We start from the raw sequence: 288358 nt of genomic DNA, 5'->3' as shown, positions 1-288358 counted from the left end.
TTTTTGCTACTTGAAATATTACCATTCTGTTTTTATTATTCGATTAAAGTCCATAAACTAAAAAATTTTTTATTATGCACAAGGTGTTGTATACAGGCTGGTGCACCAAAGTTATATTTTTTTTAATAGAACATCTATATATTTTTGCATAATTAGATTGTACCCAAAAAAATATTGTAACTTTATATAAACTACTATGGGTCTCTTTTCGTTTCGGAATTATTCAACTTCTCGTTATAAAAAAGACCAATTCACTGCAAAGTCGCTTATGAATATTTTTCGATAAATTTGCAACAGAAAAATTCAGAATATCTTGTATTTTTAGCAAATAGACGACTTTTAATTAAAGCACGCAGATAATATACAGGGTGTGCCAAAACGCAAAAAGTTGAATAACTCATTTTTTTTAAATGGAACACCTTGTATTTTATTAAATGTATCGATAGCATTTTTGATAAGCTTTCTAACGGTATAGGGTTTGCATAGCAAATTTAAAATATTTTTTGAGATTTTTCAAAAAAATATATTTTACTACAAGAAAATTTGTTAGCTTACAATCTGATTAATTTTTTAATATGTACTAATATGACTAATTACACAAGTAATTTAATTATTACCTGATACATAAATGAATTTCACTTATCAAGAATTATTAATAAAATAAATAAAAAAAATATTTTTAATATTTTTGAACACTTTAAGAAATATTGTAAATTTGCTATACAAACCACACATCATTAGAAATCTTACGAAAAATGCTATCGATACGTGTATCGATACATGGTGTCCCATTTGAAAAAAATGAGTTATTCAACTTTTTGCGTTTTGCACACCCTGTACATTATTTCCGTGTTTCAAGTAAAAGTCGACTATTTCCGAAAACTACAAGATATTCTGAATTTTTCTCTTGCTTTGCCGGAAAATATTCATAGGCGACTTAGTAGTAATTTTTCAAAAATGGGTCTTTTTTATAACGAAAATAGTTTAAATAAAGTTACATTATTTTTTGCCTAGAATCCAATTATGCAAAAATATATAGGGTGTTCCATTTAAAAAAATGTATCTTTGGTTCACCACCCTGTATACAACACTCTGTGTACAATAAAAATATTTTTAGTTTATGGACTTTAAGTCGATCTATAAGATAATAAAACAGAATCGCAATATTTTAAATAATAAAAAAGTTATAGACCGATTACGCACCCCTGGGTCACCCTGTATATAGATTACTTTTATTTTTCTTTAAACAGAATCTACTATTTAAAGTCACTAACGACCATAAGTACAACACTCGCAAAGTATACTTTTAGAGTATCCAAGAAACAAACTTACGCTGACGGAAAAAAATTTTTATTATGCAGGAATAAAACTATACAATAGTTTACCTGTGCGTCTACGCACACCTTGTAATTTAAATTTATTTAAAAAGAAAATATTTGACTACATTTTGGATCTCGAACCATATACTTTAAATGAATTCTATAATAGACAGTTTTTTTGACTTTTGTCTTAAATTTTTTTTTATGTTATTGTTATTTCTGTGTATAATACTGACGTTTTTCTTATAAATTTTGTTACTACATCTGTATGAATTGATAGAAATAAATTATTATTATCATTATTATTATTAAAAATTTCGAGATCAAAAACGGCCAGGACTTACACAAAGTAAGTGTTGCCTAGTTAAAAAGAGCCAAAATCTTGTAATTAACTATTGTTTCGTTTCAGAAATAATTACATCTTTAACAAAAATTTCAAAATTATTGTCTTTACATTTCTTTTTAAATGATTCTGATTCTTTTGTTAGCTTTTATTTAAATTATTTCTAACAGTGTAATAGATTTTCAAAAGCTAATTACAAATGCTGTTATTTTTCCTTTATTCTGTGATTTTATGAATTATGAAGAGAGTATTCTAATCTTTGTTACCACGTACTATTTGAAAATTTTGCACCACTCTTAAAATCATCCTGTATATCAAATGTGTCCGTGAAAGGACATACTCTTATTTGTACTTTTCCTAAAAACTATCTAATAAGGACCTAATAACAATAATAACACTTATTATTAATAATCTAATCTAATATTAATAATCAGAGGCATTTTTTAACTCGGTAAAACGCATTGTTCCCGGAGTTCAATATGAAAAAATAAACATCAATAAATTAAAAATCTTAAACTGCGAAATAAATCTTTCAAGGTCAATCAAGTGCAACAAAAAAAACTAATTTTTCTAAAATGTATTAATTACCACGTAACAGTAAAAAGTTAGGAATGATCAATTGCTTTAATAAATATGTATTCGAAATAATCAGGTTCTTACTTCATACGAAAATCCAGACACCAATGTTTTCATGGGTATTTTTTCCAATTAAATTAGGTCAGGTCAGGTCAGGTCAGATATACGAGGGTGTCTCGCAAACACGTGCTAATATTTTAATCATAGATTAAACATTGATAATTAATGCTTAATTATTATAATTTATTATTAATATTGTGAATTTTTTATTTTGGCATGTATCTAGTCGTTTTTTTTTATACCAATCATTTATCAGTACTATTATCAGTACAAATTGTCACTTTGTAAAATATTAACAAAAATTGTTATACAATTTTGTAATTAGTTTTGCTTATTATACAGAATTTGAGAAAGACATTCAATTAAAAAAAATGTCTCCTGTAATTTTCTTTGTAAAATGTACTGTTTTCGAATAAAATAACAAAATTGGAAAAGATGCACTCGATATAGACGTAGACGTTGCAGTGTTAAAAAAAACGTTTTCAGCAAAAAACAAAAGTAATAATTATACAAGTAGTCTTTTTTATTACTATACATGACAAAAAAAACATAAATTTCACAAAGTAGGTAAACAACAAACATTAAGGGTCTAAGGAGTACACCAAAACTAAGAAAATTGTTAAAACTGTTAGCTTAAGGAGAGTGAGGGACCTATTTAAAAACTTTTATTTAACTTGCATTCTTGTCTGTCTGTTTCATGTTTTCCAAGCCAAATTTGAAAGGGTTCCTGTTGCCCGAATGAATTGAAATTTCGCATACTTACGTAATCTACGTGACAATGTAATCCGGTATAGTTAATATAGTTAATTGCCCCCTAAGAGGGTTAAATAGTGTTAAAGTTTTAAATTACGTTAAAAGAGGACTTTCGATTTTACATACCGCATTTTATACCATCAAACACTGTATGTTAGGCATAATGACGCCACGATAAGTGTGAAAAAGTACTGTTCAATCATTTATGGAATTATAGTATTACTACCTAGTCATTTTCATTACGCTAGAATGCCAACTTGTAAGCAAAAATATTCTCCTCTGGACGAAAAATATTATTTTTTACTTTTGAGTGCATCTTTTCAATAAAAGCTTTTTTTCTAAAAACATTTTTTATATTTTTTATATGTATTAAGAACGCATCACTTTAGATAAAAAAATTTGTGAAGGAAAAGTGATGCATCGAAAATAATTTTATAATAATTATAATTTTTAAATTAGTGCCTTATGTACATTACCAAATATTTGTCAATCGTAAGAACTGAAACAGTTCTTCAAAATTATTTTAACAAAAAGATATAAAGTGTAATCATTAATCATGAAAGCCCTCCGCATTGTGTAGGTGCACGATTAAGGAAAAGAAAAGAAAATAAATTATTACCCATTTCACAGTTAAGTTTGTTCATAATTAAACGTCATTAATTATAAGAACGAAATAACAAAAAAATGTGATTTTAATTAAAAGAGTGACTCAAGTATAAGATCATTACTTAAATAAACAAAAGGTAATAAATCATCAGCAAAAACAAAAAAGATTTAGAAGAAGAACCGAATCACTGTCTCTGTGTAGCTATTACTAGCAGGAGGTACTCGTCTTATTTTAGTTAAAAGCTTTACGTTCTGCTATCGGGATTGCCATTTACGCTATGAAAAAAGAATTTTTTTTGTTTGTAATCTATTTTGCTTATTTAAAGCACACGCAGCAGTGTATTTAAATCCAACTTTCAAAAACGCGCGTTTTTTAAAGTCTCCAAGGCAACATCAATAACCCAAAAAACGTGAATGACAATCAATTTCATGACAACGAAAGGTAAACTATTAATATCAGTATTTATGAATTCAAAGTGTACCAATAAAAAAATAAAGTAAAGTATTTGTGGATAACTGGCCTTTAAAACACTTGCTCTATTTCGACCACTCCGGCTACGCCGTCGTGCTCGAAAAATCCCGCGTATTTTAAAGACCTCAATATCAACTTATACTGTAATATACTATTTCAATATTTCAATATACAATATACTATATAGGTCATGTTTGTTTTTTCTTCAAACTGATGTGACCATTTTTTTAAATTAATCAGTCATTTGTTTTTCACTTAATGAGTAGAGACCTGCTAAAGAAGGTCAAGGCCATTTAGCACTGTGTCCTTCCAACACGATATTACATGATGTACGTAGAATTTTCTCCCATCAGCATTACAAAGAATTCAGCGTCTCTATTAAATACTTAATTTTTTCTGTATGCATGTAATTTTTTTCAGAATTTTTCTACCATAATTAATTAATATTCGAAAACAAAAGATGCTTATCAAAAGCGATCCTTTAAGTAAGCAAAAATTACATAAATTATAGAAAATAATTAATTAAACAAAAATAAAAAAATCAAATCAACGTTAACTTTGGGGATAGTAACAATTTTTTAAGTATCTTTTGCACAAAACATTATTTAAGCATCCTCTGTGTTAAAATCACTACAAGTAATAAAATCTCTATTAACTAGTATTATTAATAGATACCTATTAGTATTTTAATTATTCTATTTATAACAAAGAAATGTAGAAAAATTCTGAAAAAATTCACCAGCGTAGAGAAAATAATTTCAACCCAGACAAACCTTGTACACTGTACAGCATCTCTAGTAAATCAGATTTTGAGTTTTTGATTATTGTAAAAACATCAAAATAAAATATTCTATCTAATGAAAGAATGAAAATTTGGAAATTTCTATATAAATGGATAACCGAGTCACCTATTGTAAAGGGTCTCATTGCTATAAAACTTAGTGGACTTCAACATATGTAAAGTTTCATTAGGTAGGTGACATAAAGAACTGATCCCTGAGGGTTAATAAACGTTAAGGTGTTTTTTACGGCTCGCCTGCGATTATGAGATCCCCTAACGATTTTTTTTAAATAACCACTTCATATTCCTTTCACTAAATCAAGACAGAATTTTTCTAAATGCGACAATAGAGAAATGTATTTTTTTTAATCTATTATTATTAACGTAACATTTTATTATAAAGAGGCAATATATAGGAAGTAAATAAGTTATAAAGTTCGAGTCTCATATTCCATTTCTAGGACAATTTTAAATTTAGATGCCAATTTTATGTCAATTTTTTCTTAAGAGTTATTGCTAAATCAATAGCTGAATGGAAAACGGCAACAGTTGCAAAAATTTAATTTAACATTTAATATTAACATGTACTTAATTTCATAGCAACAGCGTACCAACATTACAAAAAAATTTAATAACGACAAATTTCCTCATTCCACGAGATGTGACAGAAATATTTCGTAACAGTGTCCAATAGAAAATTCTTTACCCCAGTCTCCCCTAAATCAGGGTGGAGTTCGAAGGGTAAATCGTTGGGAGGCGAAATAATTTCCATGCTTTTAATCAATAAAGCTCTCAAGCTGTATCTGAAGATCAAAGACTATAATTATCTGGACAGCTCAAGGCCTGTGAATAACCTCGAGGGTTCTATCGAGAAAATTTATAGTGTGGGCATCTTAGGGCTTAGACATGACCCTTGTTTATTTAGTATTTTCTTTTTTCGTATCATATTTATCAATATGTGAGACGAGGATTTTTATTCTTTGTGTAATAGGACACTTTCTATTGTACCCCATATTCATTTCTTTGAGAAAAATAGGTTCGTTAGTATCGATCCCTATCCTTCTCCCTTGTCATCTTTTCTAATCTGCTTATGTAGGACTGTTTACCAACAACAACAACCGATGACACATTTCTCTCGAATACTGTTATTCATTCCATCTGCGTTTATTAGTTTCCTAATTAACAATACTTGTGCATAATAATGTTCCAACGGCTCACAAACTGCATTCGAACAACTTGAAATTTTAACGGTTATTTCACGCTCGTCAATCGGTTTAGGTCCCCACAATGACATGACATGTGCGACCAATGGTCAGAATCAGCTGTTTCAGCAATTACCGTAAACTTGTGGGGTTTCAACCCACGCCAGGTAAGTGCCCGTTTCAGCCCTCTGACCAAACACGACTTTCCTTGATACAACTTTAAACTGATGCACTCTGTTGCACTACACAGACCCGATTCACTTCGTTATTTGTTTGGTTTATTTATATTTCAACCTGCGTCCGGAAAAGTGGCATAAAATTTTATTGCACCGGAAGGAAATTACACAGTTCAATTTAAAATTAATTTGCCCCGGTTTTGATAAAAGGACGCAACAACTACACGTAAGGAAAAGCAAGCGAATCCATTTATGCGTATACAGGGTGATTTTTTTACAACTTTTCAAATTCTAATACAGCTAGAGCGTTAAAATTTTGTATGCGATCCAAATCGACCATTCTGAGTTCAACTAAATTATTTTCAAAATAGCTAAGATTCCGGAAAAAATTGGCGCCAAGTTTGAAATTTTAAATAGTATTCACACATTTTTATTGCAAATGAGTTCAAGCTGAGTAAAGTTTACCCAAGTTGTTGATATTTTTCAATATAGTTTTTGACAAGTCAATTTTTTTGTTAAAATTTTCATTTGCAGTTTAGAGAGTTTATCTAAGACATCACAGCCCTTAAGAGTGCAAAGCTCAACATTTCTGCATTTTTTCCAAGTAATAAGTGAATTGGTTGAATTTAAAATTAATTTAAAACTATTTGGCGCAGGACGGTATATCGCTTGAAGCGCCCTCATTTTTACTTGGCCGTACTATTTTTTAAGGTTCAGAAAATCCTGCGATTTTGTATCTCGTTTCGTCTCCTAAGTTATAGTTCTCCGTAGATTCGCCACAAAGTTATTCCACTGTAATAAATGACAAATAAAGCCCTAACATTAAACTTATTATTAGTTAAAAATTTCTTTTTCCGATTACTAAAACAATAGTTAATAATTTTTTTATTGTTTAAATTTAAATATCTTTGAAACAATCGGAAGAGATATTTAACTGTTAATGTCTTTAGAGAGACAATTTAGAAGTTTTTTAGATACGAAAATAAAAGAAATATATTCTTATAGTTTGAACTTTCTTCTCAATTCTCATAATTTTTGGATAAAAAATCAAATTATTTCAAAAACTAAGTAAAAACATTAGCGTTAAAAGCTGCCTCCAAAAATACAAAAATGTATAAAGTGTTCCATTTTAAAAAATATTTAAATAATTTTAAGTGAGTTTTTGACAAGTCAATTTTTTTGTTAAAATTTTCAATTGCAAGAGTTTATCTAAGACATCACAGCCCTTGAACCCTTTCCGATAAATGAATATTTTTTTTGCATTCGACAACTAAAAGTTTGAACGGTCTCTTAGAATTTTCGAAATTGTCAACTGTCAAAATTCATGGCTAGTATGATTTTTTTAAAATGGTTATCAAAAAACTGCTATAACTCAATTTTTTCAAATGGAACGACCCAATTTTCTTAACAGCTATCGAAAGAACATCGATATTTATGGCGACTTTATACGTTCTACCTACTTATCTTTTACAGTTTTTGAAAAAAATCACAAAAACAGATTTTACTTCGTAATTTTCATAATTAATCAAGTAGACATTGTAAAATGGTTAACAATTGTCAAACTTCAATATTTGATTTAGTTTTTAGCTGGTTCATTATCGAATAAACAATAAAACAATAATATTTAATTATAGTTTATTAAAACTTAGCACAGAACTTAGTGAATTATGAAAAGTAACTCAGTCAAATCAGTCTGCCATCGAATTTTGAACTTCCTAAATAAAAAAGCGGAACAAATCGAACATTTTTTTAATTAATAGCACAATTTTATCGTATTTTTCCAAAGTTTACTTGATTAAAAATGAAAATAATGAGCAAAAATTCAAAGAATTATTCACTTATTGTAAAGGGTTCACAAGCCGTGATAATTTATTTTAAATAAACCCCTGTAAATAAAAATTTATATAAAAAAATTGACATAAATCAAAAACTATGACAGATAAGTACTAACAACTATGGTAAACTTTACTCAGTTTCAAGAGGCGAACTCAAAAATGCGATAAAAATGGGTGGTTACTATTTAAAATTTCAAAGTTGAGGCCAATTCCTAGTAGTTCCGGAAATTCAGCCATTTTGAAAATAATTTAGTTGAACTCAGAATGGTCGATTTAGATTGTATAAAAAATCTTAAAGTTGTAGCTACATTAGAAGTTAAAAAGTTTCTAAAGTATACCCTAAAAGAATCACCCTGTGTTCATCTACTGGAAATTTCTAACAGCACACTTTCGGTTCCTCTGGGAGTAATCGAAGCGATTTTAATAGTCTCTAGAGAAATTAGGTATTTTCACAATCCAACTAATATTTGGAGCAGTGCAAGATTACAAAGTCTCTGGTGGAAAGTTTGTAATTAGTGAAATATGGTTGGAAATTTCGTAGTGGCGTCGTTATAAGGCATTACAAAAAGCATAAAGTAGTAGTAGCGTAAAATCCAACCCTCTCAAGTTCTCGTAATTATTTATAGCTTATTCGCCGGAAACGTCTGCTCCAGGGTTCACCACGAAAATGTAACGACTACATATTGTTCCTGTTCCGTTACAGCTTCCCTAAACTCGTTTTGTACGATGCTATTGTTTAAAACATAAGTAGGATTTTTATTGTTGGCGTTTAAATGCAGCAGAGAAGTGGAAAATAACCGTGAAGTGGGCGTCTGTTCGATTTTAAATGCAATTGGAATTGGAGGGAATTATTTAGTACTCAAAACTGGCAAGACGGACTTTTATTTTTATTGAAATTAAAAAGGTTACAACGACCTGCGATTAAATTTGCTATTCATTTTTCACAATGCTTAAATGTTGTTTATTTGTCCAAAAAATATTTTAAAAAATTTGTCTCTAGACCCGAAAATGTCAGCCAACTTCGATTTAGATTAATTAGTAATTAAAGAATTCTTAAACTTAGTTGTCATTTACATATTTGACAAAGTTGAAATTAAACGCGAATTACAATTAATTGTGTTTTAGAAAATTTGAGTTAAACAACGAATACCTAAACTTTATTTTCTTGATTTTAAGGGGCTAGCGAACTTTTTTCTTATTTTCTTCTTTTTTTAATTAGTAATTATTATATGAAAAAAATCACTCGCATGTCATTTACATACTTGACAAAGTTCAAATTAAAAGCGAATTACAATTGTGTTTCAGAAAATTTTGTGTTGAACAACGAATACCTAAACTTTATTTTTTTGGTTTTAAGGGAATAGCGAATTTTTTTTCTTCTTTTCTTCTTTTTTTAATTAGTAATTATTATATGAAAAAAATCACTCGCATACTTGAGAATTATTTTCAAACATACAGGGTGTTTCAAAAATGAGCTACAATACAGGTTGATTAAAAAGTACCGGACCAATCTCTCGGGTGCTGATAAAGGTCATCAAACTGAATTAAAAGTTCCTGTGACATAAAATTGTTTAAGCATTTTTTCACGAGATATAGCTCTTCAAATTTAAATTTTCATGTTAAGTTTTTAATGCCTCAGATCATATTTTTTGACTTTAGTTAGCGGAAACGACAGCTCTTGCAACAATAAACAAACACCTGTAAAAAAATGAACAATTGGTGTCTTATAATAGTTATAATGTACAAAACAACCTTTTATCTTACAGGTGCATTATAAGAACAATCCAAAAATTCAAGTAAATATCCGTCTGTAACATTAGCGTAGTTCTATGTATAAATTTTCGTAGTGGCCTGTGTTGCTATAGTTATGAAATAAACCGTTTCATTGTTTTCCCCAATTTTCCCCAGATTTACGCACTTGTGAGTAGTACAACTGACAGCTTTATCTCTCTTGTGATTTCTCTAACCGAAAAAAATGGTACAATGTGTTTTTAAATGATTCTCATCTAGTCGTCTGTGATTTTCGATTTTCCTATGTACAATCAGAAAATGCCGCTTCATAGAACTAATGATAGGTATTTAGATATCGAATATTACCATTCTCCATTTATTAAGTCCCGCATTCGGAAATAAGCTTCGATACTAAAAGTGTTTTCTAACACAGTGTAATAATTTAGTTGCATTTGAACGAATTTTTTTAAAGAAATTAATTGTATTTTACAACTGACAGATATGACCTTTAATGACAGAGGATTCAATTGAGTAGAGCGGCACATTTTTTTACATGTAAACTAATTTCAAAGTTAACTAGATGAGAATCATTTAAAATACACTGTACAGGATGCTCAAAAACTGGCACACCAACTTAGTGGTACGTTGTTGAGAAGTATCTGTAGATTACAGGAAAAATTTTGAAAAAATTCCTAAAATCGTATTTTAAAAAATCTGTAGGTATAAACTTATTTTGTTAACTTCTTCAGTTTTTATCATTCTTTAATGTTTTTATGTTTCACACCAAGTAATCGTTCCCAACAAAACGATGAATAATTATTTTTAAATTTACTATAAGACTTTAGCAGTTTTTTAAATTAAAAAAAAAAATAAAATTAATCAAAAAAATCACAATTTGTAGATGTGCCAACACTGGGCAATATTTTCTAGGAAACCATTTCAAAAATAATTTATTTCTATTGTTGATCAAATTCTATTGAGATCACGACTGTTAGACAACGTTGCCACAATTCATTTATTGAAAATTTGTCATTTATCAATAATTTTAATACAAAGAATTTTTTACTCTATTTACCTTTATGTGTAAGCAATTCTCTACCACACACCATTGAGTTGGTGCGCCGGTTTTTGAGCACCCGGTATAATGTATCTAAAAAACTGCACATGTAATATAAAAAATATAATCTTATATTTTTTATATTACATAGAATTCTCTTAATTCTCAATACTTTTTCCACAAAAAAATTAAAAATTTTTTTTATTAACAATTTAGCTTAAGAACTGCCACCAAAAATGCACAAACGAATGAGGTGTTCCATTTAAAAAAATATTCAAAATAATTTGAAGTGACAGGGGTCTATCGCTTAAAGCTTAGCTACTCCTTTTATAAATAAAAAAATAAATTTTCTAAGATTTTAAGATCAATAATGGGCTTTTCCAACTCTCTGGAACATCCAGCATTTTTAAAATTGAATTCTTTTTGCCTGAGGAGAGTAAATATCTTTGAAAGCAGAATGTTACTCTGCAACATCAACATTTACGGCTTAATCGATATTTACACAAGTTGAACTGCGACAATTTAAAAATCAAAATAATTTGACCATTTCTCACCACTCGGCTCCAGGCGTCGTCGACAAGCTGAGCAAAACGAATTCAGTTTTCATCTCAAAAATATTTATTTAGTGCTTCCGAAAAGTTTTTATCGTATAAAGTTCATTAAACTCGGTACTTCAACAGAGAGCAAATTATTAGCTGAAGCTTAGGTCTACTGAAGTTGACTAGTTGAGACATTATAAACGTAAATATTTACATCTCTTCCGTAAAGTGTACTATCTCCCACCAAGCATTATTTTCATTTTTGCTGTAAATCACACAAAAGTGAAGAAACACACGTGTCACTATCTACTAATAAAGCGAAAGAATTTCGTCAGTTTAATTAATACAGTGACATTACACATTACAAAATTCATTGTGTAACACGTTTCTTGAACAATTTCCTACAAAAAAAATGGAATTCCATTAGGAAAACCGTCTCGCTCGTAAAATTTGTTAACGCATCATCCACATGTGAATGGGTAGAAAAACAAATAAATCATCGCGTGAGAGGTCTAAGGGTTGGAATATTCGACGCCCTCAAGACTTGAGGGGTTGACGACCGAATAGACGAGATACGTCCAACAAATTGTTCTCGAGATAACAACCAGAAATTTCAAAGTAGCGCCGGAATGCGTGAAAATTGAGCTATTTGAATCCTAACCCACTTCTCGCTTTACAAATAGCTTTAGCATTTCAAAGTGTCGCCGGAAATCAATAATAACGATTTTTATTCGCGTTTGTTGTGACTACAAAGAGTAAGTGTACAGGAGAAGGAGTTATTCCTGTCTTGAAGCTTACAGATTAATACACGGTTACATAACTGTCTTAAAATAGCAAAAGTGCTTTGGGGAAATAAATCAGTGGTACATTTTTTAATACACAAGTTATCCATTTCAGTCCATCAAGATTTATATTGAATAAAGCTGTAAAAAGTTAATGCATCACCGAACAAATGACTCGAAGAGGATAATCTTTCTTCAGGGTGGCTGCATAAGCTCTGCGGTATACTGAAAGAGCGTGGTTTTTATAGCCGACTTGGGTAGACAGACAAACGATGGCACGTCATCAGCTTCTCTTATCTGCCCAAATTGCCTCCTAGGAGGGGTGGATTATCGGATCTTTTTAGTCGTCGATTCCAGACACAAGCTCTATGACTTTATTATGCTGCGTCATTCATTAAGCGAGCTTTTGTGCACCGGATAATTGGAATAAAGGTGCATCAGGTTTGATTGTGAAAACAATTTAATGCAGCAGTAAAGCACGTGCTTTTCCGGGTAGTAGCTTTTTGTCCAGCATTATTTTTCAATTTTGATCTAGTATGAAAAAGCAAAAATCTGCTGGACTCATTTTAATAATAAAAACTAAATGAGAAAATGGATCACCCACCTCCTGGGTGGGTCACAATAACTCTACAAACCATTTCGAATCAAATACTTGGTGTCCACATGCAAGATGGTGTATCTAATGTCCGTCGAATGCACAACATAATTATAATGTTTAATACAAGCATAATTCAACAGTGGAGCATAAAAAGCCTCTTTGTTAGAGTCATTATAGCGTTTCGAATTCTGTTAAGGTGGTCTTTTTTATCAGACATGTCTTTCATTGGTTTGATTTAATAAAAAAAATAGGTGCCTATTCATTATATCAAATTTGTTCCACTATATCGTCTACTTATTTAGAGAGAAGGATTTTTAGATTCTACATTTTTTTATCACAAATATATGTGTCTGCTCGAAAATACCTTCCTTTTTTTCTTCTATTACCATCAAAATATTGGTCATTTTTTACTAATCTACTGACAATTTTTAAATGGAAACTTTTAAAAAAGATAGGAGTACCTTACAGAACTTAAACATCGAACACAGACCACCTGAGACGTTATAAGATTATTAAGTATTAGCTGTTTCAAAACTAGAAAAACTCCAACGTCGCATCTTTTATCAAAATTTCTCTCTTAATTATTCAGCACTTCAAAAAAATAATAGCTAATGTAATTTACACTTTTAATGAGAGATCTAATCAATATTAACAATTTTACAATTTTATAAAAAAAAAAATAATTCGGTAAAATGCAACATTGGCGTTTTTATAGTTTTGAAACAGCTAATACACTTATTTTTCAGGAGTACTATACCTACTATAGACTGGACCAAAAATAACGAACAGAATTCATATTTTTGTTTATGGTTCATTTTTGAAAAAATCGTCAAACTATTCTACTTGTGATATTATTTAGGAATACTTTTAAATGCTACATATTAACACCATGTAATGACATTTATAAAATGAGTTTTAATATCATTTTTAATTTTTTGAAATGACAACCTACTCTCATTTTTTATATACACAGCTTTGTCTAGCTGTATTTGCTATATTTTATAGAGAGTAATTGTGTATTTTTTGGTTTCTTATTTAGTGTTTTTATGCAAAAAAATTTACAGGGTAGCTAACAAGTATGGATACAAAGATGAGAGAAGTTTTTTTTTATTACAATGTGTTCGTTTTTAGTTAAATATGTTATTTTATCACTTATTATTAATATTTACTTATTTTTTGGTCAATCTTTAAGCGGCAAAGAACTAACGTTAGATATAGACAAAATTTTCCAAAGATAAAAAAGTTTTATTAAGTCGCTATTTTTTTAGAATTCAGAAAAAACCCTCTTCTTAAAAATATAAAATTTTTATCCTTCTTGGCATTAAAAAAACAAATAGCCTTGTGTCCTCAGAACAAGTAGAGATAATGGAGTGAGACGATAGAATTTAAATATATTTAATTAAGCACATACCATAGCTTTTATAATATTTAACTGTATCTATATTTTTTAACAACCGAGTATAAAAAACATTTGTCTCTCATAAAATAATACAAGAGCAAGAAAATAAAGCCTTTGGTGTGTACCTGTAAATGATTTTTAAATTATCTATTCTTTGAAATTATTGATGTCATTTTTATTATTAGCAGAAAGATAAAGAGTGTACTATCAAAAACAGCAAAAAAATGTCATATAAAAAAATTAAAATGACTTCAAAACTCAAAAACGAATGACATAAATGTCACTATGTTGTGAAGATCTAAAAAAATTAAAAAACGACCAGGTCCAGATTTTTTCAATGACCTATAATAATAAAGATATGAATTTAGTTTTGTCTTTATTACTAGAAAATAAGTCAAAGAAAGTTTAAACTTAATTTACCCGAAAATCATAAATTAAATTGTTAACTATTGTTTAAACAAAAACCACAATTGACCCAAAATAAAATAAAACGAGTCTACTACTGTTGGTGTGTAATTAAACCTTCTTAAAAAAACAATATGTTATTAAAAAAGTGCACAGACAGAAAAACCTCATGCAAGAATAGAAATAAAAATAAAAATTTAAAAAAAAAGACCGGATTGACCCGTTTTTACTTTTTAGTTCAATTTTTATTTTGAGATGTATTTCAATTATCACATCCATACAAATATCCATTCTTGCATGAGGTTTTTCTATTTGTATACATTTTACAGAATCTCGGAATTCTTTTATTGACGCTGATGACGGTTTAATTAAATTAAATAAAAAAAAAACAAATAAAAATCAACGAATCTAATTCACTATTTTTTGTATTTTATTGTGGTTAGGTGGACATTGTTTTTTCCTTATAGAAACAATCACCATCTTTTCACAAAATTTTTTTTTGAAAAAAATCTCACACGTTACTTCTTGATGTCGCATAACTTCCATGAGTTTTTGTATAATTTAATTTTTCTGTAATCCAGATTAGGTATGATTATATTATTGATTAAGTATGAATTAATCCAAAAAATGGCAAAACCATTGTCTTACTGTCATTTCGGCACATTCATACATTTTTTTACATATTTTAAAAGTACAGATAAAATTTCCTAATTCTGTTACTTCTTTGAGTTACCTACCTAATTCAAATTAGATTTTTTTATTTTATTATGTTTTGCAATACATATCTGAAAAAAATCAATTTAGTAATTTGGCAATGACTAAAACCGTTAAACTATCAAAATACCTTTTACATAATAAATATCATATTTTAAAGCAACGCAGAAGAGATTGTCATTTTTTTATGTTTATTTAAAAAAAAATACATGTCTACTTAACTGTCTAGATTACAATGTTTTGAGTAATAATACGTTTTTGAGAATATCTTAAATTGCTTTATTTTGAAATTTCCGGTTGAACGATGTTTTGTAAAGATAAAATTAATTTGTTGCGTTAATTAACAAATCATTAATTTGCGTTTTTGAGCCTTATACTCGACTAATATCTAAAATTCAACTGTTTTTGGAAAGCATTTCAAATAGTCATACTAAAGCGTTTTAAAATTTAAAATTTACTTTTGGTCCAGACTGTATATCTAACGATAACAGTGTCTAAAAAATAAAAATCTTAACACACTTTATTTTCAGGTAACAATTTTGCCTTAATTTTTAAATGCTTAGCTAAATGGAGAGTAAAAGTAACGAGTAGTGAAACGTAATTATTACCTTTGTTGAAAATAACTGCGGGTGCTTAAAACCATAATACGTACCTGCAACAAAATGAAAGTATCATTAGAAATAAAATATTGACATAACCATAAAATTTAGATCCTTTAGCAAGTTGTAAATAGGGAACTTTAAAATATTTACACCTACAGACAATTAGCCCCAACCATTTACGTCGAGTATTTATTTTCTAGTGAGGCAAAACTTCGTCCCACTCCATTACAATTCAAGATTAATGGTGGGATTTCATCAACAATGGCTTAAGATGTAAAAATAAAATGTCAAATAAATTCGATCCAAACTTCCGCAAATCACAAAACCGCTCCGATTTTATCTTCAGAGGTGTGTCCGAACAACACGTCCCTAAAGTCTAATAACACTAACAATCGATTGACAAAACAGATTAGATCCACGTCAAAGATGAACCTAATTCTGTTCTATTAAAACAAACAACGATAAGAAGTTAATTATAACAATTATATTTTTATTAAATGAGATTAAATGTGTAAAGCTTCCCCGACAAATACAAAGTGCAAACACATATGGGTTATCAGCAACACTCTGGGAAGTCTTTGACTATCAAAGTCTTCCTTATTTCCCTCTGAATGCATCAATTGAAAGATGACATCTTTCACACCAGCTTGCATTATTTTTTTGACACGTTTTCTGTAATATTTTGAGTCTATTTCCAGCCAACAAAGTTGATGAACTTTCTAGTCGGAATCGTGTATTTTTTATTACCAACCGACAATGAATGGAATCATTGTTCATTTGGGTTCGAATCCACCAAATTAAAGTCTTCAGCTGTACGATCATGTCATTACATTTCCATTGTATGCAAACAGCCGTGATGACACAGCTCGCGAAACATTTTTCTAATCGAAGCCAAAACGATATCAATTGCAATAAATCATAGAACAAGGTTCACGTTTATCGGTGCTTGAATCGCCAATGTTTAAATTGCAACTGCATGCAGGAGGAATAATTATTAACATTTGCACATAAATAATTCATTGTCACAGGTGTGATTGAAATAAACTGTGTCCTAGAAATTTTTTCCGGCTACTGACATTCTCTCTCGACATACCACAGAAAATGCAAAAAGCGAGTAACACTTTGTTTTCATGGATTAGTTACGGTCATTATAATTAATTATCTCATCGAAGCCACTCGAGTGAGTCATCAATTTACACGCAATATGGATTTAAAAGAAAAAACGTGATGGATGCAATGCATCGTAAAATCCATATACAGTTATTTAATAATTTTATGGTTTTTATGAAACGAGGTTTATGAACGTGACAATCCGGACAATTAATAATCAAGCCTAAAAAGGCAAGCAGAGAAAGGTGATGTCATTCTACAACAATTATAGAGGGTGATTTCTGATTTGCATCACGTAGCGAAAAATTAAAATTGAGTTTCAAAACTCAATCAGAATGATATTTGACAGTAAGGACAGTAAGACAGTAAGGAGGCCAAAATCTTGAGACAAGAGCTTAACAATATCCCAAAATTTGCAATAAACCAAAAAAATTGGAAAAAAAGTCAGGAATTTAAAAAAAAATTAATAACTTTGTTTTGTTAAAAATGTAAATATTTAATAGGATTTTCATTTTTTCTGAATTCCTAAATTGACTTTCATCCTGAATGTGTTTTAAACATTCTAAAGTTGTGTTTAACTTTCCTAATTTAAAATAAGATATTTTTCAATTTTTTTCATTAGCAGAAATTAGTTTAATAACAATACACCAGATTTTTCAATTTATTTATTTAATTTACTTTACGTCTAAAGATTTTTTGTTAATCAGGTGTCCAGTCTTCCAATCTCGTAGTTTCTTAGTATTTCAATCACAGTTTTTACGTTTCCAAGATCTAGTTCCCAAATTTCTCCATATTTAATTTTTTTTAATTTTCAGTTTTTCGTTTTTCTCTATTTTTTTCAATTCCAATTATTACTATTTCTTACTACGGAAAACTATAAACTAGGAAACGAAACGCAAGATTTTTTGAACCCAAAAAATAGTACGATAGAGTAAAAATGAGGGCGCTTCGAGCATTATACCGTCTCAACCAATTTACTACTTACTTGGAAAATGCAGAAATGTTGAACTGAGAAAAATTACGGATAAACTTTTTATAACAAACAAGAGAAAAATAAAAAAACGGCCAGATCTAGATTTTTTCTATTAGCTTATAACAATAAAGATATGATTTTGGTTTAGTCTGTATTCCTAGAAAATAAACCAGAATTTTTAAACTCAATTTATTACTCAAAAAGCGTAAATTAAATTGTCTGTCAACAATTGAGCCAAAATAAAATAAAACAAATGCATCTACTACTTTTAGTTTTTGATCAATAAGCCTTCTTAAAAAAAAACAAAGTTAATAAAAAGTGCAGAGACAGGAAACCTCATGCAAGAATAGAAATAAAAATTCGAATTGAAAAGTACTCGTAGAAAACCGGCTTGACCCCTTTTTACTTTTTAATTCAATTTTTATTTTGAGATGTATGTATTTCAATTATCACATCCATACAAATATCCATTCTTGCATTAGATTTTCCTATTTATATACACTTTATAGAATCTCTGTGTTCTTTGGTTGACGCTGATGATAATTTAACTTAATTAAATCGAAAAAATCAATTAAAAAAATTATCGTGGTTGGGTGGACATTCTTTTTTCCACTTAGAAATAATCACTCTCTCCTCCCAACATTTTTTTTGACAAAAATTATTCACACGCTACTTTTTGATGACTCAATAACTTCCACAAGCTTTTGTTTATTTTTTCTGTAATCCAGTTTAGGTTTGATTATTATTGATTAGATATGAATTAATCCAAGAAATGGCAAAACAAATACATAAAATAAGGTGTTTGTTCAATTTTTTTATTAGTAGAATTTAGTTTAAAAACAATTCACCAGATTTCTCAACTTATTAGTTAATTTAGTTTACGTCTAAAGATTTTTTGTTACTCAGGCGTCCAGTCTTTCAATCTCATAGTTTCTTAGTATTTCAATCACAGTTTTTACGTTTCCAAGATCTTCTAGTTTCTAAATTTCTCCATATTTATTTTTTTTTAATTTTCAGTTTTTCGTTTTTCACTATTTCTTTCAATTTCAATTATTACTATTTCTTACTACGGAGAACTATAAACTAGGAAACGAAACGCAAGATTTTTTTAACCCAAAAAAATAGTACGATAGAGTAAAAATGAGGGCGCTTCGAGCATCATACCGTCTCAACCAATTAACTACTTACTTGGAAAATGCAGAAATGTTGAACTGAAAAAGTTACGACTAAACGTTTTGCTTAAATTACTTAAACTTAAAAATTTGCTCTTCATCCCTTATTTTTCAAAACGCTGCGAATACGATTAGAGACTCAAGAAAAATGTTAAGAAGAAATTTGTAGAGAATCAAATTTCCTTTGAAAAATTCCGCGACACCTTATCTCTATCGTCAACAGTTTAGATCCTGAAGACGTTCAAAGATGCTGAACCGACGGATTCGTTTCATTTTATCGGTGGTCAAGTAACGAAAAGCTAATTTATATCTAAATTGTATAGAAGACAGAAATATGGTGCTGCAGACTTTTCTATAGAGAATTTAATACTCTACAACTTTGCTTTTTACACTTTTTTGTATCTTTTACCGTATTCCCAGCGTTTTGGTAAATATGCGATGATGCGCAAAGAATTATCGTATAGAATCACCAATTTGCGTTCCACTTTATATTTTTGCGAGCGCTAGGAATATGGTTAAAGATACAAAAAAAGTAAGGAACAAAGTTGTAGAGAATTAAATTTTCTACAAAAAACTCCATGACACCATATTTCGATCTTCAACAGTTTAGGTATAAATTAACTTTTCAACACTTGACCACCGGCAAAATGAGCCAAATCCGTCGCTTGAGCGTCTTTGAACGAATTTGGGGCCTAAGTGGTTGAAGATAAGAATATAAGAAATTTGATTCTCTACAATTTTGTTCCTAACATTTTTCCTGCATCTGGAACCGTATTCACAGCGTTTTGTAAAATATTAGGCAAAGTGCAAATTGGTAAAAGTTAAAAAAAAATCAAATAAAGTTTACGATATTTTTTTTGTATTATGTTTATGTCTTAGTACCATAATTTAATGCTTTATGTGTCTGTACTTTATTGTTTGCTATGTATTAACAGTAATACAAATATACAATCATTTTCTCAAATTTAAAGAATAATGGAACAACTGCGCTCTCTGGCGACATTAACAGAACTAACGCAGACGAGTATATTTTATATGAACGTTGTTTCATATCCTAACCTTTAAATATCCATAGTAATTACTTTGTAGTTTTATAATATATCAATTATCATTCTTTCAATCACTTAGATCTGCAGAATTTTAATATCACTGTTTTTTTTGGATTTAATTTTTAGTTTCTTAGCTTTTCAGTCTCCTAGAGTATTGTTTTTTTTATTTAAAGTGTTATGTTTCCATCTATTAGTGTTTCACTTTTCCAGTTCTATAGTTTTTTAGTCGCTCAGTTCTTCAGAATTTCAATCTCACCATTTTTGTGTTTCAGCATTTTAGTTTCTTAGCGTTAAAATTACTTACTGTTTTTTAGTTAGAAATAGCCAATTTGTAGATTACATTATTTTTTAAGATTGAACTGCTTTTTATTTCTAAAGATTTACGAATACTTTTAAAAACACAGCATTATTTTAGTCAAGCCATTTTGAATTGACTTATTGTACTTTCTCACTGGAAAATTTAAGCAAATAGCATAACAAAATTTGGAACAGTAGGCCTGTCAGTTGTTGAAGCTATTGACCTCGTTGATACAGTATTTTGTAAAAAGTATTCCACAAGATGTGGAAGAATTGACTAGTGACAAACTACATAAAAAAATCTGAATTTATAAATCTACTAAAAATAAAAATGATAACTGAATAAAAAATAGTGGAAATGCAGAGGTGTCTGATTTTAATACTGCTATTTCCAAAGAGTGAGGTAATTTTCTAGGTTGAGATAAATTCTTACAAAAAAACGATCAATTTTACAATATTTAGGTTCAACGATTAATTAATTAATTAATTAATTAACTTCTACATAGATTTTTTTTGGGCAATAGAGAATTTTTAGTTTTTTACAAAACGAATTTCGTTTTGTTTGTTTTTGTAAGAAAAAATGTACTTATCCTAAATTACCAATTTTTTTAAAATTTTTTTTGACACCCAAATGATTTTTTTTTAACTTTCTAAAAGTTCAGTCTCTATGAATTATTGACGTGGCTGAAATGTAGGAGTTTTGTTTGAAACCACTGTCTATACAATTCCAAAAATAAACCATTTTGAATTTCGCGAGAAATAGGTTCAATGTATTCGCGCGATGTTCTATGTTCTACTAGGTCACCAAAGTGCGATAAAAACAGGCAGTGCAAGCGAAAAACTATATTTAACACTTGTTTAATGTTTACCGAGCCATGTTACATAATTCAAACTGGCATCAAAGATTATTATATACAGAATGCTAATTTTAAATATTATAGTAATTTCAGTACGTTTCCAACAAAAGTTGTCATAAAACTGATCATGTCGCAACATGTGAACATAAAAATTGCACTACAAATATGTTACTACCATAAACATAAATCTAGCAATTATGTCTACATTCTTAGAGATAATTATCTAAGGAAAATTGAAAGGATTAAATGAGTAAATGGTTGCGTATCTGACAATCAAAGAATGCAACAATTAAACTCGTCAACTCGGCAAAAATAATTTTATACAAAGCCGGCAAAACGTTCATTTCCTTGCAGGTAGCACTTCTCATCTATATGGTAATTTTGTTCTTAAAAATAGTGTTGTGCTAGGATTACGTGTTAAAAAGGTACTAAAATAAATTCCGCGTGTAAATGCTGGCTAGAAACTGATCAAAATAAGTTGGTGATCCAAGAGATTTTAATTTAGATTAGTGGCGTGAAATATTCGAGAACAAAGCGAATTTAAAAAAATCTACAGTAAATTGTTTTCATTTCCTCTAAATGTTTATGACACAGCAGTTTCGGAAAGAGGTGTTATTACACCGAAATTCACGTTTTTGGGCACACAAAATTATTACAATTAAAATAAATTACAACCAAGCTACGAATTATAAAAAAAATGTCAAACATGTAATTTATGAACAAGAGAATGTTGTCAAAAATTGTATGAAATCACACAAACTAAAGACAAGTCAAAGTGTTATTAATAATGTGATCATTTTGAATCATCTAAAAAAATTCGTAAGTGGAAAATCTAAATTCCTAGAGAGAAACGGTTTGTTCCAACTAGTTTGTTTTACGTATTATATCAGTCTTTTAACTTTAATTTTTTTTAATTTTTTGCCTAAAATAATACCTAATGATCCTAGAAAATAAAAAAAGAAAAATTTTTTAAAACTCGCTCTAAGAAATTCTTATGCAAATTTGAATGATTTTACAAGTGCAAAAATGTCAGTTTTAGTCGAGATTTTGGTTAATTTCCGGTCCCCAAAGCGTTTATCGGGCAATAAATAAGTTTTTAATTAAGTTTTTCATCTTTAAAAAAATCTTTAAATTATTTATCTTAATAAATAGTCCGGTGACTAATAATTTTCCAAAAAATTTCTAATTAAATTAAATTCAATTAAAGCAAAAATTGGTAAAATCTATGTGTTAAAAACTTAAACAATATATTGCAATTTGCTGGACGCCAGTTGATTGCCCGGATCATTTTAGATATGTTTTTATGCTTAGATCAAAATAATTCAATTTTTTCCAAAAGTTTTGGTTTCGACGAAATTAAGAAAATTAAAAAAAAATAGAAATTTCCATAAAAAATGTCGATGAATCGACAAATATAACAATTCAACTTAAATAATGCTGAACACTTTTTTTATACAGTTTCTACAGTTTTATAGAAGCCAAGAACTTTTCTATTCTAGAAACCAGAACTACAACTACAAGTAGATATTTAAATCGTAAAAGAATTCGAAATTCAAAACAGTAAAACTAAAAAACTAAGGGCCGGTGTATAGAAAGCTTCATTAAATTTTAATTCGTTGTTTAAAAGTTAACAACGCAATAGACCAATCGAATTGGTTCAATTTGGTCACGTGATCAGTTAATCACGCATTTAATTGCGCTTTAAATTAGTGACGCTTCTATAAACTGGTTCTAAATAATATCTTTCTTTATAATTAAATGTAATAAACCTTTCGTTATTCTAAAGTACCTATCACAAATTTAGTAGAATTTTCCTAGATGTATTAGCTGTTTCAAAACTATAAAAATGCCAAGGTCGCATTTTACCGACTTATTTTTTTAAATAAGATTGATAAAATTCTAAAATAGTAATTAATGACTACATCTATTATTGAAACTACACTTGTACATTACATTAGCTATTATTTTTTTTAAAGTGCGTGAATAATAAATATCAGGTAATCTGCGATTATTATTGTAGAAACTAATCCATTAAACCCAAAATCAATTAAATTAAGATTCAAAATTTAAAAAGATAATTTTTTCATCTAGGAATACAGAATTATAAAATAAAAAAAACTCTGATAAAAGCACAGAATTCTAGTTCCATACTTTAAATAATTACATATTTTCTCAATTTAATAAGTTAAAAAATTCAAACACTACTTATCTACATGTTAAGATCTAAGAGAACTAACTTTTAACATTGAAACAGTGTCTTTTATAATATATAGGAATAAAAGACACATAAAAATATTAAAATTTAATGAAAACCGAAAAAATAACCAAATAAGTTTGGAGCTTCAGAATTTTTGATTTATTACTTCTGCAAAAGATATCTCAGAAAAATGATCAAGACAATAATCAATTTATAGTTGTAATTTGTAATAAATATTGCAATCCTTAGATCCCCTGTCTTTCTAAAAAATTTGTTAAATATTTACATTCATGTGTGATAACTTTCATCTCATTAGAGGGCAAAATTAGTTAATTGATTAAGTCAAAATAAAAAAAGGACAAATAACTCAAAAACAACACAATTAATTCGGAAAAATCTATTCATGAAAAACTATCATATTTTGATACGAGTGGTCCTTTTAATTTTTTCACTCACCGCTTTGTACAGGGTTGGGCAAAAGTATGGAACCAAGCGTTTTGTGCCTAAACTATGTACCTTACAAAAAAACTAATTAGTACATTATCAACTGCTTTAAAAATGTGATCATTTTTCAAGGATAATTTTTTCGAAATCATTTGGTTTTCAAGTTATTCAAAACACATAATATAAAAAAATGTGCCGTTTAAACGCCAAATATTCTAAGAACTCAAGTTAAATAATGCTGAACAACTCTTTGTTTCTAGAGATTTATAAAAGCCAAGAAATTTGCTATTCCAGAAAGCACAAGTATATTTTTAAAACGTATAAGTAAATTTAGAATTTGATACTGAAAAACAATAAAAAAATTTCTTTATAATTAAATTTATTAAACTTTTTGTTAATTATTGTAACTTCAGAAATCTGGAAGTGTCAAAAGATATAAATTTTGTAGAATTTTCATGTGTCATGAGAGTGTTAGATAATGAGACTGTTACTACAAGAAGATGTAATCAGAGATCCAATAATGTAAGTGTGTCATGAAATTTGGGAGAAAACGGCCAATTTATTATTTTTTCATTACATAACTGTAAAAGAGTCTCTAACAAAAATGATCCAGACATTATAATAAATATTGTTATACTTAGATCTGTAGTCTTTATAAAAAAATGTTAAATATGAACTTAGTCTATGGTAGTAAGGGCAAAATTAATTTGGAGAAGAACTATCAAGTGAAAATTAAAAAAATGCATAAGCAACTCAAAAATAAAAACAATCAATTGGTCCTTTAATTTTTTCAGTCACCTATTTAGTTTGTTTTGAAACAGTACTAATCTAGCACCACCTAGACAGTGTTTTAAAAAAGTGGTTCTCGTGTGTTTGTAAAAAAAAATTGGAATTCCTTTGTATAAGAAACACTTCTTTCCAATCGCTGATTTCGTAATTTTGGGTACAGTTAGCGCACGTTTTCCATTCAAATATCGACGTTTTTTGGCATCTCTTGAATGCATCTCTTCTTTCCCATCAATTTCATAACACATTATCAAAAATTTCATCATCACAACAAACCTGTTTATTAGATACCGAAAGTTGAACGTCCGAATGTTTTTATGATGAACGACAAGTCACCAAAAACGCTATAACCGCACGAAGAAGCGTCAAAGTGTCTGTCTTTCCTGCCTCGAGCTCTCACACCTGCATAATATCGGCATGAATGAAAACATTTCCGTAACCACATTTTTAACAGCCCACGCAATTACCATTATGAATAAATAAATAAAAGAGCGCTAAAAAGTAGTGATGACATTCGGTTTCATTGATGGATAACACACTGTACTCAATGAAACTATTAATTTTTCAGGTCAAGGACTAATTTGTTGGTTTTAGGAACAACATTTGGCACTTTACTCGCAAAAGGGTAATTCGTTTAATGCAAAAGTTACTTAACTACTTTCCATCATAATAAATAAAACGTAAAATAAACACGATAAAGATTCCGTTAAAAACCTCCATGTCACACATTTTGCTCCAAGGAGTGAACTTCATGAATAAGACATTTCACCATAATTCTCCGTATTTGCAATGTGACGACGTCTTGCAACGGAAGCACAACTAGAAAATCACATATTTAAACACATTTTCTAGAATTAACTCCGTTTTTCCGTCATTAAATTATTAAAATAAATTACAATACAACAAAACTTGATTTTGTCACATCAAACAACAGTTAGGTGTTTAAATTAAAAGTCACGTTTTCTAACTATACAGAGTGATTCTTTTAAGGACTACATTAAGTTCAATTGAATTATTTTCAAAATGGTTAAGCTTCCGGAAGTACAAAAAATTGGCACCAAATTTGAAATTTTAAATAGTAACAACACATTTTTATTGCATATTTGAATTCATCTTCTCAAGCTGAGTAAAATTTACTCAAGTTGTTGGTACTTATCTGTCATAGTTTTTGACATACGTCAATTTTTTTGTAAAAATTTTCATTTGCATGTGTTTATCTAAGACATCACAGCCCTTGAACCTTTTGCGATAAATAACTATTATTTTTCATTCGATAACTAAAAGGTTGAAGAGTTTTCTAGAATTTTCGAAATTGTTAACTGTCAAAATTCATGGCTAGTTTGATTTTTTCAAAATGGTTTTCAAAAACTGCTATAACTTAGTTTTTTCAAATGGAAAGACCCTATTTTCTTAACGGCAATCGAAAAAATATCGATATTTATGGTGACTTTTATCAATACGTGCTATACCTTCTAATGCAGTTTTTGAAAAAAATCACAGAAAACGGATTTTACTTCGTAATTCTTATAGTTAATCAAGTAGACCTTGTGAAATGGTCAGCAATTGTCAAACTTTAATATTTTATTTAGTTTTTAGCTGGTTCATTATCCATAATTTTATCGTATTATCTCAAAAGTTTATTTGATTTAAAATGAAAATAATGAGCCCAAATTCTGTTTTTTGCGATTATTTCAAATACCGTAAGAGATTGATATACAAGATGTTAATCAAAGTCTGCATAAAGATTGATGTTCTTTTGATTGCCGTTGAAAAACAGGCTCATTCCATTTGAAAAAACTGCTTTATAATTATTTTTTAATTATTATTTTCAAAAAGTTATAGTAACTTTTATTTTTCAATTTGACAGTTGACAATCCTAAAGACTTGAGAAGACCCTCTAAACCGAATTTAAATTAAAATTAAATAAATTATTATTAAATAGCTGGTTATTATTAAAAATTTTAAAGTTGGTGTTAATTTCCGGTAGTTCCGAAAATTCTGTCATTTTGAAAATAGTTTAGTCGAACTCAGAATGGTCGAGTTAGGTTAGAGTACACAAAATCTTAAAGCTCTAGTTATATTAGAAGTTATAATGTTTTTAATCTCGGCCCTAAAAGAATCAGCCTGTACACTCGTTTTCAAAATAAAAGATATCGCAGTAGGCCATGACTGTGTGAAATGACCTTTACGTTAAGTAACTAGAAGTGATAAAGTTACGTTTACATTTGATTGTCAAAACTCAAAACGTCAAACAAAATTTCCGGTTACCTTATAAAACGCTTTGATTTTCAAATTGAATTAAATAAAATGACACAACTCAAACAAAAGTGGCAAATCTTTTAATAGTTGAAAAACAAATACCAAATATTAATATGTGAAGATAAACCAGCAGTGTAACCAACTCAAATTAAAATTTCCACAGCCTACTGAGATATCATTTAATGTGAAAAAGAGTATATGTTTAGAATCACTCACAGGTGAGAAACAAAGGACTACGTTTTTGAAATAAATCATAAAAACGGATTTTACTTCGTAATTTTAGTAGTTAATCAAGTAGACCTTGTAAAATGGTCAACAATTGTTAAACTTTAATATTTTATTAAGTTTTTAGCTGATTCCTTATCGAATAAGCTATCAAACACTAATAACTATTGTTTATTATTGTTATTAACTTAGTGAAGTATGTAAATCATAGTAGCCTTGCAATTTGACAGTTAACGATCCTAAAGACTTTAACTTTCAAATGCAAAAAAAATCTTGACTTATGGTAAAGGGTTCACGAGTTGTAATAGATGAACACCCGCAAATGAAAATTTGTATAAAAAAATTGACATACGTCAAAAATTTTGACAGATAAGAACCAACAACTACTATACATTTTACTTAGGTTCAAGAGGCGAATTCAAAATGTAAATAAAAATGGGTGGTTACTTTTTAAAATTTAAGTTGGCGCCAATTTCTCGAAATTCAGCCATTTCGAAAATAATTTAGTTCAACAAAATATTAAAGCTACAGCTATATTAAATGTTAAAAAGTTTTTAATGTAAGCTCAAAAGAATCAGCCTGTATTAATTAACCGTCCAATAACACCTAACTGGAAACACACCCAAGCTTTGAATATTTCGTAAGGCGGCACAAGATGTATTTACTACCACTTGGTAGATTTTCTTTTTTTAAATGTGTCGGGATTTATTTATATCTGTGACAACTACCAACAATCTCGTAAACTTTACGAAGTTGTTGCTTAGTGGGATGGCAAGCAGGATAAGAAATGGCGCACTCAAGCACGTCGTACGCGGAAGATGTTCAAAATCTTTTTTTTTCTCGTTGCAAGAAGATGTAAATATTTAAACGCGAAATCTTGACAAAGATGTGGGTTAAGATAATGAAAATGTAATACAAGAATTACATACTTCTCCGGATTGTGAATCACGTACAACATTTTATGGTTTATTTGCGATACTTTCTTGATTTCTAATAACAGTGTGTCACACTTATGAATGTGTGAAGGAGATTCACAGGATGAGTCATTAGTATTCACTTCTTAGTTGGTTGCGATTTGGTTGAGGAATAACTAATTAACGGAAGTTTCATTTTTCAAGACCGAAGTTCAAAATGAAGATACACTATATCAAACTTTATTGTACAGACAAAGATAGACAATAACAGTTCACACTTCAAAGTACGATCTTGGTATCTTAGCCACTTAAAAATCAGTTCACGAGCTCCTCTACTAGGTCAGAAATTAAAAAATAAACTTATTGTTGAATTATTTATTGTTGTATTTATTTATTTGTTAGGTAGGTATTGTTTCAATTTGCACGATTCTTGATCAATGCTTCAAGGTAAAACTGAGAAAATTAAGTGTCGTAAATAACCATTACCCAATTATTTAATTAAATTTTATTGTAAAACCATGCTAAAAACAGGATATTTAATAGAAAAAGTAAAATTACAAACATAAACAAAAATAAAAAGAAATTGTTTTCTACCGACGTAGTCACAATAGAATTTCTAGGTCTAACCACAGTTTCAAGAATGCGTAGTGGAAGGTAAGTGACTTCACATAGTAATTATGTTTGTTTTTTCATGCCTTTATACAGAGTGATTCAGAAGTGTCGGACATGAATTAAAAGTTCGTATGACAAAAATTGTTTGAACCCAATTTCACGAGATATAACTCCCCAAAATTAAATTTCTAACTAAGTTTTTGGTGCTTCAAATCACATTATGTTGACTTTAGTTCTTGCAACATTAAACACAAACTTGTTGAAGAAATCACCAATAAAAGTCTTATGCTGTACGTACAAAACATAAAAAAATTGCAAAGTCGATAATAAATAAACTACCACATAAAAAAAACAAAAGAACAACAATCGATACCATTGCAAAGAAAAACAAATTAAAAAATATACAGACTGAACCAAAAGTAACGCACAAAATTCGTATCTTTGTTATTAATCATTACTACAGATTCTTTATTTTTTTGGTAATTAGAAAACAAAATTAAAAAAATAAAATAAAAACTATGAATATGAAAAATTATAAATTTAAATATAAATTATGAAATTAATAAAAAAATATTGCCAATTAAACATAGACGACTTTATGTTTTTATTTTTAACTTGTTTTATAAGCGATAATCGTTTTTTATATATTTTTTGTATAATTAACATGAGCATATAACATGACACCTAAAGAAAAAAAAAACACAATCGCCCCTTATGAAATAAAGCTCTTTGTGTAACTACTCTCAATAATTTTTATATTTTTTTTGTTTTGTTTTCTTCTTTTTTAAATCTTTTTGCTTTATTTTTTTGAATTTTTTATACTTACCAGAAAGATAAAAATATGTACTATCAATAACACAAATTAAAAATGTCATTTCTCAATTAAAAAATTAAAAAGACGTGATTACTCAAAACACAGTTTGTCAGACACTTTTAAATCACCCTGTATTGTCTCCATATAAAGGTGTTTCTATTTTCGTTTTCGTTTCACAGTTTTATAGGTAAATTTTTCATTACTTTTTCATATTTAATTTTTTATTAATTATATATTAATTTATGTAATTAATTTTAATAAAAGCAAATCGAATAATACATCCAAGGTGATTCAAAAATGCCAGACCGGTTTATAGAAAGCATTGTTAAAATTTAATTCATTGATAATAGTTAACAACACGAGTGCACCAATAAAATTGGTTGAATTTGGTCACGTGACCAGATAATCACACATTTAATTGCGGATTAAATTAATGAGGCTTCTATAAACTGGTTCTTAGAATGGTGATATAAAATGTGATATAAAGATTAAAATAACGTCAGACTTTACCAAATAATGATAATTTTTAATATAATTTTATTAATTTGTTGGTGTTCTTTTGTTTTCAGTGATGTCAAATTTTATTTATTGTGAAATTTGTTGTTAGTTTGTTAAATGTTTTGTACTTCATAGATCATCAATTGTTTTTTTTTTCAACACGTATCTGTATAATGTTGTAAGATCTGTTGTTTTTGTTAACTAAATCCAAAAAACATGACCTGAAGTGCAAAAAACTTAACCTAAAAATTTAACTTCGAAGAACTATATCTTGCAAAAAAATTCAAAAAAATTTTTTTGTCATAGCAACTTTTAACTCAGTTTGATGTCTTATCACACCACAAGAGATTGTCCGACACTTTTGAACCACCCTGTAATTCAAGTCACAACAAATAAGTAATCAAATAAATGCTAGCCTCCGCTTTATCTTGATTCACGTTGTTTTATTTTTATTGTTTTTCTTATTTATTAAAAAAGTACATATTTCAATTAGAAAAAAAGAAAAATAATAAGAGTACCTATAAGTTCATATTAAGTTCAGTCTATATATTCAAGCAAAAAGATAACCCCTAGAAGATTAGATAAAGTTCGCGTAACCGCGTAACTATTATTATTATTATTAACATTATTTACCATAACCATAACTTGACACATTAGAACAATGATTAAATAAAAATTAAAAACTTTATTTTGATTCATATTGACCTTATTATGAATAATTATGTTCTTATGCCCAGTGATTTTAAAAATAAGTTGGCAACACTGAAACATATGAAAACGAAAGGTGAAAAATTTGACATTTCTCATATTGCCTATCTCTACATTATTCCGTGTTGCCAAAAATTTCAATATCATTTATTAAAAAGTTTAATATTACTTGTTCCTTGATTTCATAGATGCTCTTAAAAAAGTAGTTCGTTCTGTAAATCAAAAGCTGGTTAGGTTTTTTAAGTTTCTGATTTAAAAAAAACTGCCAGAAAATATTTTTAAATTAAAATCTCTGCAAAAATGTTTAAAGTAGCAGGTCCCTAGAATTCTGTGTTTGACTTTTTTTGATCTGCATTTCTAGGGTGGAAAATTTAAATAATCATCATCAGATTCTAGAAACCTAATATTGTCGATTCTATATGTGGAAGATGAAGAATAACTATAATTCTAATTTGCCAAGATTTCAATTTCAATAATACGAGTACAAATTATTTTTTAATAAAAACATCACGTAAATTGTCATTTTTGACCTCACCTAACCTGACCTGACCTGATCTCACATAATATAATCATAAATAAAAAAAAACAACTCCTTTGTTTTTACCTCCCAAACTAATGGCATTTTTGGAACACAAAAAACATCTCGTCATATTGTTATTGTCATTTAATGTTTTTTTTAATTAAAACAGTTACTTTATTACATTGTTTCCCACATAAAGCCAAAACAAAAAATGCAAAAAATGTGTGTAATGCCAAAAATTTTATGCTAATAAACATTCCACACATTCTTCATACGTTTTATAATAATTAAATTTAGTGGGTATAGCTACGTGGGTGCGTTTCGAGGTAATTTGCAATTTGGTAGAAAAAAAAAAACAAAATTGTTTTGTAATGTTATCATCTATCACAAATTCTGTGTAGTAACAGCCGGAGAGAAACGCAAAGGAATAACATCACGTGTATAATGCTAATTGTAAATCTTCTAACGTTTGCATGCTTTTACTGGAAATGTTCTCAACAACACGTTCTCAGGAAGTTTTTCCGGTTACAACCCGGCTACAAATTTTATCTTCAATAAATTTCAGTGGATTTATGTAAGCGGGTCGGCAATGCCACTAAATTGGCGCACAATATTTTCGTGATGCATGAAATGAATTATGTCCCATTAACCCATTTGCGTGTACATTTTTTAAACAGCACGACGCCCCCTCAATAATATATTACATTGTAATTAAAGCGGAAATTTTCATTTTCAGCAACCCTTCGATAAATGAAGGAGCGGCTTATTTATGATCCATGACATGCTTCGAATATAACGCACTTTGTTACTGGCTTTCAACAATTGATTTTGCATAAAAGCGTGACATAAAGCAATGTGTGCTTATTCCGAAAGGAACAAAGAGGGAGATCTCAGTTATGGGTTATGGGTGGCGCACTACACGCAGGAATTATAATTATCAAGGGCACTTTCCGAGGATTACGGCCTTCCTAAAATCGAACGACACTAATCCAATTTGGGCTGAATATTCAACCCTCCAATTAATATTCATTTTTATTATAGTATTGGTTTATTACTTGTTACGCACAATAGGTAGTAACTCTTCTATAATTTTATCTGTTTTTTTTATTTTTAAGACCATTGAATCGAAAGAAAGAAAGAAAGAAAGAATTTATAGAATTTTACGTCCTATTGACAAATAATGAGTAATAAGTATGATTTTTTTAGTAACAAGAAGACATACTACTTTTTTGCATTTGCATGTACAATCACGTTCAAAAAGAATGACCCCCCTACCAACCGAACCGTATAGCAAAACTCCGATTAAAATTTTTTAGGTCGTAAATTTCAGCAAACAGGTTAGTTCATCCAGCTAGTTTGTAAACTATCAAAACGTATACATTCTCCGTATCGTATCGAAAAAATGTGTGGCAATGTTAGGGATGTTATTCATTTTGATAGTGACTGTACGCAAACAGTTTTAACTATTAGATACAAACTAGTAAAGTTCTTAATAGAAAATAACAACAGCTCATTTACACTCTTTGGAGTGAAATAAAGCACAAATTTTGACTACTAAATCATATCAAAAATGCTTATTTTTTGCCTTTTTCAAGTATTAGCACATTTTCTCCTAAAAATCCGTTTTTTTTAATTCTCGATAAACCGGATGGAAAATAACTTAATTGGTACATATTATTTTCTTGGTTCAAGTGTTTCATCTCGTTTTTTATTTAGTAATACAAGCAAGGATTTCAAAACATTTTGTCAAAAATAAGCAAAAAGTTTACCGTTTTCAAGCATTTAAGAACGTTACCGAAACCGAAAAATCTCTAAATTTGACCATATATATCATTATTTTGCAGTTTTATTGAAGTACATTAACAACACCAACAATAATTAAAATTGATATTTATTTTGGTTAAAAATAAGTCGATAAGCCAATGAATTGTGTCAAACTAATGGTGTAATTTTGTCCTCTTTTCAAGTAGTATTTAAATAAGTTTTAAGCATTTAGAAAAGTTTTTGCTTTAATTTTGCTGAAGTGAACCGAAAAAACACCGAAATAATGGTGTATTTTTGGCCTTGTTCGGCTATTTAAAAAAGTTTTTGAGGTAAAAACGCCTTTTGTTAAATTTTACAGTAGTGAATCAAAAAATCGCCGAAGTTAACCATTAACACAAGAAATTATATTTCATTTCGTCAACAAAGTCGAAAAACAAGGAGATTGTTAAAAATGGTGTAACCATTTAAGCTAAAAAATCAATATTTTTACAAAATGTTGCAAAACTAAGCAGCAAATACTATGACGTGTTTTCTAGCGTTTTAGAAAGTCTTTTATAAGTAACGTAAACAATTATTTCAAGTTTCGTTAAAAATAAGCTCAAAAAACTATAACTACATAGAAAATCGTGTTAATTTTGCATAAAATGAGCATTTAAGCAAGTTTTTCAAGCAGAAATTAATGGGAGTGTTGTCAAAGATTCGAAAAGTTGAAAAGTTTCGTCAAAAATAAGCCAAAAAATCACTGCATTGTGCAAACATAGTGTAATTTTGGCTTAATGCAAGCGTTTTTGCCATTTTTTAGTTTTTCTTTCTGAAATTTTGCAAAACCTTCACAAAAAACACAATTATTTTAAGAAATTCCGCCAAAACCAGCTAAAAAATCACTGTATTATGTAAAAAATCGTATTACTTTTGCATACAGGGTGCTTAAAAACTGGCGCCCAACTAAGTGGTATACGCTCATGAGAAGTATGTGTAGATTAGAGGAAAAATCCTAGTTATATTTTAAAAAATCTCGAGCTACAAATTTATTTTGTTAATTTCTTTAGTTTTCAATTTTTTTAATGCTTTTATTATCAGTCTGCAGATTTTTGAATTTTAAAATTTTGCAAAACCTTCATAAAAAATCACTGGATTATGTCAAAAATCGTATTACTTTTCCATACAGGGTGCTTAAAAACTGGCGCCCAACTAAATGGTATACAGAAGCATGTGTAGATTAGAGGAAAAATCCTAGTTATATTTTAAAAAATCTCAAGCTACAAACTTATTTTGTTAATTTCTTTAGTTTTCATTATTTTTTAATGCCTTTATTATCAGTCTTTGTGATATTTGAATTTTAAAATTTTGCAAAACCTTCATAAAAAATCACTATTATTTTAAGATATTCCGCCAAAACCAGCTAAAAAATTATTGGATTATGTTAAAAATCATATTACTTTTGCATACAGGGTGCTTAAAAACTGACGCCCAACTAAGTGGTATACGCTCATGAGAAGCATGTGTAGATTAGAGGAAAAAACCTAGTTATTTTTTAAAAAATCTCGAGCTACAAACTTATTTTGTTAATTTCTTTAGTTTTCATTATTTTTTAATGCTTTTATTATCAGTCTTTGCAGATTTTTGAATTTTGAAACGTTATTAAAATTTACAAAAAAAAACAAAATTTGTCGCTGTGTCAACACTGGGTATTTTTGCATAGAAAACCTATTTAAAAATAATTTAATTTGATTGTTCATCAAATTCTATTGCGATCACGACTGGTAGACAATGCCACACATGTCATTTATTCAAAATTTTGTATCAAAAACTTTAAATTCATAGATTTTTTTTATTATTTTTACCTTTCTGTGTAAGCATTTCACGTACCATTAAGTTGGTGCGCCGGTTTTTAAACACCCGGTATTTTAAGGGTTTAAGTATGATTTTAGTCAGACACGTGATTATTTTAAGAATTTTGTTAAATATAACATTCTTGCATTTTCGAGCGTTAAAACATTTTTAAATTTTTTTTTCTAAAACTTTGCGAAAACGCTTTGGTCCTATTTTGATTCAATTAATAAGTTGGTAAGTAACCCTCAACAAAAATAGTCGTAAAATGCTGATTTATTAATATACATTACAGAATATTCAATAGATAAAAAAAAGCAATAGATAAAAGAAAATCAAGACAGAATTGAAAGTTTCTGCTAAGAAAGATCTAGATATAGATAAACTTATAGTTCGTCCGATGAAAATCATTACATCAATGCCTAAAATAATTACAGCAACATTTTTATCTTTCCACAAATATCTCGTGCCCCACACACCGAGCTCTTCGAACACCTGTTGCCGCGATTTCAAAATTCTCATAAATTAACCTTCACTTGGCTACTTTTGTTAATTAAACGCTTCCATATCTGATTTCAAATAAAACCATCGAATATCATCGCAACCACCAGTCTAGAATAAATCCCACATCAAAAGATCAGAGCACCATTAAATTCCTATCACGATTACAGCCGACACTTTATTGACACGCACAGCAACTTGTATTCTTCTCGTCCAAAACAAAATTCATTTAACTTCGAAAATACAATTGCAACATCACCTCGACTGTGAAATTTCATAATTACAGCCTTCAAAGTGGAAGCCTATCTCGAAACTTTCAACATTTCCAAGTCTCAAACAACGAAAACTTCCAGAGAATGCGGGCGGGTTTTTAAAGTATTTTTGTTGTTATTACCACGGCAGCTGGTGGACGGTGCAGCCTCTGGACAAGCCTCCAAAAAATAAATAACTCCAAATTTAAGAGCACTTAGCTAATTAAAATATTGCTAGATTAGGCTTGTCACCTGAGAAATTGCCCTCATAAAAAGCAGATATCAACAGATTTATGGCTTATGGAAATATTCCCTAAAAATTACCTTAATTCGGCCAAATATTTTACGTTTTTTATTTCACGAAATAAAACTGAATATTTGTGCTCTTCCTTGAAATCTTATCATTTGCGCATCTCGCATTTCCCGGCAAAGTGCAAGAAGGTTATTTTTGCAAAGAATGATATAATGTTTGCTTAATTCTCTAAATTTATTTACCCGCAAACATTTGTGCTTGTTAAACAGTATATTTTTGTCTTTTTCCAATTCATTATTATCATCCACTTAGGAGTAGCAGCCTTGTTAGCAAGGCCAGGTACTTATAAAAAATATTTCACATATTAACGAGCACATTTTGCAATTTTGCTTATAAATAACTACTGCATTCTGCTGACAAAAATAGCATCAAACGTCCCAAGCTTTTTTCCGCGTCTTACAGTTGTGTAATTTCAGATATCCGTTGAGTAAACAGGGCACAAAGCCAAAATTTCGGCACGAAATATATAACTAATTATTTTAATACTACAGGGTGCTCAAAAACTGGCGCACCAATTCAGTGGTACGTTGTTGAGAAGTATATGTAGATTACGGAAAAAATCTTGAAAAAATTCCTAGTCGTATTTTAAAAAATCTGTAGCTATAAACTTATTTTGTTAACTTCTTCAGTTTTCAATATTCTTTAATGTTTTTATGTTTCACACCAAGTAATCGTTCCCTAACAAAACGAAGAATAATTATTTTTAAATTTACTATCAGACTTTAGCAGTTTTTTAAATTAAAAAAAAATAAAACTCATAAAAAAAATCACAATTTGTAGATGTGCCAACACTGGGCATTATTTCCTAGGAGACCATTTCAAAAATAATTTATTTATATTCGGAAATAAAATTAACTAGACGCCCTCTGGTGATGACTTTTTAACTATGTCGAAAACAGTAACGAAATTTTCGTAATTCCACATTTAATTGACATTAATAAATTGTTTAACAATTTTGCGTGTATAGTGTTAATTGCTTACATTGGAGAGAATCACTTTAAAAGTACGTGGTGGTAAATATTACCTCTGACTTTGGTTCTGCGGTTTTTCGTGGTATAAAGTGTTTGTTGTTGGGATTTGAAAGTGGATAAAAAGTGAAAAAGATTTAAATTTTCATTACAAAGTGTTATCAAACAGTTGTTTAATTAAAGACTATAGTAATGGATCACAGCGAACACAAAGTTGGGCTCAAGAAACCAATAAATTAGTGAAGTTTGTGAATTTAAGGTTAGAATTTTTCCACTGATAAAATCATGAAATACTTCGATAAATCAACAAAACTACAATTAAGATTAACAACTGCTAATACACTTAAACGTAAATTATGCCAAAAGGTAGGCTTTTCAATGTCTTTGTGATAATTTTCCAATAAAGAAAGTGAACCAAACAGTCATTCGTTATTCGTGTTTTCCTCGTCATCTCTCATTTGTCAACATAAGTTTCTTGCATCAAATATACAATAATTATTCCGCATAGGCAATGCAATAATTGTGAAGCCTCAAAATTCGTACAACGCTCAAAATATCCGAATAAACATTTTCCCGCCATTTTGGTTACTGTTTTCGACCTAGCTCAGTGGCGCCCCCAACGGTAACTTTACTTCCGAATTGTTGATCAAATTCTATTGAGGTCACGACTGTTAGACAACGTTGCCACAATTCATTTATTGAAAATTCGTTATTTATCAGTAATTTTAATACAATTTTTTTTTATTATTTTTACCATTATATGTAAGCAATTCTCTACAACACATCATTGAGTTGGTGCGCCGGTTTTTGAGCACCCGGTATAAGCAAGCTGGATTGTCTGGCATCTCCAGAAATTCACTGTCAAAACGTTTTACACGCCTGACTGCCGATTGAAGATTAAAAATGCATTCAAACATTCTTTGTGGACTTAACAGACGAAGAATGGCGACTACTAATCTAGAACTAGACGAACGGAGGGCAAATATTTACCAAAGAAAGAAAACTCAACAGAGCCACGTTGAAAAATGCATTTATCAGTCATCGACTTCTGCATGCTTTATTTGCCTTGACTCATATTTTTAGAATTGCAAATTTTAAATAAGCATCAAGCCATTTGCCGGTACTCTGGAGGGTTAAACAAATTTTCAAGTAATCCAAAAATAGCTGGCAATATTGGCACATCGATATGAAAGTGTTTCTTGAATAAACACTGACTTTTTTGCTAATTTTACTTCAATCGAAAATAAAACTCGTTCTCATCATGATGAAAACCATTTTTAATTTTTAATTCCAATTTCATATTACAAGTAATTTTTGTATCAAAAGGTAAAAAAAAGATTAATCAATTTACTAATTTGGTCCATGCTGATTGGAAAAGCATTTTTAAAATAATATGTTATGATCATTGGTCAGTATTTTAGTCTAAACTTTAAGGTAGTTACAAAAACATAAACTATAGCCCAGAGAGGCAGAATTTTAGAGGCAACAAAAATATCTTTATTTTTATTTAAAAAATACCTGTCTAATAGACGGGTTGCATTTTTTTTAATCAGTTAATCAAATTTGTGGTTTTCGTCGAATTTTTTTTATTGCTTGGTTAATGACTTTTACAAAAGTTTTAAGAGTTTCAATTCAGTTTACAGAAAATTCACGATAAGTAATGGTAGAAAAAGCTTGAGTACTTGAGTAATGCGAAAAATTACTTTAAAATAAGTCTGAAAAAAGTGTAAAAATGATTACCTACGTTCTTTCACAAACAAAAACTTCTTAAAAACATTACAAAGAACGTTTTTAGGTTTTAAATTTAATTTTCATCTTCCATTTGTTCATTAAAATAAACACATTTGAAAAAAAATTTGACATTTGAATTTAGAGAAAATCAGCTGATAAAAAGTACGAAATTAAAAACAGTTATAGATACATTTTACTGATTTGTTTCTATGGGCTTTAAATGCATAAAAATTAATAAAATTTGTTTAATGTTAGAATAACCAGACAGTTATAACTGTTGCAAAGCAATGTTTGAAAAAATTTTTTCGAGCAGTATAAAAGCTAATTTGAGAGGTCACAAAACGGCTGGAACCATTTAAAATTTTCGAGGATGATTTGTATTACAAGAAAGTTAAGTGCATCGAATTTCCAAAATACGACGAAAAAAAATTGTCAATTTTCGGTGACCGTTTAAACATTGGAACACCTCTTTTATAATAGAAACAACTCCTTCAAAATTTCAAATTGCTTGAATCTCGTGTGACACCTCAAATGAAAGATATTTTCACTAAGAATTCAGATTTTTTTGAGCTCCGATTATTGTTTTTTCTAAAATTACATGTACTTTTTTCCTCATGATTATAATACAAGTGTAATATGAAATGCACACAACAACTTTAAATGTTAATTTTTGAATTAAAATTAAATTGATTTTTGAGTCGCAACTCAAAAAAACAATCTACAGAAGATGTTCAAAATGATTAGTTCCTTTTCATACAGTAAAGGCGATTTTTAAGTTCTTGTTGAACATCTTGCCTCCAGAAATTCTTCTGCCATCATTATCTAAACTAGACCAAAAGTTGATAACTTTCTTTTTAAATATTTTTTTTCAAATCTCTCTATCTGTTGCTAATTTACAGAACAATTCCTACATTTTTAGAAAACTTTCTGTGCTAAAACTTTATCTATGTAACTTTAATAAAAAATAATCGAAACTCAGAAAACTAGTCACAGCTGAATTGCTACAATAAACGAGTCATTCGAATTATTCAGTTGTAAAAAATTCATTGTTTCGACGAATTCTATCTTGAATATTTGTTTCTTATAACAAAAAATGTTAACTATGTCTCATTTTAATTCTTAAGAAAAAATAGCAACAGCGCATTTGCATTTTTTTGAAGTGAAATGCACAAATTGAGAATCTCTATGTAAGAAAAAAATTGTGTTAAAATTTAGAGCCAATAAAGCCAATCAATTAAAAAAAAAAGTGATTACGAAAATTGACAGTTGTTGCTAAAGGTTAAAAACAGACCATAATTCGACCTTTTTCTATTTTTTACTAAAACTTCTACTAGCTGAATTCCGGCATTTTAAAATATCAATCTTATGACGTCTAAAAAAAAATTAAATCAATTTATTCGATAGTTCAAACATTCCGCAACTGACTTTCGATGGTCAAAACAATCAATTGTGTCCAATACTACAGAAAAAACTTTTTATTTTCCCCTTTTTTTAAGAAGTGCTTTATTGTACTATTACAAAAAAATAATTGCTGTATGAACAAAACTTGAGTTGACTCGGAATTTTCGAATTTTTCTTTATTACCTGAGATAAACTGGCTCGCGTCAAAAAATCACCTTGTATCTAACAGATATATGGAAAATTTAACAAATGCTAGTTTATACCAATTTACCAGAAAATGATTATTAAACGACTCAGCTTTTACAATGAAAAAAAAGTTTTCCATATATCTTATAATCTCACATCTCGATTTTGAAACTGCTTCCACCTCTGATTAATGCTTCAGAGATGATGCCAGAGGCCACTCTTCTACTGATTATTATCAAATCTCCCGCTTTATATCATTATTCATCTTCTTTAGAACAATTATTCTTAATTATCACACTGTTTACATTCGTTCACCTCTAAAAAAAAAACATATTTGACCACTTGAAAACTTCCTCCAAAACATGTAAGTAATTTTTACGGATTCTCTAAGTGCTTTGGAGTACATTGCAAGAGTTGGACTTTTTGCAAAAATATCGAGCTAGGCTCTTGACATTAAACAAATGTTAATTTCTGAAGCTTCGAAAGGTCGAGAAGTTCATCTCGCTTAGATCTCGTCGTACACAAATGTATACTTTGCAATGATATTGCACATCATACGTCTAGCTAAAATAGAATCTCAGTTTCCTACAGATCAAGGGTATTTTTTTAACCTTCTTATTCGAAAATTTTTGTAAAAGAATCACTTGTGATCAGTTTTCATTTAGGCAGCTCAGTCCAAGAAATTAGGAAAAAGAAGAAGAAAAATGTTATTAAACGTCAGCAAAAACATCGTCAAAAAGAAAAAAAAAAGTCAAAGTTGTTGAGAATTCATGAAAAACAAAATATGAAAATAATTTGGATGCAATGCAATTTATAAGAAATGTAGGTTTGCTAAACATTCCATGATTTTCAGTACAAAAATATAAAATAATTTTAATTGTGGCAAAAAGTAATTAAATGAGAGCGTCTAGTTGAGGAAAAAGTTGAAATTGTGTCAATAACCTTTTGTTATACAGGCTGTTCGTTTTTCTAGCTCCACCATGGCGATCTTAGTTATTATGAGAGATATGAGGTCGGTTAAATTAGAGCAACGTTGTGCATTTTTATGCTGAACTTATCTGAAAGAAAATTTGATTTATCATTTTTAGTTTCTGTGTTATTAAGAGAAATAAAAAAAATAATTTGCGTTTTAATTTTTTAAGCGAAAACCAAAAAAACTAAACGTTTTTAAGAACATTCTTCAAGCATTTTTTTACAAAAAATCTAAATCTGTCATTGCCTTTTCCAAAGCATTCTTGATGCCAGAATTACAAAACTCAATTTTGGTTATTCACAAGAACGTAATTGACATCTGTATTTTTGAAAAGTCTATTTGTTCCTGATTACAATGATGTATCACATAACATGATCGCTGATTAAAACAAAGAAACAATCTTTTTGCAAAGAGTGCTTTGGAAAAAACGTCACAAATGTTGTTTAACAAACTAAATTTTGACAATTTTATTAAATATGCGAGCAGAATTTTTAAAACTTTGTCTTGTTTTGTTTTGCGGAGAATAAAATCTAAAATCTAGTCTGTTTAAAAAAAAATTGTTGACGGTTTTCCAAAGCACTCTGCACAAATTGCTTATTTCTCCATTTTGATCAGCATGTAAGATTCGATCATAATGTGATAATTTCAAAAATAGAAAAAGTGAATATGGCCTCCATAAGAAAAAAACATTGTTGAATATTGTAACTCTGACATCAAGAACGCCTTGGAAAATAACGATGACGGATTTAGATTCCTTGTAAAAAAATGCCTGAAGAATGTCCTAGTTAAAAACTCCTAGTTCCTTTAGTTTTCGCATGAAAAAAAAACAACGAAAATTAAGAAGTTCCTTTTTTTTCAAACAATTAAAAATTTAATAATGTTACATCAAATTTTCTTTCACATAATTGTTAAGCATAAAAATTAGCAACAATACCCTAATTTAACCGACCTCGTATCTGTTATAATTACTGAGCTCCCCATGGTGGAATTCAAAAAACGGACACCCTGTAGAGGGTAGAGCTAAATAAAAGTCCCTAATAAATAAATATTGAGTTTTTCTTCGCGAGATCTAGGCTCTTCAAAATTATATCTTTGAGTTAAGTTTTTGGTCGTTCAGTCAGATTATGTACCTTGAATTTAGTTAGCGCAAACTTGTAACATTAAACTAAAAAAAACACCAATTTTTGTTTTATGGTGTTCAAACCATTTAACAAATAGCAATTTCAGCAAAAAAATAAATGCGACAACATGTGAAATAAAAGAGTTAATACTGTTGCTAAAAAAACTTAAAAAATTATTCAAAATTAATAAATAAGCCGCTTAAAATTTCAATTGATTTTCATGCTTAGCTGAGCCCTGCAAGATTCGGTCCGACATTTTTTAATCACCCTGTATTCCGTATTCAAATTTTTGTAGCGAGAAAATCATTTTTGTCTTCTGTCCATAATAAAAGGTTTCAAAAACATACAAGTAATAAAATAAAAAATAAAACTTTTGATTAAACTACAATTTGGAAACTTCAACAAAAAACGGAATTAATTTGATTAACAATTCGTAAAAATCGCGACGGTTTTGTATTGAGCGCCAAGGAAAGAAAAATTGGAAAATGTAAATTGGGGCAATTTTTCTCCATAAACCTTATCTGCTTGTTATTTATATTCAGTAGTGTATATGTCTACTAATGAAATTCCATTGATAAAGTTCGAATGTGTGGCGTTTGATGTAATAGTGCCCTGTTATCTCCAGTGCTTTGAATAATTTTTATCAAGAGTAGGAAGTTTCAATGAGGCCTGTTATGTATACACAGCCATTGTCTTATCTCAGGAGCGTTTTACTTATAAATAGCTTAAAGACGTTATAAGAGCAGTTATTCATGTAAACAGCATGACTCTAAGCTATGGCGGTTATATTATTTTGTCCATGTTTGAGTATGTATTAAGAGCTTTAATAATGCAAAGTCAGGTACAAGGTAAATTTATTCAGAACGGAATTACCTTGTTATGAGATATGGTAACAACGCTGGCAGATTTTTCTCAAATTTATGGTCTCGAAAATGAGATCTGTAAAAGGGAACTTCTGCCATGTTAATATGTATAAGGAATAAAATTAAAATAAATTAGAGTTTAATTGTGTTGCTACAAATGGTGAGGGTCCATGTGACAAATTCGTGGACCACTTCTGCTCTACCTGAGAAAGTGTTTTGATAAATGATGCTGTTCTAAAAATTGATTTTAATATAAAGAAAGGGATGTTTGCGGATTCGTTGACATCCGTTACATAGAAGCTTCGCTATTGGTTATTGACTTTCTGCGCTATTTCGTTTACGTCACAATAGGTTCTATTGATTGAGTCATCCCTTTTTGATGACACCCCCTTTATGGCATAAACGATAACCGGTCATTAAATCTCGCTTAATAAATATTTAATTTAGTAACACGTTTGGCGCTTCTTTAAGTATTCCTCGAAATTGAAATCATTCAAATAAATTACAATTGAGAGCCCCTATCCTGCATGGTTAAGTGAATGATAACTAGCGTGAGGGACGCCAACTGCAATATTTGATGACTTTTTGAATTGGGGCAGAAGGTGACGTCATTTTGGGTGTGTTTCAGGATAATATGTGGAAGTTTCTCAAATCAATAGATGCATTCGTTGCTTGCAGTATTTTTAGATTTCTTCTGTTGACTGCCAGTCGAACTGTGTCAAGTCTTATTATTATTGATTTTTCTTAGTTCAATATGTTTGTTTTGTGATAGAGGAAAGCGTTGCGACACTTACTCTTGTGATGGTGAAGTATTTTCCGTCTTGGATTAATTGCCGTTTAATATTAATGTCACTAGCGAGATAATTAAACCATTGTATTAAATTTTATCCGTAATGAAACTTGACATATTGATTAGAGGGTGGGAACAGCTTTGGCGCTTCTTCTCCGATAGCTGAGCATGCTTGAATTTTTTATTTTCTAAAATTAATGTGTGGGCGGAAAAATGTCACTTGATTTGGTCATGCTCCATTATGGCGGGTCGTATAATTAAAATCAAAATTGTAAATGAGAAAACAAAGGAATATAATGAAGGCGGCAGACTTATATTCGAGACAAAACATTTGCTAAAATGATAATACAATGAGTAAGAATTTCTCATCTACAAGAATCTTCTAAATTACTAAAAATAAAAAAATAAATCGCTCTATGTTTTAACCTAGAAGTTAAAAAATACTTTGAAATAAATTTAACAAATTTTTTATCGTAAAACGATATTTATCAACTCTGGCTAGGTACGTAAATAGAAATTACAGTAATCCCTCGTTAATCCGGACTAATTAAAATCGAACGCATCTGAATTACTAAAATATCCGGATTATAAAGTCATTTAAATAAATACGAGTACAGAAAAATCAGGTATTAATAAAAAAAAATAAGTTAAAATCCAAATAGCAACAAGTAATATAGAACGTATATTATATACAAGGTGATCACTTCCAATCCCGAAGACTAAAGATAAAATACTATTATTCTTGATTTTTCAAAATTTCAAGTTTTTCTTTGATACCTAAAAAAAAATATTTTTTTTGAACCATTTTGAATACCACCTGTTACTATTGTTGCAGACAAAATAAAAGAAGCATGATAAAAACAAACAAAAATAAGAAAATTATTCTTTTTATTTTAATTATTGGAGGTTCGGATTAACGAGAGATTACTGTATTTTCTTAGAGTTAAACAAGAGGTTTAATGAATTTTCTATTATTTGTGACCCCAACGTCTTTAATTGTTTAACTTTGTAAATCCAATTCAGTTTTAACCTCGGTTTTAACCGACTCAGGTTCAGGTTACAGAAAAAGAAAGTAAAAATCAAATTTTTATTTATCCCCGATTAGGTTTACTTTTTTCCTTAATTTTCATATTACTTTTAACGGTCTGGGTTTTAAAAAGTAGATATGTAATGCAAATTGGCAAAATAGTAGAGTGACACGTTATTTAATACATACTTCTAATTATTCTGAACTTAAAAAAATTCTTCGATTTTTTGCACAATTTTGAAAAATCATATTTTGCCTTACTTTACTTTAGAGCCTTGTTTAAAGCTAAGAATATAAATAATAAAACAGTAAATTATTAGTGAAAATGGTGGTCTTCCATAAGAACAAGGTATTAACAAATTGTAAAACTTCCAATTCTAAAGAGGTCGTAACTTTGCTTTTTTATTATATCGTGGCGTTTTTTGCATTTTTTAAAATTTATTTCAAATTATATATAAATTTTTTCAAATGTAATAATTCAATTATTTTTTTATATACAGGTCAGACAATAATGGAATACAAAAAATATTAGAATTATTTCTGATTTTTTTAATGTGCAACTACTGAATGCAGCTGACCTGATCGGTAATCGCTAAAAAATTCAAAAGTAATTCACACTTACATTGTACTGGGTATTGTCAAGTTTATCTTGACAGTTGTGCTAAAATTTTATTATGGACTACTATTATTTAAAAAATAAAATAACAATGTTGATTCAATTTACGTTTTTAAAAATTAAACGAAGTATCGAAGTGATAAGTGCAATTAGTATTATTTGTTGCATCTTAGGACAGGTCAGAAATAACCCACTATTGACTCACCCTGTATTTGTTTTTATTATAAAAACACAAATAACAGATATCAGGAAAATCGTCCCTGACTTTTTTTTTTAGAAAAACCAAAAACGATTTTGTAACTTTGCGACTTTTCTTTAAAAAAATACAATGTGTTCAAAAATGATTGTTCATCAAGTCGACTATGGAATTTAAATTCAGTGTGCCGCTTCGTTCGAATGACTATTTTATTCTGAATATTATCATTTCTGTCAAATCTTTGAATTCGCTTTTTACTCACTTTTTTGCATTTTTCGACAAAGTTGTTTCAAGTGTAGGGTTTGTCTTCATTTGTATTTTATGTTTCCGTTTTTGGAGGAAGCCTTTTTACATCATTTTAACGGATCTGTCACTTTAACGGCATTCACAATTTAAATTGAGCGGCACATTACGTTCAAATTTCATAGGTGACCTGATGAACAACCATTTTTGAACACATTGTACAATTTTAGTACACAATGCCTGTCATTTTAATTCTAATTCTTTGATAAATACTACAAATATACTACAAAATGTGCTAAATGTATGTAGGTAATTATTTATTATTACCGGCGAATCACACCGTATATTGCCACGTTTATTTCTTCGTTTCCTTTTTTTTTGTACAAGCTTAGTCTACTAAAAGTACTTGTTTATTGTAATTGAAAAAGTAAAAATCATACAGCACTAACCGATTGCTACAAAATTACTTTACTCTTTTCTACAGTCCCCTACAATAATATTTAATTAATTAATTATTTTAGTAATTTTTGCATGCACCAAGTATATTTCATTTGTTCATTTGTGCAGAGGCTTTAAATAATTACTTAATTAATTAATTGTAATTATAAAAAATTTAGAAACATTCTGCAAAAATTAATATGCTTAGAGAAAAATACAAGATGTGTAAAAATGATTGTATCAAGTCAACTGTAAATTTTTCACAAAGTACCAAGATTTTAGTTGCTTTTCAACTTTACAATTGAATATTACTAACTGACAATCTGTGACAGTTATGACATTTATTAACAGCGGATTCATTTAAATAAATCCATTTCAAATTTAATCAGATAAGAATCACACACCTTGTATAACATGTACGAGTATCGCTTATTTCTGGTGGTTATTATTTTTTAAGATACAGAAAAAAACAGTTTTAACAGGCTTAGTTGTATACTTTCCTATGAAAATAGTTGTTATAAATCGGAATACCATAGAAAAAAAAAAGTTTCTCACAGGTTTTTGAAAATCATTTCGGATTGTGAACACTGTGACACTGATATTTTCGTTTTATTATAACTTGGATCACAATTTTACTGCAGCGGAAGCAGAGAATTTAGAAAAAATAATTTTTTTGTTTAATTATAACTTGAATCACGATTTTAGTGCAGCGCAAGCAGAGAATTTCGAAAAAATTTCTTCTGCAATGCGGTTAAAGTGCATCCAATGATCCAATGTGAAAAAAGTGATAAAATTCCAGTGTGGGAACGCGGTTTGTATAAACGAAACCCACAAAAGTGACATCAATCTCTCTTCTTCGCGCAATCCAAAAGTGAAATGTAACATAAACATAACCTAGAAAGTTCATCCTTTATTGCATTTAGTTGCGTAAACGATTTTTGTGTTTATATTTTTTTATCCAAGGAATGTATACTGTTTTAAACTTTAATGAATCGAATTGTTTGGAATAGAAAATTACGCCACATTTTAGCTTTTAGCTAATTTATTTATTAGTATTACACACCTGACAATAAAAACAAATACAGCCTTAAGGCAATTGAATAAATCTTATCAAAGTAATGTATGCATTTGGCACGCTTATGTTACTACTTTTAAGGTTTTAGGGATTTATTTAACTAACTTATTGAGTTTGGTACAAAGTTCAGGCTGTGAACATTTTTTTAATTCATTTCCTTATGAGTAGTGTGAATTGCTTGCAATTTTTTGCTCCAAATGAGCAATTAAAAGCAATAAAATCCTCAATTATCGTCTGTTTACAACTTTATTAGTAGCTTCGTAAAATATCTAATCAAAATAAAATTATAGTTTTAGCAAAATTTGGTGACCGGAAGCTCATGACATGACAGTGTTTAATTTTCTCGAATAAATGGAAAGTTACGTAATAGAAGCATGGATAATGAACCGGCGCGCTCAAGTAAAATTATTCAAATATTTAGTTTTATAATTAATTATGAAAAAAATTAAAATAATTGAGCTCCGGCTGAAATAATACAACTTTGGGTTTGTCGAACTAATAAAACCTGTATCAAATTACCCTTTAACTCAAGGGTATTAAAAACACATGTGGGAACCTCACAACCGACGAAATTCGAATAAAAGAGTTTAAAAAAAAACGTGAACAGAATTTTGAATATTAAATTAAAAAAAGTCCGGATTTTGATGCACTTGGAGCCAGGTAGACGGAGCGATAATTAAATGCACTTACCGGTATATAGAAGTATAAAAATAAATGCCACCGTTTTAAGTTCCATTTTCTGCTAGTTAGTAGTAGTGATGCTAAAAATTGGTTTTCCTCGAGTAACAAAACACTTAGTCCAAGTTAATTTTTTTTATTTCATTCCACTTCACCGGAGCACAAACACAGCGCGCCCGAAGTCCGCAACATTCGCGGGACAAAAGCCGAATGTATTTTTAAAAGATACGCTTGCGCATGGACAAGACGAGTTGAAACCTTCGCTATGCCTTCGGCTCCGAATGCGAAGCAACTCTGCTGCTGCCGCCGCTTTCGAGGCAAGATCGAGAATGGAATGAGCTTTCCGTTTCTTTTAGCTTTTTATTTATGCAAACTTGTTATCGCTTTTTCTTCTTCGTTGTTGGATGTGTGGTGAGCGAGTTCCCGCCAAGTCAGGACAACACGCACTCTATACTCAGCACGAATTTAATAATCTAAATTTAACAATGACTTGTTTACAAGTTCATGTCCTGCGATCGGCTGCTGAATTTGCTGTTTTGCCATAAATCGATTCAGAGGAATTGGAACTTTTGGGATTGAAACTTTGTACTTTCTTCACCAATAATTTCGGATTAGGAACTACTTCCTTTTACTTTGTTTTATGTTTTATTCAAATATTCTTTTCTTTTTATATCTGTAATTCTCGATTTATCTTTAACAGCCTTGTTCTTCATTTATTTTTTCTTAATTTTTTTCATTTTTCCAATTTTTACCCTTTCTTCTTCATATTTTGTTTTTGACCATTGTTTTGACTATCGCGAACTAAACAACTGTAACCCAATTACTTATGTTTTGTTATGGACTTACTTGAAGTTTGATGGTAAGTTATTTGGAATAATAACGTAGTAACAGAAGTTAGAGAATTCGGAAGTAAAATTACCGTTGGGGGCGCCACTGAGCTAGGTCGAAAACAGTAACCATAAATGGCGGGAAAATGTTTATTCGGATATTTTGAATGTTGTACGAATTTTGGGGCTTCACAATTATTGCATTGCCTATGCGGAATAATTATTGCATCTTTGATGCAAGAAATTTATGTTGACAAATGAAAAATGACGAGGAAAACACGAATAATGAATGACTTTTTAGTTCACTTTCTTTATTGGAAAATTATTACAAAGACATTGAAAAGCCTACCTTTTGGCATAATTTACGTTTAAGTGTATTAGCAGTTGTTAATCTTAATTGTAGTTTTGTAGATTTACCGCAGCATTTCATGATTTTTTCAGTGGAAAATTCTAACCTAAAATTCATAACACTTCACTAATTTATTGGTTTCTTGAGCCAAACTTTGTGTTCGCTGTGATCCATTACTTATAATCTTTAATTAGACAACTGTTTGATAACACTTTGTAATCAAAATTTAAATATTTTTCACTTTTTATCCACTTTCAAGTTCCAACAATAAACACTTTATACCACAAAAAACTACAGAACCAAAGTCAACGTTAGGATTTACCACCACGTACTTTTAAAGTAATTCTTTCTATTGTAAGTAATTAACACTATACACGCAAAATTGTTGAACAATTCATTAAATGTCAGTTAAATGTGGCATTACGAAAATTTCTTTACTGTTTTCGACATAGTTCAAAAGTCATCACCAGAGGGCGTCTAGTTAATTTTATTTCCGAATAGCACCATAAAGTATAGTTGACGCTTGGTTTCAATAAAGCTTTTTGGAAATACCTGTTATGTAAGTCATCATTCACTGACAAACATCTTTCATTGTTGGCGGCACTTTTTAGTCAGGTGCAAGTTTCCATGGTTACCCTGCAATAATATTTTACTTACAGTCCGTGGGCTGTAAGTAAATATTACATACCAACGTATGGCACTTGAAATACCTTCAGAACAGTATTGAAGCGTTGATTTTGCAACAAATCATGTTGATTTAAAGAGATGTTTTTTTGTTTTGTATCCCTAACACGAAGCAAACGCTACACAAATTTTTTATTTGACAAAATTTGACGTTTATTGATTTTTCATAATAATACAATTAGCAAATGTTTTAGTTTATATTATTTGTGCAGGTATTGCTAAAAATAGCTTAATAACTTCAAACTGTAAGTTCTTTTTTGGTCTCGAAGGCTTAGGAAACCTCGGTACCCAATATCGCATTCTCTACCAAAAAAATTGCACTTACAGTTTATGGTACGTAATATACCATAAAAGGCACTTGGTTAGGTACAGTACAGATAAGAGGATAACTCACAAAAACAATAAATAAAAGGTACTACAATTTAAAAAAACCTACTGGGTCTTCAAAGCTTAAATTTTGTTAGGCACCAAGAAGCAGTGTTGCCAACTTGCCAACGCGGTGAATTTTTTGCATTTTGGTAAAAATATTTACAAACTTGTTAGAGATTATTGTTTTAGATTATTTAGAATTAAGCTATTTTATTTTTAGAATGTTAAGTTTGGTACCGAAACAATGCTAAAGATAAATCCAAAAAAATTTTGAACAAAACTGTGAGAGATTTCTAAAAAATTACAGAGTACGTCGAGTCTAAAAGAAAGTGGAAAATGTTTAAAAGTTTTTATAAATAATTATTTAGTGCAATCTACAAAATAATTATTTCTAAAGATAAATCTAGAAGAGATTTTATAAAAGAATCTAAAAAAAAATTCGACATTTAGATCTAGAGGCGGCTGTCTAAATTAATAATAATCTGGGAAAAATCTCAAGAAAAATCCAAAAAAGAGTACAGTAACGATGCTAAAAAATAATCTGTGCATATTCTAAAAAAAACTGTAGGTTTTAGAATGTTTTAGAAAGACAGACTAGAATTTTAAACAAAATTTTGAGAATAAAGAACTGTCCTGATTTTAAATCTAGAGACAGCTTGGAAAAAAACGAAAAAATCAGAAAATAATCTTAAGGAAAATTTAGAGAAGAGTACAAATGCAATGCCATATGCACGAATAATTTAGAAAAAGTCTAAACAAAACTATAAAAGAATTTTCAAAAAACGCAGAGTAAAAGCTAAAAGAGAATTTGGAGAACATAAAAGAAGTGTTTATAAAAGAGTAATGTCTATAAAATAATTTCAAAAAAATTCTAGAGAAGAATCTATGAAAGACTGTAAAAATAGAATTATAAAGTAACCTAAAGAAGAGTCCAGTTTTCAGATTTTGAAACAACTTCATAAAAGAATCAAAGAAGAAATTAGAGATGAAAGAAGAAGAAATTAGAGATGAAAGTAGAAGAAATGCTAAATAATAATCTGGAAGAATTCCAAAGGGCATTACAAAAGACGCAGAGTAGAATTTAAAAGATCATTTTGAGATTGAAGAAAAATATGTAGAAGTGTTTAAAATAAAAAAAAAATTTAACTCAATCTACAAAATAAATATTGCAAGGAAGCATTTGGAGAAAAATTTATAAAAGAATCTAAATATGACTTTATAAAATAACCTACAGAATACTCCAGATTTTACATGTAAAAACAGCTTTAGAAAAGAATCAGAGAAGTGTCTTTCATAAAATTTAGTGTAGAGTAGGTACAAAAATAATGTTAGAGAATAATTTGGGTTTTTTTAAAGACAGAGACCAGAATCAAAAAGAGAGTTTTGACAATGCAGAAGCGTTTAGAAAACAATTTTAAGTATAGTCTGTAATATAATCCTAAAAAGAAATCTAGAGAATAAGAATTAACAAAAAATATAAATGTAGATTTCTAAAACAATCTAAGACGAGTCCTGATTTCAAATCTAAAGACAACTTTAGGAAAAAAATCAGAGAGAAATTTTGAAGAAAATTTAGAGGAGAGCACAAAAACGGTGCTTAAAAATAATACAGAGAAAATCTAAACGCATTTTGAAAATACGGAGTGAATAATATAAAAAAGAATTTGGACGATAAAAAAATATAGATATAAAAAAATTAGAATACTGCCTACAAAATAATTTCATAAAATAAACTGGAGAAGAATTTATAAAAAAAACCTAAAGTAGAATCGAGATATGAAATCTAGAAAAGTGTTAAAATAAAATTTTCAGTAGAATCTACAAAATAATAATTGTAAAAAAGCATTTGGAGAAAAATTTATAAAAGTCTAAAGATGGACTTTTAAAATATATGATGTAAAATATCCTAAAAATGTTTTAGAATCGGCTTTAGAAAAGGATCAAAGAAAAATAATTAGAAAAATCTAGAGGACAGTACAGAAACAATGCTGAAGAATAATTTGGAACAATTTTAACTAGAGGCCACTAAAGACGAAACTAGAGACAACCGAACTTTCAGTAGAATCTAGAAAATAGTTTTATTAAGAAACATTTGAAGAAGAACTTATACAAAAGAATCTAAAGATAGATTAATAAAATATATATGAAATAATCTAAAGAAGACTTTAGAAACGGCTAAAAAAAAGTGCAAAAAAATAATTTGGAAGAAATTTAGACAAAACTAGAGACGCAGTAGTAGAATCTAAGATGAATTTGGAAAATGTTTTGTATTCATTGTATTTACTTTTTTTGTTATCAGAAGTTACTACTGTTTGTTTATGTTTCTAACATTGATTATGGTGAGTTTTAACATAACTCCTTTGAAAAGTGGCACTGTTTGTTTTTTATACTATCTCTAATGCCTAAAAAAGACCCAATACCTAGATTATTATAATATTACAAAAATGGAAAATCCGGGAAAAGCATATATGACCGTATTTTTCATTTGAAAAACTATAATCTCAAAGTAAATTCAGAAAAGACGTTTTTTGTTCAAAGTGCTTTGTTATCTATCAAAATTTATGCACAGAAGATCGTCTTAGCAGTTCCTTCCTATTTCCTGCGATTGGTATTTTAAAGATTGATAAACACAAGGAAACCAATCACTCAAGTTAAGCGACAAGAATAATAATAAGTAGATATTAGCATAAAAATTCGGCTCATTTAACACCTCCATGTTTGACCCAAAATAATCAAATTAAAGATTGTGTCCTGTCTGACTCCAGATGATGTGGCCAAAATTAGGTAAAAAAAATATTCGGGAAATATCAATTTATAAAATTTATAAAGAATGCAAATAGTAGGTATATAGTTCAATATGCAAATTTTTAAATACATATTAAATAGTAAATATGATCTCTGAGGTAAGCTCATTAATATCAGTTGCACTTTTTGAAAAAAAATCTTAAAACCTTTGTTTTCATTTTAAAATTTAAGATTTTTCCGATTTTTGACGAGATTTGACATTAGAACACATTTTTTTTAAATAAGAAATTTGTTTCTTACAAAACACAACAGCGAAGTAAATTCTTACTATTTTGTGCCCAAACCATTTTTAATATCAACCATATAAAGGAACAATTTTATTTCTGGAAAAAAATAGCAAACTACATACCTAGTCCTTTATTTTATTTTATATTTTTTTTCAAAACAGCAAAACGTATCTACTGACCAAGACAATTTTAAATGGGTTTAACACGATTTCAGCAACATCTAAAAACCCAAACAAAACTTGTTTTCGTTCTCGTAAATCAGTGTAAGTTTCAAATAAGGTGTCGGTATGATTTGTTCAATCACCACAATTTATATCTATCTTCACGTAATGATTACATCACCTAAACCTAAACACATAATAAAATTTTTCATTTCTCTCAAAATGAAAACATTCCAACGCTCCTTCGGCTGTCCAAAACCTTACATTTTTAAGCGCACAAGTTTTTACAGCCTATAACGGCTAAAAATAACCATTTTATTAACATGCTTAGTAATGCAAAAGAATAAATACGCGTTACGTGAGGATTTGGGTTTACAATATATGCCTATATGGGGTGGGTGTGTCTAGTCAAAATAACATTACAATTTTTAATGTAATGAATATTTTTGTTCAAGGGAAAAGATTACAGTGAGTGAATAATCTACAAGTCATTTTATACGCAGAGCTAATTGTTAGTCCGATTTTATTTTTAAGACATTACCAAAAAAAAGTAAAGTATTGTATTGATAACGAAACTCATAAAAGTGAAGATAAAACTTTCATATACTATTACTACAAGTCACGTAATGAATATTAAAGCTTAATAAAAACTGTTTTATTAAATCATATTGCGAGTTAGTGGAGTGATAGAATTAATAAATAGAAACGCGTTTATCTCATGTTTATATGACCTATGGACATAATATGTGACAACACACGATCACTCAATCGGTCAAGAATGCAATTGCACAAAAAATATAATAACTAAAATAATTGTCTCAGTTTAGTAGCATGGGAAAAATCTAACAATTTCCACCCACCTTTTATGTATTTAAATTGTATTCCAACTGATGATTCAACATTTACCATCCGATTTTATATTGCTTGGGCTTGCAATACCTCCCATTTCTTGAAGTAGTTTCTTCATCTATCATACATCTAATGATTATTTAAAACGTCATTTACATACAATTGGAAACATCTTCAAGAACTTATATTGAAGCAACAAAGCAGTAAACTTTTGTCTTTGGTAGAACTTATTCAAAATTTAATCGTTACGTAAGCAGATTGGGCAACACTTTTGGTACTTGTACGTGGAATTATTCATTTATTCATTAATTTGTAGAGACTTAAATAACACTAATCATTGTTAATGTACAGGGTGCTGTCCGAATTGGGGATCTCCGAAACTAAGCGAAAATAATTTTGGTCTAAACCGCATCCCGCTATCGTCTTTTGTTTTCGACTTATAAACAAAAGTTGAAATTTTAGCCAAAATTCATATCTTCCTTATTAAAAAGATACACATTTGAAACAAAGACATTTTTTACAGAGAATTTAATAATGTTATCAGCGATTTTTTTAACCTTCCGTTTAAACATAAAGTTGTATTTTTTTAAATAGGAATCATAGTTGACTATGACACTTTCGAAAAACTTATTTTTTCTAAACTGAAAACAATATAAATACATTTTCATATTTTTATATACTTTTGATAAAAAATATATTTAAAATATTTGAAAATAGTAGGCCATGGAAAAATTATTTCACATAAAAGGTGTGAATAATCTATAAATTTTTGTAAACGGTTGTTAAAGTAAAAAATGTGAAATTATAAAAATAAGCTATGTTAAAGTTATTTTTAATTGAACAAACATACGATCGTCGCAGATTATAATTATATAAAAAATGTGCAGAAAATTGAAAACGATGTGTCACTACCATTTGATGACACTTTTTTTATGATTTGGTGAAGTGCAATTGAGGTTATGTTGATAATGTTATGTATTTTTTTACCGCAGATGGGATTTGATTTTGGATTGACATTTTTTTGTAAAATAAAATTTTATTAACAGGCAATCATACAATTAATAAGATTTTCTTTATTGGACATTTCATGTTTAATTAAAAAATAGAATGACACTGTAAGCTTGCCATGTTAAATCTAAAGACAAATAATTGTTATTAATCTCAAAAATTTCATCTAATCATAATTTATTGTGCTGTTTTTGAATTAAGAAGTGTTTAAAAAATCATGTAATTATGAATACTTGTTAGGTAATACATTTTTCATAGTTTTTTTGAAAATTCAAAATTTTTTCATGGCCTACTAAAAAAAAGCGAAATGTCATGTTTTATCTTAATTATTTAAAAATAATGTATTACACAAATAGACATATTTAATTAGAAAAAAATAAAGTTTTCGGAAATGTCATAGCCAACTATGATTCATATTTAAAAAAATACAACCTTATGTTATTACAACTAAACGCATGATTTAAAAAAAATGCTGATAGCATTATTAAATTCTCTGTAAAAAAAGTGCCTTAAAATGTTTGTGTTTCAAATGTGTATCTTTTATTATAAGAAAGATATGAATTGTTTAAGATTTCGCTAAAATGACAACTTTTGTTTATAAGTCGAAAACAAAAGACGATAGCAGGTTGCGGTTTTGACTAAAATTATTTTCTCAAAAAACGGACTCAAGGATGTATCACTCGTTTTTTTCTGTACATAACGTAAAAATAGCTTGTTCAAATTGTCTTTTGTAAAAATTCCAGTAAATGGTGAAGATAATAAAATTAATCATTGTAGTCAAAAAGATTACTCACTTTCGCAAACATCTTAATAATTTAAAACCGCTTTTTAATAATCAGTTTACTTTATCTAAAAATAAAAATGTCAGCCTGTTTGTGCTAATAAAATTTCCATTGATAAATAAATTAAAACTCTGTATTAAAAATCCTCTGAAGCAGCGTAATTGTTTATTTATATGAGATAATACATTTTTACTATTTCCTGTTTTGTTTGACTGCTATATCAGTAGTGTTTATGATTGTAATGTGTTTGAAAATAGCGCAGGCTTCATCGGCTATTATCGGAAATCTCTCTCTGGTTTTTGAACTAAAAATTCCGGCCACAGTTTTACACATTTTGCAATATAATTCGTAATAATTGCACTTTGCAGGAATCTATGCTTAGTCTGAGATGTGGTAACAACCGCAAAATAACACCGTATGTGATTCATCCGATTTGTCATGTTGCAAAATGAAAGGAATTCCGTTGCAGTGTTTAATGTTTTGGCTCAAGATAGATGTAACAGTTTATTTTACTTGGGTTCATGAGCACCACTAATTTTTACGATAAACACGGAAATAGATAGGTATTGTCTTACATTTTAAATCGAGAAAAATTCAGTTACTGGGACATAACGACAAACTCCCGGATGAAAATTAGACGGAAATATTTAATGTTTGCCGACTGCCGCATTTTCTAAAACAATACAGTGTCTTTAAAAACACTCTTAAAAACCGTGTTAATGCACGAACAATGCACCAGGAATTTCCATTCTCAATATTTAATTTTTTCATTGTATAAACGATAACATTCCAGAAGTAAGTGGTGGTAATCACTAATCAGAAGACGCTTGAATTTGTGGGGAATATAATTCTATCACCTAATCGAGTCATACAATCATGTGATTTATGAACAGTAAGTATAGTGTTGGAATATAACAGTTTGAGTACTTTGAAAACGTTATTAACAAATCATACAATAAATTTGTCAATTAATTTAAGCAACTGTTTACATTCCTTGACCGTGTTGTAACAATTTGTGTGCTGGATAGCGGTTAGTGATTGATTTTTATCGCTGAAACTAAGAGAAGGTGTTTACTATCACAATTTTTGGGATTTCGAAATGGCAAGAACTTTTAAAAAGTAAGGCATTATTCATATTTTGGAGAAAAAGCTTCTAAAATTTTATCTTACAACAGTCAGAAAGAAGAAACGTCATGCTGGAATAAGTCTTAATAAGACAAAGTGTTTCAGTGTAATATTTGTATTGGATTGGCTTTTTTATTTCAATTTAAATTAAGTCACTCCCCTATGTCGTTCATTCAAAATCAAACTAAAAGATATTGTTTTTTAATGTTTCAAAGTTAAAGGAAGAAATTAAATGAACAACAAAATCATACATCTTCACTTTCTGTTTGAAAAAATATAAAAAAACTAGAAAAACTACTAAAATAAGAAACTGTTAAGAATAAGGGGGTTCTTTTTTCTATTACATATAAACTATGTGTTTCTTTGTTAACTCTTTTCAGTTGATAAAATAGCACTTTAACAGCAAGGGTAGATAAATGTTTTAAATTTATTTAATTTAATTAAATCTCAATACATTAATATGACGTTCAATAAAAAGTTTTCTCCCAAGCTTAAAAATAAAAAAAAATAGAAATAAATGTTGTATTATACGCGACGATAAAGATTGTTAATAACTAATAAGTCTATAATAAATAAGAAAACAACATACTTTCGGTTCACTTTCATAAAAACCATTGTGGTGCAAATGACTAGCCTGTTACCATGACAACTCATATAAAAGTTAATGCCAAGAGTACCCAATTTCCACCACAATGGTTTTTATGAAAGTGAACCTCGTATATGTGTTTTTATTTACTTGACTTTTAAACTGTGACTATTTATTAAACAAAGAAGCTCGCAAAGAACCAACATTTGTTTTAATTGAATCAATATATAAAAAAAGCTCTAATCAATTAGTCCAATGTTTATGGGATGTTCTGTGTGTATTCAGTTTTGCTTAGTCGTATTTTTTTCAATAATTCAAAAACTAAAAATGCCACATCAATTTGCTCTAATTTAACCGACCTCGTATCTCTTATAATAACTGAGATCCCCATGGTGGAGCTCGAAAAATGGACACAGTGTATATGGAAAAGTGCAATGTTTGACAACTGAATGCCTGTCATTAGTTCTATAAAGCGGCATTTCTGATTTTCCATGAGAAGTTCATAGGCAACTAGAAAGTCATTCTAAAACACATTGTACATAGTAAAACGTATTTAAGAATACTATGCCATCAATCTTTCCGAGTATACAAGGCTCTTACATTTTACATTAAACGCTTTATGCAGTGCGCTTTCACCAACTGGAAGAGAAAAATATGAGATTTATGCGCTTGACCGATAATTGCTTACATTTTGAACTTATCAAGAAATAGTTAGGTTAAAAGGAAGTATTTTTTCGTAGCCTTTGAAAGTTTAAAATCTAAAAAAAAACACCAAATGTTCTTTTTGAACCGCTAAAAATGTTTCGACGACAAAGTTATCACCTTTAGCTTTAATTACAAACTGATCATCCTCAGGAATTTAAATAGTGTAAATTCAAAATTGAACGGTTTTAATCTAAAGAAGTGAAGATGTAAGCAACAAGAATGCATGTGGTCGCTTTTTGGTTAAAATAAAACCTATTATGATTTTTTTTCAATAACAAAAAACTGAATCCTATTTAAATACATCGCTGAAATTCTTAAATCATTGTCTTTCTTTCAACAATTTAAGAGAAAAGGAGTTAAATACCTACGTCACTGATCCGGTGAAGAAAACAGGCTGATTCAAAGGTGTCGGAAAAACTCTTATATGGTGATAAAAGACGTTAAATTAAGTACAAAAATGAAGCCAGATTTTTTATTCAATAAACTTTTTTTATACATTGTTTAATTTGTTTTCCTTAGCAACTGTATCGATTGTTGCTCTTTTGTTTCCTATTAGGATGTCGAATTTAGAATAACTTTTTTAATTGTTTTGCACATTATTACACTTTAATTGTAGATATTTTTAAACAGGTACTGTGACGAGCAAAAAATTTTGGATACCTTTGATATTTCGCTGACATAAACGTGTGTAATTCCCTATCCTTTTTGACAATGAAATGACTAAAGTGCCCAAAATTTTTTGCTCGCTATTGTATTTGTTTATTGTTGCAAGAGCTGCCGTTTTCGATAACTAAAATCAAACAAATATGATCTGAAGCATCAAAAAATTAACTTTTAATTTAATTTTAAATTGAATTTTGAGGAGCCAAATCTCGTAAAAAAGGCTGAAACAATTTTTTGTCATAGGAACTTTTCATTCAATCTGATGTCTTTTATCAGAACCCGAGAGATTGTCGGTACTTTTGAATCACTCTGTATAATATACAGACTGAACCAAAAGTAAGACATAAAATTCGTATCTTTGTTGCTAGTAATTTTTCAAAAAAAATTTCAAACATGAAGATTTTATTTTTTTTAATGCTACATTTTGACATCATACTGACATTTATGGCGTCATTTGATTTTGAGTAATGACGTTATTTTCTTTTTTTTAATGTCTACCGACAATTTTTATTACCGTTTTAGATAATACCTATAGTTCATTTTTTTATATAATCAACCGTCAGTGTCAAAATTCTGATAAAGACCAGACTATATCACCCTAAAAGTTCATGTCCAACCACTTTTGAAACTAGTTGTGTTCTGTATTTCACATTTTGAACACCAGATTTGACATTTTTCAAAATTTGACGTTAGTGTTAATCGTTAATTTTTTAGTCTAAAGGTGGTCTAAAATAACTAAATGTGTTATACGTAAATTGGAGACACTTGAAAAATTTGGAAATTGAATTTGCCAGATAAAAAATTACACCAACCTTAATTTAAAAAATTACTATTTATGATAACGCCAACCTGACGGCTCTTTGACAGTAGATTATAAAAAGCAATCGACTATACACGTTGTTAACTTTCTGGTGAGTATAAAAAAATCAAAAACGAAGAAGTACTAAACTAAATTAATTTAAAAAGTTATTGAAAGTTTTATACAAAGAGCCTTGTCTTTTTGTTCTTGTTGTATTTTATAAGGGGTGATTGTTTTTTTTTATTTTTTTAGTTTAGGTTTCATATTAAATGTTTTCATGCTAATTATTAAAAAAACAATTGCTTTTATGAAATAAAGCAAGAACAAAAGGTAAAGTCTGTGTTTAATTGTCAATATTTTTATTTTATTAAAATTATTATTTGTGAATTTTTTTCAATTTAGTTTATTTACTAGCATGTGTTGTATTTAAAACACTCGGTTATCCTTTAAAAAAATGTCACCATTAAGTCAAAATGTACCATTTAAAAAAAAATGACTTTTGGAAAATGACCATTAACAGTGATATGTATTTTAGGCGTTATTTTTGGGTTAGTCTGTATTTCGTTTTTTTTAAATTATGTATTGCATGCAATGATAACCATTTTCAGAAAATATAATCAATTCATCAACCAGAATTGAGATAAATCTGAACACCATACAGTACCTGATTAGCACTTGTTTTTTGATTACCTACTGCTTTTTTAAATAATGTTTTTGTGTCATCTTTTGATATTAGAAGTAATTTTTCTGTAATGAAGAATCAAAAGCATAAATATAAAAAATAATTAGTACTGGGTAGGTATATTATAAAGTTCGTTAAAAGTGTGAGCATTTTAAAGAATAAAATTTTTCGAAATCTCCTTTAATATTGGAGTTTTGCACGATTTTATTTTATTTTTAAAGCAGAATCTCAGAAGGTTGGCATTTAAAAAAATTAATTATACACAAAACGACAATTCGAAAAATCTTATTCTTCAAAAATGTTTCACTGTATGTACCTATGTTCTTTGTGTAAAAGAATAAACCTGAAGGGAAGTCATTAGCGTAAGCACAGTATTTCCAACGTTCAAGATGAAAGGAAAATATCCAATACTAAATATTTGCGCAATAAATTTGCGAGCCGACTTACGCAAAAGATGTGCAAACACAATACTCCGGTTGCAAGAACCCTCAACATTTGCAATGAATGGATTGTTAATTATCAAATTTATCAGTAATAACTGTGACATCCCGCTGATGCGAAACCACGAAAATGCCACGATAATTGCTATTAAATCAACAACAGTTGACTCTCCCTCTATTTCTTTTTCCTTTTAATCACCATATACAGCTGTCAATTCCGCACCCTTTGACATTATGACAATATATTTTCACGGCAGGTAAAATTAGTACAAAGCTGCGAGCTTTCAATGACTCACAATTTGCAAGTTGTGACCTTGAAACGAAATTTTCGGACAAGCTGCACCGAAGAGATAAAAAGTTCTTTTTATCTCGATGTCCGAGCACGAGCCGGAAAAAAGAGCAAAGGACCTATTGTGCCAACTCACCGACAGACACCCTCAGCTGAATACCTAATAAAGAACAATGATATAGGTATACGGAAGTTCATTTGAAAAAGAATTTCAAGGGTTTTACGGCAGGTAAAATTTTAGCGTTCACTAAGTCGAGGTTACTGAAAGTAGTTTCCAACAGCTGTTTTCGAGGAAAGGCACCTACAGCAGGTATTATTTTTAACCGCATGAAGACTAGTAATTTATAGGTTTCTTATCATGTTCAAATTTAGTCATCATTTCGTATTGGTGTTTAGTGCTCGTATCAGCATCGAATTTTGATTAGTTATGATATCACTGGCGTGTTTAGGAAAAACGTTGTACGAATGTTTGGAGACTGGTAATTGCCGTTTTGTAAATGAGCCGAAAAAGAACCTACGTGCAAACAGGCTTGAGTCACGTATCTGTCACTACTACTATTTGTGAATTCTGATTTAAAGCATATTTAAATGCAAAGGGTACGAGATTTGTCATCCAAATGTGTGACTCACGAAAATGAAGATTTGAACGTGAAAAATACCGTTTTGTGTTTACAGTTATCATTTCGATGCATACAGAGTGTCTTTCTATATTTATTCAACTAAAAGCCGATTTTGATTGAAAAGCACTTCGCGCCAAATCGCTAGTATTTATTTCGATTTCTTATCATTTTGTGTTAATAAGGAAAACTCTCACAGTAGGTATACAAAATTTTATCAAAAATAAAATTTTGATGAAAAGTCAGTTATTATTAGTACTGCCCCATCCATCAGTGAGTTGGCGTAATTTGTCGTTTAGTTCCTGTAGTGATAAATGTTAAATAAACGTCGCGTCCTAAATTTAATTTTTTTCATTATTCTATAATTTCAAAGCAATTAAATAAAATGATTATAATATAGTTATTATGTTTTATTACAATATAGTACAAGTAGGTAATGTTTTTATACCCATGCAAGAAAGGTAGTTCATGAGAAGAATGTCGAGTGACACTGAACTGACTTAGATACAATGAGTTTTTAAATGATTCTCATCTAGTTAACTTTGACAATAGTTTGCATGTAAAAAATTGTGCCGCTCTGCTCTATTGAATTATCTGTCAGTAGATGTCAAAACTGTTAGTTGTGAAATTCACAGACGACTAGATGAGAATCATTTAAAAACCCATTGTATTATTGTTAATGACGACAGTTGATAATCGGTTGGCTTGCAACTTTTCATCGTCTAAATATTTATAATTTATAATTCATGTTAAGAGAAGTACATATATAAATGACAGTACTCTAAACAATGTAATCGTGAAATATGTATTCAATTTTTGGAAATTTACAAATCCCGTGAAATCTGGAATTAGAATTTCTAGTTACATCCAAGAAAATGTCAAAAAAAAATTCCAAATTGACTTTTGCTGAACATAAATGATTCTTGTCCACTTCAAAATTTAGACATAAAACCTCCAGAAAAATCTTTATTTTTAAAGAGGGCGTCATATTTTTCGTGTATTATTACAAGTACTTATTATCATAAACAAAAACATAAATACAGGCTGTTTCACGTAATTTTACGAGGTCTGCGCTTGTAAGATGCAATCAACAATACATATTTCGATACGAACTGGATTAAAAATTTTGAAAAACTGGATAACCTTCTCTAGTTTGTTCACCCCTTCATAAAATTGCAACAATTTTTAGTTAGGTAGTGATTATGACGGATACACTAAAATCATATTCATTCTGTCTCTTGATAATAGTTATTTCTCGAGTTATCTATTTACCGAGTTTGAGTGTAAATTGAACGCTTTATTGTCCAGTAGATTTTAAAACGTCGAGTGATAACGAGAGGTTTATCATTATAATCCACGAGGTGAAATAAATGAATACAATATTTTATTCTCGAATTAGACTCAAAAAAGCTTAAAATTGCATTCAATCTGTTAAAAATAATCTGAGGTTTCATATTGAGAAATGCCAAACAGTTGTCAAAACTTTCTTACACAGGAGAAAAACCGTAAATTTTGACAGTGTTGAAGAATAAAGTATATAATAATTGTTTCTGAAAGAAAGCATTTTATGACTATTAATGACACAGTGGTTAGTTTATAGCTACTGTCATGAGTTCCCAAAAATTAAATAATCAGATGTGTATTTTTTCTATCTAACATTTTATGACTTTTGTATTTTTGGCTGCGTACATTAGTGCAGACCTCGTAAAGTTGTGTGATCCCATCCCCAAAGTTTTACTTTTCCATATATCAAATCCACCCACTACCTTTCTATATAGGCAACCATTTTAATGACATAGCTAAACCTATGCAACTCAAAAAACTTGAATTTAGATTTTAATAAATAAAAAGTAAGCAATTTTGTCGACGCCTTGACAATTATTTTGGTATTATTTAATAAATCTTTAAAATAAATATAAATAATAAAATAAAAATTGTCGGATATACCTGGTGCTCAAAAACCAGCGCACTCAATGGTCTGTGATAGAATGATAGAGAAATGCCAACATATAAAGGTAAAAATAGTAAAAAAATATTTTCTATTAAAGTTATTGAAAATAACAAATTTTAAATAAATGATATGTGGCAACAGTAGATATGAAACGGTTCCTAAAAAGAGATAATTCCATGTGTTGGCAGATCCATAAAAAGTGATTTTTTGATGGATTTTATTTTAAAACTGCAAAGGTCTGATAGTAAATTTAAAAATAATTATTCATCATTAAAGAATAGTAAAGAAGTTAACAAAATAAGTTTGAAGATTCAGATTTTTTTTAAATGCGACATTAAGAATTTTTCAAGATTTTTCTTGTAATATATACATGCTTCTCAACAACGTACCAATGGTGCGCCAGTTTTTGAGCACCTGTAGTTGTATTTATTTACGTACTATTTACCTATTACTATTTACATTATTAAATAAAAAACATTTTTACCAAACTTTGTTTAGTTATAAAATTATCGATTATAATTCATCCACGACAGCAGGGGTTGATTTTTCTTTGTGAGTTAATATACTGAGTTTTTTCCGTGGGCTTTTTGACGGTTGGGCTTTTATTCAAGTGAGCTTTTTTCTGTGTGGGCTTTTTTCATTGAGGTTTTTTTTCTAGGTGGGCATTTTTTTGTGGGTGTTTTTCTATGTGGGGTGGTTTCAATGTGACATTTTTTCTTAGTGCGTTTTTTTTTCTTTGCGGGCTTATTTCTTTATATAGTTTTTTCCGTGTGAGTTTTTTTCGGTGAGAGCTTTTTTCTTGTGGGCTTTTTTCTGTAGACTGTTTTCGTGTGGGCTTATTTCATGCATACCAGTGGGTATTATTGGTTGCAGCATACGAGTACGTCTATATTCAAAATGTCAGAAAAACGCAACGATTTTTTTTTTTGTATTTTAAGAATGAAGCTTATTCTGATGACTGTTGTTACAGTAGTAATAAGTAGTCAATAATAAATATAATAACACTAACAAATAACCACTAAGAATGCTAGACGTGCGATTTTAACGTGTATAAAATTTTAACAGCATTTTGAAAAACTTATAGAATGGGCCTCAAGTTTTCAGTCAGTTCTCATTAAGGAAGTGCATTTTTCATAATCAAAATAAAATATATCTTGATCTTGCAACAAATTTATTACAGATTAGTTATTTAACAAAGATTACATAAATCACTCAAAATATGACACTAGAAACTCAGTTTTTCAATTATCTTTGTTTTGATTTAATAACTTTGTTAAACTTTGCTTTTTGAAAACATGACCATATAACTTTGTAAATAAATAAATAATTTTTTTTTAGGTAATTGAACGTTTTAATTTCTTACAAATAAAAAAACATACATTTATAACTTTTCCTACAAATAATGAAACTTATTGACTTCCATTACTTGAATTTTCCTCCTGCAGAATTCAGACCGTGATTCAGTCAGACTAACATTTTAACTCGTGAATTAGAAATTTGCTGAGTTGTATAATAAATTGTACTTCTTTACTGAGTTGTATTGTTCCACAATTACGTTAGGTTTTTATTACGTGCTGTTACAAGAAGATTATTAACATTTTTGCAATATCTATGCAAATGAAAAGAAGCAAAGACAACAACAATCATTTCCTTCGATTTTGCTTCCATCCTTTGTGTTCTAAATTCTAAAACATTAGTTGTCATTTTTAACGAAGACAATAATAGAAGCGAACACACCTACCCCAACAATTACGTCCAATTACGAGCCTTCCAACAATTAGCAATAATAAAGGAACTAAAAAAATCAGTAATTTATCATCATTGCCTCGACGGTAATTTTGATTAGTAGAAAAAATATATCATGACAAAGAGGACAGCAAGATGAGCTCTGCTACCTACTTGATATGATCTACGCATGCTGGAATTAGTTAAATAAGACGAGAATAAGAACGTTTTATTCAATTAGCTCGCAATAGGGATACAATATCGAATTAGACGTTATTCCTTTCATAACAGACGACGCTTTTATCTTTTTATTACAATGTGATTGGAGCGTCTGCCCGAGGTTTTATTTATTACTAGTTTGCATATTTATTACTTTTTCGCAATGTAGACGAAAATAATAATTATCATCGAGAGATTAATTAGAAATAAATGACTCAGTTTTAAAAATAAAATCGTTTATCAAATTTTCGTACAAAAATTTCCAGTTTTCAGTTTTAATGAAATAATTAGAGTCGTTAATCAGGGTATGGCACTGCTATTTTTAATCCAATAATTCAATAGACGAGAACAACGCTAATTGAGAGAGAACTATTTTGAAACGAATGGCCCTCGGCCCCTGGTAATTGTTCACTACTCTTACATCTGCCATAATCGGCTTCGTCACTTAGATGCGCTTTATTGATGTAGTTCCTCTTTTTTTACAACACATGTAGCATACGAGCACCCACACTCACCGCTCCAGAATGGATTATAATTTATTTTTATTTATATTAGTTGTGATTAGTTCCTGCTGTTGTGTTAAGTGCGATAATATTATAAATGATTTTCTAAGTGTACCCACCACTGTGAAGGCGCAAGAAAATAACACCGTCTTGTTACCCTGTTATTTAAATACCGCATCAAATGGTGAGTGAAATAATTATTTTTTTGCAATAGCTATTCATTTAAAATTTGATAATTAATTGAATTTTTTATTTTTCCGTGCAATGCTTCAAACTCAGGTTTATGAACCTACACACAATTCACGTTATGTTTTACGGACAGGTGGTTAAATTAACATAAAACTACAGCGTAGGCCAAAATAAAATCGGTTATACCGGATATCCGTTAGTTTGTCCCAATTAGACGTATTTAGAAGTGGCAATTTTGTGCAGGTGACAAAATTAAAAATAAACTTCGTTACAAAATCTTTTTAACAGTCAACATTGTTTATTAATTTAGTACTTCCTTGTCAAGGGCTATGATATTTTTAAACTAAATACTAAATTGTGTATTATTTTATAATTTATTTTTACTTATAATAAGGAATACAAAGTTTTCAGTGGAGTTGGAATCATTAAAAAATCAACTAAGAAGTGAAATCCACTTACGAGTAAAAAGTCAGAAGATGGAGATCAGGCTTAATTAATAACTTTGTTTAATAAAAACACTGTAATAATTTTTTAATAATTTTAATGTAAAAAGTAAAAAATGCATGTAATGTTTGAAAACATTTAACGAAGGAACTGAAGAAGGTTAATTACCCGAAACTAGTTTTCCAAAAACAAAAAATAAACAACTCTGGAAGAAAACGTGTTTTTATTAAATAAAGTATTACACCTCCAGATAGTGAACAAAAAACAAAATAATTAATAACATTGTAACAATGAAAGGCCGAGAAAACTGACCACTCCATGACAAAAACATTTAACTCTGCAAGCAGTGGCTTTTAAGTGTGGATTTTTCATTATTTTTTAATAACATGGACAACAATGCACATGCTGGTATTTTTATTTAATGACATAGAGAATGGCAAGACAAATCGATTAATCGATTAATTAATCGATTAAAATTTATGTAAATCAAAAAAAATCGTTCTGAAATTAAAGTCCTAAATTTTGAGAACCGCTGAACTAAAATAATACTTTTTATTGTATTGAAAAAATATGGATAAAACGGCAGAGGTAAATTAACTTCTTGGTCCACTCTGTATTTTTTAATTTTAGATTGTGTTTTGTTATTAAATTTTAGGAAAAAAACCTAAAAATTTTTTTGCCAAAACCGGCATTCGCACCTTCCACACAAATGAACAAGTTAGTCACAATTTCGAAAAATTCTCGAAACGCCCATGCGCCACCATTTCCATTTTAACTGCTAATAAACTCTCATAACCAACACAGTGGCTCTCAACAAGTGGGTTAATCAAAAAGTCTGAAAAAAGTACGCAGTTTTTGGAAAAATGATATAAGGATTTATAACTCGTATGATTATGACAAATTCACATACGAAATATTGCTAAGCCATTCCCTAACACCCAGTATAATAATCTTAATAATCAGACTCATATGCTATTTAAATTTGTCAAAATATTGTGTTGTATTTTCTGGCCACCAGTTCCGAATATAAACAGGTTTTGCCTTGATGATCATATTTTTGTATTTTATTTTTTTAAATTTGCACATCAAATATTTTAGGTTACAAGTCATTGCTTTCTAAATTATTTTGTCCTTTATTGATATTGGAATCGTATAAAGAATAACAACTTTTACTTTACACGTATAAATGGATGCGGAGATAATTACAACAAAACTGAAAACAATAAATGGTATGAATGTGAAAAGCGACAGAAAATGAAAAACTTTAAATGTAAAGGAAAAAGTAAGAAACTCCAAATCGTTTCAATCGACTACGTTTATTCCAACTGCCTATTTACCACAACAAAATTTCGTTCCCTTCACAAAAGATCAATTTTAATTTTTAAATAAAATTAAATTTTTTAAGTGGGTAATTTGAATAAATATTTTTTGCGTTTGCATGTGATCGAAATGGATTTGTCTACAAATAATTGTTTTCAATGAGATTAACTCAGTAAAGTGTATAATGAAAACAAGGATATTTTGTGATTTTTTTATATTATTATTAATAAAATTTGGTAATAAAAGTGTCTATATCCTATAACATATAAAAAAATCAAAGTCGTATTTTTTTATTTATATATCTTGTTAAACTTGGCCAATGACACTTTTCCATTTATATCTTTTTTGATTTGTTAATGTGTACCGAATTAGTTTCTTATTTGAAAAATATTATGCACAAATACGATGAATGTTCTTATTTTTAATTTAATTAATTTATTTTACTTTTTTTAAATAAAAAATTGTACAAATATCATTGTTTTACAAAACTATGGCCATCAACCTATAATATATGTACCTACCCTTTGCTTGTTATTAGTTATCAAGGTTATTACTTATTGTTATTACATATGCCACCAAAAGAGAAGCTCATGACGAACAACGACTAATAGATAAAAATAAAAGAAAATTTAAGGAAAACTAATCGAATTATTTTTGAAAATACTTGTACCAAGTTGTACCAACAATTTTCAGTATACAAAAATTGCTTTTAAATAGATATAAACAGCAGCACTGCCTTTGAATTTACGAGTATCTTTTGGGGTTTAACAATAAGATAATATATAGTCACGATAAAAAAGAATGTCACCCCTGTCATAAATTTCAACAAACCTTTTAGTCTACAAAATGTCCAACTAGTTTCCACATTATCCAGCTAGTTTATAAACTAGCCAACGTACACATTTATCGTATCATATCATATCATATTGTGGCTGCGGTTTTAGAGGTGTTATTCTTTTTGATCGTGACTGTACGTATCTTTCGGAAAAAAGTTTGAAGCAGTAGAGTAAGATAAACAAAAACACTACTACCTTTGACTCACTTCTACGATTTTTGTGTACTTTTTTACAAATAATTGCATTTCTTACTGTCGAATGTGATGTAACGATCAAAAAAGACAAAAACTACTCCATTTTCTAGTGTTTCTAGCTTGAAAATGAAATAGAACCCTCTAAAAAACCTAATGCAACTTTTAGCACCCTATTTAGTGGTTCAGTCTAGCAATTTAGCAAAATTTCACAATTTTTTTTTACTTCCAACAGATACACAATTGCTCGAAAAAAATTAGGTAGGTATAGTTCTGTTAAGACTGCATATTGCAAAATTACCAACCAGTATTCTTTTGTGTAGAAGCTGTATTGGTTAAAAATGTCAGTACAATAAATGTTCTACTTTTAGAGTAAGTTTTGTCAAGTTTTTTATGCTTACGAAAATATCTTAAATAATAAACATAAACAATATCCTAATACTTACATGAAAAGATTTTTAATACTTTTAAAGAGTGATCCCTTAGCTCACATATTCTTAACATAGGTTAAAATAAAAAAAATTCTATAATCCGGAAATGCTTTCTGATTTTCATTGGCTGAGAAAACCGAGCAAGGAAGACAGAATTCACAAAAGAAATGAGAGAGCACTGAAAACAGAAAGAGGATAGATAATAAATAAAAAAAATTGGAAAGGTGATAAAAGTAGGACTTAAGAAAAAATAGAGAATGGAAGACCAATAAGACTGAACAAAGAAAAAAAGAAGTGACTAAGAGAAGAAAGGATCGAAGACAGAGTTTATAATGATAGAGGATATTGTAAACCCCTGTCCTGTTAAGAATAGAAGTAGATAAAAAATAGACAAATATTTGTCTACATGCCAATATCTCTCCGATATGGAATAGAGAATAAAAAATAGAAAATAAAAATAATATATAGAAGAGAAAGAATAAGAAATAAACTAACTATACAAGAGATAACAAATAGAGTAAATCAGAGTACAGTTTTCCGGATATACCTATGTAGACCTGTAGAAACTTTTTTCTTGTTTTAACCTAAGAAACCAAAATTGGTTCCTCATTATTGAATTATTAAATAATAATTTTGACTGAATTTTTTTATTGAAGTTCCTATTCTTTTGTTGGTATTTATTTTACTTCATTTCTGTTTGTTTGAAATAAATGTCTTTTTCTTTTATGTATTGCTCTGTATTAATAGTATTAGTATCGCTGCAAACTTTTTCAAATACAAAATGAATAACGAATGATTGTAAAAAATTTCTACATTTTATATTTTTAAGTTAAAAAAATATGGATGTACCGATGTACCTATAAAAGAAACCATAGTATTATACAGGTATAGAAAATCTTTATCTGTTCGTGATTTATTCATGTAACACATCACCACATCACTCACAAATAATGAACAACTTTTCTTTATTTGTATAATAAACTGGTACCGGTAAATATAAATAATGGAACCAAATGGTTTTTGTCTACAAATTTTTATCTTCAGAAAATAATAATTGTCGACAAATAAAGCAATCTATTGTGAGAATTTTTAGTGAAAATTTTTAGATAGTTAAGATCCTTAGATTTTAAATCCTAGTGTTTAAAAAAATGTTTTATTCATATGTATGGTAGGATGAAAACTATAAAAAAATGCATAAACACAAAACAAAATGACAAACATGTTTTGTTGAAAAACGATCACACACTTTCTATTACTTTACCAATAATAATCAAACACTTGGTTCCATAGTTACCTTTTTTTGTTGTATTATAAATTGAAAAAATAACTGAATGTGAGAGCTATGTTGGTACATATTTATTAGCTGTCTCAAAACTATAAAAACGCCAAAATTCGCTATTAGAAATTATTCATGCACTTCAAAAAAATAATAGTAATTTATACTTTCAATGAGAGATCTAATACTTCATAACTATTTTACAATTTTATCAATGTTATAAAAAAATTGGTTAAAGGCGACGTTGGCGTTTTTATAGATTTGAAACAGCTTATAGGTATTAAAGCTTCTGTACATTTATGATTAAAACTGCAACAATTCAACAAGGCGACAACAAATCACGTCATTACCCACTAAATTCCATACCCACATAGTGATTTATTTTCCAGACGGCAATTTCATTACTGCAATAAGATGGTATAAAGATGAAAATTTAGTAGTCGACAGTGCAGATGAACAATTACCACTTCCCGAAGGCCACATCTTATGGGAAAACGGTTCTTTGGAAATCTTTAGAGTAACTCCAAACGACACTGGAATTTACATTTGCGAAATTGTTAGACCTGAACCTTGGTCACCCGTCCGACAAAGACACGCTATCGAAGTCTTGCGTAAGTAAATCGTTCAATTTTATAAAAAAAATTACAAAAAAAAAATACAGATCCACCGTCGGTGGAACCTTTCCCTCCGACCGGTTTCCTCCAAGTGAAACTCGGAGAAGAAGTAAGAATGTCATGTAAAGGAAGTGGGGTTCCTTACCCCATCATCACCTGGTACACAAAAGTAAACCCCAATAACTTCTTTTACAACTTGTTGAATAACAATTTTTCAGGGGGAAGAAATAAAGCTTCTAAATCCGCGAGAGTTGTTAAAATTCACAGCGTCCGATCGACAAATGGCCGGAATTTACGAATGTCGTGCCGCCAATGGAGTCGGTGAACCGGCCTCTGCCCAAATCGAGCTCAATATAATATGTAAAAAATCACAGTTTGTCCCAATATAATTTCTAAGTTAAAGCGAACGTTTCAGACCCTCCAGAACTGATGACTTCCCGCTCCTGGATTCACACTGCTCCTGGTCATAGAGTCCAACTAGAATGCAAAATTTCGGCTGATCCTCAAGCTACAGTGACCTGGACTAAAGGCGACATGCCGGTGCCTTTAGACAGCAGAGTGCTCTCGCTAGTAGATGGTGATAAATACACTTTGCTCATCAAAAACGTCCAAAAAAGCGATTTCGGGATTTACACCTGCAAAGCTATCAACGAATTGGGTCAAGGGGAACTCCAGATACAGCTTTCAGGTGTGAATTTATCGCCAGTTTTAGTCAAAACTACGGATATCTGAAGCCTAAGATATCAAACAAATAACGATGTACAAAATAAAACGTTACCGTCCTTGATTGTTTCGTTAAAGTTGCCAGAGAGTTCAGTTGTTTCATTACCATCCAAGTTTTGGTATTTTATAAACATTATTTAAATTTTAGAACACATTTCAGGAAAATATTTTCGATTATACAGGGTGTCTCAGCTAAGACTTTCGAGCCTGATATTTCAGATATTTGTCAACGGATTTTTATGAAATTTAAAATGGCGATATTTTAGAAGATAAAGATTAAAATCCAATTAATGCAAAAACTTAAGTCGTAAACGTAATTTTTACATGCCTTTTTAAAATGTTAAGTCTTTTGAGACTTATAATAAAAAAATTATCGTCGGTGAAAAATGCTGTCAGAAATAACTCGTTCGTGGAAGACGTCTGTTTCGCGAGAAAAATGAGAAACAAACTGTTAAACGTGGGTACAGATGCAAAAGCGTAGATCTCTATGAGACAAATGAGCACTACCATTGAATTTTGGTCACGCAAGGGACATTTCGCAATTATCTCTCACCCATACAAAGCTAAAAAACAATATTTTTGACTTATATTTGGTACTGGATACTTTCATTCTTTCAAAAAGGACTAAAAAACTGAACAACAACTGAAAAATTCTAGACACTTAAACATTCAGGACTTTGGAAATGTTTCGTACACTGCTGATTGGATTCTCTTCAAAAGCTTGAATTACAGCCTCAACTATTGCTTCGTTTCCAGTGACGTGTTTTGTCCTCATTCGATTTAGTTCAGGTACGTTTCCTGTGTCTTCAAATTATTGACGATTCTTTGAACTTTAAATTTCATAAATAACATTTCACAAAAAGTCCAACGACACTTTCCATATGCGAATATTGACTTCTTTTTCAGCAACACAGAAATTTCAGCCACTGTTGTTGGTTTTTAAAGTAATTTCACCAAATTAAAACAATTTTACTTATATGACAGCACGCACACTTTTGACAGTTTTTTTCAGTGGTACACAAAATGCCGCATAGAAATGCTTCATCAATTGTTTCAAAAGGTGACTGCCCAAATTAATACCAAAATTTGGATTAAGTTTTTAACAACAAAATTTAATTTTTTTCTTGGATCAGCCGAGCGATTTGGTTAATTTTTTGTGTGGCCATTTATTTTTCGGGGTTTGACGATCCAACGGTAATTTGGCTTAATTTTAAATAAAAAAAATGTGTTTTAAAATTCCATTTTTTAACTTGAGGTCATTTTAAAGACCACCTCCTAAAATATGTGCATTCTAAATTTCATAACAATCCGTTGACAAGTAACGGAGATATTAAGCTCGGAAGTCTTAGCTGAGACACGTTGTATAGAGAGTCCCAAAAAAGAATGACGTCGACATAATATTTTTCTCTTATTAATAATGTTGTTGCTTATTTCTTAGATACGACTAGAAGTAGTACACCTTTATTCTACAAGTGGTTACTATGGTACATCATTTGATTTAGTTATTTTTTATACTAGTCGACAGAATAAAATTGCCATTTGGTAATTTTTTTTATTCTATTTGGTGATTTTTTATTCTATCGGTGAAAAAATTTAACAAAAATTTCTCGATGTACCGAGAAAACGTTGTATTATACAGGGTGTATCAGAAATACGTGTGTTAATTTTACGTAATAAAACTCATCAAATACAATAACTTTTCTCTATAATACTTTGCAAAATTCTTATCTATAATTTTCACTGTTTTTCTCCTTTCTTTTGTGCAAACAAGCCGATCAGTGTTTAATAATTAGTTTGTGTCCATAGCAACAATTTTCATTGTTGCTTTAAATTGTTTAAATTGTCCGTTTCCATCACAACAAAAATAGTTCGGTTCTCTTATTTTTGTACCCATAGGCGGGTACACGTTTCATTATGATATCTTTTTCCCAATTTTCGTATTTCTGATACACCCTGTACACGTAAAGAAAAGTTAGCATTATCTGCTCGTGATTCCTTTCTGAAACTCATGCTACGCACTCGTTTCAGAAACACATCATGACATCACTCACAGATAATGAACAACTTTTCTTTACTTATATAATAAACTACTATTTTTAATGGTTTGCCACTTTTTTGTGCTCATTAGGACTAGGACGACCAAACGTCATAATATTTCCGGACATATTCTCTTTTCGAAGGTCTTTGATCGTGTCGTGTCTGATATATTTTTTTGAATTAATAAAATATCCTCTTTTTCCTAAATTTTACAATTTCATCGCACATTGGAATCAATTTTAATAAATTAAACGTTTTTTCGAAATTGAGATTAATGACAGCTATTTTTGGTTTTTCTATTTCATAATGTAGGTAAAGGTAAATATTTCAAGATAAAATTAAGAAGATTGAAAAAGACAATATTTATAATTTGGAAACTGAAAGTTTAGAAGCTGTTCAAAGTGACTTGACAAACAGATTGTCATTTTTTTTACCAATGGAAGTGAAAAAAATATGACGAAATTGTGATAATGTAACCGACGTTAATACAGGTTTTATAATCTGAATATATGCGAAAATCAATTCTCCAGCCCACCGGGAAATCTCTGAAAGGGCCCTCAAAGAAAGTTTTTTTAAATATGGCCTTATTTCAAACATTAAATAACTAAAATAAAATCGCTTTTGACGTAGTATAAGTTAATGCTTTTATGAATGTCATAGTATTTTTTTAGCCCAAATTCATTCGACTTTTTTATTTTAAATTAGGACCGATATTTTTCTCTTCACATAATCTTTAGTTTATTTAGTGCAAACATGTGGAATTTAAACTTCTACTACGAATTTAAATTTATTTTTTTAAAAATTAATAGTATTGGAAAAAATTTAATAAAGGTTCATAGTCTTGTCAGCTAGTATAAACACACACCTCGGCTAAGCCTAACTGCGCACAAATGTATGAGGGGACGCGGAGCAGTGTCGTATTTTTTAAATTTTATTAACACTTTTAAATTTCTTTCAAATTTCTTAATTTTTTAAACAATATACTTGTTAAAAATAGAATATATTGCACATACAAAGCGATGGAAAAGTCCTTGTATTAAGTAAGCTTAGAAATTAAAGGACGTATGTCTGCGGAACTCAAGACAAATGTCAAAGGAAAATGTCAAAAAATTAAGTAAATTAAATTATTGTTGAAATCGAGTTTTGCCCCATAGACACCATCTACGGGTCATGTAGCGTTCGGGTGTTATTTGTGTCAGGGATTCATGGCATCTAACTCTTTACGTTTGTAGTAATTTCAGTTTAAATTTTGACACCAGGCTGAACCAATACACGACACCGGACATACGTTCTCAAGTGATACGCTTACTTGATAGAAGGACTTTCTGATCGATTTGTATGTATTTGTGTGAAAAAATTAATATCTTTTAAATTATGGAAAGAAAAATATACCTATTGTCGAACTGTTAAAAATAGCCCAAAATATACTATGACATTTAGAAAAATCTTAAAAGCATCAGCTTATATTAAGAGCCATGTGATTCATTTTTTTTAAATTGGGCCATAAACAAAATTCTCCAGCACCATCTGTTTTTTAAGTCACCCTGTATAAGATATACGGTGGTGAGTAAAAAATTTCGGGAGCCTTTGACATTTCGCTGACTTAAACGTGTGTAAGTTCCAATCCTTTTTTACAATGAAATGTCAAGAGTGCTCCAAATTTTTGGGTCGTACTATTATAAAAACTTAAATTTCACACATTATTATGATCACTTTTCAAAGAAATCCTCGGACATGTCGATTTTATTTTTTTGGATGATACATTTTGACATAATAGTGACATTTGTAAAGTAATGCGCTTTTGAGTTGTAACGTCATTTTTTTTTCAAGACAACCGACATTTTTGGTTACTATTCTAAATACTACACACTTTTATTTTTCTAATAATCAAAAAATATAAAACTTAAAAAAATATAAAAAAAATAAATAAAACAAAATAAAAAATATTGACAATTAAACACAGAAGGCTTTATCTGGTGGTACAAGATTAATATTAAAGAATTTTCAATTTATCATAATCCGATGACGATTAATTTAATGAGGAATAAGTATGTTTGTAATCAGAAAAGAAAACAATTTAAAGTATCTTTAAATCGGTTGGCTGCTGTATTTAAAAGATCAAAAAAGTAATGAATCCGGACTAAAATGCTATATTTTAATACTACAGACTGATCCAGAAAAACTGAGTCTATTGGCAACACATTTGAAAGTATTTGTGCTCGTAATTTGTAACATTGCAACCGAATTCGATTTTTCTTGACAATTATTTGACGTCCAACCCCACAAGAATGTTAAATTCTTGTTAACTGGAAGCGTACTTCATTGGTATCCTTAAAAATTTAAGTCCAGTGTTGCCAACAGACTCAGTATTTCTGGATCAGGCTGTATATTTTAATAACAATTTTAATGAATAGTTATAGTTTTCTGTAGTCAAAACCTAATCTTTCCGTAGGTGTGCCAAATCCTGGAGTGTTCAAAAAAACAGATGACAAAAACATAAACTCAAAAGATTCCTATACTCTGATCTGGGAAGTTGACAGTTACACACCAATTATAGAATACAATCTATGGTTCCAACCCTACAAACCCAAAACTGGGTTAAGTAAACCCAACTGGACCAAATTAACTATACCGACAGAACACAGTTCAGGACCAGTTTATTCAAAATCGTACACTATCAAAGGTTTGAAAGAAAAAACCGTGTATGAGGCTTTACTGGTTTCAAGGAATAGGTATGGGTGGTCAAAACCGTCACCTATTTTGAGATTTGCTACAGCTGGCGCGGGTATTTTTATAATTCTAGCTTTTGATGAATGAAAGTGTAAATTTATTAATTTTCAGATTTGAAAGAAGAGATGATTACTCCAGTGCAACACCATACGGAAGATAATATAATTCCCCTAGATTTGAGCAGTTCCTCGCAAAATTGTAAATTAGGGAATGTTGGTTTTATGGTTTTGGTAATTGTGACAATGTATTATCATTTTCATTGTTAAAAATAAAATTATAAGAAAGAATTTTTGAAGCATTTCATTTTCGCACCCGAAACGAAATAATGAAAAAAGTAGTGGCTTGCTGTCAGGTCAGGTCGCTATTTATTTATTTTTGAGCTTGTTATAGGTTTAAGTAAATACCCTGTATTTATTTTTATTAAAACTTGTTAATACATTTCACACAAAATAATTGCAACATTATCAGGTCAGGTAATTTAAAAGAAAATCTAAATGAAGGGTCCTACCCAGTTTTTTTAAATTTGTAGTCGAATTTGTGTGGAAATTTGATTTTATTTTACAGACATAAGATGTAAAATTATGTATAAAAAATAAATTATTAATAAAATCGTGTTAAGTAAATCGTTATTTGCTAAATAACATATTGTATTTATATTTTATTATTAAAATATGACTTAAAATAACCTGAAGGAGGTATATTCAATTTCAGTTTTTAGTAGAATTTGGTGTTAGCACATTTGCTTTTTTTATGAAACGAATTGTGTGTTAAACTGAATCATTTTTGTAAGAATTTCTAGATAATAAAAATAATGCTACATAGGAAACATTAGAAATTGAAGATCAATTTCCTAAGTTAAATTTTTGAAATGTAAATGAAACAATAAAAACAGCTTTTCTGCTTTTCACATAAATATAGGTATAGATATTATTGTTTATACTTTTTTACCTAGCGTTTTTATGTGTTTCAAAATTCACATTCACCCTGTATTTCTTGTTGGTTACATCACTAAATAAGTTATCTACTTTTAATCCATTTTTTTTAAAGAAAGTAATAACATTTATAGACATTTTATTTAATTACAACTACTAGTATACTGTTAATAACAATTTATAGACATCGACTTTTTGTTTTAAAACTACTGACTGTGCAAAATTATTATTTTTTTAATAATGTTGAAAAAATTGCAAAATAGCTTAAAAATAAAAACGAAAATTACAGATTTTACAGTATAGATACAGCTAACTTGATTTTTTTAAATAACACAAAAAGTTAAATTCAAAGAACAATTTTTTATACCCACCTTTATAAATGTTGTGTGCAATAATTGGTTTAACAATGGTACATCTTTTGTAGCATAAAAATAATGAATTTTGTGTTTGAGTTTTATTTTATTAAAATGCGTTTTTTTCCAGTTAAGTGTTATTTTCATAATTATTACTAACTTTTACTTATATTTTGGTCAAAGTTCAAGCGGCAAAGAGCTAACGATAGATAAAGACAACATTTCCAAGGCTAAAAATTTTTCAAAATGTTATTGGTTCAATAATTTTTTAAAGTTTTGATTAAAATAAGGTGTACATGCTTTACACCATAAAACCCAGAAAATTTTTAAAACTACTGACTGTACAAAATTATATTTTTTAGTACCTAATATTGATGAAACTGCAAAATAGCTTAAAAATAAAAACGAAAATTACAGATTTTCGTTTTTATATTTTAAGCGAAAACCAAAAGAACTAAACGCTTTTAACTAAGACGTTCTTCAGGCACAAGACATCTAAATCTGTCATCGTATCTTGTTGTCAGAGTTACAACACCTAACTTTGGTTTTTCTTATGGAAGCCATATTCGCGTTATGCATTTTTCGAAAGCGTTTTTATTCCTGAATACAATAATGTATCACATGATATGATTGAATCTTACATGCTGATCAAAATGGAGAAAAAAGCATTTCTGCGAAGAGTGCTTTAGAAAAAAACGCCAAAAATTTTGTTATTAAACAAACTAGATTTTGGATGTTTAATTGAATTTAGATTTGGAAGATTCACATTTCCGCTAAGCTTACTTAAAAAGTAAACGACATGATAAGCCAGAATTTTATTCTTTGTAAAGAAATCAAGATGAAGTTATAAAAATTCTGCTCGCATATTTAATAAAATTGTCAAAATTAAGTTTGATAAACAACATTTTTGGCTTTTTTTTCTAAAACACTCTTTTCTTAATTTTAATCGCCACGTAAGATGCAATATTATCATGTGATACATCGTTGTAATCAGAAACAAAAAGGCTTTTCAAAAATAGAAGTATTAAATATGGCGTTCGTAAGAAAAACCAAAGTTGAGAGTTATAACTCTGCCATCAAGAACGCCGAGGAAAATCCGAAGACAGATTTAAATTCCTTGTAAAAAAGTGCCTATTTGAAAACGCCCTGTTCTTTTGGTTTTCGCTTAAAATAATAAAAACGAAAATTACAATTTTTTTATTTTTCTCAATACTTCAAAAACAAAAATGACAAAATTTCCGCAACTTTGCTCTAATTTAACCGACCTCGTATCTCTTATACTAACTGAGATTCCCATGGTAGGTTAGTATACAGGGTGGACAACCCGTGGGTGGTAATATGAAGAATTGCTGCTTATTATCTTTGAATGAAAGAGGTTTGCTGTTGTAACTCACCCACAGGCCGTAGAGAAAAACAATTTATAAAATTCACCGTAATTTATTTATAGCATAATACATTTTATCACAAATTAACAGGTACGACATCTGGTACTGATTTATAAATATTCTTGTGCAGTTCTTTTTTCTCATTTGAATTCGGAAACCAGTTGCACATTAAAAAGTTGTAACAGAATTGTACGAAACTGTTCACAAAACCTGAACAGACAAAAATTCCCCCAATAATCGAACACAGCCTTGCTAAAAACATTCCTAAGTGGTCTCTCTCCTGACTCACAGTCACTTTAAGGGCAGACATGTCGTACTTAAAAAATATCCCAGGCATTCCATGACTGCCTTTGTCGTGGTCAATTGGTCTGTTTAATTCTTTTACACTGTATTGGTAGGTATTTACGTTAGCTAGGAATGTCTTCACATTTGTGGGAACAACTTCAATGAAATAGTTAAACAGTGTCATTCCTGTAAAGAAACAAAAAGTAAAAAATACTTTGCACGACTAAGTTCCCCTTTCAAAGTAAGACTTTTGCGCCCTCTGATGGACGGTTTTAATTCACTTCTGGCGAACTTTGATTTTAACGCCAAAGCATCGTCAAAGATCTATCAAAAGTTGCAAAGTAAAATAGAATTACGAGTACATCTTTTTTGTGAAAAATGAAGCAATATTTTCCGATAGTTTTTCTTAACACTTGACTGCACGAACATTTAAATTTCCCGCAAAATCACAGAGAGCGATTTTAGAATGAATCATCAAGAGCGTAATAGTCTTAAGTAAAATACTATGTTAAAAATCTTTCAGTTACTGTTATAATAAAGTCAAAGTTTGTCGAAATTATTTATTTTTATGGTTATTTGACTTATGGACACTTGATGTGCGCAATAGGAATGGTATTTGCAAGCTTAATGAAGTTAATGACCATGGTCCATGAGTGATACCATTGAAAAAATATGCTACAATCTAGGACCACGAATTGTTTTCAACTGACTATTCAATGAACCAAAGCAAAGACTAAATAAAATTTCAAAAGCTAGTCATCAAGATTTCACAAATTGCTCAATTAACTCAATTAACTATGTAAGAACGTGAAAATTTCCTTAAATAAAAATGATAATCAAGCTTAAAGTACTCATTACAACAACTAGTGGAATACCGGTTATACCGAGTGAGCATTAAAAGCTGTGACCCTTATCAAGTTGGCGACACATTTGATATCTTTACTTAGCAACTTTGCTTATCAAATTCAAATGTCACAATTTTACTCTCAATTGTCACTTTCGGCTGATACAAAATAAAAAATTATGAAAAAAAAAATTCTAGCAAGAATGCCAATAACTCAGTGTTGTTAATATACAGGTTTCTAGAAAGTATAGATACAGCAAAAAATTTTCAGAACGATTTTCAATTTTCTATCATAATTTATTTTGAAAATACAAAGCTAACTTGATTTTTTTTAAGTGGCACGAAAAGTCAAATTTAAAGAGCAATTTTCTCTGAACTCAGTGATGTAAAACATATTATAACCACCTTTATATTAATTAACGCGTGAAAAAATTAAAATTAAAAAATTTAATTCAGAATTTCTGGAAAAGATCTGTCACTTGTACACTAGCCAAAAATTAAAGTTGTGTGTAATAAATAATTAGTTTAACAATGGTACATCTTTTGTAGCATAAAAATAATAAATTATGTGTTTAAGCTTTTTATTAAAATGCGTTTTTTTCCAGCTAAAAGTGTTATTTTAATAATTATTATTAACTTTTATTTATTTTTTAGTCAAAGTTCAAATTTTTCTAAATTTTATTAGTTCGATAATTTTTTTAAAGTTTTAATTAAAACAAGGTATGCATGTGTTATACCTAGTTACACCATAAAAATCAGAAAATTTTCTAAGACATGTAAAAAAATGGCATTATATTGATCAAAATTAGAGCTAAACACTGTAACTATTAAGTCGATTAATTGCTTGTGATGTATGACTTGTACAGTTTATTTTGGTCAGGAGTTTCAAATATGGGCTATTATATCTAAAAGGGGTAAAAAAGCCGCTATAACCTTTGTTATAACATTGTCTCCTAATAAAAATGATTTTATTGAAAAAATAAGAGGGAAATTAAAAACAAGAAACCCAAGAAATAAGACAACAAAGACTAATGACAATGAAGTGATTGACTGTGCAAGTGAAGATAGTAAGTACACCAGTTGCCATAATACACAAACACAACATAAACATTTGTTATTGTTATTTTCTTAAAAAATAATGAAATTCGTGTCTATAGCCCACATAGGTACCTTTTCCATATTTAGTGTCATTATTGCAATTTTGTTTAATGCTCAATTTTGATAATATTGTTTATTGATAAAACTATAAGATTGTTGCCTTCATCTCTAAAAATATGTCTGACGAATGTTACCCATAACAACAGTTGTTTTTTAAATAATTTGACCTAAAAACAAAATGGTAGCCCATATTTAGTTACTTTCCTCTATCTGGTATTTTATTGGTTACTATTTGAAAAATAACAAGTGAAGTGAATAATCAATTGAGGATTCAATACATCAGAAAACTTTTCGCAAGCGTGCGCATAGCTCGACAACACTTTTTAGAAAAGTTCCACCAAACAGTGATAATATTGTTTTCAAAGACACAATTTATAATAACACAAAAAACAATACCATTGTGTGTTATTAGTTCATCTCCCTCTAATGGATGAATAATCCCAGGACTGGAGTCGCCAAAACTAAATGTATCAATTCTGTGACTAAAATTATAGTCTCTTTCACTCATAAATGCACTGATATGGATGTGGCCTCTGGGAAGATTTAAACTTTTGCCGGCAGTTATATGGAAATTCCCTGATACTTTATTTAAAATTAGAGATCCATGGATGCGGCAAGCGTCATGTGGCCTGTTTGGGTAGGTACTGCGTTCAGGCCTATGTCGGAACATTGTTGAAAACCTGCTTTTCCATAGCACATCCTTAAAAATTATGTCAATTAAGGTAATTCAATGCCAGAAACCATCACTGATCAAAGTAACCTATGACTTTGAAATAATGTTGGCGACATTACCCTAAACGTTACTTGACTTGACTTGACATAACTAGAGTTCCTTTATTGGGAGAGTTGGGACACTGAACGTCAAACCGAGCCAATTTTGTATTATGTGGATAAGGTATATATTTCATTTTTATTAAAATTTTTGTTAGTAACTTATGTCAGAGGTTTATGTTGAAAATCATGGCCTCCTTGATGTATGGAGACAACTTCGTTGTTCAGGCCTGGCGCATCGATAAGCTTCAGCGGTTTTTTCGAAACCGTAGATGGCGCCCTATTTAGCGCACTGACGTTTATGTGACAAATAGCATTTGTGAGGTTAAATCCAAAAAAAATTGAATTTAACAAGTACAATCAGCATAAGAGAAGGTGAAAAAGAGCCCACAATGTAATTGATAATTTCTAAATACAAAAACTCAAAAAAATTTATAAAGTAGTAGATTTTTTTCGGGAGTTTGGTGATCCACGAGCGGTGCTTGAGAGTGAGCAGAGGTCCAGACAGGGACTTTGGAACGGACGATTCAGAGACACTCTAGCAGAAGAACGCTGGATCGAGCTTTTTTAAGCCATTTCATTTGAAAAAAACGACTTTCTTTGTACATTTTACTAAAACTAAATTAACAATAGCAGGTTTTGAAAATACGTGTGTGCAAAATAGTTTCATTTGCCTAAACAATGTATTGCAAATATCTACTGGTTAAAAGGTTGCAAATACCTTTCAGAAAACTTAAGCCATGTCTTAAAATCACAGATTTGTAACGCATTCAACCTTAACCATTGGTAAAACCATAGAGTATGCATAATAAATGGAAGGTTCTTTGAAACATCGTTTTCTCTGCATCTGTGTCTGCGTACTAGTGCCGTAGGTTATGCTTAAAATACTTATAAACGATGAACAATCAATTCACCTTAAAATAATTTGTATATCTTCTGAAGCTGAAAATAAAAAATCCTAATGATCGTAAAATGATTTCTTTAGAATTATCCTCACATTTTCAACGTATTTCACGAATGCACACTTACATCTTTCAAATTTATTAGTCTTTAACCTCAAAAATGGTATTTGTCAACTAAACGTCAGTCCGCTAAATGCAGCGCCAGTGGAGAATCAGCCGAACTTAACGATGCGCCAGGCCTGAACAACGAAGTTGTCTCCATACATCAAGGAGGCCATGTTGAAAATAATTTCAAGGTTATAATTTTTGTCAAATGCATAAAATGACATAATTTTACGTCCAATTTAACCAGGGACGTAGGAAACGTTTGGGATTACTATTTGAAAAAACAAAATAATTGAATACCTACCAATATTAATGTTCACATTTCTGAAATTTTTCGATATTTATTTTAATATTAAATACATAACTTAAAACATACTTCAATGCTAAAAATGCTTTTCTTTTAGTCACAATTTTTAGTTAAACATCTCGTCCCAAAAATTGGTCATCAAGAACCCTTCATATTTCCCATCGTCTTTAAATTTTCTAAAAAATGATATTGAAGATATTCTCGTATGAAAAACGTAACAAAATCGTGAATTCCCAATAACTTTATAATTTGAAACAGAATCTAAAGTTCACGTAGATGCTAAAGGCGACAGGTTCACCTTTCCTAAAAATTAGAACCAATTTTGGGTTCAAGTACCTACGTATTTTGTAAATGCATAGACAAATTCCCAAAATCTCATAGATTTTGTACATAACATTATTTAGACAATCCACTTTTCCAAATGCTTGTTAATAATAAACGTAAAACTTGGCAGGAAAAGTTCAATTTCTCTCTTTCATCGATGATTACCATTTCGTAATGTTAAGGAAAAAATGTTTATGATGAAGAGTTTAGACGTAAAATTCTTGTACTCACAAAGAAATCTGTTTTAAAATTTGGAGTTCATATAAAAAAAAACAGTGAACTGACGACGACTGCCAGTCTAAACCATTTCTAAACGCAGTTAGTCGACGAAAATGGAAACATTTTTTGACAATTTTATTTGACTTTTCGCCAAATTTCAAGTGTTACACCACTGATTTCTATCCTAATTTGTTTTTTTTACACATTCCAACCGACTTATATGAAACAAAATTTCGAAAATTGACATTCAATGTCCCAACTCTCCCAATATAGGAACTGTAGACATAACTAACAACTAAATTCTTCAGTGTTGCCAATTTAATTTCAAAGTCACAGCTAGGTGATAAATTATAAAGTACACAAATATTATCTACCTTCAGTGCATGGTATTCTTCTCTAACGTACGAATTGAATTGTTTTTTGTTATGAAAATGTATTTGTTGGTTTGGTGCCATTTCAAACCACGTATCTTCCTCATCTAAAGAGCCAAATTTGTATGCATTTTGATTTGTCGAGTCTAATATATCAGCACCTAGATCTACAAATCCAAAGTCAAAACATTTTTTTATATCTCAAACATTAAGCTTACTCGAGCAGGGCATTGCTACAGTAATATCTACGTTAATTTTTAGTTTGGCATCAAAGTCTGTATCGGGTGAAAACTTGAATATAAATTTGCTGTCAAGGTAGTAATTTATCTCCAAAAAAACTAGCCACGTAATTAGAATAAAGCTGAATACTGAAACTATCATTAAGTGTAATTGTGGAGCTTGGAAATAATAAACAAACTAACTTACATGTTCCACCCACTGAAGACTTTTCTTTAAACGTTTCCTCGATTTTCGGAAAGATGTCAATTTTTTTAATTTTGCTTAATTTTGAACCTCTGTAACGTAACATTGTTACTTTCTCGGTGTCCATTTTTATGTATTTTATGCTTCAGTGAATTTTTACAATAACGAGATCGGTTTTTATATTGTGAGGTTAGTTTGTTGACGTTGACATGTTGACACTGAAATTGTAAATAAGCGCATGTCAATGAGTAGATTTCTTTCTATATTTAGTTCCACTGTCTTGCCGTTGGCGCCACTATCTTATTTTTTTTGTAAAATAACTCCTTAATAATTAATAATTATTATGTTTTTTGGTATTACACCGGATTCCTAAATTTTGTTCCAAGTAAAAAAAGTTCTAAGTAAATCTGTCCAAAGTAAAATAAGCATCTGTATTTTCGTCCACCGTGAACGTATCCAAAGTTTCTAGTGTTCTTTTCAATACCAATATGGTAATACAACCAAGTATGTTTAGGGTGTCCGTTTTTCGAGCTCCACCATGAGGATCTCAGTTATTATAAGAGATACGAGGTCGATTAATTACAGCAATGTTGCGCATTATTATATTATTATGTTGAACAATTATCTAACAGAAAATTTGATGTGTCATCTTTCGTTTTTAAATTATTGAAAAAAATAATTATTTTTAAACAATTTGTGTAGGTTATAGAGGGTGAGTCAATAGCAGGTTATTTGTGAATTTGTATAAATATGCGATCAATAATATAACAATACTGAATCCAGGTGACCAGATTGGTAATCGTTATAAAAATAGATTTAATCTACGACTACATTGTTCTGGGTAGTGTCAAGTTTGTGTTGACAGTTTTGCTAAAATTTCTTTATGGATTATTATTATAATTTAAAAGATTTTAAAAAGGCTTAAGAGCATTCGTCGATGTAGCTTTCTAGATATCCCTCTTACATAGTTTAGTGATCGGAACTCTACAGTGGAATTTTTAACTGGAATAAAATTTATGGCTTTTTAGTTTTTGTCATTATCTGGTGGATATGGTTTTTATATATTTGCTGTGAAAACTGCACAACCACCAACTATTTTTTTTCAAATGTAACAGTATGTCGTGTGACACTTCATGTGAAAGAGCACTTCGAAAACAGTACTATACAGAATGTTCAAAAACTTGCGCACCAACTCAGTGGTCCGTTATTGAGAAGCAAGTGCAGATTACGGGAAAAATGTTGAAAAAATTCCTAAAGTTATATTTAAAAAAATCTGGAGCTACAAACTTATTGTGTTAACTTCTTTAGTTTTCATTATTTTTTTATGTTTTTATGTTTCATACCAGGTAATCGTTCCGTAACAAAACGATGAATAATTATTTTTGAATTTACTATCAGCTTTTAGCAGTTTTTTTAATTTAAAAAAATTTAAATTTATCCAAAAAATCACAATGTGTAGATGTGCCAACATTGGGAATTATTTCCTAGGAAACCGTTTCAAAAATAATTTATTTTTATTGTTGATCAAATTCTATTGCAATCATGACTGTTAGACAACGTTGCCACATATCATTTACCAGAAATTAGTTATTTATCAATAACTTTAATACAAAGAATTTTTTTACAATTTTTACCTTTATATGTAACCACTTATCTACCACACACCATTGAGTTGGTGCGCCAGTTTTTGAGCACGCTGTATTTGTTTCTAAATAATGTTAACGCCCAAGTTACAATTGATAGTAGTGTGGAATTATTGACTAAAATAAAATTTGTAACTTGGATATAAGCGATTTTTGTAAAAAAAAACTGAAACAAGTCGATTTTTGTTTTTTTTTGCGCATCGTTTGGTGCATGGGACTGTTTTCAAAAATGCACAGCCACCTCTAACTTTTTTTTTAATGTAACGGTAACTCAAGTGTCACCTCATGTAAAAGAGTACTTTGATAGGAATCCAAGGCACTCTTTGTTTTCCGAATGTTTGCAAAGCCTAAGCGATAAAAAAATTAAAACCAATTTTTATAAGTTGAAATTAGGCAAATCACACTAGAGTGTTGAAAAATGTTAGAAATTTATGCTACTATCGTTGTGTTATTTCCAGGAGAGGAACGGTGCCCATTTTGAACAATTGTAGCAATATACAATGCTCAACAGCTCAACTTATAAAATTGGTTTTTATTTTTTTATCACCTAGGCATTGAAAACAAATAATGCGTTGTATTGCTTGCGAAGTGGGCTTTCATTTGAGGTGTCACTTGACATTCCGTTACATTTGAAAAAAAAGTTAGAGATGGCTGTATCTTTCTGACAGTAGAAAAACAAAAAACAAAAAAAAAGCTCTAAATAATGGACAAGGAAAAATAAAAATTGACCTGTTTAAAAATTTTTCACCAAAATGGCCTAAATCAAAGTTATGGATTTTGTTCCAGTTAAAAATTCCACGATATATACTGTCTAAATCTGATACGTCAACATGATGTCTACATCATTAATAAAACTTCTAAATATTAACCTTGAATTAGTTTGCACTTTTGCGAGGTCGATCGGCAAATAGATCGTTTAAAAAACATTACACTTATCTTTTCTATTTCGGATGACACTAAATAAAATTTGCTATATCATCATTTAAGCACTCTATCATCTAATTAGAGAGAATTAAAGTAAATGTTTATCCCGTTTGAGCTCAGTTGAGATATAGTTTTACGTTCAGCACAATGGTTCTCTCAATGGAAAAATGGGTTGGCAAAGTGGCCATAGTAAGTGGTGCTAGTTCGGGAATCGGTGCTGCAATAGTCGACCAATTACTCGAGCACGGTTTAATTGTAAGTACTTTTATAATAAAGTAACTTCAAGAATACAGGATGACCCAGGGATATGTAATCGGTCTATAAGTTTTTTGCTATTTAAAATATTACCATGCCGTTTTCGTTATAAGATAAATCGACTTAAAGTCTACAAACTAAAAATATTTATATTATACACAGGGTGTTTTATACAGGATGGTGAACCAAAGTTTTATTTTTTAATGGAACACCCTATATATTTTTTATAATTATATTTTACGTAAAAATAATGTAATTTTTTATAAACTATGAAGGGTCTATCTCTTTTCGTTTCGGAATTAATCAACTTTTCGTCATTTTTTTTAAATCGGTGCGAAGTCGCCTATGAATATTTTCCGACAACAAAAAAAATCATACTACCTTGTAGTTTTAGCAAATAGTCGACGTTTACTTGAAACACGGAAATAATGTACAGGGTGTACCAAAACGCAAAAAGTTGAATCGCTCTTTTTTATGGAACACCATGGATTTCTTTATAATAATAATAACAATCTTTATTTGCTACTTAAGTACAAAAATATAAACATACTGTGTAGCTCGTTAGAAAAAGGAAAGAAAGAGTATAAAACAATAATTTACATTCAAATACATAACACAAAATAGGAAATATCAGTGTAAGAAAAAATTTCTAAAGGCTTATTCATAAATTCTTCTAATGAATAAAAACAAAAGTGTAACAGACAATTTTTAATAATATACTTAAATTTCATTGCGGTAAAATTTTTTTTGCTGTTGGGAAGTTTATTATAAATTTTCACGTCAAGTGTATTTTTTTTACTAGTTTTCAAACGATAATACGGAAGTTTCATTCTGATTTAAATCTGATCTAAAAATCATTTTTTATTTATTTTATTAATAAATAATTCTTGATGAGTGAAATTTATTTATTAGCTGTTTAAAAACTATAAAAACGCCAACGTAGCAATTTACCAAATATTTTTTTTTAAATAAGATTAATAAAATTGTAAAATAGTTATTAATTGTTTTTTAAAATTATTTTTTTTTATTATATTATTTTTTGGTATTTATTTTTTAATAGTTACTAATTTTTTTTTCAAAAATCACAAAAAATATTTTAAATTTGTTATATCATAGAAAGATTATCAAAAATGCTATCGATACATAAAAAAATTCAGGGTGTTCCATTTGAAACATTTGAATAAGAGTTATTCAACTTTTTGCGTTCAGGCACACACTGTGTATATTATCTCCGTGCTTTAACTAAAAGTCGACTATTTGCTAATACTACACGGTATTCTAAGTTTTTCTGTTTTTTCTTACAACGAAAATCTAAATAATTCCAAAACGAAGAAAGATAGCTTACCATAATAGTTTACATAAAGTAACATTATTTTTTTACGTAGAATTTAATTATGAAAAATTATACAGACTGTTCCGTTAAAAAATATACAATTTTGGTTCACCACTCCGTATACAACACCCTGTGTATAATAAAAATATTTTTAGTTTGTGATTTTAAGTCGATTTATCGGATAAGTAACAAAAAAGTTGTAGACCGATTACGCAGCCCTAGGTCAGCCTGTATGTAGCCTAAATTATAAAAAAAAATTAGGTTGTTGGAGCTGCTCGCCGCTCGGAATTAGTAGAAGAACGCGCTAAAAAACTTTCAAACAAAAAGGGAAAACTCCACGCAATCAAAGCCGATTTTACTAAAGAGGAAGACATTTTGCGAGTTTTCGAATGGACGAGTAAAAATCTTGGCCCTGTCCACATTCTCATAAATAATGCTGGAACTACACGAAACTCAACTTTGACTGAAGGAAAAACCGATGACTGGAAAGCAGTTTTGGATTTGAACGTTCTAGGATTATGCACTGCGACGAGGGAAGCGGTCAAATTCATGAAAACCAATAACATAAACGGACACATTATCTATCTGAACAGTATTTTGGGGCACACTATATGTATGGGACATATGATCAACGTTTACGGGGCCGCAAAATTTGCCGTCACTGCATTGACTGAGACACTGAGGCAAGAATTGAATAGTCTCAACCTCAAAATTAAAATAACTGTTAGTTTGGGGGTTCAATGGCCACGTTTGAGTAATATTTGGTCGTGTTATTGTAGAGTATAAGTCCGGGTTTGGTCGAGTCCGAGATGACAACATTGAAGAAAGACCAACCACCGGAGAGCAAAGCATTGTTTGAGACAATGCCGATTTTGAAAGCTGAGGATATTGCTGATGGGGTTGTTTATGCTTTATCTACCCCAGAACATGTCCAAGTTAATTACTGTGAAATATGTTTTTTGCTTTAACTAATTATGTTTTTCCAGGTTCACGAACTCACAATAAAACCAGTCGGAGAGACATTTTAAGAAATTGCAAAGAAACAGTTTCAAATAAAAATGGAATAATATTCTTTTACAAATATGTTATACTAAACACCCTTACAAGTGAAACTCTAGAATTTTTTCTAATTAATTATATCAAAAATTTGTTTAGTTTAGACTGAAATAAAGATGGAAATCCAATAATACGTGTAATTTTTAAATTGCCGTAAAAACGAACACCTTTTACAGTTCCTTTGGCTCCCTTTCCGCATGACCACTCTCAAACCACAAAAACAGTGGTATTATTTTTGTTTGAACAGGTGGGTATTAAGATTCAATGTAATTCTATTTCTATTTCTATTTCTATTTCTATTTCTATTTTTATTTCTATTTCTATTTCTATTTCTATTTCTATTTCTATTTCTATTTCTATTTCTATTTCTATTTCTATTTCTATTTCTATTTCTATTTCTATTTCTATTTCTATTTCCAATCCGATTCTTATTCCTATTTTTATTTCTGCTTCTATTTCTTTTCATTCCCTTCCTTTCCCTTTCCTTTTCCCTGTAAAACATATAAACATAAAACAAGTTGAGGATAACTCTTCATTGAGATTTTCCCTTTTTTAAATAGTAAATCAACAAAAAAAGCGCAATTCTTTTTATACATCTGAAATCTTGTGTTGAAGTTGTGTCAAGAGTAGAATTCATCTTGATTTGTATTTTATATTTCCGTAATTTTTGATTTTGTGTATTTTTTCGTTTTTGGATTCTAAGCCTTTTTCCATTATTTTGACGGATCTGTCACTTTGACACTATTCAAAATTTAAATTAAGCAGAACATTACGTTCAAATTTCATAGGTTACTTGATAAACAACCATTTTTGAACAAATTGTAGTTTCGAAACAGTTAATAAAATAAAAAAGATACGACCAAATCGTTTAGTAAATAATTAATGCCTGTCAAAACTCGGTTAATATGTTTATACCCTGTCAAATTAGGCAAAAATAAGGCGATCGGTGGAAAAAATTGTTATCTCGAAAACGGTCACCCCTAGCGATTTTTAATCTTCTTACCAAAATTAAAGTTGATAAAATTTTCTACAAAATGGCCCTGGTCTTATTGCTGTAGGACTAACCGTAAACGAGCTACTAGCATTTGTAGTTTGGTTTCTACATGACACTGTATAAATAAACATTAGTATATTATAAGTATTTATATGGAAATAGTAAAGCGTCTCCCAACTAAGCTAAGAGTGGGAAATAAGGAAGAAAATACTTTCTTCCCGCGAGCTTTCCAGTTGAATACCACAATTCAGCATCTGAAGATGACTCAGAAGATATGATACAATGAACTGTTGGACTTAATACATACAGTTTATTATAAGATTTATTTAAAACACCAATATTAAATCATCTATTTATTAATATTTTACTGTGGTAGAGAAATAGTTACATATAAAGGTAAAAATAGTAAAAAAATTCTTTGTATTAAAGTTATTGATAAATAACGGATTTTAGATAAATGATATGTGGCAACGTTGTCTAAAGTCATGATCGCAATAAAATTTGAGCAGCAATCAAAATAAATTATTTTTGAAACGGTTTCCTAGGAAATAATTCCCAGTGTTGGCACATCTACACATTGTGATTTTTTTTATGAATTTAATTTTTTTTTAATTCAAAAAACTGCTATAATCTGATAGTAAATTTAAAAATAATTATTCATTGTTTTGTTACGGAACGATTACCTGGTATGAAACATAAAAACATAAAAAAATAATGAAAACTAAAAAGGTAACACAATAAGTTGTAGCTCCAGATTTTTTAAAATATGACTTTAGGAATTTTTTCAACATTTTTTCCGTAATCTGCACTTGCTTTTCAATAACGTACCACTGAGTTGGTGCGCCAGTTTTTGAGCACCCTGTATGTCTACCCAAGTACAGACTGATCCAGAAATACTGAGTCTGTTGGCAACCTGGACTTAAATTTTTAAGGATACCAATGGAGTACTCTTCCAGTTAACAACAATTTAACATTCTTGTGGGGTTGTACGTCAAATAATTGTCAAGAAAAATCGATTTCGGTTACAGTGTTGCAAATTACGAGCACAAATACTTTTAGATGTGTTGCCAACAGACTCAGTATTTCTGGATCAGTCTGTATAAAGGAAGCTTTAAAAAAACTCCAACTTTCTGGGAATTTTTTACACCTATTTGTCTAATTTGACTGGGCTATTTAATTTCTGTTCATGTTATTTTTGTACCAAAACTCTAAAAAAAATTTGTTAAAGATAGCCCAAAAGTAACCCTTTATTATTCAATCCAGAATTTGTGAAACGAAAAAATTTAAGACAGTTTTGGAACACTGCCAGTGACTGCGAGTAACCAAAGTAACCGACAATAACAAACAATTGTCAAAATCTGTTTTAACAGATTTACAAATTTCATTAATTTGTATTTTAGTTGTTAGTTGTGTTAAGACATCACCAAAAATGATGCAAGAACGCGACAAAGATGATCTTGAGATGCTGATGGACGTTGCGAAATACATCGCAAAGTCAGCTGAAGCAACGAAAAAATCCGGAAGTGCGACAGCTTTCGCCTTAGCAGAATCATTCAAAGAAAAACTGGTAATTTCCAAGTCTTGCTCTAGACCAAAACTGAGTAAATTTATTTAGGCCAAAGCGAAAGATAGACGAGTAGAGAGGTTTCAAGAGTTGCAATTACCACACCGACACATTTGCGACCTGATTGCGATGCATTTGAACATTGATCCAAACGAGGTGCTGGAAGCAGCAGCCGATAGTGATGAACATATTGAACTATTGGAGAAATTTTTGTGCAAGAATGGGATTTTTGGGTTGTTGGTTTATTACCAAGATGGGTATGGCTACGAAGTTGGTAATTTCTTTGCCAAAATTTTGCTTTTTTTCTTCACTAAATTATTTAAATTTAGAGACGGGGAGATTTAATCCAAATGCCATGGCAGATTTGGTCATGAAACGAATTTATTTCACTGACGGAATGGACGAACCAGTCAAGGACAGAGTCATCGGAATCTACAAGATTGCAAACGTTGAGCTGAGCTTAAAAAACATAAACGATGTAATATTTAAAATTTAGTTTTAACACCTCTTGTAATCGAATTTTTAGGCCATCTATTTTACAACGTTTGACATTCAAGCTGAAAAAATGAATTCTGTAGCTGTGGCATATAAGCTTTTAGGTGAACTGATAGATCCCTCATTCCAATTGAACAAGGACTGGGGTGATTTGCCTAAAACCGAAGTAGGACTTAAGCAGAAGAGCAATTTTCAAGGAGATTTTGAATCGTTTGTGGATTTTTTAAAACGTAAATTCCGAAAGTACAGTATATAGAGAATGTAGATACTTTTTAGAAACTAAACTGGACCTTGAAATGGTTGTTAGTTTTCCTTATGATAGAGGTCTGTATCGTAGAGATCTAGTAAATGAGAAAAAACGTACTGAAGCTATTTTGAACCGACAAATTGTGCAACAAGTGGAATCGACGGTTCGAACTTGGTGCAAGCAGATGGAAAGGGTAATTCAAATTTATTTTAAACCGGAAAAAAAACTTAATTGGTTAAATTTCCGATTTTATGCGTTAAAATTCCTTGCTCTTACACAAGAAATTGCACATAAATGTTTTAACAAAATCGCTTGTACTTTCTCTGTTCCTGTCTTAAATATTTGTTTCATTACTGTAAATTGGTTAAAGCAACGTACACTTCAAGCCTATTAATTTGGTGTGTTTTGAAAAAATGTCTTAAAATAATCATGCAACAAAATAAATTCAAGACTAGTTATAGGTACACTGATTCAAAAGCGAGCTAAATCGCCAGAAAATAGATGGAATAATGTAAATTTTACTGAATTGGGTAATTTTTTGGCATATTTAGGCAAAATTGCTTGTTCTGGTTCAAAGACGTGTAAAATTTCAATTTCTGAATAAGTTGAAGCTGATTCCGATTTAGTTTGATAATTTTTTGGCTTTTTTAAGCGGAATCACTCGATTTAAGAAACGAATTATATCAGACTTTGGGCCGGTTTACAGAAAGCAAAATTAAGATTTAATTCAGAACTAAACTAATTCAAATTAAGTTGTCATTTAAAATTTGAATTAAAATTTGAATGCTCTTAGGGCCGGTTTATAGAAAGCTTTGTTAAAATTTATTCGTTGTTAAAAGTTAACAACGCAAATGGATCAATCACGTTTGTTCAATTTGGTCACGCGATCAGATAATGACAATTAATTGCGAATTAAATTAATAACGTTTCTATAAACCGCTCGTAAATGTGGTACTTTTTTTAATTTGTTTTGACAAAATCTCTTAAAACTTCTTTCCAAGAATTTCTGATTCAAAAACTAGCATTTCTGAAATAACGATTTAGACTTACTATACTATTTTTTTTTTAAATAAAATAACTCTCTAGCTCTAAAATAAATTAAAATTAAATCAATAGCTTAAATTTGGTTCATATTAGGGCCCGCTTTGACAAAATCTCTTAATATAAATAATTTTTTGGCTTAGAAATCTCATTAAACAACAACATAATCCTGGCATAGTTTTTCGGTACAATTGAATTAATTCTCTTTATATCTTTTGGAACTGACTGAAGTAATAGATGTAGGGTGTCTTCAAATGGGCGAATTTTGTGTTCAGAGCGTTGTTGAGGATTACTTCAATAGTAGTTCAAATGTGGAAACAAAATGAAGATTCGGAGCTTCTCCACAAAAATACATCGGTTTGAAGGTGCACTTTGAATTTTATTTTTTTCAAATACAGGCTAAAAATTTCCGTGCTTGTTTGTTTTATTTATGATGTAGATGATTATGATAATGTAGGTGAAACAATTTCTCAAAAAATTAGCTTTATTTTGCAGTAAAAATTACGGCAAATTACAAAAATTTATATTTTGTATTTTTTAAGAAATTGTTTTACATTATTATTCTCCACAATAATCTTTGCCATAAATAAAAATAAACACTAAAACTTTTGGCTTACTTTTGAACAAAACTCAGTTTAAAAAGAGTTCTTAAAACTAATGTTTTATCAGAGGTTTTATTTTTGTGGGGAAGCCATAATTTGTTTTCTATGTTTGGACTACAATGCTCTGAACGAAATTGGTCAATTTTGAGACACTCTGTATAATTTGAACATTGACGTGTTTTTTTATTCTTTTTAACAAAAAGATGAGATTTTTAAAATTTACAAAACAACAAATACATAGGAAACCGCTTCGGCTTAGCTTACCTTAATTTGATGATTTTTTGAATAATTTGGACAAAATCGCTTGTAGCAGTGTAAAGAGTTGGCCCTAAAAAGTGGAATGACCGAAAATTGGTTGAAAAAGTTTATTTCAATGGTGTACGGTAACTTTCCGGTGTGTTTTAACAAAATATTTTGGAATAACTTGATAAAGACTAAATTCTTTTAGAATTGGTTGAAACAACGTAAACTTATAAACAACTTTTTATACTTTGTGTTTATAATACGTTTACTAACGTTTGTCAGTAGGAGTCGTTTATGGCTATTAAAGTACAGTGTACTTTAATGAATTTTGTAATATTTAGTTTTCACGAGTTAATGAATAATGCGTGGAATACACGTATAATCAATTTAATCATCATTTCTTCTTCATTTATTATTTATTACCGTTACCAACTGACACAAAATTCTCTAGACGAGATTTTTATTTTATGTATTTTATTTATTTATTTTATTTATTTTATTTATTTTATTTATTTATTTTATTTATTTTATTTATTTTATTTATTTTATTTATTTTATTTATTTTATTTATTTTATTTATTTTATTTGTTTTATTTATTTTATTTATTTTATTTATTTTATTTATTTTATTTATTTTATTTATTTTATTTATTTTATTTATTTTATTTATTTTATTTATTTTATTTATTTTATTTATTTTGTTTATTTTATTTTTATTTTACTTTTTATTATGTTACAACAAAATTTCTAATTCAAAAACGCTACAATTTCTCAATTTCTTAGCTTGTTTCGACAAAATCTCCAAAAATGTTAGTTTTTGCCTTAACAACAAGGTAATCGTTCAAAATAGGCTTAAACAACATAAACTATAACCTAACGATTCCTTCTATGAAACCTTTTAAGGAAGTTGGTAATATCATTTAATGTTATTACAGTGAAGTAAATCTTAATGAACTGGGGCAAACATTATAATTCTGTATTAATTAGGTGAAGTCTTTCTTAGCTTCTTTCGAAAAAATCTCTGGAAACAAGTGTGATTGTGACTCACAAAAAATACATATGTAGTTCAGTCTAATTCTGTAATTTTCCGAGTTTAGTATTTTTTTTAAATAAACGGAATTATGGTTTGAAAAAGAACCAAATTGCTGGAAATAATGCAATTAGGTGATTTATAATGTAAGCTTTTATTGGCAAAATCCCCTGAAATAAGTACGATCCTGATAAAAAATCGAGCTAACATCTGTTTGAAATTGAAATGATTCTGATTGAAAAATCGGAAAAATCAGTGAAAATCAAATAAAAGCTAATGAAATACTAGCCTAATTTAGATCGAATTCAGAAAATTTTTAGGTCTTTTTGACACAACGTTATGAAATAAGTGGGTTTCCAAAAAAAGACCAGTAAGTCGTTCGAGATTTATTAAAACTTAAATCTCTTCAGTGAAATCTGCATAGTATTGAATGAAATATCCTACTATCTATATCTAATGCACATTTGATTTGATCTTTTTTTAGCTTGTTTCTACTAAATGAGCTAAATTATCATCTAAGTACGGAAATTATCAGAACACCTTGAAAAATATTTCAGCTCATAGACCTATAAAAATAGGTGATCTACGGGCTCAAAAATAAGTTAAATTATTTGATATTTTTTGATTTCTTTCGACGGAATCTCATATTATAAATGAACTTTGACCAAAACATACTTAACGACTAAATAAAAATGTACTCGTAATTTACACTTATTAATTCGACGTTTTTTTAACTCGTTATTTATTATCAATTGTCATTGTTGTAGAGAGTATTTCAAATAGTAGTTACTGCATTTAATTTTCCTTTCCTTCAACATTTCTTAGGCTCAAGTTCAGTACCAACAACTACGACGAGAAAATGAATTTGTTGGTCCTCTCGTTGAAATCGAATACTGGCGGAGACAACTCGCTCGTTTTACAAGTATTGTCGAATTCATCACTGATGCACCTTGCAAAATCCATATCCAATTTTTGGAAGCTTGCAAAAGCAAACTTTTGAAGGTAAAAAACAATTTACTTTGTTTAAATGTTGTTAAATAAACTTGACCAGATTTGGTCCAAACACGAAAGTGCAGTCATTGAAGCAAAAAACGAATGTGCCGACAACATGCGATATTTATACGCTTTGGAAAAATTTTGCAATCCTTTGTATAGATGCGAAGCTACGGAACTTCTCCATCATATTCCACCACTACTGCACGCCATAAGAATGACTTATACAACCTCACGATATTATAACAACACTGCAAACGTTACAGCCCTTTTAGTCAAAGTTTCCAATCAAATGATTAATGTATGCAGAGCGTATCTTAACTGCAACGGAACCAAAACTGTCTGGAATCAAAAGAAAAAAGTCGTGCTTGAAAAAATTAAAGTACTTTAATACCCTTATTAGTACTCAATTTAATTATTACGTTGAAGGTTTGTCTGGACATTTACTTAAAATATTATCAATGTTTCAAGCACATTCAGGAAGAGATGAAAGAGGCAGGTGAGGCACCTTTTGAATGTTCCGAAATGTACGTTTTTGGAAAATTTGAGACGTTCAAGAAGCGAGTAGAAGAGGTAACAACTATTAAAATACTCGTCCTCACTGTCATAAAATTGCAACACCAAGAAGGAATACGAATTTTTGGACGAAACTTGGCACAAATGTTAGGCTATTAGCAGGTATTAAATGATTAAAATTTGAATGTTTTTAATCAAGTGGAAATAAGTTTTTAACACTTAAACTCTTTTACAAACTTTTAAGTGTTCTACCAATTTTTTGCTTTTTTGACAATTTTTAAATTATTTTTTTTAAATTCGTTTAGTTTTAAGCGTTATCAAAAAAAGAAAATATGCCTTATTACGACAAAAAAATATAAACAATTAAACAAACTTTAAAGAATAAACGAATAGGCGTTTTTTTTATTTAGGGAAATCGCTATTTATTTGAAGAGTAATCCAAGTACCATCCCTAGTAGAACACTTTTAAAACCGAGATAAAACCTTCCAATATAACCGCCAATTCCCAAATGTGACGCTTTTATAAGCTAACTGTTAGCTAACCACTTTATCTAACCGTTGTCTAAGCGCGGTTATATAACTCCTCTTATATCACGGTTATATTGGGGATATGTGTCTATCTAACCTTTATCTACGCGTGGTTATATTTCGGTAATATAATTTCCATTACATTTCGTTTATATTTCGGTTATACTTAGTGATCTAACCATTATATTGCCCTTATATAACTTTAAAGTTTATTTAAATAAACTCAGTAGATTTTTATACAAATTAAAATTTTAAATATTTAGAATAAATAAAATAGTGCTTCTATCCAGGCTGTTTGGAGTGCACAACAAATATTGTTCAGTGTTTTGTTGATTCCTTGTTGAAAAATTCCAAAAGATCTTGTAGAAACTTCTACAATAAAATGTTCGATGACCAGAACTAACATAGAACTAGTTATGTTAAGACCGAAGATGCTGTAGGAGTAATAGGAAAGCTAAAATGCCATCTTACGGCAAAACTTCTAACGTAGTCAGTGTTATCTTTTTCCTCCAAAGAACAAAAGTTTGTCAAACTGTTAACAAATTACAGTTATCAGGAACTAAAGTATTACTACTTTCAAAAACGTAATGTTCACTGTTTTCTTCATTGTTTTCTCAATTTTGGACAAATTGTCCGAACCCAGCTTAACATTGAAGGATTAAAGGGTCGGCAGGTAGAAAGTGAGAAAACATTTATTCTTAGAATAATTTGCTTTGGTTTTGACAAATTCCATTTTTTTGTGGTCAAAACTAAAATACATTTAGGCAAGCTTTTTCAGCTTTCAATTAAGTATAAATTCAAATTGTATTCTACTTACATGATAAACAATAAATATAGATCACGATTCACGTGTTTGCAGTACGTAGAAGTAAAGAAAAAGCAAAAGCCACTGTTAAATGCATTTTACGACCTACAAACTAGATAATTTTCCACCATATAACCAAAAATTTCTTAGATCACTTATTTTGTTTTGTAATTATTATTATTATAAAATGTCGGCAAATATTAAATATAACTACAACATAACCATGCTAGATCATCGATATATAAACTGAATCTAGCATACGCTGTATTGCATTACATAACAGCAGTTATATAACTGTCACCTAACCTTTGCTGTATACGCTAGACTAACCACGGATAGAACACTGATATATAACCTAAATCTAGTTTGGGCCATATTGCTTAAGAAACATAACGCTTATCTAACCGTAATATAACCATGGTTATAGACGCTAAATATAACCATGGTTCGATAACCGTTATATAAGCTGAGTCTAACATAATCAATGGTTAGATTTGTGTATTGCGGTTATATAACGTTATATAACCGAAAGATAACTCAGTAAAACTGTGCTACTAGGGATTATGCAATGTTATCAGTCATTGATTAGAAAAGGTTCAGCACAAAGCAGAAGAGGAAGCAGACGTAAAAAAAACAAATAAAGTCCAAAATGGTCATCTTTGGAATATGGCAATAATGCAAGTACAAGAAAAATTTCTGATTAATGGTTGAGTTCTAAGGTCGTCGTACTTTACTTCTAACTGTTTAGTATCGAATTTGGTCATTTAGCCTGCTTCTTGTTGGATTTCGTAGTAAGGAGCAGAAATGAGCAAAAACTCAGCTTAAACCTAATACACCAAAACTTTTATTTGGAAAGACAACGTGTTTCAACCACAAAGTGGTCATTCTCCAGGTGTGAATATACACTGTATACATTGACCACATTTTGGTTGAATCCCGTTATGTTTAGAAATAAAAGTTTGGTGTGTCAGGCTTAAAAATACGTTTTTGCCCATTTCTCCCATACCAAGTACATCCAACAGGAAACACTTCAAATGACCAATTGTGATGGTAAACACTCCGAAGTGATAAAAGACGACCTTTAAACCTACCCATTGGGCAAAAATTTGTCTTGGAATTAAATTATAGCCATATTCCGAAAACTATTATCTCTAAAAATTTTAGTTAACTGAGTTTTTTTATAAAGACCCGAAAAACATTGTTAATAAAAATCATGGCCACTGATTTTTGTCGCACGTCCACTATTGTGTCCATTTTCGGTTAAAAACGTGCTGAAAGTCACAAAAAAGGTAAAAACAATTTTAAAATTGTAGAATCAATTTATACCCCCGGTATATTTTGATGACATCTGGTGAAAAATTATAGAATTAAATTGAAAAATTGTTTTCTTGAGCTAATTCGCCGACTTTTGAACTGAATGCATTTGCGTTTTAGGTGAATTATTGAAATTATATAGTTTGTAATGTTGATTTATTTAAAAAGTTTGTGTTAAAATATCTGCAAAAGACGGTCACTACCTGGGGCCTGGTGGCTCAGTGGTATCAGCGTCACTTTCGACGGGGGAGGTCGGGGGTTCGAACCCGGATCAAGGTGACAATTTTTCTATGAAAAAAAATGGAGAAAAGGTGAGTGAAACAACACCTAAACAAAAATAAAAATTTGAGAAAACGCATAGATATATAAAAGTAAAGCGGAGCATAAAACTGATAGAAATAAGCAAATAATGCGGCAAAACGTAAAAGTACGTAAAGGCGCCAATTTGTAAACGTAAAAGCATATCCTAATCAAGGTAGAAAATACTTTTTGCCTTGAGAGAAAAAAAAGATGAACGTAAAGTGAAGTGCTGTGTGGTCACTATGTTTAATGTAATAAACCAAGTATTTTACTATCCACGTTATCTATGAAATGTATATTGGTTGCTTCAAAAATTTTTTCAGGCGAATTATTACTCGTGGAGCACCCTGTATAAAGATAGTCAGAAAAGCAAACATTTGGAAGAATAACACTTGCTGGTAAAAGATCTTAATAAATGTTAAATACTCCCTCACCACTTGATTAATATCGTTCAAACTTTAAACTTTAATGTTCGCTAAAAGTCGATCATTTGTACCAATAAGTTTCGTCAAAAAATTCTAATTCCTTCTTGGTGTTGCAATTTTTATGACACTGAGTATACAAAGTAGTCAATAATTAAATCATTTTTTCAAAGATTGTCGATGTTCTCGAAACGACCACAAAATATTCAATCCTGCAAAGTAGCAAAATCGAAAACATTGATATTTTCGCCAAGAAATTCCAAACGTTCTTCGACAACATATCGAAGCAAAAATACGACGCTTTAAACCACCGATTGCCATATTTTGACAAGGACTACAACGAGTTCAAACAGAACGTGGTCGATACAGAATGGGAATTGGAGGAGTTTGTTGGTACGTCTTTGGAAAAAGAAACAAACGTTCACAATGTATTAAGACTATTGAAACGGTAATAACTGCTAGGATTATTTTCTGCTCTAAAATAAATCAATCAAGGTTTGAGAAACTGAAATTGGAGTGTTTGCATTTGGAAGAACGCTATCTCGAAGCAATGGAATTGTTTCAAAAAGAACTTGAAGATTTACGCGATCGTTACAATGAAGAACGACAAACACCTTTGTTGCCCAGAAACATGCCACCAGTTAGTGGACGAATAATGTGGGTGAGGCATTTGTATCGTCGCATGGAGGAGTCAATGGAGATTTTTATGACCAAATCGAGAGTTATGAGACACCGAAATGTGCAAAAGTGTATCCAATTGTACAATGCAATGGCTATTGTTTTTGTTCATTATGAACAGATTTATCATGAGGCTTGGTACAAATTTGCTGGACAGGTTCGAGCTTGTTTGAATACACCGATTTTGACAAGAGACCCAAAAACAAGGCGATACAAAGTCAATTTTCATCCGTACATTTCTGAAGTTATTCGAGAGTCGGAATACATGTACAAGCTTGATCTTGGTAACATTTCAAATAACTTAAACCTTGATTAATTTATTAAAATCACAGCTGTGCCTGACGTTGGCCAAGTGCTTGTTTTCTGTAAAGAAAAAATCCTCAATTCGTTTGAAGTGATTAAAGGTTTGGTCGAACGAAACGACATTATTCGAAGTACTATTCCTCCTCTTTTCATTCCTCTAATTCGTATGCAATTGATAAAGATGGAAGATGCATTCAGACCAGGTTTCTCTGTGATAACTTGGACTTCGACCAAAATCCCTGAATATTGTGAAGAAGTCAACAATGTCCTGGACTACTTCGAAATGTTTGTCAAAGAAGTTAAAGATATGAAAGAAGCCAGAATAGACGAAGTTTTGGACGCAATTGCTGCCACTTCTCTAGTCTATTTGCCAAATGTGGCCCTCATGCCTAGTGAGTTTTTGGAACAGAATAAAAAGTTCATGGAACATGGAGGTAAGTCATAATGAAAATAACGTGCCCATAAACGCGTTATGACATAAGTCATAAGAGGTCGTAAACATGTTTTGAGAGAATTTCGTGAAAATTCTTTGAATGATTCAGAATTTCTTCAATTTTCAAGTTCGTTTTAACTCTTTGAGAGAAGGTCTTTTATTCGGCTTATTATGCAAAGTAATTTTTAATGTGCCATAAAATTTGTCATATACTAACGTACCTAACAAAACACGAATTAAATTGTTGTGTTCCATTGTGAGAGGTTATGTGAATTTTGTCAAAATAATAAAGGGGTCCTTCTCTCTCAAAACTGTATTTTATTAACAGTTACATGTTTCGACCCACACTCGTGGTCATATTCAGGCTATTGAAAAACATGGTGTAACTTTCACAATTTTCATGGTGTGGGTTTGACAAATTGTTCATTATGAATCTGAAAATATTTCAGAAAGAGAACTTTTGTGCAACTCCTTTAGTACACTTTTAGGAGTTGTATTGGCACTATTGGCAGTGCTGGGCGGGGTGTCATCAGTCATCACTGTCATCACTCATTATTTTTTCAAGCAACTTAATTGTGATCGATTTTCTAATTCGGAAGTAAAATTACCGTTGGGGGCGCCACTGAGCTAGGTCGAAAACAGTAACCATAAATGGCGGGAAAATGTTTATTCGGATATTTTGAGCGTTGTACGAATTTTGGGGCTTCACAATTATTGCATTGCCTATGCGGAATGATTATTGTATCTTTGATGCAAGACACTTATTTTGAAAAATGAGAGATGACGAGGAAAACACGAATAACGAATGACTGTTTGGTTCACTTTCTTTATTGGAAAATTATTACAAAGACATTGAAAAGCCTACCTTTTGGCATAATTTACGTTTAAATGTATCAGCAGTTGTTAATCTTGTATTTTTGTAGTTTTGTAGATTTACCGAAACATTTCATGAATTTTTCAGTGGAAAAATTCTAACCTAAAATTCACACACTTCACTAATTTATTGGTTTCTTGAGCCAAACTTTGTGTTTGCTGTGATCCATTACTTATAATCTTTAATTAGACAAGTATTTGATAACACTTTGTAAGCAAAATTTAAATATTTTTCACTTTTTATCCACTTTCAAGTTCCAACAATAAACACTTTATACCACGAAAAACTACAGAACCAAAGTCAACGCTAGTATTTACCACCACGTACTTTTAAAGTAATTCTTTCTATTGTAAGTAATTAACACTATACACGCAAAATTGTTGAACAATTCATTAAATATCAGTTAAATGTGGAATTACGAAAATTTCTTTACTGTTTTCGACATTGTTCAAAAGTCATCACCAGAGGGCGTCTAGTTAATTTTATTTCCGAATTAGTTTTCCATAGTAATGGTATCGATTATTGCTCTTTTGTTTCCTATGATGTCGAAATCAATTTATTTCAACAGGTATTTGTTTAATATTGCAGAAGCTGTCGTTTCCGCTTACTAAAGTTAAAAAAACATTATCTGAGCACCAAAAATTTAACTTTAAAGAGCTACATCTCGTGAAAAAAAAACTCAAACAATTTTTTATCATAGGAACCCGAGAGATTGTGCGACACTTAAATCATCCTGTATACAAAACTAGAAAAAATGTGTAATAGTTTAAAATTTTGAAATTTTGAAAAACTAATCAAAACAGATTTAAACAAAATAAAACCATCATCTTTATTTCATTTTTATGATTTTGCTGAGGCGTGTTTCAACGTGAACTAACAAAATCAATGATTTTCAGGTTGAAAAACCAACTAAATAGTCTTAATTAAAATAAAATTGTAACGGATCACTAGGGGCACTCGAGAATTAAACTCACATTTCAAAACAACACGATTTATTAACAATAAACTGCTATAATTTAATTGGACTTTCGGACCTAACTGCCTAGCTCGCCATCGTACCCACAATGCCCCAGGTACTGCTTGTCACTTTTCGCGCTCGTCAAAACTGCCAACCGTTCGGTCCGAAATCAGTCCGTTTCAAAATAAATATTAATTTCCATCAAATTTTGCTATTTTCAGCTAATTTTAGCGAAAATTTTTGAGTAAGAAGCCAAATAATGTTTTTGATTTGGTTTGGTTTCCAAAGATTTTGCGAATATTTCTGGTTTCGGTTGAAAAACGTGCTACACACCCAAAGGTAATACTTATGTCATTTTCGACTATATTTGGTGATTTTTCCACATCTCTAAACTTTAAAAAATATCTCTAAAACTGTTGGTAGTTTGTGGCAGTTTTTTTTATCTTATTTTTATGAAATTTCGCTCAAAAACAAGTTATAAGAAAACTAATGTAAATATTCATTTATTTTGTGTTTATGAGATGAGTTTTAACAAGTTGTTGCAAAATAAATCAGTCTCGAGCTAAAAAAGACAAGACAACATCAATTTTGATCTAATAATTCGGTAATTTTTTTTATCTAATTTAAGTTTTTCGAAAAAACTTTTTTCTTTGCTTCATAAGATTCGATGAAAGCGAAATCATTTTGACTTTTTGGTCTTTTTTTTTAATAAAATTTTGCAAAATAATTGCCTTTCTAGCTGGAAAACGTGTTTAGAAAAAGTCAAAAATAAGATATTTTGAATTAAAATTGGTGTTTGTTTGGTCTCTTCCTGCGAAATCTTGGGGAAAAAAACCTATACGTACGTGCTTAAATGCCTAAGAAAGGCACAAATAATATTACTTTTTAACCAAAAATGATTGTTGAATGTTACACAATAAATGAATAGGTACTCGTATCTGGTTGGAAGCAGGTTAAAATAATCGGATTTACAGCTGTTTTGAGCAAAATTTTTCTTAAAAAAATTGTTTTTATCTTAAAAACGTGTTCAATTTTAATAACCCAGAAATCAACAATCTTAGATTTAACTTTAAAAAATTTCGGTTTATTTTTTACAAAACTTTGAGAAATAATTCCTTCTTTGGCTGCAAACTGTATGGAAACATTAGGAAAAGAAAACAATCAAAGTAGTGACTTTTCATCCCACTGCTTACAAACTTAAAATATAATTTTAAACACGTGTTTACTTGCTTGAAAAATATAACAACACATTTTTCGACCAAACGATGTAGTTTTTTGACTTACGTTTTAAGAAAACGAGCAAAATCGAATGAAACAAATCAAATAAAGCTTTCCCATGAATTTGAAATTTGAAGATAAATTTCAAATGCACAAAATCGTGCGAAATAGGTAAAAATAATATCATTTAATAAAAATATAAAATTTAAACCTTTTATGACTATCCAGTACTAGCGAAGTTAACCGGAAAAGTTCAATTTTTACCTCAAAAAATTTGCTTAAACTCCCAAAAAAGACAAAAAAATAGGTAATGCCGTTTTCGTCCAATTTTGAAAATTTTACTTGGCGATTTTGCGAAATAGTTGCGAAAAACTTAAGAAAACTTGTGAAAAATTTTTTAACAATGAATTTTTTGTTCAAAAACGGGCTAAATTCACCAAATAAGCTAAATTCAATCAATTTGGGTATAATTGTTTTGCGAACAAATTATTATCAACAATTTCGACCCATTTTTGTAAATTTTGGACGATTTTTGACCAAATCTGGTAAAATAAATGAGTAGCTGATTCAAAAATGGCTTGAACCGAGTGGAACAAAAGAACGATCTATTTTAGTGATATAATTTTACATACAAATTAACAAATTAATTTTTTATCTTCTTTTAGTGTCAAAACGTCGCGACGAACTTGAAAATTGTTTATTTGTCATGTGACCTAACCAGCCATCTCAAATAAAAAATACTCAATCATTTCAAAGAATGATAAACGAAATGTCTATCTACTAGACTAAAATTTGTTTTTTTTTTAGTGAAAGAAATTGAACTGAAATCCTCAACAGCTGAACGCGCTGTTATCGACTTAATTGAGAAATTTTTAAGTGTTATTGAACAACCAGAATTGCAAGAGAGAAAATACGACTGGTTGGACCCTGATAAAGCCATAAGACCGATCGGATCAGCTTCACGTTTAAATGTCTCACCGGAAGCAGGTGCTTTGACCTGAAATAACTCCAGGTGAATTAACCGGACTTTGTTTCAGCTTTTAAGGAAATTGACCGAAACATTCCTCTGGACCTCAACACGATTCACAACGACTGTCTGGAATTGTTTGGTTTCTTTAACATGAAATTAAGCGAGGCTTTAGTCAAATGTGTTAAACTGTCTTTGGAACAGATTAAGAAACGAACTGCCAGGTTTAACTTTTTTGATTATTGTTCATTTCACAAAATTATTTCTACAGTTTGCGAGACGACAGTAGCGCACTGAATGCCCCGATTATGAAGACTTACATGGAACTCCAAATTCCTATAACCGTGATTAATCCAACTTTGGACGAAATTCAGAATTACTTCACTCAAGTCATTAATAAACTTCTCAACACCATGTCGTTTGTATGCATGTGGGGACAACGTGGCAGCAAGAAGAAACCTCGAAGAGAAAAACCGTTGAAGTTTAAAGAGATTGCAAAATTGATCGCTAAAACTCCCCCACCTGATCGAAACTACTACAAAATTGTGTCCGAAAACAAGGAAATAATCCGAATTTTTATGAGTTTGCAAGGTGTTATGTTTTTGTTAAAGCCCGACGTTGCGAAATTGTTACAAGTATAGTTTCGTAAAAAATTGTTAAAATATATTTTTCAGGAAAGTGTTTTAGCAATATTTAAGTTATTCGTATTTGTGGGCTGAGGGACGTGTTAATGAAATTGAGGCCTTTTGCGAGAAGAATCCTCTCACTGTTGAAATTGCCGAAAAGTTTCAAGAGTTTGAAAATAGAGGAGAGAAAATAAGGGAGTTGCCCGATAGTCATAATGTTGATTCGATACAAATCGACATGGGTATTATTTTCTGAAGGTTGTGTTATAGTTTTGATTAAAAATTACAGAGAAATTCAAATTGGCTCTACTTGTGGAGTCTGATGCGTGGAAACACATTTTAGGGAAAAATCTGGCTAAGCGATACAGAGCCAAGCTGCTCGAACTTGTTGATTTTATTAAGAATAGAGAAAAGGTTTTGGGTAGACCAATTAAAGACTTGGATGATTGCAGGTAAAAAAAATTGGAACAAATTACAATTATTGTTAAGTAATGTTCAATTGTTATAAGGCTGGCAATGGCTTGTCTGGAGTTAATCAGAGAAAACTTCATCGAAATCGACTTAGACCTCATCACTATGGAAGAAGCCTACAATATTTTCAGTAAATACAAAATTGACATTCCGAAAGAGGACATGGACAGGGTTGAGTCGCTTAGATTTAACTTCCAAAATATGGTGGTTCATGTATGTTTTAAGCACTTTTGAAACAACGGATTACAAAGGATTAGGATACGAAACGAAGGATTATAAAACGCTGCGTCCTAAGTAGTTCGGTTATTGTCGCCAGAGAGCGCAGTTCCATTACTGTCAAAGTTTTCAGAGAATTTAAGAAAGTGTCTGTATTTAAATAACGGTTATCACAAAGCAAAAAAAAATACAGGCCAATATTTATCAATAGTAAGAAGTAAAAATAATGCAATAATTATAACGTAAACTGACTAGAACAAGACACGATTTCAACTATTTTATAATTCAACGCCATGTCCGAACCTTATAAAACTGCTCTTTTCTTAGATTCACCATCTTCCTTACTAAATAAGTTCAAAAACTGTCTGCTGCTTAAAGCTTTCTACTTGACTGGTGATTTTTTGAACAATATTGAATGTTATCTATCTATTTTTTTTTAATTAAATTTTTAGTTATTTGCACTCTGCTTAATATTATTTAAAATGCTGTCACTGAGGATGCATTCACAGAAAAAAGGAAAATGTTAAGAAAAAAGTTATAGAAATTTTTTGTTTACAAAAAGTAGATTTACCATCTTCCTTATTAAATAAAAACTGTCTGTTGCTTAAAGCTTTCTGCTCGACTGTTGGATACCGGAAGAATATTGAATGTTATCTATCTATTTTTTTTAATTAAATTTTCACAAATTTGCATTCTGCTCAATATTATTCAAAACGCTGCTACTGAGGATACAGAAAAAAGGAAACTGTTACGAAAAAAGTTGTTGAAAAAGTCCGCGAGGCCATATCTCCAACTTCAAGCGTTTAGGTACCATAGCCATTTACGCAACAGATTCGTTTCATTTTTGTCAAAATCGGAAAATTAATTGAAACCTAAGCTGTTAAAAATAGAAATATAATCTCTACAACTTTGCTTGTAACTTTTTTTCTACTTTTAACCGAATTTTCTGCATTCTCAAAAATGTAACTCAAACTGATAATTGCTTATAATTTACTGTAGTCGTACTCATATTCTGTAGTTTTGATTTATCTTTATTTGTAGTCTTTTTTATGATTATTTAAATGGCTTTATTCATCCCTATTATACTTTGCTGAATATACTTCAAAACGTGTTATAATGTAAATTAGTTATAATGTAAAGAACATAATATAACATATTAAAATTGTATTTATTATACAATCTAAAATTTGGATTTGTTCACTAACTTTAGTTTTTTTATGTTTTGTTTGTAATTTTTGTTTTAAAATTTTGCATAAAAAAATACATTAGATTTTAAAAAATCTAATTGGTACTGCTTCATTAAGAGCCAATTTACAGAAAATTTTAAATGCAATCAAATTTATTCGTGATTAACTTGACATTTGTCAATGTATTTTAAATAGCAACTTAATTCCAATTAGTTTAATTCTGAATTAAATCTTAATTTCGCTTTCTGTAAACCGACCCTTAGACTCCTACCAAAGATTTGAAAACCAATTAAGATATTAATGTCTTCGAGACGCTATGCTACTTCTAGCTCTAGACAAAGTTTTGCCCCTAATAGTAAAATAAACGGAGTGAAGTTAAACGTTCTCTTGTATACTCAATCCAGGTTGAAAAATAACTGGTGGAGAACTTATAATGAAACAACGATTGTTACGCAACGTTTCGTCTATTATACCACAAATATCATCAGGTTAACAATACATTTGTGTAAAAAATAAAAAAAAATTACAAAGATTGAAACTTAGAAAAAGATAATGACATTAACAGATGCGAACATGGTTCGGCCTATTTAAGAATTATCCCGTATTATAGAAAACTGATTTTTATCTAAAAATTTTCATTGAATTCAAATTTGTAGAACGCGTTTTGATTTGTAATTGGCTTCATTATAAAAAAGACGTTTTTCGTGAACTTAATAGAAATTGATAACATTGTTGAACCCAAAATAATTAAGAAAAGTGGGACTTGTTTTGATAGCAAGATTTTTCTTATTAGCAACACTTTATTCATCCAATTTATTAACATAAATGTTAAGTGTACAATTGAAATGAACTCAGAGTCAATATTATCTATCGCCTACTACGATTTTCTAAAAATAACAAATTACAAATGGCAAAATATGATTTTTTCATGTTTTTCAAAATTATTTTATTGCATCATTACATCGCATTTGTTATGAGCTTTTTGTCGATATAAGATTTGTGGGGGCCCTTTTTGTACAATTTGTAAGAATTTTGCGAAATAAATTGATAGTTTTACGTTAATTCAAATTTAAATTAAATTTAAAATCATAATTTTCGTGAAGTGAAGTACACGACAAAAGTGCAGTTTCAACGTGTAAGAAAAGTTATTTGTTAAACAGTCTACTTTTCTGAAAAATTTTAAAAAACTAAAATTGCAAAAATTTTGTGTTTATATCGTCATATTTTCTTTTTTTATTTTTTCGTATTTGCAGTGTTTTAAAAAATAGTAAAGGAAGTGCAAATTTTAAATTATAAATTATTTTTTTCTTGTGTTTTTCATGAAGGTTTCGTCAGTTTTTCTCAATTTATTATTAAGAATGTAAACCTCAAAAATTCTGTAATTTTTTCAAGTAATTAGTGAATTAGTTGAATTTATATATGTACAATTAATTTAAACTAATGTAAAACGATTTGGCGTCGTGACGGTACTAGGGGACTAACAAAAGTTTGCTTTATTGTAAGTTATCAAATAGGAAACACAATATAATTTTAAATAATATACAATTATTGTCAATACAATTGTCAATACATTTTTTAAGTTTAAAAATCCACATTGAAAAGTACTCCTCAAAATCTATTTTTTACGAGCGGATGAGCCCCTTTGGCATTCCACATCATCGACTGTTGCTTAGTTTTAAGAGGGTTGGTTGTAAAACCAAGCTTCAACTTACGTTACAATTTTTTTACATGTACTGGACCTGCCATATTCAAACGATTGTCGAAAATACTGAGCAAAATTAAATCGTTCGCGTTTTTGATACAACCAGAACCAGTAGCTCAGAATCGTTAATTTAATTTTCTCCTGTGCAGGTGTCAAAACATTCCAGAGTTCTCTCTATTTAACTGTCTCTTTCTTGTCTTCATTTCTTCAGTTCGACTTTTAATTTAGCATACAAACAAAAAAAACTAAATAATCGCATAGCATTATTGGTTATTCAAAAAAAAAAGATAAATCAAGACCAACTAAGCGAACTTTTGTTAGTCCCCTCGTATAACGCTCGAAGCGTTACCAATTTTACTCTTCCGCGCACTACAAAAATACTTTTTTGGGTGCAGAAAATTCTGCGATTTTGAATTTTGTTTCGTCTCCTAACTAAAGTCCTCCGTAACTAAAACCACAAATTGATTGAAATATTCTAGGCAAAATCTGTGCAAGAAAACATTTGCAACGTGCAAGGCCCCCTTTTGGAAGAACTAACTGAAGGAGTTTCGAATTTCAGGGACGAAGTGGAAGCTTTTGATCGCGATTTTGAACTAAACGGTCCAATGATTCCCGGATTGTCGGCTCGCGAGGCAAGTGATCGAGTCCTTGCGTTCCAAGACCGATTCGATGAGCTTTGGCGCAAATTCGAGATGTATAGCAGTGGTGAAAAACTTTTCGGCTTGGAAGTCAACGATTATCCCATTTTACACAAACGCAAAAAAGAGTTTAATTTGTTGAATAAATTGTACGGCTTGTATTTGGCCGTAAATCACAGCATTGATGGTTATTTCGATATTTTGTGGACTGATGTGGATACGGAAACCATTTTTGCTGAACTCACTGAGTTCCAGAACAGGTATTGAAACGATTTGTGTTTTTTCTCTCAAAGTTGATTGTTGTTTGAAGGTGTCGAAAGCTTCCTAAGGCTATGAGAGACTGGCCAGCTTATCTTGATTTAAAGAAGAAAATTGACGATTTCTCAGAGACTTGTCCTTTGTTGGAGCTTATGGCCAACAAAGCTATGAAAGAAAGACATTGGAAACGTATAGCACAAACGACCAGCTATACTTTTGATATTGATTCACCAACTTTTACGTTGCGAAATGTGATGGAAGCTCCATTGTTACAATTTAAAGACGAAGTCGAAGATATTTGTATTAGTGCCGTCAAAGAGAAAGATATTGAAGCGAAACTGAAGCAAGTAATTGCGGATTGGTCAGTGGTGGAATTGTCGTTCTCGCAGTTTAAGGCTCGAGGAGAATTGCTCTTGAAAGGGACAGAAACTGGAGAGATAATTATGGCACTTGAAGACAGTTTAATGATAATGAATTCTCTGCTTAGCAACAGGCAAGTAAAAATTTTGTTAATATGAATTAATATGAATTTAATATTACAAATATGCCAACGGAAAATAGTACGTTCACTCATAAGTTTAAAAGAAAAAATAACAAAATTAATTTTTATGTGTATCTCTACATGCCCATTCTTTTAATGTAGCTGCATAAGGTTGATTAATATGTAAAATAGTTACTAATAATTACATCTCTCACTGAAACTATAAATTATATTAGTTATTAAATTTTTGAAGTGCAACTATATTACGTACTGTAAACCGTAATTGGTCGAGAATGCAATATTGGCAAACCGACGGTATTGAGGTTTCCTAAACCAAAAAAAGAATTTACAGTTTGAGGATAGAAAGCTATTTTTAGCAATACCTACACAAATAAGTGAAAGTAAAACATTTTCTGAATGTATTTTTATGAAAAATCAATAAACGTCGGATTGTTGTTAAATTAAAAAGTTGTGTGGCGTTTATTTCGTGTTACAGATACAAAACAAAAAAACATAACTTTAAATCAACATTATAGTTGCAAAATCAAGGCTTCAATACTGTTCTGAAGGTACTTCAGGTGGCATACGTTGGTATGTAATATTTACTTACAGCCCACGGACTGTAAATAACCATGGAAACTTGCACCTTACTAAAAGTGCCGCTTACATTAAAAGATATTTGTCAGTGAATTATGACTTACAGAACAGGTATTGCTATTAACAGGTATTGTCTGTATTAACAAAAAATACCATACACTTTATTATACAGCGTGCTCAAAAACTGGCGCACCAACTCAATGGTGTGTGGTAGAGAACTGGTTACATATAAAGGTAAAAATAGCAAAAAATTCTTTGTATTAAAGTTATTGATAAATAGTTAACTTTAGATAAATGATATGTGGCAACGTTGTCCAACAGTCATGATCGCAATAGAATTTGAGCAACAATAAAAATAAATTATTTTTGAAACGGTTTCCTAGGAAATAATTCCCAGTGTTGGCACATCTACAAACTGTGATTTTTTTGTAATTTTTAATTTTTTTAAATTAAAGAAACTGCTAAAATCTGATAGTAAATTTAAAAATAATTATTCATCGTTTTGTTACGGAACGATTATATGGTATGAAACATAAAAACATAAAAAATAATGAAAACTAAAGAAGTTAACACAAAAAGTTTGCACTTCCAGGTTTTTTAAAATATGACTTCAGGAATTTTTTTAACATTTTTCCTGTGATCTACATGTGCTTCTCAACGACGTACTACTGAGTTGCTGCGCCAGTTTTTAAGCACCCTGTAGAGTATACAAGACGTTGTAGAAATTCACCATGTATTTGGAGGACGTATTATCATAAAAAAATGCAATTACATTTTTACACACGCCACTGTCGTCATAAAAAATAAAAAAAACGTTCTTTTTGAACTTGTCGTGTAAACACGTTCCCGAAGTTCGTTCATACCTGTACGGTTTTGTCCGTGAAAAAAGAACGACATCTAACTGCACCTAAACTACACACACCGACAAAATTATCGCATCACTCAAGTTGCAAGATTTTAAGACTTAACAGTTTTGAAAATAGTACTCAAATTGATGATATAGTGTAGTAGCATTCACAAGTAAATTCGACGGCCATCAGTTTTTTAAAAACATTTGGTTTAGATTCATGGATAGCTAATTAACTGTCACATTTTCAAAATCACAGCAAACCACGTAGAAGGGAGGCAGTTATTCAGGCTTGAGGAGGTAACACCAGGTATTTATGATCGAAGTACTGATCCGAATGAAATTTACTTTTTGTTTTTTTTTTCTTGATAATCAATAAGTTGTAGTTTAATTTAACGTTAAGTAGTTGATTAATTAATTTTTGATATATTTTTTTAATTATTATTTAAATTTAAGCAGAAAAAAAAATTTTCTCATGTGATACGATAATTTTGCCAGTCAATGTATTTTTAAAATGGCTCAACTTCCAGAATGATGAGAAATTGACGACAGCTTTGAAATTTTACGATAAACAATAACCGGTAACCACCTATTTTTAAATTCGTCTTTTCAGACTAAATAAAGTGTATTTTTGCTTTTGCTACTTATCTATCATGGTTTTTGACGTCTAAAAAGTTTTATAGAATTTTTAAAATTGTCAAACTGCAAGGATAGTGTATGTGTCGTAGGCTAATAGTAAAATCACGCGTATTATAAAAAGCCTAGTCATATTGTAAACGCCTGGACAAATTGAAAATGAATGAATAAAGGCCAGGTTTTTAGAATGCGACTAAAAAATTTAGGCGTATTGTAAAATGCCTAACAAGTTTTCGTCTTAATGTAAAATGGTTTTTAATGTTGCCCACTTAGAAAATGACTGACATTGAGTCGTTTTGTAAAATAATGGGAAAAACTATCAAACATTTTATAAAATTCTACCTTTTATTGTAATTAGGTAGTTTAATAAAACAAAAACAAAATTGCTCCCCAAATTTAAATGTATTTGTCGACAAAAATCCTTTTATATCTCAAGAACTGTAAACATTCTGATAAGGCAAGTTGTTATTTTCACTTATTTTGAGTTCTACTATCACTGTTATCAGGCTATCACCCTCTGAACTACCTATTTTCACAACTATCAATTCACCCTGAAGTATTTTGATGTTGAGATTAATTTTTTTATATACTTATTAGTTATCAGCGGAAATTTTTGTATTTCTTGCTAATAGAACCCTTTATTAATAATGGTATTGCCTTCTGTGTCTTCCAGCATTTTAAAACGATAATTTATAATATAAATTTAATGTTCAAAGTATAAATTTTAATTGTACTAACTTGCCCATTATAATACGCCGAAATAATAATTTAGGTTCGTTTCAGTCGTTTTGCAAAAGAACCATAGGTACTTTACAATAAGACGAAAACTGGTTAGGGGTTTTATAATACGCCTAAAATTTTCAGTCGTGTTATAAAAAACCGACATTTACAATTAGCTCAGTAGTTTATAATATGACTAGGCTTTTTATAATGCGCCTGATTTTACAATTACCTTACGACATATGTACTAGAGAAATTATCCTGTATAATTTGTTCAACTACAACATTATTCAAAATTATTTTTTATCGGATATAAATCCCGGTACAAATCTGATCTCTACAATATTGTAAGTAAAACAATATGACAACAACCGTTTTATTTCTAACTCAAATAATGAGTGTGAAACCATGTGGTCATAATAAATGAAAGCAAAACATCAGTTTCCTAAATCACATGATACAAAAATATCGATATTGATTTTAACAATTTTTAACAAGTTTTAACAATTATTTTTATTAATATTATTGATGGACTGGAAAACCCAAACTCAACTTTTGCCAGTAATTTGCTAGCAAATAATTAATGCTTTTAATAACCTTAAGAGAAATAACAGTTATGATGCCTATGGTATAAATTCCACTGTCATTCTAACTATAAAAGAAATAATATTTTTTCCCAATGTCAAAACTAACAAAGATAACACATAGCGATCAAAAAGTCCATCTATCAAATAGGCATGTTACTTGACGACGTGTCCGGTGTTGTGCATTAGTTCAACTAGAGTTCCTTTATTGGGAGAGTTGGAAACGTCAAACCGAGCCAATTTTGTATTATGTGGATAAGGTATATATTTCTATCCTTTTTTATTAAAATTTTTGTTAGTAACTTATGTCAGAGGTTTATGTCGAAAATAATTTCAAGGTTATAATTTTTGTCAAATGCATAAAATGACATAATTTTACGTCAAATTTAACCAGGGACGTAGAAAACGTAGAAATTTTGGGATTGCTATTTAAAAAAAGAAAATAATTGAATACCTACCAATATTAATGTTCACATTTCTGACATTTTTCGATATTTATTTTAATATTAAATACATAACTTAAAACATACTTCAATGCTAAAAATGCTTTTCTTTCAGTCACAATTTTTAGTTAAACATCTCGTTCCAAAAATTGGTCATCAAGAACCCTTCATATTCCGTGTTGTTTTTTTAAATTTTCTAAAAAATGATATTAAAGGTGTTCTCGTATGAAAAACGTAACAAAATCGTGCATTCCCAATAACTTTATAATTTGAAACAATCTAAAGTTCACGTAGATGCTAAAGGCGGCCAAGCGGCGACAGGTTCAACATTTCTAAAAATTAGGACCAATTTTGGGTTCAAGTACCTACATATTTTATAAATGCATAGACAAATTCCCAAAATCTCATAGATTTTGTACATAACATTATTTAGACAATTCACTTTTCCAAATGCTTGTTAATAATAAACGTAAAACTTGGCAGAAAAGGTTCAATTTCTCTCTCTTTCATCGATGAATACCATTTCTTAAAGTTAAGGAAAAAATGTTTATGATGAAGAGTTTAGACGTAAAATTCTTGTACTTGCAAAGAAATCTCTTTTAAAATTTGAAGTTCATATCAAGAAAAACAGTGAATTGACGACGACTGCCAGTCTAAACCATTTCTAAACGCAGTTAGTCGACGAAAAAAAGAAACATTTTTTTGACAAATTTATTTGACTTTTCGCCAAATTTCAAGTGTTAACACCACTGATTTCTATCCCAATTTGTTTTTCTACACATTCCAACTGACGTAAATAAAACAAAATTTCGAGAATTGACATTCAGTGTTCCAACTCTTCCAATATTCGGAAGTAAAATTACCGTTGGGGGCGCCACTGAGCTAGGTCGAAAACAGTAACCATAAATGGCGGGAAAATGTTTATTCGGATATTTTGAGCGTTGTACGAATTTTGGGGCTTCACAATTATTACATTGCCTATGCGGAATGATTATTGCATCTTTGATGCAAGAAACTTATGTTGACAAATGAGAGATGACGAGGAAAACACGAATAACGAATGACTGTTTGGTTCACTTTCTTTATTGGAAAATTATTACAAAGACATTGAAAAGCCTACCTCTTGGCATAATTTACGTTTAAATGTATCAGCAGTTGTTAATCTTAATTGTAGTTTTGTAGATTTACCGCAGCATTTCAAGATTTTTTTCAGTGGAAAATTCTAACCTAAAATTCATAACACTTCACTAATTTATTGGTTTCTTGAGCCAAACTTTGTGTTCGCTGTGATCCATTGCTTATAATCTTTAATTAGACAACTGTTTGATAACACTTTGTAATTAAAACATAAATCTTTTTCACTTTTTATCCACTTTCAAGTTCCAACAATAAACACATTATACCATGAAAAACTACAAAACCAAAGTCAACGCTAGTATTTACCACCACGTACTTTTAAAGTAATTCTTTCTATTGTAAGTAATTAACACTATACACGCAAAATTGTTGAACAATTCATTAAATGTCAGTTAAATGTGGCATTACGAAAATTTATTTACTGTTTTCGACATAGTTCAAAAGTCATCACTAGAGGGCGTCTAGTTAATTTTATTTCCGAATAGGGACTCTAAGTTCAACCTGTTGTCAAAATTTAAAGTGAAATTACCTCATACGTAAACTGTTAGAAGCCGTGAATTCGTGACCCAAATAACACCCGAACGCTACACGATCCGTAAAATAGTGTCTATGGGGCAAATCTAGATTCCAACAATAATTTAATTTGCTTAATTTTTTGACATTTTTCCTCTGACGCTTTGTATTATGCATTTAAAAAAAGCAATGTTAATGATTTTGCAAACTGCCGACCAATTTCTTTAATACCTAAACTCTCAAAAAGTCTCAATATACTACTTAAAAAAATTACTTTCACTTATTCTATGATAAAAGTCAATTTGGCTTCAGACGTATATAACAGATCGATTACTTCTGCTTTACAACTTCTGTCAAAGCTAGTCAATCAATGTTGCATTTGAAAGTAAAAAACACGCTTTTGCTGCTTGCTATAATTTAACTAATTTAACTTAAAAAGTTTAACTCTACTGTTTTGTGAATAATATTAAAATTTATGCTAATTTATATCGTTCTAGTTCAGAGGTTATCAAAATTTGTGACTTTAATAATTTTGGATCGATTTTTTGAGAAAACTATGCATTTTCGATGTACATAAATTTCACTTAGACTACTTGTTTTGTCATTTTCTATCTATTTTTTTTTGGAGTATCAAATTTTCTATAATTTTGTTTCTTATAACTGGTGTAAATGCCACTGTATTTTATAACTAAAAAAATGTATTATTAGATACAACGCACCGTTCAAAAAAGACATCCAAACATGGGTGCACAAGCTGGTTAACACGTCAGAAATTTTGGAAAAATGGCTTATTGTGCAAAATTTATGGGTGTATTTAGAAGCTGTGTTTGTTGGTGGTGATATCGCCAAACAACTTCCCGGAGAAGCTAAAAGATTCAATGTAAGAAGTCTCTTTTATCAATTAAAATTTTAAAATTAAATTTAAAGAACATTGATAAATCATGGGTGAAAATAATGACAAGAGCACACGAGCTACCAAATGCCGTCGAATGTTGCACAGGTGACGAGACAATGGGACAGCTACTTCCCCATCTTTTGGAACAACTTGAAACGTGCCAAAAGAGCTTGACCGGATATTTGGGTATTTTTTTTAATTTCAAGTTATTATATAGCATATTTGTAACATTTTTTATTAGAATCAAAAAGATTATGTTTTCCGCGTTTCTTCTTCATTTCGGATCCGGTTTTGTTGGAAATTTTGGGCCAAAGCTCAGATCCGACTTCGATTCAATCACATTTACCAAGTCTCTTCGACGCTGTGTATAGAGTCGAATTCGATCCGAAAAAACCCGATTACATCATAGCCATGTTATCGGATTTGGGCGAATCGGTAAATTTTGAAAAACCGGTTCAATGTGTCGGAGGTGTCGAAATTTGGCTAAACAGTCTTTTGGAAATGGTTAGGGAAACTGTAAAGTCGGTAATTGCATCACAGGCGCAACTTTTGAATGATCCAGATTATGATTTCATCCAAGGATTTATACCGTTTTGTGCACAAGTATGAATTTTATTGTAGTTATTTCGATTAAATGTTTTCCCAAAGGCTGGTCTTGTCGGTATTCAAATTTTGTGGACCAAAGAAGCCGAAATTGCGATCAGGAAAGCCAAAGTTGATCGATTTATTATGAAAGTGACCAATGCCAGGTTTCTGGAACTTTTAAACGCACTTATTGATCTCACATCGAAAGATTTATCGAAAAGGGAACGAACGAGGTTTGAGACTATGGTTACGATTCATGTCCATCAAAGGTTTGAGCAAATTTTGCAAAAAAATTTGTTACACAAAAAATTATTTTAGAGATATCTTTGATACGATTTGCAAGTCGAAGGTCAAAAATTTGCTAGATTTTGATTGGCAACAACAGAGTAGGTTTTACTACAACGAGGAGAACGATGATGTGACTGTAAGGATTACCGATGTGATATTTTTGTACCAAAATGAGTATTTGGGGATTACTGAACGTCTGTGTATTACACCGTTGACTGACAGGTGTTACATCACTCTAGCTCAAGCTATTTGTAGGTAATGTTTATTTGCAAATCAATTATTGTTTACATTACGTTCTAGGGATTAATATGGGAGGGGCTCCCGCAGGACCTGCAGGAACTGGCAAAACTGAGACCACTAAAGATATGGGTAGAACTTTGGGTAAATTTGTTGTCGTCTTTAACTGTTCGGATCAAATGGATTTTCGAGGCCTGGGCCGCATTTTTAAAGTAAATCTATTCATACTATTTTGTTCTGACCTACATGCTTAAGTATAGAAACTTGAGATTGTCACAGTAGATAGCTTTTATAACGTTGGCATTTATTAAGAAAAGATTTTTGTAAAATCACCCGCTAATAAGAGAGTTACAGAGAGATGTTAAAATCCTACATTTTTAAAGTTATATCCAAGTTATATTTCGATAAAGAAACATGTTTCAGGATTCTCGGAAAATCAACCTCTAATAAGGAGATTAAATAAAGTGGTAAAATTTAAATAATAATGCGTCAGTTTTAAAATCATATCCATGAAAATTGGTAATATAGGCATTTGGCGCTTTGGTTAAAAGTAAAAAAAACGTGTTTCAAGATTTTCAAAAAATCAACCCTTAAGGTTGAACTATACTGTGCTTACTGTCCAGGCGGCCGTGCGAATTCACTAATTTGAAACTCAATTTTTAAGAAAAATAATACACAAAACTCAATTTAAATATTTTTTAGCAAGTTATAACGGGGTAAACAGCGTAATAATCTTAATGTTTTTATGGAAAAACCTAGAGTTCAAACGGCACGAAAAAAATATAGTATTACAAGTAAGTCATATACAAAACCCATAGAAAAAAATATCAAAAACCATAGTACCATTTTTTAATGAAAAAATAAAATGGCTAAAAATTGATGTTTTTTCATTTTATTTTTAAGTGACACTAACATTTTTTTTTGAAATTTATGTATATTGTTGCTAAGGTCAACAGAAAGTCACCATATTATTTTCAAGCAATTTGTACTTACAATTTTTTTAATAGAACAACAAATTAAATCGACTTTTTAACCCGTTTAATCTCGGTTACAAATACTTAAAATGAGGTACAAACTGACCTGTAGTAGTAATTGAATTTAGGAACAACATACAATTGTAAAGAAAAAATTTTTTTTATTACTTTTCTTAAAAAAACCAATTTCAAATTTTGCGATCACGCGCTTGCTTGTACAGCTCCTCTTTGGACGTTTTGAGTATAGTTCAACCTTAAGGGGATTAAATGGGGTGTCAGAGTTTATATAAAAATCTGTAATATTAAAGTTATATTCATGAAACATTGGTATTTGAGCTTTCGATAAAAAATAAAACAACATGTGTTTTTTTTAAAATACCACCCCTAAGATAAAAAATAAAAAACATGTGTCTGAGTTTTTTTGAAATACGACCCCCAATGAAGTTAAACAGGAAATAGAATTTGTATAACAAGTCGAACTTTATTTTTAATTTATATTCATAGAAATTAGTACTCGGTTAAAGATAAAAACGCGTGTTTTAAAACCTATGGAAATTTTATCACTAATTTCCGGACAGTAATGTTTGAATAATCCGAACCCTCTATAATCCGAACGCCCCAATTGTGTACAATGGTTTCCAAAATCCGAACATTTAAATTCTGTAATCCGAACTACCAATTAAATTAGTTAAAAACACATCAGTGTTAAAAGCTCCATCCAAAAATGCAAAAAGTAGAAAGTGTTTGAAATAATTTACCTTTACAAATAAGTTAGGTACAATATTTTTTGTAACAAATCTCTTTAAAAAAATAAGTTATTTATTCCCCGAATATCCGGTTTTTCTCCTGTGTAAGACAGTTTGACAACATGCATGTCTCAATACGAAAGTCACATTATTTCTAACTGATTTAAAGCAATTTTAAGCGTTGTTGAGTGTAATTCCAAGAATAAAATGCTGTATTCAACTCGTTTTCGTCTAAATCGGTTCATTTATTTCACCTCGTATATGATACACCACTCGTTTTCACTCGTGGTTTGATAATAAAGGCGTTCGTAGTGTGATCGTTATTTTACCGTTTCATCTTCTTTCTGCAGAAGGTAATGGAGCAAAAAAAATCTATTAAGTAGTGACCATTTGACGAGATTATTTGATAAAAACACTATTAAAAAAGGAAATTAAGCAAAATAAAATTTTAGTTTGGTGTGTTAATTTCTTGAAGCAGCGTATAATTAAAATCCGTCATTTTTTAGCTTATATCAATGAAAATTCGCATTTGAGGATTTGGTAAAAAATTAAGGAAGGTGTGTTCTTGAGTTTTGAAAGTTCTACATCAAGCGGGTTAAATACAAAAATCCATCATTTTCGAACTAACTTTGTGTTAACCATCCGCACATTTATACGGACGGATATTATTTTGGTTACCCGCCTTTACAAATATGTCCGGTTTAAGGGTAAGCCTTGAACAAAAATTGACAATGATTGATGAGAAAAGTTGTGGAAAATAATTTTCTAATTTATTTTTACATTCGTGTCATGTTCAAAAGAATAGTTTTTGATGTTTTGTTCGAATTTTCTGATAAGTTTGTCATATTTAGAATACCCGTTTTGTTTGAATTGAGTGGTTTCATTCGAGACATTAAATTAATAAAAAATTACACAAAAAAAATTACTCATACTGGGTGACCCAGGGGTGCGTAATCGGTCTATAACTTTTTTATTATTTAAAATATTGCTATTCTGTTTTCATTATCCGATAGAGCGACTTAAAGTTCACAAACTCAAAATGTTTTTATTGTACACAGAGTGTTGTATACAGGGTGGTGAACTAAACACTATTTTGCATAATTTGATTGTACACAAGAAAATAATTTAACTTTATATAAATTGTTATGGATCTATTTCTTTTCGTTTCGGAATTATTCAACTTTTCGTTACAGAAAAGACCAATTTTTGAAAAATCGCTACGAAGTCCCCTATGAATATTTTCCGGCAAATTTAGAACAGAAAAACTTAGAATACCCAGTAGTTTTAGGAAATAGTCGATTTTTACTTGAAACACGAAAATAATGTACAGGGTATGCCAACACGTACAAAGCTGAATAACTCATTTTTTTTAATGGAACACCATGTATTTCTTTACATGTGTCGATTGCATTTTTCATAAGCTTTCTATTGATATGCGGTTTTTATAGCAAATTTACAATATTACTTAAAGTGTCCAAAAAAATAAAAAATAATTTTTTTATTTATTTTATTTAAAATTCTTGATGAGTGAAATTCATTTATGTACCAGGTAGCAATTAGATTACTTGCGTAATTAGTCACTTTAGTACATGTCAAAAAATTAATTACTATTTGACTATCAGATTCTAGGAGAACAAATTTTCTTGTAATAAAATATATTTTTTTGAACAATTTCGAAAAATATATTAAATTTGCTATGCAAACCCTATACCGTTAAAAGGCTTATCAAAAATGCTTTTGATACATTTAATAAAATACAGGATGTTCCATTTGAAAAAAATTAGTTATTTAACTTTTTACGTTTTGGCACAGCCTGTATATTATCTGCGAGCTTTAACTAAAAGTGGTCAATTTACTAAAACTACAAGGTATTCTGAATTTTTCTGTTTCAAATTTATCGGAAAATATTCGTAAGCGACTTTGCAGTAATTTTTCAAAAATTGATCTTTTTTTATAACGAAAAGTTGAATAATTACGAAATGAAAAAAGATAGACCCATAATAGTTTATATAAAGTTACATTATTTTTTTGTGTAGATTCCAATTATGCAAAAATATATAGAGTGTTCCATTTAAAAAAATATAACTTTGGTTCACCACCCTGTACACAACACCCTGTGCATAATAAAAATATTTTTACTTTGTGGATTTTAAATCGATCTATCGGATAATAAAAACGTCATGGCAATATTTCAAATAGCAAAAAAGTTATAGACCGATTACACAACGCTGGGTCAGCCTCTATATGTTAAGTAAAAAATTACCACTATAATATTGATTTAGGGTGGATTTTACAATCGTCGAATAACTTTATCCTGGGGATAAATTTTGAAAAATATACATTGATGTAACAATTGCAACCACAGTAATTATACTAGAAATAACTTATCTGGAGTTTATTGAATTGATTTTTTTTTGGTTTTTATAATAGTAAAAAAAAACAATTAAAACTATACCTAAAATAATAATAATAATAGAAATTATATTTCGCAATGTGAGCCATAATATGGTCAAAACGTCAGCCAGTAGCGAATATCTAATATTCGTTCGCACATATTTGTAAAAGGCGTGTTCCAGGTTTGAAAAATTTGAAAATTTCACCTGCCAAGTGGTTAAACATAAAAAAAATATTGTTAAAGTTACAATTTGATTTTTAAGCATTTGATTAAGAAGGCTCGATAGGATGTTAAAATTTGAACAAAAAAGTGCGTCCTTTTTAAAATTAGATATATCCATAAAAATTGGTAGGTATTTGGTGTTTCGGTTAACAATAAGAAAACTTGTGTTTCATAATATTTTAAAATTACACCCACAAGGGGATTAAATAAAGAATAAAAGTTTGTTTTCAATTATAAAACAAGCAAAAGTTTGTATTGAGTCACGGTTTTAAAGTTTACAATAAAATTATGTGTTCCGAGTTTTTGTTACTAAATTTTGCTTTTTTTCTGTGTTTAAAATAGTTGTTGACATGCGTGCAATTTCGAATAAAACAACAGTCGTAAACTTTTGTGTGTTTAGGGTTTGGCACAGTCTGGAACTTGGGGTTGTTTCGATGAATTCAACCGAATTGAATTACCAGTATTGTCAGTAGCCGCCCAACAAATCTACATTGTTTTAATAGCAAGAAAAGAGCGAAAACCCACGTTTATTTTCATGTAAAGTACCGAAAAAATCTGATTTGGTATGGAGTTTTAAAATTGTAGGGATGGTGACACCGTTTCGATGAACATCGAATTTGGAATTTTCCTGACTATGAATCCGGGTTATGCCGGACGACAAGAACTACCGGAAAATTTAAAAATCATGTTTCGAAGTGTCGCAATGATGGTTCCCGATCGCCAAATTATAATTCGAGTCAAGCTGGCTTCTTGTGGTTTTAAAGACAATATTATTTTAGCACGAAAATTTTTCACACTTTATCAATTGTGTGAAGAACAACTCTCGAAACAGGTGCATTATGATTTTGGATTACGTAATATTTTGTCGGTTTTGAGAACGCTAGGTGCTCAGAAAAGGTCGCATCCCAATGATACGGAGGAGACAATTGTCATGAGAGTTTTAAGGTACTTTAAAACTTTTTTAGAAAATTGAAATAGTTCGGGTTATTTTATTTAGAGACATGAATTTGAGCAAACTAATCGACGAGGATGAACCGTTGTTCCTGTCGTTGATTGAGGATATGTTTCCCGGAATTAAATTATCGACACATTCTTGGAAAGATCTACAAAAAGCTATAACTAATCAAACTGCCGAAATGGGAGTCATTAATTATCCTCCTTGGAATTTGAAAGTAATTCAACTTTACGAAACTTCGTTAGTCAGACATGGACTCATGGTGTTGGGTAATTTTACAACTAAAAATTAGAAGATAATTTAAAATTTGTATTTTAATACTTGTAGGACCAACAGGTGCTGGTAAAACAAAATGTATGCATTGTTTGATGAAATCAATGACCGAAACTGGTCTACCACACAAAGAAATGAGAATGAATCCAAAGGTAAGTGCTGAAAATTAATAAAACTAAAAATTAACATAATGTTCAAAGGCTATAACAGCCCCCCAAATGTTTGGACGATTGGACGTTGCAACTAACGATTGGACTGATGGTATTTTCTCGACTTTGTGGAGGAGAACTTTGAAAATCAAGAAACATGATCACGTTTGGTAATTTTTTTTTCTTTCTGATGCTAAATGAATCAAAAATCAGTCTTCCAAACACACCAAACCTTACTTCAAAATGCTGGGATACGTGTTTGGAAGAGGAATTTTTGAAATTTTTTGCTTTTTAAATAGATTAAATCAAGGATCTAAGGCTTAGAAATTACTTATATTTTGTGAATTCTAAGCTTTTTTAGGTTAATTGTTCTTTTTTCCTCAACTTATTTCGGAAAATAGAAAAACGATTCTACGTTATGTATGCATTTTCTATGATGGCTTGTTTTATCATCGCATAAAAAAAACAAATAAAATAAAACAAATTATCCCGGCGCATCCACCATTTTTGTCACTAAATTACAATTAAGATTATGTAATGAGCGGCAAAATTATGGAATTGTTTAGGTTTTCTTATCGGCAAATTTGATTTATTATGTAAATAATTTACAGTAATATTGCAAACATAATTCCCCCTCACACCCAAAACAATTGTAGACCTGAAGAAGCCGACAATAAAACCAACGAAACGTCGACGTAATAAGGCTTTTAATTGTAAACCTGTCCAAATAGTTCCGACAAATAATTGACATAATAAATTATGGAATTATCTTATTGAAACTGCAAATATTTTCCTTAGGCAAAACTGCTTAAACTTGTCAATTTTCTATTTAAGAAATGCAGCATCTTCAACAAAATTAAAAATTTTTTTTGGTTAATGAGTAATGACGTTTCAACAGTTTTTTTTTTAATAAAACCTCAATGGTTTGACAATTTGGATAGATTTTTTAATTATTATCCAAATGATGATACCAAAATAAATTGACCCAAAAAAATTGGAAATATTTTAATAAGTATTTTAATAATATGTTTTACTGCATTTTAAGATTTCACATTTTTAAGGATTTTAAGGATGGTAAGTTTTACTGGAGGATATAAATGATGATAAAAAAAACTTTATAGCAAAACACAAACGATATTATTTTTTCAAACGCCTCCCTACGAAAAATAATATCCCATCTCTAATGCTGTTCGTTATGCATAAAAAACATCTTTGTTAGAGAAACTCATTTCCCATCATCTCTAATGCTGTTCGTTATACAGGTTGCTCAAAAACTGGCGCACCAATTCAGTGCTACGCTGTTAAGAAGCATGTATAGATTATGGAAAAAATGTTGAAAAAATTTCTAGTCATATTTTAAAAAATCTGGAGCTACAGTCAATGTACTATCAAAGTTTAGCAGTTTTTTTCAATTAAAATAAATTAAAATTCATAAAATAATCACAATTTGTAGATCTGCCAACATTGGGAATTATTTTATTTTTATTGTTGATCAAATTCTATTGCGATCACGACTGTTAGACAACGATGCCACATATCATTTATTTAAAAAATAGTAAAATAATTATTTATTTTATTATTTACTTATTTATTTATTGTTGTTGGTAGTCATTTGTGTAGATTCAATTGTCGTTCATTTAAAAATTGAATGGTTTGATAAAAATTGATGTTATAAAAAAAACTATAAAAAATAGTGTTCAGTACTCGTGTTTATGGTTTGCTCGTGAGCTTTCCGCACGATAATACTCATTTTCCACACTCGTTATGTAATATACTATTATTGCTTCTGCAGATCTTTTTCACAATATTCAATAATGACCCTTATTACCTTTTCCGAAGAGTTTATTACATGTTACGTAAAAACCTAAATTTAATAATAAAAACCAACATACTTTTCTTATTTCGCAAAAAGATCATAAAAGTATGACTTTTTCAAGCAAAATTCTACATTTTTTTTAAAAGTAACTTTTGTGGCCAAACAATTGGATGTTTAAAAAACTAACCAGTCTTTTCTGTTTTCTCTTAGACAGACAACCAAATTTAGGAAATTTAAAAACTATTAGTCCGAAAGTTGTTTATAATGTACATTACGACCATTTTCTGAATCGTGCACACGAAAAGTTTTTCCATAAGTATTATCACTGTCAAAAGTTAATTGTATTCAAATTTTTTTAAATTAAAATTAATAAAACTGTATTTAAACAAAGAATTGAATTAAAGTTTTATTAACTATTTGAATTTTGTTTTTTATTGAAATTAAATTGTACGTTTTCAATTTTTTTATATCTTTTGAAATATTGTTATGTAACATTTATTTTTTTAGTGTTGGTATTTCGGTTATTAAAGGGTCTATTCATGTGGAAAAAAAGAATTAACGGCTTCCGTTTAAAAAAATGTCGTTGAGGTCATTACTCAAAAACCAAATGGTAAAAAAATTAGAAATGAAATGAGTGTGGACTTGAAAAAAACGACCTGTTCGAGCATTTTGGCCACAACAAAATATTTTTCATTTTGGTATGATTATTCCATAATTTTGCCGCTCACTGTATAATCATTTGGTTTTTGTCTTGTTCTGCATTTTTTTTTGTTCATAATTCAGTATTATTCATTCATTTTGTTAGAAACCTCAGACTTAAAAAACATTTGACTAGGTTGGTCCTGGATGGTCCAGTGGATGCAGTTTGGATCGAAAATCTCAATTCTGTGTTAGACGATAATAAAACTTTGACATTGGCTAATGGTGATCGTATTGTCATGGCACCTAATGCAAAACTGGTCTTTGAACCTGATAACGTTGATAACGCCAGTCCAGCTACCGTATCCCGAATGGGTATGGTTTTTATGAGTTCATCTGTACTTCCTTGGAGCCCAATTTTAGAAGTAAAATAGACGAATAAACAACAACGAATACAAAATTTATATAATTTCCAGGCCTGGTTAAAAACACGAACACAACAAGAGGCTGATGTTTGTCGAACTGTCTTTGGTAAAATTTACGAGGAATTACATTCGTTTGTACAAGTGAAACTTAAGGCAAAAATGAAAATTACTGAAGCTTTGTATATTAGACAGTGTTATGATGTTTTGGCTGGAATATTAGATGTAGGAGACGACACAAGTAAATCAGTTTATAATCAAATACAATTACTACAAAATGTTTACTCCACTTGTAGAAGTTTGGACCGATAAGCAGTTGGAACGTTTGATTTTATTTTCAATGATGTGGTCAGTTGGGGCCGTTTTGGAATTGGAAGACCGAACAAAAATGGAACAATTTGTTGTAACACATCCTTCGAAACTTGATTGGCCAAAATGTGGCGAAAATGAGACGATTTTTGAGTATGTTGTCAACCCGAAAACGGGAACTTGGCAACATTGGTCTGAAAGGGTCGAAGAATTTATTTATCCCACTGACAGCGTTTTGGAATTTATTAATATTTTGGTGCCAAATATCGACAATGTTCGAACTGCGTTTTTAATCGACACTGTGGCAAAACAAAATAAAGCCGTCTTACTGATTGGTAATTATATCTAAAGTCAAAAAAATCAAATAAATATTTGGTACAAATTTATAGGAGAGCAAGGTACTGCCAAAACTGTCATGATAAAAGGATATACGCAAACTTTTGATCCTGAATATAAACTGAGCAAATGTTTTAATTTTTCTTCCGCAACCACACCGAACATGGTTCAGGTAATTAAACTAATCCGCAATTTTTGAAATGCCCACAAAATAATTTATTAATTAATATAGCGAATTATTGAGTCGTATGTGGACAAAAGAGTGGGAACAACTTATGGTCCACCTGCTGGGAAAACCTTGACGATATTTATCGACGATATAAACATGCCCGTTATTAATGACTGGGGAGACCAAATAACTAACGAAATTGTGCGTCAAGCCATGGAATGTGGAGGTTTTTACAGTTTAGATAAACCGGGCGATTTCTCATCAATTGTCGATGTTATGTTTCTGGCTGCTATGATACATCCTGGTGGTGGACGAAATGATATTCCGCATCGTCTCAAACGACAATTTTGTGTTTTTAATTGCACTCTACCAAGTAACAAGGCCATGGATGTTATTTTCAGTAAGAAACTCGAAAGACAAAAACTTCTATTTTCACGCGAAACGTTGACTATTCCGTTATAATATTCAGTGTGTTCACCTGAACACCATATTTATAATTTCTCTTGTTTTCCTCGCTTTTTACGAATACATGTGTATCCATACAAGTTGATCAAAAGGTATAGGATTAAGTTATTACTGACAGTAAAGATATTATCCCGGCGCATCCACCATTTTTAGCACAATATAGGAAATATTGTTAACAAAAAAATGCTTTAACCAATATGCTGTTTCAAACTGTTTGATCTAATTTTAATTAGTTTTTAGTAAAAACTTCCTTTTTTCAGATGTCATCCTAGCTATGCAAAATATCACAAGATTAAGTTCTCTAAGGTTTTTTCATTCGAGTGTTTTCGTAATTTTCAAAATTAATTTTGAACATACCATAACACATTTCTATTACCGACAGTTGATTTTAAACGGAATGAATTCTGCTAGAAAAACTTGTTTCAACTTTTTTCGCAAGCTCTGTTATAAAAAAAGCTTTTGATGTCTCTACAGGGTGAAGAAAGCAATTTTCAATTTATTAATTATTTCAAAATCGAATGCATTATCAAGTGGCAAGTACGTCTAATTAGTAGTTTCTCCAAAAAAAAATTCAAAAAAATGACAATTAGTTCACCCTGTGTTAAGCAAAAATATTTAGAAAAAATGTTTTCATTTAATATTAATCTACACTTTTTTTAACATACATTAACGTGTATTTTGTGATGAAACTGTTGAAATTTAAAGGACGTTAATCGTAGTTGCTGTAGCAATAAGCAATAAAGTTCCTAGATTTGTAGTTTTAATCAATGTTAGACGGTTAATCTTTGTTGCCATAGCACTAACCAATAAATGCGCTAGATTTTTTTTTGAATACGCGTAATTAAGGTTAAAATCGAAAATTTAGAAATTTTATAATTATTGCTTCTAACAAGGCACTGGTAACTTATTCTACCTGTTTTATGGTTTAACGGAAATTGAAAATATGGTTCGTTCTATGGCATTAAGTTCTTTTCAAAATTTTCTGCGATGAGAAATAAGCGAAAGAACGAAATCGTGAAGTAACAACCGTCTTTCATCATAGAATCCTCTTATCACTGAACCCTCTCAGTTTTCAAAAACTTTACAGATATTTGAACATTTTTCATACATTTTCCACAAAATCAAAAATGAACTACTTTTTCGACTAATTTCTGTTCCAAATTTTGTCTTGAATTTTGCGAAAAATTTAAAAAAATTTATAAACTCTGACAGTGTCACTTAAAAGACAAAAACCATTTGATTTTAATATTGGACCAAATGTTCGAGAGGCGGTTATGACGTTATAATGTCAAATTTAAATTCAAATAACTTGAGTTAGAATGCAGATACAGAGAAACGGTTTTCACTATTGTAATAAGCGTTTTCAGTACTATCATTAATACAAAGTAGTTTTTAAAGTTGCCAATGTTTTTGAAGAACTTTTAAATCAAAATTGTTTCATTGTAGAATAGGCGCTCTTAGCTCTCCTAACTAGTGTTCTGACAGCCCGTTAAACAAAATTCAGAACAAGGTCTTTGTTAATTATTTATAGCGCGTATTCTGTAATGAAACCGCTAAAATTAAAAGACAGTTAATCGTTATTGCTATAAGAATACCCAATTCCTAGATTTGCGATTTTAATCAGTGTTAATTTTTAACTACCCGTTAAAAAAGTTACAGAATACGCGCTAATAACCGTTAAATGTTTGCAAATTACCCAAATATTGTAGATTTAAATTAATAAACTTTTTTTAATAGTATTAAATTCCTAGAACTAAGATGTAATTTCTGTTTTTTTTTGTAAAATTTAATTATTATATAAATGATGAAGCAAGAACTTGTCCTTAAAAAATCAAATAAACTAAAAAAAGATGAAAAATAGAAAGAAGAAATAGTACGAGCAGTTTGTTGCAATAAATTAGTCGTAATGAAGTGTAAAACGGTCTTGACCTAAATAACTAAAGAAGTAAAAAAGATGTAAAATGAGACGCTAAATAATAATTAGTAATAAAATACAGAGGGTACTATTTAAAAAAATCAAGTTATGGTCCTTCAAACTTTACCAAAATGAATGTGTCACAGCAAGGTAATGCTACAATGCAAATGTATGGTCTTGTCACCAAAAGATACCTCATACATTTGTCTACCTACTGATTAACCCAACTTGATATTCCAAAAATCAAGCGCTCTATGATTTTTTAATAATATGATTGCAGACGCACTAAATTGTAGAAAAAATTAAATAACCTCTGAACGATTAAAGTAAATTGCAAAAACTATACTGACTTATAAAGCCTCAAAAAGTGCAAATTTAAATATGTACAATAATACTGGGGGTGCCATTTAAAAAAATAAAGAATGTACTGTAAAAATGAAACACCCTGTATAGGGCAAGATAATTTTAGGCCGTACACTTTGACTTCCCATTTGCAGTGTCTTTTGATTTATTTCGATATCTTTGAGAGTGTAGGAGCAATCGAGCGCACCCATATCAATGATTCACCCTGTATGATCATCTTATAAATAAGTTTTAATCGGTAATTAATTTCCTATTTAATCTTAAAAACTCGTATTTTAGTTAGGACCAACATACAAAAATGCTTGAAAATTATTTAAAAAAAACACTAATTCTTTTATCCCGGCGCATCCACCATTTTTGTGTAATGTAGATACTAAGCTATTTTGTCACGTTTCGCGTGAAAATAACCACAGCTTATTCCAAAACAATTAATTTAATATTTGTTAGGCCAAATTGCTTGCGGTTACTTTTGTATTGAACGCTTCAACCAAGAAATCGTCGATTTTGTCCCCAGACTTATCCCATTGACTCGTAACATTTGGCAACATACTAAAATCAAAATGTTGCCAACACCGGCCAAATTCCATTACGTGTTTAACTTGAGAGATCTTTCAAGAATATGGCAAGGAATCTTAACAGTACAACGTCTAGAATGCCAAACTATTTCATCAATGCTGAAACTGTGGCAGCATGAATGTTGCCGAGTTATATCGGATCGTTTCACAAAAGCCAAAGAAAGAGAATGGTTCCTGCACCTGCTTAAAAACCAAGTAAAAAAAGAGCTAGACGATGTACATGAAGAGTACCCTGAAGACGTAACCTTCTGGGTTGACTTTTTGCGAGAACCACCGGAAGCAACAGGTGACGAACCTGAAGATTTTTGTTTTGATGCTCCAAAGATCTATGAAGAAATACCAAGTTGGGAATTTTTGAAAGAAAAATTGTTTTGTAAGTGGATTGTCCACTATTTTGGAATATTTTGCGTGAATGAATCAGTTTAGCTTTCGTGGATCAATACAACGAGCAAATAAGAGGTGCTGCCATGGACTTGGTATTTTTCCATGACGCCATGGTTCATTTGATGATCATTTCGAGAATAATTAGATCAGCACGTGGAAACGCTCTATTGGTGGGTGTTGGAGGTTCCGGAAAACAGAGTCTTACAAGACTTGCGTCCTTTATCGCAAATTACAAAACGTTCCAGATTCAATTAACACGGTAACAATTAAGTTTGTGGTGCGTTTGATACAATTTTTACTTACAGAACATACAATGTTGGTAATTTAATGGAAGACATGAAATATCTCTATCGAGTCGCTGGATTTGAAGGGAAAGGAATTTCTTTCATATTTACCGATAATGAAATTAAAGATGAGACATTTTTGGAGAGTCTTAACAATATATTGAGTTCAGGCGAAATTGCTAATTTGTTCGCCAAAGACGAAATCGACGAAATAACATCCGATTTAGTTCTAGTAATGAAAAAAGCACAGCCAAAAAGAGCACCAACTGGTGATAATTTATACGACTTCTTCATAAGCCGAGCTCGGTCTAACTTACACGTAGTCCTTTGTTTCTCACCTGTGAGTGATTCTAAATATAAACTTTTTTTCAAACTAAATGAGATCCCAGTAAGCTGTGGAAATTTTAATTTAAGTTGGTTATACTGCTGGTTTTAGTATCTTTACATATTAATATTTGGTATTTGTTTTCCAACTAGATTTGTGTCAAAACTATTAAAAGATTTGCCACTTTTGTTTGTGTTGTATCATTTTATTTAATTCAATTTAAAAATCAAAGCGTTTTATAAGGTCTTGCTTTGTCTACAGTAACCTGAAATTTTGTTTGACGTTTTGAGCTTTGACAATCAAATGTAAACGTAACTTTATCACTTCTAGTTACATAACGTAAAGGTCGTGTCACACAGTCATGGCCTACCGCGATATCTTTTATTTTGAAAACGACATTATAAACATTATAACTTCTAATATAACTAGAGCTTTAAGATTTGAGACTCGACCATTCTGAGTTCGGCTAAACTATTTTCAAAATGACTGAATTTCCGGAACTACGGGAAATTAGCGCCAACTTAGAAATTTTTAATAATAACGAACTATTTTTATTGTATTTTTAAATTCGCTTTCTAAAACTGAGTAAAATGTAAATATAAAATATTACAGCTCGTGAACCCTTTACAATAAGAGAATAATTCTCTTAGCATTTGATAGCCAAAGGTTTAGAGGGTCTGTTTTAGTCTTTAGGATCGTCATCTGACAAATTGAAAAGTTACTATAAATGTTTGAAAATAATAATTACAAATGGAATGACTTTGTTTTTCAACGGCAATCAAAAAAACATCAATCTTTATGCAGATTTTTATTAACATCTTGTATATCTATCTCTTACAGTATTTGAAATAATCGCAAAAAACAGAATTTTGACTCATTATTTTCATTTTTAATCAAGTAAACTTTTGAGATAATACAATAAAATTATGGTATTAATTAAAATAAATGTCCTATTTGTTCACCATTTTCATTCAAGAGGTTCAAAATGGCAAACTAACTAAGTTACTTTATTACACAATTCACTTAGTTATAATAAACTATAAATAAATATTATTGTTTTATTGCGTAGTTTGACAATTGCTGACCATTTTACAAGGTCTACTTGATTAACAACTATAAAATTTACGAAGTAAAATCCGTTTTTTGTGATTTTTTTCAAAAACTGTATTAGATAGGTATAGCACGTATTGATAAAAATCACCATAAATATCGATGTCCTTTCGAATTTCGTTAAGAAAATAAAGTCGTTCCATTTGAAAAAACTGAGTTATAACAGTTTTTTGAAAACCATTTAAAAAAAATCAATCTACCCATGAATTTTGACAGTTGACAATTTCGGAAATTTTAAAAAACTCTTCAAAGCGTCGGTTATCGAATGCAAAAAAAATATTTATTTATCGCAAAGAATTCAAGGGCTGTGATATCTTAGATAAAGCTTTGCAAATAAAAGTATTAACAAAAAATGGACATATGTCAAAAACTATGACAGATAAATACAAACAACTTTGTGTAAATTTAATTTTATGGTCGATTTGGATTGTATTCAAAATTTTAAAGCTCTAACTATATTAGAAGTAAAAAAGTTTCTCATGTAGGCCCTAAAAGAATCACCCTGTATATCTTTTCCAAATTTCTAATTCGAGTGTTTTAGGTTGGAGAAAAATTCCGTAGTCGGGCTTTGAAGTTCCCAGGTTTAATTTCCGGTTGTACAATCGATTGGTTCTTCAGATGGCCACGAGATGCCCTAATCGAAGTATCCGAACATTTTCTCAACAAATTCAGTGTGGTTGCAACACCCGATACTAAAAAAGAACTGATTTATGTCATGGGTGAAATCCAAGATTATGTCGCACTGACTTGTAACAGCTACTTTGAAAAGTTGGTTTTAAAAAAATATCCTCCAAAATTTAATCAATTGTATTTAGATTCCGGAGAAGGACTTATGTCACACCGAAAACTTTTATATCGTTCCTTGAAACGTACAAAACAGTGTATGTTAAAAAACTGGCAAATATTGGTGAAATGGATTCAAGGATGCGTACCGGTTTGACGAAACTAGTCGAAGCCCAACAAAATGTGGACGAATTGAAAAAGGAATTGATTATTAAAGAACAAGAAATGAAAGTTGCAACTGACGCAGCTGAGAAAGTCCTGGACGAAGTTTTGGCAGCTTCGGAAATTACAAATAAAATTAAAGAAGAGGCGACAGTTGTGAAAGACAAAGCAGAAAAACTTGTGGCTATTATCAGTGTTGATCAACAAGAAGCTGAAAGTAAATTATTGGCTGCTAAGCCGGCCTTGGATGCAGCTGAGGCTGCGCTTTTGGTAAATTTCTTTGGAGCTGAGAGAATTCAATTATTTGATGTTATTTTTTTTTAGACAATTAAAGCCGCTGATATTGCAACAGTTAGAAAATTAGGGAAACCGCCTTATCTCATCACGCTTATCATGGATTGTGTATTGATTTACTTCAAACGGAAGCTTGAACCGGTTAAGGCCGATCCTGAAAAAGGGTTTTTGATTTCGTCATGGACTGAATCACTTAAGGTTCTTTAGTTTTTAAAATGACTTGGAGTAATTTTTTTTTGTTTAGGTGATGGCTGATACGAAGTTTTTGAATAAGTTGCAGGAATATCCAAAGGATACGATTAATGCAGAAATTGTTGATTTGCTTCAACCTTACTTTGCTTTTCCTTTGTATACGTATGAGAATGCCAAAACGGCTTGTGGTAATGTTGCAGGTCTAATTTCTTGGACTATTGCAATGGCTTCATTCTTTGAAGTCAATCGAGAAGTATTGCCTTTGAAGGTAAAGTATTTGAAATGCAACATCAACAATACGAGGATATTTGGGGACAATAGATGTCAAAAAGTTTCAATTTATTTTTTAAAAACAAAGATAGATGTTCAGACCTGATTTTAACAATAACTTTAACAATACCTATTACCCTTCTCCCCTGATAAGATAGATAATGCAGAGGTAATACTTTATTCAGATTTAATCAAAAGTAATGCATAAAATTCACTTGTTTAAAAAAAATCGTCGCACAGTTGGAATTTATTTTTTTAAATCCTATGTATATTTCGACAACTCGACATTATGACATCGTTCGTTTTGTAGTAATAACATGATTTTTAATTTTTTTAATGACAACTGTCATTTTTAATTTGTGTTTCAGATATTACACAATTTTATCTTTTAAGTAAGTATAAAAAAATTCAAAGAAGAAAAAAACAAAATAAAACAAGTTACAAAAAATATTGATAGAATTATAAAAAGAATAATAAACAGTATCTTTTTGCTCTTGTTTTCTTATAATAAGTAAAGTTTTTTGTTCATTTTTTTGTTTATGTGTCCTTAAGTGTTTTCATGCTAACTATACAAAAAATATATAAAAACCAAGCGCCGGTTATATGTCAAGAACAAAAAAATAAAGCCCTCTACGTTTAATTATCAATATTTTATACTTTTTTTTCTTTATTTTTTTAATTTGGATCTTTTTCAAAAGGATCAAGATGTGTACTATCTAAAACAGTGAAAAAAACTGTAGATTGTTATTTTAGAAAAAATTAAGAATGAAGTTCCAAGTCAAAAATGAATAACGTAATGTTAAAATGTAGAATTAAAAAAAGATCGACCAGTTTGAGGATCTTTTTGAAAAATGACTTATAATAACAAAGATGTGAATTTTGTGCATTAATTTTGGGTTCAGATTATAGTGCTACCAAGTGTTACTTAATAATGAAAAGTAAAATTATACAGTAAATTATCATATAAGCTGTTTTAAAACTAAAAAAAACTCCAATATCGCATTTTCTCTTAAAATTAGCTGTTATAAATTATTTATGCAATTCAAAAAAATAATAGCTAATGTAATTTATTCTTTCAATGAATTAATGACTATTTTGAAATTTTATCAACCTTATTTAAAAAAATAATTCGGTAAAATACGACGTTGGCGTTTTTGTAGTTTTGAAACAGCTAATACTTTGATAAAACCACTTTTATATGATGAGATATTTGATACAACGTTTTTTAAATTCATTGTTTCGGTAACAGCCCCTGAATTCATTATCAATTTAGTTTACTATATATAATACTATATATAACTTTACTGTATAATTTCTTTTAATAAAATTAGGACTTATTTTTAACAAACTTTTAAAACTATACTCACCAGCAAAATTATCGCATCACATGAGAAGATTAATTTTTTACTGAATAAATTTAAAGTAATAAATTAATCAAAAACTAATTAATTAACTACTTAACGTTAAATTAAACTAAATCTACAACTTATTGATTGTCAAAAAAGCCAAAAAGTGAATTTCATTTGGATCAGTTTTTTTGGCTTGGACAAAGTCTACTAAGGCAACTTTGGCATTTGGAGGCAATCATTATTACCTGGAATTACCTCCTCAAGCCTGGATAACTACCTCCCTTCTACGTGGCCTGCTATGATATTGATAATTTGACAAATAATTAGCTAGCTATAAAGCTACACCAATATTGTTTTAACAAAACTAATAGCCATCAAAGTTATACTTGAAAATGCTATTATCCTATATCATCAATTTCAGTACGATTTTCAGAACGCTTAAGTCTCAAATCCTGCAATTTAAGTGTTGCAATAATTTTGCCGGTGAGTATATTTTGTGGCATCACTTTTCTTCAAAGTAAAGAAATTTTAAAACATTAGTATGTTCACAGTAGAGTATTTTCTCGATATTTATTCACGAAAGGCAAAGTCACGACAAAATTCAAACTTTTCTCATCTGTCTATTTAAAGCGTTAAAACTTAAGTATACAAACTGAGAAAAATTCTATAGCAACTAATATGGACAGAAACAAAGAGCATGGTTATTATATTACAGTGACCACATTTTTTGACATTTCAATGTTGTACATTGTGAACATTGTTAACAAGTATAATTTTTCTTTAAAATAAGTTATTGAAATGAGAAGGCAAAAAGGAATTTAAAAAATAAAATGTTTTTATTTTGTAACGATCTAAAGCGTATATGTCCTACTGTTAATTTTAAGTAAATACTTAAACTAATTACTAATTGTTTCAAACTATAAATGCTGCTGTTGTATTTCTTGACTTTTAAAATCCTCAATTTTTTTCGTAAAATTTGTTAGAAAAAAGATGAACCTTTCCTTCAATGACTCATTAAAATGCACAGGCTAACCTGGCCATCCAACAAGCCAAACTCGACAAAGCCCAAGCCGAATTATCCAGTGCTATGACACTATTGGCCGAGAAAGAAGAAGAAGTACGACAATGTCAAATTCAATACGAAGAAGCAATGAGACACAAACAAGTCTGTTACATTTTTCCAATCAATAGTTGTTAAAATAATCGATCAAATTTCAGGAAGTGTTTGATGATGCAATGAAAGTCAAAAATAAAATGGACTCAGCTACCGCCCTTATAGACGGTCTAGCCGGTGAAAGAATTCGATGGACCGAACAATTGGCTCAATTCAAAGCGGAAACAGATCGACTAATCGGAGATGTGGTCCTTTTGGTCGGTTTCCTCAGCTATTCTGGACCATTTAATCAAGAGTATCGAACAAACATGCAGAAATTTTTGCTCGAAGCTGTGCTAAAGCGTAAAATTCCGGTGACGATAAGTTTGAATATCATTGACAGTCTTACGGACACGGCAACTGTAAAATTTTGTAATTTCAAACATAAAGCAAAAATATTTGTCTTGTGTTTTTCTAGATTGGAGAATGGAATTTGCAAGGTTTGCCCACTGACGAACTCTCGATCCAAAACGGGATTATAGTCACAACTGCGTCCAGATTTCCCCTCCTGATTGACCCCCAAAGCCAGGGAAAATTCTGGATCAAGGCAAAAGAAAAGGAAAATCATTTACTCGTCACTTCGCTCAACCACAAATATTTCCGAAACCATATTGAAGACGCCGTTTCGCTCGGTTATCCCATGATTGTCGAAGACATTAACGAAGAATTGGATCCTGTCCTAGACAACGTACTTGAAAAAAATCACATTAAAGTCGGAACAACGTACAAAGTCAAAGTTGGCGACAAAGAAGTGGACGTTAATCAAGACTTCCGAATGTACATCACCACCAAACTTGCTAACCCTTCCTACACTCCTGAAATTTTCGCACGAACTTCCGTCATCGATTTTACCGTCACAATGAAAGGTTTGGAAGATCAGCTCTTAGGACGTGTGATTTTGACCGAGAAGAAAGAACTGGAAGCTGAACGAACGAATCTGATGCGCGATGCGACAGCGAATCGACGAAAAATGCAAGAATTGGAAGCCAATTTGTTGTACAAGTTGACAACGGTGCAAGGATCGCTCCTTGATGATCCCACGGTAATCGATGTTTTGAACATTACACGAAATACGGCGAGTGATATTCGAGAAAAACTAGCAATTGCTAAAGAGACCGAAATTAAGATTAATGCCGCCAGAGAAGAGTTTCGTCCGGTTGCCACTAGAGGTAGCGTTTTGTATTTCTTGGTGGTCAGTATGGCAATGGTCAATAATATGTACCAAACGTCCTTGGTCCAATTTTTGGAACGATTCGATTTGTCCATGCACCGATCTGAGAAAAGTAACATTACATCGAAACGAATCGTTTTTATTATCGACTATCTGACTTTTGAAATTTTTAAATACAAATCGCGAGGTTTGTACGAGATACACAAGTACATGTTTGTGCTTCTCATGTGTTTGAAAATCGACCTGGAACGTGAACATATAACACATGAAGAGTTCCAAAATTTTATAAAAGGGGGCGCCGCTTTGGACCTTAATACGTGTCCCCCTAAACCGGCCAAATGGATAACGGACATGACGTGGTTGAATCTGGTCGAATTGTCGAAACTTCGCCACTTTCAATACATTGTCCAACAAATCACCGCGAATGATAAGCTCTGGAAGCATTGGTTTGATAAAAATGCACCAGAGGAAGCTGTGGTACCTGATGGGTACAATAATTTGGATACTTTTAGGAAGTTGTTACTGATTCGGTTTGTGACATGAGTTTTAATTTTGGTCAAGTGTTGTTGTTACGAGAATTTTTGTAGTGCTTGGTGTCCAGATCGCACGATAACTCAAGCAACTAAATACCTAGCTAGTTCGTTGGGTCAAAAATTTGCAGAACCTGTTGTTTTGAATTTGGAAACGTTGTATTACGAATCTCGAGCCATGACACCGATGATTTGCTTTTTGAGTATTGGGTCTGATCCGACTCCGTATATTGAACAGTTGGCTAAAAGACTTGAAACGAAGGTTAGATCGATTTCGATGGGGCAAGGACAGGAAGTACATGCGAGGAAACTTATGACACAAGCTTTGTCCGAGGTTTGAATCTAGTTACTTTGAGTTAGATTGAGTAATTAAGGTACTGGATTTCGTTTTATTTTAGTTAGAGGCACTGCTATTATGTTTTTTCGACACTGACAGTGGCTTTTTCAGCTTGCAAAATTGTTTGTTAGATCCCGATAAATGCAAAAAATGTCAAAATTTGAAAAGCTAAATGTGAACGTAGTGCTATTATCAATTGTTGGCGGAATTTAGAAACATTTGGGTCGGTTTATAGAAAGCGAAATTAAAATTTAATTCAGTATTAAACTAAGTCAAATTGAGTTGCAATTTATTGCATTGACAAACGTCAATTTAATCATTCATTTGCGATTAAAACGATATGTAAACCGGCCCTAAAACTTTAATTATCGACAAACTAAATTTTAGCTATACTAGTTTGAAAGACAACAATGGGGAAACTAATGAAATCTTAAAACTACAAACTTCTCAAAAAAATAGCAAATAAACATGTGCAACTCAATTTTTTGAGGTATCAAAAAATTAATAAAAATTAACAATGTATGTAATTGGTGTGAAATAGCAAGCATGAATCTTTTGTCATTAGGGGCATTCAATACAGCAATCGATGACAATGGCAGGCGTCGTGCTTGTTCAATGAAAAGCAATGAATGTTAATTGCTTAAATTTTTTGTCATCGAAGAAATTTTACGATGAAACTTTTTAAATAGATTTGATCTGGAAATACGGGGTGTCTCAAAATTGACGCCCGTGCGTTAGGAATTTGACTCAGGAGGTTAATACAAATCGAAAGATAAGAGTAAAAAAATTTCCAATTGTCTTTAGTTTTCGAGTTATTGATAAAAATGTAAATAATAAGCTTTATGCTGTCTTTCCAATTATTTGTGGAACATAATTCATTAGTTGATGTTAGCGATGTTAAAATTCTTTGGATCACTTTGTCTAGTGAGGAGTATTATTAATTTCCTTCGGTTTTGTACGTTTAAAATGATACGATATTACTACATTATTACATTCGAGATTTTGTCGATTGTTAAAAGCTCGGTTATAAGTTAGAGGTGTTTATGATGGCAATGCCGCTACAGAGGCTAGGGCATATGTAAATCGCATTGTAGCGTATTTTTTGACAACAAATTTGGTAAATTCGCTTGTAATAAAATTTAATGTTTACATTTTAAATTTTAGTTTCGTATCAATAACTTGATAATGAAGGACAATCGGACAATTTTCCACTCTTAACTTTCGATTTGTTTTAGTCTTTTGAAGCAAACCCTAAAAGCACGGGCGTCAATTTTGATACACCCTGTATAACTTTACTTTACTTTAAAATTTCAAAATTTGATTTTCATGTGAGTTCACGGTTAACATGTGGATTTGGTTCTAAAAAACGTAATGTGTTCTACGAGTCATGGATCGTGGCATCGTGTTCAATAAACGTTCGAGGCGGTTATAATCGGACAGATTAGATTTAATTAATCGATGCATTTGGACTTCCACAAGTTACTTGATGCACATTCATTTGAAAAAAATACAGTTTCCCCAATTTCAACAGATATCTTAAACCCTATCGCTTGTATATACAAAATTAAAAACGATTCTGAATTCTGAATTCAATTTGGAGTATGAAAATCTGGAGTATAAATTATTTGAACTATCTAACTCAGTCTCCTTGATGGATTTTTTTTGTTTTCTACAGCTTCGACTATTATTATTAGAAAGCATTACAAAAAAAAAAACAGCACGCCAAGGGGTAAATCGCACCCTAATTTGTTTTACACCAGATTATTCTCAAGATCTCTGATTTACTCATAATTTCTTCTAATATCTCTGATATTTTCCTATTTTTTTAATGTGTTCCGTGATTTCTTCTGGTTTACTCTTTTTTGGACGCATACCAAATTTTGTAAACCAGATACTTTAAGATTTTCTCTTATTAAATCAAAATATACTATAATTTCCTTTGATTTTTTCAAGATTTTCCCTATTTTGTTATAAGTTATAACATTTCCTGTAATTTCATCAAGATTTCCTCCGATTTCCTTATTTTGGGTAAAGCAAACCCAAATTTTTGTACACCAGAGTTCCTCTGATTTAATCATAATTTCCTATGATCTCCTTTGATTCCTTCAAAATGTCCCCTGTTTTTTGTAAGATTTCTTGTAATTTCATCAAAATTTTCTCAGATTTCTTCAATTTTGGTAAACCAGACCCCAATTTTTGTACACCAGATTTCCTTAAGATTTTGTCTAATTTACTCATAATTTCCTTTGATTCCTTAAAGATTTCCTCTATTTTTTTAGTAATATTCTGTGATTTCTTCAGTTTCAGTAAAATGCACCCCTAATTGTGTACTGCTTAACTCATAGTTTCCTATAATTTCCACAAAATTTCCCCTATTTTGTTTGTGATTTCATCAAAATTTCCTCCGGTTTCCCTCTTTTGGGTAAACCGGACCCAAATTTTAGTACACCAGATATCCTCTAATTTAATCATAATTTCCTACGATTTCCTTTTATTATTTCAAGATGTCCCTAATTTTTTTGTAAGATTTCCTGTAATTTCATCAAGATTTTCTCTGATTTCTTCAATTTTGGAAAGCAAGACCCCAATTTTTGTATAGCAGAGTTCCTTAAGATTATCTCTAATTTACTCATAATTTCCTTTGATTCCTTCAAGACTTTTTTTAGTAAATTTCTGTGATTTCCTAAGTTTCAGTAGATTGCACCCCAAATTGTGTACATCAGATTTTCTCAAGCTTATTTTTGCTTTACTCATAGTTTCCTATAATTTCCACAAAGTTTCCCCTATTTTGAGATGATTTTCCATCATTTTCTTACTTTGGTAAACCGCACCCCAAATTTTATACACCAAATCTAATTTACTCATTCTTTTTACTGATTTTTTTCAATTTCTTTAAAATTTCCTCCAATTTCTCAATTTTGTACACCAATTTCCTCTATGGTTTACCTCTCGTCACATTAGTTTTCAGTTATTGTGCAATGTCCGATCCGATCAAATATTAGGACCTTTAGTTACTATAGGTTTTAACAAGATACTTCCATTTCTAATATGGTACGTGTTTCTACACACTACTAATTCCAATTATTCCAAACAATTTACAGAACTTAGTCATTATGTCCTTATTGCTACCATATATGATTCAATGGACGGCAAAATTCAACTATAAATTCTGAATGTATTACAGAGTCTAGGTCATATTTTTAACAAAGTTCAGAGTGGCTGCAGATAACTTTAGGTTTATAACTGTTATTAGACGGTTAAGAACAAATGGGAATACATCTACAATCGTAAGTTATACTCGTATCACTTATTATTTGGTGTCCCAACACCCAACTTCCTTCCACAATCACGAACTGTGAATGCGCAGAGTTGTTTATGCAGTAAAAAAGTTCGATGTGTTTATCTTCTTTATTAAAGAGTCATTTTTGATTTTCGACAGTGTAAATAACGCAATACATTTTTGAAAAGTCATTTTCCGAATACCCAGACAATTTTCCGCAAGGACCGCAGGACATTTTGAATTGATTTAATTCTCCATGTTGCTTATGAAAATCTAGAGGAACAGCCGTCTTGCTGTCTAAACTATCTAACATCAATAAAAGTACCAAACTTTAAGCGAAATAAAGAGAGATTTGGAATCTTCAGACAATTTTCCTTAGGAAAGCTAAAATTTGAGCTGTTTTGACCCTTTATTTTGCCGAACGGTTGGTAACAATTACTTGAGGTCTAAATTTTAATAAACCATTTCTTGTTTCTTTTAAACAAAATATAATAGATTTTTGCTTTTGTTGTTAGAAATTAGATAATATACTGCCAGTGTCGAAAACATGAAACAGCATTACTTCTATCTGTGACAGGATCCATTACCATACATTTTAAGTTTATTTCATCCGAAACGTGAAACGGAACTATTCGGAAATAAAATTAACTAGACGCCCTCTGGTGATGACTTTTGAACTATGTCGAAAACAGTAAAGAAATTTTCGTAATGCCACATTTAACTGACATTTAATGAATTGTTCAACAATTTTGCGTGTATAGTGTTAATTACTTACAATAGAAGGAATTACTTTAAAAGTAAGTGGTGGTAAATACTAGCGTTGACTTTGGTTCTGTAATTTTTCGTGGTATAAAGTGTTTATTGTTGGAACATGAAAGTGGATAAAAAGTGAAAAATATTTAAATTTTGATTACAAAGTGTTATCAAACAGTTGTCTAATTAAAGATTATAAGTAATGGATCACAGCGAACACAAAGTTTGGCTCAAGAAATCAATAAATTAGTGAAGTGTTATGAATTTTAGGTTAGAATTTTCCACTGAAAAAATTATGAAATGCTGCGGTAAATCTACAAAACTACAATAAAGATTAACAACTGCTGATACATTTAAACGTAAATTATGCTAAAAGGTAGGCTTTTCAATGTCTTTGTAATAATTTTCCAATAAAGAAAGTGAACCAAACAGTCATTCGTTATTCGTGTTTTCCTCGTCATCTCTCATTTGTCAACATAAGTTTCTTGCATCAAAGATGCAATAATCATTCCGCATAGGCAATATAATAATTGTGAAGCCCCAAAATTCGTACAACGCTTAAAATATCCGAATAAACATTTGCCCGCCATTTATGGTTACTGTTTTCGACCTAGCTCAGTGGCGCCCCCAACGGTAATTTTACTTCCGAATTCATTAATTAAAAACTTTTCTTCATGTTTTACATAGAAATAGCTTTGTCATTTTCGTGTGTATGTAGGGTTTCTGGGCTTTATTACAAAATTGCCACCTCTCGTTGGATTATATGAATGAGGTGCTGTTGCAATTTATGGATTTGGAAAAAGGGGTCGGAACGTACCACCAGGACTTTAGACTATGGATTACGACCGAAGTGCATGAAAATTTCCCAATTAGTTTGCTCCAAATCTGCATAAAATTCACAAATGAAGCTCCATCAGGTGTCAAAGCTGGACTACAACGCACCTACACTTCAATGAACCAAGACATGTTGGATTATTCAGACGCCTGGCAATACATTCCTCTAGTATACGCCATTTCATTTTTGCACACAGTCGTGCAAGAAAGACGAAAATACGGCCCTCTAGGCTGGAATATACCGTACGAGTTTAATTCAGCCGATTGGTTGGCTAGTTGTTTGTTTGTACAAAATCACTTGGACGATTTGGACCCCAAGAGAGGAGTGAGTTGGCCCACTGTCAGGTTTATTGGTTTAAAAATAAAAATTATGGTAACACTGTTATAAAAATTTGAAGGTATATGTTAGGGGAAGTCCACTATGGGGGACGAGTAACCGACGATTTTGATAAACGACTTTTGAACACGTTTTGTAAAGTGTGGTTCCACGATGAAATGTTCCACGACGATTTCATATTTTATGAAGGTTACAAAATTGTGAGATTTAAAAATGTGTCAGAATACGTGAGTCATATTGAGACTTATGCAACAAGTGATCCTCCGCAAGTCTACGGACTTCATCCAAATGCTGACATTACGTATTGATATTATTTTGCTGTCGTAACTAATTTTTTAAAGATAAATTCGTAGTTATCAAACAAACACGATTGCAAGCATGTTTTATACTATGGTCTCTATTCAGCCTAAGGAGGCTGGAGCTGGTGGTGGTGAAACAAGGGAAGATGCGGTAACAAGACAGGCAAAAGAAATGTTGGAAAAGCTTCCATCGAATTACGATCCGTACGAAGTGAAAGAAAGACTGCGAATTATGGGAATTTTAAATCCTTTGAATATATTTTTGCGACAAGAGATTGATCGCATGCAGAAAGTCATCACAAATGTACGGACGACTTTGAAAGACTTGCTACTTGCGATTGAAGGGATTATAATCATGAATGAGGTAAAATTGCCACAATAAATAATAAAAAACACAACACAAATTAATTTTGGTAAATTATGATTTAAATTAGAATTACAAATAAAATTATGGTCTACGGAATACTATAACTTAGGATACCAGTAAGGTAGTAAAACGTCCCGGTTCTCAATAGTTACGTTAATGGCGCCAGAGAGCGCAATTGTTTCAGAGCAATGAATTTAAAAAAATGTCTGTATTTAAATAACGGTTAGCCAAGGCAAACAAGAAAAATACAGGCAAATAAAGGCAAAATTTATGTCGTTCACTATATTTAAATAAACTTTTTTTCAAAACACTGCAGATACAGTTACAGATACAGCAAAAATGCTTGTAAGAAAGTTGAAAAGAATTAAATTTCCTACAAAAAAAGTTCGCGAGACCATAGTATATAAATAAATTAAACTTCAGTATGTTTTTTTATTTCAAAAAGTATCATGCTCAAAATTTATGAATAACAGTGACGTACACATTTAACTTAATTCTAATGAAACTCACTATTTTCTTGATTTTTCTCGTGTATTTATTACTGTTCTAATTTAGTAAGCCCTAGTTAACATAAATAAGTGCGTATTGTGTAATGAAACCGTTAAAATTTAAAGGGCGTTAATCGTTGTTCCTATACCAATAACCAATAAAATTCTTAGATTTTCAATTTTAACCAGTGTTAAATTTTAACCGCCCGTTAAAAAAGTTACAGAATACGGGCTATAATTGCAAATTTTTAAAGCTATTTTTTAAAATAAAACTTTGAAAGCACATAGCGTAAAATCAAGTTTTGGGCACATAGTCCCTTCATACTTTAACGCCTTCAATTAATGAATTATTGAATTTGCTTCAGTGAGACGCTCCTAAATAAATATCAAAATAAATATTACAAAACGTTATAATGCACAAAATTAGATTTTAAATTGGATTTATTATCGAATTTAAAATTTTGATTCTTTTATAACTTTAGTTTTTTCTTTGTTTTGTTCACGAAGTGCATTTAAAATTTTTCGTAAAAAATATATTCCATTTAAAAAATGCAATTAGTACTGCTTCTGTCCAGTTAACAAATTAACGTCTTCGAGATGTTGTACTACTTTTAGCTGTAGTTAGTTACTCCTTTTGTAATTTGTTGTAACTACATTTAAAAAAAGCTGATTGCAATTTTCCAGTAAGGTGGTATAAAAAGCGTTACTAAAATAAATAACCTTTTAACAAAGATAAAGATTTAAGTGTTAACAAAGTTATAAATATAAACAAAATTTGTTCCAATGAGCAAAGTGAAAATAATGGACTTAGTTGCTAATTTAAGCAAAATTCCAGCACATAAAAGACAACTTTGAAAAATTCCACTTACTCATAATTTGTATAAAGGTTGATTTCGAATGTTTTAACTTTGTAGAATAGAATAAACAGAAATTACCTATACAATCAGGCAACTCCGTTAATCAGTCATACCAAATAAAAATACGTAGGAGTATTAAATATTTCATAATACTAGTTTAAAGTTATATTTCGGAAATAAAAAAATATCTGAAAACAATTCTAAACAGAAGTTCAGAAGTTTGGAGCTTATCTTAACAGAAATTGTTAAAGCAAACAATACTTTAGAGATTTGGGGCCGTATGAATAAAATTGAGTAATGCTTTTACTTCAAATTTTGCAAGTACATGCTGTAAATGTCTAAACGGCATGAACGAAAAATATAAGTAAAAAGCATATTGGGCGAATATTTGCTTCAACGTCGAAGTTTTACTCAAAACAAAATGAAAAAAAAAGTAAATGCTTTTTTCATTGAGCATTTACTTCAAACTCGAAAATATGGTGGCAGTTGTGCAACTAAGGGTAAGAAAAAACTTATAAACAACCTCGCGAACCCTTAGGAAAAGTCTTTATATCGGTTTAAACGAAAAAATCTTTATGCTTTGGCCAGGTATTTTTTGCTAGAGAGCAACGAAACATCCCTTTCAAAACATTTATAACATTGAAAACTTCACTACAATGATTTAGTTTGAGAGCAGATTCTCCAAAAAGTTAAAGTATTTACTCTTATTTTATATTCATCCGAAGTAAAGGAAGAGCAAATGCCTTTACTTTTTATTTTAAATATTTGCTTTTACTTTTTACTTTCAACTATTTAAAAAATTAACATTTTTCTTTTCTGTATCTTTTTTCTTTTGTATCTTTAACCGTAGTTGCAGTGTTTTAAAAAATATAGAACGAAAGGCAAATTTTAAAAATGTAAATAATTGTTTTCTCATGTTTCTCGCAAAAATTTTAGTTGTTAGTATCTCCCAGTCAATTTTTTCCAAGTAATTAGTGAATTGATTCAATTTACATTCTTAATTTAAAATGATAAAACGAAAGCGCCATAATTTTTAGTCTGCCGTACAATTTTTTTTTAAACAGAAAATTGTACAATTTTGTTTTATTTCCCAATTTATTGTAGTCGTTGCGAGACGCTCTCGACAACATCTACGACGCTCGTGTTCCGTTTGTATGGAGAAGAGGTTCATGGACTGCCAACACACTTGGTTTTTGGTTTACAGAGTTGTTAGAAAGAAATGCCCAATTTAGTACTTGGTGTTTTGGTGGCAGACCTTTGACTTTTTGGATGGCTGGATTTTTCAATCCTCAAGGTATAAATTTACTAATTGAGCAATTGTTTTTACGAAATCATAAAAATAGGATTTTTGACTGCAATGAAACAAGAAGTTGCTCGGGCCCACAAAGGCTGGGCTTTGGATCAAGTCAAGTTACAAAATATGGTGACAAAGAACATAAAAGAGGAAATTTTGCAACCTCCTTTGGTAAACAATCTCGTGACAAGATTATGGATTTGTTTGAGAATGCTGTCTGTTTTAGGAAGGTGTTTACGTTCACGGACTGTTTCTTGATGGTGCCGGTTGGGATCGCAGAAACGCTAGACTTAATGAGTCGATTAATAAAGTTTTGTATACCATGATCCCGGTTGTGCATATTTTTGCAACATATGGGACTGAGTTGAAAACGACGAATCTATATGTCGTATGTGGAGTAGTGAGGACTGTTGCAATTTTGTAAAAATTTTAAATTTTCAGTGTCCGATTTACAAAAAGATGCGAAGGACTGATTTAAATTATATCACCAGTTTGTATTTGCAAACTGTGAAACCGCCAGAACATTGGGTCCTTCGTGGAGTGGCTCTACTGTGTGATACGCAGTAATAAATGAATTGTTGATGTACTTTTTTAATATAATTTTTCTTTCATTTTTGTTTTACTGTAACCTATGCCAAAAATGCAAAATCTATCTGACACTCTTATAGAAAGAAGATGTAAACTGTTAATGTGAAACACATGGAAACTTTTCTACTTTTATTTCTGAACAAATAGAACTTTTGTGCAACTCCTTTTAGTAAACTTTTAGGAGTTGTATTGGCAGTGTTGGGCTAGGTGTCATCAGTCATTACTGTAATCTCGCAGCTGTAATCTAGTGTGTGATCTGTCAACAGCGTCAAGTCGTCTATTAATAAAGCACGAATAATTAACAAAATTAAGAGAAAACAGTTTGAACAGATTTTGATAAACTAAATAAAAACAGGAAGTAGAAAAAATAGTATATTACACTCGTTTTATAAAATTTAATTGTAGCACTCATTCTATTGGAGCACTCTTAAAAATTTACTTGAAGGAGTTGCACAACAGTTATCTTTGAAAATTTACGAGCGTTTAATAACTATAAAATCTCCAACCTCAAATTTTTTCTCAAAATTAACTGTTGCAATTATTCAAGCACTTCAAAAAGAGATATAGCTAGTGTAATTTATACTTTCAATAAGAGATTTAATCATTTACTTTCGGTTCACTTTCATAAAAACCATTGTGGCGGAATTGACTAACCTGTTACCATGACAACTCATATAAAAGTTAATGCCAAGAGTACCCAATTCCACCACAATGGTTTTTATGAAAGTGAACCGAATGTAAACTATTTTACAATTTTTTCAATCCTATTAAAAAAAATAATTCGGTAAAATGTGACGTTGGAGTTTTTATAGTTTTGAAACAGCTAATACTTTCAGTTTCACAATGAACTTTTTGTGAACCAAAGTAGAAAAAAAAATTAGGAGTTATATTGCTGGGCTGGGTGCCATCAGTCATCACTATAATCTAGTGTGTGATCTGTCAACAGTGTCAAGTATATTGATAAAGTCCAAATAACTAGCAAAATTATGAGCAATTAGTTTGAACAGATTTTGATAAGTTAAACAACAAAAACAAACAACAAAAATAGAAGGTAGAAAAAATAGTATATTACACTCGTTTTATAAAACTTAATTGTGGCACTCCTTCGTCGTGCTCCAAAACCATTCGAGGTACAATAGAACGTCTTATAAAATTTGTATAATAATATACTATTATGAAATAATTTTTTCAAGAAAGTGTTTGTTTACTTTTGTAAACAAACAAAGAAGGAAAATAATAAATGAAAGCAGAAATATAAATAAAAAGAATAAATATATAATAAAAAAATCAAAACAAATAATTAGCAAATCTAAAAAATTATGAAGCAGAAACAAAACAAAAATAGTATATCAGTTCATCAGTTCACCTAGTGTAAAATTTTTATATTTAACCTGTGTCAGTCAAATTTATTTAAAAAACAGTTCAAAATCATTCATCAGAAAATGTAGAAACCTTATCTAGAACAAATCTTGAAAAGATATTCTTCCATATTTATCCCCAAAATAAGTTTATCCATCGACTGTAAAAGTCACCTATAGGAGGCTTTTCTAACAATAAAAATGAGCAACACCATAAGCTCAAAATAGTCAATAATTTTTTAGCATTTTACGGGTTTTGTCTTATATTGGAGGAATGCTCTGAAGGTAGATGGTCTTACAGGAACGAAACGAAGGTTACATCTCTTGTTTGTGGTTATGTCAAAAATGACTTGTCACTTTTGACAGACGGAAAAAATTTATTTCTCGCCAAAAGCCGGTATTCATTCATGTGTGATTATTTAATTAGTTAATTACGGATTAATTCATTATTCTGAAGTTTGCTAAGTAAGCAAAAATGTCTCTACTACCTCTCGAATCTAACCCTGATGTAAGTACTGAATAAAACCAGTATTTCTGAACTAACATTTTTATCTTTATAGGTTATGAACAAGGTAAGCAAAAAGTAAAAAGGATGTATTTCAAATTGGAAAGCCTTATTTATTATACACAAGAGGTGACTTTGATAATAATTTGCATGACGTATTTTAGTTTCTTCATTTATTGGGCGTTCCTAGCAAGTGGAATATTGTTGATGTTTATGGGCTGGATGGGGATGCCCTGGCTTGGGTACCAAGGCCAGTGTTGGCTTTAATTCTACTATTCCCTTGTAGCGAACAGGTAAGGCAAAGGTAATGCGAAATTATAACAAAAACTCGATTTTTTAGTTTTATAAACATGCTGAAGAGGAGTGTGCAAAATTGAAAACCGAAGGTCAAACCCTTTCTCCGGATCTGTTTTACATGAAGCAATATGTTTCGAACGCATGTGGAACGATCGCACTTATACACTGTGTTGCAAATAACGTGGAAAGGTGAGGATTATACACATCGTAAAAAATAAATAAATTTCAAATCAGAGTGGCTTTGAAATTAAGTTGGCAGCTCCAAGATAATCGATGTTGCCAACATAATTTCGAATTCACTTGGCCAAAAATTAATTCTTTATTCCCCACTTTTCATAACAGGGTTGGTCTCCAAGAAGGCCCTTTCAAAAAAATAATCCAAGACGCCAAAAAATTAACCCCGGAAGAACGTGGTGAAATGCTTCTAAAGTCAAAGAATAATGAAGCTCTTAATTTGATAACTGCGCATCAAGAGTTGGCCATGGAGGGACAAACTGAGGTTTATTTCCTTGTTTTTATTTTCAAATATTCAGTTTTGTGTGTTTAGGTAAATCCAAACGAACAAGTTAATCACCATTTCGTAGCTCTAGTTGAGAAAGATGGTCATTTGTATGAATTAGATGGACGCAAGGAGTTCCCAGTCAATCATGGACCCACAACAGAAACCACATTTTTGGAAGTATTGATTTTATTTTTTCGTTTTTGTCAAATCTAACTCATTTATTTATTAGGATGCTGCCAAAGTCTGTCGCGAATTCATTGCAAGAGATGCCGAAGATGTCAATTTTACTGTGATGGCGTTAACTGCTTCAGACAACTAATTTTAAAAATCACACAAGCATTGATCTATTATTTTGTAGTTTATTTTAATGAATGTTAATTTATTTGAAGCTAACACGAATACTATACCAAAAATGTATTGATGTGATCAGTAAATTTTAATCATCAGCATGGCTTTTGATGTGCCTTGCTTCAAATTGTATTCTTCACACATTGATCATGAGATTTGTAATGGTGTAAAATAATAAAAAACGTTTTTTGAACGACTATTATTTTGTACTTCTGCGTTTAGAAATTTTGCTAAACCGAATAAAATATCACCAAAGCAGAGGTGTTAAAAATGGCATTTTTACGTAATATTTCGTAAAATTATCGAAATAAATGAAATATTCGGTCATGTAACAGAAAACAGTCTACAAACAGTGCACCTGCGTAATGCTAGTTGCATAACATTCGATATTTTTAAAGGACATGATTTAAAAAAATGTCTAATCAATATTCGTTACAACTTGATAAGGATTCAACTTTTCTGCCTTGTTACACAGAATAAATCAAAAGCAATTTAAACATGCATTTTTTGGTATGAGTCATTTTTCAAAAAACCCTGAACGAAATTGCCCGAAATTTTTTGCTCGCCATTGTACCCTCAAACACCCTCAAAAACAAGTCTTGGATGTTATTTAAAAAAATAAAAATGATATCACTGCAAAAAACCGATGACGTTATACAGAGTTGTCATGATGTAAGATTAAAAAAAAAAGGTAAGAAATTTTGCGGATTACTTTCGGTTCAACTATGTATTATTAAAATTGTCTTTTTTAAATGTTATTTTTTTTTCATTTAGAAACGTAATTATTTCAAAGAGTTTCGTCAAAAATAAGTCGAAAAATAACCAAATAATTATCAAAAATTAGTTTCCTACCCTATTTTTACCTTGTCGATATTTTACCCCGTTTTCCAAAATTTCCACAAGATTCGCCAAAAAATCAATAGCAACAATGAGAAGATCAGGTATTTCGCGAGATTTGTTTTTGGAACTCATGCTAAAATGTGTTTAAATCAAGCTGTTTGGGTCTAGAAAATCAGTTTTTCCTTGTTTTTGCGATATTTCACTTTAAATTTACTACGAAATCACATTGAAAATTAAATTGCAATGATCTTCACAAAAATTTATTAACAGTAACATTTATTGACATTTCTCCCTGAAAAAACATACAACAACTATGTTCAAATATTTAGTAAGCGTGTTGCAAAATTTTGTCAATAATACACCAGAAAGCACTAAATTAGGTAAAAAATATGTTGATCATAACGTTAAATTTTCTAAAAAAATAAACTTAAATTTAATTAACCATGTTTATCCGACCTAAAAACTCAGTTTTTTGTTGGCTAGACAGAAAACCGAAGTAGTAAGTGCAAATAAATTGACATTTTTCTTTTTCGAGCATTTCCAGATGGTGTGTAATATATCGGTCTATAAATTTTTTTTTGTTATTTAAAATATGGTCATGCTGTTTTTAATATCCGATAGATCGACTTAGATTCCACAAACTAAAAATGTTTTTAATATACACAGGGTGTTGTGTACAGGGTGGTGAACCAAAGATATTTTTTTAAATGGGACAGCCTATATATTTTTGCATCAATTGGATTCTACGCAAAAAAATAAAGTAACTTTATATAAACTATTATAGGTCAATTTTTTTCGTTTTGGAATTATTTTACTTTTAGTTATAAAAAAGATAAATTTTTGAAAAATCACTGCGAAGTCACCTATGAATATTTTTCGGCAAATTTGCAACAGAAAAATTCTGAATACCTTGTAGTTTTAGTAAATAGATAACTTTTGGTTAAAGCACGCAGATAATATAGAGAGTTGCTAAAACGCAAAAAGTTGAATAACTCATTTTTTTTTTCAAATGGAACACCATGTATTTTTTTCCATGTATCAGTAGCATTTTTGATAAGCTTTCTAACGGTATAGGCTTTGCATAGCAACGATAAAATATTTTTCAAAATTTTTCAAAAAAATATTTTATTTGAAGAAACTTTGTTATCCTAGAATCCTAGAGTCAAATGATAATTTTGATAAGTATTAATGTGATTAATTACATTAGTAATCTAATTATTACTTAATAGATAAATTTTACTCATCAAAAATTAATATTAAAATAAATAAAAGAAGAAAATAAATTTTGAACACTTTAAGAAATATTTCAAAGGTGCTATACAAACTGCATATCATTAGAAAGTTTATGAAAAATGTTATCGATACGTTTAAAGAAATACATAGTGTTTCATTTGAAAAAAATAATATAACTTTGGTTTACCATCCTGTATACATCACCTTGTGTATAATAAAAATATTTTAAGTTGTGGACTTTAAGTCAATCTATCGGATAATGAAAACAGAATGGTAATATTTTAAATAGCAGCAGTTATAGGCCGATTACGCACTCCTAAGTCACCCTGTATTTGGGGCATTTTGTCACAAAAAGACCAAATTAAGTCACATTTTTTTTTTATTTACACGCTACAAAATTTGTAAAGCAAACAGAAGAAATGTTATAGTTATTCCGAATAATTAAGTAATTAACTAATAAATCTGTTTTCATTTTACTATATTTCTCCTCAGAATTTGTATGAAAATGTAAAATTATGCAAATTTTAAATTCTCAGTTAGGTGCAATATTTTTGCTGCTATTTAAAAAATTCTCATGAGTAGGTACGTCATAAATAAATAAATAAATTCAATAACGTAGATACAAATACAGAATTATGGTATCACAATAATTGTCAATTTAACCCAACATTTCCCTTTCAGATTATCAGATTTAATTTCGATAAAGTGCAATTTTGACGCTCTTAGTCGATGGACACATCAGTGTGTCCAGCAGACCATTAACAAATACTTAACATGTTCGTTGTAACATCAGCACAACTGTTGTTTTTAGTTTTAAATTGGAAGATTTATTTCATAAAATCTGCAATAATAATCGACCGCGAAAATTCGAATTTAAAAAGTTGTGTGACAAAAATAGTGAAAGAAAATTTCAACTTATCACGCACTGTTATAATAACAGACAACCAACTCGACACTAACATACACAATTTTTCCGGAATAATACGCATAGATGACACAAACCTGGACGCTTTGAGACAAATAGACGAAAAAATCAATCATTTTATTATAAGTCTTGCTAACACAGATCGCTTAAATGAAACTCTCTCTGTGTTAAAACAGTCATATTGCTTCAATTCACGAGCCAAGTATTTAGTAACAGTTGAGAGGCTTGACGATGTCCAATTAATATCAGAAACGTTGTGGTTTTACCGTTTGTACAAATCTGTACTTTTGGGCCACGATGGTGAAATTTTCGAAATTGATTTGGAAAAATCCAAATGTGGGAGCGACATCAGACCGGTTAGTCGAGGATATTGTCACGATACAAACTCAACTTCTAAATTATTCACTCCTGATATGAAAAATAATTTTCACGAATGCCCTCTAAAGATAATTTTTTCGATAAGCGAGCCCTGGATAACCAATAATTCTTCGGGGATTTTTATCGATGTGATAAATCTCTTTGCACAAAAAGGCGGCTTTGAGTTGGTTTTCAGACCCGAAGATTCCGTTTATGATGACGAACTTCAGGAAAGTTACTCATTTAATGCGGTAAATGAAGATTTTGAGCGAGGATATGCTGATATTTTTCTCGGATTGGGCAACAACCTGCCCTATGCTATTTTCGAAACGACTGGAACAATCTACGACGATAATTTATACTGGGTGGTTCCGAAAGCGCAAAGAATGCCATTTTACAAAGCTATGATCAAGTATTTCCCATCGTCTTTCTGGCTGTCTATCCTGTTATCACTCGTTATGATGTGCTTGATATTCGGCATTATTGCGAGCAACTTCCGGAAGGAGAGTCGTTTCCAGGATGGGACTCGAAACGCACTTTATATTTTTTCAATTGGTTTCAATATTCCCGTTCCAAAATTACCAAAAACTGACACTTTACGAATACTAGTTTTGATTTATTGTTGGATCGCACTTTTAACTTGTGCCATACTTCAGGGTAGTTTATACGACATTTTTAAAAATCCAATATACGATAATGATATCACCGATTTGGACAAACTTCTAGAATCAGGCTTGCCAATGAAATTCAACGATGGACTAGCAATTTTATTTATACACAATGGTCCACAAAACCGGCGCGTTTTTGATCGTTACACTGGTCTGAATGTTCCACTGGTGGAATGTTTAGATACTTTGATTGCGGAAAAAAACTTTGCAACGATTGTAGATACTGGTGTTTTAATTATGCGTCCGAATATTCGACAAAGTGTTAATATTTTTGACATTGTTTATTTCCAGACTGTGTTTTACATGAAAAAATATCACGAGCTTTTCAGTGTTTTCGATGGTACACTTAAGCGGATCGTGGAGAGTGGGTTTGTTAATAAGTTTGTGTCAGATATGCGTTGGAATTGTTTTCTGAAACATAAAACTGACTATGAACATGATTCATCACAGCTTTCGCTGAAGCATTTTCAGGGCGGTTTTATGATCTTGTTGAGTGGGTGGGTAGTTGGAAGCTTTGTTTTTGTATTTGAGTCGATTTATTACATTATTATCAAAAAAATTAAAAAACGAAAATCAAAAAATAACCACCAAGTTTTTTCTTAAATAGTTCAGCCTAACACCAAGAAATTGTGTGTTTGTGTAATTTTTTTAAATAGAAATATAGTATAGTAGAGCCACAACAGTAGAAATTGCAACAATGTAAGTGAATTATTAAAAGCATGTGACAATTCCTGTGTATTTGTTTTACTCTTATTGATAACACTAGTTTACAATGTTTTTACTAATAAATGAAACCAATGTATATCGGTAGAATAATTATACTCGTAATTAACCTTAAGTCTCTTACTGAAGTTAGAAAAAAATAGGACGTCAAGTTTTTTAAATATTCATTATAAAATGTCAAAATTTGATTTTTTTTCTTATTTTGTACTTCCAGAGTCAGCTTATCTTAATGTAGACTAGTAGTAAACGAATAACATATTTTTATCGCAAAAACTTTAGTAACTCTCTTCATAAGACTTTAAATTTTAATGGAAACATTCACCATGTACATGGCTTAAGCTTTCCAAGTTTTGTTAGGATAATTTAATCATGCAAAAAGTTGTTTGGGCTTAATTTACATTCACGTGATAATATTTTACCGCAAATAAAATATTTAACCATTTGTTAATTACGTTAATAACGAATGCCAAAGACTCAAACAATTTAAAATTTTTTCAAAATTAAAAAAGACACAGATTGTTTCTTTTTTTTTTGCACTGATTAGTGTCTCTTTCTTTTATTGTAATCAGAAGTAATCCAGTAATCGGCTAAAACATTTCTATCACAAAAACCTTGGAATAGATTTTTTCATTCAAGACTTTAAATTTTGAAAAGAAAACAAACAAAAGAAAAATTGTTTAGGCTTAGTCTACATTCACTTGATAATATTTTAAAACAAATAGAATGTTTAACAATTAGTTTATCACAGAAACAACGAATGACAAACGGGACACCAAAAAGATGTTTTCAAAAATATTACAATAAATAAATTTTGATACTGTGGCTAAATCGCTATTTAAAGAATATGCGGAATTATTAAAACACAACGAGCTTATTCTGAAATCATTAATTTGAGGCGCAACAACAAACTTAGTAAAGAAAAAATATTTATCATAATATATTTTTTTAAATATTATTTTTAGCAAATTTATAAGAAGGGAACTAAAAAGAATATTCCAAGATAAACTTTGAAGGTCATTGAAAGATACTCGTGAACAGATATACAACTTCTTTAACAGTATTACAGTCTTTTTTGTGTCCCGTCCGTCATCAATTTGTATTTCTTTTTCCTGTTCGTATTTCAAATTCTGCAAATGGGGCTCCAATTGTAGGTTGCAAACCAAACACTTTGACTGGTACTAAGTTCCCATATAAAAAGAAATTTACTTCTACTGGTAGGTATTGTTTATAAAAACTAAAAATAAAATTTAAAAATTTGTACAGCAAAGTGTCCCGTCCGTTAAAACAGAATAATTGAAATAATGTATAGAACACATTGAATTTTTCTGTTCACATTTCCGTAAATAGCTACTGTGTTTTAAAAATTTTGCACTTAAAATCACGTATTCTCACATTTTAATTGGCGATAAAAAGTAAAAAAATAAAATTCACTCACCATATTGTATCCTCTTCAACTACTTTTTGTAGCAGGTCCCATCTTCTTTATACAACGGAACAACTAAAATAAAAAAAATAAAGTCAGACCAAACTTTCAGTAAATTGGTTTAAAATATTACACATTTAGACAAATGTCTACTAACGAATAACACTGCCAACTAACCCTTTAATCCGCATCCTCGTAGCACCATTATTTCATCCGATGCCCATAAAGATCCATTCCATTGGCACTTTAATCACTCGAAATTTGAAAAATCGCGCACAACTAAATGTCTATTAAACACTTCAAAAAATTCGCGACACGCACTTGCGGGCACTTGAGTTATCTGAAATAAAAAATAGAACAAATTTGAAATGGGTTTCAAACTAAATACAAATTCGTACAATACTTTTCGATTTTAATCCCAAAAGATAATGTTTAGTTAATAATTAAAAGTTCCAAAATTTCCTTCAAAACTGTTATAAACACACAAAATGTGCTCTCATCTTCAAAATTTTTTTTAATAAAAGTTCAGAAAAATATCATGTTTCTCATCTAAAACAATTATTAATTTCACCTCATATTTTAATAAATATTATTACTTACCTAACTGGGTCATAAAAAATATTGCACTTGCAAATCACATATTCACACACCTCACTTGTAAGAAAAGCAAAGAAAAAAATCAAATTAACTCACCCTGTGGAATACTCGTCTCGTCTTCTTCTTAAAGTAGACCTACTGAAGTAAAAAAAAACAATATTAGTAAAAATTTTCAGTAAATTGATGTAAAATTTTACAAACTTAACATAACTTTTCTAGAATGAACGGTTGAGACCGCTGAACAACTTTCTTAAAATCAGTTGATTTTAGACGGTTACTGGCTCATAAAGTCATAACTATCAAAAGTCGCTTATTCGGGCTCGAGAACAAGGTTCAGGCACCAGTTTGGAAAAAACGTTTAATTTTGAACAATTTCTTTAAACAATTCTGACCGCAAACAACGATTTAAGCTACATTTTGAATAAAAACGATTGATTTCGGACAATTCTTTGCTTAGAAAAGAAAAAAACTCTTTGAGAAATGACTAAAACAACGACTTATGTGTCTCTTTCAATAAAAAATGATTGATTTCGGACGACTTCTTGTTAAAAAAAAACCCTCATAGAACACACTGAAAACGACCTACTCTAGCTCGAAAGAATGATTTATGCAGTTTGAAAGAAAATGATCCACTTTATACAATTTCTTGCTTAAAACGCGAAAACCCTTTAAATTGTGACTGAAAACAGCTTATTCATGCCAGACCCAATTATTTATGCTGCAGTTTGCTTGAAAACGGCTTAGTTTGTACGATTCCTTGCTTACAATCGAAAAAACTCTTATAAATAAGAAAATAAATCAAAAAATTCTCAGAATAAGCTAACTAACCCTTTAATCCGGATCCTCCTAACACGATTATTTCGTCCGATGTCCTTGAAGATCCATTTCACTGGTACTTTCGTCACTCGAAATTTGAAAAAACGCGCACAACTGAATGTCAGTTAAACACTGAAAAAATTCACAACACGCACTTGCGGGCACTTTGGTTATCTGAAATGAAAAGTGAAAAAATTTGAAAAGTGTTTCAAAGCAAATTCAAATTCGTACAATACTTCTTGATTTTGATGCCAGAAGATAATGTTTCGTTAATAATTAAAAGTTTGGAAGTTTCCTATAAACATACAAAATGTGTCCTCGTCATCTAAAATTTTTTAATAGATGTTCAGAAAAATAATACGTCCCTCATCTACAACACAGTTATTAACTTTACCTCATATTTTAAGACATATTACTTACCTAACTGCGTCATGAAAAACACTGCACTTTCAAATCACACACCACACTTGTAAGATAAGCAAAGAAAAAAATAAAATTTACTCACCCTGTCCCATTTTTGTCGACCCTTCTTCTTCTTCTTCTTCTTAGAATAGATCTACTGGAATTAAAAAAAAAACAATATTCAGACAAATTTTCGGTAAACTGGTGTAAAATAGGTATTACAAACTAACATAACTTTTCTAGAAAGAATGACTTAAGACGCTGAGCTAAACAACAACTTTCTTAAAATCAGTTGATTTTAGACGGTTACTGGCTTATAAAGTCATAACTATCAAAAGTTGCTTATTCTGGGTGGAGAGCAAGGTTTAGGCACCAGTTTGGATAAAAACGTTTAATTTTGAACAATTTCTTACTTATTAAAAATAAGAAAGCTCTTTGAGATGTGGCTGACAACGGATTATTCTGCCCGCAAACAACGATTAAAGTTCAATTTTAGATAAAAACCATTGATTTCTGATAATTCCTTGCTTAAAAAGGAGAAAAACTCTTTGAGAAATGGTTGAAACAACGATTTATGTGTCACTTTGAATAAAAATGATTAATTTCGAACGATTTCTTGCTTAAAAACAAAAAAACTCTCATAGAGGAGACTGAAAACTGCTTACTCTAGTTAGAAGGAATGATTTATTTAAAATAATTTAATTTAAATTATTTATTTATTTCAAAGAAAATGATCCACTTTATACAATTTCTTGCTTAAAAACGCAAAAACTCATTAAAAAGTAACTGAAAACAGTTTATTCATGCCGGAAACAATTATCTATGCTCCAGTTTGATTAAAAACGGTTCGTACCTTGCTTAGAAACGAGAAAACTCTTATAAATAAGAAAATAAATCAGAAAATTCTCAGAATAAACCAACTAACCCTTTAATCCGGATCCTCATAACAGGATTATTTCGTTCGATGCCCTTAAAGACCCTTGAGTGCAAGGTTTAGGCACCAGTTTGGTTAAAAACGTTTAATTTTGTACAATTTCTTACTTATTAAAAATAAAAAAGTCTGAAATGTGGCTAAAAACGGATTATTCTGACCGCAAACAACGATGTAAGCTCCATTTTGGATAAAAACGATTGACTCACACCAATACTTGCTTAAACAGAAGAAAAACTCTAGGAGAAATGGTTGAAAGAACGATTTATGCATCACTTTAGATAAACAACGATTTCAGACGATTTCTTGCTTAAACACAAACAAATTCTTATAGAAGTGACTGAAAACTGCTTACTCTAGCTCAAAAGAATGACTTACGCAGTAGTTTGAAAGAAAACGATCCATTATACACAACTTTTTGCTTAACACTGAAAACCCTTTGAAAACAGCTAATTCTGGCAGGAAATAATGATTTATGCTCCAGTTTGGTTGAAAACGGCTTATTTCGTACGATTCCTTGCTTAGAAACGAGAAAACTCTCATAAATTAGAATTAGCCAACTAACCCTTTAATCCAGTTCCTTGTGGCACGATAATTTCGTCCTTTTTCTTTGAAGATCCTTTCTATGGGCACACTAATTACTCGAAATTTTAAAAATCGCGCACCACTGAATGTTTGTCAAGCTCTGGAAAACCACAACACGCACTAGTCACTGGAGTTACTATTTTATTTGAAACTGAAAAATAGATAAATTATTTTGGATTAAAATTAAATTTCTACAACAACTACTTACGAATAGGTTTGATTTTGCGGTGAATGTTTTTGTTTTACAATACTTTATGTATTGTTTCTTTACTCTTTAGTGGTCAAAAAATCAGAAGTTTTGAAAACATTTCAAACTGCTTCTAATTTCTACAAGCCGGAGAATCGCCGAACAATTGTCACTTTTTCTCAGTTATTTGAGAAAATAACCGATGATCACAGATTTTTCATGTTGCAAAACCTCTCGGAAAAGCCACCATGCTGGAACAATATTAATCACCAATTAGGCTTCTTTTGTTTTAGAGATGCCAATCCAGCAATTAAAAAATCACTAGAGTAAAGGGTGGGAAAGTTTTGAAACATTGTAATATCTCAAAAATCTAAATAAATTAATCACATGTATACAAAGAATTCTGGAAATGATTAACAGAAATCGCAAGTTAACACCGAGAGGTGTTAGGTATTTACCGTCTTGGAAATGTTAACTGGCTCCTGACTTATGCAATCCACACAAAGACCGAACGATTTTCATCACTTTTGTCACAATTATTTGAGAAAATAACTGCGGATAAATGATTTTTCATGTTGTAAAGCTTGAGGAAAAACTACCACAATGATGCAATCAAGCTTCTTTTGTTTTAGAGGTGCCAACTGCTAATTTGACAATTAAAAACTCACTAAAGTGGAGGGGGTGGGAAAGTTAAAAAATAATTATTATTTTATAGCAAGAACTGATGAAAGCAGTTAAGTTAACAATAGACAACTTTTTAATAAGTGTTAATTTTTATTTAAAAAATGGTTTGAATAAAATGTGCTTCGTTGCTTGTGGAAGGGCTGTATGTAATTAGAAAAAAAGATGTAATTTCGTAGTAGTACGAGATATTTTGCAAAAAATACGTGTTTTCTTAGATGAAATAAAAAAATACTAAATAAACCTAGCAGCGTGGGGTTTTGTTTGAATATATACTAAATACTAAAATACTAAATCACAATTAAATGACAGTTCTTAGAACAAATCAAACGTAGGTTTATTTTTTTTTTTTAATTTTAAATACAGGTCAAGTGAAAATTAGAATTAGTATTTTTGGTTGAATTTCATGTCTTGTTCTTTAGATTATCGTTAGTATATTTACTGCTCTCACCTAGCGTTGACTGTTCTCGGCATGCGTTTAGTATTTTTATTCATTTACAATTTTCTAAAAACATTTACTATTAATTTGTTGTCAATAGTCTATTTAGTCATTGATTTAATTAAATAATAAATTACTTATTATCTAATTTGGTTCCATAAATTTGAACAAATACTATTTTCATTAGCACGAAATCTTTGGGTTTCCTTTAATACAATTATTTTTATTTAAATTTAATTCACTTTAAGATAGAATATTGGTTTTATATTAAATAAAATACAGACTGATCTGAAATACTCTGTCTATTGGCGATACTGAATTCAAATTTTAAAGGAAACAGGAGTACGTACGCTTCCAGTTATAACAATATTTCAACAATTTTCTGGGGTTGTACCTCAAATAATTGTCAAGCTAATCAGGTTGCAGTGTTATACATTACGAACAAAAATAGTTTCAAGTCTGGTGCCAGCAGACTCAGTTATTCTGGATCAGTCTGTATTTTATTTAATAACACCAACTCTATCTTAAAATAAATGAAATTTAAATAACAATAATTGTTAAATTATCGTCCGCTTGCTTCGTTAAGGTGTGATTAATTATTAGGAAAAGTTGACAATTTTATTCTTTGGTATACAGCGTGGAATTTTTAACTAGACTAAAATTTATAACTTTTAAGCGGTTTTGGTAAAAATTTCCGAAACAGGTCAATTTTTATTTTTCCTTGCCTACTATTTAGTGCATATGAATTTTGTTTATCTGTTGTCAAAAATGCACAGCCTCCTCTAACTTGTTTTTTCAAATGTAATGGTATGTCAAGTAACACCTCGTATAAAAGCCTTTTTTGCAAGCACTAATTGTTTTTTAAATTTTTTCAAAGCCTACGTGATGAAAAAATATAAACAATTTTATAAGTTGATCATTATTTAATGCAATAGTTTTCCAAAATGGGCACCGTTCCTCTCATGGGAAATAACATAACGACAGTAGCATAAATTTCTAACATTTTGCTACATTTCTAGTGTAATTACTAATTTGCCTAATTTTAACTTATAAAAATTGGTTTTCACTTTTTTATCGCGTAGGCTTTGAACATAGTCAGAAAACAAAGAGTGCGTTGTATTCCTTGCAAAAGGCTCCTTCTGTTTCTTGATTTTTTTTTACAATAACTGCCTATATCCAAATTATGAATTTTATTCCACTTAAAAACAATAATTGTATTAAAGAATACGGAAGGATCTTGGGCAAATGAAGCTAGTATTTGTTCAAATTTATGGAACTAAATGAAATGGTCCTATTTAATAATTAATTACCTAATTAAACCAATTGCTAAATAGACTACTTGCAATGAATTAAGAGTAAATGTCATGAAAATTGTAAATGCTAAACGAAAGCCAAGAACAGTCAACGCTAGGTGAGAACAGTAAATACGAAATGAAAGTAATAAAAAATGCTCCATAGTATAGAGTACAGGACATGAAATTCAACCAAAAAAACTAATTCCAACTTTCAATGGATCTGCATGTAATTACAGACAGCCCTTTTTTCTATCCAACCCATTTTTCAAATTAAAAATTAACAGGTATTAAAAAGTTGTCTATTGTTAACTAAGCTCATTTCATTAGCTCCAGCTATAAAAAAATATTAAACTGATATTATGTATTTTTAAACCTTCCCACCCCCTCCACTTTAGTGAGTTTTTAATTGTCAAATTAGCAGTTGGCACCTCTAAAACAAAAGAAGCTCAATTGCGTCATTGTGGTAGTTTTTCCTCAAGCTTTACAACATAAAAAATCATTTATCAGCAGTTATTTTCTCAAATAATTGTGACAAAAGTGATAAAAACCGTTCGGTCTTTGTGTGGATTGCATAAGTCAGGAGCCAATTAACATTTCCAAGACGGTAAATACCTAACACCTCTCGGTGTTAACTTTAGCTTGCGATTTCTGGAAATCATTTCCAGAATTCCTCCTTGTATACATGTAATTAATTTATTTAGATTTTTGAAATATTACAATGTTTAGAAACTTTCCCACCCTCACTCCAGTGATTTTTTAATTGCTGGATTGGCATCTCTAAAACAAATGAACCCTAATTGGTGATTAATATTGTTCCAGCATGGTGGTTTTTCCGAGAGGTTTTGCAACATGAAAAAAATCAGTGATCATCGGTTATTTTCTCAAATAATTGAGAAAAAGTAACAATTGTTCGGCGATTCTCCGGCTTGTAGAAATTAGAAGCAGTTTAAAATGTTTTCAAAACTTCTGACCTTTTGACCACTAAAGAGTAAAGAAACAACACATAAAGTACTAGAAAACAAAAACATTCACCGCAAAATCAAGCCTACTCGTAAGTACTTGTTGTAGAAATTTAATTTTAGTCCAAAATAATTTATCCATTTTTTAGTTTCAAATTATTAATTCAAACTCCAGTGACTAGTGCGTGTTGTGGTTTTCCAGAGCTTAACAAACATTCAGTGGTGCGCGATTTTTAAGATTTCGAGTAATTAGTGTGCCCATAGAAAGGATCTTCAAAGAAAAAGAACGAAATTATTGTGCCACAAGAAACTGGATTAAAGTGTTAGTGGGCTAATTCTTATTTATGAGAGTTTTCTCATTTCTAAGCAAGGAAACGTACGAAATAGGCCGTTTTCAACCAAACTAGAGCATAAATCATTGTTTCCAGTATGAATAAGCTGTTTTCAATACTTTTTAAAAGGTTTTCGCGTTTTAAGCAAAAAGTTATGTAAAATGGATCGTTTTCTTCCAAACTAATGCATAAGTCATTCTTTTGAGCTAGAGTATGCAGTTTTCAGTCACTTCTCGAAGAGTTTATTTGTTTTTAAGCAAGAAATCGTCCGAAATCGTTGTTTATCTAAAGTGATGCATAAATCGTTGTTTCAGCCATTTCTCAAAGAGTTTTTCTCCTGTTTAAGCAAGTATTGGTCCGAAGTCAACCGTTTTTATTCAAAATAAAGTAAAAGTTGTTGTTTGAGGCCAGAATTAGCTGTTCCTACCTCTCAAAGAGTTGTGTATAAAATTGTTCAAAATTAAACGTTTTTATCCAAACCGGTGCCTAAACCTTGCTTTCGAGCCAGAATAAGCGACTTTTGCTAGATATGACTTTATGAGCCAGTAACCGTCTAAAATCAACTGATTTTAAGAAAGTTGTTCAGCGGTCTCAACCGTTCATTCTAGAAAAGTTATGTTAAGTTTGTAAAATTTTACATCAATTTACTGAAAATTTTTACTAATATTGTTTTTTTTTAATTTCAGTAGGTCTATTTTAAGAAGAAGACGAGACGAGTATGCCACAGGGTGAGTGAGTTTGATTTTTTTCTTTGCTTATATTACAAGTGAAGTGTGTGAATATGTCATTTGCAAGTGCAATATTTTTTATGACGCAGTTAGGTAAGTAATAATATTTAATTAACTATGAGGTGAAGTTAATAATTGTGTTGTAGATGAAAGACATAATATTTTGCTGAACTTTTATTAAAAAAATTTAGAAGACGAGGACACATTTTGTATGTTTTTAACCGTTTTGAAGAAAACTTTCAAACTTTTAATTATTAACGAAACATTATCTTTTGGCATCAAAATCGAGAAGTATTGTACGAATTTGAATTTGCTTTGAAACACTTTTCAATTTTTTTCTATTTTTCATTTCAGATAACTCAAGTGTCCACAAGTGCGTGTTGTGAATTTTTTCAAGTGTTTAATAGACATTTAGTTGTGCGCGATTTTTCAAATTTCGAGTGATTAAAGTGCCAATGGAATGGATCTTCAAAGGCATCGGACGAAATAATCGTGTTATGAGGATCCGGATTAAAGGGTTAGTTGGTTTATTCTGAGAATTTTCTGATGTATTTTACTATTTATGAGAGTTTTCTCGTTTCTACGCAAGAAATCGTATAAAATAAGCCGTTTTCAACCAAACTGAAGCATAGATCATTGTTTCCGGCATAAATAAGCTGTTTTCAGCCACTTTTTAAAGGGTTTTCGCGTTTTTAAGCAAAAAATTATAAAAGTTAATCATTTTCTTTGAAACTATTTCATAAATCATTCTTTCAGTTTCTTCTATGAGAGTTTTTTTGTTCTTAAGCAAGAAATCGTTCGAAATCACATTTTTTTATTCAAAGTGACACATAAATCGTTGATTTAACCATTTCTCAAAGGGTTTTTCTCCTTTTTAAGCAAGGAATTATCCGAAATAAGTCGTTTTTATCCAAAATGAAGCCTAAGTCGTTGTTTGCGCTCAGAATAAACCGTTTTCAGCCACATCTCAAAGAATTTTCTTATTTTTAATAAGTAAGAAATTGTTCAAAATTAAACGTTTTTATCCAAACTGGTGCCTAAACCTTGCTCTCGAACCAGATTAAGCGACTTTTGATAGTTATGACGTTATGAGCCAGTAAACTGTCTAAAATCAACAGATTTCAAGAAAGTTGTTGTTTGGCTCAGCGTTATCAGTCATTCTTTCTAGAAAAGTTATAAAAAGTTTTGTAATATTTTACACCAGTTTACCGAAAATTTGTATCAACATTTTTTTTTGTTTCAGTAAGTCAATTCTAAGAAGACGGGACGAATATGCTGCAGGGTGAGTGAATTTTATTTTCTTTTTTGCTTGTCTTACAAGTGAGGTGTGTGAATTATATGTGATTTGAAAGTGCTGTGTTTTTTATGACGCTGTTAGGTAAGTAATATATATTAAAATATGAAATAAAGTTAATAATTGTTTTGTAGATGAGAGACGTAATATTTTTCTGAACTTTTATTAAAAAAGTTTAGAAGTCGAGGACACATTTTGTATGTTTATAACAATTTTGAAGGAAACTTTCAAACTTGTAATTATTAACGAAACATTATCTTCTGGCATCAAAATCGAGAAGTATTGTACGAATTTGAATTGGCTTTTAAACACTTTTCTAATTTTTTCCATTTTTCATTTCAGATAACTCAAGTGTCCGCAAGTGCGTGTTGTGAATTTTTTATTGTTTAATAGACATTTAGTAGTGCGCGATTTTTCAAATTTCGAGTGATTAAAGTGCCAATGGAATGGATCTTTATGGGCATCGGACGAAATAATCGGGTTATGAGGATCCGGATTAAAGGGTTAGTTGGTTTATTCTCAGAATTTTCTGATTTATTTTCTTATTCATGAGAGTTTTTTTCGTTTATAAGCAAGAAATCGTACGAATTAATACATTTTTAACCAAACTGGAGCATAAATCATTGTTTTGCGGCGTGAATAAGCTGTTTTCGTTCACTTTTCAAGGGTTTTCGCGTTTTTAAGCAAGGCATTATAAAAGTTTATCATTTTCTTTGAAACTGTTGCATAAATTATTCTTTCGAGCTAGAGGGAGCCGTTTTCAGTCACTCCTATGAGAGTTTTTTCTTTTTTAAGCAAAAAATGGTTCGAAATCAATAATTTTTTATTCTCATTGACACATAAATCGTTGATTTAGCCATTTCTCAAAGGGTTTTTCTCCTTTTTAAGCAAGGAATTGTCCGAAATAAGTCGTTTTTATCCAAAATGAAGCCTAAGTCATTGTTTGCGCTCAGTATAATCCATATCAAAGAATTTTCTTATTTTTAGTAAGTAAGAAATTGTTCAAAATTAAACGCTTTTATCCAAACTTGTGCCTAAACTTTGCTCTTGAACCAGAATAAGCGACTTTTGATAGTTATGATTTTATGAACCAGTAACCGTTTAAAATCAACAGATTTCAAGAAAGTTGTTGTTTAGCTGAGCGTTTTCAGTCATTCTTTCTAGAAAAGTTATAAAAAGTTTGTATTATTTTACACCAGTTTACCGAAAATTTGTCTGAATATTGTTTTTTTTTATTCCAGTAGGTCTATTCTATAAAGAAGAAGAGTCGAAGAAAATGCAGGGTGAGTGAATTTAATTTTTTTCTTTGCTTATCTTACAAGTGTGGTGAGTGGATTTGAAAGTGCAGTGTTTTTTATGACGCTTTTAGGTAAGTAATATTTATTAAAATATGAAGTAAAGTTAACAATTGTGTTGTAGGTGAGAGATGTATTTTTCTGAACATTTATCAAAAAAATTTAAAAGATGAGGACACATTTTGAAATACGAATTACGAATTTGAATTTGCTTTGAAACACTTTTCAATTTTTTTTCCATTTTTCATTCCAGATAATTCAAGTGCCCGCAAGTGCGTGTTGTGGATTTTTTCAAGTGTTTAGTAGACATTCAGTTGTGCGCGATTTTTCAAATTTCGAGTGATTAAAGTACCAACGGAATGGTACAATGACTTTGTGTTTTTCGATTTAGTAGGTCCGTTCTATGAAGAAAATGGGACTTGCTCCAAAAAGTAGCAGAAAAGGATACATATGGTGAGTGAATTTTTATTTTTTACTTTTTATCGCCAATTAAGATGTGAGAATACGTAATTTTGAAAGCAACACTTTTAAAAAACACTAAGTTTTTTTATTGAAATATGAATAGAAAAATTAATTGTGTTCTATGCATTATTTTAACCATTCTATTTTAAAGGACGGTTTGGTTTGCAAGCTACAATTGGAGTCACGTTTGCAGAATTTTAAATACAAACGGGAAAAAGAAATACAAATTGATGACGGATGGGACACAAAAAAGACTGTAATTCTGTTAAAGAATACTGTTTACGAGTATCTTTCAATAAGTTTTCCTTATTGTTCACTTTAAATTCGTTTTCAAATGCACCCCCTGCCAAAAAAATCTATTTCCTAAAAATATTATTAAAAAATGTTGTAACAAATATTTTTTTCATTATTAATTTTGTTGTTCCGACGCGAAATTATGATTTCAGAATGAGCTCGTATTTTAATAATTCCGTATGTTTTTTAAATGACGATTTGGCTACAGGATCAAAATTTGTTATCACTTAGGTCTCATTGTTATTGTTACGTGATTGAATTCACCAAAAGTTTTGAAAATTTGTTTTTGGTGTCCAGTTTGGCATTCGTTGTCTCTGTGATAAACTAATTGTTAAACATTTTATTTGTTTTAAAATATCTTCAAGTGAATGTAGACTAAGCCCAAACAAATTTTTCTATGTTTATGTTTACATTATCCTAACAAAACCTGGGAACAAACATGGTGAGTATTTCAGAAACTTCAGTACTAGACTTAGAAAACGTTAAAACTAGTGTACCTAATTGTTCATAATAGAAAATGCGCTACTTTGCACTAATTTAACAGACCTCGTATTTCTCCCCTATGGTTCGAAAAACAGACACCCTGTATACTACACTAAGCAAAAAAAATCCTATTTGTATCATACTCGATATCATAAAATAAAAAAAGAGGCTAGACATCAATATTAACTTGTTTAGATTTCTTCTTTCTTATACTAGCTGGTCTAGCCCAGCTTCCGTCTTCCGTAGCTCAGTTATCATTAAAGTTAGAGTTTTAATATTTAGTAGATGTTATTAATTTATACTCTAAGACGTATTTCACAAAAATATTTTTGATTATACAGAGGGTTCCAAAAATGGTATGACGTCATAATAATGTTTTTTTAATGGCATTTTATTATTTTTTGTGTTTATTATAAAATCTTTTTAGCATCTTACATGTTTTTAATTTTTTTCAAATCGGTTTAGGGATAACTGTTAAAAAAATTCAAACCAAAAAAATTCGATTTTACACCATTAATTTTTAAAATTACCAAAAAATAGAAACAATGTTTTTTTGATGACATTATTACTAAATATGTGTTGAACAAGGTCTAATGGACATCAATTAAGTTTGACTGATTTAAATTACTACGGGGTGTTTCAATTTATTTCCAAACTTTTAAAATTTTAGATTTTTTTGTTTTGCTTATTTTAAACGGCAACCCCTATTTATTTTTATATCACTCAATGCAGAATTAAAAAACGAACAACTTTTTATATTACAACCCTAACGTAAATCCTAATAGATTCGGAATTATTTGATAAAAACTTGTTTTGTCAAATATTTTAATGACAATTTTATTGAATACATATCGAAGATGGTTTCTTTTTATGTCAATTGATGCAGAATTAAAAAACAAAAAATTATCACAACTCTGTTGCAAATCCTAACACATTTGGAGTTATTTACTAAAAACTCATTCTGTCGATGACAAATGACTTGAATGCTTAATAAAAGTCGAACATTCCGCATCGAATGATATAAAAATAAACAGGGTTGAAGCCATCTTCGAAATTTATTCAACAAATTTGTTAATAAAATAGAAAAAAAACACGTTTTTAGCAAATAACTCAGAATATGTTTGGATTTGCGATAAGGTTGCAATAAGAAAAAATGTTCGTTTTTAAATTCTGCGTCGAATGGTATAAAAATAAATAGGGGTCGCCATTTAAAATAAGCAAAATAAAAAGCTCTAAAGTTAAAAAAGTTTGGAGTAATTCAAATTAATAAAACTTACTTAGTAAGTCTGTTAAACCTGGTTTAACACTTACGTAATAATAACGTTGTCCAAAAAGCACTGTTTCTATTTTTTAATAAGTTTTAAAACTAAATGTGTAAAACTGATTTTTTTCGTTTTTATTTTTTTAACAGTAATCCCTGAATCGATTTGAAAAAAGTTTTAGGGGCATGTAAGAAGCCACAAATGTATCACAATGAGCACAAAAAATAATAGCATGCCATTCAAAAAATTGATTGTTATGACGTCGTACCTTTTTTGGGACACTCTGTATAAATAACATCTACAAAATATCAAAACTTAAATAATAACTGAGCTACAGAAGACGGGAGCTGCGCTGGACCACGCTGTAGAGTTAGTAAGTGATAAGATATCAATATCAGGGATTCTGGGATTGGAGAAAAGATCCTGGTGGTTTTTATTTATTTAATTTCCCAATTACAACAGAGTGTATAAACTCAAGTGCAAAAACAACAGCGGCAGCTATCCACCCACTTACCAAAACCATAAAACCACCTTGAAAGTGCTCCAAAGAAAATTGTAGCGCACCATGATCATAGTCAGTTTTATATTTCAGAAAACATTTCCAGCGCATATCCGACACAAACTTATCGACAAAACCACTCTCCACGATGTGCTTAAGCTCTCTATCAAAAACATTGAAAAGCTCATGACATTTTCTCATGTAAAACACCGTCTGGAAATAAGCGATATCAAAAATATTGACACTTTGTCGAATATTGGGACGCATAATTAAAGCTCCAGTATCTACAACAGTTGCAAAATTTTTTTCGGAAATCAACAAATCTAAACATTCCACAAGTAGCACATTCATGCCAATGTATTTGTCAAAAACGCGACGATTTTGTGCACCATTGTATATAAATAAAACTGACAGTCCGTCTGTAAATTTCATTGGCAAGCCTGATTCTAGAAGTTTATCCAAATTGGTGATATCGTTATCATATAGTGGATTTTTTAAAATGTCGTATAGACTTCCTTGTAGTATGGTACAAGTTAACAACGAGATGTAACAATAAATCAAAACGAGGACTCGCAAAGTGAAATTTTTCGGTAATTTTGGAATGGCAACATTGAGACCAATCGAATAAATATAAAGTATATTCCGTGTCATGTCTTTGAAACGATTTTCCTCCCGGAATTTTCCCACAATAATGCTGAAAATTGCACACGTCAGAAAAAATGCCAACAGGATACACATCCAGAAAGAAAATGGAAAATATCTGATCATAGCTTTGTAAAATGGCATTCTTTGCGCTTTCGGAACCACCCAGTATAAATTATCGTCGTAGATTGTTCCAGTCGTTTCGAAAATAGCATAGGGCAGGTTGTTGCCCAATCCGAGAAAAATATCAGCATATCCTCGCTCAAAATCATCAAGTACTGCATTAAATGAGTAACTTTCCAAAAGTTCTTCGGCATAAACCGGATCTTCCGGCATGAAAACCAACTCAAAGCCGCCTTTTTGTGCGAAGAGATTTATCACATCGATAAAAATCCCCGAAGAATTATTAATAATCCAGGGCTCGCTTATCGAAAAAATTATCTTCAGAGGGCATTCGTGAAAATTATTTTTCATATCAGGAGTGAATAATTTAGAAGTTGAGTTTGTATCGTGACAATTTCCTCGACTAACCGGTCTGATGTCGCTCCCACATTTGGATTTTTTCAAATCAATTTCGAAAATTTCACCATCGTGGCCCAAAAGTACAGATTTGTACAAACGGTAAAACCACAACGTTTCTGATATTAATTGGACATCGTCAAGGCTCTCAACTGTTACTAAATACTTGGCTCTTGAATTGAAGCAATATGTCTGTTTTAAGAAAGAGAGAGTTGCATTTAACCGATCTGTGTTAGCAAAACTTATAATAAAATGATTGATTTTTTCGTCTATTTGTCTCAAAGCGTCCAGGTTTGTGTCATCAATGCGTATTATTCCGGAAAAATTGTGAATGTTGGTGTCGAGTTGGTTGTCTGTTATTATAACAGTGCGTGATAAGTTGAAATTTTCTTCCACTATTTTTGTCACACATGTTTTTAAATTCGAATTTTCGCGGTCGATTATTATTGCAGACTCAACGAAATTCATCTTCCAATTTAAAACTAAAATCAACAGTTTGATTGGCGTTAGTCTAATCATGTTTCGATTGGAAATGTAAGAATAAAAATAACGCTTATTTGTTCGTCACATTTTATTTATGTATTTGTGGAAAGCATAATTCAAAAATAATTGAGTTGATATTCACTTGGTTGCACTTCCGACTAAAAGCGTCAAAATGGGAGACACTTTATCGAAATTAAATCTAAAAGAATCTTGGGGAACAAATTGGAGGTAATAATTTGATTGTATTATGGATATGTGTGTGTTCATCACCGGAATATTTGTTTGTTTATTGAAATATAATACGTATACTTGCATTTTCCTCAATTTTTTCCCAGTTTTTTTTCAAAGTAAAAATACATTGTATTGCGCCTATATACATTATTAGCATGATAAAATTAAGGTGCGCTGGGGATGTTAGTATCTTTTTGCAAGAATTTGCTCTAACAACGTCATCTGGAAGGAGAAATCGAGAATGCAACGGCTGTGTCCTTTCAAGGAAAAAACGGAGAAAATCCGTTATTATTTTTCATTTTGCCTCCTTAGATAATAAAGTTAACGAAATTAGGTTTTTGTACTCATAGCTTTTCCCGCAGTGTGCGGTGCTTTTTACTTTTTTGCAACAATGGGTTGGTATGGCTACGATTATTTTTTTACGATACAAGACAGTTCATGTCACTTTTTTGATTGTTTGACCTGATACCAACCCATTAGCAAAAAAAATTAAATTATAAAAAATATTAATATTATTTTTGTTTTGTTTTGAGAGATTCGTTACAAAAAATATTGTAATTGTAAAATCCACCGTAGATTAAAATTGTTTATACAGGCCTCATTCGGAATTGAACCTGGTTTGTTTTAATGTGATGAAAAAGAGATTCGTTTACAATATACCCGAATATTATGGCACCGCCTTAGGGTGCTTAGAATTAACACTGGTAATATTAGGACCCCATGATTCATCCCAAACTTGTCTACCTACCGATTTTGCATTAGGTTTTTTGATTCCAATAAATATTCATTCCTTTGAGGAAATTTGAAAATGAAACACGTATTTCAGGAGAAGTAAAGTAAATTAAGTAAACAGTAAAAACAACACTACCTCAATTTTTATAATAATTTTTATATAGTTTAAAAAATTATATAGTAGTTTGTCATACTTTAAACCATTAACAACTATGTGTATATTTGAATTTGAGGGTTTTTAATATGAAGCAAATAAGAGAAGAATTGTAGGTAAAATAGAAAGTCCCTTGTGGATTCCCCAAATGATTGCTACCTCCAGAAGTGATCATAAACTTTGGATTATATTTGCAAAGAAAATTCATTCCTTTTGGGAACGACAATAACCAGTACTTCCGAGGTATTTCTTAATCATTTCGTGATTAATTTCGAGATCAACTTGACATTTGTCAATGCATTTTAAATGCCAACTTAATGTGGAATTAGTTTAATTCAAAATTAAACTTTAATTTCGTTTTCTGTAAACCGACCGTTAATATTAAAAAGAATAATAATTTCATTATTTAAACTTTCACAATTAATTTTATTATTTATTATTACATTGTTTTTATAATAAACGATGTTTTTATCGAATACACCCTCGACTTGTTAGTTTTTTACTCGAAACACCCTGATTTGTAATGTGCAAGAGCCTTTTTATATTTACCTTCTTTTATTTGTTTGAAATTAAAGCAATGACTTACTCTCAAAATCCGATTTAATCGCAATGAATTTTTAATTAACGATTAATTATTCTGAATGACCTGAACTCATTTTTTGAAAAAAATTTCATCAACTCTTAACTTCTACGTCTATTAATAAATAAATTAATAAACGTATTTTGTAAACTGTTGACTTTGGACAAAAACCCAGAATCGAGACAACTTTAGTTTTTAATGTTTTTAACTGTATATTCTAAGACTTTGCAACTAAAAAATTAATTATTTTATTCCTTTTGGTAAACAATTCAAATGCGGCAGTCAATTTTTTTTATATTTTGAACGAGATATTTATCAATTTTCACAACCCTCCAGCTTCCACCCATCCACACGTTTATGCTGTGTAAAAAGTCGCTAAAAACATTTTTAGCAATAACATTTCGTTAAAACTAAAACTATGAACTGTTAAATACAAAATCAATGTTGAACTAAAAAACTTGTCGTTATTTTCCGTTCTTTGTTTTCAAATAAAGGTAGTGGGATATTGGAGAAACTTATAGGTTAACTACTATTTTCGTTGGATGTTTCGTGGGCGTTTATTCCCTCTTCTTTTAGGGTCGTAACAGAAAACAACATTAAAATTGACATAAATATCAACAAATTAAAAAGTTATTTTTCTCAGAATGGATAAAATGTCACATTCCTTGTGTTTTTCCCTTGTAGCTATATTATTTTTCAAGTGTTTTTTTAAGAAACAAGTTTTAAATTGAAAAATTATTGATTCACGTTTTACTACTTCAGACAATAATTATACAATAAAATTCGGTTTTGTATGTATTTTGTTTAAGCAGTGTGTATTTAAAAGTACACATAAGTACTTAAAAAAAAATGGAAAGAATAAAATTGTTAATGGTGAGTCATAATTTTTAGATTTTGAAACTATAAAGCACAAGAAAATAAAAAAAGTAAAATTGAGCCCCAGGGACTCGAAATACCTAATAGAAATAAAAAAAAACATGAAAAGTAAAATAGCTTAATGCTTGATATTAAATAAGGCACTTGCATGAAAAACTTCATATTTTAAGAAGTCTTAAACAAAAGTAATGAAAAAAAAAAAGGGTTAGAGGCGATGAGAAATAATAATATTACCTATGTTTCAAACCTCAATTACTAAAATTGTTATTATGTCATCGAGTGTCAGATTGATAGGTAGTAATCGTAATTGAAATCAAGAAATCATTATTGATAACAGAAATAAATGCATTTTGCTAGTTTTTGAATAGATTTTTCAAGGAATTTAAATCTGGCACTTACAGTCTTTTAATGAAAGAAATATTATGTACTGCTCGAAAAAATGGTTTCAAAAACTGGAGTTACAGAAAAATACTTTAACCTTTTCAGTAAGAATAGGATGAGATATGAGTACAGTAACGTCTGGATAATCTGAACGGAAAGTTGGCAGATTTCGTTCGGATTATTCATAAAAAATGAAATTAATTATCCGAACTCGTTCATTTTACAAATACCTTATTAACCACGCAGATATATATTTCCATCCAAAAAATATACCCAGTATCTATAAAAACCAAAATACAAAAATAGAAATAAAAAAAGTTTCGATAGCTTCTGCTTCAGTTACTTTCTACAAATTGGTCAAAAGTTTCTTGTACATAGTTTTCAAGTTCGGATTACGGAACACATTCTTTCGGATTATAGAGGGTTCAGATTATCCATACATTACTGTATATGGTAGAATATGTCAAAATAAAAATAAAAACTATAAAGTTACACAGTATGGCCATTTCTACTTAAAACTGTTTGCAAAAAACATAATGATAATTATATCAAATAATAAAGGAAAACCTTGTTTTCAAAATGATTCAAACTTGAAATTCAAAAAGTCTTTAGATCAACTCTTGCTGTGGAATTTAGATTGACAGATTTTTATTTTCATTTATAGATTATCGTTTTCTGTTGAAGTTTCAAACGCGCTACTTGCGATTTTCTCCAACGCCACTATTTCCGTATGTAGTAACGTAAGAAATCACCATACGTTTAAAATGTCACAGCAAGAGTTGATTTAAAGACTTTTTGAACGTACTGTAGTATTGTCTGTTTATTCCTCAAAACAATTGTCACAGTAGTGTGTAGTGTTGTCATGTTGGTAAAGTCCCTATCACCCAGTAGTTATTTTATTGTTTTTAGGTTGGCAACGTAAAATGAATAAATAAATTCCCATTTCCATACTTAACTGAATAATAATAATTATCGTTTTTAATTCTTGTCTTTTCGATTTTTTATAGGGTGGAACAGTCTGGTCTTTCAAGGAAGTCAGATATTAGCAATTGTTTTAAAATAAATGGTCAATAGTTGAAAAAACATAGTAAGATAATTATTTATCCACGGGATAAATTTTCTCGATGGTATAGTTAGGTATTGTATTATTAAATACGTATCATACTTAGCAATAATCTAAAATGATTTTCATGTGGTCAAGTTAGTTTTGACTTTTATCTTACGTTGTTTCATATACAATGTGTTCAAAAATGATTGTTCATCAAGTTGACTATGGAATTCAAAAACAATGTACCCCTTCGTCCAAATGACTATAGACTATAGTAGTTTCTCTGTCAGATCTTTGGATTTACTCACTTTTTTATTGTTTCCAGTGCAAGGTTTGTTTTGATTTATGTTTCATATTTCCGTCACTTTTGATGTTGTGTATTCTTTTATTTTTGGATTCGAAGTCTTTTTGCATTATTTTGACAAATTTGTCACCTCGACAGCATTCCCAATTTAAATTTAGCGGCACATTATGTTTAAATTTCATAGGTGATTTGATGAACAATCATTTTTGAATACATTGTACATAGTCGAATTCACATTTTTTTGGTCCATTTGATAAAAAAATATCTTTAAGAAGGGTAACAAAATTAGAAGTCCACGATATTTTATTTTGATTTAATTTTAATTTTACTCTCCCGACCAGCGCCCAAACAACTTATAATTACACCAAATCCGTAAAGTCAAAAAATAAATTATTTCCACCATTGTAATCAACGAAAATCCGGTAAACAATCCCAACAGCCCTCCAAGATTCGCTATCAAATCGCAAACTCCATACAGCTCATTTCTTTCCAAAGTCATAAACTGTTCAGCTTTGAAAAAAATAGACAAAACCGACCAGTGATCCCTAAAAATTAAAAGTCCCCAAACCATTACAAAAAACTGAAACAATTACTCGTCTTTTGCGTCCTTCCAGTCTATCTTCAAGTTGTGCCGTTTCCGAATTTTGAAATATTCCCGCCAATAGAAATCACTGTGAGACGTTTCGACCTGATACATTAAAGAAGTACAAGGTGGTTTACAATCACACAACATTTTTCCCGACAATCGATCGCCGAAATTTTTAGTTTTCAATTCGCCTGAAAACAAATTAATTAGATCAACTCAAATTGGACTTCCGACGCACTTTCGGCCTCCTCCATGCAATCAACGTTTCCGCTGCCGCAAATACGTGTCAAATTATCTCCTAAAAGTGCAATTAAATAACCAATTAGTAATTACTTTAATTCGCGCAATTACTTGGCATAAAATAATTAACGCAACCGCACTTTTCCAGCGTGTAGTTGGTCAGACACTCGAACAGACAATTCGACTGTGTATAGACTTTGAAATGACGCAACGACCGTTCACTGCTCAAATAACATTGTCGAGCATCAGGTGAAAATTTTCGGACAGCATCTGAAGTTAAAATTAATTCCGGGCTAATTGCAGCTGTTACGATTTTGTCAATGGGGACGCGAAAATAATTCTGTGTCAAGCGGGGAACGTCCCACGGATTGTGGATCAAAATCTGGAAGAAAATTGCAAACAAAATTTCGGTGAAATTATACAGGGTGCTCAAAAACTGGCGCACCAACTCAGTGGTACGTTATTGAGAAGCAAGTGCAGATTACGGGAAAAACGTTGAAAAAATTCCTAAAGTCATATTTTAAAAAATCTGGAGTTACAAACTTATTGTGTTAATTTCTTTACTTTTCATTATTTTTTTATATTTCTATGTTTCATACCAGGCAATCGTTCCGTAACAAAACAATGAATAATTATTTTTAAATTTACTATCACATTTTAGCAGTTTTTTTAATTTAAAAAAATTAAAATTTATTCAAAAAATCACAATGTGTAGATGTGCTAACACTGGAAATTATTTCCTAAGAAACCGTTTCAAAAATAATTTATTTTTATTGTTGCTCAAATTCTATTGCGATCATGACTGTTAGACAACGTTGCCACATATCATTTACCTAAAATTAGTTATTTATCAATAACTTTAATACAAAGAATTTTTTTACTATTTTTACCTTTATATGTAACCAGTTCTCTACCACACACCATTGAGTTGGTGCGCCAGTTTTTGAGCACGCTGTATATTAACATTTTACCCGAAATCCTTGCATGAAATTGCTGCAGATGTAGTCGGTGTCGTTGCTGTTGGTCTTTAAATAAACATCAAGTGAATTGAGAGCACCCGACATTAGAGCTCTTTGAGGATATGTGTCTATGCCAGATTCGGGAGCGTAACCAGAATCTGTATTAAAGTGTTTCGAGTCGTTCAAAACCTCGTAAAAATCGTCGTGTTGGACCCTGGTTTGCCAAAAATCAAAAACGAAAAATTAAATTAACCTTTATTTTACAATGACTGTAGATACTAACTCCCTGCATCACCTAACATGATTCTCATTTATATAGGAAGTTTCGAAAATTAGCTACAATACAAATTTATATTATTTTTTTTTAATGAAAGACTTTATGTTTTTTGCATTTTTTAAGCAAATTTGTTATTGGTCGATTTTGCTTAGATTTTGAAATAATTTGATATTTTTAACAAAAACACAATTTAAAAAAATATTAGATGCAAGCTACTAGGAAAGTAGGACTTTCACCACTTTCAAGAAGAAAGTTCAAATTTTAAGAGTTCTTAAATTTTTCTTAGCTTACTGCAATCATGAAGGTAAAAAAAGTTGAATAACGTAAAGATTTTAAATGTAGCACCTTATTTTTTATATTTGCACCTAAAGGATCTTTACTGTCTTTCTAAAACATTAACAGCAGTTGGCAACACAATCGTTGACCGAAAAGAAATTGACGCCAACTTTGCAATTTTAACTAGTAACCATGCACCTATTTTTATTGCATTTTTGAATTCGCATTTTAAAACTGAGTAACTGAGCTTTTAGTACAATGTGTGTTAGAAAGATTTTCATATAGTTGTCTATGAATTTCTTATGTAAAATCAAAAAATGCTGCTTTACAGAACTAATGACAAGCATTCAGATATTCACCAATTCTAGTTTCCAATTCGGAAATAAGCTTCAATATAATAAGAGTGTTTTCTTGTACACTGTTACAGTTAGTTGCATTTTAACGAAATTTTAACAAAAAAAAACGCGAATATCACCACTGACAGATTAGACTTTTATTGACATTTATTCAATTGAGCAGAGCGGCACAAATTTACATGTAAATTAATTTCAAAGTTAACTAGATGAGAATTATTTAATAACACATTATACTTATCTGTCATACTTTTGACGTATATTATTTTTTTATGCAAATTTTCATTTTAAAATATCCCAGGTCTTGAACCCTTTACAATAAGGAAATAATTTCTTTTGAATTTAATAATCAAAGGTTTGAAGGGTCGGGCAAAAATTTTAAATTTTTTTAAAATTGTTAATTGTCAAATTGTCAAGGCTACTATGTTTTTTTTGAAATGATACACTCAAAAAAGAATTAGGTAGAACACAGTTTTTTCAACTAAAAAGATACTGTTTTCTTAGTTGCACTCAAAAGAACATTTTTATTGGAGACAACATTTTCGATATTTATTGGATTTCGATTTTTACAGGATATGGAGACAACATATTCTATATCAATTCCTTACAGTTTTTGAAATAATCGCAGACAACGGAAATTGAGCTCATTATTTTCATTTTTAATCTAGTAAACTTTCGAAAAATACGATAAAGTTGTGCTATTAATTAAAAGAATATTTCCTTTCAAGAAGTTCATTTGATGGTAGACTGACTGAGTTATTTTGCATAATTCACTTACTGAATCATAATTAAACTTTAATGTTTTACTGCTTATTCGATAAATAATGAACCCGCTAAAAACTAAATAAAATGTTAAGGTTTGATAATTGTCAGGGGCGGATTCAGAAATTAATTTTGGGGGGGGGAGCTTCCAAAAAATTTTTAGAGTGGCGAAGCTATTGAATAAAACTTTTTACCGTTGTTTAAATAAATTTGTACAAAATTTATGCACAAAAAACCGTTTTATTCAAAAAAATTTACAATTTAATTTTATGCTTTTTTTTTAAATAAAACACGATATTTAGTGCATTTTTGCAGATGGTACATAGTTGTAAATCATAATGTTTAGTAGATCTTGCTTTTTGCTTAGAAATATTAATTAATTCTCATTGTTGGAAACCACATGTATTGTTAATAATTAGAAAAAACTACAACAGGTGATGGTAATTTACACGCAGTTGTTTATGTAAGTTTAAGTAATAAAAATATCTGTAAGTAAAAAAAAACTTCTTATCAACTTCCTTGCTTTATTTTTCAGGAATTAATATTTTTTATTAAAAGTCATAATAAATATTTTCAGTATAAGGAAAAGTATTTAGTGGTTTTTGGATTATCACTCAAAAAATACAATTTTCTGGCAACGTTTTGATTTTAATTTAATCTGCTACAGGCCGCAAATTGTTTTTTATGAACGGCTTGAAGAAGATTAAATTAAAATCGAAACGTTGCAAGAAAATAGTAATTTTTTTACTGGTAGCCCAAAAAACATCAAATCAAATCAAATTTTTCTTAAACTTAAACTTTCTGAAACTTAACAAAATGGACAAAAACACATTAGAAATAAAAAATGTTTTTAAACAATTTTATAATATATATTAAAAATTTAAAATTAATGTTTGGGAGGGGCCACTTTACAAAGCCTACTTGATTAAGATAGGTATAGGACGTGTTGATAAAAGTCGTTATATTAGAAAGAACTGAGTTATAGCCGTTTTTTAATAACCATTTCGCAAAAAATTGCTTTGAATTTTGACAGTTGACAATTTAGAAAATTCTTGAAGGCAAATTTGATAACTTCTGTTATCGAAGGCAAAAAAAATATTCACTTATCAAAAAAGGTTCGAGGGCTGTGATATTTTAAATAAGACCCTGCAACTATTACTTATAAGTACCAACAACTTGTGTAAATTTTACTCAGTTTGAAAAGGTTACTTCAAAAATACAATACAAATATGTGGTTTATATTTAAAATTTCAAAAATGGCGCCAATTTCACGGAGTTCAGAAAGCTGAACCATTTTGGAAAAAAACGTCAAAAATGTTGTTTAACAAAGAAAATTTTGACAGTTCTATTAAACATGCGAGCAGAGTTTTTATAATTTTGTCTTTTTTTGTTTTACGAAGAATAAAATTTTAGCTTATTATGTCGCTTAATTTTTAAATAAGTAAGCTTGGTGGAAATGTGAACCCTCCAGATCCAAATTCAATTAAACCTCTAAAATCTAGTTTGTTTAAAAACAAAATTGTTGGCGATTTTACAAAGCACTCTTCGCAAAAATGCTTTTTTCTCCATTTTGATCAGCATGTAACATTTGATCATATCATGTGATACATCGTTGTAATCAGGAATAAAAACACTTTTTAAAAATACAAAAAACGAGTATGGCTTCCATAAGAACAAACAAAGTTGAGTGTTGTAATTCGAACATCAGGAAGCCTTGGAAAATACGATGACAGTTTTAGATTTTAGATTTGAAAAAAGTGCCTGAAGAACGTCCTAGTTAAAAAAATCTAGTTTTTTTTTTGGTTTTTGCTTAAAAAAATAAAAACAAAAATTAGAAATTTACGTTTTTTTTCTTATAATTCAAAAACTAAAAATGACTCATCAAATTTTCAGAGACAATTGTTCAGCATAAAAATGCGCAACTTTGCCCTAATTTAACTGACCTCGTATCTCTTATAATAACTTATAATCCCAGGGTAAAGCTTAAAAAAACGCACACCCTGTATATTTGAAAATAATTTTAGGTGATGCAGGAGCTTATTATCTACGGAATTTATATTATATTATTTATATTATTTTTCAATTATTTAAAGACCTATAATGGACTTTTTAATTCTCTGAGACACCGTGTATACTTACACGTGATCTGTAAAAATTAGTCCACGGTCTAAAATATTGAACGAATAGCAAATCCCTTGATCGGTTATAACCGGAGTCAAAATATTTTTGCAATCGTAGGTCACTCCCATAAAATCACATTCCATTACGATTTCAGGTGCCAACTAATTAAGACCAATTGAAAATGTTTCAGACAGTATTTATAAAATAAGCAAACCTTGTGGATGTGATGGTAAAAGTCATCGTCCAGGATTTTCTCACCATTATTTATAATAAAATTTTTGTCACACAACAGATTGATGTAATTAAAGTAGAGTAGCCTAAAAGTCGATTTTTTGTAAAAATTTTAACTAAAAAAAACTTACTCGGTTTTGTCGTAATTAATACTTTTGTTGCTTTCCGTCAGTTGGAAGTACATTTGCGTAAAGTTGAATTTTTTCGACGAATATTTCGACTCTGGACAAATCGTTACCGAAGGAAATGGAAATTCGTAGACAGGAGTGTCCCTAGTCGAGAAATTTACAACAACGGGACTCGTTTGATATTTTTGCAAAATTTCGTAAATCATGTACAAGCAACATGCTAGTGAGACTAACACGATGTTGGTCCAAAAAATCCTGAAAAAAATTGTTGAAATGAAATAAATTCTGACTTACCTACTTTTCAAATGTCGATCGCCTTTCGGTGATGTATCTGAGGCCGTGTATTCCGGTGACATCGTTGTATTCTTTGAAATATTTAAAAATCGGGCTCTGCTGACTGTGTTCCTTCTCTACGGTCATTTCTGGGCGAATCATTGCAACATTGTGCAGTTGGAGTGGATTTACAAGGACATTTATTTTCGCGTGTGTGTGATAGCTATATTTAATAGAATTAAGATGAATCAGGGAATTCAGTGCAAAGTGGATTGGAAAGTAATTAAATTTCAAAATCGATTATTGCAAATTAGTGTCCAGAAATAATACGTTGTGATGAAAGTTGAGTAAGGCGTTTGTGTGTCATGAATTAGAACATTGAAGTAAACACAAAGGCGCTTAAAGTAGTAAATTTTAAGTAGCAAATTAATAATAACAAACAATGGAGGAATGTTAATAAAAATAATTTATTAATTTCTTTGAATTGCAAATGAAAATTCCTCTTTTTAATAATGATAAGTAAATACATAGTCATAGAAATAATAAGTAGTAAGAAGTAACTGATTAAATTGTTTTGTTTAATTATAAGATCATTTTGAATTGAAATATGTATTAGCTTTTTCAAAACTAGCCAGCGTCGCATTTTACTAAAGTATTTTTTTAAATAAGATTGGTAAAATTGTAAAAAAGCTATTAGTGATTAGATCTCTCATTGCAACTATAAATTTCATTAGCTATTATTTTTTGAAGTGCATGAATAAATTATATCAGCTAGTTTTGAGAGAAAATGTGACGTTGGCGTTTTCATAGTTTGAAACAGCTAATAATAAAAAAAAATCCTTCAAGTGAAATTTAATTCAGTTATTAAAAATTATACAGGTTTTTTTCGAATTTCCAAAAAGTAACTAGTTGAATTTGCAGTTTTAATCATAACACATAATTATCTGTTAGACTCATTTTGTTAAATAAAAATGGAATAACCATGGAATAACAGTGCGGTTATTCCTGTATATGTTAAATATCTCAAAAACAACGAAAGTCTTGTAATTAATAAAAACAAAATTTCATTTTATCATTATTAAATTATTATACAGCGTGGTTTTGTCAAATATTTTAATGACAGATTTAATGACAAATTTAATTAACACATCGAAAATTCTTTCAACACTATTTCTTTATATATCAATACACGCACAATTAAAAAACAAAAATTTTGTGTTTACACTTACTAAAAACCTATTTCGTCAATGACAAATGACTAATGATTAATCGTCGGATATGGTTAGGGTTTTTGGCAAATAACACCGAATGTGTTAGGATTTGCAACTGGGTTGTAATAACAAAAAAATGTTGTTTTTTTAATTCCGCATCGAACGATATAAAAATAAACACGCGTTGCCATTTGCAATAAGCAAACTAAAAGACTCTAAAATTTTAATAGTTTGGAAGTAGATTGTAAACTCCCTGTAGTAAATCAAATCAATCAATCTTAATAAGTCGCATATACCTAGTTCAAAACGTACATACTAACAATGTCATCAAGAAAGCATCTTATTTTTTATTACTTTTTAAAGCTAACGGTGTAAAACCGTTTTTTTTTAACAGTAATCCTTGAACCGATCAAAATAAATCGTAGAAACATGTAAAATGCATCCTAATGGGCACCAAAAAATAATAGCATGCCATTAAATAAATATACTTTTGACGTCATACTTTTTTTGGTACACTACGTATAATCAAAAATATTTTCTTGAAATGTGTTACAGTATAAATAATAATAACTACAAAATATCAAAACTCCAACTTTAATAATAATTGAGCTACAGAAGACGGGAGCTGCGCTGGACCACTCTGTGTGAGCTCACCTAGTGCTTCGTGTGTAAATTTAATTTCGACCTGTATACAGGATGTCTCAGCTAAGACTTTCGAGCCTGATATCTTAGATATTTGTCCATAGATTATTATGAAAATTAAAATGCAGATATTTTAGAAGATAAAGATTAAAATCCAATTAATGCAAAAGCTCAAGTCTTAAAAACGTAATTTTTACATGCCTTTTTAAAATGTTAAGCGTTTTAAGACTTATATTAAAATAATTATCTTCAGTGAATAATGCTGGCAGAAAGCGTATGCAAAAGCGTAGATCTCTATGAGACAAATGAGCACTACCATTGAACTTAACTGTCAAGCAAGGGATATTTCACAATTATCTCTTACCCATACAAATTTAAAAAACAATATTTTTGACTTACTTTTGGTACTGGATGCTTTAATTCTTTCAAAAAGGACTGAAAGACTGAACAACAACTGAAAAATTCTAGACACTTGAACATTCACGACTTTAGAAATGTTTCGTACACTGCTGATTGGATTCTCTTCAAAAGCTTGAATTACAGCCCCAACTATTGCTTCGTTTACAGTGATGTGTTTTGTTCTCACTCGATTTAGTTCAGGTAAGCTTCCTGTGTCTTCAAATTATTGACGATTCTTTAAACTTTAAATTTCATAAATAACATTTCACAAAAAGTCCAACGACACTTTCCGTAGGCGAATATTGATTCCTTTTTCAACAACACAGAAATTTCAGCCACTGTTGTTGGTTTTTAAAGTAATTTCACCAAGTTAAAACACTTTTACTTCTCTGGCAGCGCGCACACTTTTGACAGTTTTTTTCAGTGGTATACAAAATGCCGCATAGAAATGCTTCATCAATTGTTTCAAAAGGTGACTGCCCAAATTACTATCAAAATTTGGACCAAGTTTTTAACAACAAAATTTAATTTTTCTCTTGGATCTGCCAAGCGATTTGGTTAATTTTTTTGTGTAGCCATTTATTTTTCGGGGTTTAATGATCCAACGGTAATTTGACTTAATTTTAAATAAAAGAAATGTGTTTTAAAATATCATTTTATAACTTGGGGTCATTTTTTTGCCCCTAGTTGAAAGACCACCTCCTAAAATATGTGCATTCTAAATTTTATAACAATCCGTTGACAAATAACTGAGATATTTAGCTTGAAAGTCTTAGCTGAGACACCCTGTATATTGTAAGTTACAGCACATGCATAAAATAACACCGGCATAACAAAGTAGTCTGTACATTTGACCAGAGACCACCAGACCATCTATCTACAGGGTGAATCTGCTAAAAGTATCTTTCACCATTTCTCAAAAACTAAAGTACGTTTACACTTGAAATTTTTCTCTAGACATTTGTGGCAAGTATCTGACCATAAAACTTCCGTAGCTGTTTACATTCCGGCAAAAATTTCTTGCAATATCTTTGATGGAAATCTGTCGGAAACTTTTAAAAAAGTGTTTTCACCAACAACTGTATGTTTTTCAACCACTTTTTCTAGTAATTCATTCTAATTTTTTGTTGTAACACTCCCACAAGTCTGGCAATTTCTGTGGAAAATGTCTGAACAATGTCTGAACTTTCAAATCCGTAATCAGTTACTAAAAAATTTCTGACATATTTTACTGACACTTGGAATATTTGTGTCAGGCGTACTAAATTCCGTCTTGTTTACATCATACATCATTTTTTCAAAATTTTTGCTACCTTTAGTATCGATAAAATTAAACATATGAAAATTAATTAATGAAAATTTTGTGTGAAATACTCTATTTATTCTGTCAAAATTTCCGGTTTTTTGACAACTGCTTTTAAACCTGATTGAGTCTAAGTCGAAGAATAAAATGTTGTATTCAACTCGCTTTCATGTAAATCGGTTCATTTATTTCACCTAGTAGATGATAAACCACTTGTTTTCACTCGTGGTTTAATATTTCACTCATGAAATAAAGCGTCCGATTTACACTCAAACACGTTAAATAAATAACTATTATTTTCTTAAAAAGTTAGACAAAGTTTTAAAAACCTGCTGTCTCCATCCACTTCAATTTTAATTATAATATTTTTAGATCGGCATTTTCCTTTTCGCATCTTGTAAGTATAATATAAGCTATGACGACTTTATGTTATTGCAAAACACAGTAGTTTTTTCACTGAAGATTTAACTTCACGGTTCACTTGTTTTACATAATTCATTACCGTTACAACTTCAAAGAAACCATCCAAACATTGATATGTATCACGTACCTAGTTTCGTTTTAATCTTCGGCTCAATGGAATCTACCAGATACTCGAAGTTTAACAGATTTTCTGATGTCCAATAAATCTAATAAATCTAACGAAGATTGTATTTTTGAAAGATTTTCTGCCGATGATTGTATGTCGAGGTTCTTTGCATTTGATTTATTAATACAGGGTGTTTCACATAATTTTACGAAGCCTGCGCTTGTCAAATGCCACCAACAATACATATTCTAATACAAACTCGATTAAAAATTTTGAGAAATTGGATAGTCTTCTTTAGTTTGTTCACCCATTTGAAAAATTACGACGTTTTTAGTTAGTTAGTGATTAAGATAAATAGATCAGAATCATATTCATGTCGTCTTTTGATAGAACACATGATAATTGTTTGTGAAAAACATAAATGTATGACTATGAATGAAACAGTCATTAGTCTGACAACTATGTCATGGGTTTCCAGAAATTAAATAATTAAATTTGCATTTTTTGTATATTTGTATTTGTATTTACCCTGTATTTACTAAAATTGGATATCTTGATTGTCCTGTATATGTTAAAATTCCGAACAATATTATTAACAATTAAATTTTACGTAATTCTTTAGTTTTGCAATTTTTAAAAACGCTTTTATTCTTCAACACAGTCAAAGTTTACGGTTTTTTTCCTGTATGTGTAAGAAAGTTTAAACAATTGGCATTTCTCAATACCAAACATCAAATAAATTTTAAAAGATTTAAAGCAATTTTAACTATTGTCAAATAAATATTTACATATTATAAAAAACGTAGAGTAAACACAAAGTAAGGAACAAAGTGTGATCGATTAAAAAAAATGTTTTTTTGTTTTTATTAAGTTTAACAAAAAATTTAAATATTAATTATTCAAATAACAATCTACAAATAAAAAAATAATACAATACAGGTAGATTTTTTACAGTACTTTATTTTATTTTATTTTTTTAATCAAATATGTAGTTTAATATTTCGTGTCTCTGAAGAGCTTTGTAATAGTTATGTAGTGTTTACATTACTCTGACAGGTGAGATTTACATACATATAGCTATTAATTAGGACTCAATTCAAAAATTGAAGTGACTTTTTATAACAAAAGGGAAGAATACTAAATCAAAGCCTGAAGTAAGTTTTTCCACCTTTAATGTAGAATGCAAAAAGGTGGGTTAGGTGATAATTAGGTTTGTACATTCTTCCGCAATAAAAGCAGCTAATTAATAAAATGATAATTGGGTTAAAATACAATTAGTTAGGTGTGAATCGAGAACTGTGTTATGTGCGTGTATATCTGATTATCTGCACGAAGGGTTGTCAAAAGAGCCGTTTAGCAAATTGGGAAAAATAATTTGAAAAGTAACACCGCTAATAATTGTCGCAAATTTAATTAACTTTTGAATTTTATCAAAAATATAATTTTAAAATGTTGACATTCAAATATCAAAAACTGGGGTAAAATCTTACTTTTGTTATAGTATTTGGGAATAAATAAAAAAAATCGTTTGTTGAATATTTCAATAAAGTTTGTTAATTGATTAAAATTTTTAACAATCAAAAATTTTGACAAAGTGTGTAATTAGTAAAATTTAATTATTTTTTTAATCACTTGCTGTACCAAACCATTGTCCGTACAATCTAATATTACAAACAATCCTAATTGACAAAAAATACAAAATTTCCATTAACGACAATACTGAAAACCCTGTAAACAGCCCCAAAAGTCCTCCAAAATTAGCCAAAAAATCGGTCGGTCCATATAACTCGTTTCGCTCCGAAGTAATAAAATTATCGGATTTGAAAAACAAAGCAAGAGCCGAAAAATGTGAACTGAAACATCAAAAATCATACAACTAACTCAAATTTCTAAAATGTGATACCTCTTGTTAATCCGAGGCAAATTTCTGTGCGCTTCCAGCCATTTATCCCACTCCCAGTTTGTCTGCGACGTTTCAACTTCATAAGTTAAATCCGAACAAACTGGCAAACAGTCACAATCATAATTTTTAGTATCTTTCTCATCCAGATTTTCAATTTTTATCGACAAATCCACCATATGCATAAATGCTAAAAATCAACTTTATTTTGAGTGAAACAAAATTGGGAAAAATACATTCAGCCAATTCCATGCATTCCACACTGGAGCTGCCGCAAATATCAGTTTCATTATCTCCTGAAACAGCCATTTTAGTCCTGAAAACGCCGCCACTACAGGCTGATTTTTTTAAAGCCTACATTAGAAATTTTTAAGTTTTAATTTAGCCAGAACTTTGAAATTTTGTACACGATCCAAATCGAGCTTTCCAAGTTCAACAACTAATTTCTTTTCAACATGGATGAACTTCCAGAACAAAATAAATTGGTGTAAACTTAGAAATTGTAAATTGTAACCATCTAGTTTTATTTACATTTTGAATTTGCCTTTTTTTAAAAAAATCTATGTAAACGTTATATTGGCTCATCCATTTAGATCAAATTTGAGCCCAATTAAAATGTTAAGTTACCTGTTCTTGCTTACCTCAAAATCACTCTACATTTATCTCTTACAGTTTTTGAAATACTAATTGCAGAAAACGTATTTTAATCATTTTTAATTCATTTTTAATCGAGTAAACTTTCGAAAAATACAGTAAGGTTCGGTTAAAAATTAAAAGAAATATTTCATTTGTCCACCATTTTTATTTAAAAAGTTCGAGACTCGAGTAGTAGTAAAAATTAACTGACTTAGTTACTTTACATAATACGCTTAATTAAAATAAAGCTATAATTAATTAAATATAATTGTTTTCCTACTTTGATTTTATTATTGAATTTGCTAAAAATCGAATAAAATGTTGAAATTTTTTAATTGTTGATCATTTTACAATGTCTACTTGATAGTTCATATACTTCATATGAAATATGAAAATTATAAAGTTAAATCTGTTTTTTTTATTATTTAAAAAATTGTAAGAGCTATGAGACGTGTTGATAAGTGTCATCATAACTACGGTCGTTTCAGTAAAAACAAACAAACAAAGTTATAGCCATTTTGAATCATTTTGATACTAGCCTAGACATTTAACAATTTTGAAAATTCAAGAAGACTAATCAAACTTTTGTTAATAGAAAGTAAAAAAAATATTATCTTATCGCAAGGATTTCAAAAGCTGTTATTAAATTAATTGAAAATTAAAAATTAAAAAAACATTCAGAGTATTCATCACAGAGAGCTGGAAAAGTCCATTATTAACCTTTAAATTTTAGAAAATTATTTTTGCTTACAAAAGTTGTACAGCATACTAATCCTCTAACTCACCTAAAACCTAATTTTTTTTCAAGTATACAGGATGTTTCCGAAATTAGTCACAATTCAAACATATTTTTTTAATAAAACGCTGTATTTTTTTGCATTTATGTATGTAGCTTCTAGCACTGATGTTTTTAATTATTATTGGTCTACATTGCTTAGTTTTACATAATATTTAATATTTTGATTTTTTTGACAAAAATATTTTTTTAAATTTAATACATAAAAGCAAAGAATCCGAGAAAAGCTCAAATATAAAGGATATATTTTTTTCAGCTGGCTGCAACCACAAAGATAAAAAAATTAAGAAGTTTGTTGCAAGTTAAATAACTTAAAAATTCAAGTGGCTCACCATGTTTTCTATTTTCGCTCTAAAAAATTTGTAAATTGTCTCTCTAAAAACATTAACAGTTAAGTTTCTCTTCTAACTGTTTAAAACTTAATTAAGCTAATAACAACTTTAACGTTACTTTTAGGTCATTATTTCTCATTTATTACAGTGAGATAACTCAAATTTCAATATAATATTTATGACGAGTCTTTTAATCCTCGTGTAAATTTCAACAATTGACCTTATGGTTATAGTATGATTTACTATCGTATCAACAATGCTCATGAATAAAGTCAAGTATCTTTTTAGTTACTAACTTTTGTCATTTGAAACTTATGTTTCTAGATAGACAATTTAATAATTTTTGAGAAGTAGAAACAAAAAATAGCATTTATGTAACTTTTTCAAGTTTTTCAACGTTTTACAAACCTCTTAATTTTTATATTTTTCTAAATGCAATGCGCTTAATAGTTGGTACAAAGTCCTACTTTTCTAAGATTCTCAGTTCTTGTGAAATAAATTTTAAAAAAATCGTGTTTTTGTCAGAAACTAAGAAGTGGCATGGATCAATAGAAGTTTAGATCAAAATCATCAGTATTAAATCCACGTCCAAAATCGAATAAAATTTAGTGTGTTCCATTAAAAAAAGGTTTGTAATATAGCTCCTTTCGGAAATTATTAATTTCGGGACCCACGGGTGCGTAATCGTAAACTTTTTTATTATTTGAAATATTGCCATGTTTTCACTATACGATAGATCGACAAACTAAAATATTTTTATTGTACACAGGGTGTTGCATACAGGGTGGTGAACCAAGTTTAATTTTTTTTAAATAGAACACCCTATATATATATTTGCATAATTAGATTTCATGGATTTCATGCAAAAAAATAATGTAACTTTATAGAGCTTATTCCAAATCTGGTGGCGAACTGACATTGTCAAAAATGACTGAATTTTGGCATTAAACATATGTTTACTATAAAAAAAATGCCCCTAGGCGTCATAATAAAATGTTTTTTAAATCCACTGATAGTCTTTAAAAATTATAATGAGAAACATAAGATGAAGAATAATGAACAAATTATTAACAATAATAGTAATTTTTCTACAGGGTGCTCAAAAACTGGCGCACCAACTCAGTGGTACGCTGTTGAGAAGCATGTGTAGATCACGGAAAAAATCTTGAAAAAATTCCTAAAGTCATATTTTAAAAAATATGAAGCTACATAATTGTTTTGTAAACTTCTTCAGTTTTCATTATTTTTTAATGGTTTTATGTTTCACACTAAGTAATCGTTCCCTAACACAACAATGAATAATTGTTTTTAAATTTCGTATCAGACTTTGGCAGATTTTTTAATTAAAATAAATAAAATTCATCAAAAAAAATCACAATTTGTAGATGTGTCAATACTGGGAATTATTTCCTAGGATACCGTTTCAAAAATAATTTATTTTTATTGTTGATCAAGTTCTATTGCGATCACGACTGTTAGACAACGTTGCCACATATCATTTAATTAAAATTCGTTATTTATCAATAACTTTAATACAAAGAATTTTTTTACTATTTTTACCATTATATGTAAGCAATTCTCTACCACACTCCAATGAGTTGGTGCGCCGGTTTTTGAGCACCCGGTATGTATCTTCGTCCTCAAAATTTATCAATGTTAAAATGGCAACTAAGTAAATTTTAGCGAAAAAAATGCACGCCCATGTATTTCATTATTTTAACGAAATGAGTGCATTTCAGGATCCTTTTATGTCACTGTGAGTTCGCCACCAGATATGAAACCACCTCTATAAACTATTATCTTTTTTCGTTTCGGAATTATTAATCTTCTCGTTAGAAAGACTAATTTTTGAAAAATCGCTGCGAAGTCGCCTGTGAATATTTTCCGAAAAATTTGCAACAGAATACCCTGTAGTTTTAGCAATTATTGGCTGTTACTTGAAACATGCAGGTAATGTACAGGCTGTGCCAAAACGAAAAGAGTTGAATAACTCATTTTTTTGAAATGGAACACCATGTATTTCTTTACACGTAACGATAGCATTCTTCATAAACTTTCTAATGATATGCGGCTTGTGCAGCAAATTTGAACTATTTCTTAAAATGTTAAAAAAATGTTTTTCTTTATTTGTTTTTATTTATTTTATTATTAATTCTTAATGAGCAAAATTCATTAATGTATCAAGTAATATTTAGATTACTAATCTAATTAGTCACAATAGTACATATCAAAAAATAAATCACCATTTGACTTATCAGATTCTAGGATAACAAATTTTCTTGTAATAAATCATTTTTTTGTTAATAATCTTATCAAAAATGCTATCGATACATAAAAAAATACAGGTATTCCATTTGAAAAAAATGGGTTATTCAACTTTTTGTGTTTTGGCACACTCTGTACATTATCTGCATGCTTTAATTAGAAGTCGTCTATTCGCTAAAACTACAAGTTGTTCTAAATTTTTCTGTTGCAAATTTGCCGGAAAATATTCATAGGCGATTTTGCAGTGATTTTTCAAAAATTAGTCTTTTTTATAACGAAAAGTTGAATAATTCCAAAATAAAAAAAGATAGACTCATAATAGTTTATAGAAAGTTACATTATTTTTTTACACAGAATCCAATTATGAAAAAATATATAGGGTGTTCCATTTAAAAAAATATGACTTTGATTCACCACCCTGTATACAACATCTTGTTAAAAATGTATAGACCGATTACGCACCCCTGGGTCACCCTATACATTTGAAAATAATTTTAAGTGCTCCAGAGGGTTAGGACCTACGGCTTTTGTAAAAAAATAATTTTTTAAGATTTACAGGTCAATAATGAACTTTTTCAAATCGCTTGGATACCTTCTATGTGATAAAACTCATAAACTGTAACAGATAAGTACTAACAATTTGAGTAATTGTTACACAGTTTAAAACAGCGTACCTATTTTAAAATGTAATAAAAATGTGAGGTTTCCATTTAAAGTTTCTTGTAGTTCCAAAAGTTCAGTCATTTTGAAAATAATTTATTTGAATTAAGAACTGTCCATTTGAGTTATGTAAAAAATTACAAAGCCGCAGATTTAGTTAGATTGGAAGTTAAAGGTTTCTAATGCAGGACATAAAAGAATCACCCTGTATAGTAAAATAATAACTCGGCATGAAATAATTAACGCAGCTGCAAAGATCGGACGTCCAATTCGCCAAACACTCCAGTTTGCAATTGGACGACGTATAATCCTCAAAAAATTTCAGTTTTCTTTCAGCAGCGAAGTAGCACTTGCGACGCTGGGGGTTGTAGGCTTTGATTGTGTCAGAGGTCGTGATCATGACGGGTTGCACAGCCCCCACGACGCTCTGATCGAGGGGGATCCTGAAATATTTTTGGTTGGGGCGGGGGATGGTCATGGGGGTGTGGAGGAGCACTTTATAGCCCTGGAGGGAGTTTTTACAAGCGTAGTCAAGGTTTTGGTTAGGAGTGACAATTTTGAAACTCAGGCCCCAGGAAACCCCCGATAAATAGGCCCGAAGGGGGTATGGGGTGAGTCCAGCATCTGGCTTATAGCCGTTTTCCAAATGCCAGTCGGTTGTGTTATAGGGGGCGACGTGGTAATTGTCGAAAAATTGGCTAAAACATTCAGAAAATCGATCATTTTTTTCTCGAAAAATTCTACTCAAGTTACACGTTTTCGCGAAAAATGATGTCTCGGTCGAGCATGTTGAAAGTGTAACAAACACCGTCTTCTGTCATGATTGGAACAAAAGATTTTGTACAATCGATGTCAACTTTCATGTAAATACAATCCTGGATTTGAAATTTTGGTTTAATTTCATCAATTACTTTAAAAAAGTCGTCCGAAAATCTATCAGTTTGTGCGTAACTTAAATTCGCATTGTGGTCGCAAATGAGAGACATGTAATCGAACTTGACCGCTCTGAAATTCTCCCGTTCACAATTGTATTAATTACGGAGTGAGTCTGCTAACTGTTTTTCACTATATCTATATCTCATCTTTATTAATAAAATTAATAACACAGAAGTCAGCCTTTGCTATTTTAAATACTTTATACAGGATGCTCAAAAACTGGCGCACCAACTCAGTGGTACGTTATTAAGAAGCAAGTGCAGATTACGGGAAAAATGTTGAAAAAATTCCTAAAGTTATATTTTAAAAAATCTGGAGCTGCAAACTTATTGTGTTAACTTCTTTAGTTTTCATTATTTTTTTATATTTCTATGTTTCATACCAGGTAATCGTTCCGTAACAAAACGATGAATAATTATTTTTAAATTTTCTATCAGATTTTAGCAGTTTTTAATTAAAAAAAAATTAAAATTCATCCAAAAAATGTGTAGATGTGCCAACACTGGGAATTATTTCCTAGGAACCCGTTTCAAAAATAATTTATTTTTATTGTTGCTTAAATTCTATTGTCATCATGACTGTTAGACAACGTTGCCACATATCATTTATCTAAAATCCGTTATTTATCAATAACTTTAATACAAAGAATTTTTTTACTATTTTTACCTTTATATGTAACCACTTCTCTACCACACACCATTGAGTTGGTGCGCCAGTTTTTGAGCACGCTGTATAGGTTGGTCCAGATATAATCTGCCAGAAAAATTCGTGGTCATTAGAAAGATCCAACAAGTCGCGAAAACTTTTTTGTTAGTTCAAAAATAATGGGGATAAATTAACCTCTATCCGTCTTCCAACCGAAATAGTGAAAATTGACTAATATAGTGGGTAGTGTTTATAAAATGTAGCAAAAGCTTATGCTATAGTTCTATCTCTTTCTTTTTAATACAATCTAAATTACGCTATCCTTTACTATTACAATTAAAAGCATTTACTACATTTTATAAATACTACCCTATACAGGGTGTCTTAGCTAAGACTTTCGAGCCTGATATCTTTGATATTTGTCAACAAATTTTGATGAAATTTATAATGCAGATATTTTAGAAGATAAAGATTAAAATCCATTTAATGCAACAACTCAAGTCTTAAAAACGTAATTTTTACATGCCTTTTTAAAAGGTGTAGCCTTTTAGCTTTAATTCTTTCAAAAAGGACTAAAAGACTGAACAACTGAAAAATTCAGTTAACCTGAACATTCAGGACTTTGGAAATGTTTCGTACACTGCTGATTGGATTCTCTTCAAAAGCTTGAATTACAACCCCAACTATTGCTTCGTTTCCAGTAACTCGATTTAGTTCAGGTACGGTTCCTGTGTTCTTCAAATTATTGACGATTCTTTGAACTTTAAATTTCATAAAAAACATTTCACAAAAAGTCCAACGACACTTTCCATAGGCGAATATTTATTTCTTTTTCAACAACACAGAAATTTCAGCCACTGTTGTTGGTTTTAAAAGTAATTTTACCAAATTAAAACAATTTTACTTTTCTGACAGCGCGCACATTTTTGACAGTTTTTTTCAGTGGTACACAAAATGCCGCATAGAAATGCTTCATCAATTGTTTCAAAGGGTGACTGCCCAAACTACTATCAAAATTTGGGTTAAGTATTTAACAAAAAAATTTAATTTTTTTCTTGGATCAGCCGAACGATTTGGTTAATTTTTTGTGTGGCCATTTATTTTTCGGGATTTAATGATCCAACGGTAATTTGAATTAATTTTAAATAAAAGAAATGTGTTTTAAAATTTCATTTTTTAACTCGAGGTCATTTTTTGCCCCTAATTGAAAGACCACCTCCTAAAATATGTGCATTCTAAATTTCATAACAATCCGTTGACAAATAACTGAGTTATTAAGCTCGAAAGACTTAGCTGAGACACCTTGTATATCATAACACAACAATGAAGCTTAGGATAGTCTGCAGAAAAATGCAAATTAGTTAAAAGTGTTTAAATTCTTTCATCTGAGAGCTTTTTCAAAGTTCTATGGTCATCTATTTTGAAAATACAAGGCTGATTTGATTTTTTTTAATGGCACGAAACATCAAGATTTAATCATTTTTAAAAGAGCATTTTTTTCTGAATTCATTGATGTAACATGATACCCACCTTTACTTTTATTAAAAGGTAAAAAAATAAAAATTCAAAAATTTTCTGGAATAGTAAAACTAAGTTCTGTCACTTGTATATTAGCCAAAAATTAAACTTGGGTGCTATAATTAGTTAAATAATAGTACATTTAAGTAAAACTGAGCGAACAAATCCTCATGTTGGTTTCTCATGGGGACAAAAAGCCAAAAAATTAGTGAAAATCATGTTGAACATTTTTTGTAGCATAAAAATCAAGTATCTTGTGTTTAAATTTTTTAAATTAATACCTGTTCCTTTTCAGTTAAAAGTGTTATTTTAACAATTATTTTTAACTTTTACTTATTTTTTGGTTAATGAACTAACGATAGATAAAGACAACATTTTCAAGGCTAATAAAACTTTACATTTTTCAAAATTTTCGTTTTTTTTTTAAGTTTCGATTAAATTAGGGTATGCATGTGTTATACCATAGAACTCAGAAAAAAATGATCTTCCCAAAAATCCTAAATTTGAGATAGAAATTTAATAATCATCTGAAACTATACAATTTATATACTTTAAGCATACTCTTAAGTCATGACGTACTCTTAAGCATATACCAAATTTCAATAAGTTATGATGAATTGTTTTTATAATATTTAACTGTATGCATACTTTTTAGCCACCCTGTATTTTAACTTATGTTTTAACCATTGCGCTCAATAATACTGTACGACAAAATTTTAACGTTTTGAATATTTAGCGGTACAGTTAAAATGTTCGTTAAGATCATAAAAGAAGACATGAAGTCCAAACTGTGGAATAGATGAGCTGTTTTTCGTCTGCAGCTGTACACATTTTAAAATCAAGAAACCTTAAATTTCATTTACGTTACCTCTATTTCATAATTTCATTTAAATAACATGAGATCGAGAATTAAATGAATTAGAGCACCCCGTATCTGGGGAATTTAACCACATGTCAAAAATTAGGAGATTAGAGTTTTTCAAACACTGATACCTTGCTCACTCTAAATAATTTCAAAATGGTGTTTACCCCCCAACAAAAAACTTACATTGTAGAATGCTATTTTAGCAAAAAAAAATTAAGGAGTGTAAATATTCAATTTTTTAAACGGTTATTTGCTAATGTAGAGACAGTAACACGATGTTTTGAAAAGAAATGTGGCTAAAGTTACACTTCCCTTTCACCGCTTGATTTAATTCAGTACATTTACGATCTCATGGTACGTGAATTATGAATTAGTGTTATATTGTGACTACAGTGATTCTTAAGAATATAGCTACTTCAAAGAGATTGTCACGAATAACTAAAATTCTGAAAGGCTGATGAATTTTTTAGATACAACTAAATGTTTACACAAGTTAACCCAAATGAAGTTAATTAAATAATAAATTAAATAAGTTACTCGGACCAAATAAATCTGTGTCTGAATGGAAATTTGCGCTTAGTGAATTGAAAAATAACTGTCGAAAGCAAGAAAATTACACATTATTAGAAGTAACTGGCAATGAAGGATAAATGAAAACTGTTAAACTGCTTTCTAACTTGAAAGAAAGATTATTAGCGCTTTTGTCTAAAGTTTGCATTACGGAATTACATGGAGAAATCATAATATATAATTATAATTAAAATTAATTAATTTAGAGCCGGTTTAAAGAATATTTTAAGCGCAATTAAAATTTAATTCGTGATTAACTTGACGTTTGTAGAACCTTAGGTTTATAGAAAGCTCTATTAAAATTTAATTTGTTGTTAAAAGATAACAACGCGAATAGATCAGTCAAGCTGCTTCAATTTGGTCACGTGACATGATCACGCATTTATTTGTGGATTAAATTAATGACGCTTCTACAGACCGTACTTAAAGTAAATAGCAACTTAATTCGAATTAGTTTAATTAATTAAACTAAATTAATTTTCACTTTCTGTAAACCCGCCCTAAGAATATTATTTAATAAAAAATTTATGATTTATAATGTTATTCTAAAACAACGATACCTAAATAATGTTTTCGAGCAAAAAACTTCAAAAATTAAAATCTTCTGAATTCTTGAAATTTTTCTCAGATGTCAAAAGAAATAACAACATTTGCAGCAACTTAGTACTTAACTAATTATCTAATTCATTCATTAATTAATTTTAATTATGAGGAATTGTAAAAACATTGTGAAAAAATTTACTGGTGTGGAGAAAATTATATTAACTATAAGTATAAGTATTTAATACCAAACGCGAATTTTGTGCGATTATTATTTTTTGAGATATAGTAAAAATATACTTTTAATAGACTCATCCTGAAAAATGTCCTTAATTACTTACTCGTCAGGCGTCAAAGCAATGTCATCTTCCAACTTGTGCATAAGTTTCGTAAAATTGAACAAATTTTGATCTGATTTTGCTTCAGGACAAATCGTGACTGCAGGAAAAGGAATTTCGTAAATCGGTGTTCCCCGATTTGCAAAATTTACAATTACAGGACTTCGTTCCCATTTTTTGTAAACGGCGTAAATTGAAAATGTGCAAGCCGCCAAGCATGCAGAAAACATGATAAACCACCATATTCTGTGAAAATTTGTTTAAAAAAAAAAACGTTCAAAAATTGGTTACTTGCCTTTCGAAAATTGTTCGCTTTTTTTCGCCAAAATACTGAAAGCCGTGCACACTCGTCCGATTGCAATATTCGCGAAAGTATTCGCGAACATTTGTGAAAAAAGAACGTTTCATGATGTTTGTGGTAACGATTTGAATTTATGACTGGGTTTTGGCGGAAGGGTGGACTGGTGGTTAGGGAGGTGTATTGCATGTATGGCTTTATAATCAACAGGGGATTATTATTTTTTGTCTAATTAACATCAGGCTTGACACAATTTGCTTATAAAACGAATTTTTTTAACATTGATAATATTCCGAAATTTTGCTGGTTTTGGCTTAAAAAGCCGATATCTAGCTTTCTTATTACAACTACTTACGCATAGCAAGAAAAGAATGTGATTTTATAATTTACATTCCCATATTTATTGCAATTATCGATTTCTTGGTGATTGGATTACTTACTTCCAACATAGCCTCTATACCAAAAAATCGCAAAAAATATTAAGTTTATTTGTAAATGTATTGTGAACTTACACTACTTACAGTTAAATTCAAGTATCGGAGTGTGCCCAAGGTGACATTACTTAAACTCTCGGAGCAAGTCCAAAAAAATTTAAATCTAAAATTTTTCGTTGAAACGTGAACAAATTATTCAAAAAACAACGATCTCAGTTATTTTAAGAGATACGAGGTCGGTTAAATTAGGCATTAGGGCAAAGTTGAGCATTTTTATGCTAAATCATTATCTGAAAGAAAATAAAAAAATTGTAATTTTTGTTTTTATTTTTTGAAGCTAAAACCAAAAGAACTAGACATTTTTAAGTACGAAATTCTTTAGGCACTTTTTTACAAGAAATCTAAATCTGTCATCGCCTTTTCCAAGGCATTCTTGATGTCAAACTTGCAACATTCAACTTTGGTTTTTCTCATTATGGACGCCATATTTGACAGGTGTATTTTTGAAAAGTCTTTGTGTTCCTGATTACAACTCACATGATATAATCAAAACTCACATACTGATTAAAATTAAGGAAAAAGCGTTTTTGCAAAGAGTGCTTTGGAAAAAAACGCCAAAAATTTTGTTTAACAAATTAGGTTTTGACAGTTCTGTTTAATATGCGAGTAGAATTTTTATAACTTTGTCTTGTTGTGTTTTGTAAAGAATAAACTTCTAGTTTATCATGTCATTTAGTTTTCAAATAACTGTTAAAATTATGTGTTCATACTTTCATACATATCTAAAAAAATAGACTACGAAGCAGTACCAAACAAAAAGCAAAGTGATTAGAAATCATTCCCCACAAAACTACACATTGTTTATTTAGTATTGAATCCAGATACTGCACAGATCGGAAAAAAATACACCATTCATGCACAACATCATTGTAAATATACATACTAGCAATAACAAAGAAAAAATAACCTTTAGAAAAATTTCTTTTAAAATGATTTTTTTGAAATTACCACTTTCAAAATTTATTTGCCAGTTTTCCAGTTGAAAATTGTTGTCGATTTTGAGATATGTATATAAGTGAAAAAAGAGTAAAAACACATATTTTTTTGATTTGACAGTTTGATTTTGACAGTCCTCGGGGGCCGGCTGAATCATGAGCAATGATGAGATGACCACAAAATGATATAGACACGCAATTTTATGTATATCTTTTTAGAGCGCTGTTTTTCGATATACAACAATTGTAAGAAAACTTTTCTAAGAAATTACTAATGCATAGTAAAAAGGAAGTAACTACAAAAAATATTTATTAACGAAATTTAAACAATTCAAACCTAGGCATTAACATAGTAAATTAAGAAAGAAGTAATATAGAATACGACCAATGCTTAAAAATATAAGACTAATATAATAATACCTATCTAATAACAATAATGAATATTTAATGAAATAGACATTATTCAATTTATTTGTGGGGCAAATTGTTCCCAAAAATTAGGCGATTGTCCGGTAGTGGGTATATTTTTAATGTTTTTAAAAATTTCTGTTTTTTTTTTCTAACAGTAGCAGATTTTTTTAAAGTTGTCATTTTTTGAAATTTGGATGTTAAAAAATTTAATTCAATAAATTCTTTATCGAATCCATTTCTATAAAACATACTTTGCTTCTCTCTTTCAAATTTCACGTAAACCATATCGCTCAAATAAGGCCTTGGCTTAATTTTTTGAACATTCATTTTGTGAGTTTTTGTTGTAACACTCGTCCTATCCACACATTTAACAAAATGGTCGAAATCATAAACTTTTTTCTGTTTTTTAGTGGTGTGATAATTCACTCTTGAAATAAAGCATCCGATTTACACTCAAATCCGTTAAATAATAGTATATTATACGGACTGTTTATAAAAGAGTGTAGGATTTCAGGTGGTTTTAGAATTTGAATTTGCCACATTTAATTATTTTATTTCTATGAAATTTCACCAGTAAAACCAAATTTTTCATATACTAACATTGTTCGTTTTTTCTGAAAAGAAGTGGCAAACTTTTAATACCTACTACGATCGTACATTCATTTATAGAGATATTGTATTATAATATGTATAAGTGATAGAAATGCATCATTGTATGCCAGTGAGAATTTTGACTCACGAGTGCGCTTGTACGTGGTACACATTTCACGAGCTTTCGATCACGTGTGATATAAGACATTTTATCTTATCTTATCTTATTTTATCTTATATCATTGTAGGTACACTATACTATTATTTTCGGTGAGAGAAATCAAATTTCTGTCACAAGAGAGATAAAACTGTCACATTTACTGTCAGATTTTATCTCTCTTGTGACAGAAATTTCATTTAATTTTATTTCGTTTCTCTCACCGTAAACAATGGTATAAGGTACCTAAAAAACTGCACCTGTAAGATAATAGTATATTATGATACGAGTTTTGTAAGAAGTATTTTGTCGCACGCACAAATTTAGGGCACGACGAACGCAGCGAGGAGTGCCATAATAGAGTAAGTGCGACAAAATGCCTTATAAACAAGATATCATACAATATTTTTTTTACTTCGCACTTTTCGTACCAAAAAAATTAATTTCGAAATTTAGGGAATTTTATGGCAGTTAACTGCATTTACGCGCAGACAGGGAAATGAAATTAATAATTTAGACCGTCATTAGTTTATTCGTACAAATGGATTCTGAAAGTGTCCAAGACGTTTTGAAACGTATCCTTTAACAAATACGCGCTTTTGTGGCAAATACGTGAAATTTGAAAATTGGCCGAAGGATAATGAGATCTCAAATTACTTACTTGCACTGGCTTTTGAAGTTATGTTTGTACATTACTCAAAAGGTGATCGAAAGGGCCACATATCAGGGCTGATAAGAATGCCTCTAAAGGTCGTATTTGATTAATTTGATTAAATTATGCACTTGAAATAGGTGACGATTGACACTGACAGTTCTCTCAGATAAATGTCAAAAAACTAGGTTGTCAACATTATCCAACAAAATTACCCTGGTTTTTAGTGTAATTATTATAGCACTACGTTGGATATTACCATACGCAAATCGCGTATCGTAATGACATCAATACGAAATCGAAGTAGGAAAAAATAATTTTTGGGTTGGGTTTTAAAATGAACTTGAAAGTTTAGATGAATTTATTTTATGAATCTTTTCCTGCCCATTTCCTGTACAAAATCTTATTACAGAAAATCCTCACAGTCAAAAAATAGATAATTTCCATCAGTGACAAAATCGAAAATCCAGTAAACAATCCTAAAAGTCCTCCAAAATTCGCGACAAAATCCATTGGACCGTACAGCTCATTCCTGACCGAAGTTATAAAATCATTTGACTTGAAATAAATGGTGAGGGACGAAATATACGTGCTAAAATAAAATAAGGGATCAAAATTTCACTAAAACGATTCAAATCCTACTCGTTGAAAGGTTCCATTCCGATTGCAGTAAAAACCATTTGCCAGTCCCAGTCACTTTGCGACGTCTCTATGTTATAATTCAAATCGGAACAAAGAGGCAAACAGTCACAATCATCGACCGATTTTTTCTTCTTTTTTTTGTCCAACTTTCCCTTCAAATTCTTAATTTGCAAAATCTCTGCAATAAATTTATTCACAATTACAATTAAGAACAAGTTCAGTAAGTCATACTTTCAGCCTCGTTCATACAGGATAAATTCGAAGAACTACAAATACTAGTTGAATTGTCCCTAGGCATGAAAAAATTGACACAACCACACATATCCAAAGTGAAATTGGCCAAACATTCAATTTCACAATTAACTTTATTGTAGATTTTGAAATATTGCAAATATCGTTCGGTTTGGAAGTAGCAACGTCTGCGATCTTTGCTGTAAGCCCTGACCGAGTCAGAAGTATTGATCATCGTTGGTTGGACTTCTGCGATTACAGTTTGGTCCAAAGGGACTCTAAAGTACTCCTGGGAAGGGGTTGGGAAACTTGCAGGGGAGTGGACTAGGACTTTGAAGCCTTGGGGCCCCATTCGGCACAAGAAGTCCAAATTGGATTTGGACGAAATGAGTTGGATTGAGAAGCCGTTTTTGGCACCTGCTAGTAAAGCCCGTTGGGGGTAAGTCCAAATTCCTGAATTACTACCATATCCAGACTCAATACTCCAAGAACTGGACTTGTTGAATTGATGAAAATTTTTGTAATGTATTCTAAAAAAATCGACATAAAAAATGTTTTTTTTACGGAGAACTACAACTTAGGAGACGAAACGAGATACAAAATGTGAGCCCAAAAAATAGTACGGCAAAGTAAAAATGAGGGCGCTTCAAGCATTATACCGTCTCGGCGCCAAAACGTTTTAAATTAATTTAAATTCAACTAATTCATTAATTACTTGGAAAAAATGCAGAAATGTTGAGCTGTGCATTTTTAACAGACTAAGAAAAACTGACGACTGAGAAAAAAATTATTAAAAATTTGGCTTCCTCTCGTATTTTTCAGGACGCTGAGAATTCGGTTAAAATATAAGAAAAATGTTACTAAGAAATTTGTAGAAAATTAAATTTCCTTTAAAAAAATCCGTCTGACCCAATAACAATAACACCAATAACAATAATTATACAGCGTGACCCATGGGAGTGTAATCGATTTATAACTTTTTTGGTAATTGAAATATTGTTATGCTGTTTTTATTATCCGATAGATCAACTTAAAAGTCACTAACTAAAAATATTATATATGTGCATAATAAGCACAGGGAGTTGTATACAGGGTGCTGAACCAAAGTTATATTTTTTTAAATGGAACACCCTATATATTTTTGATTAATTGGAATCTACACAAAAAAATAATGTAACTTTATACAATGTGTTAAAAAATAAAAGTAATAATACAAAACAGCAAAAGAATAATTATTGAAGTAACAGAAACTTTGATTTATTTGTTTTTTAAATAGGTTTGCTGGCTTTGACTTCAAATGGTTTTCGATATTATTTTAAATGATAACAGCATTATAGGTAAAAGATCTAAGAAACAAGACAAAATAGAGTGAACCATAACTGTCATCATACATTTAAAATGTAAATCAAGAGTTTTAACCAATTTAATTCTTTAATTTTAAAAGAAATGTGATCGTATTTTCTTAGTCTGCAAATAAATCTACAACAATTATTTTGAATTCTTTGTAAATAACTTTTGTAACTAGAGTCAAGGGTACAAGGGTAAAAAAGAGTGAGACAGTAATTTATAATAAATGGATAGTACAATGTGTTCAAAAATGCTTGTTCATCAAGTCACCTATGAAATTTCAACGCAGTGTGCCGCCTATGTGTGCCACTTATTTTAAATATAAATGCCGTCAAAGTGACAGAGCCGTCGAAATAATGTAAAAAGGCATTGAATCTAAAAACGAAAGAGTAGACAACCCTACAGTTGAAACAACATTGTCGAAAAATGCAAAAAAGTTAGTAAAAGCTAATTTAAAGATTTGACAGAGATGACAATACTCAGACTACTATAGTCATTTGAACGAAGCGGCACATTAAATTTGAATTTCATAGTCAACTTGATGAACAACCATTTTTGAACACATTATACAAGTGTTTCACAAAGTTTTTTTTTAATTTGAAGTTAATTCTACTACTATTTTGGTAAAGTAGACGCAAACGTACGTAACTATTTTTTACTAAAAGAGAGACATGACTTTTAAATCGCAATTCTTGATCAAAGACAACGCCCAGTAATTTTATGCTTTTGACAATTTTTAATTTAGATTTTTCAAAATGTATGTTGAGATCAATGTCATTTAAAACTATAAGGGAGCACTTTTCAACATTTAATTTCAAATTGTGTCTGGACGAATAACTATGAAAACCTTGAATATCGGAGTTTAGAAAAAAATTGTTTCAACTATTGCATCGTGTCTAAAAGAATATTCAAGTTGGGTGTCATCCGCAAATGCATGAATTGATGAATGTTGAACAGAATTTACTATATCGAAAATATATAAAAGGTACAATAAGGGTCCTAAGACGGAGCCTTGGGGTATCCCTGATGTAACTCTTCCACAATATGATTATCCAGTTAAAGCATGTGGCTACGCTCATTAAAAAAATGAAAAAAAAATTTAATCAGTTTTTCTCAAAACCCAAAAACTTAATTTTAGCACAAAGTAATGAATGATTAATTTTATCAAATGCCTTCGAAAAGTGGAGTAATATCAATGCAGTATTTAAAAGCCCCTATCGGCGTTTCTGATTATGTTATTGAAAATATTTGTTAGTGAAGCATTTGTACTGAAATTTTTTCTAAACCTCGATTGTGATAAAGGAAAAATATTATGAAAATTTATAAAAGTATAAATTTATTTAAAAATTACTTTTTCTAATATTTTACATAGAGTTGAAATAATACTAATAGACCTGAGGTCACTATAATTTTGTGGTTCACTTACTTTTCGTAACGGCTTCACCACAGCGGTTTTTCAAATTTTTGGAAAATACCCAAATTCTAAATATTAGTTTTTTTATCTGAGTTATGTATTTATCAATAAAAGGACTGCAAAGGTTTAGCATTTTAGCATTTAATTCACCAAAACCTGTAGCATTCGACAGAAGATTAAGGATAAAATCATAAATTTCATTAATATAGTATAGATAGCTGAAAAGAAAATTTAAAGACTTTATTGTATGTATTTTGTAAATAATAATTAAGTGTTTCTTCATCAGAAGAACTGGAGTTAAAAACAGATAAAAAATAGTCATTGATTATATTAATACCATTTAAATGCGACAGAATATGGGAGATTTTGAACCAAATTTTTTTAATGTTTCCCATAACATTTTAATATTGTTATTAATCTTATTCCGAAAATCTGTTTTTTCCATTTTTAACTTCAGACACACAAAAATTACGAAGCTGATGATATGCTTGCCAATTAACTTCAAGTTAAGTGCGTTTAAATTTTGTTAGGGCTATGTCTTTTTTTCATTAATTTCTTAATATAATCTGTTTACTAAGCTGAATATTTTTTGTAAGTTTTTCAGTAACTAAAAGGGCATGTTTGTCAAATAATCTTATAAGGTTGTAATTAAAACTTAGACTCAATATCGTTAATGTAAAATATTTCATCCCACCATATGCGATGGTATGCAAAGAGTTATGGCTTAGAATTTGCGTTTCACTTTATATTTTTGCGAACGCTGCAAATACGGTTGAAGATAAAAAAAAGTGTAAGGAACAAATTTGTAGAGAATTAAATTTTCTACAAAAAAGTAAAAAAAGACACCATATTTCTATTTTCAACGGTTTAGGTATAAATTAAGTTTCTGTCACTTAATCACCGGTTAAATGAAACAAATCCGTGGCTTGAATGTCTTTTGGGGCCTAAATGAAAGGTCTCCCGACCAATTTTTTTAGAAAATTTAGTTTTCTACAACTTATTTCCGAACATTTTTATTACATCTGTAATCGATCTGCAGCGTTTTCAAAAGTATGAGCATATTGGTAAAAGTTTTTTTTTAATATAGTTTGGGATAAAATTTTTGCATAATGTTTGTCTTACTATTGAAAATTTGATGCTCTATCTGTCTGTATTTTTTATTTGCTATGTATTAATATTTATACACATACAACCATTTCTTCAAATTCATTGCTCTGAAAACTTAGACGGTAATCGAACAACTGCGCTCTCTAGCGGCATTATCGGAACTAACGAGGACGGGAACGTTTTATTTGTATATCGTTTCATATCCTAACTTTTAGATATCCGTACACATTCTCGCGGAAAATTTCGCTCCTGTCCAACATATTGAAGCTGAAACAGATCCCTTCCTCGGTAAAAATGGGCGTAAAGATTTGGCTACAGTTATAGCTTTGTCCCTGATTCTTACACTGTCTTATGTTAAACTTTGGATGTATGGTGCTAATGGTGTCAAAAAATTCCTCGCCATAGGTCGATTCATTCGAGCCAGAAGCTGGATAAAACTTATTGCAAATCAGTAACATGTGCTCAAAATATAAATTCCTGAAGCAAATTCATCACTTTGATTTTTTTTCCTGCAATAACGTACTCAGTTTCGGTTAGATTTTCTTCGTGGAATTTCTTGTTCAAAATTTGTGTGTAATTGAAAATGTTACGATTCGTTTTGGTTTCGGGACAGATAGTGACGGCCGGAAATGGGATTTTGTAAATTGGTGTTCCTCGATTGGCAAAACTGACTATGACTGGACTTTGTTCCCATTTTTTGTACACCATGAAAATTGAAAATATGCAAGTACTGAGGCAAATGGTGAAAACGATAAACCACCAAATTCTGGAAAAAATATAATAATTAACAGATTTAGGTAATCATTATTAAATACCCACAATTAAAAAACTAGAAACTTTAGAAATTCAACAGAATTCACTAAATTCAAAAATTTACTTGGCAGAAATGTGTATTACTTTTTAAAATCAATTTTTGTTAAATATTACTTACTTTTCAAAAAGTGTCCTTTTCTCACCTAGATACCGAAACCCGTGAACGCTAGTGCAGTCACAATACTCCCTAAAATAAGTTAGAATTTTTTTTCCAAAATTGTTTTTCATTTTCTTTTATGAGTGCAGTTGGCAAACATTTATCACATACTAAACAAACACATTACATAAATTAGCTCGTTGTGTGACTAATTAATTAATGCATGGGTGAACGTTTTAATTAAAAGTGTTTTCTACCCTGCCAAATGATAATCGTTACAGAATAATTTGATGGATAAAAAGTAGGTGGACACTACAAATTAGCAATAAATTGAATGGAGTTCATTTTAGTCGGACTTGAAACATTGACACAGTGATGAAATGTGTGTCCTGAAATCCTGAAAAAATCATTGTGTAAAATTGGATTGAGCTTTTTGGAACACTTGTCGTAAACAAAGTCTGAGCATAATGTTTTATCAAGTAAACTTTAAATGTTATGATTTTACTGATACTGATTTTCAAGATTTTTATGATTATGAAATTAAATTTTTGCCATCAAGAGAAAAATAGTCCTTTTTTTTAATTACCTACACAATTACAAATAACTGTTAACAAATGACACTTACCTGCTTATCCGCCTTCCATTACACAGGCCTATACAGGGTTATTCTTTTTAAGCCTACATTATATACTTTTTAACTTCTAATATACTTAGAGCTTTTAAATTTTGTATACGATCCAAATCGACCATTCTGAATTCAACTAAATTATTCGAAATAGATGAGCTTTTGGAAAGCTTGTGGAAAAAAATTGACGCCAAGTTTGAAATTTTAGATAGTAACCACACATTTGTACTGCATATTTGATTTTTTTTCTAGGATTTTCTAAATTGTCGAAATTCATGGCTAGTATGATTTTTCCAAAATGGTTTTCGAAACTGCTATAATTATTTTTTCAAATGGAACGACCCTATTATCTTAACGAAAACAAAATTATATTTATGGTGGCTTTTATCAATATGTCCTATACCTATCTCTTACAGTTTTTGAAAAAAATCACAAAAAACGGATTTTACTTTGTAATTTTCATAGTTAATAAAGTATACCTTGCAAAATGGACAACATCTATCAAACTTCAATATTTTATTTAGTTTTTAGCAGGTTCATTATCGAATAAGCGGTAAAAGAATAATATTTAATTATAGTTTATTATAACTTAGTGGATTATGTAAAGTATATGTAAAGTAAGAATGGTGAATGATTTCTTTTAACTAATAGCACAAGTTTCTCGTATGTTTCGAAAATTTACTTGATTACAATTTGTAAATATTGAGCTAAAATTCTGTTTTTTGCGATTATTTCAAAAACTGTAAGAGATAGGTATAGAAGATGATAATAAATTTGCATACAAATTGAGGATCTTTTGATTGCCATTAAAAAAGAGGGTCATTCCATTTTACTGTTTTACAATCATTTTTAATCATCATTAAAAAATCATAGTAACCTTGCAATTTGACAGTTGACAATCTTGAAGACTTGAGAAGACCTTTTGAACTTTTGGCTTTCAAATGCAAAAATAATTATCTACTTATTGTAAAGTGTTCACGAGTTGTACTATTTTAAAAAACCACTGCAAATGAAAATTTGTATAAAAAAATTGACATACGTCAAAATCTATGACAGAAATGTATAACAACGAGGATACATTTTACTCAGTCTCAAGAGGCCAATTCAAAAATAGATGGTTACTGTTTAAAATTTCAAAGTTAGCGCCAATTTCCCGTAGTTTCCGAAATTCAGCCATTTTGAAAATAATTTAGTTGAGTTCAGAATGGTCGACTTATATTTTTTAATAAAGCTCTAGCTTCATTAAATGTAAAAAAGTTTGTAATGTAGGCCCTAAAAGAATCAGCCTGTATATATGAAAAATTTTTGATTGCTGATTTCATTTTAATAGCTATCTTATCTTATTGATGTTCTTACTTTTCAGTTTCATAGTTTTTTAATTATCATCACTCTTTCAGTTACTTGGATCTAAAGAATTTTAATCTTATTGTTCTACTTTTCTTTTATTTTTTATGTTTTCAGTGATTTAATGTGTTAGTTTTTTATTCAGTTTCTAATGTTTTAATTTATTAGTGTTTCTCTTTTCCATTTTTATAGTTTTTTCAGTATATCAGTTCTTCAGTTAATCACTTTTTCAATCGCTTAGTTCATCAGATTTTTAGTCTCAATATTTTTTATGTTATTCTGTTTTTAGTTTCTCAGAGTTAAAGTTTCTTGGTCAGTGTCTGACCTTTTAATTATTGAAAATATGCATTCTTTAATTCTGTATTAATTTTGTTTTTAATTTTAATCTTAAATTTTTTTAAAGTGTTGATTTTGGAACAAAAAAAATGTACGTAAAAGTGTCAAAACTGCAGTGTTTGCAAATTGTTAATTTTGATTTCAAAAATGGATTTATTTTAATTGTTATAATTGTAATTATTGTAATTGTTAATTTTTCCAAACCGACAAAGTAGATTTTTTTATTTTTAAGTTTTTTAATTGCAATTAAATTTTAATCACGATTAACTTAATGCATTCTAAATGGCAACTTAATTCAAATTAGTTTAATTTTGAAATTAATTTTAATTTCGCTTTCTGTGAACCGGCTCTGAGTTTATGTGTAATAAATAAAAAAAAATGTTTTTGTTAAAAAGTCAAATTATTTAAAACCTAATCAGAATCGACCATTTTATTCGCATGTAAGGCGAAATTCCGTTCTGTGAGAAAGACCTGACCTAAAACTGGTTTACTGGTGTCTCGTTTGTCTCAGGAATGAATAGTTGACCAATAAAAATATAAATATCACCTCCTACTTTTATTTGGTGAAGAAAAAATTGTAACTTGAAGCGTTTGTCACTGGATATCGGGCGGATAATTTCAATTGTAAAACAGACCAATCAGAAGGCGTTCCAAACTCAACAAAAAATTGTTGTTGAACCATCTGGAATTTCGGTGTTTTCTGAGAAAATTTCAAGTTTTTTATTACAATTCAAAGTTCAAAAATCGTGGATAAATTATGGATCAATTTCTTTTTGATAAAGATTGACTTTCGCAATTAATTCGTTTTCAAACTCAAACATTTTGCACAAAAAAAATTGGGTTTTCTACTTAAGTTTTTCAAGTTGTCCAACTTTTAACGAACTTTTTTTTTATGTTCACACAGTTTTTAAGTTCATTCTCAGTATTTCAACTTTTTAATTTCTTATATCTCGTATTCATATCCTAAATTTTTCAGTTTTGCTTTGCTTCACTGATGTCTTACAGTTTCTTAAAGTTTTTACTGTTCCATTGTTTTTTAATTAAATTTATCACTTTTTTAATCACTTAGTTCTACAGAATTTTAATCTTACTGGTTTTTTAATTTTTTTGAATGCCAGTTTTTAATTTTTAATATGTATTTCGATTCAGTGAGTTATTTATTTTCTAGGTTTAGATGAATTCTTACAAAAAAAAAAGAATTAATTTTACAATAGCAAATTTAGAACAATATTTAGGTTCAACAGTTAATTAACTTCTCTATAGCTTTTTTTGTGTAAGAGAATATTTTAAGATTTTGACAAAACGTAGTTCGTGCTGTTTGTTTATTTTTGTAATGGAATTGATTGCAATAAAAATTATGTTCTTATTTTTCCTGTAGCAGGAATTAATAAAAAAATGTATCTTAAATTACCAGATTTAAAGAAAAAATAGTAACATTTATTAATTATAAATACATTTCGAAATGACCAACATACCGTTGATATAAGTTACGATATATACACATGGAAAACCCATCTGTAAACATAACCTAAAACTTTAAAACCCCATTTTACCCCATTAGGGGGTATTTAACCATATACAGTGTGCTCAAAAACTGACGCACCAACTCAATGGTGTGTGGTAGAGAACTGGTTACATATAAAGGTAAAAATAGTAAAAAAAATTCTTTATATTAAAGTTATTGATAAAAAACGGATTTTAGATAAATGATATGTGGCAACGTTGTCCAACAGTCATGATCACAATAGAATTTGATCAACCATGAAAATAAATTAGTTTTGAAACGGTTTCCTAGGAAATAATTCCCAGTGTTGGCACATCTACACATTGTGATTTTTTGGATGAATTTTAATTTTTTTAAATTAAAGAAACTGCTAAAGTCTGATAGAAAATTTAAAAATAATTATTCATCCTTTTGGTAGAAAACGATTACCTAGTGTGAAGCATGAAAACATTAAAAAATAATGAAAACTAAAGAAGTTAACACAATAAGTTTGAAGCTTCAGATTTTTTAAAATATGGCTTTAGGAATTTTTTCAACATTTTTCCCGTAATCTGCACTTGCTTCTTAATAACGTACCACTGAGTTGGTGCGCCAGTTTTTAAGCACCCTGTAGATTTGCATTGTCACGCAGATTAAGTAAGTATGCAAAATTTCAATTTATTGGGACAACGGGAACTCTTTTAATTTGGCTCAACAATTTGAAACAGACAGACAGACAACAAAGCAAGTTAAATAAAAGCTTTTAAAAATGAGTGGCGGATTTGTAATCAGCGCTGTCGATTATAAGTTTTCTAATCTTATGTTAAAGAATTTTTAACTAAAAATAATAATACTAATTGAAAAAATAATAAATAAATAAATTAATTAATTAATTTTATTAAATAAATAAAAAAATATTAATTGAACTCTTTTTCCACGGGACGTTCAATTTTTCCGACAGTTGGAAAATGAGTAACCAACTTTTTCAATTAAAAACATACCATTGTTTAATATAGTTAGAAAAAATTATTATAACACAGCAACGCCTGTGTTATTGAGTAAACATTTTAATTAAATATTCACAAAAGCCTCTAAATTAGCAAATTAGGCAGATAAAATTGGTTAAATTAATCTCTAGACAATTCTTATTGAGTAATTAAATTTAATTACTTAATTTCAAATAGAAAATTTGGAGCAGAAGTAAATAAGTTGGGTTAGTTATTTATTTAACCACTCATTTGTAATAAAAATTTGATTCTCTTAAAAACATTTTATAAAAAGCGGACAAAACTTAATAAGATATTTTGTTATTTTGTAGTCGGAAGTCGCTGGCAAAATTTGTCCGCACATACGCCACAAAATTCCAAGGCTCTGCCAAACGATAAATAACAATTATGTAAAATATGCTCGAACGTTTATTTCAATTTTTCAGCTCTCCTTCAATCCAACGTTCGCCCATTTATCATCGCCGAGTACTTTGGCCACAAGCCAAAAGCGGGATAAAGTGATGAAAAATTAATTTGGTCGACTAAATTAAAGTCACTGTTTATTAATCCCAGTCCATCTGTTATACATCTTAATGTTGCAGCAGATACGCAAAGTGAGAAAATAAATTATCTCCATGAGCGATAAAATCGAAAATCCGGTGAAGAGACCAAGCAATCCTCCAAAATTCGCCAAGAAATCCGTGGGGCCGTAAAGCTCGTTCCTCTCACTTGTTATAAAATGATTAAATTTGAAGTAAACTGTTAGACTAGATAAATAAGTCCTGAAACACACAAAATACAATTTTTCCGTCATACATAATTCACAAAAAATAAAACCATACGAGGATTTTCCAAACTCGTTTCGTTTCTCCCAACTAGTCTGCGATATTTGCGTGTTGTAGCTCAAGTCGGTACAAAGGGGCATACAATCACAGTCAGTCCCTCCCTGGACGCCCCCCTCCTGAAATTTATCATAAAGCCCTTCAGTCTGTAACGTCCTTTCAGCCTCTTTCAGGCACTCGAATTTAGACGTGCCACAAACTGCTGTTTCTCTTTCCCCTGAAAAATTTTTTTTTCAGGATCGGGATTTTTATTTACAGACATTATACTCGGCATAAAAATGCTAACGCATCCACAAAGGTCCAACGTGAAATTCGTCAAGCACTCCAATTGACAATTCAATTGACTGTAATCCCTGAAAAATTTCAGTTTTCTTTCAGACGGGAAACAACAGTCGCGTTTGGCGATGTTGTAAGTTTTGACGGCTTCAGAGGTTCCGATCATTGTCGGTTGGACTGAAACAACTACAGCTTCGTCAAGGGGCACCCGGAAAAATTCTTCTTTCAGGCGTGGCATTCGCATTGGAGTGTGCAGAAGTACCTTCAATTATTATTATTACTAGTCAAGTCATATTAGGTTTTAATCAAAATGTTAGGAAAGGAAAAGCTTGCATTTTTTATACAGGGTGGTCCAGCCTAGCTACGGTCTTCTGTAGCTCAGTTATTAGTTAGTAAGTTTGGACTTTTGATTTTATAGACGTTATCTTCTTGGTTCTTCTTACCCACTTATCAAAAAAATTCACAGATAAAGAAACTCAATATAAACTGGGTTGACGTAAATGGGTTTTACTTTTTCCCTGTAGTTTCTGTTCAACACTTAACTCTTTTTATGTCTTCCTCTACTTTAAAGATAACATTTCCTGTCAATTTACAATTGATTTACAATTTACCAAAATCAACACCAGGGTAGCATAACCCTCAGCCAACTAACTATTCTTTTATTTTTTTAGCTAGTTTTTAAATTTTAAAAAATAATTAGTAATTTTCAAGTTACGATATAGGTAACTTTTTAACCAATTTATCACCTATTGCAGAGGATGTTTTAATTAATTAAATCGAAACTAGTCCACATTTTATTTTTTACCCTTGTTGAATCGCCATAGTTATTAATTCCCTTGTAATATATAAAATTAAGTTGATATTGCGCAAATTTTTTTTGTACCAAATCAAAAATTTCCTAAATATTTAACATATCGGGGGCGGCAACTCGATGGTGACAAATGATAAGAATTTAAAAAAATACAGAAGTTCAGTCTACTTCATTTTTATTTTTGGTAGATGTTGTCTAGTTTCTGGGATATTTAGGTAAATCAAAACTTTTCTAAAAAGTAGATTGGGATCTATATAACATTATAAAGCTGGAGACAGCGGCTCGAAGGCACACAAAATCTTATACATTACTTACTTTCAGTTTCACCAATATAACAATCGTGGGATATACCGGGTGCTCTCAAAAACCGGCGCACCAACTCAATTATGGTGTGTGACAGAGAAATGCTAACATATAAAGGTGTAAAAATAGTAAAAAAATTCTTTTTATTAAAGTTATTGATAAATAACGAATTTTAAATAAATGATATGTGACAACGTTGTCATTTATAATGTCTTAGTAAATAATTTTCAGTGTTGGAATATCTAAAACTTGTGATTTTGTGATGGATTTTAATTTTTTCTTAATTCAAAAAACTGCTAAGGTCTGATAGTAAATTTAAAATAATTATTCGTCATTAAAAAATAATGAAAACTGAAAAAGTTAACAAAATAAGTTTGGAGGTTCAGATTTTTTTGAATACGACTAGGGATTTTTCAAGATTTTTCCTGTAATATACACATGCTTCTCAACAACGTACCAATGGCGCTCCAGGTTTTGAGCACCCTGTAGTTATATTACGTACTATTTACCTATTTGCGTTATTAAATAAAAAACATTTTCACCAAACTTTGTTTAGTTATCAAGTAATCGATTACAAATTTTTCCACGACAGCAGAGATTGTTTTTTTTTCGTGGGCTTTCTGGCGGTTGGGCTTTTATACATGCAAGCTTTTTTCTGGGTGGGCTTTTTTCATTGTGGCTTTTTTTAGGTGGGCATTTTTCTTTGTGGGTTTATTTATGGGTGGGTATGTTTCCGTATGAGTTTTTTTTATGTGAGCTTTTTTCCGTGTGGAGATTTTTCTTGTGAGTTTTTTTCTGTGGGCTTTTTCTTGTGCGATTTTTCGTGTGGGCTTTCGTTATTTTCTTACATATTTCAATTTTTTCTTTTAAGTCTGTTCAGAGATTAATATTAAAAACATGAAAATCGAAAAATATCGGTTTTACACCGATACAAAGTTTTAAAAATTAATTAATAAAAAATACAGTATTTTTTTGATAACATTATGACTATGACGTACGGTGGCGAGTAAAAAATTTTGCACACCGTTGACATCCGCTGACATAAACTTGTGTAATTTCCTCCAGTGACTTTATTTTAGAAGCCATTAAGAGGCATATTTTTACATTTGCTTAATCTGTCATTTTAAAGTTAAAAATGCTTGGAGTCAGGTGCAGAAATTCAGCATAAAAGAGATTTAAAACTAAGGTACTGGATGCTGTCAGCATCCTTTTTTAAAACGACACAAAAGACTCACTTCTGTGAAAATTGTGAGCGGAAAATGTGAAAAGAAATTTTTTGCTCGCTATTGTATGAACCTTGACTTGAACAAGGTGAAATAAACATACCTACTAATTAACAATTTACTTCCAAACTTTTTAAATTTCAGAATTTTTCCGCATCGAAAGATATTAGAATAAACAGAGTTGGAGCTATTTTTGACTTTTATTCATTAAATTTGTCAAAACAAGCAAATAGCTCCGAATGAGTTAGGAAGTAAAAACATAAAATAGGGTGTTCTATTTAACTCTTTCAACTTATTTAACTGTTAACAAACTTCATAATTTTTCTATTTTTCTAATTACAATGCGTTGATCAATTTATTGGTATCGATTTAAATTTGAACATTCTTCATTAATGTGGCGAAAGTCCTGCTTTTCTAGAAATCTTATAGTTTTTGAGCAATACATTTTTAAAGGACAGTGTCTTGTTAAAAAAATTAAAATATTATATAAAAAACTATGCAACATCGACCAAAAAAAAATTAAGTCAAAGCAATCACTATTGAAAGCTACTAGATCCAAAAATTCAAAAAATATTGAGTGTTCCATTTAAAAAAAACATAACTTTGTATTGTAGCTAAATTTGGAACAACCTGCACATTTGAAAATAATTTTAGGTGAGGCAGGGGTTAGTGTCTATGGCTTAGGGAAAAAAATTATTAATTTTCTAACATTTGAAGGTGAATAAAGAACTTTTTCGTGTACTTAATAGAAATTGATAACATTGTTTAACCCAAAATAATTAAGAAAAGTGGGACTTTTCTTGTTAGCAACACTTTTTTTATTCATTCAATTTATTAACATAAATGTTAAGTGTACAATTGAAATGAACTTAGGGTCAATATTCTACCGCCTGCTACGATTTTCTAAAAATGATAAATTATAAACGACAAAACTCGATGTTTTCAAATGCAACACCTTATATTTTATTGCAATATTTCATCGATTTTTTTTATGAGCTTTTTATCAAGATAAGGCCTGTGGGGTCTAATATGTCTAATATGTAAGATTTCTGCAAAATAAAATGATGGTTTTATGTAAATTAAAACTTAAATTAAATTTAAAATCATTATTTTCGTGAAGTGAAGTACACGAAAAAGTGCGTGTTCAACGCGGAAGAAAAGTGAGTTTTCTAGCTTGTGATCCGTTTTCTCTAAACAAAAATCTTTTCTTTTCTTTACTTGTTAAACAATCTACTATTAATCTACACCCTGTATAAAAACGTTTATTAAAAGAATTTATTGTTTCAACCCCGGAGAAGGGGTTAAATAAACAAAAATAAAGTATTGTCAAAAATTAGGTGTTTAAAATCGGTGTGAGCTAGTAAAAATGTTTTAAATAAAAATTGTAAAGCATAAAAGTTTACATAAAAACATTCCATTGCCATTTTTTTATATTGTTCAAATTAAAAGTGTTTAGGATGGTTAAATACAGCGTTCTCAAAAACTGGCGCACCAACTCAATGGTGTGTGGTAGAGAACTGATTACATATAAAGGTAACAATAGTAAAAAAAAATCTATGTATTAAAGTTATTGATAAATAACGGGCTTTAGATAAATGATATGTGGCAACGTTGTCTAACAGCCATGGTCGCAACAGAACTTGATCAACAATAAAAATAAATTATTTTTAAAACCGTTTCCTAGGAAATAATTCCCAGTGTTGGCACATCTACACATTGTGATTTTTTTGATGAATTTTAATTTTTTAAATTAAAGAAACTGTTAAAGTCTGATAGAAAATTTAAAAATAATTATTCATCGTATTGTTAGGGAACGATTACCTAGTGTGAAGTATAAAAACAATAAAAAATAATGAAAATTAAAGAAGTTAACACAATAAGTTTGTAGCTCCATATTTTTTAAAATATGACTTTAGGAATTTTTTCAACATTTTTCCCGTAATCTGCACTTGCTTCTCAATAACGTACCACTGAGTTGGCGAGCCAGTTTTTGAGCACCCTGTATAATGCGATGATGTGTACAATTTTCTCAAAAGTTTTACATTGTTTCTTGTCAGTCTTACTATCTTGATTTTTTAAAGACTTGTAAAATTCTTCTATTGCGATGTACTCCTGCTTCTATTACAATTTACAATTTGTTGAAAAATATTCTTTTCAGAATGGTATGGAAGTGTTAAATTTTACGGCAACGGCCTACTCGATTCTTTTTTACCGCCAAAAACTTTTATTTACTTTTTATTTTACAAAAATCTCACAAATTTTACCATATCGACAGTACTATTACAATACTGCGATAATAACATTGCATTAAAAAAACTAGTTGTTACTATTTGTAATTTGTCATTTTCAAAAAATTGTAGTAGATATTCCATTATCGACTCCGAGTTCTACAAAAAATGCTAAGTTGGTTAAGTTATCTTGAATTGTTCTGAAGTTATAAATTTTTGTGGGTCTATGTACGAAGTTACTTTAGAACATAAATTCACATAAGTGAAAAAGTATAACATATAAGTCTAAGAAATCCGGGTATGTTGCAGATATCGACAATTTAGTCGCGCTTTCAAAAATATAACAAAAATTTGTGGTTTTTATTAAAGAAAGTACTAGGTTGGGTATTTTATTTTGCAACACCCTGTATTCAAATAAAAATAGAATCTAAAAATAGAATAAACCTCAATGTTATACTTATCGTTTAAAAAACCAAATCGATGGCTTGCATAGGAAAAAAATAATAGAGCTTGCACAACCCCTAGGTGCCCGTGTACATTACAGTGACTTTATTTAAAAAATGCAAGGTTTTCTCTAAGATTTTGATTTAAAAGCTTATTTGACTGGACTATACTCTGTAGCCTTGCACAGCTTTGCATTCGTAATCGATGTCATTTTTCGGAGTTGTAAGCTGTAAACTAAGACCATTTGAAGCTCCAGCTAGTAAAGCACGTCGAGGGTAAACATCAAATTTCGATTTGTTCAAATATCCCTTCTCAAAGGACCAAGTCGTATTATTTTCACCCGTTCTGTGGTAATTCTTAAAATGAACACTTAATACAATCAATTGATTTTTTGTGAAAATTGGTGGCTCACACTGAATCGCTAAAAATCTGACTCCGGTCCAGGATATTAAAGGAGTAACAAATCCCCTCGTCTGTAAAAACCGGAGTAAAACTGTCGCGACAATTCAATTTTTTCCCCATGAAACTACAATTGTGAACGTGGTCAAGAAAATTCGGTTTCACCTCATCTATTATTTCCAAAAAATCGGGGCCCAGAGGCAGATTATTATCACTTGCGGTAAAATCGTCACAGAAGAATGAAACATAATCTAATATTTTCTTTCTGGAAAAAATTGTGCTGTAACACACTGTCCAAGCGACCGTGCGAATGCATTAGTTTGAAATTTGAAACTCAATTTTTGATTCTCACAGTTTTTATTCCGTTTTAAATATTTAATATTTAACGGGTTAAACTGCCTAATAATTAATAATGTTTTAATGGAAAAGTTCAAATGACATGAAGAAAATATTCTAGAAATCATAAATAAGTCATAACAAAACCCCTAAAAAATATAGGTATCAAAAAATGATGTACCATTTTTTAATACAAAAATTGAAAAACCAAGAAGTAAGGTTTTTTATTTTTTAATGCTACGAATTTTTTGTTTCACATTCCATTCTTATTAATAACATTATTGTTAAACAGGTGACAAACATTCAATTTTACGACAAAAGTTTCTTATAAACATGTTACATGTGTCGAAAAATACTTCGTAAGGTACTAAAAGGAGGCCTTTTTTTTAATGGATTTTCTCCAATATTTCAGAAACCATTACAGATAAAATTACAAAATTTGGTATAGTTAATAATCGTAATTAGATGCCTAATCGAATTTGTGGATAAAATGTGGAAATTTTTAATCAGAGGCGTCCCAATAAATTGGGAGATGTAGGGTAAAAATTCTGACGTTAATATTTTTTTAACACTTCCAATAAGAAAATACTACATTCCTCTTTTTTTTTACAAAATATGTCTCTTGAGTTACCGTTTTTGAGTATTAGTTATTGATTTAACGATTTTGAGTGTAAATCGGACACTTTATTTCACGAGTGGATTTTTAAACGTCGAGTAATAACGAGAGGTGTATCATCCACGAGTTGAAATAGATGAACCGATTTACACGAAAACGAGTTGAATACAACATTTTAAAATTCGAATTAGACTCAATACGGCTTATAATTGTTTTAAATCTGTTAAAAATAATCTGACGTTTCATATTAAGAAATGCCAATCAGTTATCAAAACTGCCTTAAACAGGAGAAAAACTGTCGAAGAATAAAATCGATTTAAAATTAATGTTATACAGGCTCCAAATTTGCAAATTCTGAGTTCAGAGAGTTGTAGAGAATCACGTCACTAGCTAAAATATAGAAACAAAATAAATATTCGGGGCTTCCCCACAAAAATACATTGGTTTGAAGGTGCACTTTAGTTGCATTTTAAATTGCGTTTTCTATAAACGCAGGCTAAAAAAATCAATGTTTATTGTTATTTATGGTGTAGATGATTGTGGAAAATAATAATGTGAAACAATTTCTCGAAAAATTAGCTTTATTTTGGTGTAAAAAATTAAAAAGTTAAAAATTAAAAATTAATTTTTTTTACTCCAAAATGAAGCTGATTTTTGTAAAAATTGTTTTAACATTATCATTTGCACAATAACCTACACCATAAATAACAACAAACACTGAAATTTTTAGCCCAAATTTGAAGAAAACGCCATTCAAAGAGTGGACTTCAAACCAGTATATCTTTATGGGAAAGCCCCAAATTTTTATTTTTTTCTATATTTGACGTGGTTCTCTACAATGTTCTGAACTCGGAATTCTCCAATTTTGAGACACCCCGTAGACAGACCATGAGCAGCTTGAAAATCAGGAAAAAAAATTATCTAACAATTATGCAACTCGTTTAAACGTAGTTACAAATATTTCATTTAATTTAGCATGTACAGGGTGCTGCATTTTGGATGTACGAAAAGCGGATCTCTGAAACTATAGTGGCGGTCAGCTCGATTTGCGTGTGCGTCATCAATTTCATTTTTTCATTACCAACACAAAGCTATAAAAAATTATCAAAAACAATGCAAATTTAAACAGCTAAGGGCTATCTAAGGGTGGTATCCTTGAACATTAATTTACATGTGCACTTCGACAACACCGTCAAGTGTCACGAATTTGTCAAACTGACATTGACAGTAAATTATAGACGTCGTCGCATGGTTGTCGAAAGTGTTATCGGTGTTAATCGCAAGTATTTTCTGTTCGTTTATTATGTTTTGTGATTTGCGTTTCGTTAGGTTTTTGATTCTGCGTTTATTAGTTCTTGTTTTGTGAATCTGTATTTTTTGTAACAACTCATACAGTCCGGGACATTTCTATTTGGACATAAAAAATTTGAATTTTCTGACATTTATACGTGTATTCAGCGTCTGTGTGAACAAAAAATGTTCTCTCTCTCATTCTATGGTCCTTGAGCTTTAATAACAGGGACATTTTTTAAATTGGTAGCATTAGAAAATGACAGTAAACAGCTGACTGATGTAAACAATAACACAATAACAAAGGAAATGTTATAATTTTAATCTATATAACCAGTGGCTGCTTTAAAAGTGTGTACTAACGGGATAATAACATATTTACGCAAGTATTTTTGAAGGTAGAAACATTACTTGTCATATAACAACTACTCAGATTATATGATGAGACGGGAATGGCACAATACAGAATTGCAGTCAGTGATTGTGATGGAGAAAGCTGCTGTGAAGTACTGACAGTACTGACTATCGCTGGTTGTACGATTTGTGCAATTTGTGATATATTTTGTGTGAAAAACTGGAAAAGAAAGTGCATCACTGCATAACCTCACTTATCGCAGTTTTGCACATTTTGATGATGGGAATTGCGGTTCAAGTAATTATGAGTTATAGATGGAGAGCCCTGTTTACTTCAAAGTAAGTTCACGACATTTACAGATACTTTCTTTATGTTTTTTGTCTTTTCTGGTGTAGAGGGTTAACTTTTCTATTTTCATATAAAATTCAAACCAAACGAAATCGAAAAGCTTAATATTGTCATGTTTTTTATTAATTATTAAAAAATTTATTTAAAAAATCACAGATAGTGTTTATAATTTGCAGCTGAAGCCTTTTGGGTCCACTTTGTTCCTGGCAGCCACTCTTGTTTCAAGCAGAGTGGGTGAAAAGTTAAAAATAATCCCGTAAAATTGTTAATATAACTCCTTTGCACTGGCATGGGGTATTTGAAAACTTACGTTTAACAAATACGTCACAAAGTCTCAGCCATCGTCGAAAAACATAATAAGGGCTTTATAACAAGAAGCGCTTTCTGATTTTACTGTGGACGTGTGGAAGAATAGTGTGAAATATTGCGAAAAACCAACTTTTACTCTTGTTTACATTTTTGTACGTCTCTATCTGAGAGTAGTCTCTTGTATAAAAAATATAGCCTACTAATAAAGGAAATTAAAGTGTTTTTATTTCTGGGTTGCCCCCAATTCCACTTCGCCCTTGCCTGATAATCAAGACACTGATAATGAAATTGGTGTAAGTGCATCGAATACAAACGTGTTGAATAGATGAATAAAAGAGACACAACTGCTTTTTTCAAAAAGGCCATTTCAAATTTATTCAAAAAGCACACCCCCATTCAAAAGGGTCCATTCACGATGAAGTTTGGCTTCCTGCATGACGTAGGTCTCGGACACCAATCTCACTGTAAATGGTCTAAATTGGTCTTGCATCTCTAAGACATGGACTCACTGAGAGCGACTTCTGCAGAAGGCTTGAGACCTGCCTGCCTGTCTCGCAACAATCTCTGCATTATGATTCCAAATCATTCTATAAAACGCTGTCAATTACAAGCCATGATATGAGGCATGAGGCCGTCTCAGTGTATGTCTTGTGGTGTACATTGAAACTGTTTCTTAAAGAACCCATTCACAATGAGATCTGCTTCGCTACATGCGGCGCGACAGGACTCAAAAACTAATCCTCAAAGACACAAAAAAACTGACACAGTTTCATCATTTTAAGCCATTGACAGCGTTTTCGAATGTTGGTGCAAAGACTTGTCGCGAGGCATGTTTCAGCCTTCCGCCAACGTCAGTCTGAGTGAAACCCTCTCAAAGTGATCTCAGCGAAAACCACTCACAATGAGATTGACCTATGAGGCCTATGTCGTGCCGCATGCAGCGAGATATGTCTCATTGTTAATGAAAATAGGGCCTTTTTTGTTGTTTAAAGTCGTTTTTTAAAACTTTTGTGGCAAATTTTACTGATGTGGCAGAGAGGGGGCATGCAATTGGAACATGACGATGACTACCCTAAAAGGCACTTCGAGGCTTTTATGGCCTTTTTAATGCAAATTTCAACTTTAAACCTGACAGTCATACCAAGGTCAAACATAACCTCAACAGTAATCCAGCAACGGTACTTCAAAGCATTTGAAAGTTTCTCCATTTGTTTTTAAGTGTTCTAGTTGGTACATTTTGCTGTACTTTACTACAATAAAGAAATATTTAAATTTTTATTATTGTTTACATTTGTCATCTGTCAAACACATCAAACAATCAAGTTCCCTAAATTTGAGCTCTTATCTAGTTTTTGTGCTCTATATAGTCTCGCGTCAACGTATGCCCTATGACATGCCTATGACGTATCTCATATAGAAATGTCCCGGACTATAATTTAAACACTTCGTAACCTCAAAAAATATTTGATAGTTTGTCACCGCTATGCCTCTGCTATGTAAACGTAGTGACAGAAATGTCAGATGACGCACACGCAAATGGAGCTGAGCGCTACCATAGTAGGTTTAGAGAAAAACGAGTGATATATTTTCGGGTCCGTTTTTTGAGAAAATAATTTTGGTCAAAACTGCATTCCGCTATCGCCTTTTGTTTTCGACTTATAAACAAAAATTGACATTTTAGCAAAATCTTGAAAAATTCATATGTTTCTTATTATAAGAGATACACATTTGAAACAAAAACACTGATTTAATTTTTTATTTGAGTAATACATTAGGTATTTTTAAATAATTAAGATAAAACATAACATTTCGCTTTTTCTTTTTAGTAGGCTATGAAAGAAATTTGGATTTTCAGTTGAAACTATGAAAAATGTATTAGTCAACAAGTATTTATAATTTAATGTTTTTTTTAAACACTAATTAATTCAAAAACAGCATAATAAATTATTATTACATCAAATTTTTGCGATAAATAAAAATTACTTGTTTTTAGATTTAAAATGGCAAGCTTACATTGTCAATCTATTTTCTAATTAAACATGAAAAAAAAAATTAATTATACAGGGTGCTTAAAAACTGGTGCACCAACTCAGTGGTACTTTGTTGAGAAGCATGTGTAGATCACGGGAAAAATCTTGAAAAAATTCCTAATGTTATATTTTAAAAAATCTGGAACTACAAACTTATTTTGCTAACTTTCTCAATTTTTACTATTTTTTAATGTTTTTATGTTCCGCACTAAGAAATCGTTCCCTAACAAAACGATGAATTATTATTTTTAAATTTACTATCAGATCTTAGCAGTTTTTTTAATTAAAAAAATTAAATTTATCAAAAAAATCACAGTTTGTAGATGTGCCAACACTGGGAACTATTTCCTAGGAAACCGTTTCAAAAACAATTTATTTTTATTGTTGATCAAATTCTATTGCGATCATGACTGTTAGACAACGTTGCCACATACCTTTTATTTAAAATTCGTTATGTATCAATTACTTCTATACAAAGAATTTTTTTAATATTGTTACCTTTACGTGTTAGCAGCAATTCTCTACCACACTCCATTGAGTCGGTGCGCCAATTTTTGAGCACCCGGTATGATTGCCTATCAATAACATTTTATTTTACAAAAAATGTCGATCCAAACACTAAATTAAATTCCATCTGCGGTAAAAAATACATAACATTATCAACGTCACCTCCATTGGACTTCACTAAATCAAAAAAGTGTGATCAATGGTAGTAACAGCGTTTTTAATTTTCTAAACATTTTTTGTAATTAATATTTGCGACAATCGTTTATCTGATCAATCGAAAATAACTTTAACATGGCTTATTTTTATAATTTCATATTTTTTACTTTAATAACCGTTAGTAGATAGAGATAGCCGGTTCAAAAACCACCTCCACCTCCCTCTACTGCGCATGTGTGAAAATTGTGTCAGTCAGCCGCAGACGCAAGCGCGTAATCGCAGCTCGCTGGCCTGCGACCAGCTGGTCAGCCGGCCTGCGGCCGACTGACGCCATTTGTGATGATGCAAATATATTTATGTAGTATAATAATAATAATAATAATAATAATCGTCGCCATCTTGGAAGTTTGAAAGTCGGCGGCGGTCATTTTTGTTTAATGGTAAATTGGCGCCAAATTTAAATTATTTCAAAATTAATATTTGAAATTAGTCGGCCATGTTTGTTTGTTAAAAAAAATGGCGCCAAAATTTTAATTTATTTAAAAATTAATATTGGGTGTAATGTTGGTAGCGCCGATGTCGTCACAAATTCCGCCTAAATTCTCACGTTAGATGGCGCCACGGTCTGCAAACTTTTCGCTAGATGGCGCTGCCGTCAGCGCAGCCGTCAATCAAAGATGGCGCTGGCCTCCATTTTTTTTTTTAAACACACCCCCCGCCCGTTTGCGAATATGCAACCAAGAAAACAAGTAGTAGTAGTAGTAGTAGTAGCTTTTTGGGGTTGTGAAATTTTTGGTTTTTGGGGTTGTGAAATTTTGAATATATGATTTTTGAAATGTGCAATTGTGAATACATGAAGTATATATACAATACATGCTGTATTGAGTTAAGCAAAATATCAGAAAATCATCGCGCTTGTCACTAATAACTAATAAAGGAAAGTCATTATTTTATCGATAAGGAAAAAAAACCTAGTATATGTAGTTTTTTATTTTTGTAATGTTGTTTGCCTAACTTGTCTGTTGCGCACCAAGTTTATTTTGTTATTTGTTTAAAATATAATGCAAAAAAAGTTGTTGTTGTTGTTGTTCCTTCCATGGGGAGTCGAACCTCAGGTAGGTAGAGTGGATAGTGCTGTCTATTTTGGAAACCTGAAACAAATTCACATAAGCTATTTGGTTAATGGATAATAATAAAAACAATAAATTACTTTAATTGTTTATTACATCTAAATATAAGTACATACATACATACATATTATAATACATAAACATTATAATACAATAACTACAATACAAATTAAATATTATTCCTGAGTTTGAGGAAGAATATTTTTATGACCCCAAGATAATGTTCTACCTTCAGAATTGTTTAAGATGTAACGTTTATCATCTTTGAAAGATAAAGCAATTTTTTTCTTTAATTCTGTGTAAATGTTATGAAGCTTCGAACGAAAGATATTCATTTCTTTAATAATTTCAGTGTTTGGAACAGTAACTGCGTTTTGGTAGTCAATTTTATGTAATTCACTTGTAATTACATTGTGTTTAATACCCTTAGCTTTTTTAGATAATTCACCTTCAACATCCACACAATATGCTTTAGCACCTGTTCCTAAAAATTCTGATATTACACGTCCTTTATATTCATCTTTCATCTTCCCGATGACAGAAGACGATACAGGTATTCCATGAATATTTTCTGCTTTATAATTTGAAGTATCAAAACGCTCTATATTAGATTTAATATCATCATAAATATTTTCACAAAAAATTTCAATTACTAAACTATCAGTATCGGTATACAAAAGCGTTGCATTGTTACCGTATTTAAGTTTTATGAAATTATAATAAAAATCATACATAATAGTTTTACTGATATCTAGAATAGTAAAACCTACATACAGAGGTTTATTGTAGAAAACTTTTTCGTTCTCTAATTGAATAGCTACAAAATTTGGTGTAAAGATAGATGAATTTTTAAAATTTGGTCGTGCAATTAAACTTTCAGCACCTGGTTTTCTACCTATATTATTCCATGATGTTACCAATTTCACGTTTACTCTTTTATCAATTGATTCCATGGTTTTACCAAAAACTGAATTATTCATTAATTTAAATACATCTTTTTCTAACGCGTTTTTTGATTTGTTACGCATTTCTGTATTTAAATCAATATATGTTTTCAACCATGGTGATTGATTAAAACTTAAAACACGGTGAATATTAATTAATTTTAAACCACCTTGTATAGCTTGTCTTAAATTTCGATAATGTAAAACATAGTGTACTTTATTGTTCAAGGTTGCGCAAAGTTTCTCAGTTTTACTAGAGGGAGGAATAAATTTTTCAGGACAAAATGGTAAATCGTTGTGAAGATTATGTAATTCAGAAGGATATTCTAAATCAACTTCGAATATATAACCTACATCAGCGTTATCTGTCAAATTGAGAATTAGGTTATCATTGAATTCATTAGGATCTTCCCATCGAAAACCGCTATAAGGTAAATATTCAGACATTGCTGCTCCATACAAGTTGGTTGCATCAAGGTACATTATAAAAGAAGTTGGTTTAGAAGGATCATGATTTGATAAAAACTTATTATTTGCTACTGCTTTACGTTTTGAACATTGACAAAGTCCTCCTCTAATAGATTTTCGAAAGAAATGTACCATGTCTATATCAGTTAACAATTCGAATTTAATTCCAGTCATTTTTAACATAGCATCCCAGCCTAATGAAGGTGCTGTTAAGTAATGAGCTGGATCTAGTTCATAAATTTTGAGACAAACCTTTCTGAAATTTTCAAAAATGTCTGTTAGTAACAAAACATCAGACTTTAAATAAATGTCGGAATAATCACCTAACGTTTTGCAATCAAATAGATTCCAGACTTCCTGTGCTCGCTCATAATCATGTTCACTGATATCAGTTTTATTAAGATTATCATAAAATTGTTGAATCAATGGTAAACTGGTATCATCTAACTTATTAAAACAATCCAAATATGAATATGGAAAAACACCTTTTTGTCTTATCAAATTAAATTGGTTATCGTCCGGAAAGTGTTTCCGAATGGTTAGACATTCATTAGAAGTTAAAGTCTGAGATAATTTATCTAATGAAAAAGAAAGGAAACGGAACGAATCTACGAATCTAAGCGTTATAAAAATATTGTCAACTGTATTTGTAGTCGTGTTCATGACCTTATCAACTAAAATTTTTTTTGAAAATGTAATATACTTTTCTTTAGTTTGAGCAATGCAATTAATGATGGTCTTTTCTGTTGCTAAAGCTTTAATAAATAAATGACTATCATAATTAGTTAAATTATGACAAAAAACAGGGATATATTTTGGAATCTTATAATTTAAATTACAAATAGAATGTGCAGGTCCTAAAAATTCACCTGTTAAGTGACAATGATTACGAACTCTATCACAATTTAGACTTCCGTAATCTGTTTTGAAAGGTTCTTTACATAAATGACAATGGGTAGATATTTGAAAAACCAATTCATCTAACGGAGTCATTTCAAGTGGTACGATATGTTTGAGGTGATCGTGATAAAGTCTATTTACATCATCTTGCAACCATTTCACAAAAATTTTAGGAGCATCTTTTCCTCGATAAGTCCGATAAATTGATAAATTATCATTATATGCACATTTTATGTAATATCCGAAACTATATGGTTCATGTAAATGTGTAACAATTGTACGGATATTATCGGCTGAATTATCATTGCGTAAAGGTTTTAAAATAGATTCAAAATCGAAATAAAATACAAAAGGAACTTTAAGAGATTTATCAAAATTTTGAAATGTTAATTCATTACCAGGCACTTCTTTACCAAATTTATTTATAATCAGATCAGAAGTTGGTAATGTAGTGACAACTTCATTACAAGCATACTTACGATGTTTAACTAATTTTTGTTCACTCGAAAAAAATAATAGACAACCGTTACATATAAATTTAGCATGATTATGTTTGGAAAGTTGTGAACTTATTAATCGAGAAATGTTGCTTATCAGACAGTAATGTTTGATCATTCTTTCATCGTCTACGATAAGTAATAAATTTACATGAATGTCTCGTTTCTTAGAAGTTAAATAAAAGGGACCTATAATATCTGATACCCATTTACCTTTTTCATGATCAAAACGCTGCTCTGTTCCATAGACATTTACACTAATATTATTAAGTGCTTCAAATTTAAAAATATCAGTTAATTTAACCGGAAATGAAATATCTGTAAAATCTAATTCCTCTTCAAACTCACGATAAGCATCAACTCGATGTCGATTAACATTTACTTCAGTTGAATGAAGGTGTGCCAAAACAGACCATTTGAAACATTCATTATCATCATTATGAATATTGATAACCGCTCTCCGCTTCGCTATGTCCTTCGGTAATGGTATATATGTTGATGCACGTAGTGGATTGAATTTGTTGATATTAAGTTCCAAAAACAAAATTTCCATTAAAATCCAACCTAAAAAATTTAATACAATAATATGTTTATAAATAAAATTGATATTACTTACCACTATCTTTTTCCAAGAATTCACTCATTTTGTTTTTTATGACGCCACATATTTCTTCCAGTTCTACCTTAATATTTGTCGATATTGAAATGATGATATTTTTAGTGTTGAATGATTTGATTTCGATAATGTCTTTAGAAGGTAAAATATATTTAGCAAAAAGTTCGAAATTAATTTTAAGTTGGTTAAATTCTCTCAGTTTTCTAGTTATTAAAGTGATAAGTTTATCTTGATTTCTTTCAAAAAAATTGCACACTTCCAAGTCATCTAGTTGTGAATTTTTCAATCGGTATGAGGTAATTCTTGATTTGAAGGCAACTTGATATTCTTCAACGAAATCATCATCATCATTAATTTTGGCGGAGATGACACTTTTATGTTTTAAAGAACGTAAATGGTTTAATCTGGATCCTCTGTAGTGACTATTGCATATTTCACAAAATTGATGAAATGAACATGATGGAGCGTTAGTAGTAACTTCTAAAAACAAAAACAAGTTATAATAATAATAATATAAAGAATATTTACAAAAATACCTTGTAAAGGTGTTCTAGTTGTCAGGCGGGCTTTTTTAGGAGTCATATCATCCGAATCCATTGAACACAATGATGAATTTGTAATATGACGCCTATAGTTATCAAATCTCGTAAATGACGTTTTACATCCGGTGCAAGTGAGTTTAGATAATTTATCACCTTAAAAATGCTCTTAATTAAAACAATTTCTATAACGTAAAATGTATTTACTTACTATGTTTTTTTACATGACGTGTTAAAGCATCTTTGCGAGTAAACTTGTTATCGCATTGAGAGCACTTGAACATGATTACTTTCATACACGGACAGTCGAAGTAGAAATGAATTAATCATTGATGCGATATGATTTTATATTCCATAAACTTTGCAACCGGATATTGTGGTTCCTTACGTAAAAATTCAAAAAATTCAAAATATAACTGATAAAAATTTAACGTTTTTAAGGAAAAAAACGTTAGACAGGAAATATGATAACAAAAATAATCAGAATGAATATTATTTTTTATTAGACATAAAACAAACTACATACTTAAACTAACAAAGTCATACACCTAAATAAATTTTTAATTGCAGTTTTTAAGCCAAACCTAACGCTATGAACATCATAAAAACGATCCAACATGTACAAACAATTCCAAACATTGCTAAAAAGGTAGGAACATGATTAAAACAATTTTTTATTGAAACTACATCATGATCATTAAGTATAAGTCTCTTCCAGTCAGTATCAATATAATTACTATTGGTAAAAACTAGTCTTAATTTAAAATATATTACAGAGTTTGCTATAGAAACATTTTCATATTTAAATATTTCTATTGCAGTATTGCTCAAATAACCCAGATTCATCTTCTTCCATTGGTAATCAACATCGTTGAAAAATAAACTTTTCCAGAGAGGAGACCATCTTGTGTTGTTAGGACTTTCACTAGTGAAGACGATGTACATATCTACAACATCTAACGGTTTTTGCACGTACAACACATTTTGTATAAGAGTAACAAACAAGATGAGTGATGAGTTCAAAAGAGGCATTACACTTGAAACGCAGTGGGTTGTTGTTGTTGTTGTTGTTGTTGTTGTTGGCTTCCTGTATCATCTAAAATACACGAAACACAATTATTTATTGATGAAGGAGGACCATCAAACTGATCTTCGTCAAAACTGTTATAATAATGTTGTAAACATGGTAGATTCAGCTTTATATCATGATCTTGTTGATATGTTTCCGGTAATTTATGAAATATATCCATCAACTGGCACGGTCCTAATTTCAGTAGTTCCAGTTTCATTAGTAATCGAATATCGCTTATGGTTTTTTCAAAATGCAGAACTTTTTTTATAACAGGTTCTACACTCGTTGCCATCTTAAATGGAACTAAATTAGACGTTAAATAATTATATCGTATATATATTTCTTATTTATTAGGTAATATCTTTCATTTCAATCCAACTATTCTGATTATCTGGTAAACCTAACCATTTCACAAATAATTTAGTTCCTTTACGTCGAATCACTTTCTCAACTAAATAGACGTCAGGATATTGAGTTTTTGATAATTCCCAAATATAAAAAGCTCCTTTGATTGGTTGACCTTCTTTATCTTCTAGCAGAAATGTTACAGGATTGGTTAGATTAATCTTACTGATTTTAAAAATTTCCGTTGACCAATTGGGTGTATATCCTTTTTCAAATAACATCTTTTCTTTGCTAATTCTTACGAAATCTCCGACTTTAAATTTTTTTCTGTTTTTATCAACAATCTTTAGATGATCATATGCTGTTATGTCTCCTTGATTCGAAGCGTTTATCTCTGTGGGTTTCCTTCCTGTTGTTCGATGTATTGTAGTATTATAATTTTTGGTTATCTCTTGCAATTTATTTATCCATTTATGTGTCGCAAATAACGTAAAATATCGATAAATTTTGGATTTTAAAGTACGTATAACTCGTTCAGCAATTGCTGCTTTTTTAACGCTGTACGTACTATAGTGATTAATATTATAACGTCTCATCAAATCCTGAAAAGTGGTATTATAAAATTCCTTTCCTTGATCTGACTGTAAATTCTTTGGTATTCGTTCTTTTTCATTCTTCAGTATTGATTCCATAGCTCTGCTAACCTCATTAGCTGATTTCGATTTCAGTGGTCTGGTCCATAAAAATTTAGAAAAACAGTCGATTACGACTAAAATATATTTAAATCCATTATTATGATAAGATAAATTTTGCATTTCTGCTAAATCTACTTGCCATAAATCATCCAATCCTTTAATTATAGTACGTCTTCGTTTAAAATTCCTGCGTGCAGGTTTAAATATCTCGTTTACCAATTTTTGCTTTACATCACTAACTTGCTTTAGTCGAACCATTGCTTATTTACGGTACACTTCTCTACAATTTCCATGACGATCTGACATTTGACCTGGAGGACACTTGTTTTTATTATGAGGCATGGGTTCTATCTTTCACTATTTTCATATGAATCTGTTACTTTCCTTTTCTTTGATATAGGTACATTTTCAAGTTGATCTGTATCACCTGCTTTAGAACGTTTGGAAATGGTTTCTGGTTTTATCTTAATACTATCGATTCCTTCAAAGCGTTCTTCAAGTTTTTTTATTCGTCTGGTTATCTCATTTGAATTATTCATAAATTTTTTCCACTTGTTATCGATTTCATAATTTATACTTAAATGTTTGTTATGCAATTCTGATTCAATCGTGTGAGGAATTGTAGCAATTATATTATCAATTTTTTCATCAAGTATTTTGTACTTAACATTCATGGTTAAGTTTAACTGATTAAATTTATCCATCCATATAGCATCTGCTTTATGAACATTATTATTTAAATCCGTTAAAGCAGCTATTACTCCTTCCATCTTTTGGTATATTTGTTTACTTACTAAATCAATATATACCTTATTCGCACAATCTTTGTCTTCTGTTGGATCATTAATGTTACAGATTCTATGATGTTTTAAATCAAGGTCACCATCAGCAGTGAAAACAAAAGGTGATGGTGTAGATTTAAAAAATGCACTTGATGCTGATAACACTTTACGTCCGAATAGATCAATGGGCATTTCAACACTGAGGATTAACCAGAAAAAAACTTAAGCCTAATATATTACACCACATTCCTTTAATTCTTCTTCTATTGATAAAATTTCATTCAGATGGGAATTGTTACCCGCTTTTGTCGCTGCATGTAATAATGCTAGACGTGACACTAATTCATTTATGTCATCCCAGTAAACATATTCTACACGTTTATTAGTGAATAATCCTTCACCAATAAACGGAGATTTAGGAAATGAAGTAAACATTGGTTGCACAATTTGAGTATATTTTACACCTCTATGACCTTTTAGTTGTTTTGTGGGATCATTATTTTTTCTATGTGTATTAGAAATTTCAAGTATTTTTTTGTATGCTGACCGATCCTCTTTTGTAATTTGAGTGTATTTATCTTCAGGGTTTTTAAAAAATATTAGTCTGTATAAACCAGGAGTACCAGGAAATGATTCATTATCTAAAATTAAATCACCATTTTGACTGATTATTAATTCATGTTTACCCATAAATAGTTTATTCTCTTTTGAATTATATCTAGGACCAAATGTCTGATCACTGGTTTTCTCTAAAACTGCTTCTATTGCATTTCTCGCAACTGGAGGATATTGTTCTAAAAATTCATCTAAAATATGTCTGCTATTAATTAAATCATCCATAGTGTCAGATTTGGTTTCTTCATCTTCTTCTTTTATTTCTGGTAATGACTCATATATTTCTTCTGGTTGTCGCAGTGATGTACTAGGTTCATATGTTTCTTCAACTGGTAGTTCAAGTTCTTGTTTAATCTTTTCTTTTTTTGGTAGTTTAAGAAATTGTTTCCTTTGCTTTTGAATATGATGTTTTGGTCTTTTGTGTTGTTTTTGTTGTTGTTGCTGTGGTGGTGGAGATTGCTTCTCCAATTTTATTGAAATTTCTTCTAAAGGATTTATAACAGGCTGAAAAAGCTTTTTAATTGACTCATCCGCTTCACTGCTGTTTAACTTTATGGCTTTATACTTCTTTCGAATTGAATCAGCTGCTTTTAATATATGTCTTTTAAGGTTTTGATCTGGTTTGGTACCCATCATTACCGCTTAATGTTATAAACTAACCGAACAAATCAGAATTATTGTTTATATAACTTCTTATTCGACTGCTATTATAACGGGTCTCAAACTGATATTAACCGATCTCAAACCGATCAGGAACTGCTTTTTAACAGACATTAACCGGTCTGAAACCGATATTAACCGGTCTCTATCCGATAATAACCGCTCTGGAACCGGTATTAACCAATATCACACCGATACTAACCGGTCTGAGACCGATATTAACCGGTCTCTAACCGGTATCTAACCGATACTAACCGCTTTGGAACCGGTATTAACCGATATCGCACCGATACTAACCGCTGTGAAACTGATATTAACCGGTCTGGAAACGTTCTCAAATAGATATCACTCTACACTTGAATAAAATGATCAAACCCTTTTCTATATCGACCCTTATTTAATTCATTATCTTTACATATAACCAAAAAACCATATTGGTTTTTCCAACATTCCTGACATATTTCACAGAATTGTTCGAATTTCATATCAGCACCAACATGATCTTCATATACATGTTTTAAATTTAACAGATCTTGTTTTAATATTACCAATAAATTTGCATTATCTCGAATTAAATGTTTCGGTATTTTTGTATATGTTTGACAGAGATAGAAACTATCAATATTTTTATGCCGGCCCATGCAAAAGTAATCCCTTATCTTAGCTTGATTACACATTATGACATCATCAAATATAAAAATAGAGTTATTTTTTGCATCTTTTGGATCTAGCACGTCTTCATTATGTTCATACTGGTTATATTCCATTCCTTTAATTTTTTGTAGCACATCACTAAGCAGTTTATACTTCGGTTGATATAATGATTTACAATAAATATATATGTTTTCAAATTTCAATCCGTTGGGATCAAACAATAAAGACAATAATATGTTAGTTTTTCCTCCACCAGAAGGTCCACAAATTATACAACGTATTGATTCGGGTAAAAGTGTACCATGTCGATGAGACATTTTATGTTTATTATCAACATTATTATAATCATGATTTATGATAGGTAATTGTAATTTTTGCTTTAACACTTTCATTTTCATACTAAATTAAAAACATTTATAAGAAGGTTTATATAGGGAAAAAAGTTCAGTTAAATGTTGTCTTTCAAAGGGGAAGGACTATTAAATACTGCAATCAATAAATTACCTTTTGAATTACATTTACCAGGATATCAATATTGCGGACCTGGTACAAAACTTAAGAAACGGTTAGAACGAGGTGATCCTGGAATAAACAAGCTTGACAGCTTTTGTAAAACGCACGATATAGCTTACGCTAATTCCAACGATTTAAAAGATAGACATCAAGCGGATCGAATTTTAGAAGATAGTGCATGGTCACGTGTTAAGTCTAAAGACGCTTCATTTGGTGAAAAAGCAAGTGCCTGGTTTGTAACTAACGCAATGAAAGTCAAAAGGAAATTAGGTATGGGAATCCAAAGGAAAAAATCGAAAAGGAAGACAAAGAAATCTAGAAAGAGGACACAGAAAAAACAACAACCTTTTCATAAAGCTCTTTTATCAAATTTAGAAAATAAGGGATATGATAATATAAAATCTGCATTATCAGCTGCTCGTATAGCAGTTAGAAAATCTGGAGGTCGTAAGCGTATAAAAATTCCTCGTATTATACCTATAAAAACAGGAGGATTTTTACCATTGTTACCATTAATTTTTGGAGGACTTAGTGCCTTAGGGGCTATGGGCGGAGGTGCTGCTGCTATAACTAAAGCTGTAAATGATGCTAAAGCAGCGAAACAGAAATTAGATGAGAATAAACGTCATAATAAAGTACTGGAAGATATCGCTATCGGGAAGGCGGGAAGTGGTTTATATCTTCGAAAGCAACCACGAGGTTATGGATTGTATTTACGTAAATTTCCAAAAAACTACCAATAAAACTGCCTAATAGGGCACTAACTGATAATGATTTAAGAAGATATGCTAAATTATTAAAACTACCCAAATTTAAAGGCGTTTTTATGAGAGATGAATTAATTCATATGAAACCTGATAAGACAGAATGTGCTATCATTAATTTGGACTCTAAAAAAGGATCCGGAACTCATTGGGTTTGTTATAGAAAAACAAATAAACAGGTTGATTATTTTGATAGTTATGGAAATCTAAAGCCACCTCTAGAATTAGTACGATACTTAGGAAATTGTAATATTTACTTTAATCATGATCGTTATCAATTTTTATCATATAATTGCGGACATTTATGTTTGATGTTTTTACATAATAAAAGATGAGATAATCATGTATTTTATTCAGTCATGTATAAGACATTCTCCCTAACAGGTGTTGAAAGTACGCTGTCTGAACACTATGAGCCACCCATTGACCTTGAAGAAAATTCGAATTATTCTATAGCTTTAATCGGTTTTTATACTAACAATAATATACCAAATATAGAAGAGGGTACAAATAAATTTTATTATTTTGCTCCGAACACTACTGAAGAAAAAGTGATAACATTTCCGAAAGGTGCTTATGAAATAGCTGCTATAGAAAAATATATACAAATTATTCTTAGTGGACGATCTGCAACTGATGCTCAAAAACAGAATACATTTTCATTGAAGGCTAACGAAAACACATTAAAGTGTGAGATATTTAGTATTTACGACATTAATTTCGCTCACGAAGATAGTATTGGTAAATTGTTAGGTTTTTCTAAAAGGAAACTTAAAGCAAGACAATTACATGAAAGTGATTTACCTGTTAACATAATTAAGGTTAATACAATACGTATCGAGTGTAATATTGTAAGAGGTTCTTTCTACAAAAACAAAGAATCTCATACTCTTTATGAAACTGCTTTAAGTGTTAGTCCAGCCGAACAGATTTTTGTGGAACCATTAAATCCTATTTATTTACCTATCATTAATAGATCCAATATACCTAACCTAACTATTGATATTGTTGATCAAGACCATTGTCCTATAGATTTTAACGGTCAAACAATCAATATTCGTCTTGCTCTGAAAAAAGAAGCATAAACATGGGTTTAGTGTTTCAAAATCAATATAAAAAATCATACAATCCATCAAATTATCAGTCAGTATCTTGTCATCAGTCGACATTATCACATCAGAGCGTGCAGATTCTTAAATCGTTAGGATATAATGTCCGCCAGCAAACTTCAGGTTTACAGTTCACCGGAAATAGACGACAGCATAAGTAAAGAGGAAGAACATACATATAGTCCGCAAGTAAGATCTTTCGATAACAATGATGAAATCGAAATTATAATTAATCAGAGAGATATTTGGATTTCTCTCTTTGAATCATTTATACAAGTGGACGGTGAGTTCATACCAGATCCGGTACCGGAAACTGGCGGTGGAAATGTAACCTTGACTAATAATGCAGCAGCATATTTATTTGAGAATGTAAGCTATGAATTGAATAATGTTGAGTTAGATAGTGTACGTGAAGTCGGAACAGTATCTACAATCAAAACTTTTCTATGTTATGGCAAAGATGAAGTAAGAGCATTAACTCTCGCTGGATGGAATGATCAAGAAAGTCAACAACTGAAGACATTTAATGAAACTGATAATACGTTTTCATTTAGAATCCCTTTATCTTATCTGTTAAATTTACCATTTGATTATCATCGGATAGTTAGCGGTCATCAAAAACTTCGATTAATACGAAGTCGTAACGATGCTAATTGTTTCATTTCTACCGGAACGAGAAAAGCGACACTTAAGATTAACAATATTGAATTAAAAGCAAAACATGTTTACCCAAATGATGAAATTAAATTAACTATATTAGAAGGGATCAACAAAGATCGTGTTATATCGTTACCGTTCAGAAAATGGGAAATTCATGAACTTCCATCAGTTCGACAAACTAATAACGACATCTGGAGAGTTAAAACATCTACTCAATTAGAAAGACCAAGATTTATTATCGTTTGCTTTCAAACAAACCGAAAAAATAATCCAAAGTCTGATGTTACTCTATTTGATCATTGTGATGTAAGAAGCGTACGTTTATGGTTGAATTCAAATGTTTATCCATATGAAACATGGAAACTACAATTTGCTAAAAATAAATATTTAGAAGCATATCAAGCTTACGTTGATTTTTATAAGGAATTTAATGGAAAAGATCGTGCTGAACCTATATTAAGCTATACAGATTATACAAAAAGACCGATATTTGTATTAGACTGTTCCAAGCAAAACGAAGCAATTCGAAGTTCCACCATTGATATCAGCTTAGAATTTGAAAGCGATAATAATTTCCCAGCCGATACAAGAGCTTATTGTATTATCATTCATGATAGAATAATGCAGTACTATCCGTTAACAGGAATAATTAGACAACTGATATAAGGATGAAAAAAAGTGTTACTATAAGTGATAGTGCTCCGGAAGTACATAATCTAATAGTTTGGTCATATGCTTATCAAGATGCTAGAAAAGGAAACTATTGGATACAATGCGCTGCAGACAGAGAAAGGTTTAAGTTTAGAATTAATCAAATGAAAAATATTTTAAAGGAGATCTTAAATTCTGCTCATCGTGAACAAATTTTTCAGTCTAGATTTAAGTGTTCAACATGAAGGTAGTAGTGATTGATGTTCAAGGATTTTATATACCTGAATTCATCGTTAAAGAATTAACAATATTTGATGGACATCGAACTGGTCACTATTTGTTTAAATCACCGGTGCCGTTTCGTCAACTAAGTGCAGATGTAAAAAAACAAGTGAAATATTTAGAATTAAATCATCATCTATTACGTTACAACAGTGGAAATATCGACTATGAAAATATTTATAACATACTAGAAGAAAATATTATCGATGATGTTATCGATATTATTTACGTAAAAGGAAGCGTTAAAGAGGATTTTTTAAGACAATTTTTCGATTCAAAGGACTTTTACCCTAGGATCATCAATTTGGAGGAAGCAAACTCTTGTCCAAAATTGCAACCACAACTTCCGTTATGTATGCATCATTACTTAAAAACTAAAATATGTATCTGTAGTCTTAATAATGTACGGTTTATTTATAATTATGTAATTCAGAATTTACCGAAATAAACGTTTAAAGTTTTAATCTCGTTTCCTTCTCCTACTTCATTAACCTGCCCTCTCCACTCTAGTTAAGATTACAAAAAGTATAAAGGGATCAACTTTTAGTGTGTGAAATAATTTTTATTGAAATATCAACAGTCAACACAACCATCATGTCTAGTAAGTAGAAATAATTTTTACATTATTTTATTTTAAATTTTTTCCGAATCAATTGTTTGAAATTTAATTACAACACTTCATCATCAGTCTTAATAAATTAATGTAATCTATTTATTAAATTTCTCTTTCTTTTGTTACAGAACATCCCGCAGGTTACTATGGGGACTATAACCCAGATTTGGTTGTTAACCACGCTGGGTTAACCGAAGAGGAGGTGGACCACCTCCTCACCCAAATTCCCGCGGGCACCTTCGAGTGGGTTTCCCTTATTAACATCTATCTGCGACTGGAACCGCCCCCATCCCTTGGAGGTTATTTTGATATTTTTACCGTGGGGCGCTTGACCGCCGCGATAGACACCGATGAGGAGCGGGGTATAATTGACATTTGGGTATGGGTACATTAAACCTCATACATGTTGGATCGTTTTATGATGTTCATAGCGTTTTTTATGATGTTCATAGCGTTAGGTTTGGCTTAAAAACTGCAATTAAAAATTTATTTAGGTGTATGACTTTTTTAGTTTAAGTATGTAGTTTGTTTTATGTATAATAAAAAATAATATTCATTCTGATTATTTTTGTGATCTTATTTCCTGTCTAACGTTTTTTTCTTGTAAATTTATGAATCAAAAATTTTATAAATATCCAGTTGTATTTGATTATTAATTTATCGTTACAATCATTTTCCCCAAAAAATTTATATCCAATAGTTTACAAACAATATATACATTTCTAATAGTTAAAACACATTTATACATCTTTTATAAAAAAAGTGGATTTGTTTAATTGAAATAGGTAAAAATTCATATCCAAAACCTTAATTAATTACTGGGCGGTTAACATTTTTTACCAAAAGATTTTGAAGAATTTACAACAATTTATCATAAACCCTCAACAGATGATATAGTAATTATTGTAAAAGCTGAAGTTTATATTTTTTTCATTATCTACTTTTAGATTTAAAACTAATTATCCGAAATCTATAAGCGAAGAATTTAAAATATCAAGTCCAATTTCGGCAGCGATAACAACTTACTCAGGTGGTATTTATCTTTTTCTCAGAGATAATACATATATTACATTATCTAGTTGCATCTCTGGATATAATGTTCCTGGTTTAACAAACGAATTATTTGAAGGTGTTCCTAATAAAATAACAAGGACATTTAGATATTTAAACGGAAAGCTGTACTTTTTTAATGAAAATAATTACTTTGAATATGATGAGTTTACTAAGAGTGTCATACAAGCGGGACCTAAAACTTTATCTATATTTAACATTAATTGTCCGCGAGAACCCATCTTAATTCAATTGAAAAAATTATCTTTTAAAAAGATTATTACACACAATGCAGTCCTGGTTGAAAATTTAACAGATTATACTCGTGAAGAAGATAGTTGGTGTAGTTGGTGTATTCATCAGTGTTTGTTTACAGTAAGTTTATATTACAACTTAATAAAACGTTCTTTCTAAACATCTAATTTAAACATCTAATTTCAGCTTCAGACCTACAAAAGTTGTGCCAAAAAGACGCATCGTAAGTTTATCGAAAATATTGACTTCGGCACAAGTTCTTCATCCACAAATTCTTCCGATTCAGACTACTGAATTCTTCTCTAAAACCAACATAAATAATCTTTTTTTGGTAAATTCTTTAATTTTTTAAATTTGTTTACCACATTTGATTGCTAAAAATGTGTTTAATTTTTTAGGAAAATTTTTATCAAATTTTTATCAAACAAAAAGTGCGTCACAAAATTCCTACGATAAGGTAAACCACAAAATTAGTATTAAATCATATTTTATTTCATTTTTATTTTTTAGGAAAGCGTGTTATCTGTTAACCGCAAAAATTGATTATAAAAGTTCCGTTTTTTACACATTTCACCAGTTTTATTAAAACTATCTTTGTGAGAAGTTGTATGTGCTCCGCTGTGTATTTTTGCATTTAAATTTCAAAGGATTCTGTAATGGCTGATCAACTATTAAATCTGAATAAAATTGCTGCCTGTGAATATACTGATACATATGTCAGTGCCAACGATTTGGAAGTGAACAAGAAATATAAAATCATCAATTTAACCAAGGCAAACACACAACATGGGGTTATGATGGTAGCATATCTGGACAACGTCGGTAAAGTTTTTTTACCTAAACGACTAACAGCAGTTATGAATGATACCATAATTACGACACTAATGGAAGGACTCGGATCTTATTTGATTTATATGGGACGTAAGCAAGCTAATGGAAATCAGGAACATGATGCCCACATTTTTAATTTCGAACGTATTGTTCACGAAGATTAATGTAAAATTTTTTGGTAAGTGTCATGTTCACCTCTATTTAAAAAACTAATTTATGATTTTTTTCAGGTTTCCAAAATAGACAGCACTATCCACTCTACCTACCTGAGGTTCGACTCCCCATGGAAGGAACAACAACAACAACAACTTTTTTTGCATTATATTTTAAACAAATAACAAAATAAACTTGGTGCGCAACAGACAAGTTAGGCAAACAACATTACAAAAATAAAAAACTACATATACTAGGTTTTTTTTCCTTATCGATAAAATAATGACTTTCCTTTATTAGTTATTAGTGACAAGCGCGATGATTTTCTGATATTTTGCTTAACTCAATACAGCATGTATTGTATATATACTTCATGTATTCACAATTGCACATTTCAAAAATCATATATTCAAAATTTCACAACCCCAAAAACCAAAAATTTCACAACCCCAAAAAGCTACTACTACTACTACTACTACTACTTGTTTTCTTGGTTGCATATTCGCAAACGGGCGGGGGGTGTGTTTAAAAAAAAAAATGGAGGCCAGCGCCATCTTTGATTGACGGCTGCGCTGACGGCAGCGCCATCTAGCGAAAAGTTTGCAGACCGTGGCGCCATCTAACGTGAGAATTTAGGCGGAATTTGTGACGACATCGGCGCTACCAACATTACACCCAATATTAATTTTTAAATAAATTAAAATTTTGGCGCCATTTTTTTTAACAAACAAACATGGCCGACTAATTTCAAATATTAATTTTGAAATAATTTAAATTTGGCGCCAATTTACCATTAAACAAAAATGACCGCCGCCGACTTTCAAACTTCCAAGATGGCGACGATTATTATTATTATTATTATTATTATACTACATAAATATATTTGCATCATCACAAATGGCGTCAGTCGGCCGCAGGCCGGCTGACCAGCTGGTCGCAGGCCAGCGAGCTGCGATTACGCGCTTGCGTCTGCGGCTGACTGACACAATTTTCACACATGCGCAGTAGAGGGAGGTGGAGGTGGTTTTTGAACCGGCTATCTCTATCTACTACCGTTCACAAAATTTCTAGATTATTCACACCTTTTATGTGAAATAATTTTTCCATGGCCAACTACTTTCAAATATTTTAAATATATTTTTTGTCAAAAGTATATAAAAAATATCAAACTGTATTTATATTGTTTTCAGTTTAGAAAAAATAAGCTTTCCAAAAATGTCATAGCCAACTATGATTCCTATTTAAAAAAATACAACTTTATGTTATTACAGCTAAACGAAAGGTTAAAAAAATCGGTGATACTGATAACATTATTAAATTCTCTGTAAAAAAGTGCCTGTACAATGTCTTGTTTCAAATATGTATCTTTTATAATAAGGAAGAAATGAAGTTATCGCTAAAATGTCAACTTTTGTTTATAAGTCGAAAACAAAAGACGATAGCGAGATGCCGTTTTGACCAAGATTATTTTCTCAAAAAACGGACCTCTTAATTAAACCTCTTAATTTCGTAGATCCCCTATTTAGTCATCCAAAATGCAGCACCCTGTACATAAAAACTAATGATTTAGTTTAGGATCAACATCCAATTATAAAGAAAGCATTTGGTTAATTACTTTTCTCAAAAATTCAAATTCAAATTATGCATTCACGCGCCTGTTTGAACAGTTTCCGTTCGAACGGTCTCAATATACAGGGTGTATACAAATTGCGGCGCAAGCTCTTTAGTATGCTATAGCAGACGTGTAAACAAAATTTAAGATAATAATAATAAAATAATTCTCTCTCGATTATTCTTGGCAGTATTGCAGTATTTTTAAAATAATTTTACTCGGCGATAAAACCAACAAAGAGACCAAGTTCCTCTATTTTTCCACGTCAACGAAATTGAAGTTGCGATTTTTAATCCAGAAAGCCAAAAAATTGATTTGGCAACAGAAAAAAAACTGTACCTACTCCACAATAATTAAGGCAAAAACACACAAGTACTAACGATGTTGTCAATTTTCCAACAGTTTTGTGTTTATAAATTTGTTAAAAATGACGCTGGAGTTTTGATTACATTTTTTAGAGGTTTCCTGAGAGAGTTTATGTGCTATTTTGTATACACCCTGTAGTTCAATCTTATTAAGCAAAACTGTAATTTACTCTTTCGTGTTCGTCGTGGCTTGTTTCCTGCGTTTGACAGCGGCTGCAAAATCAAATTTGCTTTTATCACTTTTGGTTTCAGGACAAATCGTTACTGCAGGAAAGGGGATTTCGTAAATTGCGGTTTCTTTCGTGGCAAATGTGACAATTACGGGACTTTTGTCCCACTTTTTGTAAATGTTGTAAATCATGAAGGAACACCCCGATAGGCAAAAAATAAAAACAATGACCCACCACAGCCTGAAAAATTAAACAATCCTGTTGGAAAAATTACGACAGAAAATACCTTTCACAGATCGGGCGATTTTCAGTCTCGCCCAAATACTTGAATCCGTGAATACTGGTGGATTCACAATACTCTCTGAAATAACTTCGCACACTTGCACAAGTGCTCGATTTCCGATTTTTTTGAGCATCATTCATTTCGCTCATCTCGTTTCTAACTGACTGGCTATTAAACCTTTCAATGGATACTTTTATACTTGATGTATTGAAAACCGTTACAGGCGTCCCTCTTTGCAAAATTGTTATGGTTCTGGTCAAAAATAACTTGTTTGGAAAATAATAAACTTCTTTAAACAAAAATAAATTGTAACATAAATGAGATGTAATTGGGTTTGAAAGCAAAGCCTTTGAAGATCGCCACACCATGACAAATTGCAATTATTTGCATCTTTACAACAACGACCTGTTGTTTGGATAACGCAGACACAGTTGTTTCTAGACTCAACATACACTTGGTAATTTTATTTCTGTAAAAATAATAAATATGTACTGAGATTAATTATTATGCTTGGCTTGGGTCCAGTCAAATTTGGAACATTTGACATTATTTTGATTTATATTCTCTGTACTGTGGAAAATACAAATTAACGAGAAAATCACCATTAAATCAAAAATAAAGCACTTCAAAACATTTATTATTTTTGGGTGAGAGATTATGACATCAAAAGCTAAGTTTGATAAATCGAGTGCAATTTGCTAAGTCTTCCTCAATTTGTGTTTGATTTAAATTTCATTTTAAATAACACTCGAATTTGCTATTTTTAAAAATCACAAGCTGATGTAAGTAGATTTTTTACAAAGTGTCCCAAGTAAAATTTCCACCCCTTAAAATCAACGATTTTGCCAAATAAAACTGCATACAGTGAAGACTTTTTTTTCTTTTTAGAACTAACCAATAAAATACAGGTTGATTCATGTATGATGACAAGCAATCCAAAAATAAATGCAAGATTGTAAGAATGTTTTATTTAATACTTCTTGAAGAAATAAAAAAATACAAATGTTTAGTATGCTCTTGTGAATTTAAGCTGTACCTCGAATTTCACTTGTAACGAGAAAACATACGAAAAAACGTGAATGATTCAAGAGAGTAAAAATCAAAACAATAACAGAACGTTTCACATGTAGAGATTATGGTAAATCGAATTGTTCATTTGATTTCATTTCTACAATATTTAGAAATCTATGAGCATAAGCTATTTTTTATAATATTCACTAATTCACATTCGATACCTGCTTGCTTGATTGGACTTGCCAGTACCTACTTTCCCTATTTTTAAAAACTTTTATTTAACTTGCTTTGTTGTCTGTCTGTCTGTTTCATATTTTTGGAGCCAAATTTGAAAGGGTTCCCGTTGTCCCAATGAATTAGAATTTTGCATACTTACTTAATCTGCGTGACAATGCAATCCTATGTGGTTAAATATTCCCTAAAGGGGTTAAATGGGATTCTGAAGTTTTAGGTTAGGTTAATGAATGGGTTTTCGATGTGTACATACCGTAACTTATACCAACATTAACGGTGTGTTGGTCACTGAGAAATATATTAATACCTAATCATTTTCATTACGTTTCGTTACAAACAAATGTCGCTATTTTTTTTAATTCATTTATCTTATACGATCGATAGAGTATAGACACAGAACATAATTTAGGATGTGCTTTTAATGCTAACAGCTGTTTTTTATTACATGCCACTAAACAAGTTTACACAAATCAGCTAAATAATGATGTTACAATAATACGGCGGAACTAAATCTCAGAGAAAAAGACATTTAGAATAAGTAAATAAATAAATAAAAATTTAAAAAAATATTTTTTAGGAGAAAGCTTTTATTTAAAAGATCCACTAAAAAGTAAAAAATAATGTTTTTCTATTAAAGGAATTTTTATATTTATTTTTATATAATTTATTATAAAATATTTAATTTTATATAAATATTTATTTTTGCTTACAAATTAGGATTTCAAAATTTATAAAAGCTTTGGGAATGGTCATAGTCATTAGAATACGGCATTAAGTACAAAATTACTTTCTTAGATTGAGCACAATTTCCTACAGTGATTTTAAGTAGATAAAATAAAGGAAAACTTTTCTTTTCGCCGGTCTTATGAAAAAATATTCTAGGATGCAATTGGCTGTTGACCAAATACGTAACTAAAACACAAACGAAATATATTTAAGTGTCGCTTTGTACAAGTAATTTTTTAAAATTTTAATCTAGTTATTCATGACAGTTACCTGAGCAGTGAAATGTATTGTGTAAATAATTTCAGAATCGTTTTATCTGTTAATATATATAAAGTGTTCATCTAAGAACATAAAGAAATTATGTTGGAAACTTTTCCACAATGGACATCAGGTAAGGTAACAGTCATGGATAACTAGATCAAAATTTTAGAAAATCGCACGGTAGAATCCGAACCAGTTTGAATTTTTTATTTAAATCGTTTTTCTGCGAACCTACTGAACTATCATTTTTCTTTAATTTCAAATATTCGTCCAACTTCTGTGAGCGAATTTTTAATAAGTGAAAGATTACAACATATTGTGAGTAGTGAGTAGAAATATTTCATACGTTACTCCCAATTTGTGATTGAAATTGGAATTTAGGTACAATGACAAATTACACCCGAAAATTGCTAAAGTTTTACACAGTGTGTTAGGAAATGGTTTTGTAAAAGTTTGAAGGTAGATAGCTAAAGGCAAAACGAGTCGATTAAGTAAAAATTCTATAAATCAAAAACGCATAGTTGTCCCAAAAAATCGTTCTCAACTTAAAGTCCCAAATTTTAATAACCACTGAAGTGGAAAAATAAAAATTGGGGTAAATTTTAAAATTATAGTCAAAACGGCAGGGATAAATTAATTGCTTGGTTTACTCTGTAATTCTTCTATTTCAATTTGTATTTTGTTATTCAATTTTACAAAAAAACACAGCCAAAAAATTATGCCAGATCCAGGATTCGAACCTCCCACACAATTGAACATGCTAATGTTAGCAACACCACTCAAAAATTCTCAAAATGTGCCACTATGCCCATTTTGTTTAAGGAAAAAATTAACTGCTAATAAACTACCATAAACCCCCCACTGACTCTCAACAGGCGTGTTGATAGAAATTTTTGAAGAAAGTATGCATTTTTTGGAAAAATAATACTATTAGAGTTTTTATTTCGTCTGATCATGACAAATTCACATACAAAATATTGCCAAGTCATTCTACGTCTAACACCCTGTATTATTATTATTATTATTTATTAGTAAGATACTGGATACTGTCATAAACAGAGGTACTGCCATCAAATGATTTTGACAACGACAGCGGCTTTTTGACCTTGAAAATTTTTCTTGGCAAATCAACTATATTGTCAAAAATATATATTTTAGGTTAACTTTTGTGTCAATAAATTGTGACATTGACACAAAATCTTTCAAATCTTGTCACATTTTTGGCATTTTTTCAAAGTCAAAAAGCCATTATCATTGTCAAAATCATATGATGGCAGTACCTCTGTCCATGACAGCATCCAGTACCTTATTTATTAGGTATACCAGGTGATCATTTGATTTTATAATTAGAGTAGGCTTTAATACTTTTTTAACTTAAAAAAAGTAGTCACTCGGTATTGCTTGTAGAAAGAGTTGTTTTTGAAAATAGTATTTTCTGATCTTCTAAGTTATGTTTCTCAAATACCTATAAAAAACAGTTTATAGTCATTTTGATTTTATGACTTCTAAAATTGGAATTCTATTTAAATAAATTTTCTCCATTCATTTTAATAAAAATTTTCTTTCTGAACTCAAGTCAGAACGCTTGCACATTCATTTCTGTTTTGTACCACAACAGTAAAATTTGGTTTAAAAAAAATTAAAAAACAAAACGACAAAAAAATATTGATATATTGATATCTACAAATTATAATAAAAATAGTAAAAATAAAATGGTAATTCCTTAAAAACAAAATAAAATTTCCATAATTTCCCTAAAAAATCGGGTCTCAACAAAACCGTGAACAAAATCTCAAATGTTTATTAATCATACTAAATTTACTCATTTACTAAATTTTTACTAAAATACATAAAGTTCAGCAATATTTCTGGTGATATTTTAAACTGTTGTTTGTGGAGTTTTATTCAAAAACTTCTTTGCTGTTGTATATCAGATTTTAACCAGTTTATTTTTTCATAAAATAATTATTCTGTTGGCTGAAATATTTATATCAAATTCAGAAAAAGATGTTGCTTTAAGGGACAAATAATAAGTAACAAGAAAGTACATCTTAAGTAAAATTAAAAAATTTTTATTTGGTAAGACTCATACTTTCAAATTTAAATTTACCGCTCAACGCATCTGCCAGCTAACCTCAAACTCAGGTAATTTTTAATGATTGTTAAATTAATTTTTTATTTCCATTACTAAACTTCAGTGAATTGCCTTTAAATTGTAATCATGTTGCGTGCAGTTCTGATCGATTTAAGTGGCACCCTCCACATTGAAAATCAAGCTATTCCAGGGGCTGTTGAAGCCTTAAAAAAGCAAGTACTTCCCCCAAACACTACCAACTTTCACAATGCCATCTTTACTCCGTAGGTTACTTGCGACCAATCTCACCATCAAGTTTGTCACAAATACCACAAAAGAAAGCCAAAACTTTCTATACAACCGGCTTACAAATTTGGGCTTTCCCATAAAAAAAGAACAAATTTTCAGTTCTTTAGCTGCAGCGAAGACGCTTATTACCAATCGACAACTAAAGCCTTTACTCCTTCTCTCCCCCGAAGCACTGGAGGATTTTGAAGGACTTGGATGTCCTGTGGAAAATAACCCAAATGCTGTGGTTATTGGTTTAGCACCAAATGAGTTCCATTATGAAAGATTAAATGATGCATTTAGGTGCTTGCTAAACGGTGCTGAACTAATTGCTATTCATTGTGGGAAGTATTATAAACGGAAAGACGGTTTAGCGTTAGGTCCTGGGTGTTTTGTCAAAGGGTTGGAATACTCAGCACAATGCACTGCTACGGTTGTTGGAAAACCGCAAAAAATGTTCTTCCATTCGGCCTTGGGTGATATAAATCCAGCCCAAGCTGTTATGATTGGTGATGTAAGACTTCTTACTAAAAAATAGCTAGATAATGTGGTCAAGAGTGATCTAAAAATGAACACATGTTCATGTATTTTTAAATTACTTTTGACCATGTTTTTATTGCAACACCCAAATATGTAGTCCAGTCAAAATAAACATTTCAATTTACAAAAATTCGAATAGAGCTGAAAATTAGTACAGGTCCTTAGGACATACAGCGTGACCCAGAAGTATGTAATCGGTCTATAACTTTTTTGGTAATTGAATTATGAATTATTTCTATGCTGTTTTTATTATCCGATCAATCGACTTAAAATCCACAAATTAAAAATATTTTTATTATGCACAGGCTGTTGTATACAGGGTGGTGAACCAAAGTTACATTTTTTAAATGGAACACTTATATACTTTTGCATAACTGGAATCCACACAAAAAAATAATGTAACTTTATATAAACTATTATGGGTCTCTTTTTTCGTTTTGGAATTATTCAATTTTTCGTTATAAAAAAGACCAATTTTTGGAAAATCACTGCAAAGTCGCCTATGAATATTTTCCGGCGCATTTACAACAACAAAATTCAGAATACCTTGCAGTTTTAGCGAATAGATGACTTTTAGTTAAAGCACGGAGATAATATAGAGAGTGTGCCGAAACGAAAAAAAGTTGAATAACTCATTTTTTTCAAATGGAACACCCTGTATTTTTTTCATGTGTCGATAGTATTTTTGATAAGCTTTCTAACGGTATGGGGTTTGCATACTTTGCATTTTTCGAGATTAAAAAAAAATTATTACAAAAAAATTTGTTATCCTAGAATCTGATAAGTCATTTTTTATATGTACTAATGTGACTAATTACATTAGTAATTTAATTATTACTTGATACGTAAATGAATTGTGCTCATCAAGAATTACCAATAAAATAAATAAAAAAAAGAAAAAAAAAGTTGAACACTTTAAAAAATATTTAAAATTTGCTATACAAACCGCATATCATTAGAAAGCTTATGAAAAATGCTATCAATACAAGTAAAGATAAACATCGTGTTCCATTTGAAAAAAATGTGTACAACACCATGTGTACAATAAAAATATTTTTATTTCGTGGACTTTAAGTCGATCTATCGGATAGTAAAAACGGCATGGCAATATTTTAAATAATAAAAAAGTTATAGACCGATTACGCAACCCTGGGTCACCCTGTACTACAAATAACATATCAAAAGTCCCAATCGATCCCATGCGTGCAAAAAGATATTCACGGTTAAAGGTCAAACGTATCCGTTATTGCAATTTTTCTCGTAAACGGTAAATGTTACCATTAAAATAGGTCAGACAAAAGTTGTAGATTATGTAATTGTCTACAAAAAATGTTCTTATACTTTTTTCTCTACAACTCATTGTAACTGAGATATCGCGATTCTAAAAGTTAAATATGCACCTCCAAGCTACCCATATTTGGGACTGTTGCTATCAGCTGTTTCAAAACTATAATAACGCCAACGTCGCATTTTCTCTCAAACTTAGCTGTTATAAATTATTCATGCATTTCAAAAAAATAATAGCTATGTAATTTACATTTTCAATGAGAGATCTAAACATTAATAACTATTTTACAATTTTATCAATCCTATTTAAAAAAATGATTTGGTAAAATGCGATGTTGGCGTTTTTATAGTTTTGAATCAGCTAAAAAAACACTATTTTAAACAATTTTTGCAAAGATATGGTAGATGCAAAGTAGTATTTCTGAATATTATGTTCTTATAAACCGTAATACCATGTGATTATTTGAATTTATAATTAAAGTAGGCGGTTTTGTGTCTTGTCTACAAGACAATTGCATTGTCTACAACTTTTGTCTGACCTATTTTAATGATAACATTTACCGTTTATGCGAAAAATTGCAAAAACCGAAACTTTTGACTTTAACCTTGAATATTTTTTTTGCACACATGGGATCGATTGGGACTTTTGATATGTTATTTGTAATAGTGTCCTAAAGACCTGTAGAAATTTTCAGCTCTATGCGAATTTTTGCAACTTGCCACTATTTTGATGTCTTTTTAACTGGGTTAATGTGTATTTAGGACGTAACTGATGATGTAGAAGGGGCAATGAAGGCTGGTATCAGGGGATTTTTGGTGCAAACAGGAAAGTATCAACCAGGTGACGAGAAGAAAATTTCCACGCCACCAGATGCCGTCGTGCCTAGTTTTGTTGAAGCAGTAGAAAAAATATTACAGGAAATTAATAAATGAATACCTCGGTATGTTAAGATAATATTTATTAAAATTGTTATAGAAAAACGTACAAAATAGACTTTCTGACAAAGTGTAACAAAATAAATTATTTGCTCTTGATCTCGGACTGTGTTTTCCTGAAACAGAAACATAAATTAAACACATCTCCACTATTTTTATTAAAGCAGTGATAATAAACACACCATAAACTTTCCCACATTTATTTGTTGTTTTATGGTTTTTATCGAGAATGAAATTTAAATGTTTCCCAAAGCGAACTAAAATTTCGTTATAGCGTAGGTTTTCGATATCTCAAGTTCAAGTCTTAAGCATGATAATCACTAAATAAAAAAGTATACGGAGACATTGAAAACATGATGTTTGTTTACTTCTTTTTACTTTCAAGTCAACCAAATGCAATTTCTCTTCTTATTTTCATTTATCTTCTGTTTTTTCAACTTAAAATGCGAATGGGCAAAAAATGATTAAACCAGATGTAGTAATTTTAAAAACGTCCCTTTAACCAAACTGATTACACAAGATAAAACCGAAAACATTTTTTCATGGTAGGATTTTTTTTTATAACAGTTGTCTTCAACTATTCCACTTGAAAAATTCTTTAATATTTCGCGATTTTTCTAACGTACACAGTTAAAATTATTCTAAAAATAGCATCTGTTCTAGTCATCACCTAAATTTGGATGAATGGATAAAAGGTAAGAACAAGAGAAGACGAAAGTTGAAGAAATTGTCTAAAAATAAGATAAAAATGAAGGACTATAAAAACGAATGTATAAAAAGAAAAGGTTCGATTAAGAAAAGAGGAGGAAATTAAAATGAAACAAAGAAATTTGTAGCCGATATCCTAAAAAAAGAATCTAACAAAAAATAAAATAAAGAATTGTAAAATATTACAAATATATTAACAGATATATTGCTAATGCATTACTCAAAGATATTGTAAGATACGTATGACTACTCCAATATTTTTATTGGCATATCAAAAATGTTTACGTGAAATAGAAAAAAGATAGCCTGTGCCCACTGGTATTATTAAATTCGGTTGGAAGAAGATATACAAGAAAAGGAAAAAATACTTAAAAAAATAAATATACTCTTTATAAAGTGGCGCCCAACGTGGGGCCTGGGGCAGTTGTTGCTGATGTTTGCAGTTTGTCAACTCACATTCTGTGCCCTGAGTTGTTGAACAAACGTGTGTATTCAAAAAAAACAAAGAAATGATTTGATCACCAAAAAAGGGGAAATTGGGTTGTTAAAAGAGAAAACCAAAACTGAAAAAAGGAAAATAAGGAACAGATTTTTGGAGAAAAAGAAGAAATTTTGCAGTAAAACGATTTTGAAAATAAAAGAAAAAACAAGTCAATTTCAAAGATTTTTCTGAAGTTGCTTGTCAGTCGAATCTTTAAATATGTTCTCTAAATACAAGTATAACGATACATGTTAATTTTTTATGTATCTAGTGTAAACCAAAATTGAAAAAGAAAAAGAAGGAATTTTAAAGTAGCAACAGATTTTTGGAGAAAAACAAGAAATTTTGAAGTAAAAAATCTTTATATTTTTCTTTACTAAATACGTGTATCATAATACATTTTAATTTTTTATGGATGTATCGATTAAAATTGCATAATGCAGATTAAACTTTCATGAATATGTTTATTTTTTTTAATTGTATTTTAGTTAAAAGTCATTTCTAATTAGAATTATTACAATTATAACTGTAAAAAACTCGTACTCCCATAAAGAGTATTTAAAATGTACCTCCAAGGCATATTTTTATCATAAATAGAAAGTTAGTACCATACTTTTACACAAGACCACATATTTTTACTGTCAGGTAAAGAATCGTTAGTACAAATAATAGTATATCAGTATATCACATAATATACGAAGCACTGACTAGTCAGGGAAATATTAATTTTTATGCCGGTTTCTAAAAAAAATATAATTCTAAACAAAAAAAAGAGAGAACATAGCAGAATGCGACTCTGTTGATGGAACTTTTATGGGCAATGAGTAGGTGTTCCTGACAGTTATACTATAAGCTATTAAAATGAGGTACATTTACATCATTATTTTATTAATTATACATACAAATACTTGTTAAAAAAGTAAACAAGATTAGTTTTTGGGATGTTTAGTTTAACTGAACTTTAACGTTTTTTTTTTGCAAATTATCAACCAATTCATCTACTTAAAATAAGCATGCACAAAAAGCTAAATCTACTAGTACTTACTTTTTCAACACTGGCAATCCTGATGTTTTTCCTTTGTTAATACTACTTATTGGCACATTATTTTTACTAATACTGGAAGTTATTGCACTATCGTCCTTTTGTTTGTCAAGACGTGTTAAAATTTCAGATTTAGGCCTGATTTTACTTTGAGTGGCTTCATTCGGTTTATGTTTCACCTTTCCCGAGGTTCTATTCGCTTTATCGCCATCTCCACATTCAAAAACATGCTCTATATCAGCATTACTGTGTGATTTTTTCACACAAACTGGAATTTTACTTAAATCACCAGCACCTATATTCAGGCTTCTTCTATTCAATGTTGTTTTAGATGTTGAGGAATCGGCTGGGAACACACTCGAATATCTTTTGTATTTCAAGCAGATATCTTTTGGTGGACTTAGAAGTGATTTGCGATTTGTACTTTTCTTACTTCTCTTTCTCAAGTTCACTTTAACATCGTCTGTAATATTGGTGGTTGATGTTTCCAGTTTTTTCAATTCACTTTCAGACATTGCTTCAATGTTAACATTTTCGACAGAGACAGTCGGTATTACGTTCGGATCTTCCGAATATAAATTCAATTGTTGATCGAAATCTGTCACAACTTTGCGTATTTCCATATCTATAGGTTGTTCGATACGCGGTAAGCTTACGCCAGCATCAATGTAAAAATGCTGTTCTAAGAAGCTCATATCGCTACAATGGTTCTAAAATAAGCAACTACTGGAAAAAAAATTGGTTGCAATAAATACCTTGCAGCCGTATTTGAACCCGAACCTGCCGAAGGTGATTTAGAGATAGTTGACGGTGATTTACTAACACGAGGTGATGACACAGATTGCCTTGAAGTGATAGGTTGAGATCTAGTGGTTGTAGTAGATGGAACATCTCTGGATGCGATCGAAGGTGCTGTTTTTGGCGCTAATCGACAAAAAGTTTATAAACTTAGAAAAGGACAACTTAATATCAAATCGAAATGGCAAACAAAGGCAGATCAGTCGGAAGCAAATGCGGTTTGTACACCGTATCCAAAATCTTTTGGCTGACACAAAAATACAACAAAATTAGAAAGTAGAAAAAATAGTATATTACACTCATTTTATAAGACTTAATATACTTATATACTATATATACTAATAGACTTATAAAACTCGTATAATAATATACTACAGACTGATCCAGAAATATTGAGTCTGTTGGCAACACTGACTTAAATTTTTAAGGATACCAATGGAGTACTCTTCCAGTTAACAACAATTTAACATTCTTGTGGGGTTGTACGTCAAATAATTGTCAAGAGAAATCGAATTCGGTTACAGTGTTGCAAATTACGAGCACAAATACTTTCAAATGTGTTGCCAACAGACTCAGTATTTCTGGATCAGTCTGTATTAAGAGGCTAATTTTTTTTCAAAATTGGTTTTTAATGTTTCACAACCATACTTTAAAATATTTGGACGATATCAACGCATATAATGAATTCTTAATCATTTACACTATTATTTTTTTACTCAACTAGAAAAGACTAGGGACACAATGTACCTGATTTTTTTATATTTGAACCTAATAATTATATGCCGATGGAAGAAGAAAGAAGAGAAAAAGGAAAGCTGAGTAAAGGTGCTTCACAAGTGAAAGGTTATTAAAAGAGAAAACTTAAATTGAAAAATAACAAGAAGAAAAAGAAGCAAAAAGAGAAGAAATGTTGGAAAAGAAAAAAACTATCGAAATAAAAAATATTTTTCGACAGACATTAATAATAATATAACCACTCCGTTGGTCTACAAAGGAGTCCAACTCATGTTGGACTAAAGATATGAAAAAACTACTCCACAAGTACACAAAGAATGCTTTAGTCAAATAGACCAAAAATGGTTTATTAAAATAAGAGAAATGTAAAAAACTAAAGATGTGTACAGTGATTCTAATAATCCAATAAAATCATACAAAATTAAAAAAGGATTGGCAAAAATATCAAAGGAAATATCAAGAAATATCAAGGAAAGACATAGAAATGATCCGATTAATAATAGAAAAAGAGTTGCTTAAAGAGAAATGAGAAAAGTCAAGCAGAAAAAGAAAGAAAATAGAATGATAAAAGGTACTCCTCTAGCACAACCAGAATGCTGTAGTCAAAGAGAAAAAAAGAAATAAAAAAACTAGTTTCTGCAAGTCGATGACTGTCGTGGTGATAACTGATGAGTGATAACACTGATAAATGAATTTTGCTACAAGAAAAAATGAAATAAAGGTAGGCTGAAGAAATTAGTTTGAAAATACGAGAAATGTAAAGAAACTCAAAGTGTTTATAGTGATTTATAATAATATTGAAGAAAAATTCAAAAAAGTATTGGTAAAAATACACAAAAAACAGTTTCACTAGATACTTTAGTTAAATACAAAAATGATATGTACAAAGGAGAAAATATAATGTCTATGTTACTGGAAGAGAACAAAGAAAAGAAAGAAATGATTTGATTAATAATAGAAAAATGGTTGTCTGAAAAGTAAAATAAAAGAGAATAACAGACGATTGAAACGTTAACAGACGCTTGAAAAAAAAAAACAAGAAAAAACTACTCCATTGATCTACAAAGGATGCTGTAGTCAATCAGAAAAATAAAAAAAGGAATGATAAGAGATACTTCTCTAGCACAAGAAAAATGCTACAGTTAAAAAGAAAAAAAACAGTTTTTGTGAGTCTATGTCTTGGTGATGAGTGATTATTACTGACTACTGAATTTTGCTGGAAGAAAAAAAATGTTGGAAAAATTTGTTTGAAAATACGACAAATGTAAAAAACTGAAAATGTTTATAGTGATTAATATTGGATGAAACCTTCCCAAGTTCAAAAAGGTATTTGCAAAAATTAAAAAAAAAACAGTTCCACGGGATTTTGTTAAATAGAAGAACGATCTGTAGAAAGAGAAAAAAAAATTGTCTACAATCAGTAATCACTACATCCTGCTGGAAGACAGAAGAGAAAAAAATGATTCGATGAATAACTGAAAAAGGGTTATCTAATGAGAAAAATAAAACTGATAAAGAATAAGCGTCAACAGACGACTGAAGAAAAAACTATTGGTCTACAAAGGATGTTTTGGTTTAGCAGAAAAAAGAATACATAAAAGAAGAGCCAAAAAAAGTTAAAAATAACGAAAAGAAATTTAAAAAGGTAAAAAGATCTGTTCATGTCTATGTGACAAATACACGTATCTAATCTGATATTACTAATGTAACTCTTAAAGATCAGTGTGAATACAAAAAAAAACACGCAAAACAGCTTATTGGTGTTGAATATGGTTAAAAATGAGTCAAGTCGTAAAGAAGGGGAAAGCTGAAGTGAAAAATGTGAAAACATTTCCAGTTGGTTGTCCGCCTCACGGTACCACAGTTTTATAAAAAGAAATAAATGCAGAAGGTAAAAAAAGGAAACTATGAAAAAAATTATAAAGAAGGAGGAATAAAGGAAAAAGAAAAAGAAAAGGGTCTACTTAAAAAAGCAGAATTGGTAAAGGTATGAAAAAACTATTCCGTTGGTTGTCGAGCACAAAGTATGTTTTCATCAAGAAAAAAAAACATAAAAAGACAAGACAAAAGTTTCTATAACTGTTTTGGTGGAGACTGAATTTAGCTAGAAGAAGAAAGGAGAGAAGAGAGGAACAGGAAGATTTAAGAAATCCGTTTGGAATTTAAAAAAATGTCAAAATAATTAAAAACTTAATAATAATTATAATAATATTGCACAAAATCTTCACCATATCAAAAACGTATTGAAATACAATTGACAAAGATATAAAACATAGTTCCATTGGCGGAGAAAGTTAAGAAAATGAAAAAATTTTTAAAGAGAAAACTAAAATTGAAAAAGAATGTTTGTAGAAAAAAAGCTATAAAAAATTTCGAAATATTTTATTGTTTTTCCCTTTAATTTGACAAAAAAATCGCAGTAATACCACCTTATCTAATTCTAAACACATACCTGCTGTTACATTATTTCCTACAGCCGCCGTGGAAACGACCATTTTCCCTTGCAGGATTTTATTCTCTTCTTCTTCTTTCCGCCGCTGTTCCACCAAATAATCATGTTTGTTCGAAGGTCCAATATTTCTAATTTCCTTAAGCTTAGTCTTCAAAATATCTTTAACATCTTTATCCTTCTCGGTCATGTCCAACTTCGAAAAAATATTATCTATGTTCGTTTGAAGCTTTCTATCTTCAGGCATCACTAGCATTTTATACAACATTGGTAAAAAACCAATGACACACAAACGTATATTTGAAATCGGATCATCAGCTAATGATAATAACGGTTCAAAAAAATTCTTCTTGAAATAATTGTTACTGAAAAGTTCAGCGGCATGAACACAGGCCAGGATGAAAACATGTCTGGTGTAACAAGATTTCGCATAACACAAGTGCGTTACTAAATTGTCACGGATCCATTTTCTTTGAACTTCTTTCAAATTGTATCGAAGAAAAATGAGCAAAGTCCGACTAGCCTGCGAGCGGACTGGTTTAGGCCTCTGCAATAATTTTACCGATTTTATTAGAATTAATCAAAGGAACACACTCACAGCTTCTAGAACACAACTCAAAATAACCGGACTGAAATGCTGATGGATGAAGTCGGAAGTCATGCAAAAAGGCAGGCGTTCCAACTGTTGCAGAAAATTCGATTTAATCCGCCAGTTGTAAGATTTTGCTAACTCATTCTGGCACTTTAACAACCCTCTTGCGATTTCGAGACACGCCGGAGTGTTGGCTTCTCGCGAAAGCACACCATTGGCGCAAAGTAATTCCAAAGTTGGGCCCACATGAGGTACTAATTGTTGTAGTACTTCTTCAGCATCGTCACGTAATAATTTAATTAAATCGTCTTTAATTATTTTACATTGGGGACCTTGAAATTGACTTTTGAGTGGAAGTTTGGGTTAAAAAAAAAACAGGACTAACCCAAAATTTTGGCTATATCGTGCATACAAGCAGCTGTGGTTTTCCTAACGATGTAACAGGAATCGTTTGCTAGACCACTGAAGATGGTATGCCAGAGCTCCAACTGGTTTGGTATACGAGCCACTGTGAATTGTGTGACTGCGGGTAAATTGAAAGCGCATTGTTCTCTGCATAAGACGTCCTGTCGAAAAATTAGAATTATTTTCATTTTATTTGCGTACACTGTGGTGCAAATTAGAGTTCCTAGTGTAAATGACTTTCCGTCTAAACTTTATTGTTGTGGTAAATACCGAACAATTTAATGTTTTTTTTTTCAACAAAAAATTTCATTTTGAAGTATGGAAACTTTGACCAAATTTAACGATTCCTCGTTCTGTTTTAGAAAATTGTTACCTGTAAAACGTATACAGGCTGATTCTTTTAGGGCCTACATTTTACAAACTTTTTAACTTATGTAACTAGAGCTTTAAGAATTTGTTTACAATCCAAATCGACCATTCTGAGTCCAACTAAATTGTTTTCAAAATGGCTAAATTTCCAGAACTACGAGAAATTGGCACCAACTTTGAAATTTTAAATAATAGTAAGCATCTATTTTTATTGCTTTTGTGAATTCGCCTTTTGAAACTGAGTAAAATGTGCCTTAATTGTTAGTACTTATCTCTCATAGTTTTTGACGTATGTCATTTTTTTATACAAATTTTTATTTGCAGAGATTTATTTTAAATATTACAACTCGTGAACCCTTTACAATAAGTGAATAATTTTATTGCATTTGATAGCCAAAAGTCTGAAGGGTCTCCTGAAATTTTCAGAAATGTCAACTTCACAATTCAAGGCTACTATGATTTTTTTAAAATGATGATCAAAAAATGATTATAAAACAGGAATGGCAATCAAAAGAACATCAATTTTCATGCAGGTTTTTATTAACATTTTCTATATCTATCTCTTACAGTTTTTGAAATAATCGCAAAAAAACTGAATTTTAGCTCATTATTTTCAATTTTAATCAAGTAAACTTTGGAATAATACGATAAAATTGTGCTATCAATAAAAAGAAATGTTCAATTTGTCTACCATTTTCATTCCAGAAGTTCAAAATTCGATGGCAGACTGAGAAAAATTTTAACAAAAACATTGACATATCGTTCATTTAGAATTACAAAGTCGTAAGCAACATATTTAATTTTTTTTAGATTATTACTGTAAAAGCATACCTAAGCTATGAGCAACTAATTCATATTATTGTTTAAACTTTTGATAATTATTTATACATAAAAAATAAAAAATATCAAAGTCGTATTTTATCAATTTTTTAATTTTTGGAATAACAAAGTCGTAACTCGTAAGTGTGTGCATCCAAGTCGCCTATGCATCATTAACTGACGTTACTTAAAAGTGTTTGCATTGTTGATTATTCGGAAGTAAAATTACCGTTGGGGGCGCCACTGAGCTAGGTCGAAAACAGTAACCATAAATGGCGGGAAAATGTTTATTCGGATATTTTGAGCGTTGTACGAATTTTGGGGCTTCACAATTATTACATTGCCTATGCGGAATGATTATTGCATCTTTGATGCAAGAAACTTATGTTGACAAATGAGAGATGACGAGGAAAACACGAATAACGAATGACTGTTTGGTTCACTTTCTTTATTGGAAAATTATTACAAAGACATTGAAAAGCCTACCTTTTGGCATAATTTACGTTTAAATGTATCAGCAGTTGTTAATCTTTATTGTAGTTTTGTAGATTTACCGCAGCATTTCATGATTTTTTCAGTGGAAAATTCTAACCTAAAATTCATAACACTTCACTAATTTATTGATTTCTTGAGCCAAACTTTGTGTTCGCTGTGATCCATTACTTATAATCTTTAATTAGACAACTGTTTGATAACACTTTGTAATCAAAATTTAAATATTTTTCACTTTTTATCCACTTTCAAGTTCCAACAATAAACACTTTATACCACGAAAAATTACAGAACCAAAGTCAACGCTAGTATTTACAACCACGTACTTTTAAAGTAATTCTTTCTATTGTAAGTAATTAACACTATACACGCAAAATTGTTGAACAATTCATTAAATGTCAGTTAAATGTGGCATTACGAAAATTTCTTTACTGTTTTCGACATAGTTCAAAAGTCATCACCAGAGGGCGTCTAGTTAATTTTATTTCCGAATTGTTATTTAAATGGCTAATTTAATAAAATTGGTTCCTCACTCTGACTGAAAATGAAACGGACAACGAGGATAACATTCCACTTGTCATTTTATTTAATATTAATCCGTAAGTAAATTGATCTTATTCAATATCTGCTATAATCCGGTACTTCTGAGGATTTTTTTTGATTTAAAATCGTGCTGCAGCTTTTATAATTATAAAAGAATTCCCTTCGCTAAGGTTAGTGCTCTAAAATTTACAACCACTGTTCGAAATTATAATGCTACACGTCAGCCTTTCCGTGTTGAAGTGAAAAGACCAAATATTACCTTAAAATCGACACAGCTTCCTAAAGAAAAAGTTACCGCCATAAAATCCATGATTAAATGAATGCCAAAACAGGACCAAGATTACTTTATAAAAATTTTTAATGCTTAAATATTATATTGTTGTGATTTATAAAATAATAAAAAAAATTCATATTGTTCTATCTAAAATTTGTATTGTTAATCTAAAACATCTAAAAAATGCGAAGTCGTATCTGCCACAAATAAACTGAACGGTAAAGTTTGAAGTAACAAAGTCGTATGTGATTTTAAAATGAGTGATTTTCACCGATACTGAGATAAAATTTGGTAGGCCATTGTCATAAATGTGTTATATATTTTTTAGTCGGTGTCCTCAGTCACATTTTGTTACCTCAATTGACGTTCTTAAACAAAATCACAACACAATTTTTGAATTTGGTTTATCTCATAATTAGGAACAATGCAGATACAACATTGTAATTATAAAGGAACGATATGTTAAAAATTATGACGAATACTTACCAACAACTTGGGTAAATTTTACTCAACTTGATCAGGTTTAATAAGATTTCGCAAAAAATCTACCTAAAACTTCCCAAAAATAAAAAAAACCCTTGATGAAATTTGTCGAAAGAAGAGAGTGTGTGGCTGTAATAATTGGTTACATGTTCGAAAAAGGTACAATAATAACATTATTTTCGATCCAATTCAGCGATTTTTAGTTTAGTTTTGACAAATTTAGTAAAGTAATGGCGTTTCTAGATGAATATGAGCAAAAAACGCGAAAAATCTAAAAAATAATGTAATGTTTCAACCTACCTAAAGTAAAATTTCACTAAGACAGCATTTTAAAATTAAAACCTTGTTAAATGTCCCAAAAAAAAACTGGAAAAAAGTTTATACCGGATGATATTTCGCTTACAAATATACTTAGGTATATGGCTGAAACCTGTGCTATAATGCCCCAAAAAGACAATAGTAAGGTAATTTTTTAACCCAGTTTAGTCATTTCCCAACCAAGAAATTGTTTTCACCTTTTTTTTGAACCTAAAACATACTTAAAAATACTTTTACGGTTTTTTGATATAATATAATATATAATTTTATAATTTTCTCTTTTTATCAAAATTTATCAAAAGTGTGTGGCGGTAAAATGTTTACTTCCTCGAAATAGGCAAAAATATTTCGGCATTCGTCGATTTTTTGCTTAGTTTTAACGAAACTTGCGAAATTATAGTGATTCTAGATAAAAAACGAGTAATTAATATACAAAAAAAACGGCAAAATAATGTCAATTTCGATCCAATTTACTATCTTTCGAGCATTAGCTTGAAAACGTATTAAATCGTATGAGAATTCAAAACTACGAGAATCCTTCGTCCGATTCGGCGTCTTTTTACGTAATTCATGATAAAATCTTTCAAAATACTAATTAAATGTCTGGCTGTAAAACTTGTTCGAAAAAAGCAAAAATATCATTTTTGGATTTTGGCGTTTTATTTACGTTTTGTTGACGATTTTTGCAAAATAAAGACGTTTTTAGATAAAAACAACAAAAATACAAACAGTGGCAAAATGACATTTTCGACAAAACTTAGTGTTCTTTGACTTTGACCTCATTATCGTCAGATAGTTTTAAGAACAATGAATTAAAAAAAAAGATAAACCTAAATAGGGTTGGTTGAATTTAAGTCAGATTTATCGATAGGTAAATTTTGTTGGTTGGCTAGTTGCTAAGGTAGAGATGATCTGATTGGTGTTTGTAGATAAATTATGGAAGCGATAGAATTTATATAACGATCACTCATTCAAGAAACCGGGGCTTAAACATTTTTAAGCCAATGAAGCCAATACTTTATTATTTCAAGAGATTTCGTGGAAGTAAAAGACAAAAAGTTGTCTGGTTTTATCTTTTGAATTACATGTTTTAGCAAATTCCAAGTCTGCTAACTCGTATTCGGAAGTAAAATTACCGTTGGGGGCGCCACTGAGCTAGGTCGAAAACAGTAACCATAAATGGCGGGAAAATGTTTATTGGGATATTTTGAGCGTTGTACGAATTTTGGGGCTTCACAATTATTACATTGCCTATGCGGAATGATTATTTCATCTTTGATGCAAGAAACTTATGTTGACAAATGAGAGATGATGAGGAAAACACGAATAACGAATGACTGTTTGGTTCACTTTCTTTATTGGAAAATTATTACAAAGACATTGAAAAACCTACCTTTTGGCATAATTTACGTTTAAATGTATCAGCAGTTGTTAATCTTTATTGTAGTTTTGTAGATTTACCGCAGCATTTCATGATTTTTTCAGTGGAAAATTCTAACCTAAAATTCATAACACTTCACTAATTTATTGGTTTCTTGAGCCAAACTTTGTGTTCGCTGTGATCCATTACTTATAATCTTTAATTAGACAACTGTTTGATAACACTTTGTAATCAAAATTTAAATATTTTTCACTTTTTATCCACTTTCAAGTTCGAACAATAAACACATTATACCATGAAAAACTACAGAACCAAAGTCAACGCTAGTATTTACCACCACGTACTTTTAAAGTAATTCTTTCTATTGTAAGTAATTAACACTATACACGCAAAATTGTTGAACAATTCATTAAATGTCAGTTAAATGTGGCATTACGAAAATTTCTTTACTGTTTTCGACATAGTTCAAAAGTCATCACCAGAGGGCGTCTAGTTAATTTTATTTCCGAATTTCGTACTTAGATTAACATTTATATTTTAATTAACTTACCTGTGTCACTTCCAAATTGTCCTTATTCACACGCACAGTTTGCCCTTTAGCCGCCAAAGTTTTAAAAAATTGAAGAGTCCAAACACAATCATTAACTTCCAAATCACTTTGCAATGCGCTTACTAATTTTCCATACTCTCTAGCCATTGTCGGAAAAGTAGTATCACCCGGACCTGAAGTTTTTTGGCACAACTGTTTAATTAAAGGAACAATGGTTTCTAATTTAGTCTCTACAAAAAATAGTTATTACCAATAAACCATTATTTCATTAATTACACTTACGTTTATTTAAATACGGAATCATTAAAACCGCTGAAGCAACCGCAGATGATCTAACGGCCATATTATCATCAGAGGCTAACTCAACTAAACTGGGAAGTAGACTAGTTTTTACCAAACTTTCACCCAAACCTTCAAAAAATAAATTTACTTCAAATTAATGTACACAGGGTAAGTCTCCTAAAAGTTTATGCTACCACAAAAACTAAAAATCATACAGAAATCGGCGTTTGCTGTTAGATACTTTTTTTCTTCTTAAACAAGCTATGTTTGACTGTTGTTTTGTGCAAGAATTACGTAAAAGAATTGTCACTAGCCACCAAAAAGCCTATGAAAAAATTTATTTGCTGTCTAACTCACATTCAATTGAAACGAAATGGAAATTTAACTCAAATAAGTTCCATTAGTAATTTATTAATTTTTGAGCCAGTTTACGGAACATTTTAATTGCAATCAAATTTTAATTCGAGATTAACTTGACAATTGTCAATGCATTTTAAATAGCAACTTAATTGGAATTAGTTTAATTCCGGATTAAATATTAATTTCGCTTTTGTAAACCGACTCTTAGAAGAATTATTAATTTAATCCGCAATTAAATGCGTTTTTAACTAATCACGTGACTCGACTGAACCAATTTGGTTCAGTTTTGTTAACTTGTTGTTAACTTTTAACAACGAATTAAAATTTAATGAAGCTTTCTATAAACCGGCCCTAAGGGGCCAATATGATTGGTCCATTCGCGTTGTTAATTTTTAAGAACGCAATTGTTAAAATATAATTCGTTGTTAAAAGTTAACGTGAATGAACCAACCAAATTGCTTCGATTTAAATTAATGACGCTTCTGTAAACCGATCCTTAATGTTCATTTACGTAATTTTAGTTACAATTTACTTTCCAAAACTTTAATTATATTACGATTAAATGGGAGCTGAAACATGTGAGCTACAGAATGAATAAATTTAATTTTTAAATTTGGGGCTAGCGACAATTTTTTTTATTTAATTCTTGCAAAAAACATTAAGCATCGTTTATTTCAAAACATCATTAGAAATTATAAAAAAATAATGCAGAGACTTAATTATAATTTATAATTAATTTTAAAGTAGTATTATAGAAAAAATGGAAATGCAGGGAAAAAAACTGAAGTAATTAATACAAACACAGTTACAAACAAAAATGAAAAAAAGAGGTAGAAAGGAAAGAAGAGAAAAAAAAGAGAAAAGAAAGGTTCTGTTAGTAAAAGGGGAAGAAAGGTTAAAACAGGAAACCAAAATTGAAAAAAAAAACAAAAAAAAGGCAAAATAAAAGAAACAAAAAAACTTAGAAAAAGAAAAAACTGCGTGTATTACAGTAGGAAATCAATGCATAATACTACAAATATATCGACAGACATTGGTCAATTAACTCTTGTTGGACTAAAGAATAATGAAAAAACCCCAGTACCTCAAAAAGAATGCTTTAATCAATTTTTTTTAAGTTTCTGTGACGTATTGGTGATGATTGAATTTGACCAGAAGGCCAAAGGAAAGAAGAAAAAGGCTGAAGTAATTGATTTGAAAATATACGAGAAATGTAAAAAAATTGAAAATGTTAATGATGATTCTAATACTATTGCACAAGTTTCTTAGAAATTAAAAAAACAAATATTGGATAAGATATAATCTATAATCATTACAATGTATACTGCTGGAAAAATTGAAAAAAGAAGAGAAAGAGAAAAGGGATTCGATTAATACATAATAACAATGGAACAAAGATTATTGAAAGAGAAAACTAAAATTGAAAAAGGACAACAAAGATATCTGAAGCGCCAACAGATTTTTGAAGAAAAAAAAAGACGTAGAAAAAAGAAATAAAAAAAGAAATGGTAGACTTAGCTCTAAAAAGAATAAAAAACGAAAACTACCTGACGATTAAATTAACTCTAGAAGATCAAAGTGAACACATACTATATGAAAACTTACTTTATAATTTATAGGGCCATGAAGGAATCCGAGAAAAAAAATTACGCCAAAAAGGAACGCCTATGCTTATTGGTGTTCAATATGACAACTCTTTTTGTGAAAAAATTCACATGCATAGAGAATAAAATTAAGTACTAGTATTTAATTAAAATGCTGGAGAAGTATTAGCTTTCGTGATCTGAACACGAGCAGATATTATTAATTTTTGTATAAACTTTCAATGGGGACAATAAGATTTAAAAGTGATTATTTATTAACGAACCCTGTGCAATGAAGTGCAACTGCGAACACATTGTGGCCCTCACGTCTTGAAAACAATCTTGGCACAAACTTTGAACAGCCGGCAAAATCGAAGCTTTGACGCTGCAAATGCGAGTCAAAAAGAAATTTAAAAAATCACCTCCCCTTACTCTATCGACTGCATTTTTGGATGTGACGCACATTTTCCCAAGATTTTACAGCTAGAAACGCGACAATACACAGGACTTGAGGGCTGCGATTTAGCCAATGCTAACGGTATCACCTACAACACCTCTAAATACAACACATCAATTAAAAAAATTGCACACTTACTGCTGATTTAATTTGATCAATTGGCAGAGTTGGAATAACAGCCAAAAGAGTCTCAGTCCACGCATTCGAAACCACAGGGTCTTTAGACTCGGTTCCTTGTATTACAGCCCCCGTTAAATTCAAAGGCAGTTGCTTTTCAATCAACAATTTAAATATCTTACTAGTGGCTATGTGAAACTCGCATGAGGATTTTGGCAGTTCTTGTTGTATTTTTGGCACAAGTCTTGTAAGTGTTCCGTTTGGATCATATTGCAAGATTTGGGGCAAAGCCTGAATTACGCTTAATTTCTGAATGTCATCGCCTTTCCTATAATGAAGAGTAATTATAATTAAACCTTACTTGGGCCCAGATTAGCAAATACATGAGCAACTCTTGTAACAAAAAATAATCATCGTCCACTGAAGTCTGCGGGGGATAATCGTATAACCCCAAATCCATAACGCACCGAATAAAATTGTAATTTAAAGTATGGGGTTGAACATTAAGCTACATTTTAAAAGTTTGTGATATTTTTGTAATTTGAGAAAGAAAAATAGAAAAATACTTAAAAAATTAGGTTATGTGACACATTTCACAAACATCATTTTTTGGCGGCAAGTTCAAAAATCTGAAATACCTACCGCAGCAAATGAAGACTTCTGTCAATCGGTTTTGATTCAAACTGCGAGTCAATTGTGTGTTTTGCGAGTTGTTCGTTCGTCTACAAAAACCTGAGTACCATAAATATGAAGAAACAACAAAATCTGCCTCTGAAGCGAATCTTATAGCTTTACAAAATAAAACAAAAAGATTTGCTTCAGTTGTAGGATTTCAATACTTTGTTTCCCCAAGCCCCTGGTTTGTCCAGCTGCAGATTGGTGAGTTCTTCATCCATTTTTGTTAATTTGTTTAGGTTTGACCTAACTGTACTATAATTTTAGAATTTGGAAGGAGAGAAATGTTGACAGGAAAATTTGGTTTGACAAAAGTCAAAATCGATCAGTGATTTTTTTTAAGAAAAATATATTTTTTATCAGTAACATGAAAAACAACGAGTCAACGAATATGGATTCTAAAACTATTTACAGTGTTTGTGACCTAAAAGTACAAGTGTTAAAACAACTTAATTAATCTAAGAAATACTGTTAACTCAAAAATGGATAATATGAGGTAGGAAAAAAAATATTGTGATCTTTTAACGTCGTTGAGAATCTAGTTAATGCATTCCTTACTGCAAGTGAATTATTTACTTAATAACAACGAACACAACACACATGTCACAACAAAGCCCTTTTTTGCCGAATTAACTCTACTAAACTATCCAAGGAAAAATGTTGGTCCCCTTCCAAAAACATTTGCACCCTTAGAACATACGTAGAATGAAACGATTGGTCTAAAACATTATCATGAAATAAAATTCATTAGTAACTCTCCTACTTACGTTGGCCAGTTTTTAAAAGTAGAAGCGAATTCACTTCAAAACCTTCATTATTGACTTTATAACCCAAAACTGGCAATGGTGAAAAATATGTTCCAGAACTCTGATCCTTAGTTAAAGGAAGATCCAAAGATAAGGACTGTAAGTCATGTATTGATTTTGGACGAATCCTGATACTATTCGTTCGAAATTCATAATTAATTGCTTTGCAATAGATTTTAATTAGTTTAATTCTGCAAAAAAAACAACGATTTATAACATTTTTTGGGGCAAAGTGGGTTCAAATTTTAGGACTCAGTAGTAAATTTTAAGAGAAGAAGTTTTAGTTAGAAACACAAAAAATAACGATAAAGTCTTTACAGTTTTAGGAAATTTGGAGGGTGAAAACGAAGTCATAAAAAACAGCATGCTCCAGTTTTTAGTTATGATAATCGTCAAATTACTTGCTACATGGTTGTAATTTTTTTTTCCTGAGAAAAGAAGTTTTTCTTTCAAATTTTTGTGGCGAGAAGCTTATTTTTGCCCATAGATTATACCAGCGAGTTGGTAAAGCTCATGATTGGCGAGAAAATGTTAAAATATTTAAACAAATTCAAAAAAATATAGATATGACCCTCTAATATCACTTAAAATTACTTTCAAGTATATACAATGCGTTTCAAACTTTGTTTTTAAATAAAACACCCATAATTTGGATTTAGCTTAAAAGTTTAAAAAACTAAAGTACTAACGATATCTGCACATATTTAAAAAAATCATTACATTAAAACCGCAAAAAAAAACAATTGAATCAGCTTAAAAGAAGAAAGTATGAGCTTAAAGCATTTAAAGCTCATACTTTCTTCTTTTAAGCCTTAAAATACTAAAGGATTTAAACATTTTTTGGAGAAGTTAAAAAAAATAATAAATAAAAGTTGAATAACCTAAAATAATAATACAACACCTAGTTTTTATTTTTGCCTCTAAAATGCTTTTAAATATTTTTTTTTCGAAAAATATTAACCAGTTAATAAATGTCTCTTACTGATAACAAAAAATATAATATTTAAGTAACTTTAAACATTTGAAAAAGCAGTTATTGATTACGTCCAAAAAATGCAATCTGGTAGTGTTTATACGTAGTGTAAAATCGAAGTGTTTACGAAATTAAAAGTTTGTGAATGAAAAATACGCAAATAAGTCTGCAACAAATTTCAAACTAAAACACAAATTTAAATATGAAAATTTAAAAAATAAATTTAATCCGAAAATCTAAACTGAACCTAAAATCCTTTAATCGTGAATAATATACTCAAAAACTTAAAACCCGAACTTAATTAAAGAACTCAAAAAAGTAAGCGATTTCTAAATTTGAATTTATTACTCCCATTTCAAGGGAAGTTTTAACATTTACAATTTGTTATTTATAAGACTTTGGCCCGAATTCTTATTATTAAATTTAATAACGTCTCTAACTTATGTTCTCTCATTTTAATTTTATCATTCAATTCACAATTAATTACTTTAACAAAAATACTACATTATTGTACTTATTTTTTGTTTTTAAAAAAACAGAGTAAAGTAAATAATCCAATGTAACTTCAACTTCACATCAAAAGTGCGAAATGAATTTTGTTAATTTATGATTTAATGAGCATATAAACGCCAGAAATTTAAAATTAAAATAGTCAAACACATTAAAATTTACAATCCAAAGAATGTGAACAGAAAAATTAAAAAGTGCACCAAAGTTTATAAAAGTATTTCAGCCATTCCATTTAAACGGACAAATTTTTAGATTTCATTTTCAGTTTTTGACGCCCAGTATTAGTAGAAGTGAATTTTTCTTTATAGGATTTTAGTACCAGTCAAATTCTTTGTAACTTACAATTAGAGGCACATTTTTAAAATATGAAATAAGAGTAGGAAAAAGAAATACAAATTGATGACGGACGGGACACAAAAACACATTTTTATCGTTGAACATTCGTGTTAAAATTCTGTTAATTTAAAAGGCACTAATTCCAACAACTATTTTTAAAGTAAAAGGTGGAACTTGTTGAAACTTTTAAAACCACAAAACCGAAAAATAAGGCAATGTGCTACGACTTCTGATCAGTTTATTTTTTGTTTACATATGACAGACGGGACAAAAAAAACTTGTGTGTGAAAATAGCTCTAAAAAATTTACTCGGACAGGTTTTAAATATTAATTAGAGAGTGGAAATTAAAAGTTCTTGGTTTTGTCTAACAACGTAAAAAATAAGAACATTTTATGTTTTTGATAACGGATGATACAACAAAAGTTATAAAGATCAAAAAGTAATATTATTTATCAATTTATTTACCGATTTCCATTTTCTAAACTACCAGAAACCAGAAAAATACTTTTCAAAAAATATTCAACAGTTGTAATAATAATAATAATAATAATAATAATAATAATAATAATAATAATATCCTCTGTCAAAATCCGTTCTCTCGCAAAATACATTAAATATAAACCGAATCGTGTAGCTTGAAAGAGACTTAATATTACTAAAATCATTTTTGAATTTTGGGGTCAGGTTACATTTTTCCTGGAAAGGCTGATTTATAAATGTTGACCATTATTTTTGTTAAATAATGTCTTAAATCAAATAAATTTTGTAAGATGGGATAAAGTTTCTATGCACCCTAAATAATATGCATAGTTATTGCATGTTGGATTAATATTAAAATTAATATTTGTTGTAAGGAATTACCGAAAAATTCTGAAAAATTATGCTCACTTCTGGATGATAATTCGTTTTTGAGATAAAATAGAAAATACTTTTAACAGGGGCACCTTGTATACTAATTCAAAATATTACAAAAAAAATGAAGAAGTTTTAAAATTCATCTAGAGAGTTAAAATTACCTTTCGTCAAATTTTAGATCAGTCAAGTAGAGGTCTCCCAATCGCAATGCGTCTATTACGTGTAAACTATACTTATATCCAACTTTTCCAACTGATTCTTCCATGTAACATTTTTCCTTTACCAATTCTCCATACAGTAAGGTCCCTCGAACCAGTTGCAAATTTTTCACTCTCACCCATTTATTACCCTGCATTCGATAGACTCGCGATAATCCCACCCCTATAATTAACTCGTATGTTAACCGGGGATTAATAAACCTAACCATTAATACCTGCATAAAAGTTGCAAATGTTTGTGGCTCTTTTACATTGCATTAGAGCGTAATGCCAGTCATTTAAGTCATCCACAACCGTTTGTAATTGTTCAATTGAGTATATCTCACGTGGTTGCACCAAAAGTAATTCTGGTAAAAATAATATTAAAGAAAAAAATTAAAATTAAAAAAATGACACACCTCTATTTTCGACTGTTTCGTCAAGTAGGTTCTCCGTTGTGTACTTGGGGAGAGGTATTTTAGGTTTGTCTGGAATTTTCCAATAATCTAGACACTGTCTTCTCAGTTCTTCTTGTCGGTACTCTGTCAACAAAGGGTTTCTACAAAAAGCGGCAAGTTTTTGTAGACTTATCGTTTGGTTTTTGGCTATTCTGCAAAAGTAGTGTTAAAGAATCAAAATACTGAACCAAAAGTAACGCACAAAATTCATATCTTGGTTATGAGTAATTTAAAAAAAAATCCTCGAACAAGTCGATTTTTTTTACATTCACTTCTAACGTTATGATTACGGTACTAAGTATAAACACAGGTATAAAAAAATTAAAAACGAAGAAAGTAAAATAAAAAAGTTGTAAGAGTTATTAAGAGTATTACACAAAGAGCGTAATTTTTTCGTTCTTGCTTTATATTATAAAGATATGAAGGTTTTTTTGTTAATGTTTTGAGTTTAGACATCATATTAAATGTTTTCATGCAATTTTTCCAAAAACCAATATAAAAAATAATTGCCGCTTATACAGGGTGTCCGTTTTTCGAGCTCAGTTATTACAAGAGATACGAGGTCGGTTAAATTATGGCAAAGTGGCACATTTCTACGCTGAACCATTATCTGAAAGAAAATTTGATGTGCCATTTTGAAATATTGAGAAAAATAAATAATTTGTATGTAATTTTCGTTTTTATTTTTTAAGCGAAAACCACAAGAACTACACGCTTTTAAGTAGGACATTCTTTAGGCACATTTTTACAAGAATTTTAAATCTGTCATTATCTTTTCCAAGGAGTTTTTGATGTCAGAGGTACAACACTCAAATTTGGTTTTTCTTATGGACGCCATATTTAATATTTGTGTTTTTGAAAAGTCTTTTTGTTTGTGATTACAATGATGTATCACCATGATATGATCGAATCTTATATGCTGATTAGAATTAAGAAAAAAGCGTTTTTGCAAAGAAGTGCTTTGGAAAGAACGTCAAAAATGTTGTCTAGCAAACTAAATAACTAAAAAGTCTTTTAAATACGTAAGCTTGGCAGAAAAATGAACCTTCCAGATCCAAATTCAATTACACCTCCAAAATCTAGTTTGTTTAAAAACAAAATCTTGGACGTTTTTCCAAAGCACTCTTCGCAAAAATGCTTTTTTCTCCATTTTGATCAACGTTTACAATGTGATACATCGTTGTAACCAAGAATAAAAACACTTTTCAAAAATACAAAAAGCGAATATGGGTTCTATAAAAAAAACAAAGTTGAGTGTAGTAACTCTGACATCAAGATCGCTTTGAAAAATACGATGACGGTTTCAGATTTTTTGTAAAAAAGTACCTGAAGAACGTCTTAGTTAAAAACGTCTAGTTCTTTTCATTTTCACTTGAAAAAATAAAAACGAAAATTACAAGTTTCCGTTTTTTCCAATAATTCAAAATTTAAAAATGACACATCAAATTTTCTTGCAGATGATTGTTCAGCATAAACATGCGCAACTTTGCCCTAATTCAATCGACCTCGTATCTCTTATAATAACGGAGATCCCCATGGTGGAACTCAGAAAACGGACCCCTTGTATACAATAAAATCACCTACCGTTTTTCTAGCAGCGTTTGTGGGATGAGAATAAAACATCCAATATATAGAGGGACTAAAGTGCAGCATTTAATCCCGCGAGTGGAATTTGTTAAAGGGCAACAACCATTTAAGGTATTTAGGCACTTTGATCCCGAGGTAAATACGCTATTTTTTGCACTTCCGAGACTAAAATAGTTACTTTACGAAGTTTCTGTCTACAGAAACTAAAGTGGGTCATTTATTCCACAGGGAATAAATGAACTCTCAGGGGGTTCAGTTCATAATGAATTCCTAAGGACCTACTTTTTGTTCACTGTTTTAGATAAGACACATTTTTTTGGTAGAAGAGAAAAATATCAAATGAAATTAAAAAATAAAAAAATATTTTTTGCACTTTCGGGACTAAAGTAGGTCATTTATTCCAGAGGGAATAAATAAACTCTCTAGGGGGTTCAGTTCATAATTAATTCCTAGGGAATAAATGACCCACTTTAGCCCCAAAAGTGCAAAAAAATATTATTTAATTTTTAATTTCATTTGAAATTTTTTCTTCTACCAAAAAGATGTGTCTTATCTAAAACAGTGAACAAAAAGTAGGTTGTCATTTAAAAAAAAAAGCGATCTGTTCAAGGATTTTTTTTTTGAAAAATGATTACTAACAAAGATATGATAAATTTTGTGCGTTACTTTTGGTTCAGTCTGCATAAATTCGAAAAACTTACCTATTATTACTATCACAAACGTACGAATAGAAATTGTGATCGCTTTTTAGGATAGATAAAGGTACGATTTCTATTACGTCCAAATTATTGTCGTTTTTCAGTTCCCACAATCTTTGAACAATTTTTTTCAAATAAATTCTTATGCTTTCAACATTTTCCCGGCCCTTATAATTACAACAAATGACGTATCGTTCCGAATTTGCAGGCCTTGACGAATTAGGTTTCAAAATGCATACTAAAATAGCCAATTAGAAACGAGCAATTTTGGAACAAAAAAATACCTTTCTCAAAACAATGATAAATTAGGTACAAAAGTCCAACACTAAAACAAGTAAAAATGTCGAATACTTTGGTCACAAAATGACCATGTTTACGCAAAATTTCCAAAGCAATCAAACACTGACAAATGTACAAACTTTTGGACAGAATTTCTTGGATATTTTCGTTCCCTTCAACGGAAAACCCCTAAAAAACGACAAGAAAAACCTTGAAAAAATGCGAGAAATATTTTCCAAACGTACGCCATCTGCCATCATGAAATGCACTCCTTTGTTCTCCGTTTCGAACAAAACCTTCTCAGAAAAATCGCTGATATTTTCAGGAGAGCAAGCATTGCCGTCACCGCTGGCTCCGTACAGTGGCAAAAAAGTGACAGGAGAGGCACAAAGTGACTCCGTTAATTTAAAATCGTTATCACCACGTAATGTGAGACCAAATCCCTTAAACATCCATTTTTTTCGCCATAAAATGTATTCGGTAAATCCCCCAGGCCCGGCACAAACGTCCGCAAAATAGTAAGGTCCGGAATCTTCATGGTGGCTGTGATTTATGTTTGTGAACATGAAATCGGTTGCAGCGTCAATGTTTGCCATTTTTAACGACGCTCGATTCATGAAAAAAACGGAACGGATTGTTTCAAAAGGGTTCGCTCGCGCACGAGCTTGGCAGAGTTCCTTAAGGTCTAGTACGTCAAATATATTCTAGAAAGAGGAGAAAATGATTCAAAACTAGATGAAGAGATAATTAACACATACACAGGGTTGCTAAAATGTTTGGATACAGCTAAATATTTTCAGAACAGTTTAACAGAGCGCCTTGAAATTTGGGGGACAGTTACAAGAGTTTAAATTCTATCACCTGAAATCTATTGCAATTTTCTATTTCTTTCATTTATTTAAAAAATACAAGACTAACATGATTTTTTAATGGCACGAAGGGTAAAATTTAATAATTTTTAAAGAGCATTTTTTTATTAATTCAATGATGTAAGAACCCACCTTTATCTTTAATAAAAGGTAAAAAAAAATTAAATTCAAACATTGTATTCTGGATTTCTGGAAAAGAAAACTTACCTTTGAAAATATTGTTATTACTCTCCGTTTCAATTGATAATAGAATTCACTTTTTTAGCGATTTCATTTCACCAAAGTTGTGTTGATTTTTCATGTCATATTTTTCTCCTTATTTGTTAAAGTTGGCAGTAACATTTTTTTCTTTGATCCTTCTTGACATTAAAAAAAATCAAGTTAGCCTTGTATCTTAATAATAGATGGAGACAGAAATTTGAAACAATAAAATTTATACAGGCTGTATCAGAAATACAGGGTGACACAGGGGTGCGTAATCGGTCTATAACTTTTTTATTATTTAAATTATTGCGATTCTGTTTTCATTATCCGATAAAGCGACTTAAAGTCCACAAACTCAAAATGTTTTTATTGTACACAGGGTGTTGTATACAGGGTAGTGAACAAAAGTTATATTTTTTTAAATGGAACACTCTATATATTTTTGCATAATTTGATTCTACGCAAGAAAATAATGTAACTTTATATAAACTGTTATGGGTCTATTTCTTTTCGTTTCGGAATTATTCAACTTTTCGTTATAGAAAAGACCAATTTTTGAAAAATCGCTGCGAAGTCGCCTATGAATATTTTTCGGTAAATTTGCAACAGAAAAACTCAGAATACCCTGTAGTCTTAGGAAATAGTCGATTTTTACTTGAAACACGGAAATAATGTACAGGTGTGCCAAAACGCAAAAAGTTGAATAACTCATTTTTTTTTAATGGAACACCATGTATTTATTTACATGTGTCGATTGCATTTTTCATAAGCTTTCTATTGATATGCGGTTTTTATAGCAAATTTACAATATTTCTTAAAGTGTTCAAAAAAATAAAAAATAAATTTTTTATTTATTTTATTCAATAATTCTTGATGAGTGAAATTCATTTATGTATCAGGTAATAATTAGATTACTTGTGTAATTAGTCACATTAGTACATGTCAAAAAATTAATTACTATTTGACTATCAGATTCTAGGCTAACAAATTTTCTTGTAATAAAATATATTTTTTTTGAACAATTTGGAAAAATATTTTAAATTTGCTATGCAAACCCTATACCGTTAGAAGGCTTATCAAAAATGCTTTCGATACATTTAATAAAATACAGGATGTTCCATTCGAAAAAAATTAGTTATTTAACTTTTTGCGTTTTGGCACACCCTGTATATTATCTGCGTGCTTTAACTAAAAGTTGTCGATTTACTAAAACTGCAAGGTATTCTGAATTTTTCTGTTGCATATTTATCGGAAATTATTCATAAGCGACTTTGCAGTGATTTTTAAAAAATTGGTCTTTTTTATAACGAAAAGTTGAATAATTCCGAAACGAAAAGAGATAGACCCATAACAGTTTACATAAAGTTACATTATTTTTTTGCGTAGAATCCAATTATGCAAAAATATATAAGGTGTTCCATTTAAAAAAAATATAACTTTGTGTTGTATACAACACCCTGTGCATAATAAAAATATTTTTAGTTTGTGGATTTTAAGTCGATCTATCGGATAATAAAAATGTCATGGCAATATTTCAAATAGCAAAAAAGTTATAGACCGATTACGCACCGCTGGGTCACCCTGTACGTGTGTTAATTTTACCACGTAATAAAACTCGTCAAACACAACAACTTTTCTATATAAAGTTTTGCAAAATTCTCATTTATAATTTTCACTGTTTTCCTCCGTTCTTTTGTGCAAACGAGCCGGTCAGTGTTTAATAATTAGTTTTTATTAGTAAATAACGAATGAGAGGTAACACAACACAACCTTGATCATAGCTTGGCCCATTTTCCCCTATCTTTCTTTCAAGACCCTCTCTCTCTCTCTCTCTCTCTCTCTACTTTTTCAAGGCAACCCCTCCCACTTCCCCCACCACTTCAAAGCAAAGTCATTATTGGACCTTAATGTTTTCAAGGTCAAGGCTCTCATATTACCCCCTTTACAAGGCCAACAACTCCCCTCTTTCCTATCATTCAGGGTCATTGAGCTAATATATAGGGTGATTCTAAATAAAACTTTTTAACATCTAATACAGCTAGAGCACAGATCTGTGGCTAGAGCTTAAGAATTTTGTATACGATCCAAGTCGACCATTCTGAGTACAACTAACTTATTTTCAAAATGGTTAAGCTTCCGGAACTACAAAAAAATTGGCGCCAAGTTTGAAATTTTAAATAGTAACCACACATTTTGATTGCATATTTGAATTCACCTTCTTAAGCTGAATAAAATTTACCCAAGTTATATCTGTTATAATTTTTGACATATGTCAATTTTTTTGTAAAAATTTTCATTTGCAAGGGTTTATCTAAGATATCACAGCCTTTGCACGCTTTGCGATAAGTGAATATTTTTTTGCATTCGATAACCGAAGGTTATTCAAAATTGTCATCTGTCCAATTCATGGATAATATTATTTTTTGAAAATGGTTATCAAAAAACTGCTATAACCCAGTTTTTTTTCAAATGAAACGACCCCATTTTCTTAACGGCAATCGAAAAAACATCGATATTTACGGTGACTTATCAATACTTCCTATACTATCTCTTACAGTTTTTGAAAAAATCACAAAAAACGGATTTTACCAAAACACACCTAAAAACGGGTCGCAAAAAGTGGCGTGATATCTCACGAGTATGACTAACCCTGAAAAAAGTTGATAACCCGACACATTTCCTTCGGTAAACATTTTAAACTTGGTTAAATCATAGCCAAGCAATGAAATACGTCAATCCAGGAAATAAACTGTAACCAAAATATCTTTGGTTTAACAGTCAACTGAAAACCGGGCGTTAGTATGATTTTTAGTAAAAATACGCCCAAAAACTATACATTCAAATTTAGAATAAGGGAGTTACCTCGGGAGTACAGGAAAGTTTGAAACGAAGAGAAAATTTGAGAACTTATTTTGTAAAATTTTGGCAAAAAATGTTCCAATTTAATTGAAGTTGTTTTTTTTTGTTTGCAATTTAATCGTGATATCTAATGTAGTTGGATTAAAAAAAATTAAAATAACCATAAAAATCATTTAATTTAAATTTGAGTTATAAATTAACTTCTTATGCAATATTTCCTCATAATGACGCAAATTTTTCTCAATTATTATTTTCAATTACAAATAAAAATGGAGAAAATACTTTTGTTTGTATTAAATTTGAAGATGTTATTTGTTTAATATTAATACCACGTGATCATTTAAATTTATAATTATACTAGGCTTTAACATTTTTTTAACTTGTGTGAAAATGTTGATTATAACAATTAATCTGAAGAGTGAAATAACAATTTCGAACGAGTTAATTAGATTGAATTTTTTCCTTCAATTGAAGCTTTTCAATCATAAACGAAGAAAACCGCCTACTCTATAATAGATATAATAAATTCAAATTATGGCATGGTATTGGCTTTAATAATAATCATTAATATTATATGCGATATTAGGTGCTTCACGTAGATACAGGGTGCTCAAAAACTGGCGCACCAGTGGTACGTTATTGAGAAGCAAGTGCAGATTACGGGAAAAATGTTGAAAAAATTCCCAAAGTCATATTTTAAAAAATCTGGAGCTATAAACTTATTGTGTTAACTTCTTTGGTTTTCATTATTTTTTTATGTTTTTATGTTTCATACCAAGTAATCGTTCCGTAACAAAACGATGAATAATTATTTTTAAATTTACTTTCACATTTTAGCAGTTTTTTTAATTTAAAAAAATTAAAATTCATCAAAAAAATCACAATGTGTAGATGTGACAACACTGGGAATTATTTCCTAGGAAACCGTTTTAAAAATAATTTATTTTTATTGATGCTCAAATTCTATTGCGATCATGACTGTTAGACAACGTTGCCACATATCATTTATCTAAAATCCGTTATTTATCAATAACTTTAATACAAAAATTTTTTTTACTATTTTTACCTTTATATGTAACCAGTTCTCTACCACACACCATTGAGTTGGTGCGCCAGTTTTTGAGCACGCTGTATAAGCCACTAATACAGACTGTTCAGAAAATAAAAAATGTTTGTTTATCAGTAAATAAATAATAAATCAATAATTCAATGTGGTGCACCCTGTGGCTGCTCCTCCAAATATCTACTGTAGTTTCAGAGTACAGATAAACAATAAGTTTTTTCAGTTTTTAGGGCTATTAGGAACTGTGATGAATAATTATGTTTCAAATCCTTTTATCCAAAATGATTAGTGCTGTGTGAGGTTTTAGGGAAACTATCACATCTCAAAGTAAGCTAAGCAACACATGAAATTCAAATTTCAAGGATGACTTAGTGAGGAACCATTTTCAAACATTTTTACATTGAGCAAATTACATACTTTTCCCTGTAGAACATCATGCAATGTTTGTTTGTCGCAAAAATTAAACTCTTCTTCCATATTATTAGTGGGCTTGCCCTCCCTTGGCCATTTAACCATCTCATCCTCGCTCAATTCCAAAACTTTTTCGCTACACAACCAGCTAACTTTTTCAACAACTGTTGGTTTCTTTAACAATTTTTATATATAAAACTCGACATTACGAAACTAAAGCATACATCTAAAGAGTAGTCCCACTCTTCTTTAGAATAATCCAAATTTTTTATTTCCAATCCTAAACCTCGCTTACTCAAATGTGGCTCAACGGCTACAGGTTCCGTCACACCTTGCTTGTTCTTACCCAAGCCAAAACCAGACTGATACCCCATCATTTTCTACAAAAACAAATTATTAAAAATTGTTCACTCAATGCCACCACAAGAAATGATAATAATTTAAGTACCATCATTCTGAGGATTTTCTTATCAACAAATGTTGAAGCTTCCTCTTCCTTTTCATCATCCTTCGCATTTATAGTGGGCCATTCTCGACCAATGTTCACTTCGCCCCCTGAAAAACGGATAATAAAAGTAACCTAGCTAATACGCATCACGATTTATTTACTAAATAACGAACCTGCAAGTGGGTCCATTTTTACAATAGAAAAATGCTCCAAATTGTAGTTCACTACTGCTTAGCGTAAAACATAAATACCCTTATTAGAGATATTTCAGTACTCGAAAATAAACAATAGTCAGAAAGTGAGGTTAGAAGTGCAACCCACTTCACGTTGTGCGTTGTTGACCAATCAGGAAGCAGCAACCTTGTATAGGCAGCCTCACCATCCTTGAGCCTATTAAAAAAATTTATAAAATAGGTAAGCAACAGTTGGATTAGAATTTTCTGTTTAATGATTGCCTTTGCTAGTTTTCTGGTACTTAAACCTGTCAGAATAAGAAGGATTCAACTCTGATGAAGAGCTTGTTAGTTTTATTTAGAAAACTGGAGACTGTGGTGACAATTTTTATACAGGCTGTCTCGCGAGAGGTGGTGCATATATGGGGTGTTCAATGGTATAACAAAATAAGTCCAATTTTAGACTTTTTGAGAAAAATATTGCAATTTCAAATGTAATAATTGGTTTTGCAATATACTGGTTTATTTAGATGTTATTAAACAATTTTGTTATAACACCGAAAATTTGTGAACCTTTGTTCAGTGCAATAATGAGATAAGTCCATCAATCATTATTTTCTACAAGTCTACAAATTAATTTAAATGTAAAGTAATATAAAAAATTATAAATTTAGATCTGACATTTCATTTTACGTATTTGCCATAAATTTGAATACAATATTATCACTAACGGGAAGTTGGTGAATATATTTTTTTCTACAGCCGTCAAAAAATCGTGACATTTATGCATGGTTACCTATGCGCGAAGTTTGACGTTTTTTCACTGTGAAAAAATATTATTTTTTCACGGTTTCACAGTGAAAAAATAATATTTTTTAACTGTGCAGGCAACTCGATTTTTCAGATCATTTTGTTCCAACTAATTTCTGTTACTTTTTTCTTCATCTGGAGGCTGTAGAAAAAACGTTGTTTGTATTTCGTGGCGAAATTCATGTTTTAATGGCGCCTTCGAATGTCTTTTAGGTCTCGACCTGGCGGTCTCGACTAAAATAACATTCTCAGGCGCCATTAAAAAAACACTCATTTCGCGCACTTAATACAAAAATTACTATTAAAGGGGTGGTTTTTATTAAACAAAAATATTAAAATAGTAATTCTCGCTCTTGCGTTTCCATTTAAAAACAACTAAAAAATTATATAATATTTGTCACTCTTAGAGACTACTGTAAAAGTTTCATTAATTTATGACCACTTCCTGATGACGGAAGTACAAAAAAACTTTCAAGGGCTGTTATCCTTAGTGTCCTGTTCGCTAAAACGCTGACTTTAGTAAAATATTTATTTTGTTTATTTGCATTAAAAATAATCTGTTTTCAAATATAGAGCTTAGAGAAAACAATTACAATTTTTTTATCACGAGTTTTCGGACTATAAGTTATGAAGAAGTAAATTTTAGAAAAAAACAGAGGGAAAAAGGCATTATTAATATTATATGGACAAAACTTTAACGGGCTAAAAATTAAAAGGCTTCTAATTTGAAAAAAAACTTACGTCCACGTTTTAGTTCTTATAAAATTAAAGAAATAAATTCTGTACTTCATTCCTCCAATTCGCGTTTTATACTATCTTTTATTTATTTATTTTTCAAACAAAATTTTACAATGTTCTAACTTGTATAGTTTACAGTGTCTTTTAGTTATTATGTAAAAACCATGCTACTTCAACATAAAACAGATTTGCAAAATACCAGCAAAAGTTCGGTCCTTCGTAACTCAAATTCGTCAAAATGAACTTATTTCGTTATAGTACTGAGACCATATTTTGACCAAAGGCTAAATACCAAGGAGGTTAGATATCCTTGCTAAATACTAACCGATTTTCTTTTATTTTGGTCTTCTTATCCATGGCAGTTACGCCAGCAGTGAAACGTATTGCGTAAATAGAGCTGAGTAAAAAAAATAATCTCTGGTTAAAATAATACGTACATTATCTCGTGAGACATCCTGTATATGTGACGGCTAATGTGTAAACTTGGCTAGTTTGTAAACTAGTTAGTTTATAAACAAGCCAAACCGTCGGCTGTCTTAATAGAATGAAGTCCTTCAACTAAAATAGGCGGCTAGTTTAGAAACTATCCAAAAATCTTGTCTAATTGACTTGAATGAGAATAAAACAGCTGAATAGCATATACAGAGTTGCTAAAAAGTATGGATACAGTTAAATATTTTCAGAACGCTTTAACAGAAAACCTTGAAATTTGGGAAACATTTAAAAGTGTTTAAATTCTATCATCTGAGAGCTTTTTCAAATTTTTATCGTCATTTCTTTTGAAAATCCAAGGCTAACTTGATTTTTTTTAATTGGCACAAGGGGTCAAATTTAATCATTTTTAAAAGAGCATTTTTTTCTGAATTCAATGATGCTAACATAATACCCACCTTTACTTTTATTAAAATATAAAAAAATAATAATTTAAAAATTTTCTGGAATAGTAAAACAAAGTAAGCTTTGAAAATACTGTTATTTATTAGCGATATCCGTCACTTGTATGTATGTTAGCCAAAAATTAAACTTGGGTGCAATAATTACTTTAATAATAGTACATTTAAGTAAAACTGAGCGAAAAAAATTCTCATGTTGGTTTATCATGGAGATAGAAAGCCAAGAAGTTAGTGGAAATTAGTTTGAACATCGTTTGTAGCATAAAAATCAAGTATTTCGTGTTGAAAATTTCTTAATTAAAACGTCTTATTTTAACAATTATTTTTAACTTTTACTTATTTCTTGGTTAATGAGTTAACAATAGATAAAGACAACATATCCAAGGCTAATAAAATTTGACATTTTTCAAAATTTTCGATTTTTTTTTAAGTTTCGATTAAATTAGGGTATGCATGTGTTCTACCATAGAACTAAGAAAAAAAATGCTCTTTTCAAAAATATTAAATTTGACCCTTGTTGCTATTTAAAAAAACAAGTTAGCCTTGTATCCGAAGAACAAATGGAGATAGAAATTTAATAAACATCTGAAACGATACAATTTATATAATCTTAAGCGTATACTAAATTTCAATAAGTTTTGATGAATAGTTTTTATAATATTTAACTGTATCCATACTTTTTAGCGACCCTGTATATAGATTATTCAAGGCATAAGGGATTGTTTAGCTAACCAAGCTGGTTAACTTTATGGTAAATAATCAGAGGTTATGAGACCTTTTTATTTTTTAAATTTAAGCTTCTTATTTATAAACCACGTTATAAACCAATCAACTTATTAACTTTCCGACAACTTGGTCTTACAGTCATTAAATTGCGAATATAAATTCCCATTCTATCTTTCAAGTATATTAGCCAATTTTTTTAATTAAAATCGCGTTATCTAGTTTAGATAACTAGTTTAAGTAAAACTAGTCAAGTTTCCACCTTACCAGTAACGGTAATAGCAGCGACTTCCTGATTCTTACTGCTAAATTACTAGATCACTGGCACAAAAAAGCTTAGTATCCTAATGATGGAGGATGCTGGCCAAGTTTCCAATATTTTTTTATTGAAAAAATTACAAATAAGTAAAACATTAAGTTTTTTGTGATAGTGAGAATAAAAATTGTGACTTATTTTTTAAAGTAATGGCGTCAGAACGGCAAAGAGGTATAGCCGAGCAGATAGTTTGCTAAAAAATAAGATCGCAGTGACTGAGTTCGGACTTGATTAAATACACTTTTCTTATTACCTCATCAAAATAGTTATGGATACGATCATCATCTTTTCCCATATCTTCTTCTAAAAATGATCTCCACATTTGCCGTGGAGTTTGCATTTTCTCTTTTATATTCTTAAATACATAATATTTTTCGAAGAGCTCTATAACTCCCAGTACAAACAATTTTTTTGTTGCTTGGAAGTATTCCAGTTTTGTCTTCTACTAAAATATTTATCAAGAGTTAGCTAATTAGTTTTAAAACAGCTAGGACAGGTTTATAAAAAGCTCTGTTAAAATTTAAATCGTTGTTATAAGTTAACAAGTAACAATGCAAATGGACCAAGCAAATTGCTTCAATTTGGTCACGTGATCAGTTAATCACAGATTTAGTTGCGAATTAAATTAATTACACTTCTATACACCGGTTCTTGGTGTGTTAATAAAAAGTATAAATTACTTATAGCGTATTATCTTACTAAAGATTTCAGTTGTAAAATGTCCAATTCTAATTGATGATAACATCATGGTATCTCCTGTTTTTGGATTAATCTATCCTTAAAACAAAGAAAATATCGCAGGTATAATTTTAGCTAAAGTAATATGAAATATGTTTTTATACGATCTTTACAAATGATACACACGATGGTCCAGCTCAGCTCCCGTTCTGTAGCTCAGTTATTAGTAATGTTGGACTTTTGATATCTTGTAGACGTTATTTATACTCTAGGATGCATTTTATGAAAATAGTTTTGATTATACAATGTCCCAAAAAAGTCTGACGTCATATTAATAATTTTTATCCACAATCACGTTATAATTAGAGTTTTATCCGGTGACCTATTATCCAAAATAACTTTATTCCACTACTGCCATAGCAACTAGACCTGCTTTTGCTGCTGCTACTGTTGCCAGAGCCACCAGACAAAGCCTGCCAAGTATCATTTTAAGAATACGAATATTTAAATAGAATTAATCGAAATTAAATTAAAAATATTCTCAGGCTTTGTTGGGTACTTCAAGTTGTCCAAACTTAAAATTTTTGGGCTTATTAAATTCGTTTCCAATTTTGAACACACAGGAGAACAGATGTAGGCTTTCTCTTTTAATTCTCCAAACATGATTTCGAAATCTGTAAAACTAAGATATTTACCGATGTTTTAAGTGACAGGTGCAAATCCAAAAAT

The 288358-nt window shown here is 30.2% G+C and overlaps 12 protein-coding genes and 6 long non-coding RNA genes across 30 annotated transcripts in view; 8 read left to right on the top strand and 10 right to left on the bottom strand.

The window, feature by feature from the left end:
- LOC654915 (protein amalgam) overlaps window positions 1-48686 on the bottom strand; it is an 89854-nt gene extending 41168 nt beyond the window's left edge. For all 5 annotated transcript variants that reach the window (XM_008195135.3, XM_064359759.1, XM_008195140.3 and 2 more), the window contains exon 1: window positions 48363-48686. In XM_008195135.3, coding sequence (XP_008193357.2) covers window positions 48363-48408 — 46 coding nt within the window. In that variant the 5' untranslated portion in view covers window positions 48409-48686. The remainder of the gene's footprint in view (window positions 1-48362) is intronic.
- Window positions 48687-66618: 17932 nt separating this feature from the next.
- Window positions 66619-77793, top strand: LOC654976 (netrin receptor DCC). Of its 2 annotated transcripts, none has more exons than XM_961445.5 (7): window positions 66619-66899; window positions 71792-72013; window positions 72064-72185; window positions 72235-72376; window positions 72432-72704; window positions 77229-77561; window positions 77618-77793. In XM_961445.5, the coding sequence occupies exons 1-7, from the start codon at window positions 66737-66739 to the stop codon at window positions 77770-77772; spliced, it is 1410 nt and encodes a 469-aa protein (XP_966538.2). In that variant the 5' UTR covers window positions 66619-66736; the 3' UTR covers window positions 77773-77793. The 2 variants fall into 2 exon arrangements, with proteins under 2 accessions (XP_966538.2, XP_064215830.1); XM_064359760.1 differs by having other exon boundaries at window positions 72420-72704.
- Window positions 77794-80208: 2415 nt separating this feature from the next.
- Window positions 80209-86103, bottom strand: LOC655041 (uncharacterized protein). Its single transcript, XM_961537.5, has 5 exons — window positions 85889-86103; window positions 85681-85836; window positions 85466-85629; window positions 82860-83163; window positions 80209-80647 (listed from the first exon to the last, which is right to left on the bottom strand). Exons 1-5 carry the CDS (start codon window positions 86010-86012, stop codon window positions 80253-80255), a joined length of 1143 nt encoding a protein of 380 aa, XP_966630.3. The 5' UTR covers window positions 86013-86103; the 3' UTR covers window positions 80209-80252.
- On the bottom strand, window positions 83611-84422 carry LOC135265996 (uncharacterized). The gene is made up of 2 exons (XR_010333917.1): window positions 84232-84422; window positions 83611-84176 (listed from the first exon to the last, which is right to left on the bottom strand). It is a non-coding gene; the product is annotated as an uncharacterized LOC135265996 (long non-coding RNA).
- A 2445-nt stretch (window positions 86104-88548) lies between the features above and the next one.
- Window positions 88549-91227, top strand: LOC655111 (farnesol dehydrogenase). Its single transcript, XM_961621.5, has 4 exons — window positions 88549-88707; window positions 90302-90763; window positions 90820-90975; window positions 91027-91227. Exons 1-4 carry the CDS (start codon window positions 88600-88602, stop codon window positions 91066-91068), a joined length of 768 nt encoding a protein of 255 aa, XP_966714.4. The 5' UTR covers window positions 88549-88599; the 3' UTR covers window positions 91069-91227.
- A 2199-nt stretch (window positions 91228-93426) lies between these two features.
- On the top strand, window positions 93427-150869 carry LOC655188 (dynein axonemal heavy chain 8). Its single transcript, XM_015978363.2, has 53 exons — window positions 93427-93657; window positions 93706-93928; window positions 93984-94132; window positions 94181-94379; window positions 94426-94589; window positions 98138-98314; window positions 98364-98687; window positions 98735-98878; window positions 102364-102638; window positions 102686-103152; window positions 103201-103605; window positions 107462-107641; window positions 107692-107845; window positions 107893-108256; window positions 108309-108489; window positions 108537-108699; window positions 108757-108931; window positions 112303-112721; window positions 112772-113212; window positions 119386-119557; window positions 119605-119758; window positions 119814-120175; window positions 120221-120426; window positions 120476-120696; window positions 120746-120894; window positions 125420-125556; window positions 125605-125964; window positions 126017-126243; window positions 126302-126399; window positions 126448-126566; window positions 129048-129276; window positions 129328-129514; window positions 129570-129917; window positions 129972-130090; window positions 130151-130487; window positions 133278-133778; window positions 133832-134048; window positions 134095-134413; window positions 136050-136276; window positions 136324-136723; window positions 136778-136945; window positions 136992-137207; window positions 139586-139723; window positions 139777-140073; window positions 140130-141412; window positions 141470-141746; window positions 146501-146961; window positions 147015-147254; window positions 147307-147616; window positions 150069-150258; window positions 150308-150429; window positions 150485-150646; window positions 150700-150869. The coding sequence occupies exons 1-53, from the start codon at window positions 93520-93522 to the stop codon at window positions 150823-150825; spliced, it is 13821 nt and encodes a 4606-aa protein (XP_015833849.1). The 5' UTR covers window positions 93427-93519; the 3' UTR covers window positions 150826-150869.
- Window positions 150870-152542: 1673 nt separating this feature from the next.
- Window positions 152543-154049, top strand: Uch (Ubiquitin carboxy-terminal hydrolase). Of its 2 annotated transcripts, XM_961793.4 has the most exons (7): window positions 152543-152712; window positions 152765-152776; window positions 152874-153002; window positions 153050-153195; window positions 153349-153505; window positions 153554-153685; window positions 153738-154049. In XM_961793.4, the coding sequence occupies exons 1-7, from the start codon at window positions 152680-152682 to the stop codon at window positions 153825-153827; spliced, it is 699 nt and encodes a 232-aa protein (XP_966886.2). In that variant the 5' UTR covers window positions 152543-152679; the 3' UTR covers window positions 153828-154049. The 2 variants fall into 2 exon arrangements, with proteins under 2 accessions (XP_966886.2, XP_064214253.1); XM_064358183.1 differs by lacking the exon at window positions 152765-152776.
- Window positions 154050-160565: 6516 nt separating this feature from the next.
- LOC135266553 (uncharacterized) lies at window positions 160566-164171 on the bottom strand. 2 transcript variants are annotated; one of them, XR_010334658.1, is made up of 6 exons: window positions 164002-164171; window positions 163565-163794; window positions 163150-163507; window positions 161670-161997; window positions 161451-161612; window positions 160566-160760 (listed from the first exon to the last, which is right to left on the bottom strand). It is a non-coding gene; the product is annotated as an uncharacterized LOC135266553 (long non-coding RNA). The 2 variants fall into 2 exon arrangements; XR_010334659.1 differs by having other exon boundaries at window positions 163337-163507.
- Window positions 164172-179814: 15643 nt separating this feature from the next.
- On the bottom strand, window positions 179815-202254 carry LOC655347 (uncharacterized). The gene is made up of 16 exons (XM_064359738.1): window positions 202103-202254; window positions 201811-202053; window positions 197149-197400; window positions 196621-197093; window positions 191943-192002; window positions 191710-191896; window positions 191434-191659; window positions 185748-186001; window positions 185453-185704; window positions 185305-185407; window positions 185109-185251; window positions 181314-181515; window positions 180454-180724; window positions 180341-180400; window positions 180110-180293; window positions 179815-180061 (listed from the first exon to the last, which is right to left on the bottom strand). The coding sequence occupies exons 1-16, from the start codon at window positions 202213-202215 to the stop codon at window positions 179842-179844; spliced, it is 3243 nt and encodes a 1080-aa protein (XP_064215808.1). The 5' UTR covers window positions 202216-202254; the 3' UTR covers window positions 179815-179841.
- A 3455-nt stretch (window positions 202255-205709) lies between these two features.
- LOC107397627 (pickpocket protein 28-like) lies at window positions 205710-211256 on the bottom strand. Its single transcript, XM_015978422.2, has 6 exons — window positions 211018-211256; window positions 210610-210852; window positions 210312-210563; window positions 206219-206748; window positions 205988-206165; window positions 205710-205937 (listed from the first exon to the last, which is right to left on the bottom strand). Exons 1-6 carry the CDS (start codon window positions 211125-211127, stop codon window positions 205712-205714), a joined length of 1539 nt encoding a protein of 512 aa, XP_015833908.2. The 5' UTR covers window positions 211128-211256; the 3' UTR covers window positions 205710-205711.
- Window positions 211257-216313: 5057 nt separating this feature from the next.
- On the bottom strand, window positions 216314-247818 carry LOC655592 (pickpocket protein 28). Its single transcript, XM_015978375.2, has 7 exons — window positions 247475-247818; window positions 247189-247428; window positions 222310-222561; window positions 222068-222266; window positions 216880-217150; window positions 216613-216829; window positions 216314-216552 (listed from the first exon to the last, which is right to left on the bottom strand). The coding sequence occupies exons 1-7, from the start codon at window positions 247618-247620 to the stop codon at window positions 216324-216326; spliced, it is 1554 nt and encodes a 517-aa protein (XP_015833861.2). The 5' UTR covers window positions 247621-247818; the 3' UTR covers window positions 216314-216323.
- Window positions 224265-226826, top strand: LOC135267922 (uncharacterized). The gene is made up of 2 exons (XR_010336324.1): window positions 224265-225231; window positions 225418-226826. It is a non-coding gene; the product is annotated as an uncharacterized LOC135267922 (long non-coding RNA).
- LOC135267921 (uncharacterized) lies at window positions 229216-235438 on the bottom strand. The gene is made up of 5 exons (XR_010336323.1): window positions 234341-235438; window positions 233549-234284; window positions 233335-233493; window positions 232799-233278; window positions 229216-232746 (listed from the first exon to the last, which is right to left on the bottom strand). It is a non-coding gene; the product is annotated as an uncharacterized LOC135267921 (long non-coding RNA).
- Window positions 242726-245297, top strand: LOC135267920 (uncharacterized). Of its 3 annotated transcripts, none has more exons than XR_010336322.1 (5): window positions 242726-242740; window positions 242881-244177; window positions 244244-244514; window positions 244568-245066; window positions 245119-245297. It is a non-coding gene; the product is annotated as an uncharacterized LOC135267920 (long non-coding RNA). The 3 variants fall into 3 exon arrangements; XR_010336321.1 differs by having other exon boundaries at window positions 242881-244388; window positions 244456-244514; XR_010336320.1 differs by having other exon boundaries at window positions 242881-244514.
- A 3932-nt stretch (window positions 247819-251750) lies between the features above and the next one.
- Window positions 251751-254930, top strand: LOC655670 (uncharacterized protein). The gene is made up of 4 exons (XM_015978377.2): window positions 251751-251851; window positions 251905-252013; window positions 252069-252582; window positions 254658-254930. Exons 2-4 carry the CDS (start codon window positions 251928-251930, stop codon window positions 254826-254828), a joined length of 771 nt encoding a protein of 256 aa, XP_015833863.1. The 5' UTR covers window positions 251751-251851; window positions 251905-251927; the 3' UTR covers window positions 254829-254930.
- On the bottom strand, window positions 254838-271048 carry LOC655755 (serine/threonine-protein phosphatase 4 regulatory subunit 4). 4 transcript variants are annotated; one of them, XM_064359853.1, is made up of 13 exons: window positions 270909-271048; window positions 270712-270791; window positions 270091-270397; window positions 269928-270040; window positions 269780-269880; window positions 267553-267681; window positions 267271-267500; window positions 262022-262202; window positions 261643-261968; window positions 261048-261591; window positions 257818-257986; window positions 257066-257761; window positions 254838-254947 (listed from the first exon to the last, which is right to left on the bottom strand). In XM_064359853.1, the coding sequence occupies exons 1-13, from the start codon at window positions 270963-270965 to the stop codon at window positions 254917-254919; spliced, it is 2964 nt and encodes a 987-aa protein (XP_064215923.1). In that variant the 5' UTR covers window positions 270966-271048; the 3' UTR covers window positions 254838-254916. The 4 variants fall into 4 exon arrangements, with proteins under 4 accessions (XP_064215923.1, XP_064215926.1, XP_064215924.1 ...); XM_064359856.1 differs by lacking the exon at window positions 257066-257761; XM_064359854.1 differs by lacking the exons at window positions 270712-270791; window positions 270909-271048 and adding an exon at window positions 270453-270673.
- On the top strand, window positions 270795-271082 carry LOC135267923 (uncharacterized). Its single transcript, XR_010336325.1, has 2 exons — window positions 270795-270948; window positions 271012-271082. It is a non-coding gene; the product is annotated as an uncharacterized LOC135267923 (long non-coding RNA).
- Window positions 271083-271236: 154 nt separating this feature from the next.
- On the bottom strand, window positions 271237-283650 carry Cmtr1 (Cap methyltransferase 1). Its single transcript, XM_015978374.2, has 12 exons — window positions 283472-283650; window positions 283299-283405; window positions 283075-283230; window positions 282857-283024; window positions 277690-278148; window positions 277450-277633; window positions 277169-277403; window positions 274842-275032; window positions 274659-274790; window positions 274387-274606; window positions 271512-271741; window positions 271237-271463 (listed from the first exon to the last, which is right to left on the bottom strand). Exons 1-12 carry the CDS (start codon window positions 283485-283487, stop codon window positions 271348-271350), a joined length of 2214 nt encoding a protein of 737 aa, XP_015833860.1. The 5' UTR covers window positions 283488-283650; the 3' UTR covers window positions 271237-271347.
- Window positions 283651-288358: the final 4708 nt, after the last annotated feature.

This window comes from Tribolium castaneum, chromosome 1, assembly GCF_031307605.1.
Source record: "Tribolium castaneum strain GA2 chromosome 1, icTriCast1.1, whole genome shotgun sequence".
In the NCBI taxonomy this organism is placed as follows: domain Eukaryota; kingdom Metazoa; phylum Arthropoda; class Insecta; order Coleoptera; family Tenebrionidae; genus Tribolium; species Tribolium castaneum.
Note: the sequence above shows the minus strand (reverse complement) of the source record. Positions and strands in the feature narration are given on the sequence as shown.

Excerpts from the sequence above, each read along its gene's own strand:
- LOC655755 (XM_064359853.1), bottom strand. The coding sequence starts at position 270,965 with ATGGATGAAGAACTCACCAATCTGCAGCTGGACAAACCAGGGGCTTGG. Across the intron at positions 262,203-267,270 it reads ACAATTTGGAAGTGACACAG|GACGTCTTATGCAGAGAACA; the intron begins GTAAGTTAATTA and ends ATTTTTCGACAG. Across the intron at positions 254,948-257,065 it reads GGATTGCCAGTGTTGAAAAA|GAAAACACAGTCCGAGATCA; the intron begins GTAAGTACTAGT and ends TTTCTGTTTCAG.
- LOC107397627 (XM_015978422.2), bottom strand. The coding sequence starts at position 211,127 with ATGAAAAACAATTTTGGAAAAAAAATTCTAACTTATTTTAGGGAGTAT. Across the intron at positions 210,564-210,609 it reads GAAAATCTAACCGAAACTGA|GAATTTATATTTTGAGCACA; the intron begins GTACGTTATTGC and ends AATTTGCTTCAG. Across the intron at positions 206,749-210,311 it reads GAAATTTTCCGCGAGAATGT|AATACATTACAAAAATTTTC; the intron begins GTACGGATATCT and ends CGATTTTTTTAG.
- LOC655670 (XM_015978377.2), top strand. The coding sequence starts at position 251,928 with ATGTTGCGTGCAGTTCTGATCGATTTAAGTGGCACCCTCCACATTGAA. Across the intron at positions 252,014-252,068 it reads GCTGTTGAAGCCTTAAAAAA|GTTACTTGCGACCAATCTCA; the intron begins GCAAGTACTTCC and ends TTTACTCCGTAG. Across the intron at positions 252,583-254,657 it reads AAGCTGTTATGATTGGTGAT|GACGTAACTGATGATGTAGA; the intron begins GTAAGACTTCTT and ends ATGTGTATTTAG.
- LOC655188 (XM_015978363.2), top strand. The coding sequence starts at position 93,520 with ATGATGCAAGAACGCGACAAAGATGATCTTGAGATGCTGATGGACGTT. Across the intron at positions 113,213-119,385 it reads AATTCTCTGCTTAGCAACAG|ATACAACGCACCGTTCAAAA; the intron begins GCAAGTAAAAAT and ends ATGTATTATTAG. Across the intron at positions 125,965-126,016 it reads ATTGTCATGAGAGTTTTAAG|AGACATGAATTTGAGCAAAC; the intron begins GTACTTTAAAAC and ends TATTTTATTTAG.
- LOC655041 (XM_961537.5), bottom strand. The coding sequence starts at position 86,012 with ATGGACACCGAGAAAGTAACAATGTTACGTTACAGAGGTTCAAAATTA. Across the intron at positions 85,837-85,888 it reads GTCTTCAGTGGGTGGAACAT|TTTCAGTATTCAGCTTTATT; the intron begins GTAAGTTAGTTT and ends ACTTAATGATAG. Across the intron at positions 85,630-85,680 it reads TGTAGCAATGCCCTGCTCGA|ATCTAGGTGCTGATATATTA; the intron begins GTAAGCTTAATG and ends TTGGATTTGTAG.
- Uch (XM_961793.4), top strand. The coding sequence starts at position 152,680 with ATGTCTCTACTACCTCTCGAATCTAACCCTGAT. Across the intron at positions 153,196-153,348 it reads GTTGCAAATAACGTGGAAAG|GGTTGGTCTCCAAGAAGGCC; the intron begins GTGAGGATTATA and ends TTTTCATAACAG. Across the intron at positions 153,506-153,553 it reads CCATGGAGGGACAAACTGAG|GTAAATCCAAACGAACAAGT; the intron begins GTTTATTTCCTT and ends TTGTGTGTTTAG.
- LOC655592 (XM_015978375.2), bottom strand. The coding sequence starts at position 247,620 with ATGAGCGAAATGAATGATGCTCAAAAAAATCGGAAATCGAGCACTTGT. Across the intron at positions 247,429-247,474 it reads AATCGCCCGATCTGTGAAAG|GCTGTGGTGGGTCATTGTTT; the intron begins GTATTTTCTGTC and ends TTAATTTTTCAG. Across the intron at positions 216,553-216,612 it reads AACGAGTTTGGAAAATCCTC|GACTTATTTATCTAGTCTAA; the intron begins GTATGGTTTTAT and ends TGTGTGTTTCAG.
- LOC654976 (XM_064359760.1), top strand. The coding sequence starts at position 66,737 with ATGGATTATAATTTATTTTTATTTATATTAGTTGTGATTAGTTCCTGC. Across the intron at positions 66,900-71,791 it reads TTTAAATACCGCATCAAATG|ACGGCAATTTCATTACTGCA; the intron begins GTGAGTGAAATA and ends TTTATTTTCCAG. Across the intron at positions 72,377-72,419 it reads AATCGAGCTCAATATAATAT|CGAACGTTTCAGACCCTCCA; the intron begins GTAAAAAATCAC and ends TCTAAGTTAAAG.
- LOC655111 (XM_961621.5), top strand. The coding sequence starts at position 88,600 with ATGGTTCTCTCAATGGAAAAATGGGTTGGCAAAGTGGCCATAGTAAGT. Across the intron at positions 88,708-90,301 it reads TACTCGAGCACGGTTTAATT|GTTGTTGGAGCTGCTCGCCG; the intron begins GTAAGTACTTTT and ends AAAAAAAATTAG. Across the intron at positions 90,764-90,819 it reads ACCTCAAAATTAAAATAACT|AGTATAAGTCCGGGTTTGGT; the intron begins GTTAGTTTGGGG and ends GTGTTATTGTAG.
- Cmtr1 (XM_015978374.2), bottom strand. Across the intron at positions 271,742-274,386 it reads GATCTAAAATTTGACGAAAG|AATTAAACTAATTAAAATCT; the intron begins GTAATTTTAACT and ends TTTTTTTTGCAG. Across the intron at positions 271,464-271,511 it reads ACTTTTAAAAACTGGCCAAC|ACCAATCGTTTCATTCTACG; the intron begins GTAAGTAGGAGA and ends ATAATGTTTTAG.
- LOC655347 (XM_064359738.1), bottom strand. The coding sequence starts at position 202,215 with ATGAAACGTTCTTTTTTCACAAATGTTCGCGAATACTTTCGCGAATAT. Across the intron at positions 197,094-197,148 it reads ATCATTTTTCGCGAAAACGT|CCAATTTTTCGACAATTACC; the intron begins GTAACTTGAGTA and ends TGAATGTTTTAG. Across the intron at positions 185,705-185,747 it reads AGGCGATCGACATTTGAAAA|GATTTTTTGGACCAACATCG; the intron begins GTAGGTAAGTCA and ends AATTTTTTTCAG.